The sequence below is a fragment of the Mobula hypostoma genome, chromosome 28, assembly GCF_963921235.1.
Source record: "Mobula hypostoma chromosome 28, sMobHyp1.1, whole genome shotgun sequence".
Lineage (NCBI taxonomy): Eukaryota > Metazoa > Chordata > Chondrichthyes > Myliobatiformes > Myliobatidae > Mobula > Mobula hypostoma.
The window spans coordinates 9,633,933-9,922,290 of record NC_086124.1 but is presented as its reverse complement, the minus strand read 5'-3'; the positions used below and the strand labels follow the sequence as shown (position 1 = coordinate 9,922,290).

Genomic DNA, 288,358 nt, shown 5'->3' with positions numbered 1-288,358 from the left:
CTCCCTTGAAACTAAAATGTCAGAATCCAACAGACAGATCATAGCAATGATAATAAAAATCTCTATTCTCTGATTTCTTGAAGAATCAAAGTATTATTCTTGGTGACCTGGTGAATCACAGCGTATTTCTGTTTTGTTCTGATAGTGTTCTTACTTGTTAATTTTGTATAATTTCTGTTTAATTTAAGATTTTCTTGTGGAAGTTGTATCTCTTATGTGTCTGTGTTGCAACTGCAAGTAAGCTTTTATTGCAGTTGTGTATACATATACTTGTGCATGTGACAATAAACTTGTCTTTGACCTTGGCTTTAAAAGATTACCTGTTCCTAGGAGGGTGCTGGGCATGGCTTGGCTGCTGTGTATCCTCCAGTAAAGTCACAGAGCCTCACAGCTTGGGAACTAAGTGCCAATGATTTTGTACCTGCCTACCCACAGTACTGTTCAAAAGTCTGAGGCACATTTACTATATATAGGCAGGGTGCCTAGGACTTTTGCACAGTACTGTAGTAATTTTATGGATTGCACTGTACTGCTGCCACAAAATAAAACTAATTTCATGACATATATGAGCGATGTTAAACCTGTTTCTGATATGGGTCTCTATTGTGGACGGAGAGTGGGAAGGAGGCAGGGAGAGGGGATTCATGTTTGGGGAAAGTGGGAGGGAGAGGGGCGGCAGCGGGAAGCACCAGAGAGACATTCTGCAATGATCAATAAACCAATTGTTTGCAATCAAATGACTTTTGCCCGGTGTCTCAGGGCTGGGTGTGTCTGCACCCACGCCACCCCATCGCCCTTGGCACTCCTCTGCTGCCCCTCCCACTTGATGCTTTAATCAGTGAGATCGGCAAGAAATGGAGTTGATCATGGGCTCTCACCCCATCTCCAGACATCTTGGCCTCCAAGCTATACACTCCACTTGGAAGCTCACCGAACTGTCTCGGGGACAGCAAAGCACCAGATCACACCCAATCAGCCTGACAACTTGCCATCAAAATGTAGGTAGCAGAACCATATTTGAAAGAAGAAGTAAAAGTAGTCGTTTCGTCAACTGTCTGAAGGACTTCACCTTTGATCACGACATTCACTGGTACCATCTGCTCCAGAATTACAAACTTCCTATTGCAATCACACCCTGTGCTTTACAAGTATCATGCTGGTGGGAGAGCACTTTGGGATAACCTGAGGTTCTGAAAGCTGTTCTAAGAAATTTAAGCCTTTTTAAACCAATCCCCCTCATAAACAGTTCTGTGAACTGCTCACTTCATATTAGAATCAGAATCAGATTTATTATCACTAATATATATAGACCATAACACCATGATAAATAGGAGCAGAATTAGGACATTTGACCCATTGAGTCTGCTCAACCATATCATAATGGGGTGACCCTACTAAGAGTCAAAGCCCAAGGCCCTGACTCCAGCCAACATACCTCTCCAAGTCATTGAGGCACGCAAGGCTCAAACTATGCCATAGTTGTGGTCCTCTTGGAGGGTCCTATGATTCGGCTAGGTTGCTGGGCAGTGTGGTTAGAAAGGCCATAATGGCCTACTCAGCACTTTATCTCAAAATTCAAAGTTCAGAGCAAATTTTATCATGAACATGCATACACAACCCTGAGGTTCATCTTCCTGTGGGCATACTCAACAAATCTATAGAATAGTAACTATAACAGAATCAATGAAAGGTCAACCAGAGTGCAGAAGACAACAAACTGTGCAAATGCATATATAAACAAATAGCCATAAATAACGAGAACATGAGATAATGAGATAAAGAGTCCTTAAAGTGAGATCATTGGTTGTGGGGACATCTCGATGAAGGGGCAAGTGAGTGTAGTCATCCTCTTTTGTTCAAGAGTCTGATGGTTGAGGGGTAGTAACTGTTCTTCAACCTGGTGGTGTGAGTTCTGAGGCTCTTTTACCTTTGATCTGATGGCAGCAGCAAGAAAAGAGCATGGCCTGGGTAGTGGGGGTCTCTGACGATGGATGCTGCTTTTCTACGACAGCGTTCCATGTAAATGTGCCCAATGTTGGGAGTGCTTTACTCGTGATCTGCTGGGCCAAATCCACTACCTGAAGTCGAATGTTCAATAATCAATTAATTAATTAATAGGTAGGTAAATAGATAAATAATTAGAATTATGAGAAACTTAGCTCTGTTCATCCGTAGTCAGGATTGCCGAATTGCAATCAAAATGTGTCTAATGATTTATTGTATTAATATAGGAATGACGAGTAAATTAAAATTATCTCTAGCAGTTCTTGACTATAGAAACTAACTGTGCGGTGGCTCTATTTAATTCTGAGTGCATATCAACACAGCAGTTGTTTACTTGCTTTGTTTGATATTAAACACCTGAATTCTGTAATAGTGTCGTAGTACACACACGACAGTACCACACACACACACACACACACACACACACACACGCACACACGCAGAAACTTGTTCTGCCTCCAAAGAAATTAAGATGAACTCTTGATCTTTTAATCTTGGCCTTTGCACTCGATTTCTCTGCCTGAACTATGCTTTCTCTAACAAGAGAAAGTCTGCAGATGCTGGAAATCGAAGTAATACACACAAAATGCTGAGGGACACACAGCAGCCCAGGCAGCATCTGTGGAAAAGAGTAAACAGTGGACGATTCGGGCCAAGATCCTTCTTCAGGACCGGAAGAAAGAGGTGGTAAGACAGAATAAGAAGGTGGAGGGAGGGGAGGGAGAAGTACAAGGTGGTAGGCGACAGGTGAAACCGAGAGAGGGGGGAGGGGTGAAGTAAAGAGCTGGGAAGTCGATTGGTGAAAGCGAAAAAGGCTGGAGAAGGAAGGATCGAATCGAAGACCATGGAAGAAAGGGAAGGGGGAGGAGCACCAGAGGGAGGTGATGGGCAGGTAAGGAGATAAGGTGAGAGAGGGAAATGGGGATGGGGATGGGGATGGTAAGGAGAGGAGGGGGGCAATTACCGGAAGTTTGAGAAATCGTTGTTCATGCCATCAGGTTGGAGGCCACCCAGATGCAATATAAGGTGTTGCTCCTCCAATGTGAGTGTGGCCTCATCACTGCACTACGCTGCCTCTGTAACACTGTACACTGCATTTTGTTTCTTTTCCCCCTTGACGTCAGTTGCTTGATGCAGCACGTGTGGACAACGGCAAACAAAAGCTCTTCACAGTAAATCAGTTAACAACTATCTCTCCTTAATGGCTACCCGTTACACCGCTGGCTTTTAGAGCAGCAGCTAAGGTCCTCCATCATCTGTTTCTGTAGCAATAGTTTCTGACCATTTCCTAAATACAGAAGCTAACTGTGCAGTGGATCTATCTCATTCTGAGTGCATGCCTAACACCATAGTTGCTTGCAACACAAATAAAAGTTGCTGGTGAACGCAGCAGGCCAGGCAGCATCTCTAGGAAGAGGTACAGTCGACGTTTCGGGCCGAGACCCTTCGTCTTACAGTATTTGCTTTCATTGCTATTCAACACACAAATTTCCGCTCACACACAAAACAGTAACACACACTGAAACTCCGAGTAAATAAAGATGAACATTGATATTGTAATCTACTTTGCCTTCACCCTTTGCACTTTACTGCAAATGGCTCAGATAGATCAATTTACCATCACAGAGTGCATGCGGTATACAACCTAAAATTCTTACTCTTCACAGGCATCCCTGAAACAAGAAACCTCAAAGAATGAACGATGGAAACTTCAGAACCCCAAAGCCCCCTCCCACACACAAGCAGCTGCAGTAGCTTCAACCCTCCATTTCCCCCTCCCCCCACTTAACGTCACAAGAAGCACCACCCGCACCCAAACACCATGCAAGTAATTGCAAAAGTCCCCCCAAACAGACCTTGATCTAGAGGTTATCAAAAACTACAGTCCATAACCCAGCCCTTTGGCTCTCTCTCATCAGAGAGGGGGAGGGTTCTCCTGCAACTTCGAGGGATCACCATTCCGATGTTACAATATATCACGTCACCCCTCCGAGTCTCCTGACTCGAGGACTGACCGGCTGTCACTCACCAACAAAAGAGAGAGAGAGGGATCGCCCGAGGGCTGGGGCCCTGTTTCAACATGCCGCCCGCTGCCTCGAGGTTTCAGTTTCCCACGATGCTTCAGCTGGCGAAACCGGCAGGTGACCAGGTCATCCACCAGCGCCCAGAGGCGCACGTCTTCCTGGCCGTTCCTGGAGATAGCGAGGCACTAGGCCGTCCAGCCAGTCGGAAGACCCACCGACTGCAGCTCGAGGTGTAGATCACAGACTGCGACGGAACCGCAGCCACCTTGACTTAAAAAGAAAGATGTAAGGCAAGAAGAGTAAGCTGCTTCATTGTCGAACTGGAAGAAGTTGCCTGGGTCTGCAAAAATTGCTGGCGGTAACTTTCCCAGCCCCTCCACTGAATTATTCTCAACCTGAACTATGCTTTCTCGTTAGTACTATACTCCACATTCTGTTGTTCTTCCCCTTTTGTAGTACCCTGATGTACTTTTGTATGGGTGAAAGCTTTTCACTGAGCTTGTGACAACAGTAAATCAGTTACCAATTATCACTCCATCCCCCGCTTACCATCAGCTTCCAGGCCTGCTCTGTAGCCATCCCCCTTTTACCATCTTAACCCTCTCCATCCCCTGAATACCATTCTATCCCATGAAGCTCCCTCCATTTATTTATTTATTCAGATACAGCGCAGAGTAGGCCGGTCCAGCCCTTTGAGCCGCACTGATTTAACCCTCGCCTAATTAATCACGGGACAATTTACAATGACCAATTAACCTACCAATCGGTACGTCTTTGGATTGTGGGAGAAACTGAAGCACCCGGAGGAAACCCACGCAGTCACAGGGAGAACGGACAAACTCGTTACAGGCAGTAGTGGGAATTGAACCCAGGTCACCTGTACTATAAAGCATTGTGCTAACCACTACACCACCGTGCCCCCCTGAAACCCCTCGGCCAGGAACTCAATTTACCCTCAATCACTCAATCCTCACCCATAGGACTTTCCCTCACAACCTGCACTGATTAGGCCACATAGATCAGGACTCTGGGCCTGTTTAAATGATCACGCTGTTGACATTTCATGACTTCAAAACGTTAAATTAATTCAGAGGAAGACATAGAAGTCATAAATGCAGGTTTAACTTTAAGTTTACTTCAAGCGAGGCATGTGATGATACAACACACATATTTTTACATATAACCCATAATTATTTATTTAAATGAACAAGAATGCTTAACCAAATAACATATATACAAGACTACTCTTGTATATATTGTATGTAATTGGGTTCTTTCGGGTTTCTTGCTTTGTGGCTGCCTGTGGGTAGACAAATCTCAAGGTTGTATAATTTATACATTGTTTGATAATAAACGTACTTTGAAATCTTTAATATCCTGAAATTTTTAACATACAGCACCAGACACCACACACAAAATGCTGGAGGAACTCAGCATGTCTGGCAGCATCTACGGAGGGAAATAGAGAGCTGATGTTTTAGGCCAAGACCCTTCATCAGAACTGGAAAGGAAGGGGGAAGATGCCAGGATTAGCGGGTGGGGGGGTGGGGAGGAGGTCAAGGCAGAAGGCTATGAGTGAGTCCAGGTGAGGAGGAAGGTGTGTGGGTGGAGGAGGGGGATGAAGAAGCTGAGAGGTGATTGGTGGAAGAGATAAAGGACTGAAGAAGAAGGAATCTGATAGGTGAGGGCAGTGCACCATGGAAGAAAGGAAAAGAGGAGGGGCATCAGAGGGATGGGAAGGTAAGGAAAAGAGATCCTGAATGGAATGAAAAAAGGGAGAAGGGGAGGGTAGAGAAATTGCCAAATGTTAGAGAAGTCGATGTTGACGCCAACAGGTTGGAGGCGATCCAGATGGAAATATGAGGTGTCGTTCCTCTAACCTGACCGTGGTCTGACGTAGCTGTGGAGGAGTAATGGGCAGACGCCCAGATCTCACATGGAGCCCAAACTATTGGGGACAAAATCATTTTGGGGGAATTGGTGGGCTAATGTACAAGCTTGGCACTGGCCACCTTGCTATTTTACTGTAGCATCTTACAGAAAGTCCTCCGTTGGTCGGGCCCGACCATGGATATTACGTCCTAGATGTCTAGATACACAAGCCAAGGCTGTACAATATGGAGAGCAAGCTATTTTCCATGTAGCAAGCTCTCCCTCTCCATGCATTTGATGAACCCAGAGGAACGGAGGAGACCGATGCAGTTTGGTGCCAGCAATGTCACATGAGTTGCCGGTCAGCTTTGGACTCACTGTAGGACTACCCACGGGACTCCAGCTCCAGATTTTTCCCTCGGGGTTCACTCCCGAAGCCTTCCTCATGAGTGGGTATAGCCACAAGGCAGTGGAGGTTTGAGATCAGAGTTTTTCTTCTCCTAGATGAGCTGCCAACCGCAACTGACGAGCCCCATCTGCCCGAAGCAACTGGTTTTAAGGTGCCAGTAACCTGCCTTTGCCCCTTCTCCTGAAAGTAGAAACGGTCCCACTGGGCTTAGCAGCTAAGCCACACATGAAGGCCAGGAGCTGGACTTGGCTGTCAGAGGCTATTTGAGACATTGGGAACATTTAATAGGCAGTGGAAACTTATCCCCAGTAGCACCCCAAAACTATAGCAACCTTAAGAAACAATCTTGAACAGGTTAAAACTGAGATTATTCAACAACCACAGCAGGCACAAGCCCTTGCCCCTTATGGAGTCTCACCTCAGCTGGCCATTGATAATACGTGATAATTATGTTCAAATCCTGATAGTCTTTGCACTGACAGAGACTCTTCCCTGAAGTGTATTATAAGCAAAACCCCGTTAAAACACGTTTTAATTGGAGTCAGGAGGATAAAAACGGATATTTTGGATGTGCAATGAATTTCCCAGTGCGTTAGTAAAAATAATAACCTTTAGATCTTGACATCTCACAGCGATTAATACTTTACAGCCCCGAGCAATCGTGAGGGATGTTACAGCATCCCCTCCTAAGTGTACATAAGGCTTTAAGTCAGTTTTATGGGAAGTATCTAGCTTGTTCTCCTCAGAGCTCATTAGTTATCTGTAACAACAGAAAAAGCCAGAGTTTTCACCAGAAAACAGCACCACAGGTTTAACAGCTTTGGGAGCTCAACAGCAGTTAGCACAAGGTGGTACAGTACCAGCGACCTGGGTTCATTTCTGTCGCTGCCTATAATGAACTTGGATGTTCTCCCCATGACCGCGTGGATTTCCTCCGGGTGCTCTGGTTTCCTCCCACAGTCTAAAGACGTACCATTGAGGACACCCATCACCCAGGACAAGCTTTCTTCTCATCACTACCATCAGGGAGGAGGTACAGGAGTCTGAAGACACACACTCAATGATTAAGGAACAGCTTCTTTCCCTCTGCCTTCAAAATTCAGAATGGAACATGAACCCAAGTACACTATCTCACTTTTTTTTTGCTCTCTTTTTGCACGACTTATTTAATTTTATATATAATATTTCTTCTTGTAATTCATATTTTTTCTTAGTTAAATATTACAAAGTACTGCTGCCGCAAAACGAGAAATGTCATGGCATTTGCCAGTGGTATTAAACCTGATTCTAGGTCTCCAGTTTCCTCCACAAAGCCATGTGGAGGTGGTGGGTTAATTAGCTGCTGTACGTGGCTGCCAATGTGTGGGTACCTGGGTAGAGTGTGGACGTAATGGGAAGGAATAAAATGAGGTTAGTGTAAGATGGGTGTCAATGGCTGGTTGATGGTTGGCGTGGACTCGATGGGCTGAGGAGCCCGCTTCCACTCACTCTCTGACTGTGACTCGGAGAAATGCAAGAATCGTACCGGTTGGCAGGATGATTGGTCATTGCAAATTGTACTGTGTGTAGGCTAGGATTAAATCGGGGGATTGAAGCGTGGCTCGAAGGGCCTATTCCACGTTATATCCCAATAAATAGATAAATCAATAAATATCAAAGCTGGTGGGGATCATTGATCGCTGCCGCTTACTCACGGGAGGGGGGAGCTGGGGGGGGGTACTTTGGGGTTCCCACGTTTAACTGTCATTCATTCTTCGGGGAACTTCTCTGTTTTCGTGGAATTTTGCAAAGTAAAAGCATTTCAGGATGTATATTGTACACATTTCTCTGACATTAAACTTGACCTTTGAACCTTTGGGGCCTTCTGTCAGGCCTCTGTGACCAACAGCAGCAAGGTGCAACAACACAGCCCCTGTATTGTAGAAAATGTCTCAGGGTGCTCTACTGTGGCTGAGTCACAAGTTTAATTAAATAAAATTACGAACTGTCACAAAATGGGTTCGAGGGAGAATATTTCATTCATTAACTCTTGCCGGACAGCCACCACTTGAAAGACCGGTATTTATAATCGCATCTTTAATTGCCCTTGAGGAGGTGCTGGTTAGCCAGCATCTTGATCTGCTGCAGTCCGAGTGGTGACGTTGCTCATCCTCTGCTGCTGTGGCGGGATCTTGACCCAGTAACATTGAAGGAGTGGTGATACTTTGCCACAGCAGGGCAGTGTGCGTCTTGAACTCAGCAAGTCAGGCAGCATCTGTAGAGGGGAAGAAACAGTCGATGTTTTGGACCAAGAACCTTCGTCAGGACTGCAGGTTTCCCTTTCACCCCCTTCTCTTCTCCTCACCTGCTCGTCACTTCCCTCTGGTTCCCCGTCTCCTTCCCTTTCTTCCATGGTCCACCGTCTTCTCCAGGACTGAGTACCAACCTTTTAACCTGCTTTGAGATCGATCTAACCCTTTCCTCCCACATAGCTCTGCATTCTACCATGTATTGATCTATGTGTTTCTTAAATTTCCCTAATGTACCTGCCCCTGTTCCATTCACCCACTGTTCTCTGCATTAAAAAAATGTATCTCTGACAACCCCCCCCACCATAATTTCCTCCAATCACCTAAAATTATACCCCCTCATGTTAGCCATTTCCACCCTGGGAAAAAGTATCCATCCAAACCATGCCTTCTATCATCTTGTACAGCTCTCTCGAGCGACATCTCATCCTCCTTCATTCCAAACGGAAAAGCCCTAGCTTAAACATATGCCGTCCAAGAGGACTATAAATTGTCGTAGGGTTTGGAGGCTTGCGTGCCTCAGAGATCCAGAGAGGTATGCTGGCTGGAGTCAGGGCTTTACGCTTTGGCTCTTGGTAGAGGTCACCCAGGCCGAACAGGTCAAAGGGTAGAGGCCAAACTAATAACAGTGCACCAGGTTCGAAGGTTCAGCTCAGGGCTAACAACCCTGACCAGTAAAACAAAATTGTTACGGAAACAGCAATGAAGAATCCTTCTACATCTGAGTGTTTCAAAGGTTTCAAAGGTATGTTTAATGTCAGAGAAATATATACAATATACATTCTGAAATGCTTTTTCTTCACAAACATCCACGAAAACAGAGGGGTGCCCCCAAAGAATGAATGACAGTTAAATGTTAGAACCTCAAAGCCCCCCCCAGCTCCCCCCTCCCACATGTAAGCGACAGTGAGCACAATCCCCCTTCCCCCCACCGGGAAAAAAAGCATCGGCACCCACCACTGAGCACTCAAGCAACAGCAAAATCACAGACTTGCAGTACCCCGAAGACTACTCGTTCACCCAGTATTCGACATACCACAGGCTCTCTCTCTCTCTCTCTCTCTCTCTCTCTCTCTCTTTCTCTCTCTCACTCTCTCTCTCTCTCTCTCTCTCTCCCCCCCTAATAAGGGAGAAAGAGATGTCTCCATTTCACAGCGAGAGGGGAGACATAACAAACAACTCGCTGGTTTACGATGTTGAAAGTCCGTGGTGTCTCTTCTTACGAGTGCGATGGTATTCCTGAGTCTTCACCCAGGATTTGTATGACTGAAAGTAGTGAAAACCGAGGGGAAGCTACTGACACGATGAAAGAAGCCCTGATCACCACCAGAGATGGAAGACCTTCATTCCCGCCCTAGATGCCAGTGGCATAACAGGCAGTAAGTTAAACATATACCTTCTAGGATTAGGCATTTCATAAAAACATAAGAAATTGTCTATTGTCTATTATCTCTCCCCGCTCACCTTAAGCCAATGACACATTGAGTATACAATGACAGATTTCCAAACTGCTGGTAGAAGTATATATTATCCCTGGAACTTTGTTTCCCCTCCATGGATGCCGCCTGACTTGCTGAGTCCCTGCAGCATTTTGTGTCTGTTGCTCAAAATTTCCAGCGTCTGCGGAATACCTTGCATCTCTGAACTGAAATGGCTTGATCAGAGATGTGATGACTTCCAGGGCATACAGTACATTTTAATACAGTCAGGGTATTGTAGGGTCCCATAGCCTTTCGTTTGGCCAGTGCTCTCACTCATTTCTCGCTCGTAATTTTGATTTGGCTGTGTAGCCCTGAGGAACCCAGGACTCAGGTATCAGCGTATCCCTCTGCAATTGGACCTTGAACTTCCTGACTAACAGACCCCAATCAGTTAAGTTAGACAACCTCTCCTCCTCCACTCTCACCCTGAATACTGGTGTACCTCAAGGCTGTGTGCTGAGCCCTCTTCTGTACTCCCTTTTCACCTATGACTGTGTTCCTGTACCTGGTTCTAACTCCATAATCAAGTTCGCAGACGACACCACGGTGGTTGGCCTGATCAGAGGGGATGACGAGACGGCCTACAGGGACAAGGTTCATCACCTAGCTGCATGGTGTGCCGACAACAATCTGGCCCTTAACACCCAGAAGATCAAGGAGATCATTGTGGTCTTCAGGCATGCCAGGAGTCACACTCACGTCCCCATCTACATCAATGGAACTGTAGTGGAGCGTGTATCAAGCTTCAAATTCCTTAGTGTCCACATTTCCGAGGATCTCACCTGGTCCCTGAACTCCTCCATCCTGATCAAAAAGGTGCAACAGCGCTTTTATTTCCTGCGGACCATGAAGAAATCTCACCTCTGTCCCAGGATACTGACGGACTTTTACCGCTGTACCCTTGAGAACATACTCACCAACTGCATCTCAGTGTGGTATGGCAATTGTCCCATATCAGACCACAAAGCACTCCAGCGTGTGGTGAAAACTGCCCAGCGGATTATCGGACCCAATTGCCCACCATTGAGAACATCTACCATAAACGCTGCCTGGGCAGGGCGAAAAGCATTATCAGGGATGCATCTCACCCTAACTATGGACTTTTTACTCTCCTCCCATCCGGTAGGTGCTACAGGAGCCTCCGCTCCCGCACCAGCAGGCACAGGAAGAGCTTCTTCCCTGAGGCTGTGATGCTGCTGAACCTCACATCACAGCGCTAAGCAGTATTGCACCCATATTGTACTGTCTCAGTACTTTTATATTTGTGTGCTGTAGCACTTTTTTTATTCGCAGTTATTTTGTAGATAACACTATTCTTTGCATTTCTGGTCAGATGCTAAATGCATTTCATTGGCTTGTATCTGTACTCGGCACAATGACAATAAAGTTGAACCTAATCTAATCTAATCAATCGGCCACATCCAACCTCATGAAAGAAAACTGAAAATTCTACAATCCTACAAATAGTAGTGGGTTCAGCCCAGTCCATCAGGGGTAAAGCCCTCCCCACTTTTGAGCACATCTACACACAGTGTTGTCACAGAAAAGCAGCATCCATCATCAGGGACCCCCACCACGCAGGACAAGCTCTCTTCTCGCTGCTGTCGTCAGGAAGAACGGAGCCTCAGAACTCTCACCACCAGGTTCAGGTTGTCACCCGTCAACCATCAGACTCCTGAACCAAAGGGGATAATTTCATTCAATTTCATTTGCCCCATCATTGAAATGTTCCCACAATCTATGAACTCATTTTCAAGGACTCTTCATCTCATGTCCTCAATATTTATTGCTTATTTATTTATTATTATCATTATTTCTTTTTGCATTTACACAGTTTGTTGTCTTTTGAACACTGGCTGAACGCCCAAATTGGTGCCGTCTCTCATTGATTCAATTATGGTTATTATTCTTTTATGGATTCATTGAGTAGGCCCCCAAGAAAATGAATCTCAGGGTTGTGTATGGTGACATATGCATACTTTGATAATAAATTTTGAACTTTAATGCATTTATGTAATGCCCCAGTTCATATCTTTTACTGTTGTGCTGTATGTATTTCATTTTGTGCAGCTCTGTCAGAGCCGTTCGTTTTGCTTTCAGCCTGTTTGGGTTATTGTTGAAGAGAAGGGATGATGTGGAATGTGTGCCATCCAATTAGTGGGAGGTTTCTCTTGGTGAGGGACAATACAGTTGGTCTTGGGTCTTTGTTCGAGAGGAGATGGAGAGAGAAGACGCCGGGGAGAACCAGTCACAGCATACGATCCGGTGGGAGACCCGTTAGCTCGAGATGGATTGCGAGCGACGTTCGTAAGGTGGTGTGTGCTTTCGCGTTGACCGACGGCCCAGCGTGTGAGTGATAGAGAAGTTCAAGGTGAGCTCCAACTTGTGCACATTTGACTGTTTAATTAGAATGGACCCTTTTCTTTTTGTTATTCTTCACTAACCCTTTCGTTAAGATTCATAAATATAATTCCTTTAATCGTATGCAGTGTATACTGAGATTTATTTGTAACAGCGTAGCAAAGGACACAGCATCCACACAAAGTGGGTTTTGGGGTGGGATCCAGTGCGCCTTAATCTCTAAAGTCTGGCAGGGCCAGAGATTGCCTTCCCTAGACTTACACAGCCAAGGAAACCGGGGTGTTTCACTTCTATAAGAACAGATTTTAAATCATTTCTCAAAGAAAACTACAAAAATAGTTGTAGATTATGTGAATACTTATCCACTTAATAGACTCTATTAATAGTTCACCTTGTGATCCTGCCCCTCTCTAAATAACACTTACATTAAGGTGTCACAACTGAAATCTACCAGTAATTTGAGCAATATTTGTGGTGTGAACAGAAGTGATAACTAACATCCTATTAATGTTATAAAGTTGCTTTAAGGCAAATCTGTTCTACAGTCCCCTGGCCCTGTGTAGTTCTCACCCTTTCAATGACAATGAAATGCTATTATCTCTAAATAAAATAAAATGCAGCAATTTTACAGTTTGTCTTCAATCTATTCCTACACCCCAGAGATGCCTGATTAAAAAGACGTGTCACAGCAACAACAACAAGTCCAGTTTTACTTGAGTGGAATGTAAAGAAAACAATTATCTCAGGACCATTGTCAGACTAAATTTAACACCAATTCATTGCATGGAAGTGACCCGGAGCCACCAACAGTCCTTTCAGTTGAGTCAGCACTTCACCTGCAAGTCTATTGGGGGTCGTTCGCGGTATCCAGTGCTCCCTGGGCATCCTGAGACCCAGGATGTATATCGGAGAACTACATCGTCGAGTACCTTCCTCCACAACAACAGTCGAGGTTTCACAATGGCCACCCGTCTCTATTCTGATACGTTAGTCCACCGCCTCCTCTACTGCCAAGGTGAGGCCACTCTCATGTTGGAGGAGCAACATCTCATATTCCCTGTGGACAGCCTCCAACATGTTGGCATGAACATTGATTTCTCTAACTTCCAGTAGTTTCTTCCCCCTCCCACTTCTCTCCCTCTCTATTCCACTTTCTGGCTCCACTCTTACCCCATCACCTGCCCATCACTTCCCCCTGGTGATTAACCCTTACATGGGATTACCCATTTCACCCATGGTTCACTCTCCTCTCCTATCAGATTCCTTCTTCTTCAGCCCTTTATCTTTTCCACCTATCACCTCTCAGCTTCTCACTTCATCCCCCTCCCCCCACCCACCCACCTTCCCCCTCACCTGGTTTCACCTATCACCTGCCAGTTTGTACTCCTTCCCCTCCTTCCCTGCCTTCTTATTCTGGCTAGTTCCCCCTCCTTTCCCATCCTGATTAAAGTTCTCAACCCAAAAAGTCAACTGCTTATTCCTCTCCATGACCTGCTGAGTTTCTCCTGTATTTTATGTTTGTTGACCTTAAAGCAGGAAGGAGAGGTGAAGGAAACTTTAGGGAAGGAACTTCAGAGCAAGACTTTGAGGGCACAGCCACCAAGTAAAATTTGGAACAAATCAGAGGCCAGAACTAGAGGTATACCTAGACCTAGGATTCCTCCAAGAGGACTACAACCCTATCACGATTTGGAGGCCTGTGTGCCTCAATGACCTGGAGAGCCTTGTTGGCTGGAGTCAGGGCTTTATGGTTTGGCTTTTGGTAGGGTCGCCCATGCCAAACAGGTCAAAGGGTAGAGGCCAGACTAAGAGTGGTCCACCGGTCCTCCAGGTTCGGGGGGGCGGGGTTCAACTCAGGGCTGACAACCCTAACTGGTCAACAAACTTGTTATGGAAACAGCAATAAACAGCAATGAAGAATCCTTCTACATCTGTGCGCAATGGTATTCCTGAGGCTCCACCCTGGACTGACAGTAGTGAAAATTGAGAGGAAGCTACGGACATGATGAAGGAAGCCCTGAACACCACCAGAGATGGAGGATCTTCATTGCCCTAAACACCAGTGGCGTAACAGGCAGGTAATTTAAAAATTAAAATAGACCGAGGACTGTAGATGGAAATCAAAACTTGCAATCTGAACGAGAAGCAAAAAACGCTCATCAGGTCAGGCAGCATCTATGGGAAATAAACAGAGTTAATATGTCAGACTAAGATCCTTTATCACATTCTGATCAATGTTTTTTTCACCTGAATTGTTAACTAGGATTGTGGAGCTGGAGGAGGTCAGAGAAACAGGAGAGGAACTCTTTTGTGTAGGGATTTGCAAGCAAGTTTAAGAACACTATTACTAAGACGTGAGGGAACACTTCTACAAAGGTTACAAAGAAGGCATGACAGCGGCTATATTTCATTATGAGCTTGAGAAGAATTGGTATGTTTCCAAAAATACTTGCAAATCTCTACAGATGCACCGTGGAGAGCATTCTGACTGGCTGTATCACTGTCTGGTATGTGTGGCGGGGTGGACTACTATACAGCATTGAAATAAGCAGCAGAGGATTCTAAACTCAGTCAGCTCTGTCATGGGCGGCATCCAGGACATCTTCAAGGAGCGGTGCCTCAGAAAGGTGGCGTCCATCATTAAAGACCCCCACCACTAAGGACATGCCCCCTTCCCATTGCTACCATCAGGGAGGAGGTACAGAAACCTGAAGGCACGCATTCAAAGATTCAGTAACTGCTTCCTGTCCTCTGCCATCCGATTTCTGAATGGACATTGAACTCATGAACACTACCTCGCTACTTTTTGCAGACATTTTTAACCTCTTCCTACTTCAGTCTGAGGTTCCCACCTGGTTTAAAAAGACCACTTTCATCCTAGAACCTAAGCAAAATAAGGTAATGTACCTAAATAACTATTGCCCAACAACTTTGACATCTACCAATATGAAGAGCTTTGAGGCATTTGTCATGCATCAACTTCAGCCTCCCAGCCAACCTCGATCCACTGCAATTTGCCTACAACTGAAACTTCACTTCCCAGGCCTTTTACTTGTCTCTGGAGTAGCTGGACAATAAGGACACCTATACTGGACTACTGTTTATTGAGTGTACCTCTGCCTTAAATACTATAATACCAATCAATTGAATCTCCAAACCCCTAGACCTGGAACTCAACAATAATAAAGGCATCAGTTGGTCTTGCGAGACCATGGATCTGCGCCTGGAAAGTCTTCACTCTCCAGGGCGCAGGCCTGGGCAAGGTTGTATGGAAGACCAGCAGTTGCCCATGTTGCAAGTCTCCCCTCTCCACGACACCAGTGTTGTCCAAGGGAAGGGCATTAGGACCCATACAGCTTGGTACCAGTGTCGTCGCAGAGCAATGTGTGGTTAAGTGCCTTGCTCAAGGACACAACACGTTCCCTCGGCTGGAGCTCGAACTCATGACCTTCAGGTCGCTAGTCCAATGCCTTAACCCACTTGGCCACGTGCCCACACAGAACTCAACAGCTCCCTTTTCAAATGGTCCTGTGACTTCCTGACCAACAGACTACATACAACCAGTGAGGATAGGCAGCGACACTCTGCCACAATCATCCTCAACACTGGTGCCTCACAAAGTTGTGTTCTCAGCCCACTTTCCTACCCTCTATACACCCACAGCTGCTCTACAAGTTTACAGATGTCATAGAAGGTCAAATCTCAAACAATGATTATTCAGCGTACAGGAAGGAGATAGAGAACCTAGTGACATGGTGTTTTGATAAGAAACCTTCCGCTCAGCATCAGCAAAGGAGTGTCATTGACTGGCTACATCACAGGTTGGTATGGAAACACCAATGATGCCCTTGAGTGGAAATCCTACAAAATGTAGTGGATACGGCTCAGTCCGTCGTGGGCAAAGCCTTCCCCACCATTGAATATATCTACATAAAACATTGTTGCAGGAAAGCAGCATCCATCATCAGGGATCCCCACCACCCAGGACATGCATCTTCTTGCTACTACCATAAGGAAGAAGGAACAGGCGCCTCAGGACTTGCATCACCGGGTTCAGGAACAATTACTACCCCTCAATCATCAGGCTCTTGAACCAAAGGGGATAACTTCACCCAACTTCACTTTCCCCATCATCAAAATGTTCCCACAGCCAATGGACTCACTTTCTTTCTTTTTAAATCTTTTTATTGAGTAAGTATACAAAAAAGGTAAGCCATATAAACATTAATACAATGTTAAAGTATAATAAAATTCCAAAAGATAACAATACCAAAAAGAAAATACTACAAACAATGTAATTTAAGCATAAGAAACCAAGATAACATAATAGTATACTAGATTTTATATATATCAATGGAAAAAAAGAAAAAAAAAAACCCCAAAAAAAGACCCACCGTGCAACTAACTAAAAGCAAAGCAAAGCAATGGGCTAACTTGAAACCAAACAGAGTTAAACTTAAAATCACGTCCTCAATCCCGACCTCCATTAAAACAGTGAAGAGAAAACAAGAAGGGTAAATATTACATTAAATGAAAATATCGAATAAAAGGTCCCCAAATCTGTTCAAATTTAAATGAAGAATCATAAAGGTTACTTCTAATTTTCTCCAGATTCAAACATAAAATCGTCTGAGAAAACCAAAAAAAGGTAGTTGGAGCATTAAGCTCTTTCCAATGTTGTAAAATACATCTTTTCGCCATTAAAGTAAGAAATGCAATCATTCTACGGGCTGAAGGGGAAAGATTACTAGAAATTTTAGGTAGTCCAAAGATAGCAGTAATAGGGTGAGGAGAGATATCTATATTTAATACCTTAGAAATAATATTGAAAATATCTCTCCAAAAAGTTTCCAAAGTAGGGCAAGACCAAAACATATGAGTTAAAGAGGCTATCTGCCCCGAACATCTATCACAGAAAGGATTAATATGCGAGTAAAAACGCGCTAACTTATCTTTGGACATATGTGCTCTATGAACCACTTTAAATTGAATTAGGGAATGTTTAGCACAAATAGAGGAAGTATTAACTAATTGTAAAATCTGCCCCCAATCATCCACAGAAATGGTAAGCCCCAATTCCTGTTCCCAATCTACCCTAATCTTATCAAATGGAGCTTTCCTAAGTTTCATAATAATATTATAAATCATAGCCGATGCACCTTTCTGACATGGATTAAGGTTAATTATCGAATCTAAAATATATATAGGAGGAAGCATTGGAAAGGAAGTAAGTATAGTACTTAGGAAATTTCTAACTTGTAAATATCTAAAAAAATGTATTCTTGATAAGTTATATTTGTTAGATAATTGTTCAAAAGACATAAGGGAACCATCTAAAAATAAATCCAAAAACCGTAAAATACCCTTAGTCTTCCAAGTTTGAAAAGCGCGATCCGTAAAAGAGGGAGGAAAAAATATGTTACCTAAAATAGGAATCGCTAACCCGAATTGATTAAGATCAAAAAATTTTCTGAATTGAAACCAAATGCGCAAAGCATATTTAACTATCGGGTTAGAGACCTGCTTAAGACGTTTCGAATCAAAAGGAAGAGAGGAACCTAAAATAGAACCAAGTGTATAACCCTGAACAGATTGTAATTCCAATGCTACCCATTTAGGAATAAATAGTATGTCCCGATCAAGTAACCAAAATTTCATATGTCGAATATTAATAGCCCAATAATAAAATCTAAAGTTAGGTAATGCTAAACCTCCATCTCTCTTAGCTTTCTGTAAATGTATTTTACCCAGTCTCGGATTCTTGTTCTGCCAAATAAATGAAGAAATTTTAGAGTCAACTTTATCAAAAAAAGATTTAGGAACGAAAATTGGTAATGCCTGAAACACATATAAAAATTTTGGCAAAAAAAACATCTTAACTGCATTAATACGACCAATCAAAGTTAAATATAAGGGAAACCATTTAGATGAAAGTTGAGTAATATGGTCTATTAATGGTAAAAAGTTAGTCTTAAATAAATCTTTATGTTTACAAGTAATTTTAATCCCAAGATATGAAAAGTAATTATTAATCAATTTAAATGGAAATTTATAATATAAGGGAAGATGTTTATTAATCGGAAAAAGTTCACTCTTACTAAGATTTAATTTATAACCTGAGAAAAGACCAAATTGTGCTAATAACTCTAAAACAGCAGGAATGGATCTCTCAGGATTAGAAATATATAAAAGTAAATCATCAGCATAGAGTGATAATTTATGGGACTTTAATCCCCGAGTTATCCCAGTAATATTTAAAGATTCTCGAATAGCAATTGCAAGAGGTTCTAATGCAATATCAAATAATAGGGGACTAAGAGGACAGCCTTGTCGAGTACCACGAAAGAGAGGAAAAAAAGGTGAGTTTAAGGAGTTAGTACGAACCGAGGCTACAGGGGAATAATATAACAGTTTAATCCAGGATATAAATTTCAAGCTAAAATTAAACATTTCAAGCACCTTAAATAAATAAGGCCATTCTACTCTATCAAAAGCTTTCTCGGCATCTAAAGAAATAACACACTCAGGAACATTTTGTGAGGGAGTATAAACGATATTTAACAATGTACGAATATTATAAAAAGAGTAACGACCTTTAATAAAACCCGTTTGGTCTTCCGAAATAATAGAAGGAAGTACTTTTTCTAGTCTATTTGCTAATAACTTAGAAAAAACTTTAGAATCAACATTTAATAAAGATATTGGTCTATAAGATGCACATTGAGCAGGGTCTTTATCCTTCTTTAGTATTAAAGAAATTGATGCTCTATTAAAAGATTCCGGAAGTTTACCAAGTTTCAAAGAAGCCTCAAAAACCTTATAGAGCCAAGGAATCAATAAAGAAGCAAAACATTTATAAAATTCAACGGTAAACCCATCAGGGCCAGGAGCTTTCCCCAGATTCATAGAAAAAATAACATTCTTAATCTCATCCATTGTAATGGAAGTATCTAATAAAGAAGACATATCCTGTGAAATCAGAGGGAAGTCTAACTTATCTAAAAAATCATTCATATATTTAGAATCTCGAGGAGACTCTGATTGGTATAAAGAAGAATAAAAATCACAAAAGGTTTGATTAATCCCCACATGATCCAATATCAATCGATCATTTTGGTTATAAATCTGATTGATTTGAGATTTAACATAATTAGATTTCAATTGATTAGCCAGCAGCTTGCCAATTTTATCACTGTGAACATAAAAATCACTTCTTGTTTTCTTTAATTGGTTTACAATCGAGGACGAGAGTAGTAAACTGTGTTCCATTTGAAGTTCAGTTCTTTGTTTGTATAGCTCCTCAGAAGGAGCCATAACATATTTCTTATCAATTTCTTTAATCTTGTCCACAATTACCATCTCCTCCTGCTTCTGTTTCTTCCTCAAAGCAACGGAATACGAAATAATCTGACCCCGAATATAGGCTTTAAAAGTGTCCCAAAGAGTGTTAACCGAAATATCTTCTGTATGGTTAATTGTAAAAAAAAGCTCAATCTGTTCATTCATAAAATTAACAAAGTCCGAGTCCTGAAGCAACAGCGAATTAAAACGCCATTGTCTATTGTTTGGTATATTGGCCATAATTTTAATAGAAAGCTTAAGTGGAGCATGATCCGAAATGGTTATAGAATCATAATCACATTTAATCACTGAAGAAATGAGACGAGAATCAATGAAAAAATAATCAATTCTTGAATAGGAATGATGAACATGTGAAAAGAAGGAAAAATCTTTTTCCTGAGGATGCAGAAAACGCCAAATGTCCGTCGACCCAGAATCAGAAAGGAAAAAATTAATCAAATTTGCAGATTTATTAGGTAAAGTCCGTAAAGGAGCCGAACGGTCCAAAGCTGGAGATAAACAGGTATTAAGATCTCCGCCCCAAATCAATGAAAACTCGTTCAAATTCGGAAACTGATCAAACAATGATTTATAAAATTCCGGACAATCCATATTAGGAGCATAAACATTAACCAAAACTACTTTTTTATTAAATAATAAACCACTAACCAATAAAAATCTACCATTCGGATCAGAGATAATATCCTGTTGTATAAAAGTAACTGAGGAGTCTATAAAGATAGAGACGCCTCGAATCTTAGCATTGGAGTTCGAATGAAATTGTTGTCCCTTCCAAAATTTGAAAAAACGTAGTCTGTCCCCCCTCCGTACATGGGTCTCTTGTAAAAATAAAATTTGTGCTTTAAGTCTCCGGAACACTTTAAAAACTTTTTTCCTTTTAATAGGATGATTAAGACCATTAGTATTCCAGGAGACAAAATTAATAATAGACTCCATAAATCCTAAAGTCAACCCATAACAAGGAGGATTGACAATAGGCGCGACCCACAGACCCGGAGAGGAAACAGAACATACAAAAGATACCGGGGAAAAGGACGTAACCAATACTTCAATAATGTATATAGCCCAAAGAGAAACAAACTAAAACGTGAAGCCCCTCCCACCGCCCCCCACCCCAGGACCCCAAGGCGAAATCTAAAGCAGACCCGCCAGAAAGAAGCAAGCGCTAAAACTACCCCCATGACTTCCGGTATACGCTCCCTAAAAAAAAGGTATAAATATGAAAAGGATCAGCTAATTGTAAAACAGTAAAAAATAAGTAAAAAAAAGTTAGCTCAATTAAAATACACACAGAACAGAACAAAAGCCGGAAAGTATATATTAAAAAAAACCACAATAAACCTCAAACTCATGAATAGACACAGCAACAAAAAAAATAGGATTATTAACATAAAATGATTATAAAAAGCAAAACAGAATAAAATTTAAAAAAAACTACAAAATTTAAGGCCGCACAGGAAATACGTAAGATGACAAAAGGGAAGTAACCACCCAGAATCCCCTGGAAAAAGAAAGAAATGACGCAGTTAAAAAGAAAGTTTAGCAGCCATATTAAGAAATCGAAAGTAAACTTTTCTGCCCAAATAGGGCACAGAAAAGTTAAAACCAACCAATTCACAGCCTCCGATCAACGGAGAAAATTAAAAAAAGGCAATTAAGATGTTGAAGATGAAAGTTGATCCAGATAACTCTGGGCATCCGATGGAGAATCAAAAAAACGAAGAGCTCCATCTAACATGCGAATCCTTAGACGTGCAGGGTACAGCAGCGCTGGTCTTAAATCCATCTTATAGAATTCCGACATCACGGATCTGTAACGGACCCGTTGGTCCCAGATTGGTTTACTGAAATCTTCCACGAATCGGAACTTAAGATCCGAAAAATCAATGAAACCTTTAGATCGAGCGAATCGAAACAGTCTCTCCTTATCTTGAAAGTAATGAAAACGTAAGATAACATGCCTAGGTCTATCTGACCTAGACGAGTATGATGGGATTCTGTGAACACGATCCAGTAGCGGTGGTTGGTCAGGAAATACAGTAGGGAATGCATCTTTTAAAAGTTGGGAGAAATATTTCATAGGGTTGTTAGCTTCCACGGCTTCCCTGACGCCAATCATTCGTAAATTCTGCCGTCGCATTCTAGATTCCAAGTCAGAGTTTTTAAAAGTCAAAAAGTCAAGTTTCTTCTTCATTACATTAATTGTTTCTTCGACTTTCCCCATCTTAAGCTCACTTTGTTGCGCGGATTTTTGAAGACCAGATATAGCCGACTGATGTTCCGCAATACATGTTTGCATCTTATCAATTAAATCGGCAATTTTCTGGAACTTAGTTGAGATTTCCATATGAATCAGGTCTTTAACAAAGCCCATAATTTCTGTACGAATCATCTCCCTAACAGAGGTTGAAATTTCCCTCTGAATTAACTCCGATATAGCTTCCAAAGTCACCGGTGATTCAGTCGGAGGGAGATCCGTAGCTTTCGGTTTAACCGGAGGTTTACCATCCTTGCCGTCTTTCCCGTTCTTAGACATAGCAGATCTAAGTTCCATCCAATTGTCAGAGAATTCAGTTTAATTCAAAGTATTGTAAAAATTGATGCCTTAATAGTTAATTAAAGTATAGCTGACCATAGAGAGAAAAAACTCAGAGGTAATGGAGCGAGTCAAGAACGCGACTTCACTCCATGAGCGCTACCGGAAGTCTCCTGGACTCACTTTCGAGGATTCTTCATCTCATGTTCTCAATATTTATTGCTTACTTGTTTATTATTATTTATTTATTTATTTTTGTATTTGCTCAGTGTGTTGCTTTTGCACTCCGGTTGAACATCCAAGTTGGTGCGGTCTTCATTGATTCTGTCATGGTTATTATTCTACGGATGTATTGACTATGCCTGCAAAAAATGAATCTCAGGGTTGGATATGGAGACATATATGCACTTTGATAATAAATTTACTTTGAACTTTGAACTTTGAATTGGGGCTTCTGATTGCATCAGTGGTGCTAGGGTTGAGAGAGTTGAGAAATTCAAGTTCCTAGAAGGGAACATCACCAATTGACTCTCTTGGTCCAAACTTGTAATTGCCATGGCCAAAAAGTACGTCAGCACCTCTACTTTTTCAGGAAGCTAAAGAAATTTGTTAAGTCCCCTTTGACCCTCACCAATTTTTATCGATGCATCAGCCTATCTAAATGCATCATGGTAAATGCTCCGGCTGATATCGCAAGAAACTGCAGTGGGCTGTGGACATAGCTTAGCCCACCGAGAAAGGCTGATTGTCCTCTATGGAGTCTGCCTGCACTTCTCACTGTCTCTATGAAGACAACCACCCACCCAACCAAGACATTTTCTCTTCACCCCTCTCCCACCAGGCAGAAGATCCAAAAGCCTGGAAGTACATACCACCAGGTTCAAGGACAGTTTCTATCCCACTGTTATAGGACTATTGAACAGTATGATAAAATGTACTCTTGACCTCACAAGCTCCCACACTATGGCCTTGAACATGATTATCTCCCTGCATTGCATTTTTTCTGTAACATTTTATTCTGCATTCTGTGATTATTTTCCCTCAGTGTACTGTTGGGATGAAATGATCCATATGGATGGTGTGCAAAACAAAATCTTGCATGTCATCCACCACAAGCAGGACTTCCTGGCGGCCAAACATTTTAATTCCTATTCCATTCCCATTCCTGTTCAATCCATGGCCTCTTCTTTTCCCAAGATGACTCACCCTCAGGGTGGAGGAGCAACACCTTATTTTCCATCTGGTTACCCTCCAACCTCATTGCAAGAATATCGATTTTGCCTTCCGGTAAAAAAAATTCCATCCCCCTCCCCTCTTCTATGTCCCACTCTGGCTTCTTGCCTTTTCTCACCTGCGATCACTTCACCCCAGGTCCCTCCTCCTTCCCTTTCTCCTATTGTCTACTCTCCTCTCCTATCCTCCTTCTCCAGTCCTTGACTTTTCCCACCCGCCTGGCTTCACCTATCGCCTTCCAGCTTTTTCCTCTGCTCACCTCTTAATTCAGGCATCTTCCCCCCACTCCCCTTACCCCTCTTTTTTTTGGCATGTGCATGCATGCGTGTGTGATGCTGACAGGACGATGTCTTTATCATGCCTTTACAAGGCGCGGAGTGAGAGAGAGAGACTGTGTGACACACCATTCCTCACACAGACATTTCACAGTATTTGTCCCTTTATTTTATGAGGTCGAGTTGCGATCTCGACACTCAACCTGGCACGGATGGAAAGCGTACTCGGGAGCGGCCCCAACTGGGTTCGAACCCGGGAACCTCCGTTCCAGAGTCCGGCGCTGATGTCATTGCGCCACCAGCCGGCCCTCCCCCCTTCCCTCTCAGTCCTGAAGAAGAGCCTCGGACTGAAACATCGACTGCTTACTCTTTCCCATAGATGCTGCCCAACCTCCTGAGGTCCTCCAACATTTTTTGTGTGATGCAAAAACAAATTCTTTCAATATACCTCAACACGTGTTGGATTAATACACCAATTCACTGTTTAGTTGGGAGTTAGTCTCAGAGTCACTTTGAACCAAGTGTGAAGGCATTTCCACTGCTTTGCATTCCTCGTGTCTGCTTGACTGCAAGAATCTCTCTCATCTGAGGTGGACCATTGCAACATTTTAGGTTACAAGCTCAACACCGAGGAGCAGCTCTTCAAAGCAAAACAGCCGCTGATTGCACAGTGGCGAGCTTCTTTGTCAAGCAGTCCTGTCAAATGCCGGTCGCTTGCCATGACATGAAGAAAACCTGAACTTAGAAAATAGCTGAGTTACCTCAGTACAAATGTGACACACAAGAGCTGCATTATAATGCACCGGCTCCAGTGTATTCTCAGAGAGATAAGCCACCGATCGCATTATATGGCAATTACGACTGCAGAACGGGAAGATCTTAGCATAATAAATCGGAGAAGATGTTGAATGAATTATTAATAATCGGAAAGTTATAAATCTTCCAGATAAGGAAAAATAATGTGCACGACCTATCTCAGGCATTTGAATCTGCTGTTAAAATAAATATATCCGGTGAAAATTGAAAGTGGTTAATGTAATTTAGTAACGAATGCGCTCACTCAGTGGGAAGATAATGATAGAAAATTACTATCTATTGGTGAGCAAATTGGACAGAAATGATTTGAAGTAAAGCAGAGAACCAACAAAAGGTCTGTTCAGACTTAATGGGGGCTCTATAATTATTCCAAAATTGGTAAATCAGAGGTGATATCTAATTTTCTGAACTATAGTTAGACTGGTCCTTTACGTTAAGTGGGCAACAACAACAGATACTTCAACTAGATGTAGGGTTTAACAATAGTATTGAAATTACTTTGATCTGAAGACTGCCTTCCCAGTGCATTACTTACATTCAATATTTGGTTGTCAGAACACAATGGCATCATTCTTCTGTTAATAGGTTAATAATCTAGAGACCTGCATCTATGGGCCAGAGTTCAAAATTCACCATGGAGGCTGGGGAATTTAATTTCACTTAATTAACTAGACCTGGAACATAAATTTGGTGGATTAGCAAATTTTAAAAATCCTGAATTCCAGGTTCAGGAAGGAATTCTCTAGTCATTCGCTGGAAGGAAGATAAGAGCAGGTAGTGCGTTGGGTGGACGTGTGAATTTCAACACAGTTTGGAAGAAGAAGGCAAGGCAATGTAAAACAATATTCACTGCGTATTTCAGTATTTCGATATATGTGTCAATAAAGCTAATCTTTAATCTGTAAAACACTGCCACCCAAAATACTTGCATAGATGATATCTACTGCAATGACTTTAGTCTCCTGGATAAATAGATAGATAGAAAGAAGACTTCATTGACTTAATTGATCCCAAAAGAAATTGCAGTGTCACAGTTGCATAGATTTACAAATAAACAAGAAGTAGGAAAGAATAAAAAATTAAGTTACCTCAAACAGTCTAACAGGAAGGGGGTCATCATTTCCCTGGCTACAGATTGACTCATTATAGAGCCTAATGGCCGAGGGTAAGAATGACCTCATATAGCACTCTTTGGAGCAGTGCAGTTGTCTTAATCTTTTACTAAAAGTGCTCCAAGGTGGCATGCAGAGGGCGAGAAACATTGTCCAGAATTGCCAGGATTTTCCAGAGGGCCCTTTGTTCTACCACAGCCTCCAGTGTGTCCAGTTTGACTCCTATAACAGAGCCAGCCTTTCTAAGCAGTTTATTGAGCCTGTTGGCATCACCCACGTTGATGCCATTGTCCCAGTACACCACCACATAGAAGATTGTGCTGGCGACAACAGAATGGTAGAACATGTAAAGGAGAGGCCTGCATTCTCCAAATGACCTCAGTCTCCTCAGGAAGTAGAGGTGACTCTGGCCCTTCTTGTACACAGCCTCTGTGTTGGTGCTCCACTCAAGCCTGTCATCCAGGTGCACCCCCAGGTACCTGTAGGTCCTCACCACGTCCACATCCTCACCATCAATAGTAACAGGGAGCAGTGCAGGCTTAGATTTCCTAAAATCCATCACCATCTCCTTCATCTTACTAATGTTGAGCTGCAGATGATTCAACTCACACCATTTGACAAAGTCCTCCACCAGGGCTCTATATTGATCCTCACATCCTCCCTTTATACACCCAACCATTGCTGAGTCATCAGAGAACTTCTGCAGGTGACATAACTCAGTGCTGTATCTAAAGTCCAAGGGATACAGGGTAGAAAGGAAGGAAGCCAATACAGTCCCTGCAGGGCTCCAGTGCTGACACACAGCTCTGAAGCCGCACAAACTGCAGTCTGCCTGTCAGGTAGTCCATTATCCAGGATACAATGGAAGTGGCAGCCTGCATTGAAATCAGCTTTTCTCCCAGCAATGAGAGCTGCGTGGTATTGAAGGCACTTGAGAAATCAAAAAACATGATCCTCACAGTGCTGCCTTGCTTATCCAGATGGGAGTAGGCTCTGTTCAGCAGGTAGATGACACCATCATCAACTCCAATGTTCTCCTGGTAGGAGATTGAGAGCTGGTCTGACCAGGGGTCAGGGGTGAGCCAGGACCAGCCTTTCTAGGTTCTTCATGATGACCCTAGACGTCTTCAGGAGAAGCTGGGCATTCTTGCTGGAACAGAAGAGATTGCCAGGTGTTATAAGGACTTACCCTCAGTAATAATGATCAGAGAGGTCAGAAATGATCTGTACTTACTGACAAGTGACCTTCATTGTCTCAGCTAAAAAGGATGTGGGTTCACAAACCAACTACCTGCGTGCACCCCGACCGGAATCCCTGACCCTCCATGAGCAGTCAATGACAGAAACGTAATACTTGGGAAAGGGGTTTACCATGGCCAGGTGTTCCTCATGTTCCTGACCTAATCTTCATGTGTCTGTGGGGTACTCCACATCTATGGTGGTTGGCCTCTGTCACACCTCGAATTGGCCACCAGGGGGAGGCAGAGATGACAAGGCCAACCCCCTTCCTGCTCACCTGCCTATTAGGCTAATTACTAGATCATTGTTATCAGCTGTGCTTTGTTTGTAGCCCTATATAAATTCATTGTCCCTTATTTCTTTGCTCAGTCTTGGAATCATCTTTTGTAAGTGAATTGTCAGTTTCTGAAATTCCAGTTACTATTTTTTTGGATTTTGACTGCCTGTGAATTTTTGGATCTTCTGCCTGTACTTTGCTCGCTAAGGAATCCAGTAAAGCCTTGTGGACATTTTCCTCTAATTTTGTGTAACTTTTCACTGCAGTTGTACTCCTTTGCATTCAAACTGCCTTCTTTTAAAGCACTTCTTATCAGTTTAAAGGTTGTGCTTCCATCCTGCCAGCTTACTTATTGACTTAAGATCACCTGACTGACCTGGGTCACCTTATTAGCTCTGGTCCAGGGCTACAACCAGTAAAGGCCTATGGCCTTTGACCTCTTCCTAATGCTTTTTTGTTCTTTTCAACTCTGACTGGTCCAAACCAGTTGAACAAGGTGACCAAGACACTGAGCCTAATGAGATATACAGATTGCTCCACTTGGAAGCCTGACACTTGTCTGAGATTGGTCTTGGGTTTAGTCTGTCATTAGCTGAAATTTCTTGTGTCCACATTCAATAGTACTGATTATGTTAGGGTAGAACAAGAGTCAGTTCATCAAACAATTCACAAAATGGTGGCTGCAAGGATAGTCTCACAAAATAGTTGTTCCTCACCAGCCCTTCTGGCACATCAGGTGGCCATCTTGCTGTAGCTTTAGCATTTATCTGTTTTGTTTTTCTAAGGATGAGTTGCTAACCTGGTGCCCAACCAGGATATGGGAGGAGAGTATGCAAGGAGCTGGCTGGATTTGAACCTGGGACCATTAACCTCAAAAGTCCAGTGTGAATGCCACTTCACCACTGGCTGGCATAATCTCACAAAATGGCCACATCCATCCCTGTTCACTGATTGTCATTCTTTCTGGCCAAAGGGATCTGATGGAGGTATTTAAAGTCACAAATGATCAGGAGGGATGAAGTAAATCAGAATCAGGTTTATTATCACTAGCATATGCTGTGAAATTTGTTAACTTAGCAGCAGCAGTTCAATGCAATACATAATATAGAGGGGGTGGGAAATAAATGGATTACAGTTTATGTATATTAAATAGATTAAAATTGTGAAAAACAAATAATATGCATTAAAAATGTGAGGTAGTGTTCACAGGTTCAATGTCCATTTAGGAATCAGATGGCAGAGGGGAAGAAGCTGTTCCTGAATCACCGAGTGTGCACCTTCAGTCTCCTAGCCCTCCTACCTCAGGGTAACAATGAGAAAAGGGCATGCCCTGGGTGTTGGGGATCCTTGATAATGGACGCTGCCTTTCTGAGAAAGCTCCTTGAAGATGTCCTGGGTACTTTGGAGGCTAGTACCCAAGATGGAGCTGAAGTAAAGAGGAAACTGTCACCATATGTGGAGGGATCAAGAAATGGAGGAGGTGGAGTGAAGATGAGTCACCAACAGATTAAAAGAGAAATGAGGGGAAGCATTTTAATGCAATGTGTTGACTGTGTGACATTCAGAGTGCATTGTGAATGATGGCCAAGTCACTCACAAGATTGAGGAAAACAGTAGATGGTCTTTGTGCATCTCACCAATCAGACATTCCCTTAGAGACCCTCTCAGTAGGCTCTCCCCAAACTCAATAAACGGCAAGTTTTCTATGCTCATAGGAACAAAGATAACAGGTTGTTATCTCTGCTGGTGAAAATTTGCTGGTGATCCAATACAAAATTTCAAAGATACAAGACCATAAGACCACAAGATGTAGGAGCAGAATCAGGCCATTGGGCCCATTGAGTGTGTTCAGTGACATCATCTAATTCAAAGCTTTGTTCCTAACAAATGGTTCCATTGAAGTCCATATTGACGGTGAGAGGACATCATTAACTGGCAAGGTACCTCTGTATGTTCAAACGCCTTTGCTAGGGCAAAGCGATTCAACAGACAATGCAAGCACCCACAATGAATATTGTGAGGGTTGACTCTCTCTCTATGCAATAATCCTAATTATTAAAGATTAGCTTTATTTGTCACAAAACATACAGTGAAATGTGTCATTTGAGACAATGACCAACACAGTCCAAGGGTATGCTGGGGGCAGCCTGCAAGGTGGCACAAGGTTTCCGGCGCCAATGTAGCATGTCACGACTCACTCACTGACTGCACCCCCCCCACCCCCCCAAACCTGGAATGCTGGAGGAAACTAGTGCACAGGTAAATATGCAACCTGCTTACGGACAGCAGTGGGAACTAAAACCCGATCAGTGATCACTGGTGCTCTAAAGCATTACACTAAACACTGCACCACCGTAGTGCCCCATATTGACGGAGCAAAGATTTCAATGACCATGTCAGACGTGCTAAGCAACAAAATAACTCAGCTAGTGTCGGGTTTAATGTAGACCAGTTAATATGCCACATTGTTTTACAAGAACATCTCATTGCCATAATCAATTTACAGGCTATATCTCTTGAGCTGACTGCCTCCTCATATGGGCCAGTAGCCTGTCCTCTGTAGATAGCATGACTGTTTATTTACAAAGCGGATTGCTGCTTGTACTTTACATTTTAACAAGGTTTTTTTTTGAAGGCAGGTTCTCAGTTGTATCGTTATTTCATTACTCCGTCTATCAATCCTTAACAGAAGGCACTGGAGAAACAGCGGCTACACTGTATTTTATTAGGAGCTTGAGATTTGCTATGTCACCAAAATCACTCGCAAATTTCTACAGATGTACTGTGGAGAGCATACTAACTGGCTGCATTACCATTTGGTATGCAGGGTGTGGGGGCTACTACACCGGATCGAAATAAGCTGCAGAAAGTTGTAAAATTAGTCAGCTCCATCATGGGCACTAGCCATCGTAGTATCCAGGACATCTTCAAGTAGCGATGCCTCAAAAAGGCAGTGTCCATCATTAAGGACCCCCACCACCCGGGACATGTCCTCTTCTCATTGCTACCATCAGGTAGGAGGTACAGAAGCCTGAAGGCACACACTCAGCAATTCAGGAACAGCTTCTTCCCCTCTGCCATCCAATTTCTGAATGGACATTGAACCAATGAACACTAACTCACTACTTTTTTTAACATTTCTATCTTTTGCACTACTACTTAATTTGTTAAATATTACAAATTAATATTACAAATATTTGTTATATGTTATATTAATTAACATATAAGATATACATTACACACACTTCGGGGTACTGATGTTTCTTTCATTCATTCTCTGGGGTTTCTTGTTTTGTGGATATCCATATCTGTGAAGAATAAGAATTTCAGGTGGTACACTATGTACATTCTCTGGTATTAAACTGAACCATTTGATTTAACTTACTGTAATTCACAGTATTATTTTCTATTATATATTGCATTGTGCCCCTGCCACCTCAGAAAGGCGGCATCCCCCACCACCCAGGACATGCCCTCTTCGCATTGCTACCATCAGGGAAGGAAGACTCACACACAATGGTTCAGGAACAGCTTCTTCCCCCCTGCCATCTGATTTCCGAATGGACATTGAACCCATGAACACTACCTGACTACTTTTATTTTTGCACTACTTACTTAATTTAGCAAATACAAATATATATACTTACTGTAACTCACATTTTTTTTTCTCTGTTATTAGGTATTGTGTCGTACTGCTGCCGGAAAGTTAACTAATTTCACAACCCACGCTGGTGATATTAAAGCGAATTCTGTAGTGACCTGCAAATAGATGTTGGATAAGTAACTGTTTTATTATTGTGCTATGTACTGAGCTGCAGTGAAAACTTTGTTCTGCATGTCATCCAGACCAGCGGTCCCCAACCACCGGGCCGCAGAGCACGCGCTGCCAGGTCACGAGGAAACGATATGATTTGGCAGTATGAGTCAGCTGCACCTTTCCTCATTCCCTGTTACGCCCACTGTTGAGCCACTACGCACGCGAGGTCATTACGCGCGCGTCGTCCATGTCAGCGCGGGAAGGAGATCAACTCCTCGAGCTTGCAAATGATGGTGGGCCGAAAAGTCTGTTTGACATAACACCTCTGCCGGCATTCTGGATCAAAGTCAAGGCTAAATATCCTGAGATAGCCACGGAAGCACTGAAAACGTTGCTTCCATTTCCAACATATCTCTGCAATGAATGCAACGAAAGCTAATCGCGGAATAGACTGGACATAAGGAACCCCCTTCGAGTATCGCTGTCTCCCATCACCCCTCGACAGGACCGTCTTGTTGCAGGAAAACAAGCCCAGGGCTCCCACTGATTCAGCGATATTGGTGCGTTGCAATGATTTTATATGTTCATACGGGAAAAATATGCGCTGTGTGATTAATATCCAAACGTTACTTAAAATGTTATGATGCTATTGACTTATATAACCATATAACAATTACAGCACAGAAACAGGCCATCTCTGCCCTTCTAGTCCGTGCCGAATGCTACTCTCACCTCGTCCCACCGACCTGCACTCAGCCCATAACCCTTCATTCCTTTCCTGTCCATATATCTGATTTTCATCAAACAAATGGCTTCTTTCCTTGCTGGTGACTTCTGAAGAAGGCTCAGATGTCACAATAATGATAATAATAACCTAGTTAGGTGCAGGGTATCTTGAGAAGGACAAATAGTGTCCCTTCTAAGTAGCATCAGATTAACACACACACAATGCTGACAGAGCTCAGCTTCCTGATGCCCTGTTGAAGGATCTCGGCCCCAAAGTGTCAACTCAACTGTTCTCCAACATAGATGCTGCCTCGTTTGCCAACTTGCTGCAGAAATTTGTGTGTGTTGTTTAAGAGTTCCAGAATCTGCAGGCTTTTTTTTTGTGTGTGTGTTCAGCTCCAGATTTTCACGAGAGAGAGAATTTGTAACCTTTCCACCCACCACATAAATCACTCGCTCAATTTTAGCCACGGTTTGTTTGCCAAGTCATAAAAACTTGAAAGAAGATTTAAAAGTAAGGTTTTGGAAGCAAAGGAGCCATAAATCTCAGAGCAAGGCTGTGATCAGATTGAGAAAGAAAATGCATGGACAAACGCTGTCAAACCACCTGCAGGCCACGTAACACGACTGCATTGTCCCAGTTGCCTGGGAACTCTTTTAATCACAATTTACATCAATAACTCCTGAAAGGAGAGTGTCAAAAAAACTATGACAGAGGAAATTGTGGACATGAAATGCTGTCCTGAACCAGATTTTGAATGACAAACAGGCTAACAATGATTTAAAGGCCAGATGAAAGATGCACGGAAATAATTCAGACCTCTGTCACATAATTAAACCAAGTGCTGTTGCTGGCATTCCGTGCAGGTGGAACATCTGTCCCCACCTTCCCACTAGCTAGAAAAGTACAGCACAGAGACAGGCCCTTTGGCCCATCTAGTCCTTGCCAAACCATCTAAACTGCCTTACTCCCATAACTCTCCATACCCCTCCAGTCAATTTACCTATCCAAACTTTTCAAATATTAAAATGTAGTTCACATGCACCACTTGTGCTGGCAGCTCGTTCTACAATCTCACGACACTCTGAGTGAAGAAGTTTCCCCTCCTGTTCCCCTAAACCTTTCACCTTTCACCCTTAATCCTTTACCCCTAGTTGTAGTCCCACCCAACCTCAGTGGAAAAAGCCAGCTTGCATTTACCCTATCTACACCCCTCATAATTTTGTATACCCATATCAAATATTGTAGAAATACAATTAAAGAGTGAATAGTTTATAATCCTTGAATGAAGTAAAGACAAAATATTCAGCAACGCACACAAAATGCTGGAGGAACTCAGCAGGTCAGGCAACATCAGACATCCCACCTCTCCCAGAAGTTCTGGGAGTCTCCCGCATATTGATAGTGGCTCCCTGATGCCCGCAAATTATATACAATATCACGGAAATCAATTTTTTTGAGAGTGAGTGAGAGAAAGCAAGCGAGAGAGAGAGAGAGTGCGAGAGCAAGCAAGCGAGAGAGAACGTGCGAGAGAGAACGTGCAAGAGAGAGAAAGCAAGCGAGAGCACGAGAGCGACCACGAGAGAGAACGAGAGCGCGCCGTGGCAGAGTGTTCCAGAAAAAAAAGAAAATATAAAACGTACGTCACCCCAGACTACACTAAAGTGTACCCCTGTCTAATAGGAGTCAAAAATAATGACAGTGTTGCTCGCTGCACTGTTTGCAACAGTGACTTTTCTATTGCCCATGGTGGGTTAAGACTGTAAAAGACATGTTGAGGTGAGTTTAACAGGTGTCATTCGTTCATTAGCGTAGCTAACGTTATTTAAACCAGCTGGCTAGCTGCTAAGGAGCTACTCTATCGTAGACATCCCACCTCTCCCGGAAGTTCCGGGAGTCTCCCGCAAATTGATGGCGCTACCTCCCTGAAATGAGTTTTTGCAGGGTAGGATGTCTGCAACATCTGTTGAAAAGTCGACATTTCAAACTGAGTCTCTTCGTCAGGGTGTTCAATATTCAGCATGTCTGTGGGAAGGAAACAAAGGTTCCGGTTGAAAACGGTTTGTCGAAAGATTGTTCTGATGAAGGACCCTTGACGCAAAGCATTAACTTTAGCTTCTCCTCCTGAAACACGGCCTAACCTGCTGAATATTTAGAACATTTTAGAATATAGAACATGGAGGGGTACAGGGGAGGAACAGAGATCCATCAGGAAAACAGCATCCATCAACACAGATCCCCCCCATCCAGGCCGTGCTCTCTTCTTACTGCTGCCATCAGGAAGGATGTACAGGAGTCTCACCACGAGGCTCAGGGACAGCTATTGCCCCTCAACCATGAGGCTCTCAAACTGGGCGGGATAACTTCTCTCACCCCATCAATAAACTGCTCCCACAACTTACGGACTCATCTTCATGTACTCTTCATCTCACATTCTCGATATTTATTGCTTATTGATTTATTATTATTATTCTTTCTTTTGTTAAGTGCACAAGCTACTGTCTGTTGGGGTTGAGTGGGATCCGGGATCAGCCATGATGAAATGGCGGAGCAGGCTGGATGTGCCTAATTCTGCTCCTACATCTTATAAGCTTGTGGATATTCTGTCGATCTAGAACAAATTATAAAGATTTTATGATAAAGAATATTTAATTTTCTGTCTTTATTTTAGATTTCCAGCAGCTGCGGGTTTTTTGTTTCATTTTCACGTAGCGAATTGCTTTGGATGCACAGCATCTGCAGAATCTCTTGTGATTGTAACATCGCAAGTGTGGTCGAACCAAGGGTTTTATAGAGCTGCAATATTACCTTGCGGTTCCTGAACTCAGTCTGATAATTTTCAAACATTCTACTTAATATTATCCAATTAGGAAATAACAGCCTGTGCTAAGTGTAGTGGCTAACCACAGAGATTTTAACCTAATGCAGCAGAGACTCATTTACATACCACCTTCAGCACAGTCACATCTTTCACATGTTCTGGCCTAGGATGGTGCTACTGAGGTGGGGCAGCAGCTTACTGGTAGTTCAGAAAGCAAGAAACATCTAAAAACATCATTATTAACACTTTTTATGAGGTAAATTGTGGTAAACTATCACTGCAAACGATGGATGAAGAGGTGGGTGGAGGCGAAGCTGACTCGAGGGATGAGCCGTGCTGGTGCATCGCAAAGTCAGGGCACAACGTGTTCGAGGCGGTTTCAGAGATGGAGCTGGAGTGAGCGATTCGAAGAGGAGTCGAGGCGGAGAAGTTTTGGTGCCCGTCCACCTAAACCGGGTGTGAGGTTGGACCGCTTTAAGCGCTGAGCCGATTTGGAGAGGTCGAGAACAGCTTCGGGCTGGGCGGCGAAGTCTAGGCCCTGCACCGGGGCCCAGCAGGGCACGACCCCATGTTTGGGCCATTTAAACGCTGGCCCGGATAGACTGGAAAGGCCAAGTACCGGGACCAGAGGCGAGGGTCAGGCTGATTTTGCCCGCTCTCCCACGACGTTCACTCCTCTCTCGGCGGCGCTGAGGCTGTGAGTCTCCTCCCGCTGCTACGAGCTTTGTGGTGGATTGCCCCACTATATGATGAACTTGAGACCGAGGCTTTGGGCCTACTCTGGCTGCTCTGGGGATTCGTGTCTATGGACTCAATTTGGTTCAGAATGCTGTTGCTTGCTTCTATTGTTTGCATGATTTGTTTCTTTTCTCTTTCACTGAGCATCGGATGTTGGTTTTACTTCTTTTTTAATAGGGGTCTTTCAAGTCTCTTGCTTTGTGACTGCCTGTAAGCAGACAAGTCTCAAGGCTGTATAATCTATGTATGCTTTGATAATAATTGTACTTTGAATTTGTATCTCTGAAGCCTTCTAAGAGACATTTAAAAACAGAAACTATTGGAGATGATTATTAACATAGTTAATATTTTGGGTCAATTATTCTTCATCAAGACTGGGACAACCTGGAATATAGAGGCAGGGGAGGAGGGCAAAATTAATAAAAGGGAAATTATGTGGCAAGTTGGGCACCAGGAAGGCTTGAGTAAACCAGGTCGTTGCGGTCCTGCCTGAGATGGGAAGGTGGAAAGGCTCCTGGAGGGTGTGGGGGTAAATAAGAATGAAATATGACATACAAGGAGAGTTCATGGCTGGTGAAAAGCCCAGTTCCCTTTTACACACATTCGACGCACATCAACGTTTGTGCCACTGACCTCCCTTCACATGACAGAGTTTGACTTCGGAAGATACACTGCCAATTCTTTACCCAATTTGTAATCAGTGCCATTACAAGCAAGTATTTCAGTGTTCAGAATCAGGTTTGATATCACCAGCATATGTCGTGAAATTTGTTAACTTAGCAGCAGTACAATGCGATATATGATAAGCTGTGAATTACAGCATGGATATGTACTCTGATAATAAATTTTACTTTCAACTTTGAACTACACACATTTATGACAGGTTCATTACTGCGTTCAATTGGGCTTCACTGGGCCTTTGTATCATACAGCAAGATACAGACTATGTTGATTATTGTCGATAGCTGTATTCTGAACGAGCACTGGCGGTGACAATTTCACTGAACACCTACGCTCTGTCCGCCAGAGAAAGCAGGATCTCCCAGTGGCCACACATTTTAATTCCACGTCCCATTCCCATTCTGACATGTCTATCCACGGCCTCCTCTACTGTCAAGATGAAGCCACACTCAGGTTGGAGGAACAACACCTTATATTCCGTCTGGGTAGCCTCCAACCTGATGGTATGAACCTTGACTTCTCTAACTTCTGTTAAATGCCCCACCTCCCCTTCTTCCCCATCCCTTATTTACTTATTTATTATTATTTTCCTTTTTTTCTCTCTCTGTCCCTCTCACAATAACTCCTTGCCTTCTCTCCATCTTCCTCTGGTGCTCCCCTCCCCCTTTCTTTCTCCCTTGGCCTCCCGTCCCATGATCCTCCCCTTCTCCAGCTTTGTTTCCCTTTTGCCAATCAACTTTCCAGCTCTTAGCTTCATCCCTCCCCTCCTACTTTCAAATCTCTTACTATCTCTTCTTGATGTAGATGTGGAAGGATGTGTTAGTATTGGAAAGGGTACAGAGGAGATTTACCAGGATGCTGCCTGATTTAGAGAGTATGCGTTATGATCAGAGATTAAGGGAGCTAGAGCTTTACTCATTGGAGAGAAGGAGGATGCGAGGAGACATGATAGAGGTATATAAGATAATAAGAGGAATAGATAGAGTGGATAGCCAGCGCCTCTTCCCCAGGGCACCACTGCTCAACACAAGAGGACATGGCTTTAAGGCAAGGGGTGGGAAGTTCAAGGGGGATATTAGAGGAAGGTTTTTCACTCAGAGAGTGGTTGGTGTGTGGAATGCACTGCCTGAGTCAGTGGTGGAGGCAGATACACTAGTGAAGTTTAAGAGACTACTAGACAGGTACATGGAGGAATTTAAGGTGGGGGGGTTATATGGGAGGCAGGGTTTAAAGGTCAGCACAACATTGTGGGCCAAAGGGCCTGTACTGTGCTGTACTATTCTATGTTTTATGTTCTTTCAGTTAGTCCTGACGAAGGGTGTCGACTCAAGACGTCAACTGTACTTCTTCCTATAGATGCTGCCTGGCCTGCTGCGTTCCACCAGCATTTTGTGTGTGTCACCAAATGAAAAGGCTGTCACTTAGTTCTGTGGATATGCATTCACTGAATAAATTGAAGCAGAAACCATTGTTTGACTAGTTAGCTGGAGCATAGAATAGGGGTTGGCAGAGTACAAAATATATTGTGCAGAAAATTAAAAAAAACTAATCAAAGAGCAAAGGGAAGAAAATCTTAACAGCAAGAGCATAAATCAGCAATTTAGCCAGAATTCTTCATTGCTATTATTTAATAAAGCAGGAAAATTCACTGAACGTCAAGGGAGATTTAAAGTATACAACCAGAATATAAAAGCAAGGATGTAATTTTGAGGTGTTATAAGGCACTGGTAAGGCCTCATGTGGAGTATTGAGAGCAGTTTTGGGCTCCTTATCTAAGTAAAAATGTGCTGTCATCAGAGAGGGTTCAGGGGGAGTTCACGTAAATGATTCCGGGATTGAAATGCTTGTCATATGAAGAGCGTTTGATAGCTCTGGGCCTGTATTCACTGGAATTCAGGAGAATGGTGGCGGGGGAGGTTCTGGGGGATCTCATTGAAACCTGTTGAATAGGCCTTGATAGAGTGGATGTGGAGAGGAAGAAGAGGCCAATGTTTGACTAGTTATCTGGAGCACGGAATAGAGGTTGACAGAGTATAAAATAAATAGTGCAGAATTTTTCTTTAAATCAAAGAGCAAAGAAGAGAAAATCTTTGCAGTTCTTGTCTCCATACTTGAGGAAGGATATACTGGTTTTCGAGGCAGTGCAGAGAAGGTTCACCAGGTTGATTCCAGGGATGAAGGGGTTAACCTATGAGGAGAGATTGAGTCGCCTGGGACTGTACTCTCTGGAATTCAGAAGAATGAGAGGGGATCTTATAGAAACATACAAAATTTTGAAAGGGATAGATAAGCTAGAAGTAGGAAAGTTGTTTCCATTGGTAGGTGAGACTAGAACTAAGGGACATTGCCTCAAGATTCAGGGGAGAAGATTTAGGACAGAGATGAGGAGAAACTGTTTTTCCCAGCGAGTGGCGAATCTGTGGAATTCTCTGCCCAGGGAAGCAGTTGAGGCTTCTTCACTAAATATATTTAAGATACAGTTAGATAGATTTTTATATAACCATATAACAATTACAGCACAGAAACAGGCCATCTGGGCCCTTCTTACTCTCACCTAGTCCCACCGACCTGCACTCAGCCCATAACCTTTCCTGTCCATATAGCTGTCCAACTGAACTTTAAACGACAACGTCGAACCTGCCTCAACCACTTCTGCTGGAAGCTCGTTCCACACAGCTACCACTCTCTGAGTAAAGAAGTTCCCCCTCATGTTACCCCTAAACTTTTGCCCTTTAACTCTCAACTCATGTCCTCTTGTTTGAATCTCCCCCACTCTCAATGGAAAAAGCCTATCCACGTCAACTCTATCTATCCCCCTCATAACTTTAAATACCTCTATCGAGTCCCCCCCTCAACCTTCTACGTTCCAAAGAATAAAGACCCAACTTGTTCAACCTTTCTCTGTAACTTAGGTGATGAAACCCTGGTAACATTCTAGTAAATCTAAAATGTAGGGCAATTAAGGGTTATGGGGAAAAGGCAGGTAGATGGAGCTGAGTTTATGGACAGATCAGCCATGATCTTTATTGAATAGCGGGGCAGGTTAGATGGGCTGGATGGCCTACTCCTGCTCCTATTTCTTATGTTCAAAAGACTAAATCAGCAATTTAGTCAGAATTCTTCATTGCTATTACTTAATGAAGCAGGTAGATTCACTAATTCAAAGGAGACATAAAATATTACCAGAACTAGAGTGTAAAAGTAAGATTGTAATGCTGAGTAACACAAGCAGAACATTGGAGGAAGTCAGCAGGCCAGGCAGCATCTATGGAAAAGAGTAAACAGTTGACGTTTCAGGCCAAGACCCAGCTTGAAAGAGCGTCTTCAGGGCTTCAGTCCTGAAGAAGGGTCTCGGCCCAAAACAGTTTATTTGTTTCCATAGATGCTGCCTGACTGCCTGAGTTCCTCCAGCATTTTGTAAGTGTTGCTTTGGACTTCCAGCATCTCCGGACTTTCTCGTGACTGTAATGTTGAGGCTTTATAAAGCACTGGTGAGGCCTCACTTGGAGCATTGTGAACATTTTTGGGCCCCTTATCTGAGAAAGAATGTGTTGACATCGGAGGGGGTTTCAAAGGGGGTTCACGGAAGTGATTCCGGGATCAAAAGGCTTTTCATGTGAGAAGCACTTGATGGCTCTGGGCCTGCACTCTCTGGAATTCAGAAGAATGAGGGGGGAGATCTCATTGAAACCTATCGCATGCTGAAAGACCTCAACAGAATGGATGTGGAGAAGATGTTTCCTATGTTGGGGAGAGTCTAAATCCACAGAGTAGAGTGACATCCATTTAGAACAGAGATGAGAAACTTATTTAGCTAGAGTGGGGTGAATCTGTGGAATTCGTTGCCACAGGCGGCCTGTGGAAGCCAAGTCATTGGGTCAATTTAAGGGAGAGTTTGATAGATTAATCAGGGCATGACTGGATTGACTGTTTCTGGCAAGGAAAGCATTGACTCTACCCAGCAAGATGGCGACGCGATTGGTTGCGGCGGCTTCTATGGGGTCAACAGAAGGTGCTATCTTTCTACTTAAACGCACTTCGAATGATCGCAAGATCCTACTGTATGTTAACAGACATCCCACCTCTCCCGGAAGTTCCGGGAGTCTCCCGCATATTGATAGCGGCTCCCTGATGCCCGCAAATTATATACAATATCCCGGAAATCAATTTTTTTGAGAGCAAGAAAGAGAGCGCACGAGAGTGAGAGAGAGAGAGAGAGAGAGTGCACCATGGGAGAGTGTTCCAAAAAAAGAAAATATAAAACGTACGTCACCCCAGACTACACTAAAGTGTACCCCTTGCCTAATAGGGGTGAAAATAATGACAGTGTTGCTCACTGCACTGTTTGCAACAGTGACTTTTCTATTGCCCTTGGTGGGTTAAGACTGTAAAAGACATGTTGTGGTAAGTTTAACAGGTGTCATTCGTTCATTGGCATAGCTAACGTTATTTAAACTAGCTGGCTAGCTGCTAAGGAGCTACTCTATTGCAGACATCCCACCTCTTCCGGAAGTTCCGGGAGTCTCCCACAAATTGATGGTGCTACCACCCTGAAATGAGTTTTGGCAGGGTGGGATGTCTGTGTTAAGAACTCAAAGGACTGCAGGTCTACACCATCAATGAGTTGCTCACTGGCAGAGATAATGAAGGAGCTGTGCAACGTGCTGCTGCCTGAGTCGATGGAGGCTCACAGTCAGATAGCAAGTGGCCGTCATGGTCGCTCCTCTTGAGATCGCAAGACCCCTTTGGACGTTGTTAATCTGGTACGCCACAAGTCTGATTCACTGATTTATTGGCTGAGAGCAGGGGCGGATCGCGGGGGGGAGCTGCCTGTCCTCGGTCGTGGCGAGGACTAGGCCTGAAGCCTCAGTGCCGCCCGTTTGCAGGCACCGGAGTGAGGAGATGAAGCCATTGCGCTTCACCGGGGGCCGGTGTGGCGCAGCGTCCAGAACAGAGTCGGCCCTGCCCCCTCACGGTTTTGTTCGGCAGAAGATGAGCTCTGTTGTGGGCAGCTGCAGATGTTTTTGCCGCCACTCAATGGAGTCGGGCCTCAAGCTGTGGGGTCATTTGATTTTCAGCCGCCGGGGGAGACCCGTCCAAGCCATCACGTTCTGCCAGGGGGGTGGGGGGGGGGCGGCGCAGCACAGTTCTGGTCGACTGAAGATTTCAATTGGACTGAGGACTCTGGACAGTATACAGGTATGTTTTCCTGGTTGAGTTTTTACTCATAGTCTATATGTGCCTGTATGTGGAGGACTGGGCCTCTAAGCCATGGATTCGCCTAGCAGGAGTTGGGTGTCGGGGCGAGGGCTAGGCCTCAAACCCATGGGGTCGCCTGGCGGGTGTCTGGGTGCGTGGGCAGATGATCTCGATGGGCTGGGAGGTCCGGGCTGTATACATGCACATTCCGCATCGTCGTATTTTACTGATATTCCAAACGGGTTTGTTGACTTGTACGTGCGAGGACTGTGCATCAAGACACGGTGTCACAGGCAGGGAGGGGCGTCAGGACTCCTTGATTCCATGAATGTTTTCTTGTGTGTGACTGCTGGTAATGTGTTTTGCGCCTTGGCCCTGGGGCTGCACTTAGGGTTGCCAACTGTCCATATTAGCCAGGACATCCCGTATATTGGGCTAAATTGGTTTGTCCCACACGGGGACCGCCCTTGTCCCATATTTCCCCCGCTAAGGTAGAGCGTTCCTATGAAACTGTTTGTAAGCCGAAATGGCATAAAGCGAAGAAGCAATTACCATTAATTTATATGGGAAAAATTTTTGAGCATTCCCAGATCCAAAAAATAACCTACCAAATCATACCAAATAACACATAAAACCTAAAATAACACTAACATATAGTAAAAGCAGGAATGTTATAGTCATAGTCATACTTTACTGATCCCAGGGGAAATTGGTTTTCTTTACAGTTGCACCATAAATAATTAAATAGTAATAAAACCATAAATAATTAAATAGTAATATGTAAATTATGCCAGGAAATAAGTCCAGGACCAGCCTATTGGCTCAGGGTGTCTGACCCTCCAAGGGAGGAGTTGTAAAGTTTGATGGCCACAGGCAGGAATGACTTCCTATGACACTCTGTGTTGCATCTCGGTGGAATGAGTCTCTGGCTGAATGCACTCCTGTGCCCAACCAGTACATTATGTAGTGGATGGGAGACATTATCCAAGATGGCATGCAACTTAGACAGCATCCTCTTTTCAGACACCACCGTCAGAGAGTCCAGTTCCATCCCCACAACATCACTGGCCTTACGAATGAGTTTGTTGATTCTGCTGGTGTCTGCTGCCCCAGCACACAACAGCAAACATGATAGCACTGGCCACCACAGACTCGTAGAACATCCTCAGCATCGTCCAGCAGATGTTAAAGGACCTCAGTCTCCTCAGGAAATAGAGACAGCTCTGACCCTTCTTGTAGACAGCCTCAGTGTTCTTTGACCAATCCAGTTTATTGTCAACTCGTATCCCCAGGTATTTGTAATCCTCCACCATGTCCACACTGACCCCCTGGATGGAAACAGGGGTCACCGGTACCTTAGCCCTCCTCAGGTCCACCACCAGCTCCTTAGTCTTTTTCACATTAACCTGCAGATAATTCTGCTCACACCATGTGACAAAGTTTCCTACCGTCCCCTGTACTCAGCCTCATCTCCCTTGCTATGATAAACATGATAAATACACAGCCTATATAAAGTAGAAATAATGTACGTACAGTGTAGTTTCACTTAACAGAACCGGGAAGACTAAGCCAAAACCGATTTGTAGAAAAAAATCGGCACGTACACGCATGCGCACACAGGTGCCTGCGCAAGGCTTCATGGTCATGGTAGTCTTTCTCGGGGTAAACACAAGTGTCCCGTATTTGACAGCTACTCTTGTCCCTTATTTGGGAGTGAGAAAGTTGGCAACCCTAACTGCACTGTCTGTTTGGGCTGTATTCATGAGCTTCCGTGATTGGTTGAATGACAATTAAACCTGAATTGAATACGGGGAGAAGGCAGGAGATTGGGGCTGAGAGGGAAATGGACCAGCCATGATGAAATAGTGGAGCAGACTTGATGGGCCAAATGGTCTTATGGAGATTAGGAGCTTGCAGTAAGACTGGGGTGTTTTGGGAAGTAACAGAGGGCCAGGGAATAGTAAAGCATTGCCACACTAAGAAAAATAATTTATCCCTTTGAGATGGTACCAGCTCAGGATAAGCAATCTAATTAATCCTATCAGTCCACTCTTCCTCCCCATTTCTGAATGTACATTTCCAACAATGGCTCAACATGAGCGCATAGCAGTCAGCGTGACGCTTTTACAGCGCCAGCTCTCAGATCGGGTTGCTATTCCAGCTCTGCCTGCAAGGACTTTGTACATTCTCCCTGTGTGGGTTTCCTCCAGGTGCTCTGGTTTCCTCCCACATTCCTAGACGTACGGCTAGGGTTAGAGAGTCGTGGGCATACCGTTTTGGCACCGGAAATGTGGCGACACGTACGGGATGTCTGGCGCGAGGCATGAGAGAATGCACACTGGTCCTCATCAAGGGATCAGAAGTGGAAAGTCTGAGCAAATTCAAGTTCCTGGGGAGGGGGGTCAACATCTCTGAGGTTCTATCCTGGGCCCAACACATCAACGCAGTTGCAAAGGAGGCACGTCAACGGCTATATCTCATTAGGAGTTTGAGTATGTCATGAAAGACACTTGAAAATTTTCACAGATGTACTGTGGGGAGCTTTCTAACTGGCTACATCACCGTCTGGTATGGGATGAGGGGCTACTGCACAGGATCGAAATAAGCTGCAGAGAATTGTAAACTTGCTCAGCTCCATCATGGGCACTAGCCTCCCCAGCCTCCAGGACGTCTTCAAAGTGTGATGCCTCAGAAAGGCGGCATCCATTATTAAGGACCCCATCACCCAGGACATGCCCTCTTCTCATTGCCACCAACTGGGAGGAGATACAGGAGCCTGGAGGCACACACTCAATGATTCAGGAACAGCTTCTTCCCCTCTGCCGTCCAATTTCAACCCATCTTCTTCAGGGATAATCCCAGACGAAGAGGGAGTTTGTTAACAAAACATCAGTTGTAGTTGATACCTGTACCCAGCTGGAAGACTGAGAAGAGTTTATTAGAATCAGATTTAATACCATCGGCATTGCCATGAAACTTGTTCATCTTTACAAACATTCTCTTCAGAAAGTTTCCACTTCTGCTGCCCCCTTCAGGAAACATAATCCAGGTGCCAACAGGAGAAAGAGGTGCATAATTTATTTATTCAAGAATATATATTATTTATCCAAGTGTATATGAAAGATTTAAGTGACATATGTTTAACCATCGATGACTAAGCAGATTTCTACCAACCCACTTGCTTTAGTACACTACTTTCTTAAAATAGTTTTATACTTTTTAATGCTTTAATGCTTAGGGTGGTATGGTAGCGTAGTGGTCAGCACAACGCTTTACAGTACCAACTACCCAGGTTCAATTCCTGCTACTGCCCGTAAGGAGTTTGTACGTTCTCCACGTGACCGCATGGGTTTCCTCCGGGTGCTCCGGTTTCCTCCCACAGTCCAAGGGCGTACAGCTGAGGATTGATTAGCTGTGGGCATACTATGTTAGAGTGGGAAGCGTGGTGACACTTGCTGGCTCTTCCCCATCACCGCCCCCCGTACGTACTCGGACGCATTTCACTGTGTGTTTCAATATGCAGGTGACAAATAAAGCTAATCTCTCTTTTGGCTCTGAATATCTTGGAAAGCTTTCGCAGATCTTTGTCCAAAGGTACTCGCAGTACAGCTTCTCCTTGGGTTACAAACGTCCAGCCTACGCACAGGTCCATACATGTGAGCGGGAGATTGGCAGACCATCGGGATAGTCTGCTGTGTTGCTGCAGGTGTCCTCCACCAGCACATGCTCTGATTGTGGCCACGTTTCCAACTGTTTGGATTAATCACCAACTTTATTCACAGTAAGCATTTACAATGCGTGTATCGGGAACTTGCTGCGCTGTTTTGGCCGAGGCACGACATGCAACAAAAACAAAACAACATTCAACAATTATAAGAATAAAGGATTGTATTCTTTACAAACAGTAGACAGGAACAGAAAGCTGCCATAACCTGCTGAGACAAGTGCATTCATTTTATCTTGTGCAAACATTTTATTGTTTTTTGAGTAAACCTTTTAAAACTGTTGAAGTGCTGCTGGAACCAAACTGTGGGAAATGTCCTGACCCAGAGAACTCAGTATCGGTTACAGTGCTTGAACACCATTCGAGAAAGCATCATGTATTGGAGGGGAGGAGAAGATGGCGGCGTGACACAGCACGCGTGGCCGCTCCGAATTGATATCGTATTTGTTAAATAGGGGCCGTGCACAATCCTGATTTGATGGAAACAGACGTGAGAAGCACGGAGGAACATCTGGAGAAACTTCTGAAATGCCCACTTCGCTGCCGCTGCTACTGTGCGATCGAGAATCTCCGGAGGGGAAGGCCCCAAATCCTCAGCTTTGCCTACTGCCTGTTGCCGGGGCCGGGGTCGAAGCGCTCAGCAGGGATGGTGCTCGGTGTCGGAGGGCTGGTCGGAGGCTCAAAGTTTTCGGACGAACTCAAAGTTGGACTGTGGTCGGGTGCTTCCAGGATGCTGCGTCGGCAAGTTTGTGGTGCTGGAAGCTCATGGCAGGGAGAGTTTCTCCCTTCAACCGTCTGCGTGAGATGATGAGACTTTAGAGAGACTTTGAGACATTTTTTTACCGTGCTCATGGTCTGTTCTTCATCAAATTATGGTATTGCTTTGCACTGTTGTAACTATATGTTATAATTATGTGGTTTTTGTCAGTTTTTTTTTAGTCTTGATTTGTCTTGTGTTTCTGTGATATCATTCTGGAGGAACAAATTGTATCATTTCTTAATGCATGCATTACTAAATGACAATAAAAGAGGACTGCGTGTTCTCGTAATCTAATCTAATGTGAATTCCAGAATGCACAATGCTTCCTCCAGGTGCTCCAGTTTCCTCCCACATTCCAAAGACGGACGAGTTAGGGTCAGTAAGTTGCGACCATCCTATGTTGGCACTGGAAGCGTGGCGACACTTGTGGGCCGCCCCCAGAACAATGCTTGGACTGTGTCGGTCGTTGACGCAGACAATGCATTTCACCGTAGGTTTCGACATACTTGTGACAAATAAAGCTAATCTTTACAATCTTGATTGGATTTTAATTGGGTTCAGATTAGTTGCAGGAAATGACAAGAAATGTGGAACTATTTAAGTGGAGGGAAACTGACGTCCTGATGAAGGGCCTCGGCCCAAGACGTCCACAGATGCTGCCTGACCTGCTGAGTTCCTCCGGCACTTTGTGCCTTTTGCGGAAGGAGACTAATTTCAGATTTCAGTGGGTTGGGCGGGGGGGGGAATCCATCCCAGATAGACTAGGATCAGTTCAGTTTGCATTTATTATCATTTAGAAATGCATGCATGCATTAAAAAATGATACAATGTTCCTCCAGAGTGATATCACAAGAAAACACAAGACAAACCAAGACTAAAACTGACAAAACCACATAATTATAACATATAGTTACAACAGTGCAAAGCAATACCGTAATTTGATAAAGAGCAGACCATGGGCACGGTAAAAAAAAAAGTCTCAAAGTCCTAATAGACTCATCATCCCACGCAGGCGGCAGAAGGGAGGAACTCTCCCTGCCATGAACCTCCAAGCACCACCAACTCGCCAATGCAGCACCATTGGAAGCTCCCGACCACAGCGGACTCTGAGTCCGTCCAAAAACTTCGAGCCTCCGACCAGCCCCTCTAACACAGCCTCTCCGAGCACCATCCTCTGCCGAGCGCTTCAACCCCACCCCGGCCGCCAAGCAACAAGCAAAGCCGAGGACTCAGGGCCTTTTCCTCCGGAGATTCTGGATCACACAGTAGCAGCAGCAGCGAAGCAGGCGTTTCAGAAGTTTCACCAGATGTTCCTCCGTGCTCTCACGTCCGTCTCCATCAAATCAGGATTGTGCACGGCACCCTACTTGACAAATAACAGACCTCACCACCGGAGTGGCCGCTGCGAGCTGCGTCACGCTGCCATCTTCCACCATCTCTTCAGATCAACCCATCTCATCTCATCTCATCTGATCAGAGATCAACCGTTAAAACGGTGACTAGTCTTCACATAAATCACATTGCCACAAGGCAGAAAGGAAGAAATTTGGAACTCCCAGAATGACTGGAAAGCACGTGACTGAACAAAGAGCAACTTTAGAGAAATAACTGGATTATTTATTGCCTTGGTGGGGTTAGTGGGGTACACAGTAGAGCAGCTGGTAGAGCTGCCCACGGTTAACTAAAATAAGCTTTATTCATAATAAATAAACTTAGGACCTTATTCCTGGAAACTTAAAAGATTGAGAGGGGATTTGATAGAGGTACACAAAATTGAGGGGTATAGATAGTGGAAATGTCAGCTGGCTTTTTTCACTGAGATTAGGTGGGACTCCAACTAGAGATCATTGGTTAAGGGTGAAAGGTGAACAGCTTAAGGGGAACATGAGGAGAAAGTTCTTCACTCTTAGAGGGTGGTGAGAGTGTGGAACGAGCTGCCAGCACTAGTGGTGCACGTGAGATCGATTTCAGCATTTAAGAGAAGTTTGGATCGGTACATGGATGGTAAGGGAATGGAGGGTTGTGGTGCCAGTGCACATCAATGGGAATAGGCAGTTTAGATGGCTCTACATGCACTAGATGGGCCGAAGGTCCTGTTTCTATGACTCTAAACTATGCAATTCCTTTTCATTCTTGCGTACATTTATGGACAATGTGTTCAGTTGTGTTCTGTTACAGTTCTTAAGATCAATAGCACTGTGCCACTTATATGGCCCCATCGTGGTACAGGGAGCTGTCTGTAACGTGTAGGTGTGTGGTCAGATCTCATTTGCATGTTTTCCCTGTGACAGGGTTTCCTCCAGGTGCTCTGGCTTCTTCCCACATCCCATGGACCTGCTGGTTGGTGTGTCAGTAGGTCATTAATAGGTATCTGTTAGTCTCGTGAGACCATGGATTTGCGCCTTGGAAGGTTTCCAGGGCGCAGGCCTGGGCAAGGTTGTATGGATGACCGGCAGTTCCCCATGCTGCAAGTCTCCCCTCTCCACGACACCAATGTTGTCCAAGGGAAGGGCATTAGGACCCATACAGCTTGGCACCGGTGTCATCGCCTAGCAATGTGTGGTTAAGTGACTTGCTCAAGGACACAACACGCTGCCTCAGCTGAGGCTCAAACTAGCGACCTTCAGATCACTAGACCAACACCTTAGCCACTTGGCCACGTGCCAACACTGGTAGGTCAATAGTCCATTGTAAATTTCCCTTGGGATGTCGCTGAGGGGTAGAAACTGGGAACATTTGTTGGGAATGTAGAGAGAAAAAAAATAAAGGCATTACTGGAGTATTAAAGTAAATGATTGGCTGATAGTCAGCATGAACTCAATGGGCAGAATGGCCTGTTTACCTGTTGTATGAATTTACAACTTCATAGCTCTACCTCAGTCAATGAGCTGAAGGTGAGGCAAGTATGACATTACCAAGGTATGAAAGAGCAGATATAGGATCGGAAGATGTAGAATCCTTGTGTACAGCGTCAAGAAACTGAAAGCATAAAAAAAAAATCTGATGGGAATTACATTGTCATTGTTCCTTTCCACACCTTGTAGCACATCAGGCGGGAAACTTGCCATTTCTTTAGCATTTTTGTCTGGTTCTTATGAGGCCAATTTGCCAGTTCAACGCTCAACCCAGCACAGGGGAAAGCATGCAAGGAGCCGGCCGGATTCGAACCTGGGACCACTCGGCTGGGCATCTAGTGTGAATGTCACTGCACCACTGGCTGGCTAGATCGGAGTTATATACAGACCTCCAAACAGTAGCCACAGTGTGGGGTACAAATTACAATGGGAGATTAAAAAAATGCATGTCAATAGGATAATTTTATGATTGTCATAGAAGTTCAAGGGAGATATCAGAGGAAGGTTTTTTACTCAGAGAGTGGTTGGTGCGTGGAATGCACTGCCTGAGTCAGTGGTGGAGGCAGATACACTAGTGAAGTTTAAGAGACTACTGGACAGGTATATGGAGGAATTTAAGTTGGGGGCTGATATGGGAGGCAGGGTTTGAGGGTCAGCACAACATTGTGGGCGGAAGGGCCTGTACTGTGCTGTACTATTCTATGTTCTATGATTTCAATATGCAGGTAGACTGGGAAAATCAGGTGCTGCTAGATACCAAGAGAAGGAATTTTGTGAAATGCTACGAGATGGCTTTTTCGAGCAGCTAGTAGTTGAGCTGACTAAGGGAAAGGAAATTCTGGTTTGGGTGCAGTGTAATGAACCATATTTGATTAGGGAGCTTAAGGTAGAGGAACCCTTAAAAGATCATAATCATTATAGTACAATTCATCCTTCAATTTAAGAGGGAGAAGCTAAAGTCAGATGTATCAGTTTTACAATAGAGTATAGAGAATTATTGAGGCATGAGAGAGGAGCTGGCCAAAGCTGATTGAAAGAGGACTCTGGCAGAGATGACAGCAGAACAGTAATGGCTCGAGTTTCTGAGAGCAATTCGGAAATGCAGATATATATCTACATCCCAAAGAAGAAGTATTCTAAAGGCAGGATGATATTCCGGAAACTGACAAGGGAAGTCAAAAGCAACATAAAACAGAGCAAAAAATAATGGGAAGTTAGAGGATCGGGGAGCTTTTAAAAACCAACAGTGGCAACTAAAAAGTCATCAGGAGAGAAAAGTTGAAATTTGAGGGTAAGCTAGCCAATATCAAAGAAGATACTTTATACTTTATTGTCACCAAACAATTGATACTAGAACGTACAATCATAACAGTGATAATTGATTCTGCACTTCCCGCTCACTGGATTACAAATCGATAGTAAATATTAAAAATTTAAATTATAAATCATAAATAGAAAATAGAAAAATGGAAAGTAAGGTAGGGCAAAAAAACCGAGAGGCAGGTCCGGATATTTGGAGAGTACGGCCCAGATCCGGGTCAGGATCCATTCAGCAGTCTAATCGTAGTTGGGAAGAAGCTGTTCCCAAATCTGGCCGTACAAGTCTTCAAGCTCCTAAACCTTCTCCCAGAGGAAAGAGGGATGAAAAGTGTGTTGGCTGGGTGGGTCATGTCCTTGATTATCCTGCCAGCACTGCTCCGGCAGCGTGCGGTGTAAAGTGAGTCCAAGGACAGAAGATTGGTTTGTGTGATGTGCTGCGCTGTGTTCACGATCTTCTGCAGCTTCTTCCGGTTACCGAAGTTTTTCAGATGTACAGTATAAAGAGTAAAAGAGAGGTGAGAGTAGATATTGGCCACTGGAAAAATAACGCTGGAGAAGTACTACAGGGGACAAGGAAATGGCGGAAAAGCAAAGTAAGCATTTTACATCCGTCACCACTGTGGAAGACACCAGCAGTGTGCTGGAAGTTTGAGAGTGTTAGGGGGCAGGAGTGAGTGTGGTTGCTATTACTAAGAAGGTGCTTGGGAAGCTGAAAGGTCTGAAGGTATATAGGTCACCTGAACCTCTTGGACTACACCCCAGGGTTCTGAAAGCCAAAGCGAAGAGATTGTGGAGACATTAGTAATGATCTTTTAAGAATCACTACATTCTGGCATGGTCCCAGAGGACTGGAAAATTGCAAATGTCACTCCACTCTTCAAGAAGGGAAGGAGGCAGCAGTAAGGAAAGGATAGGCCTGTTAGCCTGACCTCAGTGGTTGGGAAGATGTTGGAGTCGATTGTTAAGGATCATATCTCAGGGTATGTGATAAAATAGGGTCAAAGTCAGTGTGGTTTCCTTCAGGGAAAATCTTGCCTGAGAAATCTGTTGGAATACTTTGAGGAATTAACAAGCAGGATGGACAAAAGAGAATTGGTGGAGATGGTGTATTTAGATTTTCAGAAGGCCTTTGACAAGGTGCCACACGTGAGGCTGCTAAACAAGATGGTATTACAGTAAAGACACTAGCATGGATGGAGCTGGGGCTGGTTAGCTGAAGGCAAGGAGTGGGACTAAAGGGAGCCTTTTCTGACTGGCTGCCAGTGACTAGTGCTGGTCAGTGCTAGGACTACTTCATTTTACGTTATCTATCAATGATTTAGATGATGGAATTGATGGCATTATGGTTAAATGTGTGGAGGATACAAAGACAGGTGGAGGGGCAGGTAATGTTGAGGAAGCAGGGAGAGAGGCTACAGAAGCATTTGGACAGATTAGAAGAATGGGCAAAGAAGTGGCAGATGAAATACAGAGGCAGGAAGTGCATGGTCATGCACTTTGGTAGAAGGAGCAAAAACGTAGACTATTTTCTAAACAGATAGAAAATTCAAACGTCTGAGTGCAAAGGGACTTGGGAGACCTCATGCTGAATTTCCTAAGGGTAGCTTGCAGTTTCAGTCAGTGGTGAGGAGGGGAAATGTGTTGTTAGCATTCAATTCAAGAGGACTAGAGTATAAAAGCAATGATGTAATGCTGGAGTTTTGTAAGGCACTGGTGAGGTCTCATTTGGAGTATTGTGAGCAGTTTTGGGCCCCTTATCTCAGAGAGGATGTGCTGACATTGGAAAGGGTTCAGAGGAAGTTCGTGTAAATGATTCCAGGAATTAAAGGAATTTGTTTGAGGAGTGTTTGATGGATGTGAATCTGTACTTGCTGGAATTTAGAAGAATGCGGGGGGATCTCATTGAAACCTATCGAATGTTGAAAGGCCGAGACTGGGTGGATGTGGGCACGATGTTTCCTATAGGGGGTGAGAATAGGACCAAAGGGCACAGCCTCATAAGAGGGACATTCATTTCGAAGGGAGATGAGGAGGAATTTCTTTAGCCAGAGCGAGGTAAATCTGTAGAATTCATTACCACAGGTGGCTGTGGAAACTAGATCATTGGGTGCATTTAAGGTGGAGGTTGATAGGGTCTTAATTAGTAAGGGCATGAAAGGTTATTGAAAGGTTCCTGATTAGTTAGGGTATGAAAGATTATGGGGAGAAGGCAGGAGAACAGGGTTGAAAGGGAAAATGCATCAGCCATGATAAAATGGCGGAGCAGACTCGATGGTTTAATTCTGCTCCTAACTCGTATGGTCTTATGGTAGGTAGCTGACTGCAAACACTGTTGTACAGCGAACAATCAATTTACTCAGTAAGCAATATCCATTTAAAGGTCAAAGTTCAAAGTAAAATTTCTTATCAGAATGCATACATGTCACCACATACACCCCTGAGATCCTTTCTTGCGGGAATACTCTGGAAACCTATAGAACAGTAACCGTAAACAGGATCAATGAACAACAAACTGTGCAAATTCAAATATAAGTAAATAGCAATAAATATCAAGAGCACGAAATAACAGGATATAGAGACCTTAAAGTGAGACCATCGGTTATGGGAACACCAGAAATAGAATGAGTGTAGTTATCCTCTTGTGTTCAAGAGCCTGATGATTGAGAGGTAGTAACTGTTCTTGAACCTGGTGGTGTGACTCCTGAGGCTCCTGTACCTTCTACCTGATGGCAGCAGCGAGAAAAGAGCATGGCCTGGGTAGTGAGGATCTCTGATAGGTGCTGCTTTTCCATGGCAACATTTCATGTAGGTGTGATTGATTGGGAGCAGAGAAAATGGAAACTGCAGCCACTTCTCGGTCAGTGCAGGATTCTTTTCCATAAAACTGCAGTAAATGGAGAAAAAAATCATATATGAATTCTACACATGAAATCCATCTTAGTCACTTAAAACGTTGTGGTCGCTGAGTTTGATTGACAGGAGAAATGCCTATCATCTCTATCGTGGCTGCCTGTGTAGTTATCATCATGTGCAGCCTTAATGCATGTTAGATTGATAAATAAGTCGAGAAACCATCTGAAGAAATAGGAAAGGAAATAATGGGAATAAAGAGAGTGTCTGAGTTTAGTGATGAGTGTAAAAAGGAAGCAGAAATCTTTCAAAGCATATAAATCGTTGAATTGCCTGTGGACACTTTTATGTAGCTGTTTGCACAGATGATTGAGAGAGGTAGATGCATCGACAAGAATCTTCTGTCGCAGGCAGTAACTCTTCACTAAGTGCAGTGCTTTTACAATGATATATTAAACATTCGTCTACATAGCTCAGTTAAAGATGTCCTTGCATTCATATCAGAATTAGATTTAATATCGCCGGCATATGTCGTGAAGCTGGTTATGCAAAAGCAATACAATACACAATAATAAAAACTGTGAATTATAGACGTCTTCTTTCTTCTTAGGCTCCGAGTGGAGCACAGGCCATTGACATCCTCCCGTCTCTATTGTTGAAAGTCCTTGGCACGATTGGAGTTCTGAAGTTCTGGTACCGTTCATTACTGAGGGAAATCATCTTCTACTTGGGCCCTGGGCTCCCAGCGGAGCATAGGCCATTGAAGACTTCCCATCTCCATTGTTCAAAGTCAATATTATGGTTGGAGTCCATCAATGTTTCTGTAATCCATTGTATCCACTGTACCAGGGCCCTGTGGCCGGCCTTTACCTGGTTCCACCTCTCTCAATGTATGGTTGGACACACACACACACACACACACACACACACACACACGTTAAATTAATTAAGTACTGCAAAAAAAGTAGTGAGGTAGTGTTCATGGGTTCACTGTCCATTCAGAAATCAGATGGCAGAGGGGAAGAGGCTGTCCTTGAATCATTGATTATGTGCCTTCAGGCTTCTGTACCTCCTCCCTGATGGTAGCAATGAGAACAAGGCGTGACCTGGGTGATGCAGGTCCTTAATGATGGATGGTGCCTCTCTGAGGCATCACTCCTTGAAGATGTCCATTCCAATTGTATTGTACACAATTAAGTCAAAAATCAAGACAGGCATTTAGAATGAGTGAAATGCAGATTTTGATGGGGAAACAGAGGGGTGTGCCTGTTATTTACTGAGCAATTTGGTGTCGGGGTGGAGATACGTCTCCACCAAAGCAGGTGTAAGGTGGTCCTTCCCTCTGCTGGCCTGCTTAACCCACACCCCGCCCCAAATCAAGGTCATGTGAAGCTATGGGAGCAGGTGACCTGTCAATGAGCCCCTGGTGCTCATCACAAGTCCTGATTATGTGACCACAGACAATCTCTGAAGAGTATTGATAATGGCTGGGGTCACCCATCCAGGCACTGCCCAGAAGAAAGCAACGAGAAACCACTTCTGTAGAAAGCTTTTTTGCCAAGAACAGTCACGTTCATGAAAAGACCATGGTCGCCCACATTATGAGACGGCGCATAACGAACAAACGAATTGAAAAGCAAGGAACTGCAGATACCGTAGATCTGAAAAAGTAAGAAATAGTGGAAACCCTCAGCAGGTCAGGCAGTATCTGGTGGAGGAGAATATTTGTGGTATGCAAGCAATTCTCTTTTCAGTCCTACTCAGACTCCCTCCCGTTACTTTTCTATTGCATCAACAAGGGTATAGGTGAGATATCCTGCACTTCTCCAGAACAGGAGAAAGTCATCGCCCTTGTTGACAATTTCCATTCTGTTCCCACCTTCACAGGGTCCACCCCTGACTTTTCCTTTCCTTTCTTCGCTGACCCATGCAGGATAAACATTGGCAACCAGGATCCGTGACAAGCTCAAACTCTTCCACGTCGATCTCATCTGTACATCCTCAAGTTCTGTTTTGTGTAAGGATGCTATTCGATTCCCTCAATTTTGCTTTTGTTGTACCTGCTCAGGTGATGAGACATTCCATGCTGGTGCCTCAGTAACAAGTTCAAGACCATGTTAATTATCATCCAACCCCGTACATGTATACCGCCAAATGAAACAACATGCCTTCTGATCATGGGACACAACACTGTACTGTACATATAACTCACACACAACATAGAAAGTAATATTGGTTGGTATCTGTCTGTCTCGAAGGACAATGGGTGATGATGATCATCACAAGCCTGGGAAGATATGGACATCCTGAGATGCCCAGTCGTCAAGATCCCCCTCTCGACCTCACCGGCGTAGTCCAAAGGAAAGCTTATGAAGCAACACGTTTGGCACCAGCTTGGCTGCCGGAGCTGCCGGGAGGATGTTCAATGACGTCCAGCCGCCTTAGGGACTCCACTCTGGATTTGCTGTCTGGGTTTACTCCCGTAGCCTTCGTCTCTCCCGAGGCTGCCCACAAGGCAGTGGGGCTGTTTACCCATAGCTGGGGATCTGGTTCATGAGCACCAGGGCATGTCCACACACCAGTGGGCCTGCGTGCTACATCTGCAGGGGCCAGACCTCCTCCCCGTCCTCTGTAGATCAGCCTGAGTCCAAAAGGAGCTCAGTTTCCGTGTGTCGCCAGCGAGGAGGCACTACATGAGGCTTGCTGTTGGAGAGACGATGTACTGGCAGGGAGAGACTGACACACTCAGCTCTCCTTTTCACAAGACTGCTAGCCGGTGGTGGGAGCTGAAAGTGAGAGTGACAAGCACGACCCACTACACTACCACACTAGACGCATCACATCATCTCAGGATCTCCATACCTTCTGCCAACGCTTGTGATGATGATCATTTTGACACCACAGTTAATAAATAATAAAATACTAAATAAAATAAAATATATTCCAGAAGATTGACGTTTAGCAAAAGGTGCATTTGCAACGCAAGTTTAAAAAGTAAACAGTATACCACTACTGGCGCTTCATACGTGACGGGATGTGGGTGGTGGCAGGGAGTTAACAGTAGTCTCACAGCCTGGGGGAAGAAGCTGTTTCCCACCCTAGCAGTCCTTGTCCTACTGCTGTGGTAATTCCTGCCTGATGTTAGGGGGTCAAAGGTATTGTGGGACGGATGGGAGAGATCTTTTATAATGTTACGGGCCCTGCGTACACAGCACTCCTGATAAATATCTCTGATGGGTGGAAGAGAGACCTCGATGAACCTCTCAGCAATCTTTGCAATCCTTTGTAGGGTCTTGCAGTCAGCGGCCTTGCAGTTCCCACACCAGGTGGTGGTACAGCTGGTCAGGTCTCTCTCAAAGGTGCACCTGTAAAATTTGGTTAGAAATCCAGGGAGAGGAGCCAGGCTCCCCTCAGTCTCCTCATGAAGTGGAGACACTGCTGTGCTTTCTTGACCTAAGAGGTGGTGTTGAGGGACCAGGTATGGTCGTCCATTATGTGCACTCCAAGAAACTTGATGCTCCTAACTCTCTCCACGGAGGAGCCGTTTATGCGCAGTGAGGAGTAGTCAGCCTGCACCTTCCTGAAGTCCACAATCATCTCTTTAGCCTTGTCCACGTTGAGGTTCAAGTTGTTGTGCTCGCACCGTTCTACGAGCCGCTCTACCTCTTCTTGTCGTCGTTGATGAGTCCAGCTGCCGTTGTGTCACCAGCTAACTTGGCGATTCGGGTTGAGCTGAATCTAGCTGTATTCACGAGTCAGCAGGGTGAACAGCAGCGGGCTGAGCACACCGTTCTGGCAGGAGTGCTGGTGCTCAGTGTGATGAAGCAAGAGGTAATGTCTTGCTCCTTCCTGAACCCCAGCTTTCCCATTACCATTGGGGACAGATACCAGTTATGTTCCGTCTAAACCCTTCTTCTTCTACCCAGAACAAGGACAAAGTTCTCCAGGTCCTTAACTTCCACTCCACCAGGCTCCACATTTCAATGGATCATCCTATCATACACCACAAGACACATCTTCCCTGCCTTCCACATTCAGCATTTTGAAGGGACCATTCCCTTTCCAACTCCCAAATCTGCCTTCCCACCTCCGCCAACCTCTCCCCTTCTCACCACACCTCCCCATGCAAACAACGCTGCACTAGCTCAAGACGGCGCCAGTCAACAACACGACCAGCGGCAACGTCCTGCAGACAGTCCACGAAACTGCTTCTTTCAAATAGGATTCTACTCCTAAGCTGCGTACGATTGGAATCTGTGACTTACATTTTGATGCTTGTGTTTTCGGGCCAATTGAGCAATCTGGCACTTTGCTGTCTCTGAAGGAGTTTGATGAGGTTTGTAGTGGAGCTTGGAGGCCTGGGATCCTGGATACCATGATCAACACTTTGTGGGCCAAAGGACCTGTATTGTGCTGTAGGTTTTCTATGTTTCTATGTGACTCCATTGTCTCTCTCTGATTGAGGTGTCAAGGGCGTGAGCCCATGACCGACTCTATTACTTCTCTCTGACTGAGGTGTTGGGTGGGTGTTCGGCACCCCCCTGTCTGTGTTTGAACAGAGTTCCTCTCCCTCACGCTAGCGGCTTTTGGAGAAAATTGCAGGAGTCTTGGGATCGACATTACAAGGATTGATCGGCGAAGTTATGCACCCGTTTTGGGAGACTTTGGTGCTCACGTTGCATGTATTTCTGGATTCTAGTTACTCGTTTTATTTTGCTGTTTTGAGTGTTTGATCAATGCAGACCGGGGCACTTAAGCAAAGAATGATTCTGCTGTCTGCAATGGACCAGCAGCGGATGCTGAACTGAACTGAACTAAACTAAATACAACTGGACTCCTGGTTTAATGTTTGATATTCCACCTGGTGTTCTCTTGCTCTTTGCCATTTGCACAATTTGTTCTTCTATTTTGTACATTGGATGTTCACTGTCACCATCTTTGACTCAATTTAACTCTACTATGAAAAGGTACATGGCATTTTACATCCCGAAAGGCACTATATGAATGAAATATGCTGTCACCGCTTTAAAAAAAAACTTAATCACGTACGCTCTCAAACCGTCTCTTTATGAACAAGTTTTTCTTCAGCCAATAATGGGAAATTTAATTAGAAAGCGACTGTAAACACATCCAGAATGTCTTTCACAACTGATAATAGCTGTGTTCAAGGACAGTATAATTAATTTAGTTAATGTGTTGAAAGCATGTGTTTTATTTTCACTTCCCTATCAATATACATTCCAACGTCTCGTTTGAAAGTAATTTGATGGTGAAATAGATGAGATTTTCCTGTATTTTCTCCTGAGCTTCTGAATCAATAGGTTGGTGGTGATTGCTTGTTTTCTTTTTTATTAAGTGCAATCGTGAACAATGTCCAGATCAGAAATGCTGATCAAGTCGACTGGTTCCCAAAGAGAACTCTGATAGGCCAATCAGATGGTTCACTGCTGCTCAGCGATAACAGGCACAAGGGTCGCTAGCCCCTATACCCCAGAAACACACCTGAGCGATGCGGCGGAGGTACGTGCTATGTGATCTGAAAGCATCATGTTGACTCATAACAGATCGTGTTCACGGTGGAACAGCTTAGTCAAGGATGGGGTGATCAGCACAGATGGACAAATTATACCTCCACTACCTCGAAGTTTCACATCACGACTTTGTTTACTGTGACTTCAGTAACTATCCCCCCCTCAATTAAATGGAACACAGTGAGGTGCCTCAAAGTCATCTGATTCAAAATGCATGATATCTGAAAAGCATGCCATCTCCAGCAGATGTGGAGCTAACCTACCACAGCAAGTCCACTTCATTTGGAACCCAGTACTACTGAAATCAAAAGCAACACACACAAAGTGCCGGAGGAACTCAGCAGGCCAGGCGGTCTCTATGGAAAAGAGTCAACAAGTCTACATTTCAGGCCTAGACCCTTCATCAGGACTGGGGAAAAGAAATGAGAGGTCAGAGAAGAAGGTGGGCGGGGGGAGGAAGAAGTACCAGGTGGTAGATAGCGGGGGGGGGGTGGTATAAAGAGCTGGGAAGTTGATTGGTGAAAGAGATACGGGGCTGGAGGAGCAGGAATCTGTTAGGAGAGGGTAGAGGAGGGAGGAGCACCAGAGGGAAGGTGATGGACAGGTAAATCAAATCATTTGCTGTAACAATGAATATGTAAGTCTATTTTGTGGTTATTTTTCCAATGTTTCAAAGATTTAATATGACCAGCATATGTTGTGAAATTTATTAACTTTGCAGCAGCAGTACAATGCAATACATGATAATATTATATATAATTAAAAACTGTAAATTACATTAAATGTATATATAATAGTAAAATTAAAATAAGTCGTGCAAAACTAGAAATAAAAAAGTAGTGAGGTAGTGCTCATGGGTTCAATGTCCATTCAGAATTTGGATGACAGAGGGGGAGAAGATGGCGGCACGATGCAGCGCGCGCAGCTCTCTGGTGAAGTGATATTGTATTTGTAAGTAGGACGCCGTGCACAATTCTGATTTGATGGAGACAGACGTGAGAAGCAGAGGAACATCTGGAGAAATTTCTGAAAAGCCCAGTTCGCTGCCGCTGCTACTGTGCGGTCAAGAATCTCCGGAGGGAAGGCCCTAAAATCCCCGGCTTTGCCTGCTGCTGGTGACCGAGGCTGAGGTCGAAGCATTCAGCAGAGATGGAGCTTGGTACTCAGTGTCGGAGGGCTGATCAGAGAGCTCGAAGTTTTCGGACGACTCAGAGTCGGACTGTGGTCGGGCATGGCAGGGAGAGTTTTCTTCCTTCTCCCGTCTGCGTGAGATGTGGGATATTTGAGAGACTTTGAACTTTTTTACTGTGCCATAGCCTGTTCTTCATCAAGTTATGGTATTGTTGCACTGTTGTAACTATATGTTATAATTATGTGGTTTTTGTCAGTTTTTCAGTCTTGGTCTGTCCTGTGTTTCTCTGATATCACACCAGAGGAATATTGTATCATTTCTTAATGCATGCATTACTAAATAACAATAAAAGAGGACTGTGTGTCCTCATAATCTAATATTGTCTAAAAGAAGCTGTTCCTGAATCGCTGACTGTGTGCCTTCAGGCTTCTGTACCTCCTTCCCAATGGTAACAGAGTGAAGCGGACACACGCTGGGTGACGGGGGTCCTTAATGATGGACGATGCCTCCTTTTTGAGGTACCTTGAAGGTGCCTTGGATACTACAGAGGCTAGTGCCCATGATGGAGTTGACTAATTTTATAACACTGCAGATTACCTTGATCCTATTGTTGTAGTTAGGGAAAGAAATTGGAATTCATTTATTGGATGTGGTTTAGCACTGTCAGATGTACTGAAATACAGTGAAAAGTCCTGATGAAGGGTCTCAGCCTGGAAAGTCCACTGTTCACTCTTTTCCATAGATGCTGCCTGGCCTGCTGAGTTCCTCCAGCACTGGGTGTGTCTGTTGCATTGGAAAGATTGTCTTGCATATTGTTGATACAGATCACCTCATTACGCAGTGCACGGTACAACAGTGACAAAATGCAGAATAAAGTGTACCACCACAGAGGAAGTCCTCCAACAGGACCACAAACTTGTGGTGGCTTGGGGGCTTGTGTGTCTCAGTGACCCGGAGAGCGATGTTGGCCGGAGTCAGGGCTTTATGCTTTGGCTCCTGGTAGGGTCACCCACGCCAAACAGGTCAAAGGGTAGAGGCCAGACTAAGAGTGGTCCACCGGTCCTCCAGGTTCAGGGGTTCAGCTCAGAGCTAACGACCCTGACTGGTAAAACAAAATTGTTACGGAAACAGCAATGACGAATCCTTCTACATCTGAGTGTGACGGTATTCCTGAGTCTCCACCCGGGACTGGCATGTCTGACAGTAGTGAGAACCGAGAGGAAGCTACTGACACGATGAAGGAAGCCCTGAACGCCGCCAGAGATGGAGGACCTTCACTGCTGCCCTAAACACCAGCAGGGTAACGGGCAGTAGGTAGGTACAGAGACAGTGCAGTGCAGGTAAACAGTAAGATGCAAGAATGTAATGAGGTAGACTGTGGACTCAGGAGTTTATCACACTGGGGGATCATTCAATAGTCTTTCAACAGCAGGTTAGAGGCTGTCCTTGAACTTGGTGGAATTTGAATGAATCAAGGACGGTGGAAGCAGACGGACCAATTGACTTTTTTCTTGCCATGAGGGAGGAGATGGAGGCTGCCATTTTATGAAGCGATTCTGCTCTTCATTTTGTGTGTTAGTCACTTGGCTTTAAAGAAGACATAATGATGCCTCAGGTAATCTGCTGAACTAGGAATCATTTCCAAATAAGAAGTTGTTTGTGAGATGTTCTTTAGTTGGATTTAACATGCAGGTTTTTAACTGTAGGAGCCAGAAACGGGACTATGAGGAACATGTGGGCTACCGCAGAAACTCCTTTTTGACTGGTAATATCTTTCTGTTCTTTGACTGTTCATAAAAGGTCAGGAAAACTTAGCTGGTGCGCACACAAAGTATTTAGAGTATGAATTCACATTCTTGTTAGTTGAGACAATAAAGGTACTTGTTGGTAAATACAGGTTCTCTCTCTCTGCCTCGTTGATCAGTATTACAAGGGGTGATTCCTGTAACACCACTTACTGTAATTATTTGAAGTGGACTCCTGATTAGCACTAACCACGGGGTCCTAGTTTTCAGAATTCTCATGATGTCACTTTGCTGAGCCACTGATATTAATTGTCTCTACATCAGAGTTCTGTCTGTCTGTCTTTCCTCTGCATTTCAGTTCCAAGATTGCCAGTGTATAACTTGACACCACTGACGTAGACAACAGCATGCGCAGCACCCTCTTCAATTGTTGAAGTCAGCAATTTTCTTTTGCTGACATTGAAGGAAAGGTTGTTGCACTGACACTACGTTTCTAAGTCTCTATCTCCTTCCTGTACTCTGACTCAAAGTTATTTGTGCTACCCTCTGCAAACTACCCTCTGCAAACTTATCAGTGTAGTTTGTACATAATCTGGCCATGCAGCCATGAATGTACAGAGAGTCAGGGGCTGAGGACACAGCCTTGTAGAGCACCACTTTTTGACTACAATCATGGTGAAGATGCACCAACTTTAAGAAAGCCGTGTTTCAGAAAATGAGACCTGGTAGAACTTGATGTTTATATTTTAAAATATTACTTGATGGTGTCTGCAATTTCATGTTTTTTCATAATTTTCTAAACTTCAAGCAATTAAATTGTAAAACATTATTAATAGAAAGAACAAGGTTGCAAAACTTGAATTTTTATCATTGACCTAAATCATACAAGGACAAAGAGAGAGAGATACTATAAATGATTTGATGAGGTTGTTGAGAAGTAAAAGAGGACTTCAACACAAAATACTCCTTAGTTACAAGTCTACTCAAGTGCCTCACATCATATAACCATATAACAATTACAGTACGGAAACAGGCCATCTCAGCCCTTCTAGTCCGTGCTGAACTCTTACTCTCCTGCTTCTTCTAAACTCTTGGGTGTTGGGAAGTTGAGTTTAAGTTGCCACATGCCAGCTATGACAGTCCTAGCTGTTTATAGCAGTTACAATTACTCCCTGAGTTTCCTAAGATTAGATCTGTGGTTCCCAATCTACGGTCCACCGACTCCATTGTGGCATAAAAAAGATTGGAAAGCTCTGAACAAGTGGCCACAAGGGAACGGTAAGATTCCACCTTCCCCAGAAAGAAATAGAATAATTAACATCATAATAGCAAACAACATCATTACAAGGAGATTCGCTCCACAGGGGCATGATCCAGGGAGAGAAAGAGGCTACAAAATGGTTTTATATATCGGTTATATAAATAATTTATATATTTGCCTGTATATACTTGCCCTTTCTCACATCTGTATAATCACATCAAAACATCAAGATGGGTTGACATCATTTTAAGCCCCCTGTGTGTTGTGTTGTAGAAACATTCCCGTACCCATAAATCCAGAAAGACAATGGCTGCTTTATTTCCTTACTATAACATAGGAGGCCACTCAGCCCATCTGGTCCATTTTGGCTCCTAGGAGAGCAATTCCAACTGTCTTGTTTCCCCTCTCCTGAATTCCCACCAGTGCTGCAAATTGGTCTCTCTCGCATCGCTATTGACTCCCCCGTGATCCTCTTGCTCCTACACTCGAATAATTTGCAAATCTTTGGGGTGTGGCAGGAATTCAGAGAATCCAAGGGACACCCCTGAAGTCACAAAGAGAATACTGTACTTGGCTTGTGAGAGGTAGAACGAGTGGTCAGGTCAAGGGTGGCAGGGTAGCGTGGTTGTTAGTATAACGCTTTACAACACCAGCAACCAGAAGATTCAGGTTCAATTCCCGCCACTGTCTGTAAGGAGTTTATGCATTTTCCCTGTGATCATGTGCGATTCTCCAGCTTCCTCTCACATTTCAAAGACGTGGATTAGGGTTAGTAAGTTAGGGGCATGCTATGTTGACTCTGGAAGCATGGCCTGGTCCCAGCACATCCTCAGACTCCGTTGGCCATTGACATAAATGACACATCTCACTACCTGTTTCAATGTTCAGAATCAGGTTTAATATCACCTGCGTGTGTCATGAAATTTGTTGTCTTTGTGGCAACAGTACAGTGCAGTACATAATAATAGAAAACACTGGATTACAGTAAGTATGTATAAAGATGTTAAATTTAATAAGTAGTGCAAAAATAAAAATGTTAAAAAAGTAGTGAGGTAGTGTTCATGGGCTCAATGTCCATTCAGAAATTAGATGGCAGGGGGGAAGAAGCTGTTCCTGAATCACTGAGTGTGTGCCTTCAGGCTCCTGTACCTCCTTCTTGATGGTAGCAATGAGAAGAGGGCGTGTCTTGGGTGATGGGGGTCCTTAATGATGGACGCTGCCTTTTTGAGGCATCGTTCCTTGAAGAAGTCCTGGATACTATGGAGGCTAGTGCCCATGATGGTGCTGGCTAATCTAACAACTCCTGCAGCTTACTTTGAGCCTGTAAGGTAGCCCCCCAACCCACCCACCACCCCCACAAGATGGTGATACAGCCAGTTAGAATGCTCTCCAAGGTACATCTGTAGAAATTTGTGAGTGTTTTTGGTGACCTACCAAATCTCCCCAAGCATGTGACAAGTAAAGCTAACCTTTAAAGTCCAGGTCCCTGGAGCCATGATGCAACAAGACCTCTGTCTCTTGGAACAACCACAGCGGGAAACTGATCACAGGCGGCCCCAAGTCTAATCTCGTGACTCAGTTGGAAGCATCAGGCACTGAGTGAAAGCAAGCATTTATATTCAGCAAGAAGAAATGATCCAGCAAATGAGAAGAAAGAGAGCCAATAAACACATTGAAAATTGTCAATCTGCATATTTCCTAAATTTCTCTCCCTGGAGCATACTTGGTTCAGTAGTTCTCTTTGCTCCTATCCCATTAGGTAGTTCCATCATCTACGGCATGAAGAAACACTTTGACTATCTGCCGTAAACAGACATTCTTAATTTTTTTTCTGTTTCTAGATGACCTGCTTAACCAATATTTTCTGGGGTTTTTTTCAAATTTCTCATCCTTCTGATCTCTAAATGAAAATCGAAAGTAAAATGTAGAAAAGGAAAGATGAAATGATTAAGGGGAACTCCTCCAAGAGGACTACAACCTTGTTGTTGGGTTTGGAGGGTTGTGTTTCTCAATGAGCCAGAGAATTATGTTGGCAGGGGTCAAGGCTTCATGCTTTGGCTCTTGGTAGGGTCACCCCGTGCCAAACGTCAAAGGGCAGAGGCCAGACTAAGAGTGGTCCACCCGTCCTCTAGGATTGGCGGTTCAGCTCAGGCCTAACAACCCTGACTGGTAAAACAAGATTGTTACAGAAACAGCAATGAAGAATCCTTCTACATCTGAGTGTGACGGTATTCCTGAGTCTCCACCCGGGAATTGTATGACTGACGGTAGTGGAAACCGAGAGGAGGCTACTGACACGATGAAGGAAGTCCTGAACACTGCCAGATATGGAGAAGATGGCAGCGCGACCGCTCCAAAATGATATCGTATTTGTAAGTAGGCACCATGCACAATCCTGATTTGATGGAGACAGACATGAGAAACACGGAGGAACATCTGGAGAAACTTCTGAAATGCCCGCTTCACTGCCGCTGCTACTGTGCGATTGAGAATCTCCGGAGGGGAAGGCCCCAAATCATCGGCTTTGCCTATTGCCTATTGCCTATTGCCGGGGTCAGGGTCGAAGCGCTCGGCAGAGATGGTGCTCGGTGTCGGAGAGCTGGTCGGAGGCTCGAAGTTTTCGGAAGGATTCGAGAGTCGGCTATGGTCGGGTGCTTCCAAGATGCTGCATCGGCAAGTTTGCGGCGCTGGGAGCTCATGGCAGGGGGAGTTTTTCTGCCTTCTATCGTCTGCGTGAGATGATGGGACTTCCGAGAAACTTTGAGACTTTTTTTACCGTGCCCATGGTCTGTTCTTTATCAAATTACCGTATTGCTTTGCACTGTTGTAACTATGTGTTATAATTATGTGGGTTTTTTTGTCAGTTTTTTTAGTCTTGGTTTGTCTTGCGTTTCTGTGATATCACACTGGAGGAACATTGTATCATTTCTTAATGCATGCATTACTAAATGACAATAAAAGAGGACTGCATGTCCTCATAATCTAATCTAATCTAATTTAATATGGAGGACCTTCATTGCTGCCCTAAACACCAGCAGTGTAACAGGTAGTAAGTAAGCAAGTGAGGGGGATCTTATTCACTCGGAGGTGAGGTGGTGCGAGTGTGGAATGAACTGCCAGCAGAAGTGGTGGATGTGGGTTCCATTGCACCATGGATGGGAGGCAGATGAAGGGCTGTGGTCCAGGTACAGCTCGATGTGACTAGGCAAGATAACAGTTCAACATGGACAAGATGGGCCGAAAGGCCTGCTTCTGTGCTGGAGTGATCTCTGAATGTAGGAAGTTGAAAGCATTGAGACTGGCTGCATCACAGTCTGGTATGAATAAGTGACTGGACAATCTGAACTTGATGTCTTCTACCCTGCTCCACTGGCATAGGAGCTAGGAGTCACGTACCCCGTGACGGGTTAAAGAACCAGCAGAGATGGAAAACACTTTGGAGTCCAGTATTGCTATTAACTAATAATATTTATTAATAACTATGCAATACATTAATATAAATGTAGATAAATCAAACAGGTTAGCAATGATTATATATGTAAGTAAGTAAATCAGTAAGTGTGGAAATAGATATATGAAAAACCAAGCTTCTTTAGGTCTAGAAGTAAAAAGATACAGTCTTACGATGTTGAGTAAAGTTCAGTTCAGTTCGGTTCGTGGTATTTAGTTGAGTAGTGATGGACAGAGAGAGAGTGAGTTGAGTCTTCAGGTGAGCTGATACCGTCGATCTCCTCGTCGTCCTCCAAAATCCTTTACAAGTCACCGACTGTGACTTTAACCAGGGGGACCGGTTTTCCTGTAGTGGAGCTATCACCCCGGCAGGGGTGGACACATAGACAACTCCCCACCAGTCAACCCCTTCTTCACCGCTGGAATAGCAATTTGGATCGATCCGCCTGATCGATCCTCCAAAACCCACTTTCTCTGCGGGCACAACAATGCTCATTCAGTGTCCAGATAATGAGTCTGAGGTCTGTATCATCTGACCTCCCATTTATTTCACCAGGCTGAGCATCGCCAATCATTCAAAGAGTCCCTCCTTCCTTTGTCTGCAAAGAAATGCAAGCAGGCAACAAGTCCTTGAAAGTAACATCAATAATGTCCCGTCGGTCACCATAGCAACTTTCCAGTTGCTCAATTTTTATCTCCAAAGTTAACTCCCGTGTCAGTCCAACCATCAATCTTGGTCTCTCTCTCCTTTCCGAACAAACCATCAATGATAAATGTCTCTCTCTGTCTCTCTTCAAACAGTTAATAGGGGCACTCCTGGATCCCCTCTGTTACGTACCCCGTAACTGGGTTGCCAAACCAGCAGAAATGGATCACTCAGTTGGAGTCTGGAGTACTAGAACTAAGAAAGTTTTATTAAAGAAACAAGCAACACAGTAATCGAAAGGATAATAAATGCAACAATTCAACAATGATAACCACACATGTACACAGAATTAAGATAACAGCATCAATCAAGCTCTATCGTTGTCTAGGGGTAAATGACCAATTTCAAAATTACTCAAAGTTCAGTCCAGTTAGTAGTTCAGTTCGCAGTAATCATTGCCATGGCGGTGGACAACGTGGGGGAAGAGAGACATAGAACAGGAACAACTGATCATTCAGAACGGCTTCACTCACAGACCAGCGAGATGGCTCACAAACAGCTTTTGGGCAGGTCCTTGGTGATGTCACCTGAGGTCACCGACTGTGACCCCTCCTCCAGATGCGGTCGATCCTCTGCAGTGAACCCGGCACCCAGGCAAGGGCGGACACACACCGGGTTCCCGCTGATCGTACCTTTCCACCCTTGTCGTTGTCTGGTACTTCTCACCCACTCGTGAGAAGCGCACCGCTTCCAGGGTCTCGTTACCTCGGGTGGCGTGTGTGTCCTGTCTTAGCGAACCTGTCCCTTTTTATCCCCCTGCTGGGGTATCGCCTGTCCATCACTTCAAACAGTTCAAGGTTCAAAGGGGGGAGCCGCTCCAGACAGCTCCCTCTCCCACGTCCCTCCATTACACATCTCCAGACGCTGCTCCATTGTTCCTTATCTCTCCTTCCCTGAGGGCAGGTGGCAGACCAACTGCTGATGCCACTGATGCTAGCCCAGGCCAGCAAACATCTTAATTTTATGTGTATTCTCGTAACACCTCACACATGTATCTGTTTTCAACCTGCACTGTATTTTGAGTTGCACGTTTGTTACAGTAGTTAGTCACGTGGCTGGGCGTGTGGAAGAGTCGAAGAGTTTGTGTTATGTATTCATGCTTGTGTCTTTGGAACGTGAGTTAGAGATATCTGATGATATCTCAGAATCGGAATCAGGTTTAATATCACTGGCATATGTTGTGAAATTTGTTGACTTTGTGGCAGAAGTACAATGCAATATACATAATAATAGAAAAAATTGTGAATTTCAGTGAGTAAAGTAGATAAATATTGAATAGTTAAATTAAATAAGTAGTGCAAAAATAAAAATAAAAAATAAAAAGTAATGAGGTAGTGTTCATGGGTTCAATGTCCATTCAGAAATCGGATGACAGAGGGGAAGAAGCTGTTCCTGAATCATTGAGTGTGCGCCTTCAGGCTCCTGTACCTCCTCCCTGATGGTAACAATGAGAAGAGGGCATGTCCTGAGTGATGGGGGTCCTTAGTGACGGATGCCATGTTTTTGAGGCATGGCTCCTAGAAGATGTCCTGGACACTACGGAGGCTAGTGCCCATAATGGAGCTGACTGAGTTTACAACTCTCTGCAGCTTATTTCGATCCTGTGCGGGAACACCCACCCCCATTACAGAAGGTGATGCAGCCAGCTAAATGCTCTCCACAATAAATCTGTAGAAATTTGCAACTGTTTTTGGAGACATACCAAATCTTCTCAAACTCCTAATGAAATACAGCTTAAAACTGTTTAATTACATTTAAAATAGCTTAGTTAGACATAGAAAACATAGAAAATAGGTGCAGCAGTAGGCCATTCGGCCCGTCGAGCCTACATCGCCATTCAGTATGATCATGGCTGATCATCCAACTCAGAACCCTGTACCTGCCTTCTCCCCATACCCCCTGATCCCTTTAGCCACAAGGGCCATATCTAACTCCCTCTTAAATATAGCCAATGAACTGGCCTCAACTGTTTCCTGTGGCAGAGAATTCCACAGATTCACCACTCTCTGTGTGAAGAAGTTTTTCCTCACCTCAGTCCTAAAAGATGTCCCTTTTATCCTTAAACTGTGACCCCTTGTTCTGGACTTCCCCAACATCGGGAACAATCTTCCTGCATCTAGCCTGTCCAATCCCTTTAGGATCTTATACGTTTCAATCAGATCCCCCCTCAATCTTCTAAATTCCAGCGAGTGTAAGCCTAATCGATCCAGTCTTTCTTCATCTGAAAGTCCTGCCATCCCAGGAATCAATCTGGTGAACCTTCTTTGTACTCCCTCTATAGCAAGAATGTCTTTCCTCAGATTAGGGGACCAAAACTGCACACAATACTCCAGGTGTGGTCTCACCAAGGCCTTGTACAACTGCAGTAGAACCTCCCTGCTCCTGTACTCAAACCCGGCGCGGATGGAGAGCACACATGGGGACGGTCTGTCACTGGATCGAACTCAGGAACCTCCGTTCTCAAGCCCAGTGCTGATCTCACTGCACCACCAGCCGACCTTCCTTGTTACTGCATCGACATGTTGGGTCCATGTTAGACCCTCAGTGATCTTGACACCCAGGAACTTGAAATTGCTCGCTGTCTCCACTTCCGATCCCTCTATGAGGAATGGTATGTGTTTTCTCATCTTACCCTTCCTGAAGTCCACAATCAGAGTCTGATCAGAAATCAAGTGATCCTAGCAGCTCTGCAGATAATGAGACACATATTTAATCAGCCATGAGATTACTTCTTCCCTGAAAATAATTAGTTAAACACTTCATTATAATCATTGCAACAGCCAAAGGAATATTTGCCTTAAATTATTCCTTTTGTGTTACACAATTTCAACAGTATAGGGCAACACACACAAAATGACAAATACAATAGATCTCTATCACAAAAGCTGGGAGAATATCGCAAGATGCTTCTCAACATCTTTTCTCCCAGTTAAGCCACAGATGCTTGAGATTTTGATATTTTGTGTGTGTCTGTCCTGAAGAAGGGTCTTGACTTGAAAACGTCGACTGTTTATTCATTTCCATAGATGCTGCCTGACCTGCTGAGTTCCTGTAGCAGTTTATTTTGTGTGTGTGTGTGATTCTGGCTGGGGCAGACTGTGGTAGCCAGGTCACGTTTATCAAGGTCCCTGGACTTGGTTAAATCCCCTGAATGGGTCACGGTCCGATCTTCTGTTTTCCTTCCCCAAAATGGCCTGAACTTTATTTGGCCTTCACTCTTCCAAGGAATCACGTAAGAGTTACGTGTATCATGTTGTTCGAAGTCTTCAGTAGCACATTGGGCAATGTGGTCCCATTGATAGCCACAGACAGAATGAGAGAGAGGCCCTCCCCAGGAGATGTCTCCATCATTGCCCTTTCAGAGCAGCAAACACACTCACCTCCCCAACAGGAAGACTCAGACGACCTACCTTGCCTGAAAGGTTAATGCAGATGTATATTGCTTTCAGAGCTGGCTGGTCATTTTCCTATCTCCCATATTTCTGCAGAAATTTTCAAACACAGAACAGAACTAACGGAGAATGCACTTCCTGTCACTTGATAAGGTTCCAACTGCAGGGAGGTTTGGGTTAAAAACACCAATGCCCAAAAACGGAAAAGCTTACACAAAGTGTTGGACACAGCCCAGTCCATCATAGGAAAACCTCTCCCCTCCACTGAGCACACCTACAAGGTTCAAGGTTCAAAGTTCAAAGTACATTTATTATCAAAGTATGTATACATTATCCAGCCTTGAGATTCATCTCCTAAAGTCAACAAAGAAACCCTGAAGAACCCATAACAAAGAAGACTATTGAACACCCAATACGCAGAGAGAAAGAAAACTAAATTGTGCAAACAATAACTGTAAGAAAATAGCTGAAGTCCACAAAGAGAGTCCCAGACCCACAGTTCATCTCACCCTGACCTTTTCAATCTGGCCCGGCACCTAAATGGGCGTCCAAAAATCAGGTTCAATCGTCTCAAAGCATTCTGGGCCTGGACCTCGCCAACTTGATTCGGCCGGTAACCGACCACAAGAAGGCAGCATCCATCATCAAGAACGACCACCATCCAGGCCATGATCTCTTCTCACTGTTGCCATCAGGACCAGGAGGTGCAGAAGTCTTGGGTCCCACACCACCAGGTTCAGGAACAGTTATTACCCTTCAAACGTCAGGCTCCTGAACCAGTGTAGACATCTTCACTCACCTCAACGAACTATGGGCTCACTTTCAAGGACTCTACAACTCATGTTCTCAGTATTATGTATTATTATTATTATTTGTATATTTGCAAAGTTTGCCTTCTTTTGCACATTGGTTGCTTTGTCAGTCTTTACTTTTTTCATTGATTCTATTGTATTTCTTTGTTGTACTGTGAATGCCTGCAAGAACATGAATCTCAGGGTAGTATATGGTTCTTTGATAATAAATTTACCTTGAACTTTAACCAGAAATCTGAAATAAATGCTGGGAACATTCAGCAGGTGAGTCTGTGTCTGTGGAAGGAGGAAGGAGTTAATGATTCACCTTGGAGATCTTGTGTCAATTCACCCCGTTTCTCCTCCTATACCTGCTGGGTGTTTCCAGAATGACATATTTCTATCTCTCTGATCTATGCTTCGATCAACAAAGTACCACTCTCAGAGTAGGTGGAATGTGGATGCAGCAATTTCTATCTCAGGCAATGAAATAAATCCCAGCATCTGACTGAGATTGTCTTGACTCCAAATGTATTTAATCTTTAATATTAATAATAATAATAAGTGTTGGCGTGTGGCCAAGTGGTTAAGGCATCGGTCTAGTGATCTGAAGGTCACTAGTTCGAGCCTCAGCTGAGGCAGCGTGTTGTGTCCTTGAGCAAGGCACTTAACCACACATTGCTCTGCGACGTCACCGGTGCCAAGCTGTATGGGTCCTAAAGCCCTTCCCTTGGACAACATCGGTGCTGTGGAGAGGGGAGACTTGCAGCATAGGCAACTGCCGGACTTCCATACAACCTTACCCAGGCCTGCTCCCTGGAAACCTTCCAAGGCACAAATCCATGGTCTCACGAGACTAACGGATGCCTATAAAAAATAATAATAGCTTATGTATAGAGCACTTTTTATACAAATTATGTGGTTCAAAACGTTTTACAATGGGATAAAATGCAAACATAAAAAAAAGACAAAATAATGTTAGTTTATTTACAGCACAGAACAAGCCTCTGGGCCTTCAAGCCACACCACCCAGCAACCCCCAGTTTAACCCAAGTCTAATCACGGGACAATTTACTTTTCTTTTTAAATTTTTTTATTGAATAAGTATACAAAGGGTAAACCATAAAGGCACTAATACACTGTTAGAAATTACAGGAGATATTAATTACAGAAGAAAAAATTGATACAAACAGTGCAATTTAAACATAAAATAATATAGTAAAATAATAGTATACTGATTTTTATATATATATATATATCAATAGAGAAAAGGAAAAAAAACCCACCGTGCAACTAAACTAAAAGCAAAGCAAAGCAATGGGCTAACTTGGAAACAGGTAGAGTTAAAAAACCTAAAATCACGTCCTCAAACCCGACCTCCATTAAAAACAGTTAAAAAAAAAAGGCAAGAAGGGAATATAAATATGGAACAAAAGAGAAAAAAAATTACATTAAATGAAAATATTGAATAAAAGATCTCCAGGTCTGTTCAAATTTATGTGAGGAATCATAAAGATTACTTCTAATTTTCTCCAAATTTAAGCATAATATTGTCTGGGAAAACTAAAAAAAAGGTAGTTGGAGCATTAGGCTCTTTCCAATGTTGTAAGATACATCTTTTCGCCATTAAAGTAAGAAATGCAATCATTCTACAGGCTGAAGGGAAAAGATTACTGGAAATTTTAGGTAATCCAAAGATAGCAGTAATAGGATGAGGAGAGATATCTATATTCAATACCTTTGAGATAATATTAAAAATGTCTCTCCAAAAAGTTTCCAAAGTAGGACAAGACCAAAACATATGAGTTAAAGAGGCTATCTGCCCCAGACACCTATCACAAAAAGGATTAATATGAGAATAGAAACAAGCTAATTTATCTTTGGACATATGTGCTCTATGAACAACTTTAAATTGAATTAGGGAATGTTTAGCACAGATAGAGGAAGTATTGACTAATTGTAAAATCTGCCCCCAGTCATCCATGGAAATGATAGAACCCAATTCTTGTTCCCAATCTGACCTAATCTTATCAAATGGAGCTTTCCTAAGTTTCATAATAATATTATAAATAATAGCCGTTACACCTTTCTGACATGGATTAAGGTTAATTATAGTATCTAAAATATATGTAGGAGGTAGCGTCGGAAAGGAAGAGAGTATAGTACTTAGGAAGTTTCTAACTTGGAGATATCTAAAAAAATGTATTCTTGGTAAATTATATTTATTAGATAATTGTTCAAAAGACATAAGGGAACCATCTAAAAATAAATCCAAAAACCGTGAAATACCCTTAGTCTTCCAAATTTGAAACGCACAATCCGTGAAAGAGGGAGGAAAAAATATGTTACCTAAAATAGGGATCGCTAGCCCAAATTGGTTGAGATCAAAAAATTTTCTGAATTGAAACCAAAACCGCAAGGTATATTTAACTATCGGGTTAGAGTCCAGTTTGAGGCGTTTCAAATCAAAAGGAAGAGAGGAACCTAAAATAGAGCCAAGTGCATAGCCCTGAGCAGATTGTAATTCCAATACTACCCATTTAGGAATGGATAGTGTATCTCGGTCAAGTAACCAAAATTTCATATGTCGAATATTAATTGCCCAATAATAGAATCTAAAGTTAGGTAATGCTAGACCTCCATCTCTCTTGGCTTTCTGTAAATGTATTTTACCCAATCTCGGGTTTTTATTTTGCCAAATAAATGAAGAAATTTTAGAGTCAGCTTTATCAAAAAAAGATTTTGGAACAAAAATTGGTAGTGCCTGAAATATATATAAAAATTTTGGCAGAATAAACATCTTAACTGCATTAATACGACCAATCAAAGTTAAATATAATGGAAACCATTTAGATGAAAGTTGAGTAATATGATCAATTAAGGATAAAAAATTAGTCTTAAATAAATCTTTGTATTTACAAGTAATTTTAATCCCAAGAAATGAGAAATAATTATTAATCAATTTAAACGGAAAGTTATGATACAAGGGAAGTTGTTTATTAATCGGAAAAAGTTCACTCGTACTAAGGTTTAATTTATAACCTGAAAAAAGACTAAATTGTGCTAATAACTCTAAAACAACAGGGATGGATTTTTGGGGATTAGAAATATATAAAAGTAAGTCATCAGCATAGAGTGATATTTTATGGGACTTTAAGCCCCGAGTTATCCCAATAATATTTGGAGATTCTCGAATGGCAATTGCAAGAGGTTCTAATGCAATATCAAATAATAAAGGACTAAGAGGACAACGTTGTCGAGTACCTCGAAAAAGAGGGAAAAAAGGTGAGCTTAAAGAGTTAGTACGGACCGAGGCCATAGGAGAATGATATAACAGTTTAATCCAGGATATAAATTTCGAGCTAAAATTAAACATTTCAAGCACCTTAAATAAGTAGGGCCATCCTACTCTATCAAAAGCTTTTTCAGCATCTAAAGGGATAACACACTCAGGAACATTTTGTGAGGGGGTATAAACAATATTTAACAGTGTGCGAATGTTATAGAAAGAGTAACAACCTTTAATAAAACCCGTTTGGTCTTCCGAAATAATAAAAGGGAGTACTTTTTCTAATCTGTTTGCTAATAATTTAGAAAAATTTTTAGAATCAACATTTAATAAAGATATTGGTCTATAAGATGCACATTGAGCAGGATCTTTATCCTTCTTTAATATTAGAGAGATTGACACTCTATAAAAGGATTCGGGAAGTTTACCAAGTTTTAATGAAGCCTCCAAAACCCTACAGAACCAAGGGATTAATGAAGGTGCAAAAAACTAATAAAATTCCACGGTAAACCCATCAGGGCCAGGAGCTTTCCCCAGGTTCATAGAGGAAATAACATTCTTAATCTCATCAATAGTAATGGGAGTATCAAGCATAGAAGACATATCCTGTGAAATCTCAGGGAAATCTAGGTTATCTAAAAAGTCATTCATATATTTAGAGTCTCGTAAAGACTCAGATTGATATAAGGAAGAATAAAAATCAAAGAAGGTTTGATTGATCTCCGCATGATCAAATATCAGTCGATCATTTTGATTATAAATCTGATTAATTTGAGATTTTATATAATTAGACTTCAGTTGGTTAGCCAACAGTTTACCAACTTCATCACTGTGTACATTAAATTCACTTCTTGTTTTCTTTAATTGGTTTACAATCGAGGACGAAAGTAATAAGCTGTGCTCCATTTGAAGTTCAGTTCTTTGTTTCTACAGCTCCTCAGAGGGAGCTGTAACATATTTCTTATCAATTTCCTTAATCTTGTCCACAATTACCAACTCCTCCTGCTTCAACTTCTTCCTCAAAGCAGCAGAATACGAGATAATCTGACCACGAATATAAGCTTTAAAAGTATCCCAAAGAATGTTCACAGAAATATTCTCTGTGTAGTTGATTGTAAAAAAGAAATCAATCTGTTCATTCATAAAGTTAACAAAATCCGAGTCCTGAAGCAACAGCGAATTAAAACGCCATTGTCTATTATTTTGTGTATTGACCTGAATTTTAATAGAAAGCTTAAGTGGAGCATGATCCGAAATGGTTATAGAATCATAATCACATTTAATCACTGAAGAGATAAGCCGAGAGTCAATAAAAAAATAATCAATTCTTGAATAGGAATGGTGAACATGTGAAAAAAAAGAGAAGTCTTTTTCCTGAGGATGCAAAAAACACCAAATATCTGTTAACCCAGAATCAGAGAGGAATGAGTTAATCAAAGTTGCAGATTTATTGGGTAAGGTCCGTAGAGGAGCCGAACGGTCCAAAACTGGAGATAAGCAAGTATTAAGATCTCTGCCCCAGATCAATGAAAACTCATTCAAATTTGGGAACCGATTAAATAATGATTTATAAAATTCCGGACAGTCCATATTGGGAGCATAAACGTTAACCAAAACTACCTTTTTATTGAAATCTACCATTCGGATCAGAGATAATATCATGTTGTACAAAAGTAACTGAGGAGTCTATAAAAATAGAGACGCCTCGAATCTTAGCGTTAGAATTCGAATGAAACTGTTGTCCCTTCCAGAATTTAAAAAAACGTAGTCTGTCCCCCTTCCGCATGTGGGTCTCCTGTAAAAATAGAACATGTGCTTTAAGTCTCCGGAATACTTTAAAAACTTTTTTCCTTTTAATAGGATGATTAAGACCATTAGTATTCCAGGAGACAAAATTAATAATAGACTCCATAAACCCTAAAGTCAACCCGCAAAAAAGAGGATTGACGATAGGTTCGACCCACGAACCGGGAAAGGGAACAGAACAAACCAGAGATAATGGGTAGGAGAACGCAACGAATGCTTCAGTAATGTAAATAGCCCAAGAAGAAAAAAACTAAAACGTGAAGCCCCTCCCACCACCCCCCACCCCATGACCTCAAGGCTAAATCTAAAGCAGACCCGCCAGAAAGAAGCAAGCACTAGAACTACCCCCATGACTTCCGATAGACGCTCACTAAAAAAAGTGTAAATATAAAAAAGATCAGCTAGTTATAAAACAGTAAAAGAATAAAAAAAAGAACAGTTAAGACAAACACGATATAAAACAGAGAAAAAGCCAGAAATATAAAGAAAACCGTAACAGACCACAGACCCTATGATAACAAAAAAAAGAAACAAAATTATTAATATAAAACTAGTTAGGAAAACCTACAGAAAAAAGTACATTTAAAGACTACAAAATTTAAGGCCTCAAAGGAAATACACGAAATGATGCTGAGGGAATAACCACCCATAGTCCCCAGGGAAAAAGAAAAGAATGACGCAGTTAGAAAGAAAGTTTGGCAACCATATTAATTAATCAAAAATAAAGTTTTCTGCCCATATAAAGCAACCAAAAATTAACGGGACAATTTACAATGACCAATTAACCTACCAACCGGTACGTCTTTGGACTGTGCGAGGAAACTGCAGCACACACAGGAAACCCACGCATTCCCGGGGGAGAAATTACAGACTCCTTACAGACAACGCTGGGAAATGACAAGGTTAAATAAATAGGTTTTAAACTGGCATTTAAAAATGCCATCTGAGTCTGCATCCCTTATAGTATTAGTATTGAGTTCCACAGTTTAGGAGCACAGTTAAAAATAAAACATGACCTGCCAATTTTCTCTTGAGGGAGATTACTTGAAATTAACTTCAGCCTAGTCCTCGCCTTTAAACGTAAAATTTCTGTATCCATTTTAGGGTATTTCTTTTATTTTATTTGTTTATTTATTGAAATACTGTGTGGAATAGGCCCTTCCGGCCTTTCGAGCTGCGCCGCCCAGCAATCCCCCAATTTCATCCTAGCCTCATCACAGGACACCTCCAAAAGGGCCATATCTTGTCATAGGGTTTGGAGGCTTGTGTGCCTCAATGACCCAGAGAGCTACATTGGCTGGAGTCAGGGCTTTATGCTTTGGCTCTTGGTAGGGTCACCCATGCCAAACAGGTCAAGGGGCCCCAAGAGTGGTCCACCGGTTCTCTGGGTTCGGGGGTTCAGCTTAAGGCTAACAACCCTGACTGGTCAGCAAAACTGTTATGGAAACAGCAATGAAGAGTCCTTCTACATCTGAGTGCGACGGTATTCCTGAGTCTCCACCCGGGGCTTGCGTGACTGACAGTAGTGGAAACCGAGAGGAAGCTACTGACCTGATGAAGGAAGCCCTGAACACCACCAGAGATAGAGGATTGAACACCAGGTAGTAAGTAAGTAATCACCAGATAACTAACCTACCAACTGGTGCGCCTTTGGACTGTAGGAGGAAACCAGAGCACCTGGAGGAAACCCACATGTTCACGGGGCAAACATACAAACTCCTTACAGGCAGCGGCGGGAATTGAACCTGGGTCACCCGCACTGTAAAGCGTTGTGCTGTCGTGCGGCCCCACAAGCAAATGACCCTGATGCTCTTTGTTCTGAGCATCCTCTACTTCACAAAATTCACCTGAACACCTGGCAACTCTTTCACTTGCTGCACATTAGATTAGATTATAAGGACACGCAGTCCTCTTTTATTATCATTTAGGAATGCATGCATTAAGAAATGATACAATGTTCCTCCAATATGATATCACAGAAACACAAGACAGACCAAGACTGAAAAACTGACAAAAACCACATAACTATAACATATAGTTACAACAGTGCAAAGCAATACCATAATTTGATAAAGAACAGACCATGGGCACGGTAAAAAAAAAAGTCTCAAAGTCTTTCGAAAGTCCCATCATCTCACACAGATGGTAGAAGGAAGAAAAACTCTCCCTGCCATGAACATCCAGCGCCGCAAACTTGCCGATGCAGCACCCTGGAAGCACCGACCACAGCCGACTCTTGAGTCCATCTGAAAACTTAGAGCCTCCAAAACCGAGCACCGAGCACCATCTCCGCCGAGCACTTGGACCCTGGCTCCGGCTGCCAAGCAATAGGCAAAGCCGAGGATTTGGGGCCTTCCCCTCTGGAGATTCTCGATCGCACAGTAGCAGCAGCAGCAAAGCGGGCATTTCAGAAGTTTCTCCAGGTGTTCCTCTGTGCTTCTCACGTCTGTCTCCATCAAATCAGGATTGTGCACGGTACCTACTTAACAAATACCGCTATCATTCACATTGCATACTTCCTGCATCTGACCACAAATCTCTGCTTTGAGCCATGTGGGTCCTGAGCTTATTAGTCCCTCAACTCCTGAGCCTTGCTGTTTTAGCAAAACATTATCTCTTTGTTCAAGCTTTGAGGCTCATGACCATTTATTGCCATTCTTCAGTACGTGAGTGTAAAGGAGAGCAAAATGATTGGGAAGTTGATGAAGGCAAAGCAGTGGATTTTCTCTACATGGATCTCAGCAAAGTATCTGAGCGGTCCCACATGGGAGGTTGGACAAGAAGGTTCGGTCGCTCAGCATTCAAGATGAGGTAGTAAATTGGATTGGACATTGGCTTTGTGGGAGAAGCTACATAGCATTAGTTGATGGTTGCCTCTCTGACTGGAGGCCTGTGACTAGTGGAGTGCCATGGGGACTAGTGCTGGGTCTATCGTTGTTTCTCATCCATATCAATGCTCTGGATGATCATGTGGTTAACTGGATCAGATGACACCAAGATTGGGGGTGCAGTGGACAGTGAAGAAATCTATCAGAGCTTGCCGTGGGATCTGGATCAGCCAGAAAAAAATAGGCTTGGAAATGGCAGATGGAATTTAATGCAGAGAAGTGCGAGGTGTTACACTTTGGTAGGGCCAACCAAGTCCTACACAGTGAACAGTAGGACACTGAGGAGTACAGGAGGATGAAGGAATCTGGGATTGCATAGCTATATTTCATTGAAAGTGGCATCACAGGTAGACAGGGTTGTAAAGAAAGCTTTTGGCATATTAGCCTTCATAAATCAAAGTATTGAGTACAGGAGATGGGATGTTATGTTGAAGTTGTATAAGACATTGGCAAGGCCTAATTTGGAGTATTGTGTGCAATTTTGGTCACTTACCTACAGGAAAGATGTAAATAAGGCTGAAAGAGTGTAGTGAAAATTTGCAAGGATGTTGCCGGGGCTGGAGGATCTGAGTTACTGTATAAAGGAAGACTGAATAGGTTAGGACTTTATTGCCTGGAGCGTAGAAGATTGAGGGGAGATTTGATAGAGGAATTCAAAATTACAAGGTGTATAGATAGGGGAAATGCAGTCAGGCTTTTCCACTGAGGTTTGGTGAGACTACAACTAGAAGTCATGGATTAAGGGCAAAAGGTGAGAAGTTTAAGGAGACTTCTACACTCAAAGTGTCGTGATGGTGTGGAGCGAGCTGCCAGCGCGAGTCGTGCATGCGAGCTCGATTTCAACATTTAGGAGAAGTTTGGATAGGTACATGGAGGGTAGGAGTATGGAAGGCTATGGTCTAGGTGCAGCTCGATGCAGTGTAAAGGGTTCAGCATGGACTAGATGGGCCGAAAGCCCTGTTTCTATGCTGTACCTTTCCATGACTCTATGACTGTCACTCTGGATCTGTTGCAGCATCAAAAACACAATAAGCATAAAGAACATGATAAAAAGAACAAACAAAAATTTCAAAGTAAATTTATTATTAAAGTATATATATGTCACCATATACAACTTCTGAACTTTGAGAATGGCATTTAAGTGGCTGTTTGATAAACATTTGCACTTGTAGGGACTCACTATTTCTGGTGTTCCAACAACCAATGGTCTCACATTAAGGACTTTTTATCTTGTTATTTCATGCTCTTGATAGTTATCGCTATTCATTTATATTTGCATTTGCACAGTCTGTTGTTCATTGATCTCGTTTACAGTTACTGTCCTGACGAAGGGTCTCGACCTGAAATGTTGACAGTACCTCTTCCTAGAGATGCTGCCTGGCCTGCTGCGTTCACCAGCAACTTTGATGTGTGTTGCTTGAATTTCCAGCATCTGCAGAATTCCTGTTGTTTACAGTTACTGTTCTATAGGTTTGCTGAGTATGCCCGCAGAAAAAGGAATCTTATGGTCATATGTGGGGACATGAAATGTACTCAGGTAATAAATTTTACTTTGAACTTTATTCTGTACAGGCAGAAGAGATTTATTTTATTTCGTTTCACATTTGGCACAGATTTTGAGGTGGAGGGCCTGATCCTGTGCTATACTGCTCTATGTCCTAAATATTAACGATTTAAAGATTAGCTTTATTTGTCGTATATACATCGAAACATCAAAACATACAGTGAAATGCATCTTTATCTGAGACCTGCAAGTGCCGCAGTAGCGATGCGCTACACACAGAGCTAGAAATAACGACACGCAGTCTGTAAGTTGCACTCGAGACTAGTTTATTCAAACTTCGCGGCACTGGCTTTTACGCAGTTCCGTTCCTGCCCTCTCCGGGCGGAGATGACATCAGGGGTGCATTACAAGAGTCTCTCCCCGCACGCGGGCTTTCTCTCCTTGCTGGTGAAGAAGAAGGCCCAGCGCCCTTTTGGGGCTGGCCTCTCTGTTGACCTGCACGCTATTTTGTGAGCCGGATTGCCTGCGTAGAAAGTGGGTCGCCACACCGCCACACTTCCAGTACCAACATAGCATGCCCACAACTTACTAATCCTAACCCGTACATAAGACTATAAAATATAGCAGCAGAATTAGGCCATTCAGCCCATCAATTCTGCACTGCCATTTCGTCATGGCAGATCCATTTCCCTCTCAACCCCATTCTCTTGCCTTCTCCTCACAACCTTTCACACCCTGATTAATCAAGAACCTAATAAGACCATAAAACGTGGGAGCAGAAATAGGCCATTTGACCCATCAAGTCTGCTCCGCCATTTAATTAGACCATAAGACAAAGGAGCAGAAGTCGGCCATTCGGCCCATCGAGTCTGCTCCGCCATTTTATCATGAGTTGATCCATTCTCCCATTTAGTCCCACTCCCCCACCTTCTCACCATAACCTTTGATGCCCTGGCTACTCAGATACCTATCAATCTCTGCCTTAAATACACCCAATGACTTGGCCTCCACTGCTGCCCGTGGCAACAAATTCCATAGATTCACCACCCTCTGACTAAAAAAATTTCTTCGCATCTCTGTTCTGAATGAGTGCCCTTCAATCCTTAAGTCATGCCCTCTCGTACTAGACTCCCCCACCATGGGAAACAACCATTGCAGCTGATCTATTTTCTTCTCAACCATCTTTGGAATGTGGAGGAAACCAGAGCACCCGGAGGAAAGCCACATAGGCACGAGGAGAATATACAAACTCCTTACAGACCACTGCGGGAATTGAGCCCTGATCACCAGCATTGTAAAGCATTGCACTGATTGCTACCCTGTTCTATATTCTAAACCTACATGAGACATTTGGTAACATTTACTTTGAACTTTTTGAGCTTTTTAAACAATGGTTGACATACAACGTAGGAAAAAAAGAAAAACTGTGCAAAAAAAAATCATACTAATACTGAGAATATTAGCAATCCCCTTATTTAATCCCAGCCTAATCTCAGGACAATTTACAATGACCAATTAACCTACCAAGTGGTACGTCTTTGAACTGTGGGAGGAAACCGGAGCACCCGGAGGAAACCCACGCGGTCACAGGGAGAACGTACAAACTCCTTACAGGCAGCAGCGGGAAAAGACAAAGTTAAATAAATGGGTTTTAGCTGGTGTTTAAAAGGGTTAACTGATTCTGCATCCCCTATAGTGTTAGGTATTGAGTTCCACAGTTTAGGAAAGCTGTTTTAAAAAAAGCTCCTTTCAGGCAGTGGTGGGCCATGTTTGTACTTTGATAATAAACTTACTTTGAACTTTGGAAGTTTTTTTTTTACTTTGGTGAATCAGTAATCAGGACGGGTCTCACACACCAGCCAAACAATGGATCCACTCCTCAAACTTAAAAACACGAGGAAATCTGCAGATGCTGGAATTTCAAGCAACACACATAAAAGTTGCTGGTGAACGCAGCAGGCCAGGCAGCATCTCTAGGAAGAGGTACAGTCGACGTTTCGGGCCGAGACCCTTCGTCAGGACTAACTGAAAGAAGAGCCAGTAAGAGATTTGAAAGGGCGAGAGGGAGATCCAACATGATAGGAGAAGACAATGACTTCTCAAACTTCTGCTAATGCCCCACCTCCCCCTCGTACCCCATCCGTTATTTATTTATATACACACATTCTTTTTCTCTCTCTCCTTTTTCTCCCTCTGTCCCTCTCACTATACCCCTTGCCCATCCTCTGGGTTTCTCCCCCCTCCCCCTTTCCTTTCTCCCTGGGCCTCCTGTCCCATGATCCTCTCATATCCCCTTTGCCAATCACCTGTCCAGCTCTTGGCTCCATCCTTCCCCCTCCTGTCTTCTCCTATCATTTCAGATCTCCCCCTCCCCCTCCCACTTTCAAATCTCTTACTAACTCTTCCTTCAGTTAGTCCTGACGAAGGGTCTCGGCCCGAAACATCTACTGTACCTCTTCCCAGAGATGCTGCCTGGCCTGCTGCGTTCACCTGCAACTTTTATGTGTGTTGCTCAAACCTACAATGAGAGTTTGAGAAACTTCTGCCCAGATTAAGAAGAGTAAACCAGAAGGTCAGGGAAACCAAGAGGAGATTTAAAAATTGAGAAGAGCGCATTGCTTAGGTTAAGAAAAAAGGTTCAAGCGATTAAAAAAAATATGTTAAGACAAAGGAAATGTCTAAACGATTGTCTCTTTTTATTTAAAATTTACTTTGTTTCAATATACCAGATTGCTATAGCAGAAGACCATTTCTGATCTTCATAATTTGTTAGTATTAGTATTTATTTCAAAATTTGGTTCAATTTGTTGTTGCTCACTTCTGTTGTTTGTCTGATTTGTTTTTTTCTCTCCTTCTCTGTGCGCATTTGGGGTTGGACCTTTTTTTTAATTGGGTTCTTTCGGTTTCTCTGCTTTGCAACTGCCTATAAGCAAACAAATCTTATATAAGTTGTATAAGTTGTATAATTTATACATTCTTTGATAATAAATGTACTTTGAATACTTGAATATTTTGAAACTTCAGGGCAGTCCATTTGAAAGAGTCTGTCCTCTTTTTACCAGCTACATTAATTTAGGATATATTAATTTATTTTTCTTTATTTGCAATGAGACTTGGGAGTCCTCGTGCAGGATACCTTTAAGGTAATCCTCCAGGTTGAGTCGGTGGTGAAGAAGGCGAATGCAATATTGGCATTCATTTCTAGAGGAATAGAGTATAGGAGCAGGGATGTGATGTTGAGGCTCTATAAGGCGCTGGTGAGACCTCACTTGGAGTACTGTGGGCAGTTTTGGGCTCCTTATTTAAGAAAGGATGTGCTGACGTTGGAGAGGGTACAGAGAAGATTCACTAGAATGATTCCGGGAATGAAAGGGTTAACATGTGAGGAATGTTTGTCCGCTTTTGGACTGTATTCCTTGGAGTTTAGAAGAATGAGGGGGGACCTCATAGAAACATTTCGAATGTTGAAAGGCATGGGCAGAGTGGATGTGGCAAAGTTGTTTCCCATGGTGGGGAAGTCTGGTACGAGAGGGCATGACTTAAGGATTAAAGGGTGCCCATTCATAAAAGAGATATGAAGAAATTTTTTTAGCCAGAGGGTGGTGAATCTGTGGAATTTGTTGCCACGGGCAGCAGTGGAGGCCAAGTCATTGGGTGTATTTAAGGCAGAGATTGATAGGTATCTGAGTAGCCAGGGCATCAAAGGTTATGGTGAGAAGGCGGGGGGAGTGGGACTAAATGGGAGAATGGATCAGCTCATGATAAAATGGCGGAGCAGACTCAATGGGCTGAATGGCCGACTTCTCCTTTGTCTTGTGGTCTATTTATTGAGATACTTTGTGGAACAGGCCCCTCCAGCCCTTCAAGCCACCCCGCCCAATAGCCACTGATTTCACCTTAGTCCAATCACGGGACAATTTACAAACATACAATGACCAATTAACCTACCAACTGGCACTTCTTTGGGCTGTGGGAGGAAACTAAAGCACCCGGAGGAAACCCATGTGGTCACGGGGAGAACGTACCAATTCCTTACATAGAGTGATGGGAATTGAACCCGGGTCGCTGGTAGCATTGTGTTTCTGTGCCGCCCAAAAGTCTAAATGCATTTCAAGTCATTGTGTTGACAAAACCATCATTAATTATTGCTATTGCCCAGCAATTCTTGTACAAGGGATTAAGTGCGATTTAATAAAGACAGCTTGCAACGTGCTTGGGACAGGATCAATTCTGTGAAAACTGTGCAAAGTTTATCCCCTGTCTCCTTAGCAAATCGATTAACAACTGTGCTACCATCATTTATTAAACAAGTATTTAGGCAAGAAGTGCCACTTAACTTGAAGAATGCATTTATAAAAGATTACTGCTCAAGGGTGGAAATGAACAAAATCTTTGACAGGGATTGAAATGGATACATAGCCGAACTCAAGTACGTTCAAGCCTGGCACGATCCTGAACATTCGGAATGGAACTTGCCCTGGTGACAGGAGTGGTTCCGCTGGGCCGGCTGGTGGCGCAATTACATCAGCGCCGGACCGGGGAGCAGAGGTTCCCGGGTTCGAAACCAGTCGGGTCCGCTCCCGAGTACACTTTCCATCCGTGCCGGGTTGAGTGTCGAGATCGCAACTCGACCTCGTAAAATAAAGGGAAAAATACTGCGGAAATGTCTGTGAGAGGACTGGCGCGCCACACAGTCTCTCTCTCTCTCGCTCCGCACCTTGTAAAAAGCCATGAAGAAGACATCATCATGGACGCATGCACACACACGCAGACGCACGCCAAAACAAAAGGAGTGGTTCCGCTGTGGTGCCTTAAGTCTGAATCAGAAGATATTTAGATCAAGTCCTGCTTGAGTTTGAAAGCATGTACAATGAGACTAAAAGAATGTCAGGGAGGCCATTTTTCAGATGCTAAATTCAACGATTCAAAGTACATTTATTATCAATGTGCATATACAGTATACAACCCTGAGATTTGTCGTCCCACAGACAGTCACAAAACAAAGAGAACCATGGAATTCATTCAAATAAAAACATCAAACCCCCAACGTGCAAAAAAAAAACAAATCACGCAAGCAGCAAAAAAAATGAGTGAAAAACATGAAACCACAAGGTCAATGAAACAGTTCAGGAATGTTCAGTTCGATCTAGCGCTGTGTTGTTTGTACACTGCAGGGAGCGGAGCCAGGCCACTCCGATCAAAATCGCACAACAAATAGCAACAAAAAAAAGGAGCAGCCAGAAACCTGAAACACGTCATAACATGAACTGCAGCGTCCAGTCCACAAAATGTGTGGATTAAACCTTGCCCATGACCCAAGACTCTGGCACCGTACTCCGGCAGCGTCAAGCGAGGGGGAAGGACAGGCCGATCGAACACAGGCACTTCTCTCCAGCAGCAGTAAACGAGGGAGAGGCTAGTCACTCGCAGATGATTGATCCCTCTTGGAATGTCGAAGGTTTCAGGGCGCTACTTTGAAATGCAGCAGAGGAGTTGCCTTTAGAACCAGACCCAATTAATTACCCATCAACAAACTTATTAAGACATGGGAGCTGAATTAGACCTTTCGACCTTTCAACCCTGCTCTGCTATTCCCTCTCAATCCCATTCTCCTTCTTTCTCCCCATAACCTATGACACCTCTATTAATCAGGAACCTATCAACCTCTGCTGTACATATCCCAATAACTGACTTTTTTAATCATTAAGTGCAATCGTGAACAATAGCCAGATCAGGAATGCTGATCAAGTCAACTAGTTCCCAAAGAGAACTCTGATAGGCCAGTCAGATGGTTCACTGCTGCTCAGCGATGACAGGCACAAGGGTCGCTAGCCCCTGTACCCCAGAAACACACCTGAGCGATGCGGCGGAGGTACGTGCTATGCACGACCTGATCTGAAAGCATCATGTTGACTCATAACAGATCGTGTTCACGGTGGAACAGCTTAGTCAAGGATGGAGTGATCAGCACAGATGGACAAATTATACCTCCACTACCATCTGTGGTAATGAATTCCACATTCGCCGTCTTCTGGCTAAAGAAATTCCTCCTCATCTCTGTGCTAAAGGGACATCCTTCTACTCTGAGGCTGTGCCCTCTGGTCCTAGACTCCCCCATTATTGACAACATCCTCTCCATGACCAGGCCTTTCTATATTCAGTCGAAAATTTTCTTCTAAATTTCAGGAAGCACGGGCCTGGAGACATCAAAAGCTCCTCATATGTTAATCCTTGCACTCTTGTGATCATTCTTGTAAACCTTCTCTGGACAATGTCAGCACATCCTCTCTTACAATGGGATCCAGCACTGCCCACAATACTCCAAATGCGACCCAACCCACACCTTACAAAGCCTTATTACATCCTTGCTTTTTTTATTCTAGTCCTCTCGAAATGAATGCTAACATTGCAATTGCCTTCCTTAATACCAACTCAACCTGCAAGTTATCTTTAGGGAATCCGGGATTTATCAGGGGTATTTGTTATAGAATTGCTTGTGGAAGTCCGCTGTTTGCAAATTGGCACCAGTGTGTTTGTTCTCCATCAGTGATCACACTTGATAAAGTGCTTTGTTTTCAGGGAAGTGTTGTACAATTTTCAGAAAATGGCGCACAAAGGCAAGGTGCCCTTTGGAAACCTTGCAGCCCACAATAATTCTCACTTATCAATTCCCTGACAAACTCCACCCACACTCCTGCTTCACTGAATTCAATATGGAATTCATTTCTCAATTACAGGCTGTTTCTTTCCAACCACTTCTGCAGCCTCTTCCAACTCAATCGAAACTGGCTTCCAGCAAATAGGCAGAGTAAGTAAAAGTGATAAGATTAAACTAAAAGGCTTTTATCTGAAGGCACTCCGCATACAGCGGACTGTCAGGTCAGCAGTGAAAGTCATTGGCAGCAGTCTAACATCACCACAGAACTTGTACGTGTTCAGGAGAAAGAATTGAGCAGGAAAAATCATTACCTATCCAGCAAACTGCCTTTTCCAAATGCTCCCTTCTAGAAAGCACTCTAAGGCTATTAAAACAAACACTTCGTGCAACCTTAATGGTTTCATCCCCCAGACAGTCAATCTGATCAACCATTCTAGTTAGCCCCCCACCACCCCTTCTATCTATTACCCCAGGCGCCCCACTCGCCACTGACCGCCAACCGGAGAAACACCCATTTACACCAACACTCTGCCTTCAATGAAGTGCTTGCTTGATGATGCAGTTGGCCTCTCTTCTCATCAGGTGCCCAATCCATCTCCAACGTTTCCTCAGGGTCATTGTGGCCATGTCCTCTTGGTGACACTGATGGAGTAGGGCGTGGTTGGAGATCTTTCTTAGCCAGAAGATACTTAGGATCTTCCGGAGGCTCATGCAGTGGAACGACAACAGCTCAGTAAGGTTGTTCGCTGTCATGCGCCAGCATTCTGACCCGTACCAGAGTGTGGACAGGACACAGCTCTGGAACAGCTTCACCTTGATGTGGACGCTTTGCTTGGTCTTTGCTGATTAATCTGAAGATATTTTTGGCTTTGCTCAGTCTGCGCTGGATGTCCTCCATGGTCCCACCATTGTGCCAAATTATGCTGTTGCTCGTGTTTTCTTGAGATTGAATTGAACATGGAAATGCCTTGCAAAAACCTATGATGAAACAGTTCATGTATATTCAGTGCACATAGCAAAATACCACCCACTTCAAACCCTAGATTAACACAAGTCCAGCACATTAGAAGAAATGAATCTTATAAGATGACTGATAACTTAGTGGGCTCTTCAAAAAATATAGCTGAAAACCTTCAAGAGAAAGAAATAAAGTTCTGGAGGAACTCAAGACGTCAGGCATCATCTGTGCATGTCTTGATTCACGTTTTCTTTCTTTATTTATTGGAATACGGCACGGAATAGGCACTTCCGGACTTCGAGCCGTGCTCCCCAGCAATCCCTCACTTTAATCCCAGGACGATTTACAATGACCAATTAATCTACCAACCGGTACATGTTTGGATTCTGGGAGGAAACCGGAGCACCGGGAGGAATCCCACGCGGTCACAGGGAGAACGTACAAACTCCTTACAGGCAGCAGCGGGAATTGAACCCACGTCGCCTGTACTGTAAAGCGTTGTGCTAACCACTCTGCTACCTTGCCACCCAGTGTCAAAGTGAAGTTTATTGTCATATGCACGTATGTATTGGGGACTTCTGCTATTGCTTGCATGGTGAGGGTTTGGTGCTTCTTTCAGCACAAATAAGGGAGGGTTGTGGGGTTCTGATGTTTCTATCATTCGTTCTATGGGGTTTCTTGTTTTGTGGGTGTCTGTGAAGAGTAAGAATTTCAGGATGTACATTCTCTGATATTAAACCGAACCATTTGATATTGCATTGGCTGCAACATCTTGGGCAGATAAGTGCAGATATGCAGCATTCACAAGAAAAGCATAAACTTAACAATGCACAATTTTTACAAGAAAGAACACAATTAGAGCAAAAACAATCCACTGAGGGCAAAGTGGTCATAGTACTGTTAAGCTATAGTGATTAGGGTTTTACGGGTTGGTTCAAGAACCAAATGGCTGTAGCTACATCAACCATCTCTTTGCCTCCTCAGATACTTTTTGACCCACTGAGTTCCTCCGGCAGTATTTTTTCCCTCCTGCCATTTTTTCCCTCCTGCCTCCAGCATCGGCAGTATTTTAATTCCCTTAAAAACATTCGGGAATAATTTGCCAGGCTGAATAATACAAATACAAACTTATTCAGTCAATTCGTAGCCCAAGGGAGTAAGAGTCAGTGGAAGGGCAAGGTTAAATGAACAATTGGTCTACCAAGACAGATAAGTCTCTTACAAAAAGCTCTATTGCCAATTGTTGTTAAAAATTGCATCATTTAATTTATAAAGTATCTCTTCACAGAATGAACACTTGAAGCAGTGCTGAAATAAGAAAATTGAATTCTGCCTCCCCTCTCTGCCTTGATTTGATGATGTGCATCAAATTTGAATGTACAAGGCCGGCTGGTGGTGCAATGACATCAGCGCCGGACTGGGGAACGGAGGTTCCCGGGTTCGAGCCCAGCCGGGTCCGCTCCCAAGTACACTTTCCATCCGTGCCGGGTTGAGTGTCGAGATCGCAACTCAACCTCGTAAAATAAAAGGACAAATATTGTGAAATGTCTGTGTGAGGAATGGCGTGCCACACAGTCTCTCTCTCTCTCCGCGCCTTGTAAAGGCATGAAAAAGACATCATCCCGCCAACATTGCGCACGCAGACGCACACGCCAAAAAAAAACAAATTCGAATGTACAGGAATGTAAGAAGTTGCAGTGAGTAGTGGACTGTACCCAATACATGACGGGCACCTCCTCCCCCGTCAGTGGTGCTGTCCACAGGACGTCCCATCACAAACAAGAGAAAGTCTGCAGAAGCTGGAAATCCAAGCAACACACACTAAATTGCTGGAGGAACTCAGCAGGCCAGGCAGCATCTATGGGAAAAAAGTAAACAGCCGATGTTTCAGGTCGAGACCCTTCATCGGGTCTGGGGAAAATGATGAGAAGTCAGAATTTCCCATCAGCAAGCACATATTTCCCTACTCACCACCCCAACTTACTGCTTTCTGCAGGGATCGCTCCCTACGCAAATCCCTTGTCCATTCGTCCCTCCCCCACTGATCTCCCTCCTGGCACTTATCCATGCAAGCAGAACAAGTGCTACGCCTCCTCCCTCACTACCTTCCAGGTCCCTCCAGGTGAGGCGGCTCTGCACCTGTGAGGCAGCTGGGCTCATCGACTGTATCCAATGCTCCCGGTGTGGCCTCCTGTCTATTGGTGAGACCTGATGTAGATTGAGAGACAACTTCACCGAGCACCAGAAAAAGTGTGATCTCCTGGTGGCCACCCATTTTAATTCCACTTTCCGCTTCCCATTCCCATTTTAATTCCACTTTCCCATTCCCATTCCAACATGTCAGTCCATGGCCTCTTCTACTGTCGTGATGAGGCCACACTCATTGAGGAGGAGCAACACCTTATATTCTCCAACCTGATGGCATGAACGTCGATTTCTCAAACTTCTGATAATGACCCCCCCCAAACTGCTTCACCATTTTGCTTTCCTATTTCCATCTCTCATCTTACCTCCTTACCTCCCTCTCGTGCTCCTCCCCTTCCCTTTCTTCCATGGCCGGTACTCTCCTGTCAGGTACCCCCTTCTCCAGCCCATTGTCTCACCGATCAACCTCCCAGCTCTTTACCTCACCCCTCGCCCTCCCAGTCTCACTTATCACCTGCACCTTGTACCTCTTCCTTCACTTCCCCCACCTTCTTACTCTGACCTCATCCTTTTTCTCCACTCCTGATGAAGGGTCTTGGTCCGAAATATCGACTGTTTACTCTTTTCCATCCACAGGAGATGCTGCCTCAAGAAGGCATCGTCAATCATCACAGATCCACCACCATCCGTGCTTCTTACAGCTGATATCCTCTTCGATATTTTTGGCTAGCTTACCTTCATATTTCATCTCTTCTCTCCTTATGGTTTTTTTTTATTGATTTTGTTCTATTTTTATAGGTTATTTTATATTGATTTTTAAAAGCTTCCCATTCCGCTAACTTCCAACTAACTTTTGCGATATTATAATGCCCTCTTTTTTGCCTTTGTGCTCTCTTTGACTTGCCTTGTCACCCATGGTTGCTTCTTCCTCCCTTTAGAATACTTCTTCATCTCTAGAATGCATTTATGCTCATCTTCCAAATTGCCCCCAGAATCTTAAGCCATTGCTATTCTGCCGTCATCCCTGCTAGTGTCCCCTTCCAATCAATTTTGACCAGCTCCTGTCTCATGTCTCTGTAATTCCCTTTACTCCACTGTAATACTGATACATCTGACTTTATCTTCTCCCTCTCAAACTGCAGGGTGAATACTGTCGTATTATGATCACTTCCTCGCAAGAGTTCCTTTACCTTAAGTTCCCTAATCAAATCTGTTTTATTCCAGAGCAACCATTCCTCTAGTGGGCTCAACCACTATCTGCTCTTTTAAAGAAAACTGTCTCAAAGGAATTCTACAAATTCCTTCTCTTGGGATCCAGCACCAACCTGATTGTCCCAATCTACTTGTATATTGAAATCCCCCATGACTATCATTACATTGCCCTTATTACGTGCCTTTTCTATTTCCCGGTGAAATTTATATCTAATGTCCTGGCTACTTTTTGGGGGTCTGTAAATAACTCCCATCAGGGTCTCATTACCCTTGCAAGTTCTTAACTCTACCCACAAGAATTTTACATCTTCCCATCTAATGTCACCTCTTTCTAAGGATTTGATTTCAATTTTTACCACAGGGCCACCCCACCCCCTCTGCCTGTCTGTCTGTCCTGTCGATACAAGGTGTATCCTTGAAAGTTAAGCTCCCGAGTATGGTCTTCTTTCTGCCACATCTCAGTGATGCCCACAACATTGTCCCTGCCAATCTCTATCTACGCTACAAGATCATCTACCTTATTCTGTATACGGCATGCATTAAAGCATAACACCGTCAGTCCTGTATTCATCACTCTTTTCAATTTTGCCCCCTTGTTGCACTTCATCTCATCCACTGACTGCAACTTTGCCCTATCTTCTGTCTGTCCCTCCTCACGTTCTCCCTACACACTGCATCGACTTATATACCAACTGCCCCATACTCAGCCCTATCTCTCCGGTTCCCATTTCCCTGCCAACTTAGTTTAACCCCTCCCCGACAGCTCTAGCAAACCTGCCCGCAAGGATATTGGTCCACCTTGGGTTCGGGTTTAACCCGTCCTTTTTGTGCAAGTCATACTTTCCCCAGAGGGATCCCAATGATCTAGAAATCTGAACCTCTGCCCCCGGCACCACTTCCTCAACCACTCATTCATCTGTATCGTCATCCTATTCCTGCCCTGACTAGCTCGTGCTCCTGGGAGTAATCCAGAGATTACTTGGAGGTCCTGCTCTTACCCCACCTTCCCTCACTCCCTATACTTAAGGAAAAGACCTCTTCCCCCCTTTCTACTTCTGTCAACTTCTGGCTGCTCACTGTTCCTCTTGAGAACCTTCTGCAGTCACTCTGACTCATCTTGGATCCTAGCACCTGAGAGGCATCACACTAGCCTGGCAACACACAGCAAAATTGCTGGTGAACGCAGCAGGCCAGGCAGCATCTCTAGGAAGAGGTACAGTCGACATTTCAGGCCGAGAACCTTCGTCAGGATGCCCCACTCTGGTCTTCCACTGACACTATCCTGGCCTCTCTTTCAAGCTACAGAATCTCCTGTCCGTTTCCTTCTCCTATCACTACTGCTCCGCCTGATTTTACCCTTCCCTGCCTAGCCTCAGTGCTGGCCATGGTGTTACAGGCCTGGCTGCTGCTGCTGTGCCTTGGTAGGACATTCCCCCCCTCCCCAGCAATATCCAAGAGGATATACTTGTTGCGAAGGGATTTGGCCACTGACGCTTATTCCCCTTACTCACCCGTTCACTATCTGAAGCCTGTCGTCTAGGCGTAACCACCTTGGTGAAAGACTCATCTACAAAGTTATCAGCTTCCCAGATGGTCGTGAGTGCATCCAGCTCCAGCTCCAATTCCTCGACCTCGTCAGTCAGGAGCTGAAGTCGGTTTCACTTCCTCCGTTGCCTTGCAGCTATACTCGCTCACGGGGAGGCTTTGGGAGTAAACCCGAGGGAAAAATTCAGAGGTGGAATTCCTTTTGGGGAAGTCCTACATTGAATTCAATGTTGACTGGCAACTTCTGTGATGCTGCTGGTGCCAAACTGCCTCGGTCTCTGCCGTTCCATTGGGTTCATCGGATGTGTGGAGAGGGGGAGCTTGCTACCTGGGCAACAGCTTACTCTCCATATCGTACTGCCCTAGCTTGTGTATCTAGACCGCTAGGACACATCCATGGTTAACTCTGACCAACAGAAGCCTCCAGATATAACTAGATGTTACAGATTAAAGAGAAGATCAGCTTTATTTGACACACGCACGTCGGAAATGCATCATTTTGCATCAATGACCAGAACAGTCCAAGGATTGTGCTGGGGGAAGTCCACAAGTGTCACCACGCTTCCTATGCCAACACGCCAGCTCACAAACCCTATCCCTAACCCATACATCTTTGCAATGTGGAGGAAACCAGAGCCCTCGGAGGAAACCCGCGCGGTCACAGGGAAAACATACAAACTTTACAAACAGAGGGAGGAATTGAACCCCAATCAGTGATCACAGATGCTGTAAAGCAATTGTGTGCTGCTGGGCGGCCTACGGATTGCGCTTCTACTCTAGGTACCTCCGTCCCGCTTTATCAGTGCCAGGATTCCATTACTCAATTTTTTTGTGGTACAATTATCTTTCAGGTCTTCTGCGTGGATTGTCACCTTGTCGTGGTGGAGAAGCTTGTGTGGTCCTGAGATCCCGAGAGCAATGCTGTCTGGAGCTATGCTCCTGGTGGGGTCACCCATGGCGGTAAGGTCGAGGGTGAGGTCCCTGACAAAGAACAATCCAACCAAGACCTCAACGGTGGAACAGGCGGGCGAAGTTACTTTGAACTCAACGGCTGTGAAGGCGGATGAAGGCTGCAACAAATCCATCAGCTCCAATCATCGTGGTTTCCACGCCATTGGAATCAGTTGGTTGATTTGTGAAGTATCGTGTGCTTCTTGGAGTGCAACATCAAGTACACGTTAAACAAATACTTGCACAGGCTTCTTCGCTCTGTGGGCCGACGAGCCCATAAGTAGATCAAAACAGAACCAAGACCATCATCCTCGACCTCGAGGGATAGCTGCGACGACGACAATCTTTCAGGAGGGTTAGAACATTACCTTTATCCAAAATGAAAAAATAATGCACACTTCTTTTCAAGTTCATCTCTGTCTTGTGGAGAAAACTACCCACAAGGATCCACAAACATCAGCTGGCTGTAGAACGGCATGAGCAACTCTCCCTAGTCTCTACCCATGAAGGTCGAGAGGCCACAAATTCGAATGGGCACCATTCGCTAGCGAACAAGCGGCATGCAAGGGAATTCCTAGACGCGTGGTTTTCCACAAACAACTCCGTAAACAGATACATAGACCACGTGTAACACACGCACACACAAAATGCTGGAGGAGCTCAGCAGGTCAGGCAACATCTGTGGAAAAGAGTAATCAGTCAAAGTTTCGGGCCGAGACCCTTCTTCAGGACCGAGAAGGAAGGGAAGAGGTCAGGATAAGAAGGCGGGGGTAGGGGAGGAAGAAGTACAAAGTGGCAGGTGATGCGTGAAACCGGGAGAGTGGGAGGGGGTGAAGTAAAGAGCTGTGAAGTTGATTGGTGAAGGAGATCTGCAGTAGACGGTCTGGAGGTCGAAGAGTCGAAGAGCCTCTTGAAAAGAAGTGTGCATTTTTTTTTCAATTTGGATAAAGATAAAGTTCTAACCCTCCTGAAAGATAATTGTACCACAAAAAAATTGAGTAATGGAATCCTGGCACTGATAAAGCAGGACGGAGGTCACAGAGGGGGACTAGGGAGAGAGAGTATTACTAAACTCCCTTCAATCCTGCTTGTGAGACGATGCAGGCAAAATTCCAGACCACAGTGCACCAAGTTCGCCACACAGCCAGTCAGTGACGCGGTTTCCTCCCCACACCGCAACTCGGTTTCCATATTGATGACCACCTGGCCAATTGAAAAGTGTACGAAGGCCAAGCCTTCAGAGGACACACCACAATCAGCAGCGCCCTGGCGAAGCGTTTGCGAGTAGGATTGCCGGGATCGGAGAACGACTCAGCCCAACCAGCCCTAACATCCTCCTGAAAATATTTAAAGGGAAATACTTAAGGGGAGCGTGAGGGGGAAGATCTTCACTCAGAGGGTGGTGAGAGTGTGGGAACAGCTACCAGCACAAGTGGTACATGCACATTCGATTGCAATGCTTAAGGGAGGTCTGGATAGGTCCATGGATGGGAGGGGTACAGAGGGCAGATAGATGGGACTAGTTAGAAAAGTAGGTCAGAACAGATTAAATGGGCCGAAGGGCCTGTTTCTGAGTGGTAGTGCACTCACTCGAGTCGAGTATGATGGTCTCTGACGGGATTATCTATTGGTGGGTCTACTGAGGCTGATCTGGGATCCACGTAACCGGGATGTTAGGATGGATTTGCTTAATGGAGAGAGTCTGAGCCTGACTTTGTTTAACAGGGCGAGGCTGAAGCATAGGAAGCCACCGCAGGGTCCTCGACAGATCGGGATCAAGGTCCACGAAGCGCAAGACGACTGGGGACTGGGGGTGGTGGGGGGGGGGGCCTTCACCACTGCGGCCTTCCCGCACCTTCACCGTCGTCATGATGTCTCATCATCTTCTGCCAACTTCACCGTCGTGGTCTCGGTTAGATCTCTCTCCGTCTGGAACCTCACCCTCGACCTTACCGCCACGCACGGCCTTACCGGGAGCTGAGCACCAGAGGGCTAAACTCCAGACAGCATCGCTCTCTGGAACTCAGAAGCCTCTCTGCCACGACAACATGACGATCCTCAGAGATCCTCTGCCCTGTGGCACTTTGTGATTCTATGTAAAGCGTGCAGCCATTTAATTCTGCCCTCTTGTTAATTGTTCCACAAGGGACAGCCATTCCTTTGGCCTTCAAGTGCCTCTCCAAACCTCCCTGCCACTCCTTAAGACATCCCTGGTGACCGACCTTTCTGGCTCTGTTTCTGATCTGCTCCCCCACCCCCACCCCAACTTCTCTTGCTTGTGCTGTTTTACTTAGTGACTCATCCAAAACGTTCTGCCTTGTGAAAGGTACCCTATAAACGGAGCCAAATCTCAGCTGCTGGAGGAACTCTGCCATCTGGACTCTCAGAGTTCAGCTGCAAAGTTCCTCCAGAAGTAGTTTCTTTTTTTGCTCCTGATCCCAGCATCGGCAGTCTCACGTCACATCAATTGTTATTGATGGTGATGATGATGGTGATGATGGTGATGGTGATGGTGATGATGGTGATGGTGATGATGATGGTGATGGTGATGGTGATGGTGATGATGGTGATGGTGATGGTGGTGATGATGATGATGATGATGGTGATGGTGATGGTGATGGTGATGATGATGATGATGGTGATGGTGATGGTGATGATGGTGATGGTGATGATGGTGATGGTGATGGTGATGATGATGATGGTGATGGTGATGATGATGATGATGGTGACGTCGACTCAGACCTGAGAGGCCAGCATCGGGCATTTTCATGCCTTACAAGGTGCAGTTCGAAAGGCCGTGTGGGGCACCACTCCTCGTACAGACGTTTCGCAGTATTATCTTTACAAGGCTGAGTTGTGAGCTCGACATCAACCCGGTGCGGATGGAGAGCGCACACGGGGACGGTCTGTCACTGGATCAAACTCAGTTCCACTCTCTCAACCTCAGTAGTCCGGGTCCAGTGGTACGAACAAATGCTGCAAACTGGGGTCCTCCTTGGTTGCAGTGGATGACCATGATGTCTTCTGTGCCTTGTCGTGCCCTTCACTCTCCACAGAGCGTCGCAGAACCACCTTCCCGGCCATTGGATCTCACTGTGGATCTCATCCACCCAGACTACCAGAGCTGACTTCACATGCTGGGGCAGGCATGTCCCTATCTCACTGGGGTACGAGGCCACCGGCTACACTCACTGGTTTATCCCGCCTGTCAAAGCTGTGTGCTGTGGTGTGGCCGCTGTCACTTGCAAACAGCTACTTGAAGCCACAGGTGAGAGCTGAGTATCTGGTGAGGTCCAAAGGTGAGTGAGCTGTCCCAGAATGGACACGACAAGCCCCTTCACCCGAGATGTTACCCCTCCCTGACACCCCACTGAACACCCCATACACCCCACCTTCCATAGAGTAATACATAATTAATAGATGTTTATTCGATTTGTGGCTCGGCAGTATATATAAAAACTCACGAATCAATGGGTGTGTTATTGAAGAACACTCTTCCTAATAGGTTTAATGTTTTATCTGGTGACGATCAGTTCATTAACTATTGGACAACATAATAACCGGTGACATTTTAAAATTAAAAAGAGAGCAATTGAATTATCTACCCAGCTGTGATCGCGTTATCAATAACTCCAAAATAGCCGCAAGGATTTCAAGCTTGACAAACCACACAGTCCCTTTCACAACTGGTCTGATGAATGCCTTTGTCATTTTAATATTGAACATATAGACAGAGTAAACCCTCTTGCTTACTCCCTGGATCCAGGAAAGTCAGAACTAATTCTTTATTATTGAATGATTAAGGCAGCTTACACCGCAAGGGAAAGGTCGCTGTTTCAAACTGGTCTGAGTTCAATTTCATCTATCATCATCATTGATCCAAAATCTGGAAGCATTTAGTAATACAGCTGGCTTCTTTGCTATCGCAAACAATAGGAATACTGCAGATGCTGGAAATTTCAAGCAACACACATCAAAGTTGCCGGTGAACGCAGCAGACCAGGCAGCATCTCTAGGAAGAGGTACTGTCGACGTTTCGGGCCGAGACCCTTCGTCAGGACTAACTGAAAGAAGAGCTAGTAAGAGATTTGAAAGTGGGAGGGGGAGGGGGAGATCTGAAATGATAGGAGAAGACAGGAGGAGGAGGGATGGAGCCAAGAGCTGGACAGGTGATTGGCAAAGGGATATGAGAGGATCATGGGATGGGAGGCCTAGGGAGAAGGAAAAGTGGGGGGGGGGAACTCAGAGGATGGGTAAGGGGTATAGTGAGAGGGACAGAGGGAGAAAAAGGAGAGAGAGAGAAAGAAAGTGTGTATAAAAATAAATAACGAATAATTCCGCTAATGCCCCACCTCCCCCTCGTACCCCATTCCTTATTTATTTATATACACACATTCTTTTTCTCTCTCTCCTTTTTCTCCCTCTGTCCCTCTGACTATACCCCTTGCTCATCCTCTGGTTCCCCCCCCCCCATCTTTCTCTCCGGACCTCCTGTCCCATGATCCTCTCATATCTCCTGTCCAGCTCTTGGCTCCATCCCTCCCCCTCCTGTCTTCTCCTATCATTTTAGATCTCCCCCTCCCCCTCCCACTTTCAAACCTCTTACTAACTTTTCCTTCAGTTAGTCCTGACGAAGGGTCTCGGCCCAAAACGTCAACTGTACCTCTTCCTAGATAGGCTGCCTGGCCTGCTGCATTCACCGGCTTCTTTGCTATTCCTGGATTTAGAAGAAAGTCTGATATTTCTGCTTGTTTCATATTTATTTAGCTATTTATTGAGATACAGTGCAGAATAGGCCCTTCCAGCCCCATTTAACGCTCGCCTAACATAGAAACATAGAAACATAGAAAATAGGTGCAGGAGTAGGCCATTCGGCCCTTCGAGCCTGCACCGCCATTTATTATGATCATGGCTGATCATCCAACTCAGAACCCCGCCCCAGCCTTCCCTCCATACCCCCTGACCCCCGTAGCCACAAGGGCCATATCTAACTCCCTCTTAAATATAGCCAATGAACTGGCCTCAACTGTTTCCTGTGGCAGAGAATTCCACAGATTCACCACTCTCTGTGTGAAGAAGTTTTTCCTAATCTCAGTCCTAAAAGGCTTCCCCTCTATCCTCAAACTGTGGCCCCTCGTTCTGGACTTCCCCAACATCGGGAACAATCTTCCTGCATCTAGCCTGTCCAATCCCTTTAGGATCTTATACATTTCAATCAGATCCCCCCTCAATCTTCTAAATTCCAACGAGTACAAGCCCAGTTCATCCAGTCTTTCTTCATATGAAAGTCCTGCCATCCCAGGAATCAATCTGGTGAACCTTCTTTGTACTCCCTCTATGGCAAGGATGTCTTTCCTCAGATTAGGGGACCAAAACTGCACACAGTACTCCAGGTGTGGTCTCACCAAGGCCTTGTACAACTGCAGTAGTACCTCCCTGCTCCTGTACTCGAATCCTCTCGCTATAAATGCCAGCATACCATTCGCGACACGGGACAATTTACAACGACCAATTAACCTACCAACCGGAACGTCTTTGGACTGTGAGAGAAAACTAGAGCACCCGGAGGAGATCCAAGCGGTCATGGGGAGAATGTACAAACTCCTTACAGGCAATGGCGGGAATTGAACCTGGGTCGCTAGTACTGTAAAGCGTCGTGCTGGCCCGTTATATCGGATTGGACTTTATTCAAAGGGTGGTGCCTCAGGAAGTCGGTACATGGACAGGATGAACTCAGAGGAACCATCACGGGCACCGGCCTCCCCACCATCGACGTCATTTTCAGAACACGTCGACTCAGGAAGGTGGCATCTGTCATGGAGGACCCTCACCACCCAGAACATGCCCTCTTTTCCTAACTAGCATCAGGGAGGGGCTCCTACTGGTTATGCCACTGGTGTTTCGACCGCCATTGAAGGTCCTCCACCTCTGTGCATGGCCACTCTGACGTAGAAGGATTCTTCATTGCTGTTTCTGTAACAATTTTGTCTGACCAGTCAGGGTTGTTGGCCCTGAGCTGAACCCCCGAACCTGGTGGCCCACCCTTAGTCCGGCCTCTGCCCTTTGACCTATTGGGCATGGGTGACCCCACCAAGAGCCAAAACATAAAGCCCTGACTCCAGCCAACACAGCTCTCCGGGTCACTGAGGCACACAAGCCTCCAAACCTCACGACATGGTTGTGGTCCTCTCGGAGGCATCAGGAGGGAGGTACAGGAGCCTAAAGACATACACTCAATGTTTTAGGACAACTTCTTCCCTTTTGACAGCAGGTTTCTGAATGTTCCCTGAACCAGCCCAAGAACACTACCTCTTTTGCATTATTTATTTGTTTTCTTTTTTATTATGACTTATAGTTATTTTCTTCTGTCTTGCACCATACTGCTGCCACAAAGCAAAACACTTCAGAGCATCTGTCAGTGATAATAAACTTTATTTTGGTTCTAATTCTGTTCTGCTTCCACGAGCATCATTGGTAAAACAACTCAAATAGCCTGCTCACTACATAATTCAGTAGAGTTCAAAGACTCAGAGTGCACTTATCATCAAAGTAGGAGGGAGGAGAAGATGGCGGTGTGACGCAGCGCGCGCAGCCATTCCGAATGAATAGCGTATGAGTAACTAGGGGGCCGTGCACAATCCAGATTTGAGGGAGACAACCATGAGGAGCGCGGAGGAACACCTGGAGTAACTTCTGAAATGCCCGCTTCGCTGCCGCTGCTACTGCGCGATCGAGAAACTCCAGAGACGAAGGCCCCAAATCCTCGGCTTTGCCTATCGCCTGTTGCCGGGGCCGGGGTTGAAGCGCTCAGCAGAGATGGTGCTCGGTGCTCGGTGTCGGAGAGCTGGTCGGAGGCTCGGAGTTTTCGGACGGACTCAGGAGTCGGACTGTGGTCGGATGCTTCCGGGATGCTGCATTGGCAAGTTGGCGGTGCTGGAGGTTCACCGTCTGCGTGAGATGATGGGACTTTCGAGAGACTTTGAGACTTTTACTGTGCCCATGGTCTGTTCTTTATCAAATTACGGTATTGCTTTGCACTGTTGTAACTATATGTTATAATTATGTGGTTTTTGTCAGTTTTTAAGTCGGTTTGTCATGTGTTTTCGTGATATCATTCTGGAAAAACATTGTATCATTTCTTAATGCATGGATTACTAAATGACAATAAAAGAGGACTGTGTGTCCTCATAATCTAATCTAATCTAATCTAATCAAGAAGTGTACAACTCTGAGATTCATCTTCTCCAGATAGGCACGAAACAAAGAAATATGAAACCTGTTCAAAGGGTAACATCAAACTCCCCTCCCTCTACACGCAAACGACAACAAAAAAAAGAGCGAAAACACAGAATATCAAACGCAAAGTCGGAGGCGTATTTCGGTTCAGCTCAGTGTTCATTATCAGCATGCCGCCGCGATTCAAAGTTCACCCAAAAGTGGTAACGGGAAAGGAACAATCAGATCTAGAACACATCATAGACCTGAATTAGAGTCCAAATCTACAAACCGCAGAGATTAAACCTCGCTCCGGCGTCGTCCTCTGTCAGCATTGAGAGAGTGAGAGATCACTCGAACACAAGGGAGAGAGAGAGATCGCCATATGTGGACACTCCCCCCCTCCCCCCAGGCAGCAGCGAGTGAGAGTCCGGTAGACGGCACTCACACTCGCTCACCCCCACGCACATCCGATGATTTCAGTCTTCCTCAGCACCTTAATCGGGGGAGACAGCGTCGATCATGGGCTCCCTGGCCTCCTTACATTACATTACAGGGAACAAAAGAAAACTCAACTTTCTATTTATAAGAAGGCAGTAAATTTTCTTTTAATGTAAATCCCTATCTTTAATAGAGAGTACAGAGAAGATTTACTAGAATGTTACCTGGGTTTCATCACTTAAGTTACAGAGAAAGGTTGAACAAGTTGGGTCTATATTCTTTGGAACATAGAAGGTTGAGAGGGGACTTGATAGAGGTATTTAAAGTTATGAGGGGGATAGATAGAGTTGACATGGATAGGCTTTTTCCATTGAGGGTAGGGGAGATTCAAACAAGAGGACATGAGTTGAGAGTTAAAGGGCAAAAGTTTAGGGGTAACATGAGGGTGAACTTCTTTACTCAGAGAGTGGTAGCTGTGTGGAACGAGCTTCCAGCAGAAGTGGTTGAGGCAAGTTCAATGTTGTCGTTTAAAGTTAAATTGGATAGATATATGGACAGGAAAGGAATGGAGGGTTATGGGCTGAGTGCAGGTCGGTGGGACTAGGTGCGAGTAAGAGTTTGGCACGGACTAGAAGGGCCGAGATGGCCTGTTTCCATGCTGTGATTTGTTATATGGTTATAATACAAATCCCTATTACCTGAGGAAAGCAGGTGCAGAGTCAGAAAGGAGGAAGAGGACTGCCCATCACTCATCTTCTGCCTTCTTCCTTCACTACGCTCTCCATCAACCTGCGGTCAGCCAAAACTCTGCAGTTTGTGGCCCTAACTCACACAGTGTCCATTCATCCCCTCACCCCTGTGTATGGTCACCAGTCTTGCCTTCTGGTTAATCCAAGACAAAGATAAAAATAAGCTTTATTTGTCACATGGACATTGAAACATCAGTGGTGTGCAAAAGCCTTAGGCATGTATATATATATATGTATATACATATATATCTAGGGAGCCTGAGATTTTTGCACAGTACTGTATTTGTCAAGGTGGAGCAGAGAGCGAGTTTGTAAATCTGGCAGGAGCAACGGATGTTGGGAATGGTGAGGGCTGTGCGCCGTGGGAGGGGTGTTGGACAGGTAGAAGGGAAGGGGTGTCAGGGGCGGGGGTACAGACACACCCAGCCCTGAGACACCAGGCAAGGTCATTTGATTCCAAACAATTGGTTTATTGATCATTACAGAATGTCTCTCTGCTCCCTCCCCTCTCCCTTCCCCTTTTCCCAACCATGATTCCCCTCTCCCTGCCCCCTTCCCACTCTCAGTCCACAATAGAGACCCAAATCAGAATCAGGTTTATCATCACTCACGTATGTCAAGAAATTTGTTTTTTTTTGCAGCAGCAGTACAGTGTAATACATAAAATTGCTACAGTACTGTGCAAAAGTCTTAGGCTCTCCAGCTATATACTGTAAAAGAGTTTTGCACAGGCTGTACAGTGAAACATCAATGACCTTCATGGTCCAAGAACGTGCTGGGTGGAACTTATTATTCGTTATTTATGCAAAGGTCACATTTCACCTCCTTCCTTTCTCCTACGGTCCACTCTCCTCTCCTGTCAGATTCCTTCTTCTCCAGCCTTTGACCTTGCCCACCCTCCCGCCTTCACCTATCACCTCTCAGGAAGCCTCTGCGCCCCACACCCACCATTTTGTTCTGGCTTCTTCCCCTTTCCTTCTCAGTCCTGAAGGAGGGGCTGAGCTCGAAACGTCGACTGTTTATTCACCTCCATGGATGCTGCCTGACCTGCTGAGTTCCTTCGGCACCGTGTGTGTTTCACAGAGTACGAATTGAGTTGGCTACACCACTTCATAAAAATTCTGTTATTTTACAAACCTCACAAAGGTGAAATGGTTCAGATAGCTCAACTTAATGTCAGAGAATGTTTACAGGACACAACCTGAAACTCTTACTCTTCACAGAAATCCACGAAACAAGAAACCTCATAGAGTGAATGACAGGAACATCAGAACCCTGAAGCCCCCACTCCCCCTCTCATCGCACAAGCAGCAGCAGATGCATCGACCCTCCCCACCTCCCCCCCCCCATTTCTAAAGTTATGGCTTCTTGCCGTGGATTCCCTCAGCAGAGAAACTCTTGCATCAGCTCATCAAGAGATCCCAAAAAAAACCCTAACACTTAACCTCAAACTTTCCAGAGAACTAAAACTTTGTACCTGGAGTTGCCTGCACGCTAGCTTAATACCACAAGGTCCTTTCTCGTGTAGGAAAAAAAACTTCAAAAAGTGATTGGGCTCAGTAACTCAAAGAGAATGTACTGGGAACACTCGGTACATCCATGAAATAGCCTCAAGTTAGTACTTTATCGGATCAAAGACGTTGCCTGAAGAATGAATCTGACTGCTCTCCGCAGACTGAATGTTCCCAGCCATTCTTGTCTTCCTTAAAATTCTTCAAAAAAAATAAAAACATTTCAGCTGCTCATTCATCCCAGTCATAATTGAGAAATCTTTATGTCCAATTACCCGAGCACCACTCAAGGCCCTGTAATAACTGTGCTCAGCGCTGCAGGGGAACGACGATGTCCCTTTTAGAACGGAGATGAGGAGGGATTTCTTTAGCCAGAGGGTGGAGAATCAGTGGAATTCTTTGCCACAGGTAGCTGAGGAGGCCAAGTCCTTAGGTTGTTGAACATCTGGTAATTGCTCCCCCTTCACCATTCCCCCCATTCCCCTTTCCCTCTCTCACCTTCCCTGCCCATCGCCTCCCTCTGGTTCTCCTCCACCTTCCCTCTCTCCCATGGCCTTCTGTCCTCTCCTGTCAGATTCCCCCTTCTCCAGCCCTGTATCTCTTTCACCAAACAACTTCCCAGCTCTTTACTTCACCTTCTTCCCCTCTCCTGGTTTCACCTATCACCTGCCACCTTCCTCCCCTCCCCTTCACCCCCCCCCCCACCTTATTGCACTCACTCCTGATCTTTTGTTTTCCAATCCTGATGAAGGGTCTTAGTCAAAACATTAGAACATTAGAAACAGGAGCAGGAGTCCACCATCTGGCCCTGTGAGCCTGCCCGGCCATTCAATAAGATCATGGCTGATCTGACCATGGACTCATCTCCACCTACCTCCCTTTTCCCCAGAACTCCTTAATTCCCCTACTATGCAAAAATCTATCTAACCTTGCCTTAAATATACCTACCGAGGTAGCCTCCAGTGTATTGACCGTGTACTCTTTTCCACAGATGCTGCCTGGCCTGCTGAGTTGCTCCAGCATTTTGTGCGCGTTGCCGGGTTCTTGCTAAGTAAGGGTGACGAGTGTTAGAGGGAGGAGGCAGGAGACCCTGCGCCCTACGATTCCATGCTGGGGTGAATTGCCGTCTTGAACTGCCGATTTCTACGTTGGTGGAGGTGTTCTTATGGTGGTTGTTGTTGGCCGGGATTTAGACCGAACAGCGATGAGGAATCTGCAATAGAGAATAAAAGCCAAGGTGTGCCACACAGAGACGAGATGCCCAGCAAAGAGGTCCCACAGTCTGCGCCCACGTACATGATGCCAGTCCACAGGGTCCCATGACTCTGACAGCACCCCTCCCGCCCCCAAACTGCTTTTGAATTGACTTCCCATGGCACCTGCCTTCTGTTACACTTTATCCCAAGTATTTCTTTTCCAAAAAGAGGAGAAAGTAATCTTTCTACCTCAGTGGGAACATACAGAGGAACTTTGCTCACTGGCCGCATTCGCCTTTGCAGACTCAGTTACAGGGTTCAGCATTTTAAATTGCCGTAAGCTAATAGTTAACCCGTGTTTTATAATTGTCCAAAATATCACTGTCCTTCATGCCTTATTTATCAAAGTTGCTGGTGAACGCAGCAGGCCAGGCAGCATCTCTAGGAAGAGGTACAGTCGACGTTTCAGGCCAGGACCCTGTATGTGTTGCTTGAATTTCCAGCATCTGCAGAATTCCTCGTGTTTATGCCTTATATATGTCACGTTTTAGAGCCATTTTGTCTACATTCCGTGATCTGGTGGTCTCTACTGCCCTCTAGTGTTGGTGCAATGTGAAGCAGCAGCTCAGGGAACGTCTCTACTGTACGATGGTTGATATCAGTGGATAAAACACCAAAATTATTTCCCCCTCAAACAACAGGAATTCTGCAGATGCTGGAAATTCAAGCAACACACATCAAAGTTGCTGGTGAACGCAGCAGGCCAAGCAGCATCTATAGGAAGAGGCGCAGTCGACGTTTCAGGCCGAGACCCTTCGTCAGGACTAATTCCCCAGTATCTTTATCAAACAGACAATTTCAAAGTTGTAATGAAGAACACAGTTCTCTGGCCCTGCATATGATTCAACTGCATTGTAAGATTCTGCAAAATGCTTGTAGCGGCCAATTCTAACCAAGCCAATTTCTGCAGTTGGCAACCCCCACGGATTTGTCTTACTTGTACGACGCGCCCTCAGCGCCAATAATGATTGTTCCAAAAGTTAAAGGTATGTATTTGATCCGTTATTAGCAATGAGCAAACACGCAGTCTTGAAGCGGTGAAATTTAAGCATACTTACGTGTATGTGTATGTGTTTTGACTCCATTCGCTGAGGTAAAATGCTGAAGATGCTGAAAGCTTACGGAGTGCCAGACCATCTACTGAGAGCAATAGAGTCCAGCTATACCAAAACCATGGCGAAAGTTGTATCACCAGACGGAGAAACAGCAGTGTTCGAGCTCCTAGCTGGTGTGCTGCAAGGAGACACTCTGGCACCCTACATCTTTATAATCGTCCTTGATTACGCTCTGCGTCAAGTTACCAAAGATCATGACAAGCTTGGTTTTACCACAAAACCAGGGCGAACCAAAAGGGAACCAGTTACGCTCACAGATCTCGATTTTGCAGATGACATAGTCCTGCTCTCTGATCAGATGGAGGAAACACAGCAGCTACTGACACAAGTGGAAATTGAGTGCAATAAAGTTGGACTTCACCTAAACACTAAAAAGACAGAGTACATGGCGTTTAACTGTGATGAACGTACTCTCAAGACCGTAGAGAATGATACCATTAAAAAAGTCTTTGACTACAAGTACCTCGGGTCAAGAATGATGAGTTCGGAGAAGGACACAAAGATACGGAAGGCGCTGGCGTGGAGGCTATGAACGACATGAACAAAATCTGGAAGTCGAACCTGACCAGAGGGCTTAAAAAGAGGATTTTCATAGCAATCATAGAGTCCATTCTCATGTACGGATGTGAGATGTAGACACTCACCAAGACGATGTGAAAGTCTCTAGATGGTTGCTATACACGAATGCTCCGGATGGCTCTTGACATGAGTTGGCAACAGCACATGACGAATGTCGAGCTCTATAACAACCTGCCGATGCTCACCACTAAAATCGAGGCGAGAAGACTGCAACTAGTGGGGCACTGTCTACGCCACCCTGAGCTACCTGCTGGCCTAGTCACCATATGGGAGCCCAAGCATGGGAGGATGAACCCTGGGTGCCCTCCCAAGACTATGGTCAACACGCTCCTAGGAGACAGCGGTGCGGCTAATGTAGATGAACTGAACACACTGATGAGGGAGAGGGAGAAGTGGAGAGTCCGTCATCGTGCCCGACGCCGGCCCCCTAGGTCTGAGTCGACGTAGTAATAGTAGTACATGTAAGTTATGCGTAACTGAGCGGTCAAAGGTACTGCCTCCGCCAGTCCCCAGTTGCAAACAGCCCTGAACAAAGCACGAAGACGTGACTTATTCCCTTCACTTTCACTACGCCCTCCCTCCTCCAGTTACTGTAATAACCATAGTAAATGCACAACACAGAATACAGATAGAGAACAGGTTCATGGCTCCTACAATGCTAGAGAAACTCAACAAGTTGATTTGAGGAGACCATTGAGTTCCTTTGTAACTGTGACTCAGTAGATCATGTACCATGGAGCCAAAGTGTTGTGGGTTGAAATCCCACACCAGAAACTTTAGCAAATTGATCCGGTCTGACTCTCTGGTCAACTGTTTAAACTGAGGCTTTGTGTTTTCTGTCAAGTGGATGCCTAGTTTTCCGAGACACTATTTGCGAGGTACAGTGTTCCCAGCGGCACCTAGTTTCAGTCCTGCTGTCTACTGCTGCCATTGTGGAGCTTGCATGAACTCCCAGAAACCGCGTGGTTTTCCTCTGGCTATCCACACTTCCTCCCTCACTCCAAAGAGGTGCAGGTCAGCAGGTTAATGGTTGGCTATAAATTATCCCATTTATGCAGGTGAGAGGTAGAATCTGGGGAGAGTTAATGGGAATGGGGAGAGGATGAAACAAGATTAACGAAATTAGTGTCAGATGGTCAGTATAGACCTGATGAGAAGACCTGCTGCATTAAGCTAAGCCCATCGCTCTATTCTGTTGAAGGATAGAGAGATACCCTGAGCAAATTCTGTCGTCAATTCAAACAGGTGAATGACTCATTGCACTGGACAGTGAATTTTTTTGAAAGTATTGCTTCCTCAGAATTTTTGTTTGTTTATGATAGACTGCTTGAATCTGAACACAAATATAATTTCAGACTACTTGTATCACGTAGGAATTTGGAGAAATAAGAAACTAACTTTTATTGGATATAATGTTTAATTGCATAACAGTGCTGACACTTAGCAATAACTCAACTAAGCTAAAAATGTTTTGTTGATGATTTTCTTTTGTACTCAGTGTCTGAGGCTTCTCGCTTAAGTGTCCAACAATAATCAGCCAACATTGATGGATCCCAGTTGCCCTGATACCATAATGTTCTGCTGAAACCTTTCATCGTGCTAGTCACTGACTGTGACAAGATTTGCAGGGAAGAAGTTTAAATGGGAACATAGAAAATGAATCTTTAGTGACATGTTGCACTTCATGGTTTTATATGCTTGAAACACGTTGTCAACCAGCTGCACTTAACTTGGTGCTCTGTAGTTGCCAAGAAAATTTTCAGTGACATCCTGAATGCTTTCCATGTGATTTTTTCCAGTCCCACTAGTTGTTCTTCGAATTGGCTGACATTGATTATCTGTTTGATCTGTGGACCAGCAAAAATGCCTTCCTTAATCTTGGCATCGGTTATTCTAGGGAACATCTGTCTCAAGTATCCAAGTCCTTCACGGAAATTTATAGCCTTTCTAAAACCTACCCTGCCATGCAGCATGCCTGGACATGACAGAAAACCTTTCAGCTTATATTGTGAGCAACATTTTAATTCATTTGAATTATGAATTGAAATAGCAAATATAGATGATTTCAAAAAAATGGTGCGTGATAGGGAAATTTCATGGTGATTTTCAGGATCAGCAGCCCAACAATACACTCAAAAGTTTTCAGGAAACAAAATCTTTCTTGTCTGTTAGGGCGTATTCTGGACATGGGCTGCATTGCAAAATAGTAACTTCAGCAACCATTCTTCAGATCTGAATATGGACTGTAGATTAAATTTAAAATGCAGCTCTGGACAATAAGTTCCTAGGGCTGTGGACAGCAGGTAATTGAAAAAAAAAATCAGACAATAATGATTTAGCATTCATTTTGGGTGTCTCGAGTGTGGGTGGAATGAAGGTGGTATGAAAGTTATATGTAATTCAACTGAAGCATTGTAGATACATTGCAAACACGGGATTGTTCTTTGATCTTTGGCATATAAAATGTCATGTAATATTGGGCCAAGCACACGTCTTCCTTCAGAGAGTGTACTTCGTATCCACAGGCTATCTCCAGTGACTTTGTTCACAGTACAACATTGTCTGGTGTAACCTGCAATGTTACACCATACCTCCTGTTCCCTGGAAGGATATCCTGAGATTAAATGTAGCTCATGCTCTCAGAATTCACTATTTTTTTTCATTTATCATTGTTATAGCCTTTCATTGAGGAATTAAGAGCAATAAACTCAGTGGCCACCTGTTCCCAATAAAGTGGCCAGTGAGTGTATGTTCATGGTCTCCTGCTGCCGTAGCCCATCCACCTCAAGGTTTGATCTGTTGTGCATTCAGCACACCGCTGTTGTAACGTGTGGTTATTTGAGTTACTGTTGCCTTCCTGTCAGCTTGAACCAGTCTGGCCATTCTCCTCTGACCTCGCTCATTAATGGGGCATTTTTGCCCACAGAACTGCCACTCACTGGATGTTTTTCACACCACTCTTTATAAACTCTAGAGTCTGTTATGTATGAAAATCCCAGGAGATTAGCAGTTTCTGAGATACTCAAACCACCCCATCTGGCACCAACAATCATTCCATGGTCAAAGTCACTTAGATCACATTTTTTCCCCTTTCTGACATTTGGCATGAACAACAACTGAACCTCTTGACCATGTCTGCATGCTTTCATGCATTGAGTTGCTGTCACATGATTGGCTAATTAGACATTTGCATTAACAAGTAGGCGTACAAGTATAACAAAGTGGCCACTCAGTGTAAATGAAATGTGCCCCATTTTGTGAATGGGTAAAGCACTTGAGGGATTTTGAAATATCATAACTATCTTCACAAACTGGAAAAATTAACATAGACAATGGTCTTAATTGTCAGTTAGTATCATGGAGAATGGAAGCATCCTCATTGCCAATGTGTCAGTGAACTGATTTACCTGTAATTTATGCTTCAACAGTTTACATTCTCTGTACAGTAGTAGGCCATTCAGCCCCTCAAGCCTATCCTGCCTACTTGATAGGATCATGGCTGAACCTGAACAGAGACCGTATGGGATACTGGTGGGACCACGTCTGGGGTACTGTAGACAGTATTGGTCAAGTCAACTCAAATTGAGTTCCTTGTTCAAGTTAAAGTTTGTCATTCCACCATAAATGAATAGCCATGAATAAAGCCAAATGAGACAGCATTCCCCTGGGGCCAGTTTGTGATGTGCACCCATTGCTCATCCGACCATCCACCACCGGCTCCCATGTGACCCTGATCGGGGGGCTAAGCAGGTGCTACACCTTGCCCAAGGGTGACCTGCAGGCTAGCGGAGGGAAGGAGCACCTTACACCTCCTTTGGTAGAGCCATATCTCCACCCTACCACCCAAGTATATGGTACTTCGATCATAAAGTTACATTGAACTTCTTGAGATAAAAATTTTACAAGATAGCACAGGAAAAGACTGAAAAGAAAGACATTAGTGCAAAAACAAAATCCAACCAGGGACTGTACAAGGTAGAGCAAGAGGTGGTCCGACATTTTCCGTTGCTGAGGTAGGGTGAGGTTGCATTAATCAATACAAGAACTTTATGGTTGGAGGAAGGTAGCTGTGTTGCAGAGATGCATTCAATAGTGGGGTGGGCTGTGCCTGTGACGGACCGGGCTGTGCCCACCACTGTCTAAGCTGCAGGGGTTCTCAACCTTTTCTATGCCATGGACCAAAGCTAGTGATCTGAAGCTCGCTAGTTCGAGCCTCAGCTGAGGCAGCGTGTTGTGTCCTTGAGCAAGGCACTTAACCACACAGTGCTCTGCGACGACACCGGTGCCAAGCTGTATGGGTCCTAATGCCCTTCCCTTGGACAACATCGGTGGCGTGGAGAGGGGAGACTTGCAGCATGGGCAACTGCTGGTCTCCCATACAACCTTGTCCATGCCTGGTCTCATGCCCAAATCCATGGTCTCACTAGACTAACAGATGCCTATATAAGTGCCCACATGCAATTGCCCGCAAGAAATAACAGACTATACACTGCATACAATTATAAAGAAAGTATAGTTAGTAGGAAAAAAGAAAAGAAAAAAATTAAAAGGGCCCATTACAGTTCACACAGTCCAAATGTGCGCAGAAGTTGGAGCTCATCTCGAGGTTGTCTTTAACTCACACTGCAGACCCTTGGTCCCCACCTTCCGAATGTCGCTCAAAATCAATCTCAAACAAACGGGCTCCTCCATGGGAGAATTGGTCCTTCCTCCTTGAGGCCAATCATCTGCAGAAAGCACCTTGTGTAATTGGGAAGGCATCCTCCACCATCTTCCCTCCTATCTTCTCTCAGCTCCTGCCGAAAAGACTTCGACCCACACTAGTGTCGGTCGCCAGAAAACCTCTCCGGCAGCGTTCTCGAGGACCTTCCAAGTCCACCATCCTGACTGGCTGACACCACATTCCTATTCCTAAGTTGAACAACAAAGCCCCTCATCTCAGCTCAAACCCAAACAGGCTGAAAGAAGAACAGACTGCCCTTACAGAGCTACTAAAATGAAATATTCTACAGCACAGCAGTAAAAATCTTAACCGGGGCGTTACGTTAGTAATTACATCAATGTGCTGCTCTCGAGAAAGGTCAAATGAGATGCCTACACCCAGGAATTCGAAGCAGCTGGCTGTCCGTATTTACAGAGGGATATAAATGTCTTCAGAAACGGTTCAGAAGTTTAAATTTCAAAGTAAATTTTATTATCGAAGTACAGACATGTCACCATATATAACCCTGAGTTTCACTTTCCTGTGGGCATACTCAATAAATCTATAGAATAATAACCATAACAGAATCAATGAAACTTGGGCGTTCAACCAGAATGCAGAAGACAACAAACTGTGCAAATACAAAAAGAAAGAAATAATAAATAACAAATAAGCAATACAAAATCGAGAAGTCCATAGGTTGTGGGAACAATTGGGTGATGGGGCAAGTGAAGTTGAGTGAAGTTATTTCCTTTGTTTCATGAGCCTGATGGTTGAGGGTTAATAACTGGTGATGTGAGTCCTGAGGCTCCTGTAGCTTCTTCTCGACGGAAGCGGCGAGAAGAGAGCACGGCCTGGCTGGTGGGGGTCATGATGACGGTTGCTGCTTTCCTGCGACAGGGCTTCGTGTAGAGGTGTTCAATGGTGGGGAGGGTTTCACCCGTGAGGGGCTGGGCCGTATCCGCTACATCTTAAATGAACCTTCGGAACTTTGAATACTCAACAGGAATGCAGGTGAATTCCGTAACCCGATTTTTTTTAACCTGATCGTCGTGAGAAATTGGACATTATACATGTTTCCCCCTCACCCGCTCCAGAAATAGTAAGCAGCTCTTCAGTTACTGATCCATGGGGTATTTATGAGATGTTTCCGTGATAACGCTAGTGAACTGCATAATATCAGCGGCATCACTCACTACGCCTTCAGAGTTCTTGTCCTCACACTCCCGCCGCTATTATCACGAGCAGTCAGCCATTACAAACGGCAGGAACGCGTCCATTCTCCGCGCACACGGAGTGTGGGGTGAATCGTTTTCACGTCCACGGCAGCAGCACCAGATGCATCGGCCCAAACCATCAGGGGTGTCTCGCAACGCTTCTCTATATAAAAAAAACTACCAAGGCGGCGAAAAAAAACTCAGCTGATTCACGGGGGGGTGGGGGGGGGTTATTTTCCACGGCGAGATGCTGCCGAGAATGAGTCGGTGTGAGATAGTACGTGGCAAGCTGCTGTTTTGACTGCCTGCCACGTTGTGAAGAGTCAATTGGAAGCTTGGAGCGGGGCTCTGATTGCTTTCAGTTGCACCTCACAGCGTGACACTGGCCGCTCCAAACTGTGCACATTCATTTTTTTGTGACGAGCAGTCAGTACCACGTGTCAATATTGAAAAGTAACCTGTAGTTACAGAGAGGTGGATAAAAGCCGACAGAGAAAGAAACAGCGGGATTGATTAATGGGCTGAGGTGAAAGAAAATCCAGGGAACTCGCCATCCACTGCATTTGAGTTCCCCCAAGTGGATCCCCCCAGGAAATAAACTCACTGAAATACCACTTGCGGTGTTCGAGCGCCCCCAAGTGGCCCTGGTGGTAAATCGCAGGATGGGTTGATTTTTGATTCAAGACTAAATCCCGATGAAGGATCTCGACCCGAAACGTTGGATTGTTAGTACTTTCCAAACATGCTGCCTGAGTTCCTCCAGCATCTTGCGTGTGTTACTTCAGGACTTAATATTGGGTCGGGAGTCAGCCTGTTTTCGCCGACTCCGGCTTCAAACAGACGTGGGGGATTCCTGAAAATGTGAGAAGTTTTTCAGAAGTAGGCAGAAATCCGTACGGACCAGGGGACAGATGCTCCCTACGGAATTAATCTCCTTTTTTATAGAATCTAGTTTCAAAATAATTTACAGTCGATATTGTTCACAATGTAATAATTTACAATACACGGGTCTAATTCTCCTTCTGCCTCCTCTATATGACTGCTTTTCATATGGCGAGACAGAAATTAAGGTATAATTAAAATGAGGGGCGGGGTGATGGATTTTGCGACTGGAATGGGTTAAAACCAGGCAGCGTTTAACACCACACGTCAAAGTTGCTGCTGAACGCAGCAGGCCAGGCAGCACCTCGTCAGTTCAACGACCACAGACGAGAACCAGCCGTCCGCGGTGTTCGAGCTCCCCCGTGTGGCGACACCTATGAACTGCAAGAGGGGAGGGTGGGAGACGCCAGAGACCCGCAGATCGTGCGTACAGTGTTCGGGAGCAGAAACTCCGCGCGTCGAGCAGCATCTGTGTGGGGGAGGAATTGCCGACGTTTCAGGTCGAAACCCTACATCAAGATGAATAGGGCGCGCCGGGTTGCATTCTCCTGTCTCACAGAGTAACACATTCAGTACAAGCTCTCTGCACCATGCCAGATGGCAGTGAAACACAGGCCTTGTCAATATTAAGGACAAGACGCGGTGTAGACGACCCCGAGCGGCAGAGACGTCGGTTCTGATTGAGACTCGGCTGTGACGGAGGTTCTAATGAGTCCCGGCGTTCTGAGCAAGTTTTAACATTCCCGCTTCTGATCATTATCCAAGAAATGCTGCCGGCTGCTGCAAGATCCGTGCGGTGCTAACAGTGTTCATCGTCTCGTCCCGCGAACCGAGAATGAACTGTTATTGAGTTAGTGAGTTTACAGGCGTCCTGGGAAATATCTCCTGGCAGACTGAATATTTTCAATAATAACTACTGCAACTATGGTAGCAAAGCTTATAAAAATATTGTTGTATGAACCATCTCATCGAGTCAACGCTGTTATTGACTTTAAACATACAATTAAACACTAAACGCGTTGTCTACGAATACAAGAATAAAATGCGTTGCACGTTTTATTCTTGTAAATACTTTAATATGATTGAAGTTTATTTTGGTTTTTAAATTGCTTATAAGATTTTATTTGATATTTTTCAAACTATATCGCTTAAATCTGCCGATTAGGGCGGTCTTTCATTGATTCTGTCATAGTCATTATTCTATAGATTTGAAAGTATGCCTACAGGAAAATGAATGTCGGGATTATGTGTGATGACTTTGATAATAAAATTTACTTTGAACTTTGATTCAGTGGGATTTGGTTCAATGAGGACGCTGCAAATACAGACCCCGCTGCTGTCTAATTTGTCAGTGCGGCGGCAGCACCGAATACCTCAGCCCGAAGTACTGTATCGGGGCTGCCTGGAAACATGTCGTTACACGTAAAGAAGCAAATTGGCAAGAAGGTCTAGGAGCCACTCGGCTGATTGACTGGTTGGTGGTGTTTCACCTACTAGGGCGAGATGTTGTTGGGAACGAGTCAGTGAAAGGGCTGGGATTTAGTATGCGACAAGCTGCTGTTTTGACTGCCTGTCACGTTGTGAAGAGTAAATTGGAAGCTTGGAGCGGGGCTCTGATTGCTTTCAATTGCACCTCACAGCGCGGCAATGGGCCACTGCAAACTGCTCGTTTTCTGTGAAGAGCAGTCGGGACCACGTGTCAATATTGAAACGTAACCTGCAATTGTACAGAAGTGGATAAAAGTAGAGGAAGAAAGAGTAATGTTTTGTAACGCCAAAACATAAAACTAAATTGAAATAAAATGAGACGCGTATACTTTAAATGAGATGAGTATGTGTACTGTACAGCTGTACTGTATTTTAGCGAATAACATGCATAGGACGCGGCGGCGTAATGACGTAGCCATCTAAGTACTTCTCACCTTTAATTATTCAAACGAGCAAAAATGCTTGATCAAATACTATAATTACAATATTACTGAAACAGAACTTATATATTAAATACACAACAGAAAGGGGCAGCGGGACAGGTTGAGGAAAGAGCAGATCAGGAAAATACGGTCGAGCTCCCCCAAGTGGACAGGCCGGGTAAAGCACAAGGTGGGTCGATTATTGGTGTAAGTCCCACTTCAGGACTCCGTGCCGGGTCGAGAGTCAGACTATTATCCCCCGAGCCCAACATCAGACAGACTTACGGGGAAAATACTTGGGGATTTGCCCAAAGGAAAGTCACAGGCGCTTCAGAAATGCAAATGAGCAGAGGATAGATATCCCTCAAGGATTTCAGCACTCTTTACTGAAAATTCCGGTTTCAGAATCATTTGGCTCCCAGGGATGTACTGTAATCTAATTCCTCCTCAAAATGAATCGTTCTCGGTATTGTAATTTCAGTCGAACATCGAGACAGTGGGTGCGGTTGCAGGAGTCTCCTCTCTCTCTCTCTATCTATCTATCTATCTATTTATCTCTCTCTCTATCTATCTATCTATCTATCTATCTATCTATCTATCTATCTATTTATCTCTCTCTCTCTCTCTCTCTCTCCCTCTATCTCTCTGCGAGCGAGCGAGAGAGAGTTTGCTGCCGATTCTCGAGTCGGAGAAACTCGAAATATAGCAAACATAGCGACGCCGCAGCCTGTAACATCAAAACCGCGAGCTGTTGTTCTCCCCTCACGCTGTGAAAGTGATGACACTGTCCTTGGTTGGTGACAGAGATCGCCAGCGGCATGTCGCAGTGCTGGGTTACGGACTGTAGATTTTTGTCTTTGGGGGTGTTGTTTTTGCTAGGTGAGTGATGGGGGCTGATGCGTCTTACTGAAGCAAGGGGGAGGTTTGATGCTTTACTGCTGCCTGTGCGTGGGAGGGAGGGGGCTTTGGGGTATAACGTTGTTCCGTCAGTCACTCTTAGGGGGGTTTCTTCTGTTTCGAGGATGTCTGTGAAGAGTAAGAGTTTCAGGTTGTATACTGTATGCATTCTCTGATATTGAATCGAACCATTGAAATATGAATGAAAACAGTGAAAAAAAGAAATTAATTGTTATTTTGTGAATGCTTCGCTGCTCAAGTCAAGTTCAAGTTTATTGCCATTCAACGGTACACGTGTATATAGCTAAACGAAACAACTTGGCGTATCGTCTGCAGTTTTAATCATCAGGAAGGACGATTAAGCTTCAGAAAGCGCGGGAAAAAGGTTCACAGGGATAGTGTCTGTGTTTGAGTTATCAGGGGAGATTGGGTGGGTTGACAAATTGATGTGGAGAGAGAGAGGGCGAGACGAGCAGAGGGGTAGGGGAGAGAGAGAGAGGGCGAGACGAGCAGAGGGGTAGGGGAGAGAGAGAGAGGGCGAGACGAGCAGAGGGGTAGGGGAGAGAGAGAGAGCGGAGGTAGGGAGAGCAGTGGAGAGCGAAGGAGAGAGAGCGAAGGAATCGCCCTCTTTCCTGTCGGGGAGTACGAACTCGCAGGACTCCGTGTTGTCTCGCGTGGAGTCGGTGAAGAGTGCAGCCGCGGCCGGGTGGAGATGACCGAACCGATAGGGACGAGGTTGCGGGAGACCCTGAGCGGTGACTCCTTGATGTTGGACCTCTGGTCCTCCCAGCTCACCCAAAACACCAGGTTCGGTCGCTCGTCCAGGGTTTTCAGGCTGCGGAAGTGTACGGACGGGGATGGTCAGGTCCAGCCCCGGGTTACGGCGAGGGCTCTGTTCCTGGGACCCCGACAGTTCGCAGCACCAAAGTGCGGCGGCGAACGGAGAACCACCCGGGCAGTTGATCCCCATGACCCGAGCAGCCATGGAGTCCATCCGGTCGGGTTCCCAAGCTCTCGGCCGAAAGGGCGAGCTGTACGGGAGCTGAGCGTTCGTAACCCGGCGAGGGCTTGAAGATTGATGTCATTGCCCGCGCTGTTCCTGGAAAGTTCCCTCTCCGCGGCGAGGGTAGTAAACTGCGGTTAATGTCAGCGGCATCACTCATTGCGCCTTCGGGGATCGGCTCGTTGTCTCCACGTTCAGACCACCCCCATTATCACCAGCAGCCACCGATTCCAAACGGCAGAAACCGTGTCCAGCCTCAGGGCACACACGATGCCGGTGAATAAGAAACACTTCCATCCTTATTATCGGCGCTAGACCGCGACACTTTTTCGTGTAAAATAGTGAACAACGAGATAAGAAGCTCAAGTAAACAGAGAGGGAGAAACAAATCAGAGAATTGTCAGGACAAAGAGACAGCCTCCAGCGCTATAGTCGAGAGGTGATTTACTGAAGTGAGATGCTGTTGCGAATGAGGCAGTGAAAGGGCTGAGATTTAGAATGTGACGAGCTGCTGTTTTGACTCCGTAAACACGAGGAATTCTGCAGATGCTGGAAATCCAAGCAACACACATCAAAGTTGCTGGTGAACGCAGCAGGCCAGGCAGCATCTCTAGGAAGAGGTACAGTCGACATTTCGGGCTAAAAAAAGTAGCTGTAAGAGTCAGTAGGCTTATAGTAGACATCAGTAGATAAGCTGTCTCCAGAGACAGAGACAGAAAGATCTAGAAAGGGGAGGGAGGTGTCGGAAATGGACAAGGTAAACTTGAGGGCAGGGTGAAAGTTGAAGGCAAAGTTAATGAAGTCAACGAGCTCAGCATGCGTGCAGGAAGCAGCGCCAATGCAGTCGTCGATGTAGCGAAGGAAAAGTGGGGGACAGATTTTTTTTATTTCAAAATATACTTTATTCAAAAATAAATATATACAATAAACCATTCAATAACTTTTCATCCTTTACATACGTTTCCATTATACTCGGTACATATCCGTATTTATAGCCACCCACGTGGCACTCCAGTAGTTCAGCTTACCATATCATTGTTGAGGGGTATACTCCCCGCCCACTCCCACGGGTGGAGAAACCTATACTGTGATCCTTCCCCACCGGGCCCTTGCGGTGGCTGCACCGAGTTTCAGTGCGTCCCTCAGCACGTACTCCTGCAGCGAGAATGTGCCAGTCGGCAGCATTCTCCCACGGACATCTCCATGTGCTGGTAGATCATCAAGTTTCGGGCCGACCAAAGAGCGTCTTTCACCGAGTTGATGGTCTGCCAGCAGCACCGGGTGTTGGTCTCCGTGTGCGTCCCCGGGAACAGCCCGCAGATCAGAGAGTCCTCTGTTACTCAGCTGCTGGGGATAAAACGTGACACTAGCCCGTCCATCCTCCTCCACACCCTCTTTGCGAACTGGCAGTGTGCAAAGAGGTGGGTCACAGACTCCTCCTCACTGCAGTCCTCCCGTGGGCAGTGGGGTGCGGAGACGACGTTCCGGGCGTACAGGAGGGCTCTGACTGGGAGGGCCCCTCTCACCGCCAGCCAGGCGAGGTCTTGGTGCCTGTTGGTTAGATCTGGCGATGAGGCATTTTGCCAGATGAACTGGACAGTCTGCTCAGGGAACCACCCCACTGTGTCCATCACGTCCTTCTCCTGCAGTGCCTGCAGGACATTACGTGCCAACCACTGCCTGATGGCCCTATGGTCAAAGGCGTTCTCCTGGAAGAACTTTGCTACGTAGGACACGCATGCCGGCAACGACCAGCTGACTGGGGCGTTGCGCGGGAGTGGGGCCAGACCCATCCTTCGTAGCCAGGGCGACAAGTAGAACCTGGGCACATAGTGGTACTTGGTGCCCACATACCTGGGCTCTACACACAACCTGATGCAGCCACATACGAAGCTGGCCATCAGGGTGAGGGCGACATTGGGGACGTTCTTGCCCCCGTTGTCCAGGGACTTGTGCATGGCGGTCCGTCTCACCCGCTCCATCTTGGATCCCCAGACGAATCTGAAGACAGCCCGGGTGATTTCCGAGCTGTAGGAGCGGGGGACGGGCCAGACCTGCGCCAAGTACAGCAGCCCTGAGAGCACCTCACACCTGATGACCAGGTTCTTGCCCGTTATCGACAGGGAGCGCCCTCCCCACAGTCCCAGTTTCTGTTTCACCTTGGCAGTCCGCTCCTGCCAGTTCTTGTTGCACACCTCAGCCCCTCCGAACCAGATCCCCAACACCTTCACGTGGTCAGACCTGATGGTGAAGGGGACGCTGGATCGGTCGGGCCAGTTGCCGGAGAGCATGGCTTCGCTCTTCGTGCGGTTGACCCTGGCCCCCGACGCTGGCTCGAACTGTTCGCAGATGCCAATCAACCTGCGAACTGACCTCGGATCAGAGCAGAAGACGGTGACGTCGTCCACGTACAGGGAGGTTTTCACTTGGGTCCCTCCACTGCCTGGCAGCGTCACCCCTTTTATGCCCTCATCCCTCCTGATGGCTTCCTCAAAGGGTTCTATGCAGCAGACAAACAAGACAGGGGAGAGGGGACAGCCCTGCCTGACTCCAGACCTGATGAGGAAGCTGTCTGTTTCCCACCCGTTAACCTGGACTGCACTATGGATGTCTGTGTAGAGCAGTCTGATCCAATTCCGGATTCCCTCCCCAAATCCCATTTTGGAGAGCACGTCCACCATGTACGTGTGCGATATCCTGTCGAAGGCTTTCTCCTGGTCCAAGCTGACCAGGCAGGCGTCCACCCTCCTGTCCTGCACGTAGGCGATGGTGTCCCTCAGCAGCGCGAGGCTGTCTGAGATCTTCCTGCCCGGTACAGCACAGGTTTGGTCTGGGTGGATCACCTGTCCCAGAGCAGACTTAGTGGGGGACAGATTTTTTTTTTATTTCAAAATATACTTTATTCAAAAATAAATATATACAATAAACCATTCAATAACTTTTCATCCTTTACATACGTTTGCATTATACACAGTACATATCCGTATTTATACCACATCATTTCATTGTTGAGGGGTATACTCCCCGCCCTCCGACCCCTCCCACTCCCACGGGTGGAGAAACCTATACTGTGGTCCTTCCCCACCGGGCCCTTGCGGCCAGAAGAGGAACATAGATTGTTCCACAAAGCCAACAGAAAAACAGGCATAGCTCGGACCCATACGGGTGACCATAGCTACACCTTTGGTTTGAAGGAAGTGGGAGGAGCCAAAGGAGAAATTATTAAGAGTAAGGACTAATTCCGCTAGACCGAGCAGAGTGGTGGTAGAGGGAAACTGATTAGGTCTGGAATCCAAAAAGAAGCGGAGAGCTTTGAGACCTTCCTGATGGGGGATGGAAATATATAGGGACTGGACATCCAGTAGAGGGGAACTGATTAGGTCTGAAAACTGATTAGGGCTGTTTTGACTGCCTGTCACGTTGTGAAGAGTAAATTGGAAGCTTGGAGCGGGATTCTGATTGCTTTCAGTTGCACCTCACAGTGCGGCAATGGCCGCTGCAAACTGTGCACATTCATTTTCAGTGGAGAGCAGTCAGTACCACGTGTCAATATTGAAACGTGACCTGTAGTTACAGAGAGGTGGATAACGGCTGAAGGAGACAGAAACAGCGGGCTGCGGGGAAGGAAAATACAGGGAACCCGCCAGTCACTTCATTCGAGATCCCCCAAGTGGATCAACCCAAGATGGTTTGATTCCACTGGACAACAAAGACATCAGTCCTGATGAAGGGTCTTGGCCCGAAACGTCGACTGTACTCTTTTCCGTAGATGCTGCCTGGTCTGCTGAGTTCCTCCAGTATTTTGTGTGTGTGGCTCAGATTTCCAGCATCATCAGATTTTCCCTTGTTTGTTTCTGGGGTGGATTTTGGCCTGCTGTTCATGAAAATCGCCATGATAATTCCAATCACGCACCACTTTCTAAACGCCTGTATTTGTTATTTCATTTCATAATTCTAATCAGATGCCAGGATTAAGGAAGGCATTTTTGTTGGTCCACATATCAAACAGGTAATCAATGACAGACAATTCAAAGAACTTCTATTGGGACCGGAGAAAATCACATGGAATTTGTAGTTGAAATCATGGTTGTTGTTGCAATTTTTACTGGCAACTACAGAGCAGCTGGCTGACAAAATGCTTCAAGGAAACAAAACCATGAAGTGCAACATGTCACTAAAGATTCATTTTCTGCACTCATATTTAGACTTCTTCCCTGCAAATCATGGCGCTGTCAGTGACGAGCATGGTGAAAGGTTTCACCAGGACATTATAGTCAAGGGGAAACGGTATCAGGGCAAGTGGGATCCATCAATGTTGGCTGATTATTATTGGACACTTAAGCGAGAAGCCTCAGACACTGAGTACAAACGAAAGTCATCAACAAATCATTTTTGCTTAGTTGAAATATTGCAAAGCGTCAGCACCGCTTTGCAATTAAACACATTGTATTCAATATAAGTTAATTTCTTGTTTCTCTGAATTCCTACGTGATACGAGCAGTCTGAAATTATATTTGTGTTCAGCTTCAAGCTGTATATCATAAACAAAAAAATAAAAATCCTGAGGTAGCAACACTTTCGGAAAATTTATCCAGTGTTATTCGATCAAGACGCACTTCTGGGCTGCCTGTGTTCACCGACTCAGGATTTAGAACTTGTGTGTTTGTTTTTCTAAATCAAACCACATAAACTTTAACAGTCAAGATTAACATAACCCCTGAAGTAATTTACAGAGTATATGTGAGAATAACACCTGCTGACTTAAAACTTTAATCATCTTGTATTGAATGGACGCAATAACACATTGAGCACAGATTGTCAGTGTACCAGACCAGATGGCCGAGAAGAAAAGTTTTAGAAGTTCAGTATTGCGTCACAAGACTGCCGCAACCCTGGAGGGACACCGACGACACCCAGTTAGATCAGCCCAAATGTTCGGGTACAGTATTCTTTCTCGGTGCTGCCGCCCAGTGTTCGCTCGGCAGAAGACAAGGCGTATTGTGTACGACTGGAGATTTCTGCAACATTTTGTGTTACTGTGTTTTACTGATATCTTATATATGTTTGCTATCTTACATGTGTTATATGTGCTTTGTGGTGTGTGTGTGTGTGTGTGTGACTGTTTGTACTTTGTTTTGCATCTTGGCTGTATTCCTAAGTATTCATGTATGGTTAAGTGACAATTAAACTTGAACTCGAACCACGAACTAAGTATTAAAATTTGCGGGGGGGGGGGAATGACAGTCAATTACAACTGATTTACTGGCAGGTGATGTTTTACTAAAGCGAGATGCTGTTTGCGAATGAGTCAGTGAAAGGGCTGAGATTTAGAATGCGACAAGCTGCTGTTTTAACTGCCCGTCGCATGTGAGGAGTTGGAAGCTTGGAGCGGGGCTCTGACTGCTTTCAATTGCACCTCGCAGTGCGGCGCTGGCCGCTGCAAACTGTGCTCATTCATTTTCTGCGAAGAGCAGTCAGTACCACTTATCAGTACTGAAATGGAACCTGCAGTTATAGAGAGGTGGGTAAAAGCTGAGGGAGAAAGGAACAGTGCGACTGGACAATGGGAAAATACCGTCTACTTACTGCATTCGAGCTCCCCCGTGTGGTTCAGTTGGGTAAAGCACAACACTCAAAAATGAATCAGAATGAAAATCAGCTTTATTACCATCGGCATGTGTCCTGAAATTTGTTAACATAGAAGTTCAATACAATACATAATACAGAAGTAAAAATAAATAAATAAGTAAATCATGTATATTGAATTGATTAAAAAATCGTGCAAAAACAGAAATAATAAATATTTTAAAAAGTGAGATAGCCATCCTTGGAGTAACAAGCTTCCTATCTTCAGCCAATATGTATGAAAAATGGCTGCATTATTTGGAATGGTGATTGCTAAGAAGTTAATCCTGCAAATGTGGAAAATGGACTCTGTGCCTACGTACGATCTGTGGCTGAGAGAACTGGCAAATACTTTACATATTTTAAAAAGTGAGATAGCCATCCTTGGAGTAACAAGCTTCCTATCTTCAGCCAATATGTATGAAAAATGGCTGCATTATTTGGAATGGTGATTGCTAAGAAGTTAATCCTGCAAATGTGGAAAATGGACTCTGTGCCTACGTACGATCTGTGGCTGAGAGAACTGGCAAATACTTTACATTTGGAGAGACTGAGACTATGTAATGAGGACAGAGGGGACATCTTTGAAAGGATATGGGGCCCTGTATTGGGGTGAGGACTGAGGGTTTTTGGTGCAGTGAACCGCTGTTATGTATGTTGACTTTTGCCTTTATATTTTTCTCCCTTTTGCTGCTCAACATTTAATTTGATTTTGTTATGGTTGTGGTTTTTGTGGATGTGCTGTATTTTTTTTTTGTTTTTTTTGTTTGTTTGTTTGTAATAAATTTAAAAAAATAATTGGAAAAAGAAGGGGAAAAAGTGAGGTAGTGCTCACGGGTTCAGTGTCCATTTAGCAATCGGAAGGCAGAGGGGAAGAAATTGTTCCTGAATCGCTGAGTGTGTGCCTTCAGGCTTCTGTACCTCCTACCTGATGGTAACAGTGAGAAAAGGGCACGTCCTGGGTGCTGGAAGTCCTTAATACTGGACACTGCCTTTCTGAGGCACCGCTCCTTGAAGAAGTCCTGGGTAATTTGTAGGCTAGTACCCAAGATGGAGCCAACTGATTTTATGATGCTCTGCAGCTCCTTTCAGTTCTGTGCAGTAGCCCCTCTCCCCCATACCAGAGAGTGATGCAGCCTGTCAGGCTGCTCTCCATGGTGTATCTAATAAGTTGTTGAGTGTTTTTGTTGACATACCAAATCTCTTCAAACTCCTATTGAAGTATTTTCAATGTCTTGCCTTCTCTATAGTTGCATCGATATTTTGGGACCAGGCTAGATTCTCAGAGATCTTGACACCCAAGATCTTGAAACTACCCACTCTCTCCACAAAGATGCACTGGTTGGTGGGCTAACTGGTCATTGTAAATTGGCTAGGAATTCAGCTAGGGTTAAACAAGGGTTGTTGTACGGTGTGGCTTGAAGGGCCGGAAGGGCCTATTCCATATTGTATCTCAATAAATAAATAAACAAACAAACAAACTTTGTCGAACTGCTGCCGGTGGCCTATGTCCCAATAGGGTTGGTGGGCTTCAGAAGATGATATGTGGCAAGATCCCATAGTCACTGTCACTGGGAGTCATTCTGTGGGTGGGGGAGCTGGGGGGGCTTTGGGGTTCTAACATTTAAATGCCATTCATTCTTTGGGGCACTCCTCTGTTTTCATGGATGTCTGTGAAGAAAAAGAATTTCAGGATGTATATTGTTATAAATTTCTCTGACATTAAATATACCGATAGAAACCTATTGATTGTATTCACTGACAGAGATCAAGGCAGAACTCAGCACATGAGATTTGGTTTGTCCAATCAATTCACATGACGCTTAGTATTCAAGATAAATGAAACCATAAATAGAAGAGAATAGCTTAACCTTCCAGTGAAATACACACAGAATGCTGGGGGAGCTCAGCAGGCCAGGCGGCATCTATGGAAAAGAGTAAACAGTCAACATGTTGGGCCAAGACTGTTCATTCAGACTGGAAAGAAATATGAGGTCAGAGTAAGAAGGTGGGGAGAGGGGAGGAGAGGAACAAGTACAAGATGACAGGTGCAAGGTAAAACCGGGGGGGGGGGAGGAGGGTGAAGTAAAGAGCTGAGAAGTCGATTGGTGAAGGAGATGAAGGGCTGGAGAAGGAGGAGTCCAATAGGAGAGGACAGGAGGCCATGGAAGACAGGGAAGGGGGAGGAGCACCAGAGGAGGGTAATAGGCAGGTAAGGAGATGAGGTGAGAGAGGGAAATGGGAATGGGGAATGGTGAAGGAGAAGGGGAAATTACCAGAAGTTCATGCCATCTGTTTGGAGGCTACCCAGACGGAATATAAGGTGTTACTCCTCCAACCTGAGCGTGGCCTCATCACAGCAGTAAAGGAAATCCTCTACCTCCTCTCCCTCGCCCGGTCTCAACTATCACCCTTCACCTTGTAACTTTTTCCTCCCCTCCGACACCCCCCCCCATCTTTTTACTCTGACCTCATCTTTCTTTCCAATCCTGAGGAAGGATCTTGGCCTGAAACGTCGACTGTGAGGGCTGCTTTGTACTTGCAGATTTCCTCGTGTTTGTAAACTTCCAGAGAGCTGTTATTGAATGGATGGGCATGGCAGAGGGGAAGAAGCTGTTCCTGAATCGCTGAGTGTGGCCTTCAGGCTTCTGTACCTCCTAACCTGATGGTAGCAATGAGAACAAGGCGTGTCCTGGGTGGTGGGGGTCCTTGATGGTGGAAGCCGCCTTTTCTGAGGCACCGCTCCTTGAAGATCTTCGATGAAGATGTCATGGGCTAGTGTTGAGTAAGTTTACTACGCTGCAACTTATTTCGATCCTGCCCCTCCCGCATACCAGACGGTGATGCATCTAGTTAGATGGCTCTCCATGGTGCCTCTGTGGAAATTTGCGAATGTTTTAGGTGACACACCAAATCAGTCAATGTAAAGGAGCGGATGTCCTTGAAATTGTATAAGATCCTAAAGGGATTGGACAGGCTAGATGCGGGAAGATTGTTCCCGATGTTGGGGAGGTCCAGAACGAGGGGTCACAGTTTGAGGATAGAGGGGAAGCCTTTTAGGACCGAGATTAGGAAAAACTTCTTCACACAGAGAGTGGTGAATCTGTGGAATTCTCTGCCACAGCAAACTGTTGAGGCCAGTTCATTGGCTATGTTTAAGAGGAAGTTAGATATGGCCCTTGTGGCTACAGGGGTCAGGGGGTATGGAGGGAAGGTTGGGTTCTGAGTTGGATGATCAGCCATGATCATAATAAATGGCGGTGCAGGCTCGAAGGGCCGAATGGCCTACTCCTGCACCTATTTTCTATGTTTCTATGTTTCTATGTTTCTATGTTTCTATGTTAAATTTCCCAATTGTTAAGCTGTGTCATTAGATGTGACTTGCTTCTATATCACTGCCACAAATATTTTACATAATTTAAAACGAGAAGGTCACAATTACTCACACCTGTTTTACCGTCTGCCAGTGTTTTACTAAAGCGAAATGCTGGTGAGAATGGTTCAGTTGAGGGGCTAAGGTTTACAATGTGATATAGCTGTCACATTGTGAAGGGTGATTTGAAACCGCACCAAGGTTTGAATTTACTCTTGGCAATGTGACCGGCAGTCAATAAATGGCAGCTTATCACACTTCAATTGCACCTCACAGTGTGGCAAAGGCCGCTGCAACCTGTGCTGAAATATAACCTACAGTTATAGAGAAGAGGATAAAAGCTGAGGGAAAAAAAGAACAGCGGGATAGGACAATGAGCTGAGGTGAAGGAAAATACAGAGCTCCCCCATCTGGACCAGCCGGTTATGAGCAGTTCCAGGGCTAAATGCTGGGACGGGTGCCAACCCGTATTCATCGAGAACATCTTCAGACAGAATCATAGGGTCATAGAAAAGTACAGCACAGAAACAGGCCCTTCGGCCCATCTAGTTGGTGCCGAACTATTTAAACAGCCAACTCCAAATCGACCTGCACCGGGATCATATCTCTACACACCCCTACCAATCTACCCATCCAAACTTCTCTTAAATGTTGAAATCGATCTCGCGTACACCATTTGTGCTGGCAGCTCGCTCCACACTTTCACCACGCTCTGCGTGAAGAGATTTCCCCTTATACTTTTCACTATTCGCCCTCAACCCATGACCTCTAGTTGTAGTCTCGCTCAACCTCAGTGGAAAAAAAGCCTGCTTGCATTTACCCTGTCTATACCCCTCATAATTCTGTATACCTCTATCAAATCTCTCAATCTTTTACGTTCCAAAGAATAAAGTCCGAACCTATTCAACCTTTCATTATAATTCAAGTTCTCCAGACTCGGCAACATCCTTGTAAGTTTTCTCTGTACTCTGTCAGCCTTATTTACATCTTTCCTGTGGGTGGGTGGACAATAAACAGACTTAAGAAAAGCACTTGAAACATAGAAAACCTACAGCACAATACAGGCCCTTCGGCCCACAATGCTGTGCCGAACATGTACTTACTTTAGAAATTACCTAGCCCTCTATTTCTTTCCCCAGAGGAATGTGACAGATGCTTCTGACAGTTAGTAAGTTCTTGAACTGTCAGGGCGTCAAAAATTTACGGAGAGAAGGTGGGAAGGTGTGTTGAGAGGGAAAATAAAATGGCCTATTTCTTCTCCTGCGTTTTATAACAGCAACCATTCTCAAGCGGAGAAATTGCCCTCATTTTTTCAGGAAGTGTTTCCACACTGCGGACATTTATCAGCAGGAATTTAGATAAAAAGGGTTCTTCCTGGAGGTCCTGGAAAAAAATTTCCACCTGCTTGCCGCGAGAAATCGAGTATAATAAACTTTATTCCTTCTCCCACTGCAGAGATAGTAAACCGCTCTTTACTAATTGATACTGCAGTTCAGTATGAGAATCAGGTTTATTATGTCTGAATAACATCGTGGGTTTTTTGTTGTTGGTAGTATAGTGCAAGGCATAAAATACTATAATTTAAAGTCATTGAAACATAGAATTCTAATGTCGTGCCGACCATATAACCTACTCTAGAAGCCGCCTAGAATTTCCCTACCGCAAAGCCCTCTATTTTTCTAAGCTCCATGTAACTATCTAAGAGTCTCTTAAAAGACCCTGTCGTAGCCGTCTCCACCACCTTCGCCGGCAGTGCATTTCACGCACCCACCAATCTCCGTGTGAAAAACTTACCTCTGACATCCCCCTTGTACCTTCTACCGAGCACCTTAAAACTATGCCCCCTCGTGTTAGCCATTTCAGCCCAGGGAAAATGCCTCTGTCTGTCCACACGATCAATGCCTCTCATCATCTTATACACCTCTATCAGGTCACCTCTCGTCCTCCGTCGCTCCAAGCAGAAAAGGCCGAGTACACTCAACCTATTCTCACAAGGCATGCTCTCCAATCCAGGCAACACCCTTGCAGAGCTCCTCTGCAAAATAAGAACAAAGAAATAATGTTCACGGACCATTCAGGAATCTGATGACTGAGGGGAAGAAGCTGTTCCTGAAACGCTGTGGGTCTTTGGAATCCTGTACCTCTTCCCCGATGGTAGTAACCAGAAAAGGACATGTTCCGGATGGTGAGAGTCCGCGATGATGGATGTTACCTTCTTGGGGCAATGCCTTTTTGATGTTGGATAGGCTGATGTCCATGGCGGAATTGGCTGAGTTCGCAATCCTCTGCTGCCTGCCGCTCACGATCCTGCTCGTTGGAGTCTCCGTACTAGGCGTTGATGCAACCAGTCCAAATGCCCTCCAGTGTACAACTGCAGAAATATCTGCTTGCGAGTGCTACTAAAACCGCATGTCAGCGGCATTGCTACCCCTTCAAAGTTCAGCCCTTTATCTCCACGATGCGGGTCCTACCAGACCACCTCCATTATCGCCAGTACTCATCGATTCCAAACGCCAACAACTTACCGATTCTCAGCGCACAAAGATTGTAGGTGAATCTTTTTTTTTTGACGTCAATACTTTCACCGTGAACGGCAGCAGCACCAAATACTGTACGATCGGCGTTGCCTAGGAACCATTCTGTCCTCCGTATGCCAGCTCTCACTTGCGGATCCGGTCGAAGCAGAGGATCGGGCCGGAGCACAGTGCTAAAGTCCTGTTTTGCCCAGTCTCTGGCGCCAGTAAAGGTACGGTGGTTGGTTGTCGGAGCAGAGGGAGAGATCCCTAAGGAGCATCTACGAGCTCCAGTTGAACGGCTGGAACACTGACTTTAGATTCCACCTCAGCCTCCCCATTCGTCGGTAGAGTATTCTGAGAGCTCTGAGTTTTTTTTTGCTGTTTACTTTTTTTTGTATTGTCTGCGCTTCGGGGTTTTTATGTGTTATTGTTAGGTCTTCATTTAAGTTGCAAATATCCTTAGACACTTCCAAATAATTCTCCTTGGCCCTTGTTGTTAGCTTGTAGTCTGGGGTTTTATCAGTTGGGCACAAATTCTTTCGTGCCCTGGAGTGTACTTAAAAGGTCGTCCTGATCCTTGCCGAGTGAAGGTCTGGCCAATTTATCCAAAACCTTGTACGTTCTACTGTTTTGTTAGTAGAAGAAGAAGAGAGATTGCCTTTAAACTCACGAGAGAGCATAGGCCATCAACTTTTTGGTGTTGATGTTTCTGTAGCAGGCAATTTCTTCTTTACGAGGTCTAGTTGCTAGCTCGACGCTCAACCCAGCACGGATGGAAAGCGTGCACGGGAGCCGGCTGGATTCCGCCCCAAAGTCTAGCGCTGATGCCACTACGCCACCAGCCGGCGTTGTTCTGTTAATGAAATCCCTGATTTTGCTTAACCCTTCCCATCTCTCTGTGATCCGGCGCTTGTGTCGGAAGGTGCAGCGTGACACCCCATGCCTCGGCAAAGAACCCATGAGGGACGTGACTCAACAGATAACGTCGTGAGGGATGGTGTACCAGGACGGTCAGAACTCAGCATTTGTTTTACAGAATCAATTCACAGAAAATGCTTAGCACTCAAGATAAACACAACACTAAACACTGTACAGTGAAAATATTTCAAAATACCTGCTAAATTAAAATTCTAATTCCCATTTTCTAAATCGATTCAGAGAGCAATAAAGTCAATGCAAGTTGCTAGCGTACCGGACTAGATGGCAGTGAAAATAATTACCTTGTTTAGGTGAAACATTTGGAGTATTGTCTGCAGTTCCGGTCACCTGCCTACAAGAAATATATCAACAAGGTTGAAAGAGTAGGGAGAAAATGTACAAGGATCTTGCTGGGATTTGAAGACCTGAATACGTAAACGGGAAAGATTGAATACTGTCCGTTACACCGCTGGCCTTATAGGGCAGCAAGGAAGGTCCTCCATCCATCTGTGGCGGTGTTCAAGGCTTCCTTCATCATGTCAGTAGCTTCTTCGGGTTGAATAGGTTAGGACTTATTCCCTGAAGCGTAGGAGAATGAGGGGAGATTTGATAGAGGTATACAAAATTATTAGGGCTACGGATAGGGTAAGTTGTCATGTGATTAGGCTGTGGGTAAATCAGGGGTAGCTAGGCGGCGCGGAAGGACCTAGTCCGCGCTGTATCTCAAATAAACAAACAGGAAGGAAGGAAGAGGCTATATTATTTAAGAACACGCTGTAATTTCTTTTTTCGAAAGCGCTTTGATATTTTCTGGTACTCGGCGAGAATCATTTAAACGTACTGTATTTCACTGTTGCGTAATTACTCCATTAAAACCCACAAACTCGGAGTGAAAGTAGGCTGTCTTGAGGGACCGCCTAAGGCAGGGGTTCCCAACCGTTTTTTTTAATGCCATGGACTAATGCCATTAGGCAAAGGAGGGAGACCGTCAGAATGATCAATTAGACACGCCCAAGATGGAGGGCATTAGTGGGCTGGTGGTGTAGTGGCATCAGCGCCGGACTTCGAGGCGGATGGTGTGTGTTTCGAATCCACGCTGCCCTTTCTTGCTGGGTTAAATGATGTAACTCGCGGGGAAAAGACAACACAGTCATTGCTGCGAAAACGACAAAAATGCCGCCAAGATTTACATTTGTAAACTAGATCCATCCCCACGTCATAAGGTTGAGATATAACCATTTGCTTGCAAGATCATCGATCCGGTCTGCTCAGTAATTCCAGCGTTGTGTTTAATTTTAAAATTAAAAGATGTCTACAACCACAGGAAAACTCAAACACGTATTCACACGCACGCGATTAAGCACGTGCAAGAATGAACCTAAAAATCAAAAGTAAAAAGCTGACCATGTCCAGCCTACCTAAAGGCAGCATTTTAAATTGCAGCACTTTGTGTCATAGTGTGGATGTTGTTTCGTGAAAGAAGCCTGTAGTCATAATTCATCAGTCAGACCAGGAGAACATCAGACAAGAAAGCGAGCAGCGTCTACTGGTAACTGAAGCAAACAGCACCTTCATTCCCATATACAGTAGTTTCCTTGCAAATACTAAAGCATGCCGATCTGTTCCGAGGTCAGTCGAGTGCAATATTTCCTGTTTGCTGTTCACTGAGACGTACATTCTTTCTGCTAAACAGCTTGGGTCTACCCTTTTTTGTTTTGGCAACTTAATGATTGGAGCGATAAACCCAGCGTTTGTTTTTACCCCCATTGCAACACCTCAGTGTTGCTTCCAAAATGTACGTACTTTCCCCTCTCCCGCATATGATCCATTTGATTTACTAACTGCTCTAATTTAGGAATGAGACGATCAACCACTATCTAACCACTACAAGTTAAAAGGAATACAACTTACCTGCTGGAAATACTCAGCTGTCAGGCAGCATCTGAACCGAAACATTAACTGTTTCGTTCTCCACAGGTGCTACTTGACCCGCTGTGTTGCCACATACTTCAAGTCAATCAACATACACCTTCTGTGTGCAAAGATTATTTCAAGATTAATTTTACCAACTCATCAGATGCCAGCACTTGTCCCAGAATTATTAGTGTCCTTCATTTACCTCGAGCAGTGCTATCTCCACAACAAAAACCGGAAACAGACATGTGTAGTTCCAAGGTCCAATACGTAGCTGATTAGCTACGTCATACCATATTCCACTCGCCCCCCCACACACACACACACACTCCGATGCCTTTTGAATCGGAAAATGTAGTTTTTCATATATACACACACATATACATATTAGCTTTTCATACCCGGTAGCAGCACAAGATGTTCTCAATTGCCCTCCCTTCTCTTGTTTCTGTAGTTGTTTACAATTGGCTATTTGCCAGTTCTGAATAAATGTCACCCAACCTATCACACACAACGTTTTTTTTTATATTTCATCATCAGCAAGTGAGTAGGTGAAAGGAAGCAGTTTAACTTGGCCTGATAAAAAGGCCGTGGTAGTCAAGCCCATTATCTGTGTCCAAAGATGGGATTTGAAGTTAGAACCTTCCTACTCAGAAGGAAGGGTGGCCCCTGTTGAGCCAGTGTCAAATTAGCTCATTTTGTTTGCCTAGAAACTCGTCTAATGCACAAAATCAACGCATTGCATTAACCTCCAAAGTCAAGCCCATCTTCTCTGAATTTTATTCAATATAGTAAAACTATCTGAAATTATTTTGCCTTTAGTAATACAACGCCATATTATTTTCCCAGTTTGGCATGTATTTGGGAGAGGATGAACAATAAGGACACAAAGGAGTTAGGAAATAGAAATTAGAAGGTGGAGGTGGTGTGGAAGAAAACCTGAAAATGACCAGCATTAGACCCACCCTTCCTACTCGTGGAACACACCCCAGAATTAGACAAATACAACAGCAGACAGAAACCCTTCAGAAATGCAGATGAGGGCAAAATAAACTGCAACAGGGATAGGGAAACCATCAATTACCCAAACCTCCACGACTGCTACACCTGCGATAACATCTAGTATTTTCTTTTCATGGAAAATATTGACCAGCAGCTCTCAAATTTCAATCCAATCCAAAAACACCTGCTATGTGCAACACGCCCCTGCTGCAGACAGGTACACAAGTCCACACCTAGCAATTTGTCTGGGATCCCCCACATGCAAACATCATGGGTGAAATCAGGAAATGACTCCTTCAATAAAGGGGTGTGGGATAGCAATGAATGATGAATAAAATGAAATTGTATGGGTAACTAGACATAAATAACCCAAGTTTTCATTGACAAGGCTGCCTTGGAATTCTTGTTACAGATTCTGTTATCTCTGAAGCTGGGTGGCAGGATGGAGATGCATCTCTACCAAAGGCATAAAGAGCTCCTTTGCTCCGCTAGCTTGCAAGTCACTCGGGCAAGTTGCAGCATCTACCTAGCACCCCCCCACCACCACCACCACCAATCAGGGTCACATGAAGCCATGGGAGCAGATGGTGGATGGTCATATGAGCATCTGATGCACATCACAAGTCTCGGTTATGCAACCACTGACAGCAATCTCTGAAGAGTATTGATAATGGCTGGGGTCACCCGTCTTGTCAAGACACTGCCCAGAAGGCAGCAACGGCAAACCACTTCTGTAAAAAAAATTGCTGAGAACAATCATGGTCAAAGAACATGATTGCCCACGCCTTAAAACACAGCACATAATGATTATGTGCTAAATACGTGAGACGAACTAGATCAAAGGCAAAATTAACAATTGGCTGGATTTTTGCAGCAGCATTTTTTCCCTTTTTCCCAAAATATTCCCAACTTTTATAATTAAACTCTGCAGTCATAGATCACCATAGCACAGAAACAGACCCTTTGGCCCATCTAGTCCATGCTAAACCATTAATCTACCAAGCCCCATCAACCTGCACCTGAACCATAGCTCTCTATACACTTCCAATCAAGTACCTATCCACATCTCTTTAATGTTGAAATCAAACCTGCATCCATCATGTCTGCTGGCAGCTTGTTCCACATTCCCAATTAAACATTGTTCCCATTAAACATTTCACCCTTAACCCATTTTCTCATTTCAGTTTCACCCAACCTCAGTGGAAAAAGCTTGCATGCATTTATGCTATCCATAACCTCTCAACTTTGCATACCTCTATCAAATCTCCCTTGATTCTCCTACACTCTAGGGAATAACATCCGAACCTATTGGACCTTTCCTTATAACTCAGGGCCTCAAGTCCAGAAATATCCTTGTAATTTCTCTGCCCTCTCTTTTTTTCCTCATTTTACCAGCAGTAAAACTACAATCTTTCATGAAGCAATTGTTACTCCAATGGAAAACATGACGACACGAAGCTGGGTGGCAGTGTTAGCTGTGAGGAGGATGCTATGAGGATGCAGGATGACTTGGATAGGTTGGGTGAGTGGGCAAATTCATGGCAGATGCAATTTAATGTGGATAAATGTGAAGTTATCCACTTTGGTGGCAAAAATAGGAAAACAGATTATTATCTGAATGGTGGCCGATTAGGAAAAGGGGAGGTGCAACGAGACCTGGGTGTCATTATACACCAGTCATTGAAAGTGGGCATGCAGGTACAGCAGGCGGTGAAAAAGGCGAACGGTATGCTGGCATTTATAGCGAGAGGATTCGAGTACAGGAGCAGGGAGGTACTACTGCAGTTGTACAAGGCCTTGGTGAGACCACACCTGGAGTACTGTGTGCAGTTTTGGTCCCCTAATCTGAGGAAAGACATCCTTGTCATAGAGGGAGTACAAAGAAGGTTCACTAGATTGATTCCTGGGATGGCAGGACTTTCATATGAAGAAAGACTGGATGAACTGGGCTTGTACTCGTTGGAATTTAGAAGATTGAGGGGGGATCTGATTGAAATGTACAAGATCCTAAAGGGATTGGACAGGCTAGATGCAGGAAGGTTGTTCCCGATGTTGGGGAAGTCCAGAACGAGGGGCCACAGTTTGAGGATAGAGGGGAAGCCTTTTAGGACCGAGATTAGGAAAAACTTCTTCACACAGAGAGTGGTGAATCTGTGGAATTCTCTGCCACAGGAAACAGTTGAGGCCAGTTCATTGGCTATATTTAAGAGGGAGTTAGATATGGCCCTTGTGGCTACGGGGGTCAGGGGGTATGGAGGGAAGGCTGGGGCGGGCTTCTGAGTTGGATGATCAGCCATGATCATAATAAATGGCGGTGCAGGCTCGAAGGGCCGAATGGCCTACTCCTGCACCTATTTTCTATGTTTCTATGTAAAAGCTGTATTCCACTCCGATGGGGAAAAAACCGTCTTTAGCCATTTATTTAGAGATACAGCATGGTTATAGGCTCTACGAGGCAACACAACCCATTGACCAATTAACCTAGTAACCATACAACTTTGGGAAATGGAGGAATCGAAGCGCCCAGAGTAAATCCACATGGTTTCAGGCAGAATGAACAAACTCCTTAGAGACGGTGGAATTCAACCCAGGTTTGCTGGCACCATAACAGCATTACACTAAATGCTATTGTGCTGCCCTAGCTACCATGCCACCCCAGTCATGAGAATTTTATCTTAACTGATACAAAATTCGAAGTATAAGATACAGGTTAAGTATTAACTCATTATTTCAGGTACTGGCTACGCAGTTGGTTTCCATTGTGTATGAGAAAATGGAAGGTATGAACATCCTTGCTTTTGTCCCTCCCGCCCCCATTAAAGAGCTCCACTGGATGGAACTAACACACTTCCAGAAAGGATTTGCCAAATTACAAAAACATGAAAGCTGCATCTATACATAAATTAACCTGTTCGCCATCAAGTTCCACTTCATTTTAATTCCCTTTGCTACTCATAGCAGCAGAACTCAAAGCCAAGTGTAATGGATAAAAATACTCACCCTTATCATTACCCGGTGTGTATGTTACTGATCACAACGTACAAAATGAAAAACACAGCAGCACCATAGCAGCATATTGAAGTTTTATTAAACATGTACAATGAATAACAACATACACGAAGCAACTTTAGGCGATGACATACTGGAGCACATTCTTTAAATTTTCCACTTAATTTTCTGCAGAAAGCAAAGCAGATCTTTCAGCCTCAAAAGTGATGGTACTCTTGCCCACACAACAAATGTACAGCTTAGATGGAAACAGTGTCAGCAACACAAAAATATGTATAAAAACTGATTTTTGTTCACAGATTGTATTCACAGAGCTACCCACCAAGTTCCTGGAGTTTAAGATCCACTCATGTAAGCTTCCAAAAACATTTGTAATAGTCCACTTCTAAGGTGTCAGAGCTGGGGGATGCAGACTGCCATCCTGTGGTGAAAATGGTGTACTTCTCGACTCATGATTCCATTCAGCAAGTTGGAAGCAGCGCAGCAGAGCCTAGTTTAGATGCAACAGATCAAACACGATAAGATGAGAATAATGTTATAGACAATTTTCAGTGCTGTATAAACAGTGAGCTGAGGGTAGATGGAGGAAATGCACTGGAACTGAGTATACTCAATGCATCTGCAAAATTCATATGCTTTTCGGTAAGGCTTTGTGAAGCAATGACTTAAGGCAGCCAAGCTTCATTTCCCCACTTAATCATCAGCCTTTGCCAAAAATATGCATTGTTTTCGATCTCAATTTTCCCCTCAAAAATAGGCCACTGCACATCTGTGGCACCCAGCAACTTATAAAAAGGAACACCAGAGTTAAGTTTTCAAGAAAAATGCCATGCATTTCAGAAATAACTGTTTTGCATGTTGAAATGTAAGAACATTAAAACGTGACTTAGACTGTTATGTACACCACTCAAACCACAGGTGAAACTCCAACACTTGACTGTGTACTGTTATGCTACACTTCACGCTTTCTATGTTTTGTTAGGAAATGCAGGTCAGAATCAGAAATAAAAGAGCATGTTTGGATTTTTAAAACTATCAAAAGGATGTCAAAATAATCTATAACCGGTCAAAAGCAATGCAAGCCTTTGAGCAAGAAAACCAAGCACAAGCATTTTTTTAATGAAATGTAGGCAGATTTAATTGTAACCTTCAAGAGCATAGAATGAATACTTCAGAAATGTTTAAAGCACTTGGTCAAAGACTAAATGAAGGCTCTTTTCAAAACAACAGTATGACGACTGCTATGTTCATGTTGAAAGAATCAATTAGTCAACAGGATACGAAAATACAGACAAAAGGCGTCAAGGTTTATTTCAAAATCTTGTTGAGACAATTGATTTCAGCTGAGAGGATCTAAGAGAACAAAACTCTCACCCTTGGTGTTGGCTGCTTGTCCTATGACGTTACTTGTGTACTTGTATGAATTACATGTTACCTGTATACCTACCATCTCTAGGTAAGTGTAATGGTTATGCAACTGAATTAAAGACAAGTCATCGGGGCACCTTAACAATTTGAATGTTTTGTGTAAAAAAAAGGATAATTAAATTGTTTTCAGTAATAAAAATGATAAGATCCCACTCAGTGACCAAAAAACTATCAGTTTGTTAAAATCAGATAGATTATTCAAATAATCTTTGAGGACAGGGAACTGCTATCCTTACATGTGATGATGGCAAAGCAGCAAATCAAAACTGATTCCTACACAGGACAAGAAGCAATGGCAAAATTTGATAAACTATTTAAAATCATAAATACTTTGCACAAAATGAAGTTTCAAGAGTACAAGAGCAGCAATACGTTTGGCTAAAACAACTGTATAACACAAATAAAATTTAAATAAATGGCTAGGAGTGCTGGATAGAAAAGTTATTGCAGCTTTAAGGAATTGAATACATTTTTAAAGGAGTGAAAAACTACAGGGAAGAACTAGGAATGGATGTCACCATATATGTAGTTGCCTGAATGTGTCTGTAAAGACGAGTTCAAATAATCATCCTGTGCTGTACAGTTATATCTTGCTTTTCAGACCAGAGTATAATCAAAGCTGTAAATAGCAATTCCAAACTGAAAGTGAAAGGCCCAGAAGAAAATAACTTTATAAACGAACAGCTCAAAGTACCAAGAAGATGAGTAAGAATCTGCAGCCAAGCAATAAGCACAATTTACTTACAGGTATCTACTGCAGTGGCAAACAATCCTCATGTATGTATCTAGTCACTTTCCAATAGTTAGGCACTGTGAAAGGGAAATAATACATTTTTAATCATTAAGCATTGAGAAATCCTATCTGCAAAGTTTAAAAAAATTGCAAATTTAATTTTAACTTTGGTTATTTACAGTATGTTGCATCTAGTTACAGCACAGATTGTGACATGCAGTAATCTCAGGCATATATATAATATATACATGCTAACACATTATGTCCTAGCAAAAGCAGGAGTGTTTCCACATCTAAATCCTGATGTGTCAAGTCTGAAACTGCTAGGCTAAGTAGCTGCTATCATAGAGTAACATCTGAAAGAAAAACACTGCAGATGCTGGAAAAAGAAACAGAACATGCTGGGCAGCATCTGGGGAGGGAGAAGAGAGTATGAAAGTGAGAGCGCAAGAGAAAAAGTTTACATTTCATCTTGTCAGAAGTTGTGATTTAAACTCACTGAACTGTCCATTCAGTGTACAAACGTCAGCACAACTGTACAGAGGTACATTTTAGAGCCACTGTCTCAGAGCACTAGCAAATTAGATTCAATCCTGCCCCATACTGCTGTCTGAGTGGCACTTGCACATTTTTCCTGCGACGGTACCAGTTGCCTTTAAGTGTTTTGGTTTGCTCCTAGAATCCTATTGTTCTGCAGGCTGGTGGTGGGTTAATTAGCCACTGTAACTTGTTCCAAGTGTAGGTGAATGTTAAAATCGGGGAGTGGGGGGAGTCAATGGCAATGTGGGGGGAGGGCAACAAAATGAGTTTAATGGAATGGATACCTGTTGGTTGGCACTGAGTAGATGGACAGAAGAGCCAGTTTCTGTACTACATCACATTGACTAACATTTTGCCACAGAGTAAGTCATCAGCTTCAGTAAAGAGAAATGGATAATTGAGGGACACAAACTTTGCTTTAAGAGCTTAGTCATAGTCATACTTTATTGATACCGGGTGAAATTGGTTTTCGTTACAGTTGCACCATAAATAATAAATAGTAATAGAACCATGTAGTTAAATAGTAATATGTAAATTATGCCAATAAATTATGAAAATAAGTCCACGACCAGCCTATCGGCTCAGGGTGTCTCAAGGGAGGAGTTGTAAAGTTTGATGGCCACAGGCAGGAATGACTTCCTATGACACTCTGTGCTGCATCTCGGAGGGATGAGTCTCTGGCTGAATGTACTCCTGTGCCCACCCAGTACATTATGTAGTGGATGGGAGACACTGAGTTCAAAATGCCTTGAAATAGCTAAAATTTACTCAGCTGCTTGTGACTGACACATTCAACCGGTAAACAACAAGTCTAAAACTACTTATTAAGCTATCAACAGCTTTTGTCCCACTGCATGGCAATTGCAGGAAATGCAGAATCTGCTTAAAGCTGCCACAAGCTTATCACTTGCTGTGGTATTAACAATGACCAAGCATAAAGCAATGCAGATCAAACTCCTCTCTCTCATTTGCCTGTCACAACCACCAACAAACTCCCCAAACCTGGATTCACCCATTGCCTGACAGCTCTTGCTCAACCCCTTCCTTTCATAATTTTATATTGGCTTTCCCTCAGTACCAATGGAGGGTCTGGACCTGAAATGGAGGCTTTCACATTCCCCTTCGTAGATGCTGCCTGACACACTGATTTCCCCCAGCACTGTATGATGCTGTTAAATTACAGCACGTTATTTCACAAATTCATTGCAATATTGGCTACAGTGTTTTGCTATTATATTCAATCTGGATTTAATTCCTCAAGACTTCGTCTTTGCATGTGATAATGGCAAAGCAGCAAATAAAAATTGATTCCAAAACAGAACAAGCAGCAATTCAATTCTGTGTGACTTGAATCATATTCTGCACACCTTTTTAAATAAAGCACAGTAAACACGAAGATCTCACAAACCTTCATATTTTAATTGAAACTTAACCTCTGACATTTCATTTTGAATTATGGATCTGTACCCCTCAAATACAACTAATTATGATATTGGCAAACTAAAGTTGATTATCAGCTTGTCCTGAATGCTACATCTGTTACAGTCTAAACAAACACCTGCACAACAGCATTCAAGGTCAAAGTGTACCTGGCAAATGATGTTAATCCATTTCCATCGACTTTTGGCATACTTTGTCTGTTCAGTGTCCCTTCACTAAAAACTACAAAACAGCATAAAGTACATATTGACAACACAAAACAATCGGTGTTAAATGCTTTTTTTGTTCCACATCAAAATAAAAAATCAATTTTTTTTCATCTTCACTTTAGGATACGATTCTGTATTAGGAAGAACTAAATCATTTGACAAATCTTGGCCATGCTGCCAAACATAATATCAAAACAGAGCACGACCAAAGTGTAGCCTGTCCTTCATGGTAACATGTGCGTGATGAAGCAAATTTAAAACTTATCAGCATGCAGTTATTTCTCACTGATTTTTGTTTTTAGCCATTAGGAACACGGGTAAGCACAAAATATTTTGTTAAATTTCAACACAAGCATTTGCAGCATTTAAAAAAGCATCTCATGAGGTTACAGGAAGCACACTTCAAGGCAAAGTAAAGGAAATGGAATTTCAGGAAGAAACCAAATCTGTACATCATATGTATGGTCCGCTGCATGTGCGTGGTCTATTTGTAATGTACCAATGCCATAAATACAGGGGCATTTACTACAGCCTGATTATAGCTTCAACATGCAGCGATTACAACATCACATGAAGAAGCCTCACCTGAATGGCCCTCTACCTTCCATATTTGTGCATGTCAAATAAACCAAAGATACCAGTTATAACTTACAATTAGGCTGTACCATCACGAAACAATTCACCAACAGGCCAGTCACATTTTAATTTGTTCAGTTTTGTTTTCGGCAAGCCAGAAGTTCAGAAAATGTGCCTTCCTCGCAAATTTGCTGTCACTGACCAAATTTTGAATTATTAATTTATTTAGCTCATATAATCTAAGAGCCAAATATAGGCACATCATTATTTACTTTGCCTTCAGTTAAAAGTAAGGTTTGTCATTCCTACTCATTTTCAGAGTGGAAAGGATAAAACTGAAACCTCAATGCATAGGTAGAAAATTCACTCCCACAATCAATCACGAAAGATTCATTTGCGCTAGTTTATCTCCCATTTCAGGGAAGCAGCTGGGAACAGATATTGCAACACTGCAATTGTACCACACAATTACCTAATCAACTCATGACTATAAAAGAGGATTTGGCACATTATGTTAACCAATCTTAAAAATGCAAAATACAGAATTTATAGTGTTCAAAATGAATAGCACACTCATTTATGCAATTTGTTTATTTAAAGAATTTAATTATCAAGCCAAAAGATTATGAAATATTCAACAGTGTCTGATAATGTGATCTAGCTTATGGAAGTTTGCCACCAACATTGACAACACTAGACAACAAAGATTTTGCTTCCTGAATACTTCTGGATGTATCTTATGGATTTTGCACTGTTGATCATGAAAATCACCATGAAACTTCCCTATCACGCATCAATTTTTTTGAAATCACCTAGATTTGTTTTTCAATTCATAATTCAAGACAGGATAACTGATATCAAGATTAAGGAATGCATTTTTGTTGGTCCACAAATCAAACAGGCCATCAATGACAGGCAATTCGAAGAACTTCTATTGGGACCGGAGAAAATCACATGGAAGACATTCAAGGGTGTTGTTGATACTTTTCTTGGCATGTACAAAGCACCAAACTAGGTGCAGCTGATTGACAACATGCTTCAAGCATACAAAACCATGAAGTGCAACATGTCATTAAAGATTTATTTTCTGCATTCCCATTTAGACTTCTTCCCTGCAAATTATGGCGGTGTCAGTGACGAGCATGGTGAAAGGTTTCACCAGGTCATTGTAGTCAAGGGGCAACTGGAATCAATCAATGTTAATTATTGTTGGGCACTTAAGTGAGAAGCCATCAAGTACAAACAAAAATCATTAACATTTTAATTTAGTTTAACTATTGCAAAGCATCGGCACCATTACGCAATTAAATAATTATATTTTTTGAAAAATTAAATTTGTTTCTCCAAATTCCTATGTGATACAAGTAGTCTGAAATTATTTTTGTGCTCAGATCAAGCAGTCTATCATAAACAAAAAACAATTCTGAGGAAGCAACACTTTTGAAAAAATTTGTTGTCCAGTGCAATCAAAAATTTCAACATGGAACCCCTCTGGTCCCACAATGTTATTAATATCATGTCTATTTTACTTAATCACATTAACCAATAAAAGCCAATACAACAAAGCTATTTTTAAATATTGGAGCTAATCTGCAAAGACTGGAACACCAGAACCTTTGATTAAAATCCAGCACTCAAATTTCACATTATTGTTTGTAAACTTTAGAAATTGAACTAATTTTAATAACGTTATGGAATAAAAATAACTACCGCAGTTGATTTCTATGGAAACCATCACACCATATCAATTTCCTAAACATTAGTTTCCATACTTTATGATGAAGAATGCCTGGAATTCCAAGGCTCCCATCTAATTTCAGAATTCCAAGATGGGCTCGTCATTTTTTACTATTTTAGACAAATTGATAGCCATCACCCTGAAATTTATTTTAGTATTTTAATCATTCTAGTGATCAAGAACTAATTGTATATATCAGGAATTTGGAATTAGGCAGGATTAAATGCAGGACATAAAACTTCATTATTGCTTAAAACATTGAGTTTAAAAAGAATTCCAACTTTTTAAATACCATCTCACAGCGTTGAAACCTATTTTCAATTATTTGACTTATTTTGGATTACTTAATGAAGTAAACTTTAAGGCTGTGTTACAAAGAAAGCAATGACCAAATTTTACAGTTGTAATGCCAGTGTTTACAACTGTCTATTTTAGATGAAATGCCAAAATATACTATGTAGATTGTGAAAAACTTGGCACAGAAATTGTCTTACCACGTTTAACTCCAACAGCAGCTTCCTGTACAGCCCCCCACCTAGGATGTTGGTGTCATGACAACAGGTCAGGGCCAGCCTCAACCACGCTTCCCTGATAGTCAGGTGACAAAAGGATATTTGTTAAAACTTAAGAGATGAGAATGGAAATACAATTTTTTGTGGCTAATTACCAGAGTATTTAGTAACAGCAATACAAAGAAATTTCTCATTGCCTACACCCTAATTACCTTGCAACCACAACGCTCCAACTTAAAATATTTTTTTTCTGTTTTAAGCTAAAAGGAAAAATAAGTGGTTAGAGTTGATCCATAGCCAATGACAAAGTGCTAGCGTCACACTGGACATATCACAGCATGACTGTTGACTTTATCGATTATTAACTGAGGTAGATTGGCATTAGATTTTTTTGGATAATTTTCACATATTAAAAAAAATCAAGAAGAAAACTGCCAGTCATGCCATTTTGATCCAATCGATGAATGCTGTACAGAAATTATACTGTAGTAGCCAACCTCAAAATAGGGATGTCACAAACATAAGCTACCAGAAATTCTTCACTTATTGCACAATTTGACATAAAATGAATGGTATTTATTCTGTACACCAGGTTATACAATAAGGAATTGTTCTCAATATCGGCAACCAGTGCTTAACCCAGATAATGTAAATTTTAAATGAATTACATTAAAATAACCAATCTATTGTTACCATCACAAATGACATGTTTGTTCTACCATATCCGTTTGTGAATGCAACCTGGACTATTGTAGCATCACGTGCCTGGTAAGAGATTCTTTTCATTTGAATTAGCCAGTTAACGAAAAAAAGAATGCCATCCCTATTTGGCCATTTTAATATTGCCAGTATATTTTCAGTAATAGTGTTTGAGACTGACAGATTCAGAAATGGCACTAACTAGATCAAAAAGATCTCCAAGCATATGTAGTTAAGATTTAAATTCTCTTTGCATGCTGTTATCCTCAAAAGCACACACTTCAAGTTGATCAAAACCGTGTAGCATTTGATAAACTTAGCTCATGATGTACCGAATCTGAGAACAAAGAGGATTGAAGGTATCGAATTTTAAAAACCATGACACATTTAATTTAACCAATCTTTTTTTTAAACCAAGCATTAACATGTCTAATGAAACCAATGGGGTTTCTTCCAATTGCATTTATTCTTAAAAAAATATTTCAAGGATAGCCTTCATTCCCATTACCAACAAGCTGAAGGTGCAAAACTGCTGCAAGTGAGTGATCAAAAAAAAAGTAACCAATTGTTCTAAATCTGCTGCTGTAGAAAACACAGCATTAGTTCAATTATCATTTGGAAGTAATGTTTGTCCAGTTTTTCCTTATACACACCAATATTTTGGGAATAATCAGGTTTTTATTCTGAACATCCAATTCCCCATGGCACATAGGAGGGAGATCCACACCAGCATTTGCAATGCAGCTGAACCAATAAAAGCTAACAGAACTGTGTTGATTGCAACAAAATTATTTAAGCTTTAATGAATCAGATTGATATTAGATTATCTGCAGACTGATGCTGATAAACACACTTAAATATACAAGACAGGAACAGGAGTAGGCCACTTGGCAATTTGATGAGAAAAATTTTATAATTTTCAAATCAGTCATTAAGATACATGCAAAACTCTTCCTTCACATTTCTTTACACAAGAACACGGTCTACAACTTCCGGTTTCTACTTCCAATTGATGCAATACAACTGGCATCTTGATACAAGCAGACCCCAACATTCCCTTGACTTCAACAGGCTGAACACAACCATAAAAGGGGAAAACCTCCCACCCGATCAAACACCAAGTCATCCAAAGCAGCCTGAATTACCAAGACACTAATATCAGAGAAAAATGGTTTTGAAAGGAAAAAGGAAATTCTACACAGAACATAGAAATCTGCAGCACATTACAGGCCCTTCAGCCCACAATGTTGTGCTGACCATGTAACCCTCTCTAGAAACTGCCTAGAATTTCCCTACTGCACAGCCCTCTATTCTTCTAAGCTCCATGTACCTTATCTAAGAGGCTCTTAAGAGACCCTACTGTATCTGCTTCCACTGCCGCTGGCAGTGCATTCCACACAGTTTTCACAGTGTGTGAAAAACTTACCCCTGACATCCCCTCGGTACCTATTTCCAAGCACCTTAAAACTATGGCCCTTCATGTTAACCATTTCAGAACATCTTCAAACCATTAATACATTGAGCAGACATTGTAAAAATGATGCAATTAAACATTAAGGGAATTTTGAATAGCAAAGCTTTCAGCACTAGAGGTCTGAAAAAATATTCCCCTGAGCATTCTCAGACCTCTAGTGTCCAAAGCTTTGTTTATTCAAATTTCCTCTCTAAATGTATAATTGCATCTTTTTTTTTTAACTCCAATTGTTAGAAATCCCAAATTTGGTTTAAAAAATTATTTTGATTTTCTTACAATACAGTCTCTTCTAAGAAATTGTTATTTCAAAGATTTCTTCCCCACAATATTATCAGAAAACTGCCCTTCAAAACTACCCTTCATTCCTCCAAGATGCAGCACAGAGCATCGTCGGAAGTCATTCCTGCCTGTGGCCATCAAACTTTACAACTCCTCCCTTGGAGGGTCAAGACACCCTGTGCCGATAGGCTGGTCCTGGACTTACTTCATAATTTACTGGCATAATTTACATACTACTATTTAACTATTTATGGTTCTATTACTATATTATTTATGGTGCAACTGTAACGAAAACCAATTTCCCCCTGGGATCAATAAAGTATGACTATGACTTTGACTGTTTAAATGCAGTAGCGAACTGCCAGATGCTGGTTTCATTGAGGAAACTTTTTTTTAAGGACTATTATTAATTCAAGCGAACATCTGAATCAGCAACTGAAATAAGCCGTTTAGCCACTTGAACTTGTTTGGCTATTTAACCATAATGGTACATCTTAACTCTACATATCCATCACCAAGTAAAATGGCTCACCCCTTTGTTTATTGAAACACAAACTCCACCTCAAAAAAAAACTTCCTTACTTGTCATATAGAGAAAATAAAAATTCCACACAGGTCTTCATCCCATATGTACAAACAAGTGTTTCAGATGCTCTGACTTCTGAAGTGTTCAGGATACAAACAGTCCACAAAACAGAACCCTGCAGCACCCTGGGGAATTCCCGTATATTCTAAATGGGTAACCCTGATTTTTAAAAACTTACTCCCTCATTCTCAATGTTTCTACTAAGAGGAAATGTCCTCTGCACATCCAGCTTCATGATCTTGCATTTCAATCAAATGCTCTCTCATCCTGAAATAGTGCAGAAGGAATCCTAATTTGGCCAATCTTTTCTCACAAGATAACTTGACCATTCTGCATATTAGCCTTGTAACTCTTCTCTAAACTGCATCCAATACATTGGCATTCTTTCTCAAATAAGCACACAAGTACTTCTGATATGATCTCACCAATCTCTAACATAGAAATATAATCCTCCTGACTTCAGTATTCTAGTTCTTCCCCAGTAACATTAAATTTTAATAACTAAGTATTTTGATAAACATGCATAAAGACACCCAGACCCTGCTGAATTTCAGAGTTCCACAATCTTCATTCATTTACAAAAGCTTTACTTGCGCTAAAATAGGCAATCTCCCAATTGTCCATCTTTTCCCAGTTCACCCACATCCTTTGTACCCTCCGTGTCTTCTACATAGCTTACTTCCTTATATTTTGTGCTTGGTACATTTTATTAAGTAACTTGTAACTAGCTGCCAAAGATGAAAGAGTTCTGAAATACTGTTCGATGTAACACATTAGCATGAAATACTAAAAACCAAACCATCTTTTACTTATTTAAGGGAGTTAACTAACACCACAAATACTCCTCCCACATCCCAATGAAGGGTTGGCGAGTGTGAAAGAGAGAGAGTGAGAGTGAGTGAGAGAGAGAGAAAGTGCGAGTGTGTGAGACTGTGCGAGAGTGTGAGAGTGTGAGAGTGTGCGAGACAGTGAGAGCGCGTGAGAGAGCACGCGGGAGTGCGAGTGAGTGAGACTGTGAGAGTGTGAGTGAGTGTTTAGAAAAGAGAATTGATGAGAATGTGGGGAAATTAAAAACTGTAAGATCAATGTAATTCAGTAGCTGCTGGCTAGAATGAACTCAATATGCCAAAGAATCAGTTTTAATGTTGTAGCTTGCTTGACTTTGACAAGCTTACACTTGTAATAGTTCAAATAGTTATGACAGAATACTAAATGTCAATATGTCAGCATTGTAGAATAGATTAGGAAAGTATTTAATAATTCAACAAAACTGCTACACACATTTAGTAAAGCTCATTTTAACAATTAAGCTCTTTACTGATTAATTCCACTGCTACATCCTGTAACGATATTCTGACAACTCCTACTATTACATAGCTTCCAAACCGCTTTGTTTGGAATGAATTCACAGAGCAAGAATGCACATTAAAATGCTTCAGTTAGAGACCAAGGACAAATCGTATTCAGAGATCCTCCCATCTCTGCTCTTGGTGAGATCTAATGCTACAATACAGCTCTTCCAGATGCTTGAGCTTCACTGTGTTTCACTTAATTGCCTTAATTTTACACTAGCCCCTCACAGCAGTTAGAAGGAACAAAAGCACATATCAAGCTCAAGAAAACAATTTCCACCCCACTGATAAGTCTACTGAATGGTCTCACAGTACAAGATGGCACCCTGATCTCAATCTACCTCGTTATGGCCCAGCACTGTGCTTTCTCTAACTACTAACACTCAAATTTGCATTCTGTTAGTCTTCCCTTCTGCTATCTCAATACACTGATGTGGAGAAATGACCTCAGTACGTGTGACAATAATAAACCAATTTATCATCAATACTAGGGACTGAATGCAACAGATTATTGGAAAAGAACAAATCATGTTTCCCATTATTTTACAAGGAGTATCTTAGGAATAATAGGCTGGCAAGCTCTCCAATCCAAATCATTGAAATTATATTCAAATATAAATTCCCTTCACCCCGAAAGTGATCAGTTAATCTAATACTTCAGCAAGTATACAAGATTTTGAATTTTTGCTCTTTCATCTTCTACCTTTCTTTACTGAGAATAACCAACATCTGCAGAATTAACTCTGGAACAAGAGCACAATAGTCACAGTTCAGGACTGAAAGCACTTTGACTATGCCTACCTCCTCAGCTATGCTTACAGATGTCAAAAAAGTTATGGTAAAGGGGAAAATTTTATCTTTGGCTGTCTTTGTAGGAGAAAACTGGTCCTTCACAAAGCTGAGCAACAAGTAATGTCTTTCAATCTTTTTATTCCTCTTGGAGGAAGGAACAGCACACATTTCTAAATGTTACACAAACAAACATTAGGAAACAGATTCAATTGCTGCAAGTACACAAATACTTCAAATTCCTTAGCAATGTTGCCACCTGATATAGACACAAGACATCTTGGATTTGTCATTCATTACCTGAAGTTCACTTAACTTCATGGGGCAATGCTATTCACATAAAAAAAATCCAGTCTGGAATTAGGAGAAAAAAGTGATTGTCACTCAACTGTGGAATTTTCCACATAGGAATTATAACTCAATGAATCTGCGGATGTCACTGGGTTCAGGTCACACCAATAAATGACGCTGCATTGATGGCACCATCTGTGAACTCAGTTTGTGCTGCATGAGAGCAAACAGGAGAACTGAAGCATCTGTTCTCCAAATCAATGTGTGACGGTATTGTTCTTTTTATTGAAGTCTGAAGAATAACGAGTCAATTGACAAAGCATACTTACATCACATTCACCACATAAAAACTGATTCCGAGGGAGTGGAAAGTAAATCAATGCTGAAGACAACTTTAGTAGCTTGCTTTCTCAAATTGCACTCACTCTTCAGTATTGTGGGTACGGGAAGTTAATTAAATTCCAGAAATGGTGCAAATGTCAATTTTAAAGAAAAGGCCCAAAAGCATCAGAAGTGAGTTTTCTTCAACTCCCAGCTCAATAATCTTCTGCAAGTTTGGTGGATTGGGCCATCAGTTAATTGGGGCAACCTCTTATTTGGGACAATTCTTAAAGAACAAAAACAAATTGAGAAAATGCTGGGATTCCTTTCATTTATTCAGAGCACTCTGTTGCTTTAATTGGGATAAGAGACTGTCCTCAAATATATGCCAACTAGCATCAGTCGCAGTCGTTAGACACTACACTATGCTTACAGCAGTTTTTAAAATAGTGCCACTTGTGTGTTTGTGTTCAAAAAGCAGTGATAGTTTACTGGTAATAAACAGCATATGATGACCCGGAATTGTTTTGCTCACTGCAGTTTCAAGCATTCATGCTTGGAGATGCCAGAATCAGCCAAAAGTGAAAATGAAATGATTTCACTACTTCAGTAAGTTAGGAACTATGAAGAATTTGAAGGTATTGACAATCATCTTGAATGTTACAATGAAAATGAAGATTACAAGGATGCAATCATTGAAAGCATTGTCTGTGTATTTCATTTAAATACATAATTTGTTCCTCAGTTAAACAGGAGTTTGTCTTTCTTTATATCTTAACTATTTCCATGAAACTTTGGCTAAATAGGGCAGCCACGTAACTGGGCCAGTGGTCACAATGTGCCCGAATTAACAGGCATTGACTGTACTTACTGGGCTGCTTTTTTTTGTAGTTCATTTATCCAGCTTTGCGTTAAACCACAAAGAAACATTTAAAACAGATTCATAAAAATTAAGGAATATCAATCTTAAAAACATAATGGAGTCACTGTAAGCTTCATCAAACTTCAGAACAAAGTTTCATCAAAGTCATCCTCCTTAAATCTCAACTTTCTCTTATGTTACAGAACAACCTTAACCACATTTTCCCTGAAACATTATTCCAAATCAAAGTTCCATCTAACTTCTAATTTCCATTCTAATATCCTGGCATTGATCAAAAGTAAACAATCTAGTTGTTCATGTTTTAGTGATCATTTTAATAAGTTGTATTTTGTGTCTCTTGAGACTTACCTAACATCTTGAAACCCAATTTGTAGAAGCAGAATATGACATTCAAATGGTCAATTATGCCTCAAAATTTCTTGAAAATATGAATGTGTGACTATTAACTATAGTTAAGTCTAAATTAACAACTCAAAATGCAAAAAAGAAATCTGATTTTAACACCCAAATTTAGTTTCAGATAGCTATTTTTCCAATTCAAGCAAGCATGCGATCATTGAGAGGCTGGTTCTAAAAAGCTATTTTAAAAATAGTCCAAAAACCCAACTTTCAAGATACAATCTAAACTATAAAACAAAAAAAAATCTAAGTCAATAATACCCAGATAACTCTGAAGCTGGTGTTAAATAAATTGGTAATTTCCAGATAGAACTCCAAAATAGCTGAACAATTCCACAAAAAGGCGATGGAAACACCATCATCTAAAATTATATTTAATAAGCCTCAATCTAAATCATTCTTCAACATTTACTTTTACTAAAAGCAGATATAATCACACTGATTCAATGTCTTTGTAACCACTTTAGTATTTTTCTTTTGAAATGTGTTGATCACTACCCCAAGGTCCCAATGTGATCACACTGGAGATTAGCATGGACCAGCCCTGAGATGTGCTGCATTAGAGAAGTAGGCTGAACAGGCCTTTGGCCTTCTTGTGTCATCCTATTTCCCTTGATTCCTCCATGCCCATAATCCCATTTGGCCTTCAATACAAGTAACAACACTGGTCTGAGTGCAGAATTCCAGAGATTTTCAAACCGGAGATTAAAATTATCCCTCTTCAGTCGCGAATGAACAACCCTTGCAAACTCACTATCATCATTCTCATGTTATTCTCCATCAAACTTCCTTTGAATCATATGCTTCAATGAGATGCCATCATTCTCTAAACTCCCAAAAATAAAGGTCTAGTCATTTCAATCCTTCCTTTTTAAGATAGCCCTTTACTCTATCCATCTTCTCTGCCCTGCATCCAAGCTCTCTTAAATGAGGCAATAACTGAATATTGAACTTCAGGTATGATCGTGCCAAAGCCATGACAAGACTTGGATTTTGCATGGCATGCCAGCAATCCATTAGACTTCCCAATTACCTCTACATTACTTGCCAGCTTTTAATTCTGCAAACTTACAGCCAACAAATACATTTACCTTTTTCTCCAGAATTTGGGTGTGAAGCTTTGAGCTTATTTACAGAATATTCAAACTACTCAAGATCCTAAAACATTTCTTTATACACCTCCCATCATATTAGTTTCAAAGAATAGCCACCAGGACTCATTTTAAATACTTGGCACTCAAATTGAGACACCTAAATTTAACTATAAATAATGTGCATTTACTTAAAACAGGAGTTCCCAAGCTTTTTTACGCCATTAATTGAGGGCTATGTACTAAGTGGAGACCTTCAAAATAAGAAGCTTCAAAAAGTCCATTATTATTAAAGGGCAAAGGTTATTAACAAAACGCTGCAGTCACAAACACCCTTGATACCACTTTTTTCAAATAATCCAACACTTCCAAGTTCTGATCCATGCCATGCAGGATCATACGGAATAAGCTGCATCTAAGGAAACTTTCTGTGCAACTCTAATTTCTAGAAAACATTTTCACATTAGCTTCAATTTGACAGAGGCACAACTACCAAAATAAATCTTCTAAGAGCTCTTCTATGTTATATTTCTAAATGCCTCCTCCTTTGCACATTTGATCATAAAATACTGCAGTTGCCAAAACTTGTTCTTGGAAACCTAGCATTCACTGGCAAAGTAGGCCTACAATCACTGGGTACACTGAAACAACACAAATTCTCTTCGTTATCTTATATAATTAAGGTAAACTCCATTTCTGACTTAAATCTAGCACCGACACATCAGTCCAACTTAGGCTGTAGAGCTTAAATTGAATATCAAATGAATTACTAATCCCATTAATTTTATATGAAAGCTTTCTCAAGATTTACTAAAATTGCAAAATACAAGTTCTGGTGGAAAAGTTACACACAAACTATGGTAGATCACATAAACGAGTTGAAATCCTCCAAGAGGACTGCAACCTTGACATAGGATTTGGAGGCCTGCATGCCCCAATGACCCAGAGAGCTATGTTGGCTGGAGTCAAGATTTATGCTTTGGCTCTCGGTAGGGTCACCCATACCCAGGTCAAAGGATCACTTTGAATCAATATCTCCCAACAGTTCCCTACTGCTCCCTGCCCCTCAACTTTTCTGAAGGGATCCAACCAAGGTTATTCCTGTGTGAGGGTAACTGGCAAGCCATTTAATGGACAGGAACATAACAAAATGCTCATCCTGAGTTATGCATGTAAGAACGGTAAATGTCAGGAACAGCTAAGTCAGGTTCCCTGACCCAGCTGAGGTAAAGGCAAATTGTTAATCCTCTATAGCTCTCCTAGCTGAAGTCAGCCAAAAGTGAAGAATGAAGTAGCAAAAGCTTTGGCTTAGGGATTCAATGTTGCAAACAAGGCAGCGATTATTTCAACTCCCATCCTTATTCAACTCTTCTGGGCATAGTAACTCAAAGGCATTCTGCACTGGTACCAGCTCTTAAAGAAAAAGATGGATTTGCCTGCCTGTAAAATACCAAGATGGCAAGACAAACATGATAGACTAACATCTATCAAGTGTTAAGACCATTTTAAATTCTGTAAATTAAAAGTAGAAAAAATCTCACTAATCAAACTATAAAGCATACAATCCTTCACAAAAGTAACACATTAAAATAATGAAAACCATTAAACATTTAAAACTGTACAACTACCGAAGACTTCATCCTTTACAAAAATCTATACTTCCAATCCTTTTCACTTGTGGAAAAAGCAAGCCTTTATAAAAAGGCAAATTGTTAAATTTGATCACTCACATAAGCAGTTTTTGTTGGGGGTAAGCTGTTGGTTTGAAGGAAATCACATCTCTAATCATTCAAATTTTCAGGACACAATTGAATTTGAATCATGAATTTTTGGATAATATAGTTTTAAGTTTTATTGAAATTTGACATGAACAATAAATTGTAAATACAATCACATCAATGAACAAAACGCCACGGGTTGAACGATTAAGCCAAACCAAATTTTGTAGGGCAGATTCTTAAAGGTGTGAAGCTAACATTTTTTTTTAAAAAAACACAATTTACCTACTCTACAAATGCAAAAACACAGTTATATGTTACTTTCAGTACAAGAAAACTTAAAAATGGTTAAACTGCAAGCTCATCTTAAAACTACTAAGACAAAACACTAGCATTTACTGTATATACAGCATACTCCAACGGCAGTCTAATCCCAAAACTACAAACTAGTGAAACTGTCCAATATCAGTCAATTCTGCAAAACCATGATTGAAAATTGTGCCCAACATCTGAAAGCAAAGTCCAAAGATTCCTTTCAAACTGCTAAAAAGTAGCTTAAAAACAAAATAAAAAGCATCTTTCCCCCAAAGAATTGGTAAGGGAAAATAAGCCAGAAATGTCCAAGTGCATTTATGGAAAAAAAAATCTGGTATATACAATAGTGATTCTTGATGTCAGCAAAATGCAAGTGGCAGCCAATCTGTACTGAAGGATGTAGAGTTAAGCCAATCTGTACTGAAGGATGTAGAGTTAAGCCAATCAGATTTGAAGGTTGCAGAGTTTAGCCAATCGTGTCGCAACAATTTCACTGAAACCCCCATTTGTTTACTTCCATTGCTGCCCATAAGTATCCTGATAAAACTCCTGGTTGTCATTATTGTAACCATAGTTACCAGAATAATCACCACCTTGCTGAAGAGGCTGCTGAGCGATGGGTTGGGAGCCCCAATTCTGTTGGTTGTTGGTCTGGCGTCGTTTGGAATCTGGCTGGTTGTACCCATCGGCTTTTCGCTTTCCTCCTACGTTACCACCACGGTTACCTCTGCCACCGCGGGCACCACGTCCTCTTTGTGGTGGTTGTGGGCCCCCTCTGCCACTCCTAGCACCTCTTGGAGGTCCCATTGGTGCTCCACGTTGAGGATATCCTGCCCTTCCTCTGGGTGGGGGTACACCACGACCTCTGGGAGGGGGGATTGCACTTCTACCACCCCTTCCACCTCTTCCTCTCTGGACTGGGTATCCATCATCATAACCATAGTATGGATCTTCGTATCCACCACGATAATCATGATAATCATAGCCATAGTAATCATCATAGTAATCTTCATAGCCATAATAATCTGGGGGATAGCCATAACTACCTCCTCTACTTCCACGGACTCTGCCCCTTATTGGAGGTGGCATACGGGGTGGGGGGTAGTAATAATAGTCTTCATACCTAGAAAAGAAAGTTTTGTTAGACAGATAAAACAAAATATAAGAACACCACAACAGTTGCACTTTCTCCTCTACAAGAAGTTACTTACACTTGAGTCCTTGTAGCCTGTCGTTGAGCTTGACGTTCCTTCTTTTTCTTGTCTGGTGGCTTTGCAAGAACTATTTCAATGTCTTCGCCTTCTATTTCTCTTCCATTCATTTGATTCATTGCCTATAGAAGAAAAAAGAATTGTAAGTTATATAATTTATCTAATCAGATCAAATCATTTCCCTTCCTTCATCAGTGATCAGAGAGGCATCTGAGGAATCAATCGAAAAGTTATGGATACAGGTGTCCCCCGCTTTTCGAACGTTCGCTTTACGAAACCTCACTGTTACGAAAGACCTACATTAGTTCCCTGTTTTCACTGTTACGACAAAGGCAGCCCGCGAAAAAAAATCAGCACGTACCCCGAGCAGCCACTCTCCCCTGGATTCGGAACGGCATTCTCGCCAGCATTGCTTAAACACAGGCCTGTGAACAGCCGTTAGCAAGATGAGTTCTAAGGTATTGGAAAAGCCTAAAAGAGCTCCTAAGGGTGTTAAACTTAGCATAAAACTAGACATAATTAAGCGTTTCGATCGTGGTGAACTAAGTAAGGGTGAAGTGAGTTTGGCTTGTGGAAGCTGACGAAGATGATGTTGAAAAGGTTTTGGCATCCCATGACCAGGAACTCATAGATGGAAGAGCAGATGCAATTGGAAGAGGAAAGGATAACAATCGAAACCTCAGTGTCCCACTACCCCAAACCCCGGGCCACGGACAGATACCCTCACTTGCTCTATGTAATCGGCAATTGCCTCTGATCTGGGCCGACATTTGCGTGCCGGGTGCCACCTAATTAATTAGCTTGTTCATTTCAGCTTTTTTTCTTAAAGACGTGCTGGGTGCCTCCCGGCCACCGCTGCACTCCTGCATGCTTCGCAGATCGGTGTCGGTCGGCGCCCCGGAGGGTGGGGGCCGCTGCACCGCCCCAACCTCCGACTCAGCCTAACACACCATCATCAGTGTGCTCGGCACTGGCCCAATTCCGGTAAGTGAAACTACACTGTACATACATTATTTCTACTTTATATCGGCTGTCTATTTTTATGTGTTATCTGGTATGATTTGGCAGCTTCATAGCCTAAAGGTTACTGGAGAGTGCTTGCGTGAGATTTTCTGCCGACCGCGCTGGCGCCGTGTTTCTGTCAAGAGCGCTTGCGTGAGATTTTCGCTATGGAGAACAGTGTAGGCAATCGTTGTAGAGAAGTATTTCTAATTTATAAAGGCCGTGTATTTATCATATCATTCCTGCTTTTACTATACATTACTGTTATTTTAGGTTTTATGTGTTATTTGGCATGATTTGGTAGGTTGTTTTTGGGTCTGCGAACGCTCACAAAATTTACCCATATAAATAAATGGTAATAACTTCTTCGCTTTACGACATTCCGGCTTATGAACCCTTTCATAGGAACGCTCTACCTTCGGATGGCGGGGGAAACCTGTACTTGAATTTATTGAAGTATGAACTACCCAGAAACAAGCTCTAACAGTAAATGGTTGATGTAGTAACTAACTTAACATATACTCTCCCTGACAGACTTAACTACTTGCATTTTAAATTGAGAGGATTGAACATCAGTTACTTCATTCTTAAATTACTATAATAAATATTTATGTCAACAAAAGAACTAAGTACATCATGCAGGTGGAAAACTGGGAAAAGTGGCAAAAACAAACAAGTTGACAAGTTATATGACAAGTCTGAACATTTTGACAGATACATGAATAAAGTTAAAGCGAGGCTGATTAAGGACAAAGATCACCTTAAGGCAGAGAATTTAACTGAGAAAGATCTTTGCATTAGTATTCAAAAAGGATCATTTTAAGATGGCAATGAAAGAGGATAAAGCAAAGGCATTATCTGGGACAAAAATAGAAAGGAACAAGTCCTAAAGGTATGTATCACTCAAAATTGTAGATTAGAGGCTGCTATATAAAAAAAAAGGTTCTGACCAATTTGCCCAGTTTATGGGTTATTACAAAAAAACTGGGGGGGAATGCACACAGTCACGGGCACAAAAGGTGCAAGACAGATCTCCTCTAAATGGACAACCAACATGGATTAAAAGGAATTTCATCGTCAAGTAATCTGATGAATCACTGAAGAAAGGATTAGTGAAGGCTGTACGATTCATTATTTGGAGAAATCATGTTACTGTACAAGGTAACATTTGCAGAAATTACAGACTCATACCAAAAGGCATAAAAGGTCATGATCAACTAGTTTTATTGAGATGAAGTCTGTGAATCATCCATACATTGAAGGTTCAAAAATAAATCAGATTTTCTACAAATCTGCTACTTCATGCCTTCCTGGCATTAATAAAAATATATATCCAATACAAACCTTTACTGCTGCATCGCGGTCCTCAAAATGAACAAATGCATAGTCTTTCAATTTTTTCACACGTTCCAGTTTTCCAAATTGACTAAAAGTCTTTTCTAGGATTTCTTCTGTAACAGAGCTGGCCAGGTTTCTTACAAATAAAACTTTGACCTATATATACACACACAATAGCAAAAAGGGATGGAGATGAACAAATTCAGTTAATGACAAATATGCTTTCAAACCTAGATGCTAAAACATAACAATAAAGTGCCAATTGTCCAGGTTTCAACAAATCACTGGTGAACATTCTAACAATCGTGACATGAATAATATTATAGATTTAGGAGGGATATGAAGCTAATAGAAGCCACAGAAGTACACCATGAAACCAATATGGATTGAAGATTTTGATTGCTATGCTAAATTAGACTTCAAAAGCTCAGATGATATCAGATTTTATCAGCAAAACAACCAAAATTAGTCAAAAGAGCCAAGTTATTGCTATTATCATTTTACATTACAAGTTACCAGAAGTTATTTCAGCTCAAGATTTAGTTTATAGAAACCCAAATCTGAGGGAGTCTGGCATCTTGTAGTGAATTTTATTCTCTTTCTATATAATAATGTTATTGTTTGCAAAATTGCTTTCATTCCAACAGTGCTGTTGTCTCACAGCTCCAAACCAGGTTCAACCCTGATTTCTGTTGCCAACTGTACAGAATTTGCACATTCTCCCTTTTGTGACCTGATCAGCAAGTAATTAACAACTGTAAAATACTGTGATGCAGTTGGGTAGTCAAAGATTTGAAATGGGAGGCTTGATGGGATCATGATTAGCCTGTGCAAAGGAACAGGTTACACGATATAAAGTAGGGGGATACAAATATTTGGCTGGGAGCTAGTATAGAAGAATGGACTGAATTGCCTGCTGTTGTGTCATCATGAGCATTACCTTTGCCATCACCTCCGGATCTGGTTCCTCTACTGGGTCAGCCCATTCGACAGTGACAATATTTCCCCAGACCTTGACTTTTCCACTCATTAATCTTCGTCTTGCCTGTGCAGCAGACTTGTGATCCTCAAATTCCAGAAAACAGAAGCCCCTGTTTTTCTTCTTATCATCAGGTTGATGATAGAGAATAACATCAGTGAGACCCTCTGCAGAAGAGAAGAAAAAATGATTTTACAACAATAATCTCTGTGAACTAACAAAAGGGACGTTAGACTGGATTCTCTCTTGTTTGAGATACAATGTAATAGGTATTGGCTTCTTTAAATCTTGATCGGGTGCAAAAGGTGACCCATTTCCTCAAGTGGGTGCAATACAGAACCCAGCAGAAAATCAAAATTAAAGCTGAGCATTCAGGAACTACCTTTCAATAACCAGCTGTGAAAACAAGAAATGTTATTTTGCTGAAAAGTTACTGAAATGTTTTGGTGGAAGGTGGGGCAGCTTTCAGATCAGTTATGCTTTTGTTGGGCATGGCTTTTGAGGAACAGGGCAGGATGAAGACAAGATTATCAATACAGACATTCTGGGTGAAACAGATTGTACTGTGTAAAGAAACACAACTATTAGATAATAAGTCTGACCTCATTTTTCAACCTTTCCCTCAACCTCAGTGAAACAAAAGCGCAGGTCATTGACTTCAGGAAGGGAGTGCAGTGCACATGTTCGCGTCTACATCAACAGTGTTATGAAGTTGCAAGCTTCAATTTGCTAGGAGTGACCACCAATAGCCTGTCCTGATCCAACTACATAGACGCTATGGCCAAGAAATCTCATCAATACCTCTACTCCCTCAAAGCATCCTATCTGGATCACAATGACTTGGTATTGCACAATGTCACAAGAAAATGCAGACTTGTGAATACAGCCCAGCTTATCATGGAAACCAGCTTTCCCTCCACGGACACCTGCTGCTTCAGTAATGCAATTCACATAATCCAAGACCCTCCTCACCCAGTCATTCTCCTTTCTTTCCTCTTCCATTGGGCAGAAGATACAAAAACCTGAAAACCAAGCCCAAGGCAGCTGCTGTTCCACTGTTGCAAGACTTTCAAATGCTTTCCCAGCTCGCTAAGGACTTGACCTGACAATCTATCTCATTACAATCTTGCACCTTGTTTACCTGTACAGCACTCTGTAACTGCTACACTTTACTCTGTGTCTTGTTATTGTTTTACCCTGTACTATCTCAGTGCCATGTAATAATCTTTGTGTATAAACAGCACACAACTATTTTAGTGTATCTCACCACATGTGAATTTAAAATCAAATGTAGCTCCACAATGTCCAAGCATCTCCTGCATGTGATAATGGAACTAACACCATCTATCAAATTGTGATGAAATGATAGGCATAGAAACAAATGCAAATAGAGAGCAGTACATTCACTGCACAGCTAACAATTTTGTTCTGCACTTTAAAACATTCTGGAGCCTGTGTTTTTGCACTGAAGATTTCCACAGAACAGCATCATGTTTACAAGCTATATACCCATTACATCCTTTCTCCATTTCAGATTTTATTTCAATATCTCTTCTTCTATGTATGAACCTTGACTTGATATAATGAATGAAAAATTTATTCCAAACAGCCCTCAGACTTAGACCATACATCCCATTTTCAAATCTTTGAGAAAATTAGAGGAACCATTGTTAGCTATAAAGATAAGAAATTCATAATATTTTCTATCATGATCTCAAGATACCTAATGCACTCTACAGCCAATTAGTGTTATACAGAAACATGTGTCAGTGGACATGCAGGATCCCAACAGCAAAATAACGATCCAATAATCATCCCTCATAATGGTGGCTCATCCCTTGGGAATCAAAATTCCCACTATTCTGTAATAATACTATTATCCTTTGATGCCTACCTGAGTGTTGATTTTTCTACACAGCTGAGAACACCTATAGGAATGGAAGTGCATATTGGCAAAATGCCAGAGTGAATGACCAAATTACTTAGAAATAATAAACAGAGGTGGAGTTTCATTACAGTAGAAAGAACAAGTTTTCCCCAATTCAAAATAAAGAAAATATTATCTTTAAACTCAAGCTCTGTTTAAAAACAGCAGATCTTTTTGGCTTTCCGGAATCCTCTGAGCTGACCTGTGACTTTGCTGAATTCTTCCATTATGTTTTCCTTGGTCTTGTTCTTTGGAATAGAACCAACAAACAGCCTATTATTGGCCACAGAAATGCAAACTCCAATGTGTTTACCAGGGCGGATTTCATAATTATCGCACTACAAAAGAAGAGGCAGAGATTCAACTTGTCAAAATTTGTGCAGTGGTCCAGGAATATTACTGTGACTTTTCAAATGAAACCCACTTTAATATACCAATGTGGTACAAAAACATTCAAAACAATCTGCCATGTAGCCCAAATATTCAATTTGTTTCATACAGGAAGTTTGGAATGAGAATTTAAAAATAAATTCTTACCAACTTGACAGCCTCTTGGGCTGCATCTTTGTTGCAAAATGTCACAAATGCATAGCCACGGTTCTGGCCTGACAAAGGGTCCATCATAAGTCGTAGGTCCCAAATGGAACCAGCTTTTTCAAACAATGGAACAAGTTCATCTTCATACAAATCCCTGGGAATCTTTCCGACAAACACCTGTGTATTCAAGCAATTAAGTTGTAACACCGTCAGAAAACTGCTGATCTACAAACTCCACATGCTTTAGTCCAAGTAACAGGCGTAATGTGAATTACAGTCGAAGTATGTGTATGACATGACCCTTACATCTAGATTGCAAGGCACATCGCAAATGTGGATATATTATTGGGTAGTTTGAAATCCAGGAAATTTTGAATGATTCCAGAGTTACCCCATTTATTTTGTACAGAAGATAAAAGCAATAATTTGGTAGGTTTCAATTTCACACTACAATTCCTTAAATTCTTATTTCTCTTTGACAAACGAAGCCAACTGTAGAGTGAAAAGCCTCATGAATATATTCTAAATTGTGATACCTTCTATACATCATTGAACCGGTTTAATAGTATGCACCACACATCACATGACATCAAATTACTAACCTCTGTTCCAATTCCAGGTTGTGGCCCTGAATGCACCCCATCAGGCGGAGGGCCACCATACTTCCTTTGCCCTGTGGTTACATCCAAAGTGTATCCTGTCCGTTCTAGCAGTGCCTAAAGAATGCATTAACAATTTCATGCAAAAATTTTTACCAACATATAGTTTATCTTATTTGATGAATATTTTCAGAAGCACCCCCTCCACCACCTGAAATATATAACAGGGCGAAATAAACAGAACCGGAGTCAAGTTACAGAAGGCAGAGCAATTTAATTAAACGTTATTGCATATATGCATGTGACAGTACTTGATTATTTCCAAAACTTTAATGCTGCCATGTCTCCGTCCAAATACTGAATCTTTATAGCCCCAAATAAGGCACTGATACACATTTGCTACGTTGAAACTTCATGGCAACATCTTTCATTAACCTTTCACCTTTGTTATCAAACTGAAAAATGAACACTTAAGTTTCCAGACCTTTCAGTCACCTTGCCGCCTACGCTTAATTTTTTTTCTAAACTTACCCAACCTTACACTTCAAAAATTTTACCAACCATATTCTCCTACATTATACTCATTTTCCACTGTGCATCAACCCACAATTGTTCCTGATGTCAATCACTTATCCACTTCAAGCAACCTGATCAACCACTTTACAAAAGTACACTTTGTTATGTAATACAGAAATCTAAAATCATAATTAATACAGTAATATGCTATAATCTGTATCATATAGGGTTATAGATAGGGCAAAGGCAAACAAGCTTCTTCCACTGAGGTTGGGTGAAACTACAACTAGAGGTCATGGGTTAAGGATGAAAGATGAAAAGTTTGAAGGGTACGAGGGGAAACTTCTTTACTCAGAAGGCGGTGAGCATGTGGAATGAGTTGCTAGCGCAAGTGGTGCCTATAAACTCCAATTTCAACGTTTAAGTTTGGATAGATGCATGGATAGGAGGGGTATGGAAGGCTATGGTAAATGGGAGTAGGCAGTTGAAGTGGTTTGGCATTAACTAGGTGGGCTGAAGGGCCTTTCTCTGTGACTCTATATTTAACCCAAATACAAGTATTTGCAGACTTTGTTGGGATTAACTCCCAATATCGTTTGCTTCTTTACCCATCAAATGTTTCACATTCAAACTACTCTAACAGATTATGCATTTCCATTGAATTTAACTAACCTATCTTACCTTAATTTTTGACTCATCAGGACCCTTCGTAGCATCTTGTACCTTGCTACCTTGCTTCTCCCGTTGTCTGTAGGTCTTCATTACTCCACACAGAAAGGCACTTTTATTCTGGAAATTAAAGAGTTCATTACAGTAATTCTAAACTGCAAAGCTGTTTAAGTGCTGCAGTATCAAGTATAAAGAACTGCATGTATTATGATGAGAAATATCAAACTTTTATTTGCAAATCCAGTTTCAATCCTTTAAACTATAGTCATTAATACTTTTGATATCGGACTTAAATTTACATTAATTTTCAGTGAAGAGCTGTAACCTAAATCCATGTTTTTAAAATCAAATGTCAGAGAGTACATTCTGGTCAATAACCTCTGCAATCAGCAGCGCAGACATGCATTTTGTAATACCTGCACGTGTGATAGGTCACTTTCTTTAAACTGCTGCAATACAGACAGTGCTCCTTCCTCATTGAACTCTCTGAGGGCATCAATTGCTCTTTCATCAAGATCAGCATAAGATACTAATCCTGCAAAAGAAAATCAATACAGAAGTATTAGGTAATACAAGATAGCTAAATAGTACAAGTTATTCATACACAGACAAGTACCAATAGCATGACCGCCTTCCAAATGTTGTATTTCTTTCTAATTAACGTTAGGAACCAAGAAAAAGAGACATGGCACCATGCAATGTCATTACTTTGGTTTCAGCCTTGTCTTTTTTTTTAAAAGGAAGTCCGGTGCAATGTGTCGCTCTATCGCCCACATTACTAGCTTTCAGAAATTTAGTATTAGTTTTCATAACCTGCTCAGTTCAAAGCGTTCAAACTATTAAGAACTTCTCCTTAATATTATTTGCATACTATACCGAGACATGCAAATGACTTGGAAATATTGCAGCACGTGTATAACAATATTAATATCCCTCGTGTTTTGGAATTTGAACCATTCCATTTAACCCCACACTTTGCACCATCCAATTTACAACTCAGATCCCAATACTGCCAATTTTTGCTAACTTAGACTGCTAGCGACCAACACCAATTGACATGGGCAACTTTTCTTATTAGAAGCAGCAAATTCAAGTGTTAAGGGACAACAATCACTCAAAACATGCAGTTTTTAAATTATTTCCATAACTAAATGCTTTGTGGTCATATGCACCATTGCGAACCATTCAAATAATTTAGCTACATTGCTACAGGGAAATCATGAAACAATTAGAATGCACCTCCAGATACTTGTTGAAATGCCACAATATTTCAAGTTAACCATCCGTAATTACTGGAAGCTGTTCAAATCCACTGCTCATCTTCAGCATATGCTAAAAACATATTGCATAACTATTTCATGGTGATTGATACAGGTTAAAAAGACATTAGCAGTTTAGGTTGGGCTCAAAATTATTAAACATCATTAAACGTATTGATTTTAGTTTCCACTCAAGTTCGACATACACATTTATTGAAATACTTCAAAATAACTAGACATAAAATGTCTATATGGTAGAAATATTGCAAAGAATGTCAATAAATATAACTGATTTTTCAACTTTTACAGTTAAAATATAGGAAGCTTATTCTACTTCAATTCAGTAGCAATGACCATTATCAGCAGTTGCTTCTGCTCACCAGTGATTTAATTTTGAGCCCTACATAAATGAATGATACACAAAATATTTCACTACCAATACCACTACAAATGCTGGCAGAAATTATTATACACAGCAATCTCTTTTGAATTCAACAAATACATCAAGTATCAAATTCACCTCTCAAATTTGTTGTCAGGAACAAAGTTAAATAATTTTCAGTTACATATCATGTTCAGGTTAAAGCAATAGTTTGGACTACTAAAATCACAGGTCTTGGCATATTATACCTGTTTGAAAGATATCATCTAGCCTTTCTGCTACTTTCTGTGGCAAGCCAGCATCTATTAGCACCTGGTAGTGTTCTGAATGGGTGACAGCAGATGAGGTATCCATGGGTTCTTCCTCCTCCTTCACCTGCGCTGCATTTCCATTCACCTCAGTAGCCATTTCTAATTATAGCTGGAATAAAAAAAGATATTTAAGACAATTTTTCCCTCTGCATATAAAATGGTCACAAGGCTTTATTTCAAATGCTATGTATACAAGGGGAATTGGGCTGTCCAGTAGCTTAAAATCTCTGTCCCTACACTTCTGGGAACAGAATTTAGGTACAGCCTAGACATGAGACAAAAGATCCTTTTGTCCAAAAAGCATTTCAAGATCCCAAAGATAGGCCTGGGCATTTCTCAGATGACTGTAGACCAAAATGCAAAAAGTGCTCACTATTCACCACTCAGAAACAGAGATGGCTAGTGTAGGAAATGGAAATGTCACGCTGGCTCAGTAGGGGTGCTCTAAGCTTGGAATTGAGGAACCTTAATAAATCTGCAAAGATTAAACTTGAAACTACATACCCAAGTGGAATAACAAGTTGAAATGATGGTGCTTGATGCTGGTACTTGGTACAGAGGAAAACCGTCTAGTACTGAATTATCTCAGCAAACATTTATCCAGACCGGTTATTTATTTAACCCTCTCATACTCTGAACAAATTTGATAAGCCATCCCAACATTGACATAATCATGCAAAAATTCATTACCAAAAAAAAACCAAACCATCAGACCTAAAGGAAAAATAGCAGTTCCTTAACAGCAGAGCATCTTTTTAATCAACGTATATACAACTCCAAATTTTACAAATCATTTTACTTAATGAATGAAAAAATTTCCAATTCTTAATATAAATCGCAGTTCAAATTATTCAAGTAAAATTCATAAAATAAACCACCAGAAATGAAACAAAATGCAGTTTCTGGATGGTAGAACATCTTTAATCAATGTACAACTCTAAATCGAATTGAGCACCTTTTCATGAACGAAAAGAAGCAACCAAGTAAATCTGTAGTTTATAATTTCATAAAAGCTGCATTCATGCAATTTATGTTTTGCATGGTGCACAAATCAAAACTTTGCCAAAATTAATTGATGATGGTAAAAGACAAAGTCAAATGCAAAGACGAAATCAACTTATAGCCAAAGAAGCAAGTCTGGCTAACCTTACTGACTTCGATACAATCAATTTAGTCACACAGGTGCATCCATTTCCCAAATTCCTCTTTAAAAGCTTCTGCTAATGCAAAAGTTAAGGAAATGGGGTACACACATTCACTAATGCTAACGTGCTTGGATTGTCTGACTTTTAAAAATGTCAACTTCTTCAAACAAGATGCATCTCATGTTGTGACAGAAGCAGCAATCCCTAAACACAGATTGAGTATGTCAGAATTGCAAATATTAACAAATATGTCCAAAAAAAGGAAAGAAATAAGCTCAGGAGCTACAAACTAATCAACATAGGTCACCTGAAATTTTCAGACAACCAAAACAAAATATCTTTAAATTAGAAAAAATGGCAGCCAATATATCTGTCAACAGCAAATACGTTAAATTTGTGCCTGACTAACCTTGATGAAGATTAATGTTAGACATCCAAAAAGTACATTTAACTTATTAATTACAAATCTGTCAAATTGATCCAAGAGCAATGGGAGAAAAGGTGTGAAAAGACCAAAAGTAAAAGAGCAGTAGTGACAATATATTCAAACTGGAAGGAAATTTAAATGTCAGCATTAAAATATTCACTTGAAATATATTACCAGCAATCAGAAAACATTCTGAAGCATTTTAATGATAAATCTAAAACGAATCTTAATTCAGGAAAAGGAAGGGTAAATTTAATGCACATGTTGCACTGGGAGACAAACAGCTGACATTTCCAACAAGGGAAAAAGGAACGAAGAAACTTGAAAATTCACATACAAATCCCTGAAATCAGCAGACACTTAGAACTAACACAACAATTTATTGATAGGGATACAAATTGCTGCTTCATCTCCATGCATTTCTCTACAATTTAGTGGAAGTGAGAATGTCAAAGCAAGCTACTTTATGAAAATGCTAACAGGGGACCTGGAAGCTTGGAGAGATTAGAAGTGACCTTTAATTACAATGAAGAAAAATGTTTAACCAATCTGTATCTCTGATGCTAGTTGAGAAATCCAAGAGAATCTGAAATTAAAAATGCTTAAATACCACAGATTAGGTAAATAAGTAGAATCAACAGTCCTGGGAATGTGAGACCTTGTGGAATATCCCCATGCACAATAAACTGCAAATGTCCATCCACCTGCACTTTTTTAAAAATTGCATGGATTGGCTGTATTTGAGATGGCAATATTTCAATTTTGCAAATGGCGCCAAATTAATGATCAGCTATATTTCCATTTACTCAAACAGTGCCATCAAATGCTTAATATTTCAGAAACTTCAAATAATACATGCAAAAGTAATTACACAACTTGGAATTTACACTGTCAGTGTGCTCTGAATACACTGACATGAGAGAAAGTACATAATCTCAGAAATTAATCTAGTCTCCTAATAAAAAGCAATTAATTCCAATTTACTATCATTTATTAAAATACTGTAAGTTTAAAAAAATACACTCCAACATTGAGTGGAGGATATTTCAATACTGAGGTTTCACACTAAAATGCAAGCAATATTTGGCATCAGTTTTTTTTTAGGAATGCATCTCGGCCAATTGAAAACGGCGACTTTAACACAAAAAGTTGCCATCTAAACTAGTCAAAAGAACAAGACTAACTTTGCAAGCATTATAATATGATTGCTTTCAAATCTTATTTTACATACCAGAGATAGGTTAGAAACCCTACTTAAGACTGACTTCAGAATCAAAACTCGTGCAACTACCGTCCAATAAAATCTCAAATTCATAATCAGAACTAAAATCCAGAAAACGCAGGAAATAGCACAAGATAATATACCTATACAGTTCTTGAGTAGGAATTATGGATTTTATAGCATTTCTGGCGTTTGTATGCTTAAAATCATCACTCATAATCATCGAGATAACCCATATACTATTTCATACACGTGGACCAAGATGTCTGATATGCCCATGCGTCACCGTGCACAACAATGAAGACAAGGCACACGCTGTATCAATGCAAAAAAAAAGCACCACACTCTGGTTTGCAAGATTCAATTATTTCACGTCAATGCATTTTCATTCTTCCATTTCAAAGATATCCATGAAAAAAAATCGAGTAATATCCCTACATTACCAAATAATTAAGAGGTACCAAAAACCATGCTGTTCATCCAAGAAAGCACGCGCGCTGGTTTGCAACATCCAGGTTTTACGATCGGCAATTTAAAAAGATTTAAAACTACAATGGTTTAGGTGGTTAAGCGAGGTTGGCGGTTGTAAAAATAATCCCACTCCCTTGGGGGCTGAGGAAATGCAAGCCGTGGAGAGAAAAGGAACAAGGCCAGTGATACCAATGCACGGTAAATGTATTTTTTTTACGTTTATTGTAAAACCTGATTTATACGGCGAACAAAAAAGGAGTAAACAGTCAAAAGAGACCCAGGCGGCAGCCAGATGGCCTCAGTCTCTCTACACAGTTTACTTTTATTTTATGATTCTCCCTGCAACACCGTCAAAAAAACCTCGCTAAACAATTGTGCAATCGCATGTGTAATTAATGAAGATTTTCAAACAGAATTAATACAATCAGAGCCGGTTATTCCAGCCTTCAGCGACACGGAGGAAAAAAAGGACAAAGTGAGGAGGCGCCGCGGCCTAACAGCGCGCCAGTCGTACTCTACCGCAGTGTTTCTACAGGAGGGTTTAATTACAGACTACTGATCACCCCCACACCCTCTCTCACTACCGCCTCGACACTAAAAGTGCCCTGTTTTGCTCTTACCCGTTTCTGCAAGCTAGCTGAGGGCACACGGCGGGCTCTGCCCCCGGTCTCCGGTTAATTGAATCTAGAGCTGTCGATAAAATGGCCGCCACCGCCGCCTCATGGATTCCGCTCCCGGCCCCTGCGCGGGGTTTCCCCACCACCACCTGCACGGGGCCGGCCGGCTGCCCGGGCAACGCCGCCGCCAGCCAATGGGAGGCGGCGACGGAAGCGCGCGCTAGAGGTAGTCCGCTATGGCGGTGACGACGGCGAGGAGGCGGAGGTTGATGTGATGGTGGGGAGGGAAGAAAAACATGGATCGAATGCAAATGTATTGTCGATGAAACCCGTGCGGGAAGGATGGCAGTAATAAATAGGATAAATAATCCCAATGCAGACGTGGCTTTGCCTGCGGAACACTTAACCGGCAGGGCGAGGAGAATCTTTTCATTCATGTGGTACCTTTCCGCTGTTCATTTGACGGTTGGCAGGTTCCCCCTTTATTAGCTACAATAATCGTTGCTTCAAAATAATTTTTCCATTCAGAGTGGAGTAATTTTCTACTTCAGTCGTATTGTTGCAGAATATTCATATATTCATATTCATCAGTACAAGTCAGTCATTCCATCAGCTTGGTTTTCCTTTGCACACCTTTGCAAAGCTATCATTTTTTCAAAACAGACCCAACAGACTGCTGATGCAGGAATCCGGAGCAAAAAAAAATGCTGGAAAAATATAAATAGAAGAGAGTCTGCAGATGCTGGGAATCTTGAGAAACACACAGAAAATGCTGGAGGGGCTCAGCAGGCCAGGCAGCATTTCTGGAGGTTCGAGGCTCATTTTCCTCCATAGATGCTACCTGACCTGCTGAGTTTCTCCAGTATTTCGTGTCTGCTGCTGGAAGAACTGAGCCGGTCAGGCGACATATGTGGGTGGAAAAGAGCAGTTCTCATTTTAGGTCAGCTCTCCATGTCTCCCTACAGATGTTGCCTAACCCATTGGTTTTATCTTGGCAGTCTGTGTTTCAGGGCTGAGTATAGAGGAGAGACAAGAGGTGGAATCAAGTGAAGATTTTTGCACATGGCTTAGTGTAATGGCAGATACCTTTTCTTAGCAGGGTTCCAAACCTGCACTCTATGGACTCTTCGGTTAATGCTGAGGCTCCGTGGCATAAAAAAGGTTTGGAACCCCCTGCTATAGAGCCTTTGTGGTGTATGTACCAGCAAGCTTCGTGCAGACTGCAGACCTTTCATCACTGACTTTCTGGTCTGGTCAGTGTCTGCATGTGTTCTTCCAAAGCTATGAATCCTGTTTTCCAGCTGTTTAGGATAGATCTAGACAGTGAACAGTAGGGAACCGAGAACAAAGGGATCTGGAAATACAGGTCCATAATTCATTGAAAGTGCTGTCACAGGTAGATAGGGTAATGAAGAAAGCCTTAAGCACATTGGCCTTCAGAAATCGAAGTATTGAGTACAGAAGTGAGATGTTATGTCGAAGTTGTATAAGACATTGGTGAGGCCTAATTTGACTTATTGTGTACAGTTTTGGTCACCTACCTACATGTAAATAAGGTTGAAAGAATACAGAGAAAATTTACAAAGCTGTTGCTGGGTCTGGAGGACCTGAGTTAAAAAGAAAGATTGAATGGGGTTTAGGATTTTATTGCTTGGAACGTAGAAGATTGAGAGGAGATTTGATAGAGGTATAAAAATTATGAGGGGTATAGATAGGGCTAAATGCAAGCAGGCTTTTTCCTCTAAGCTTGGGTGAGAATACAATCAGAGGTTATGGGTTATCGGTGAAAGGACCGAAGTTTAAGGGGAACATGAAGGGGAGACTTCTTCACTCAGAACATGGTGAGAGTGTGGAACGAGCTACTAGCACAAGTGGTGGATGCAAGCTCGATTTCAACATTTAAGGGAAATTTGGATAGGTCCATGGATGGCGGGTGTTGGTCCCGGTGCAGGTCAGTGTGAGCAGGCAGCTTAAATTGTTCAACATGCGCTCAATGGGCTAAAGGTCCTGTTTCTGTGCTGTACTTTTCTCTGACTATCTTAATGACAGTACATCTCACTCTAGATCTTCAGAAGTACACCTTACAAAAGGTGTAACTGCTTCAAGGATAGTCTGTCGTGGCAAAGACGTTGACTGTACATGAAGGATCCTTCCCACCATCAGCTGAACGTGGTCTTGGTTCTTTGCAAGTTCTAATAATGAGGTATTGGTCCAAATGACTGACAGAACCTGCCATCTCCTTCGCCCATAGAGCTTTGGAGGACATTCCATACATGACAGCGTGCTGTGAAGGAACACGGGATTTATTTATTTAATTTCTTTATTGAGATACGGTGCGGAACAGGTCCTTCCTGCCCTTTGAGCCACACCTCCCAGCAATCCCCTGATTTAATCGTATCCCAATCACAGGACAGTTTACAATGACCAATTACCCTACCAACTGGTACATCTGTGGGAGGAAATCCACGTGATCACGGGGAGAACGTACAAACTCCTTATAGACAGTGGTGGGGATTGAACCCAGGTCACTGGTACTGTACAGCACTGTGCCAACCAGTATGCTACCATGTCACCTGTGATACGGCACAGTTGATCTAAAAGGGACATTCATGGTTGGACCCCTATTCACAATACAATGCAGAAATAAAGTTTACAGTAGATTAAATGTGTATCCAGAGATACGGACGGTTCAATGAAACCACACATAGAGGTAGCCATTCAGATGAAGGGCACATTGGGTACCGTTACATAAATCTCAAGAGGTACATTTAATGTCAGAGAAATGTATACAGTATACATCCTGAAATTATTCTTCTTCGCAAACATCCATGAAAACAGAGGAGTTCCCCAAAGGATGAATGACAGTTAAACGTTAGAACCCCAAAGCCCCCCCCAACACAGAAGCAGCAGCAAAGCAACGAACCCCCTCCCACCACTGAAGCAAAAATAGTTCCAGTATCATAATTGTTTCCATTATGGTTATTGGATTTATTGAGTACATCCAAAAGAAAATGAATCTCAGGGTTGTTTATGGTTACATATATGTACTTTGACAATAAATTTACCTTGAACTTTGAGATAGTCTGTTTCAGGCAACATCCAGATAAATCTCTTCTGCACTCTTATCAATTTCTCCCACATTCTTCCCAAAGTGAGGCAACCAGAACTGTATCATACATTCTTATGTGTGGTCTACCCAAGTGGAACATGTAATCCCAATTCTTATACTCAATGTCTTGGTCAATGAAGGCGAGCATACAAAATGCCTTTTTCACTACTCTCTCTACCACTCTCATGGGACTTCCTCTGTTCATCAATGTTTCTCAGGTTTATGCCATTTCATAGTCATAGCCATACTTTATTGATCCCGGGGGAAATCAGTATCAGTTGGTAGGGTACTTGGTTATTGGTAGGGAAATTTGCTCTGTACGTTCTACCAGAATTTGCAAGTAATTAAGTTCCACCTCTCCCGCTTAACACAACTTTCCAGCTGATCTGTGTTCCACTGTATCCTATGTATAACCTTTGCTACGTAGATCTCCATTAACGTTTTTGTTGTACTCAGACTTACCACCATACCACCTACAATTTCATCAATTTGTTTGTATGTTTATATAACGAAGGTCCCAGCACCAATCTTTGTGATATACCACTGGTTACAAATTTCCAGTCAGTTCGGCCTCCTATTGCCCAGACCATTTTAAATCATATTTGCCAATATGCCTGGGTTCACTTGTGCCTACCATATACAACCTTACAAATGTCTATGTAAATCATGTCTACTGCTTTTCTCTCATTTGTTCTCATGGTTTTCTCCTTAACAACTCCAGTCAGACTCTTGAGATGCTATCTCCCCTGCACAAGCAAATGTTTTTCTGCCAAAACAAAGGGGCCAAAGCTGTTGGAATTGGAATCAGGTTTAATATCACCAGCATATGTTGGGAAATTTGTTAACTTTGTGGCAGCAGTACAAGGCAATACATAACAATAAGAGAAAAACACTAAATTACTGTATGTATATAATGTATAAAAAATACATATATTCAAAAGATTCAAAACACATTTATTATCAAATGTGCTTTGAACATATATAAAATAATTAAATAAATAGTGCAACAATAGAAATTGAAAACTAGTTCATGGGTTCAATGTCCATTCAGAAATTGATGGGAGAGGGGAAAAGGCTGTTCCTGAATCGTTGAGTGTGTGCCTTCAGGCTCCTGTACCTCCTCCCTGATGGTAGCAATGAGAACAGGGTATGTCCTGGGTGGTGGATGTCCTTTATGATGGACACCACCTTTTTGAGGCATTGCTCCTTGAGGATGCCCTAGATACTACAGAGGCTAGTGCTGATGCAGCTGACTAAGCTTATAAACAACCTGCAGCTTATTGCAATCCTGTGCTGTAGCACCCACCCCCTACTAGACGGTTTTGCAGCCATTTAGAATGCTCTGTAGAATTTTTTTACGAGTGTTTTTGGTGACATACCAGATCTTCACAAACTCCGAATGAAATATAGCCTTTTTCGTAACTGTTTCGATATGTTGAGTCCAAGTTACTTGGAATTGCTCACTGTTTTCACTTCTGTTCCTATTGTTAATGAATTCAGCCCTAAAGTTCATGGAAGGTTGACCCATGATACGTATTTCACTGTGCTAGTTTATACCAGAATCATGTATGACCTGGGGGAATGCATTCATGAAACCCCACCTATATAATTCTGGCTTTCTTCAGTAGACAACAATACATTATAATCTTGCCCGATAAGTATCCCATAACTACTTCAGGACCAGTCAATATTGTTTATCAAATGGAACCCAGAACAGCCTGCAAGAATTAATCCTGCCTGCAGCGAGGTGTTCTCAGATCAGGTTTCTAGGTAGATGTGCGAACCAGAAGAATTTTTCCCTTCAGTCTGAACATTAGCTAAGTCTGTTGCCTGATGGAGTGGTATAAGCTTGGTTGTTTCAGTCACTGATTTATTAACAATAATTCTGTTTCTTCACATTCAAAATGTTTTTTTCTCCATTTTACATTGTAACATGCTTAAATACAGAAAGGGTGGATCTAATCATGATCAAGGAGGTTCATTAACCTATCATGATTTTTGAAGTTACTAAAATACACATGTAAGATGAAGGCCTGCCCTAATGGCTTTGCTAACTTGTCCTTTGAGATGTTTCTACATACTCAAAGACCTTATCCGAAAAGTGTTTGATTATGACATAAACATCTTGTTCCACCTTTGGTTTTTGGGTGGAAAGTAATATGTTCACAGGGTGAAAACATAAACCCCTATCCAAGGACATGAACGAGCCTGGGTTTGCAATTAACACAAATTAGTTGTGTTGCAGACAACAAGGAGAATTGTCTGAAGCTAGAACAGGATATTGACCAGAAAGTTGAGCAAAACAATGACAGTTCGAACTTAATCCTACCAAATTCAAAGTGATATGTTTTACATGATAGGATCGCCAGGACTGTTGATGACCAAAGGGAAGTCTTAGGGTGATACAGCACTAAGTTGGTACTGTGCCCCACCATGTTCATGTTAGAATCCACCCTATACATTCCTTATCATTTATATCCCTCAGATAGGTCAAGATTTGTATATCCTTAATACGTCCGTAAGCAGAACCATACTCTTCCTTAAACTTCAGTTCAACAAGTTCCCCATGTAAACTTTTTGAAAGAAGTGCCAGACATCCTAACAAGCTCCATGGAGAAAACTGGTATATGGCCATCTTTCAACAGCAGCTAACGAGCCGAATCCAAAGATAACTTTGGAGGACTCCAAAGGAAACATAGGTTTACTGTCTGTTTACAACTTTTCTGATGTCCATCCTTAATGACTACTGAAGGCATAGACTTTGAAGGATTTTCTAGAATTAGTGCATTTCTCACTACCTTCTTTTTATTCTGCAAGTTTTGAAAATGAATATTCTCTTGATTATTCTTTGCTCTTTGTAGTCCATTTCTGTTAAATCATATCAGTAGGCCTTCCTACATTTTAGAGTGCTTGCTCCTGGCCCCCATCCGTATGCTAAAGAAAATTCCTCCAAGCAGACCACAACCTTCTTGTAGGGATTGGATGTTGGCATGCCTCAATGACCTGGAGAACTATGTTGGCTCCTCTACTGGTGCAATGAGACCACACTCAGGTTGGAGGAGCAATACCTTATATTCCATCTGGGTAGCCTCCAGCCCGATCAGATGAACATTGATCTCTCGAACTTCTGGTAATTGACCCCCCTTCTTTCTTTTTCCATTCCCCCTTTCCCTTTCTTCCATGGCCTTCTGTCCTCTCCTATCAGATTCCCCCTTCTCCAACCCTTTTACTCTTTCACCAATCAACTTCCCAGCTCTTTACTTCACCCCCCTTCCCAGTTTCACCTATCACCTACTACCTTGTACTTCTTCTTCCCATGACCCCACCTTCTTACCCTGACTTCTCATATCTTTTGTTTTGTCCTGATGAAAAGTATTGGCCCCAAACATCGACTGTTTATTCTTTTCTAAAGATGCTGTCTGGCCTGCGGAGTTCTTCCAACATTTTGTGTGAATTACTTAGATTTTTAGCAGTTGCAGATTTTCTCATATTTTTGGCTGTAGTCGGGGCTTTTATGCTGTCTCTTGGTAGGATCACCCATGCCAAACAGGTCAAAGGGTAGAGGACAGAGTAAAAGATATCAGGGCTCGGGGCTTCAGCTCAGGACTAACATTCTTGACTGGTAAAACAAAACTGTTACAGAAAGAACAATGAAGAATCCTTCTACATCTGAGTGCGACAGTATTTCGGGGCCTCCACCTGGAACTTGTTTGATTGACAGTAGTGAAAACCGAGCTACTGACATGACGAAGGAAGCCTTGAACACCGCCAAAGATGGAGAACCTTCATTGCTGCCCTAAATGCCAACGGCGTAACAGGCAGTAGATAGCGAGATAAAAAAAAAGTAGAACTGTATTGAGAACATCATGATACTGTGTGGCACAACCAATTGATGGCCTAAATAGTCAACTCACATGCTTGTTTGTTCAGCTCAAATTCTATTCAGTCCTGAGAGGTGAAGTAATTCAAAGAAACTGTGACACATCCTGATTGAATAACATTTTATTTTATTTTTATCCAATCAATTAGATTTTTTTTCCAATCTAGTGATTTATGTAATTGTTGATTTTGGGTAGGAATGAGGATATCATGTATATTATTCTTTGTGGTTGAGTACAAGACTCTCAAGTTCATCCGCTGAATTGTCAAAAGACTACAAACTGATTCAACTATGTGTCAGGGAAAATGAACTGTGGAAAAAAATATAGGGTTAAAAATACATGAAGGCTGGAAACTTTTAACTTATATTATCGCCAATGGTTTAAAATAAATCAAGTTGAACTAACTGGCAAGTGGGAGCCAGGCAAACAATATCATTTTTTTTCTGATGACTAGGAAAATGTTTCCAGATGAAGGACAATAGTTTAAAGCAGAACCATCAGTCACTACTCAATGCACCAGACTGTTTCCCTTTTTGAGGTGGAGTTCTAGCCTTTCTGATTCCAGTTGCCAACTTGTGTCTAGACCTGAGCACAATAGGAACTGATGAGAGACTATCAAATTCACTATACTAAGAAATTTTGCAGCTGTTCAACAGTGGTGTAATCACATCTTTCTGGACAATAACTGAAATATGATTTTACGAAGAAAGTCAGACATCTTGAGCCCCAGCATTTAACCCTTAAAATATAAACAGTAGCTACACACCTAATAAAATACTTCACTTCAGTTATAAATTGCATAATTAAGGAGTTTAAACGCAAACAACAGGAATCCTGCAGATGCTGGAAATTCAAGCAACACACATCAAAGTTGCTGGTGAACGCAGCAGGCCAAGCAGCATCTATAGGAAGAGGCGCAGTCGATGTTTCAGGCCGAGACCCTTCGTCAGGACTAACTGAAGGAAGAGTGAGTAAGGGATTTGAAAGCTGGAGGGGGAGGGGGAGATGCAAAATGATAGGAGAAGACAGGAGGGGGAGGGATAGAGCCGAGAGCTGGACAGGTGATAGGCAAAAGGGGATACGAGAGGATCATGGGACAGGAGGCCTAGGGAGAAAGACCGGGGGGGGGGGGGGTGACCCAGAGGATGGGCAAGAGGTATATTCAGAGGGACAGAGGGAGAAAAAGGAGAGTGAGAAAGAATGTGTGCATAAAAATGAGTAACAGCTGGGGTACGAGGGGGAGGTGGGGCCTAGCGGAAGTTAGAGAAGTCAATGTTCATGCCATCAGGTTGGAGGCTACCCAGACGGAATATAAGGTGTTGTTCCTCCAACCTGAGTGTGGCTTCATCTTTACAGTAGAGGAGGCCGTGGATAGACATGTCAGAATGGGAATGGGATGTGGAATTAAAATGTGTGGCCACTGGGAGATCCTGCTTTCTCTGGCGGACAGAGCGTAGATGTTCAGCAAAGCGGTCTCCCAGTCTGCGTCGGGTCTCACCAATATATAAAAGGCCACATCGGGAGCACCGGATGCAGTATATCACCCCAGTCGACTCACAGGTGAAGTGATGCCTCACCTGGAAGGACTGTTTGGGGCCCTGAATGGTGGTAAGGGAGGAAGTGTAAGGGCATGTGTAGCACTTGTTCCGCTTACACGGATAAGTGCCAGGAGGGAAATCAGTGGGGAGGGATGGGGGGGACGAATGGACAAGGGAGTTGTGTAGGGAGCGATCCCTGCGGAATGCAGAGAAAGGCGGGGAGGGAAAGATGTGCTTAGTGGTGGGATCCCGTTGGAGGTGGCGGAAGTTACGGAGAATAATATGTTGGACCCGGAGGCTGGTGGGGTGGTAGGTGAGGACCAGGGGAACCCTATTCCTAGTGAGGTGGTGGGAGGATGGAGTGAGAGCAGATGTACGTGAAATGGAGGAGATGCGTTTAAGAGCAGAGTTGATAGTGGAGGAAGGGAAGCCCCTTTCTTTAAAAAATGAAGACATCTCCCTTGTCCTATTAAGGAGTTGTTGATCTTGTTATTAAGCAGAATGATTGGTTGTTTGCATGGGAGAAATGATTATTTTACATTAAAGTCCATTTTAAATCGTCAGGATCTTCATGAATTCATCTACAACTCGCACAATTACTTTTGCAAAATTAGGTTGATAATTACAAATCTGTTTTTTTAATTTAAAGTTTTGCATTGCACACTAATGTTCTCAAGCAAAAAATGCTGTTATATGCTGTGGTGTATTAAATTTTGTAAAAATACTAGATGAAAGTCTGAACAATACCAAGTGACACTTTAGCTCTTTGTGTTTGTTACTGGCAACTAGGTTTGTCAAATAGCCTCTGGATTCTTTCTTAACCTCAAAACACCAGTGGCATGAGGACAAACTACCAAAGTGTTTATCTCAGCACTTGTAGATTGAACCTCTATTTACAGAGGCAGTTTTCGCTCAGTTCTTTGGACTTCACCTAGACCTAGGATTGCGATTGACAGGTGCCTAGGACAAACTTGATTTCACAAGTTAGAATTCAGTGGTTCCCTCACGAGTCCTCCAACAACAGTGGCGACTACGACACCTTTGTAACTTACTTTTGTGCTTTCTGTTTTATGACAATAAATTAGACTTGTTACTTTGTTGAGTTTGTATGCTATTACCTCATTTCCTGGACACTCAAATTGGTTTGGGTCTGATCAGTCCCGCCAATTACATCATCATGCGAAAGAAATTCAAATTTCAAAATAAATTTATTATCAAAGTGCATAGCATATGTCAACATATGCTACTGAGATTCATTTTCTTGTGGGCATTTACAGAACAAATCAATCGAATAGAATCAATGAAAAACTACAAATACGACAAACAACCAATGTGCAAAATAATAAAATAAAAACAAATAAATACTATTGAGAACATGAGTCCTTAGGTTGTGGAATAAATTCAGCATTGAGGTGAGTGAAGTTATCTATGCTAGTTCAGAAACTGATGGTTGAAGTGTAATAACGATTCTTTATCCTAGTACCTTGAGACCCAAGCTCCAGTACCTACTTCCTGATAGCAACAGTGGAAAGAGCTTGGATGGTGGGGGTCCTTGATGGATGTTTCTTTCTTGTGGCAGTGCTCTTTGTAGATATGCTAAAAAGCTCAACCTACTTTCAACCCATTTCAGAAGTTCTCCAATTTAGTCAATTTTCATTTCATACAATTTTTGGATGCTAATTTCTTTCTACAACTCCACTCTCCATTTTACACAAAATCTCCGTCACACCACAAGGCTGTGTGCTTAGCCCCCTGCTCTACTCACTTTACACCTCTGACTGGGTGGCTAAACCCAGCTCCAATGCCATATTGTTTGCTGTTGACCCCACTGTTGTGGGACAAGCTAAAGGTGGTGATGAATCAGCATAAAGGAGGGAGATTGAAAAGTTGGCTTAGTAGTGTCAAAATAACCTTTCAATCAATGTCAGCAAGACCAATGTCGACTGGATTATGGACTTCAGTAGAGGGAAACCAGATGTCCACGGGTGTTACTATTTCAGAGGACCTGTCTTGGACCCAGCACGTAAGTGAAATTGCAAAGAAAGCACAGTAGTTCCTCTACTTCCTTAGGAATTTGCAGAGATTTGGTATGACATCTAAAACTATCGAATTCTATAGATGTGCATAGAGTATAATGACTGGTTGCATGAAAACCTGGTACGGAAACACAAATGCCTTTGAACAGAAAGTCCAACATGAAGTCTTTGCTGTTTTTAACTAGGCTAAATTGCTAGCTTGGTACTGAACCCAGCACAGATGGAAAGCATGCAAGGAGCCAGTGAGATTCGAATCCAAGAACACTAGCCTCGAAGTCCGGCTGTGGGTGCCACTACACTATCAGGTGGTTTGGCCAAATTATATGGAGTCATTCAAATTCTATCAATAGATGCCTTTCTACTTTCTAGTTAAATTTCATCCCCTACCTTGAGGATCAATGCATAATCCTCAAAATGTTTTCTACCCCTTTAATTTCACCAATCCCAATTTAACAATTTTCAGTTCCCAGTACAGTGAGGATTGGTACTGGGAGCATCAACATTCCAGAGAGTGCACCCAGTAATTTGGGAAAAATGAGCAGGCAATTAAGCAGTGACAAATCCAAGAAGTTAAAGCATTAAAACTGGAACATCATTAACTTATTACAAAAACTTCATTGCTACAATTTGGCAGTGGCATGGTCAAGTTAAAAATTGTTTACACTCCATAGCAAATTACCTACAAGAATTACTTGTATTGAAAACCATATGGCAAAGTTTAGACATGGTAGAAAATTATATATTGGAATGTGCTACAAAATTTAAGTGTGATATCCTTAGGGATATACATTGGAGGTGGAAGGGCCAAACGGCAACATATTGAAACTGGTCTGTTCATTAAATGCACACAGAGCTTGAGGAAAATTCTGATCAAGAATTGGCCACCACTGGTAGTCAATACATTTAAAATTTTTATTTTCCATTGCAGATCCTCCTACATTTGGAAAAATGGACCCAAGATTAGCCAGTTCTACCATATGTTTTTATGGAGCTGCAACCCAATTTGAGATGCTTCAGATTATGCATATAATAGTAAAGTTTGGAACATCCAAAGATGCACAAACAGCAAGAAAAAGCAACGTTCACTCTGAATTTGATGCCAAGTTCAAATACTGCTTTATAATTCCTCTTGCATTAAGGATTTCAGAATCAGAATTATCACCAGCACGTGACATGAAATGTTAACTTAACAGCAACAATTCAAGGCAACACATAATCTAGAATGAAAAAAACAATTACAGTATGTATATTGAGATTAAAAACATGCAAAACAGAAACACTGTATATAAAAAGTGAGGTAGTGTCCAAGGGTTCAATGTCCATTTAGGAACCAGATGGCAGAGGGGAAGAAGCTGTTCCTGAATCGCTGAGTGTGTGCCTTCAGGCTTCTGTACCTCCTACCTGATGGTAAAAGGGCATGCCTTGGGTGCTGGAGGTCCTTAATAATGGACGCAGCTTTTCTGAGACACTGCTCCCTGAAGATGTCCTGGGTATTTTGTAGGCTGGTACCCAAGATGGAGCTGACTAGAATTACAACCCTATGCAGCTTCTTTTAGTCCTGTGCAGTAGCCCCCCCCCCATACCAGACAGTGATGCAGCCTGTCAGAATGCTCTGCATTGTAGAACTATAGAAGTTTCATATTTCTTGTAGAAATTATATTTCTTAGGATATAGGTTCCTTTACAGTCTCCCTCTCTCCTTTCCATTAGATTAATTTCATTTATTAAGATGAACGAGTTAACAGTCACAAAATAAGTTTTGGTAAGATACTAAATGAAACCAGAATAATTATCTTTTTTAAAATACATTTATTGTCAATGCCATAGCAAATATATTAAACAAGGACACCATGTTGTCTCAGGACTTCAGTGTACTTGGCGATTTTACTTTCAACGTTCTTCTCAGCCAATCTCTTCAGTTTCTGCCAACAGAATTTACAAAGCAGTCATCAGCAAAAAAAGTTGGTGCCCAAAAAGAATTAAAATTATTAAATTATTATTCATTAGAACAAGACCTTGAAAGCTCCTCCTTCAGCTATGCACAAATTTTCCCATGAATGCACTAAATGTAAAAGCCAACCCAATACTCAACATCCTTACACTAGCACCCACCATCAACTCAGATTTCCATGTACAGGCAGGAGAGATAAAACACAAGAAGATCTGCAGATGCTGGAAATCCAAAGCAACATGCACAATGTCAGAGGAACTCCAGCATCGTATTGAGAAAGATAAAGGTCTGTTGGTTGGAGGGGGAGGTTGACAAACTACTTCAAACGATAATCGTATAGAGGAACAGAAAAATATCACTCACCAAAGTTTTCTTCTTTTTCTCGTAGTAAAGCTTGGCCTTTTCTTTTCGCTTCTCTTCAAGAGTAGCTGTGACTGCCTGGTATTTCCAACCAACTTCATGAGCGAGGCGACCAAGAACAGCAAACTGCAAGGAGATAATGAGTCCATTTTTCACACGACTGCAAAATACATCTTAAGACTACTTGGCCTGATTAAAATAATTGCTGCAGGTGAACTATCCAATGCCCACTCAAATCTCAAAAAAATGGCCAGCACTTTTACTCCAATCATTATGTAACGTTGATGGTGATTGTCAGAACTTCACTCCATGATTAGGATAGTAGCAATGGATCCAATTTTAGTTTTTGACAACGAAACAAAAAATTAAAGGGACACATTGCACAGTCAACTGTTTAAGGCTGTTCATCACTATTTAGTATCTTGGTATCAGCATAGATTATCAACCATGGTAGTGTCATACAGTATGTAAAGCAAGAATGAAGACAAAGCTCTTGAAAGATAAATGCAGATCCCTAGCTATACACGTAGAGTCCAGTGTAATAGAGGAAAAAAATATCACAAATTGTGAACCTCTGAATTGTGGGACATCTTCCTACCAGATTATCAGACTTCCTAGCACCAAACTAGAAAAAACCTGCTAAATGCCCAATAAAATTCCAATTATGGCTCTACAATGGGATACTGACAGACAGTGCCTGGGAGAAAAACCTGGCAAACGGTTTAATCTGGGGAACTGAGAGTTCATAGCACCTTGCTAAGAGTAATTAAAAGTGGAGAGTGTCTGAAAATAAGTTCACAGGGATCTTAAACTGTGAACAAGCCTGACAAGCTGACAAAATGCATGTCATGATAGAGTAGCACAGAACCATGACATTTGCAGGAATTACCGAAAACTACCCCCCCGCAACTCAGAGGATCTCTTCTGGTAGAGAACGGACATAGCCAGAAACATTTAGAAATCACACAAAACAATATTTAGTATTACCTTGCGAGTTGGTTTCAGACGTACAATCTTCAGGGCTGCTGGTACAACCATGCGCTTCCTCTAAAAACAAATTCTGCCCATTAAATAGAGCAAGAGGAAAGGACAAAATTGATCATCCCACCCCACCCAGTCTCAGTATAGTTTGTTCTCATTTTAAACATCAAACAATGTAGGTATAATAATTCATCAGCGACAGAGGCCAGGCAAAAAGTATTCAACATCATCATATTCAGTCACCTTGTCATATGGAGGTGGAATCCCATCAAAGACCTTCAGTCTGTCCAAGGCAGCTTGACCTCGCTTGGTCTTGTGTGGCAACATGCCTTAAATCACCAGAAATTAACATGTCAGTTTGTACTCAATGTAGAATCAGAAAGCAACAGCCCATTATTCCACCAAGACCTCCCAGAAAAAAGTTCTCCATGTTCCAGTGTGGACAGAAATACTGATATACAATAGTGTTCTAATATCAAAACTAAACATTCCTCGAATCTGATAAAGAGTACAGCCATTTTCTAAAGAAATGAAAGGGCACTGTTTATTAAATAAAGCTCTATTCTGCCATGCTGCATGTGCCTTACACCCACTGCTTGATATCACACCACACAAGAATATATTACAACAGAATTGAAACTCTGGATCAAGATAGACCAAGAACCAATTACACAAGTCACTCTTCCAACAGTACCAGACTAGAAAGTACCAGTAAATCCCTAAAGATAAGGATGTCAAACCTCCAGCTAAATTTGTCCATTCTGAACATGACTATTTGGACCATCTTCCTCCAGAGCAGGGGTTCCCAACCTTTTTATGCCATGGACCCTTACCGTTAACCGAGAGGTCTATGGACCCCAAGTTGGGAATCCCGACTCTAAAGCTTTCCTATTCATATACCTATCCAAACCATCTTTTAGGTGTTATTGATCCGTGACTCTGCCTACCAGCTAATCCCATAAACGACCACCTTCACATCAAGGCTCCCCTTCTCCATTCGGACCTTCATCCATAATACACTGCTTCCAAACAATGTCCCATATACCATGAATCAGTAGCAAAGCATTCACTAGCACTAAAATACAATTAGGATGTCTACACATGCAGATTTACCATAGATTATGGTAATGACAATCTAAAAAAAGCAGCCAGATTCTACAATCTACAGCTTGCATGTGTAAGGGTTTCTTCTTTTATGTTACTGCTAAGGTGAATAAAATGGCTTCTCTGTACTGTTAACTGCTGAGGCAGTGGTTCTCTATAGCAGCATATTCGGGTTATAATTTGTGATAACGGGACTTGTATTCATTTGCTAACCAATTGGGATAGATGTTATTCTTTGTGTGAAAGCTGTTAGTTTGCGCGGTCCTGGGGGAGAAGATGCGAGGAGGATGAAGAGAGAAGACGTGGCTTGAGGAGACGGTTGCCGGACCCGCTGGGCCTGGGCTCGGGGCGGGAGCCCAGGGGTCGACGACCAGCGGAGGAGGATCAGCCAAAGGGAATCCATGAGCTCCAAATTTTGTGGACTGGACATGTTTGAGAGATTATTAGCGCCTTTTCTTTTGTTTCTCCACTAACCCCATACTTAAATATAAAATCTCAACTGCACATTGTGAACTGAATGTTATTTTAGGGTTCAGGGGACACAACACGCAGCATCCACCCAAACAAGAGTGCTAAAGTTTGGCCGGGTAGGGGGCGCCACCCCCGAGATCATGTCACTAGACAAAGCAAGTGTTACACATGGATATCATTAATTGGCCATTTTAAGCAAACCCTGTGTGTGGAGTTGCTTTCATACCAGTTTTGTGGATCTGAGTTGACTAAGGTAATGGGTAGGCGAAGTGCATTCCAGTAGTTTCTGCCTGGCTCCCAATGCTCATTAAGAATAACATTAAAAACTAAGCCTGCAGTTTCAGACGAGTAGCTCTTATCTCTGCTTGCACCATTTGCCATTATCACATTTTAGTGCTCAGTCAGAACTTGGAGCTCTAATTACATCAAACTGATATATCAAGCCAAAGTTCTAAAATAACATAAGTGCCCCATTCCAATTCTATGCTATCATTGTTGGGTTTAAATGAGACTGCACCCTGGAAGACTACAAAAAATTACAGTGGTACCAATACAGACAGGAATGTACAATGATTGCTGACGTTTGCAGTCTTACCTCTTACTGTCCTCCAGAAGATCCGACTTGGTGCTCTGAAGTGATATGGGCCACGAGAAGGATTAGTATTCATCCTCTTGCGCAAAAAAGCAAGATATTTAACTACACAAAAAGAGAATTAGCTGCATAACTGCAGAAATCCAACACTTATTTACACAAAAATCTTTATTACCTCCAATATTATTTAAATGGATAAAGAATTAAACACTATTTAGTGCTTCACTACAAATTTGAATTTGTTTATAATCCTACATAATTTGGATATGACTACAAATTTAACTATTTGAGTTGACTGCGTCTCAGATGGTAGTGCATGTGAGATATTCTCATTGTCATGAAACTCGAACAATAATTCATCACTGACAAACAGTCTTTATACTTTATTCTAACAGTTTTGTAAGCTTCGGGATGAGGAGGCAGATAAACTTACGCTTGTTTCGGTAAAAGTTGCCAGAAATGTTGATCCCTTCACATCTCACCACGACCACTTTATGGCCTTGAGAGAAAAAGATGGGATGTTTCAATATGTACATTTAATGTCAAAGAAATCTATACAGTATACACCCTGAAACTCCTTTTCTTTGCAAACATCCACAAAAAGAGGAGAGCCCCAGAGAATGAAAAAGTCAATGGTTAGAACCCAAAGACCCCTCCCATGCAAATATGAAAGCACGGATCTTTGGAGAGGGCTCAAAGGAGGTTCATGAAAATGATTCCAGGATTGATGAGGAGCATTTGATGGCTTTGAAAAACCACCAAACGTTGAGAGGCCTCGATAGAGTAGATGTGGAGATGAAATTTCCTACGGTGGAGGAACGCAAGACCAGAGGAAACAGCCTCAGAGTACAGGGGCACCTTTTTAGTATGAAGATGAGGAATTTCTTAGCCAGGGAGTGGAATTCTTTGCCGCTGACAGCTATGGAGGCCAAGTTATTGGATATAATAAATGCAGAGTGATAGATCCTTGATTAGCCAAGGCATGAAGAGCTACAGGGAGAGGTATGAGATTGGGACTAAGGAAAGTATCAGGCATGATGAAATGGTGGAGCAGATATGATGGGACAAATGGCCCAATTCTGCTCCTACATCTAATGGCCTTATTTTCTAATGTTAAAACTTATTACCCCCATAACAATTACAATGGAAATACATCTCAGAAGGTATTCTCATTGAAACATTCAGAATGAAATAATTCCCCATAGACATAAGTAGATGAAATGCCGCACAAAGTAACCACATAGCTTTAAGCGATCAAGTACCTAGTAAGAGCTGTTTGGCCACAATGGCAGCCAAGCGACCAAGGAGATGGCCTCGGCCATCGAGGAGGAGGACCTGCATGGAAACAAAGAAACAAGTGTAAGGAAAACACCCCTAGCAACACCAAACTAAGAATTACTGTGAAGTGCATTTTAAATTGAATGGCTGAAAAGTAGCAGTACAGGACAATGGGTCAAAAGGGCACCCTCTTTGCATTGTTACCAGTAGGAAGGAGGTACAGGAATCTGAAGACACACTCAACGATTCAGTAACAGCTTCTGCCCCTCTGCCAGCCATTTTCTGAATGGACAATGAACCCGTGAACACTACCTCACTACTTTTTTTTAACATATTTACCCTACATATCTAATTGAACTAAATATATATACACACACATATAAATGTACTCAAAGCACATTTGATAGTAAATGTGCTTTCAATCTTTGAATACGTATTTTAAATATACGCATGTGTACTGCAATTCAGTTTTTGGCTAATATTAAATATTGCATTGTACTGCTGCCACAAAGATGATTAATTTCACTACATATGCCGGTGATATTAAGCCCGATCCTGAAAAGTAGCACTGATTCACCCATCCCATTCCTCTGACCACCTGGCCCCAACAGGGAAGGAGCTACCGCGTGTTGCCAGGCGGGCTGAGTCCTAGGGAGGAGAATCCAGACCTCCCCCCGTTAAGCAGCAGTGTTTCCGCCGCCCGCAACCCGAGGGCCCCGAGGCCGGGAATACTATCTGGCTGCAAACCGCACGGTTATACTACACGCCAAGTGGGGGTGGGGGTTGGAAGAGAGGGTGGGAAGGGAAACTCACCCGGCGCCGGGCCTAGTCATCATCTCGCCGGATGATGGGAGAAAAGCGAGGGGCCGAATAGCCAACGCTGCCCACAAATTAAATCCCGAGCAAAAGCGGGACCTCAAGAGCGGCCGCCCATGGCGGTGCGATCAGACGCTGCCGGAGGCCCACCTGTGGGCTTCGGGCCTGAACGCGGCCGAGCCCGGAGCCTGGGGGGCACAGCCTAGTCTGGCCTGGCCACCCGGCAGCAAGCATCGTCTGAGGCCGCTGCTACGAAGCGGGGCGGGATGAAGGTGGAGACGGAGGGAGCGGAAAAGTGGAAAGGAACGAGTAACCCGCCGCGCAGGACCAGCACCTTATTGAAGCCGTCCGCCATGGCCGCCGAAAGGAAGAGGCACGGGGTCTCCCCGCCTAAAGACAGGGGCCAGGCGGCTCCGCCTCCCGATGATGTCACTCCGCTGCGGACGGAGGCTCCGCCTCCCGCTTACGTTCCTGCACAGCACACGGGGCTCGCCTCTCGCTCCGCCTCCCCATGACGTCACCCAGCCGCACCCCCGGTCTCCCCTTTCCGTGACGTCACCACCCCAGTTGATTGGCACTTTGCTCAGAGGAAGAGCAGCCTAGACCAATGCAACATTACAACATAGCGGTCGTCAGCTGATTAGCACAACTACATGCACCAGAAGCAGGACCTCGTGGCGCAACGGTAGCGCGTCTGACTCCAGATCAGAAGGCTGCGTGTTCAAATCACGTCGGGGTCAAATCTTTTTAGAGCAAACTCCAATTATTTCCCTGTCACCGGCAGAGATCATTTTGCGTTGCGGTCCACAACAACTCGAGGTTCCACCCGTGGAAATACCGCGACCTGATTTTATTTTAATCGGCATCTGCGCTAACTCTCCGTGGTTGATTTCTGGCAAAGATGTTAGATAACTACACTCACTCGCCCCCAGCATTGAAATGTCCCACAACCAATGATCTCACTTTAAGGATCTAGTTATCTCATGTTCTTGTTATTTATTGCTATTTATTTATACTGCATTTGCACAGTGTGTTCTGCATTCTGATCTTTCACTGAACCTGTTATAATACCTGTTCAATAGATTTGCTGAGTATGCCTGCAAGAAAATGAACTTCAGCGTTGCATAACCGCAGCCCTGACGATCCCTGCTGCCCTCACTGACCCTGTGACCTCGGTCTCGGACGCCGAGGTCAGGCTGTCTTTCAGGAGGGTGAATCCTTGCAAGGCTGCAGGCCCCGAAGGAGCACCTGTTAAGGCTCAGAAAACTTGTGCCGACCAGCGGGAGTATTCAAGCACATTTTCAACCTCTCAGTGTGAGCTGCCTTAATGACTATTGTCCGGTAGCACTCACATCTGCACTGATGAAATACCTGGTCATGGCTAGAATTAACCCAAGCAAGGACCTGGACTCACTTCCATTTGCCTACCACCACAATAGATCTACGGCAGACGCAATCTCAATGGCGCTTCACACGGCCTTAAATCACCCGGACAATGTAAACACCCCTGTTAGAATGCCATTCATTGACTATAGCTCAGCCTTTAACACCATCATTCCCACAATCCTGACTGATAAACTACAGAACCCGGGTCTCTGTACCTCCCGCTGCAACTGGATCCTCTGCTTCCTAACCAAAGACTATAATCTGTGCGGACCGGTAATAATATCTCCTCACTGACAATCAACACTGGTGCACCTCAGGGCTGTGTGCTTAGCCCAGTGCTCTACTCTCTCTATACCCATGACTGTGTGGCTAGGCATAGCTCAATTACATCTATAAATCTGCTGAGGATACAACCATTGTTGGCAGAATCTCAGATGGTGATGAGAGGGCGTACACAAGTGAGATATTGCAGCTAGTTGAGTGGTGTCACAGCAACAACCGTGCATTCAATGTCAGTAAAATGAAAGAGCTGATTGTGGACTCCAGGAAGGGTAAAACAAGGGAACACAAACCAATCCTCACGGGGGGGGGGGGGGGGAATCAGAAGTGGCCAGAGTGAGCAATTTCAAGTTCCTGCATGTCAAGATCTCTGAGGATCTAACCTGGTCCAAACACATCGACGCAGTTATAAAGAAGACAAGGCAGCGACTATATTTCGTTAGGAATTTGAGGAGATTTGGTTTGTCACCTAAAGCACTCGAAGAAAATTTCTACAGATGCACCGTGGAGAGCATTCCGACAGGCTGCATCACCGTCTGGTATGGTGGGTGGTGTTGAGGGGCTACTGCAGAGAGGATTGAAAGAAGCTACAGGAAGTTGTAAAATTAGTCAGCTCTATCTTGGGTACTAGCCTCTGTAGTATCTAATGCATCTTTGAGGAGCGCTGCCTCAGAAAGGCGGTGTCCGTTATTAAGGACCCCCATCACCCAGGTCATGCCCTCGTTTCATCAGGAAGGAGGTACAGAAGCCTGAAGGCGCACACTCAACAATTCAGGAACAGCTTCCTCCCCTCTGCCAAACGATTCCTAAATGGACATTGAACCCAAGCGCACTACCTCACTTTTTAAAATATTATTTCTGTTTTTGCACTATTTTTAATTTAATTATTTAATGTATATGTCTATACTTACTGTAATTGATTTACTTCTTTATTTTTTTTCCCTTTCTCTATTATGTATTGTGTTGTACTGCTGCCGCTAAGCTAACAAATTTCCAGACGTATGCCGGTGATATTAAACCTGGTTCAGATTCCGATTCTGGTGACATACATGTACTTTTATAATAAACTTCACTCTTACTTTGCAAAGGGTCTTCAAGAACAAGTGGGCAAATTAGTGAGTGGATGAGAGAGCGTGACAGATGCAATGCATTTTTGAAAAGGTAGTAAGATCATCCACTTTACCGCATAAAATAGATATGTTTATTTTAACTGGAGGGAGAGTGGGTAATGTTCCGAATTAGCAAAAGCCCTGGTTGCCCTTGGTAATATGTTACTGAAGGTTAAAATGCAGGTGCAGCATAGAAATTGGGAAGGCAAATGTTATGTCAGCCTTTATTATGCCAGGGGTTTGAGCCCTTTCACTCCTGTAAATTCTTTCAAAATAAAACATTGGAGTAAATGAATTGAACTGACTTTATTACTTACATCCTTCACATACATGAGGAGTAAAAATCTTTATGTTACTTCTCTATCTAAACGTGCTATGTGCAATCATAGTAATTTATAATAATTTATAATAAATACAGCAATCAATATAATATAGAGTACACTCAAATCAGCGTGAGTTCATCAGTCTGATGGCCTGGTGGAAGAAGCTGTCCCGGAGCCTGTTGGTCCTGGCTTTTATGCTGCGGTACCGTTTCCCGGATGGCAGCAGCTGGAACAGTTTGTGGTTGGGCTGACTCAGGTCCCCAAAGATCCTTCAGGCCCTTTTTTCACACCTGTCCTTGTAAATGCTCTGAATCATGGGAAGTTCACAGCTACAGATGCGCCAGGCTGTCCGCACCACCAGTAATTCTTCGTATAATTCACTATATCTTTCCACATTACCTTTCTCGAGGAACCAAGTTTTCTCACTCTTTATTGTATTTGCATTTAAATTATCAAGGTTGAAATAAATTCAGGCTGATGCAACCCAAGAAAGAACTTGTTGAATACACACTTGTTATGTTTTGTTACTTCAAAACGTTAAACTAATGCCAAGGAAGGCACGGGAGTCCAAAATGTGAGACTAACCTTGTGTTTACTTTAAGCGAGGTATATCAGATAGTAGCAATTCACTTGTAACCTGCAGCGAATTAGAATGTTTACTTAACAGCATATTTATAAGATTACTCAAATATTGGTTGGCATCCGTCTGTCTCGAAGGACAATGGGTGACGACCATCGTCACAAGCCTGGGCGGGAGGTATGGAGATCCTGAGATGGCCAGTTGTCACGATCCCCCTCTTGGCCTCACCAGTGTAGTCCAAAGGAAAGCTTATGAAGCAATTCGTTTGGCACCAGCTTGGCTGCAGGAGCTGCCGGGAGGATGTTCAATGACGTCCAGTTGCCTCAGGGGCTCCACTCCGGACTTGCTGTCTGGGTTTACTCCCGTAGCCTTCGTCTCTCCCGAGGCTGCCCACAAGGCAGTGGGGCTGTTTACCCATAGCTGGGGATCTGGTTCACGAGCACCAGGGCATGTGGGCCTGCATGCTACATCTGCAGGGGCCAGACCTCCTCCCCGTCCTTTGTAGTTGAGCCTGAGTCCGAAAGGAGCTCGGTTTCCGTGTGTCACCAGCGAGGAGGCACTACATGAGGCTTGCTGTTGGACAGGCTATGTACCGGCAGGGAGAGACTTACACATTCAGCTCTCCTTTTCACAAGACCACTAGCCGGTGGTGGAAGCTGAAAATGAGAGCGACAAGCACTACCCACTACACCACCACACTAGACGCATCACAACAACCATTTCAGTTATTACCAAAATACTAAATACACAACACTCCTCCCTGCTTAGCTATCAATTTCAACTCAATAGAGAATGCATCAGAACCACATAAACAGTATACTGAAAAATACAACTATTATACACAAACATCTCCACCATGGTAAATTTTAAATTGTCCCACCCAGGCTTAACGATTTCATCGTTGTGGAGGATTCCTTAGTCTTGGGGTTAATTTCTTTACTGAACATCGACTTCTCTAACTTCCGCTAATGCCCCACCTCCCCCTCGTACCCCATCCATTATTTATTTGTATACACACATTCTTTTTCTCTCTCTCCTTTTTCTCCCTCTGTTCCTCTCGCTATACCTCTTGCCCATCCTCTGGGCTTTTCCCCCCCTCCCCCTTTTCCTTCTCCCTGGGCCTCCCGTCCCATGATCCTCTCATATCCCTTTTGCCAATCAACATGTCCAGCTCTTGGCTCCATCCCTCCTCCTCCTGTCTTCTCCTATCATTTTGGATCTCCCCCTCCTCCTCCCACTTTCAAATCTCTTACTAGCTCTTCCTTCAGTTAGTCCTGACGAATGGTCTCGGCCCAGAACGCTGACTGTACCTCTTCCTAGAGACGCTGCCTGGCCTGCTGCATTCACCTGCAACTTTGATGAACAGGTGTATCTTTTTTCGTCAATTTAAAAATTTTTTTTCCTTTTCCAAGTGTAAAAGGGACAACATACCAGTATTTTCATGATTAGTTGTCCTGTTGAACTTGACCTTGTATTTGTGTCCCTGAAGAAACAGAGCCCATCTCTACATTCATGCTGCTGCTGTTAGTGGAACACTCTTCTGTGGATTGAAAATGGTCTCCAGTGGTTGATGATTAGTAACAAGGGTAAACTCTCTGCCATACAAGTACTGGTTAAAATGTTTTACACTTCAAACCAGACTCAAGGCCTCTTGGTCAATCTGTGCATAACTTTTCTCTGCAGGGGTAAGGGACCATGATGCAAAGGCTATAGGGTGTTCACTTCCATCACTCATAGGTTGTGACATGACTGCGCTTATACCGTAACCGAGGTGTCACAGACGGGCTTCACTTGACGACGTGGATCACAATATGCGAGTACAGTGTCTGACATCACCATTTCCTTTACCTTTTGGAAAGCAACTTCACTCTGCTTTGACCACTGGCATCTCTTGCTGATCTGCAGTCATGAGTTCCATGGGTGGAGCACAGTAGCCAGGTTTGGCAGGGACCTGTTATAGTAATTGACACATCCTAAAATGGACCACAACGGTGACACATTCTTTGGCCTTGGGGCATCCACCACTGCTTGGAGTTTCTCAGCATACTTGTGTAATCCTTGCGCATCAATGGTGTGACCACGGTAAGTGATGCTTTGTTTAAACAATTCACACTTGTTGCATTGTGCTCTGAGCCCATATCTTCTAATCTTTTTAGCAGTGTCTTGAGATTTTGGAGATGTTCTTTGTCATCCTCACTGGTAATAATGACGACATCCAGGTAACACTGAGTGCCTGGGCAGCTTTACAGCACTTAATCCATAACTTTCTGCAAGAGTGCTGGTGTAGATGGTACTGGAAAAATAAGCATATTGTCGCGATAATCCCCTTTGTGAGTGTTTATGGTGAGAAACACTTTGGACTCTTCTTCCATCTCCATCTGCAAGTAGACCTCAGCTAAGTCCACTTTGCTAAAGTGTTTTCCTACAGAAAGGTTTGCAAAGACATCCTCTATCCTGGGCAGAAGGTATTGATCTACTTTCATTCTTGGGTTGATTGTGATCTTTAAATCACCACAGATCCCGACAGACAAGAGAAAATCTGCAGGTGCTGGAAATCAAAGTAATACACACAAATTGCCAGAGGAACGTAGCAGCCAGGCCCCATCTATGGGAAAGAGTAAACAGTCAACATTTTGGGCCGAGGCTCTTCATTAGTTCTGAATTACCCTGGCAGCCGTGGCCGCAAACCCACACACGGGCGGTTCAGGCTATAGGGTCGTTATTTTCTGACATGGAGCAGCAGTGGCCGTCGGCTCACTAGCCCTTTTCAGAACTGCTCACCTCCACGAGATGAGGAAGGGACTAGGAAAGTGCCCCAAACATTGCCTGCTCCATTCTTTCCCTGGCCGGTTTACCGCAGCTGGCAGGACCCATCACAGCGGTCGAAATACATCAAAGAGAAAATGAAGGACTATTGCTCTCACCCTCGGTGTGTGGAGAGCGCGCACGCTGTTGGACAGACTCGATGATGACAGACCGCAGAGGAGAACTGCTCTAACAGGGAGCGAGCTCGCCCGATGTAATATCGATATCACAGCCCGGACTCAGTGAGACCTGGCTTGCAGGAGAGGGCGAATTTTGAGAAAGGGGCGTGGGACACACGTTGTTTTGGAGTGGAAGAGGGAATCAAGACTGACTTGAGGTTGGGGTTGGATTTGCCGTGAAGAGGGAAATCGCTGGCAAGCCTGCTGGACCTCCAAAGGGTGTGAATGACCGGCTCATGACCATGAAATTCCCCATCCCCTGTCATGTAGTAGGAAGCATGTCACCATCGTCAGCGCTTACCCCCGCCCCAATCATGACCAACCCAGATGATGTCAAGGACAAGTTCTATGAATAACTGCACTCAGGTATTGCCCTTGTTCCCAAAATGGATAAAGCAGGATCTCCCAGTGGCCACACATTTTAATTCCATGTCCCATTCCCATTCTGATATGTCTATCCACGGCCTCCTCTACCATAAAGATGAAGCCACACTCAGGTTGGAGGAACAACACCTTTTATTCCGTCTGGGTAGCCTCCAACCTGATGGCATGAATATTGACTTCTCGAACTTCCGCTAATGCCCCACCTCCTCCTCGTACCCCATCTGTTATTTATTTTTATACACACATTCTTTTTCTCTCTCTCTTCTTTCTCCCTCTGTCCCTCTCACTATACCCCTTGCCCATCCTCTGGGCTTTTCCCCCCCTCCCCCTTTTCCTTCTCCCTAGGCCTCCCGTCCCATGATCCTCTCATATCCCTTTTGCCAATCAACATGTCCAGCTCTTGGCTCCATCCCTCCCCCTCCTGTCTTCTCCTGTCGTTTCGGATCTCCCCCTCCCCCTCCCACTTTCACATCTGTTACTAGCTCTTCATTCAGTTAGTCCTGCGCGCGCTGTGTCGCGCCGCCTTCTTCTCCTCCCGCCTCTTAAAAATATCATCTCCACAAAGCTTTCCTCACTGACCCTAAGTCCATCTCAAAAAAGGATGCCTTCAATAACATACAAAGATCTGTGCAACACAAACTACTCCAGATGCTGGATTCCTGTCTGAGCAATAAGGCTGACGAGCTCCAGGCCTATGCAGGTAGGTATGATTTAAAGTACTTCTACACTGTACTAAAGGAAGTCTATGGCCCCATATCATCAGGATCTTCCCCTCTCCTTAGTGCTGATGGGAGCACACCGACCATGGATAAAGAGAAAATTCTTCATAGGTGGGCTGAGCACTTTAACTGCGTTCTGGACCGTCCTTTGACGAAGCCGTCGATCACCTGTACGAAGTAGCTGTCAATGAAGCAATGGATGTTCTGCCGAACCAGAAAGAGATACATCAGCTCCCTAGCGGCAAAGCACCTGGGTCAGACGCAATACCAGCTGAGGCCCACAAGGAGGGTGGTACAGTGCCAACACAAAAGCTCCATCAGCTCTTCCAACTCTTGTGGCAACAAGAGACCATTCCACAGGAATTTAAAGACGTCATTCGCTTGTGTAAATGAAAGGGAAACTGACAGTCCTGCGACAATTATGAGGGAATATTCTTACAGTCTATCGCAGTCAAGGTCTTTGCTGGGCTTCCTCTCAACTCTCTCACATCACACTTTGACTGGAGACTCCTAACAGGGAGCCAGTGTGAATTCTGGAAAGACTGCAGAACTATCATATGAAGAAAGACTGGATGAACTGGGCTTGTACTCGTTGGAATTTAGAAGATTGAGGGGGGATCTGATTGAAACGTATAAGATCCTAAAGGGATTGGACAGGCTAGATGCGGGAAGATTGTTCCCGATGTTGGGGAGGTCTAGAACGAGGGGTCACAGTTTGAGGATAGAGGGGAAGCCTTTTAGGACCGAGGTTAGGAAAAACTTCTTCACACAGAGAGTGGTGAATCTGTGGAATTCTCTGCCACAGCAAACTGTTGAGGCCAGTTCATTAGCTATGTTTAAAAGGAAGTTAGATATGGCCCTTGTGGCTACAGGGGTCAGGGGGTATGGAGGGAAGGCTGGGTTCTGAGTTGGATGATCAGCCATGATCATAATAAATGGCGGTGCAGGCTCGAAGGGCCGAATGGCCTACTCCTGCACCTATTTTCTATGTTTCTATGTTTCTATCAACCTGGTGTTAGTGCAAGGCAGCTGCAAGAGCAGATCTTTTGGTTCCTTGGCTCGTTTTGAACAGAGCATTTGATTTACACTGATGCATCACTGGGAATAGGCAACAACTCTTTTCAAAGTCCATTGTCCCACACCACACATGAGATAAGAAAACTTCTGCCACAAGTCCTTTGCCATTTGAATTAGGTGCAGAAGTAGGCTACTTCAATTCTTGAGTTTGCTCTGTCATTCAAGATTATGGCTGATCTAATTCAGGAGTGGCAAACCTATGGCACGTGCAAAAATTTTGTTGACTTGTGGCATGCATTGTTGCCCCTTGAGTCTTTAAACCCCACCCAATAAAAAGATACCCATTGACTATATTTACTGTCAAATAAAGCAGCTAATGATTGTTTTGAAAACCCAAAGCAGAGAGATGTTTTCATGGGAAATGATTCCAGGTTTGAACAGCTTGTCATATGAAGAGTGTTTGATGGCTCTGGGCCTGTATTCACTAGAATTCAGATGGATGGTTTCAGAATTGAAACCTATTGAATATTGAAAGGCCTTGATAGAATGAATGTGGAGAGGATGCTTCCTATGTCAAGGACCAGAGGACACAGACTCCGAATAGAGTGGTCTCCCTTTTAGAACGGAGATGAGGATGAATTTCTTTAGCCAGAGAGCAGTGAATCTGTGGAATTTGCTGCCACAGGTGGCTGTGGAAGCCAAGTCTTTACATATATTTAAGGCAGAGGTTGATAGATTCTTGATTGGTCAGGGCATGAAAGGATACAGGGAAAAAGCTGGAGACTGGGGCTGAGAGGAAGAATAGATCAGCCATGATGAAATGGTAGAGCAGAATTGATGGGTCAAATGGCCAAATTCTGCTCCTATATCTTATGGTCTTATGGGAAACATCTCACAGTGGCTTGATACCAGTGGGGGTTCACAGCCTTTTTGAATTCCATGGACCCATATCATTAACTGAGGGGTCCATGAACCCCAGGTTGGGAATCCCTGATGGTTGCAAGAACATGGGATGCTGAATGATATGTTTTGAAATTCTGACAGACCTGGTGCACACATCAGTATCTGGATAATAAAAGGTTACAATAACACGACTATTTAGAAATATTATTTTTCAATTCTTTTAAAAAGCTTAATAATAAATTTTGAACAGATTTTCTAAAGTGCTTCATTTATTACAGTCTCATTAGTAATTTACTAATTAATGATATTCTCCACTCAAAATTATCATGGTTTTAAAATAGTAATAGGCATCCGTTAGTCTCGTGAGACCATGGATTTGGGCCTTGGAAGGTTTCCAGGGCACTGGCCTGGGCAAGGTTGTATGGAAGACCGGCAGTTTTTAAAAGGCTATCATCAATTTGGGCACGTGTTCTTCATCTCCTGTTCTCAATATTTATTGTTTATTTCATATTATTTTTCTTTCTGTATTTGCAGTTTTGGATCAAAAGCTGAACACAGTGCTGGGAAGTATATGGTCATGCACCTTGGGAGAAGAAATAAAAGTGTAGACTACTTTCAAAATGGAGAGAAAATTCAAAAATCTGATGTGCAAAGGGACTTGGGAATACTCGTGCAGGATTCCATGAAGGTTACTTTGCAGATTGGGTCAGTTGTGGGGAAGGCAAATACGACATTAGCATTCATTTCAAGAGGACTGGAATATAACAGGATGTAATGTTGAGGTTTCATAAGGCACTGGTGAGGCCTCACTTGGAGCATTCTGAGCAGTTTTGAACTATGTAAGAAAGGATGTGCTGACATTGGAGAGAGTTCAAAGGTGGTTTACAAAAATGATTCGGGGATTGAAAGGCTCATCGTTTGAGGTGTGTTTGCTGGATCTGGACCTGTACTCACATAAATTGAGAAGAATTAAGGATATCTCATTGAAACCTACCAAATATTGAAAGGCCTGGATAAAGTGGATGTGGAAAGGATGTTTCAAATGGAGGGGGAGTCCAAGACCAGAGGACTTGGCCTCAGAATAGAGGGACATCCATTTGAAAAGATGAATAGGAATTTCTTTAGTCACAGAGTGGCGAATCTGTGGAAATTATTGCCATAGGTGGCCGTGGGGACCAAGTCATTGAGTATATTGAAGCCAGCGGCTGATATTCTTGATTAGTCGGGGCGTGGAGGGTCATGGGGAGAAGGCAGAAGATTGGGGCTGGGAGGGAAATGGATTTGCTGTGATGAAATGGTGGAGAAGACTCAAATGGCCTAATTCCACTCCTATAATTTATGGTCTTATCACTGGGTCAAAACTTGCTCTTTCCTTAAATCATTGCACAAGGATCTTCAACTCAAGGCTCTAATGCTGTCCTTACCAGCCAAGCCCACAGTCCAAGTCTGAGGAGTATATCCTGCAAAACTATCAATACTAAAGTTTTAATTAAGACTCATTTAATTAAACCTGAACAGTCAGTACATTTCAATATTGCTGTCCCTCTCAAAGGTGAGAGTTTGCTGCCAATTCTCAAGTCAGAGAAACTCTCAATAAAAGTGACACTGCAATCTGTAACATTGAAACAGAGCTGTTGGTCTCTTCTCACTGTGGAAGGGGCGACACGTCTCTCTCAAGACATGTCAAAAGTGCTGGGTTATGGACTGCAGTTTTTGATGGACGTAGATCATAGTCTCCTCGGGGGCTTTGCTATTGTCTGCATGATGGGTGGTGCTTCCTGCTGGACCAAATTGGGGGTGAGTTAATGCTTTGCTGTTTGTATGTGGGAGGGGGGGCTTTCAGGTTCTAATGGTTTTCGCTCATTCATTCTGTACCTTATAGCCTACAGTATAATAAGGGACTACTTTATGTTTTAGTATCACGTCGTTGAATGCGCTACTAGGCACGTATTAATCTGTACGTGTGTGCAGAGTTTGGATTCTGCCAGTAAAGAACCATGAAACTTAGCTCCCGTGTCCAGCGTTTTTATTAATAGCATTATTGTGTAACCAGGCCACATACACAACACATTCTTTAGTATTTTCTTGTTTTGTGGATGTCTGCAAAGAGCAGGAATTTCAGGTTGTACACTACATACATGCTCTGATATTAAATGGAACCACTGAACCATGTGAAAAACCATACATCAGCTTACCTTTTGGTACAGCTATATACTTCTGTAACAGCACCATACACAGATGGAGTTGATTATCTTTTACCAGCAAAGGCCATACCCATAGTCACATGGACTAAGCAACCATTAATTCCAGAAATACTAATAAATGATCTTACCAGAGGGGACGGGAGAGGGTAGACCATGGTGTCTTCCCCACAGGTCAGCAACAATTTCTACTAGTGAAACCTGGTATATGAGAAAAGATCCCCTTGAATAAAAAGATATGGAAAACCACAGATGGGTCTTTTTCCAACCAGTACCTGCTTGAGGCCAAAATAAATTTGCACACAGAACGGGGGAAATGCATTTGTTACTGTATGTAAATCGTGTTCAAGAAATCAAAAATACATTCCCTTCCCACTGCTGCCTGAAAGCAGCTTGTACATTTTCTCCGCGACAGCATGGGTTTCCAGCTGGTAGGTTAATTGGTCAATGTAAATTGTCCTGTGACTCAGATAAATCGGTGGGGGAGATCGCTGGGCTACGTGGCTCAAAAGGGCCAGGGGGCATATTCTGCATCTCAAAAAAAAATTTATGAATTTGCAGTGATCAAGGCTTTTGATTTTATATACAGGGAAAAAAATCAGCAAGCTCATGTTCCATACAAGCCCAAAGTACAATTTATTCAGATGGCATCTTTATTGATATGTAGTTGGTGCAGCCAAACATGATTACATAAAGATTAATTGACCCCCCCATGATCGATGTATGGATAACCAAACAATATTAGAACATCTAGTCATCTACGTCATTATTAAGCCTCAGTTTCTTGATCTTGCTCTTGTGACGTTTAACCTCATCCTGCAAGCGTTGGATCTCACGTTCGTGGTGTTGAATCTCCTCCAGATGATGCTTCCTCAGATTTTCAATCTGATCTCTTTCCTTTTCCCTGAAAAATAACATTGAGTCAGCCTTCATCACATGGGGACATGTCTTCAACACCAAAACACACCGGAATAGAGACCCACATAAAACCAGTCTGCTCAACTGGTCTTACATACATATTGTCTATTGTTTCAGATTTTATAGCAAATCCATAGGAAAGTTAATCTACACAGGTCTGACACAGAGAATGGTGGGGCACTGAGGAGTGCTGCAAAACAGAAGTATCTGGGAACTCAGGTCTATAATTCACTGAAAGTGGTGTCACAGGTAGACAGGGTCATAAATAAACCTCTTGGTACATTTGCCTTCATAAATCCAGTCAAGCTTATTGTCATTTAAGTATATACATTTATATAACATAGTCATACTTTATTGATCCTGGGGGAAATTGGTTTTCATTACAGTTGCACATAAATAATAAATAGTAATAGAACCATAAATAGTTAAATAGTAGTATGTAATTTATGCCAGTAAATTATGAAATAAGTCCAGGACCAGCCTATCGGCACAGGGTATCTGACCCTCCAAGGGAGGAGTTGTAAAATTTGATGGCCACAGGCAGGAATGACTTCCTATGACGCTCTGTGCTGCATCTCGGTGGAATGAGATATAGTATATAATAGGTATATAATAGACATATATAATCATATAAATGTATTTGAATACAGATACATTGAAATTGTACAAGACATTGGTGAGGCCTAATTTGGAGTATTTGCGCAGTTTTGGTTACCTACTTACAGGAAAGATATCATTAAGGCTGAATGAGTACAGAGAAAATTTACAATGGTGTTGCTATGTCAGGAGGACCTGAATTATATGGAAAGATTGAATCAGTTAAGACTATATTCCTTAGAAGGCGTTTCATTTTAGCAGTTTTCTGCAAACGCAGTGTGCCCTGTTCAACTTTGGAATGCTGTTAGCCAATTAGGATGGTGGGATCTGGAGAAAGTTCTAGAGAGCAGCGCAGAGAAAGTCTTGCGATGGACGGTAGTGCGGTTTGGGGTCTTTTGGCGGGAGCCGTGGAGCGGGACAAAAGGGAAGATGCTGCTGAATAGTCCCCATTGTAAGAAGTGCTTTGTGCAGATGAATGGCTCCAAAGAGTAAGGGCAATACAAAAGACAGATGGATTTCAAGGGGAGTTTGAAATTGTGGTGGGGGCTTTCACAGAGACTGAGTGCAGCACACAAGAAATATACCCCAAATACAGAGTCTTGGAAGGGACTAGCTCCAATGGCTATGTGCACATTGGACTGGTTTAACTGTAATGGGCCCAACTATTATCTTTTTCCCCAATACTTGTTTGATATTAGCCAAAATTAGTAAATACACTTTCTTTATAATTTAATGCGGTATCCAAGCTGTTATTTCTTGCCAACTGATACTTGTATGGGTAGTATTTACACAGCATGTTCAAATTGAGGTTTCTTTAATTGGATCATGATGTTCCTGTTTGGTTGAACCCCAACTCTTACCCACCCTAGATATCTATAGTTATAAAAGGTGGTCTTCTCATTGCTGAGTCACATGGCTGTAAGCAGAGGACCCAGCCAGCCAAGTTTGCATACAAGCCCAGTGAGGGGGTTACAGGGGTATACAAAATTATGAGGGGTAATTTTGCCACTGAAGTTGAATAGGACAACTAGAGGTCATGGGTTAAGGGTGAATGGTGAAAAGTTTAAGGGAAACATGACAGGAAATTTCTTCACTAAAAGGGTGGTGGGAGTGTGGAATGAGCTGCCAGCTTGCACGTGAAATTAAGAGAAGTTTGGATAAGTGCATGGATGACAGAGGTGAGGAAGACTATGGCCCTGGTGCAGTTCGATGAGAAAAGGCAGGGACAAAATAGGCCGAAGAGCCTGTTTTGTGCTGTACTCTTCTATGTTTATCATACCTAAACTGACAGTGCAGCAGCAATATTACTCAAATTGCATTATTAAAAATGTAGGTGGTGACCAAGCCAAAAGAGAAATATTTCAATGAGGTAAAAATTTGAAGCATTGTTTAACACTGAGGCCAAAATTACCCACAGGGATGCAGATAAAATTATTGAGGAACATACCTATTGCATAAATTGAGGCCAAAATTACCCACAGGGAAGTAGATAAAATTAATGAGTAACATACTTATTGTATAAATTGAGAATAAGTACATTTATGATATTAGAGAATGCAAATACATCTTGGTTTCAGTACAAGGGTGGGATAGCATGGTAGATGTTCGGAACAGAAAGGAAAGGGCACCAGGAATTCAAGAACAAGATCATAAGACACAGGAGCAGAATTAGACCATTTGGCCCATTGAGTCTACTCTACCATTCAATCATGACTGATTTAATTTCCCTCTTAACTATTCTCCTACCTTCTACCTACAAGCTTTGTCACCCTTACCTGTCAACCTCCACTTTAAATCTACCCAATGACTTGGCCATCATAGCTGAATTCCAGAGATTCACCACACGGCTAAAGAAATTCTTCCTCATATCTGTTCTAAAGGGATGTCTCCTGGGCCTAGACTCTCAATATTGCAAACATGACCTCATCCACTCTATCTAGGCCTTTCAATGTTAGATAGATTTCAATGAGAACCCCCCTCATTCTCCTAAACGCTCCTCATACATTAACCCCATCATTGCTGGGATCAATCTTGCAACCTTTCTTTGGACCCTCTCCAAACCCAGCACATCAGTTCTGGGATAAGGGGCCAAAAACGGCCTATAATAGTCGAAATGTGGTCTGACCAATGTCTTAAAGCCTTGGCATTACATTCTTGTTTTTATTTTCTAGTCCTCTGGAAATGAATGCTGGCATTGCATTTGCCTTCCTTACTACTGATGCAACCCGAGTTAACCTTTAGGGAATCTGCACTTTGACCACACACTTCCTGACACTGTATTCCATCTGCCGCTTCTCTACTCATTCTTCGAACCTGTCGAAGTCCTTCTGCAGCCTCTCTGCTTCCTCAGCACTACCTGCCCCTCCACCTATCTTTGCATCATCCACAAACACGCCATAAATTCTGCCACCCAGATCAGGAATGCCCATCAAAGTTGCTGGTGAACACAGCAGGCCAGGCAGCATCTCTAGGAAGAGGTGCAGTCGACGTTTCAGGCAGAGACCCTTCATCAGGACTAACCGAAGTCCTGACCAAGGGTCTCAGCCTGAAACGTCGACTGTACCTCTTCCTAGAGATGCTGCCTGGCCTGCTGCGTTCACCAGCAACCTTGATGTGTGTTGCTTGAATTTCCAGCATCTGCAGAATTCCTGTTGTTCAGGAATGCCCTGTTGGCAGTCCCAATAAGGGTTAAATCCTGATTTAAAAAAAAAATTTAAATGCAAGGAAAGCCAAGCTTGATTAAGTGCAGAGGAAGAATGACCAAGGACAACACTAGTAATTACCCAAACCATTCAATGATCAGTGAAAGTACAGTTTTCCCTTTCTCATAGTACAAAATCTGTAATGAGTTTGTATGTCTTCCCCCATAACTGTGTGGGTTTCTTCCGGGTGCTCCGGTTTCCTCCCACAGTCCAAAGATGTAACTGTTGATAGGTTAATTGGTCACTGTAAATTGTCCTGTGATTAGGATTAAACTAGGCAGCGCGGCTCGAAGGGCCAAAAGGGCCTATTCTGCACTGTATCCCAATAAACAGCATTTATAAAGCAAGTTAGAATGGCCAGGCTTACAACAATTTCACTGCACGAAAACACACCAAACCACCTTTCAGAGAAAAACACATTTCAAAGTTCATTTTACCCATAGACACCTGTATAATGAATGCGAAAACAAAACCTCTTTGGACCATCAATATAAAAACCCATACTCAACGACTTAGACACACCTTCTTCCCTTCCACCAGATGTCCATGAACACTGCTTCATTACAGTTTCTTTTGGTACTATTTTATAATTTATAGCAATTTTATATCTTTGCACTGTGCACTTTAAAGCCTCAGCATTACGTTCCTGCTTTGATATTCTAGTCCTCTGGAAATGGATGCTGACATTACATTTGCTTCCTTATCACCAACTCAACCTGCAAGTTAACCTTTAGGGAATCCTGCACATTTCAAGTCTAAGAACCTGAGTCAGAATCAGGTTCAATATCACTGCCATATGTCGTAAAGTTTGTGTATTTGTGGCAGTAGGACAATGCAATAAACACATAACTAAAAAAAAACTGAGTTACAGCAAGTACATATATTGAATAGTTACATTTACTGCAAAAATAAAAAAGTAGTGAGGCAGTGTTCATGGGTTTAATGTCCATTCAGAAATTGGATGGTAGAGGAGAAGCTGTTCCTGAATCATTGAGTGTGAGTCTTTAGGCTCCTGTACCTCCTCCCTGATTGTAACCATGAGAAGGCATATTCAAGGTGATGGGAGTCCTTAATGATGGATGACAACAAAATTGACTGTACAGAATTAGTCAAAGATTATCACAAGCAATGTTTACACCACTTACGGACAACTAAATTACCTGCCGTAGAGTTTATAAATTTCAGGTAATTGCTTCTTTCAACTCAAGGGCTCCTAATTTGTTACTCGAATTAAAAACTTAACCATTAAATACTCAATTATACCATAACAACCAGTCAGAAGGGCCCAAATATAGACAAGAACCCGTGAACAAGATTGCAAAAGACTTACTTGAAATACTTCTCTTCTAAAGCAGCTTGTCTGGTACCAAAAGCACCTCCCGCTTCTCTAATGGTTCCTCCACCACCACCACCCTTGCCGGCTCCTTTTCCCAGTTCTCCCAGCTAAATAAAAATAACACAATTACACATTAACGAAGCGTCCCCTCGCCCCTCTGAGTGCACTTTGATTTTTCAAGTCACCCCTGCATCAAACAACATTCCCCCCGCTCCCGCGGCACCTCCCTCCGCCCCACCCTTTCAGGCCGACCGTCCCCACCGCCGTTGTCCTCTCGCCTACTACCCTCCCCTTCAGGCCGACCCTCCTGACCCTTCCCCACCACCCCTGCCGTCCTCTCACCCACTACCCTGGCCTTCACGCCGCTTCACCCTCTCCCACGCCAGGTGATTGCGTTACGACAAGGGAGGTGAGCCAGGGCTCCTGCCCCGACCTTGGGGCCCCCCGCGGTTACCTGGCTGCTGTCGCCGTAGTTCCGCAGCTGCCGACCCAGCGCCATCCGCCCCGATAGCAGCAAACGCGCCATAACTGATGCCCTTGCGGCGTCCGAGTGTCGGATCAGGTGATCACCGGCGCACCAATCAGGGCAGGAACGCGCGCAGTGCTTGCCGGACGATTCTGTCTGGCCAGGCCAGGTCCCGCCCCTCCTCATTTGCCTAGCCTGATTAAGCCACGCCCCTCCACCCGCCCGGCCTCGTTAAGCCCCGCCCCTCCTCATTTGCCTAGCCTGATCAAGCCACGCCCCTTCGCCAGATAATTCGAATTTTATCATAGTTTCATTCCACCTTTTCCGGCGTCTTGATCACCTGTAATATCCCCATGGAACTTCAGCAGGAGATTCCCAATCTTGGAATCGGATATGGTTTATTATTGTCACAATTACATACTACAGGGAAAAACTTGCCTTGCACCCTGTCCATAACAGATTCATTCATTATTTATTGAGATACAGCGCGTAACGGGCCTTTCGGCCCTTTGAGGTGTGGTTGCCCGCAACCCCGATTTAACCCTAGCCTAATCACGGGACTATTTATAGTCATATCATACTTTATTAATCCTGGCGGGAAATTGGTTTTCGTTACATTTGCTCCATAAACAATAAATAGTAATAGAACCATAAATAGTTAAATAGTAATATGTAAATTATGCCAGTAAATTATGAATAAGTCCAGGACCAGCCTATTGGCTCAGAGTGTCTGACCCTCCAAGAGAGGAGTTGTAAAGTTTGATGGCAGGAATGACTTCCTATGATGCTCAGTGCTGCATCTCGGTGGAATGAGTCTCTGGCTGAATGTACTCCTGTGCCCAACCAGTACATTATGTAGTGGATGGGAGACATTGACCAAGATGGCATGCAACTTAGACAGCATCCTCTTTTCAGACACCACCGTGAGAGAGTCCAGTTCCATCCCCACAACATCACTGGCCTTACGAATGAGTTTGTTTTATATTGACCAATCAAACTACTTACCACAGTGCAATGAGGTAAGACAATAACATAATGCAGAAAATGTTGAAGGAACTCAGCAGAATGCAGAATAAAGTGCAGCAGGTACAGAGAAAGTGCAGTGCAATTGGATAAGAAGGTAGCAAGATCATAGTAAGGTAGATTATGAGGTCAGGAGCCCATCTCACTGTACTGGGGAACCATTCTGTAGTCTTATAACAGAGGGGTAGTAGCTGGCCATGAGCCTGGTGGTACACACTTGTGGGTTTTGTATTTTCTGCCCAAAGGAAGAGGGGAGAAGAGAGAATTTCTTGCATAGAGTCCACGGAGGGGAGGTTGGTTCCCACGTTATGCTGGGCTGTGTCCACAGCTCTCTGTGGTTGCTTGTAGTCTTGTGCAGAGCAGATGCCACAACATGCCGTGTTGCATCCACAATAATCTGTCTGGCTCTCTTTCCCAGTTAAAGCTGTTCACACTTCAACAGACCATATTAATCGAGGTTTCAATCCCTGTACTCCCACAGGTGACGTTCAGTGCAATGGGTTCTTCCAGAAGAGGGGTGACTGCTCCAGATTCCAGCATCTGCAGTTCCTTGTATCCACATTAATCAAACTCTTGATCATCATAGACACAAGAGATTCTGCGGATGCTGGGCATCCAGAGTAATACACACGAGCTGCTGGAGGAACTCAGCAGGTCAGGCAGCATCTATGAAGAGGAATAAAGAGGTGAGGTTTCAGGACGAGACCCTTCAATTCAAGTTTAATTGTCATTCAACCATGCATGAATACCTGTGAATACAGCCAAATGAGACAGTGTTACTCTGGGGCCAAGGTGCAAAATACAGTACCAACAGTCACACATGGCACAAAGCACGTATAGCTCATGCAAGATAGCAGGCACATAAAGGTATCAGTTAGATGCAGCCATGTAAAAAACATAGTCCAGACCCGAGCCACGAATGCCACAGAAATCTGCAGTTGACCACAATACAGCATGTCTTCTGCCGAGTCAACACTGGGGGGCAGCACCGACTCCAGCCTGGATGCCACGCCACTCCCCGCCCTGGTGGAGTGCACTGGCTCTGACACTGCTCTCCTGGCGGCTGTAAACAGGTGACACCGTGGCTTGGGGCCCAGTCCTCACACACGACCGAGGCCACACAACTCCCCTGCCTTCCACCGCTGCTATCTGCCAATAAATCAGTGAATCAAACTTCCACATTAACAATGTCAAAAAGAGCCTTGCAATCACAATTAAAGTGACCAAGACGGTCACTCTCTATTAGAGTGTATGCCTCTTCCAATGCAGTCAGCAGCACGAGACGCATCTCCTTCAGTTTCTCCACCAATGAGCAGCTCGCTGATGGGGTAGTACTTTAAGTTCTTAATATCTAGCAGGATCTTGCAATCATAAAAAAAAATTTTAAAAGGACAATAGCACTGTTAGAGTGTTGGGGGGGGGGCAAATAACCTCAGCCACCAACCTACAGATCTGAATATGGACTGTAGATTAAATTTAAAATGCAACTCTGAACAACAGGTTCCTAAAAGCTGTGAATCACAGTTAATGGGAAGGCCAGACAATGCTGATTAAAATGCGTTTTGGTGTTCGTAGTGTGTGGGCGCGAAGCGGGGGGTGTGAAGGTTGTGTGTAGTTCAAAGGAAAGCATTGTGGATGGATTGTAAATATGGAATTGTCCTTTGATCTTTAGCACATAAAACGTTGTGTAGTGTTGGGTGAGGCAGACCTTCTTCCTCCGAAAGGGTCTCCACCTGATGCCTGCTGTATCTCATTTTGTTGAATACAGAGACTGCTTCATATCTACCAGTACTTCTCTCCGGTGACTTTGTTCACACGAAAACAGCACCTTTTATTGATCCCCGTAAAAGCCACTGCAATTGAGCGTGTCGCCATCTCAGCCTGAAACATCAACTCTTTATTTCTCTCCATAGATATTTTGGATCATAAGCTTCGACCTATCAAACATTTTTATGCAAGATTCCCATGTAGGGCCCTTGCATGTGCATGAAGTCACAGAGCCATACAGCACAGAAAGAGGCCTTTCCATCTATCTGGTCCATGCTGACCGAGCTTTTGCCTGCATTTAGCCCATTTACCTTTTATCTTACAGATATTCATCGAGTTTGACACCTTTCAAACCCATGATATCAACACTCAGAAAGGGAAGGGGAGAATTTTGCAAGGACAGAGCCAGTGATGGACAATCGGGGTTCCGTTCCCACCACTGTCAGTAAAGAGTTTGTACGTTCTCCCTGTGACCGCGTGGGCTTCCCCTTGGTACTCTGGTGTCCTCTCGTATTCCAAAGGCGCACTGTTAGGGCTAGTGAGTTGTCAGCATGCTGTGTTGGCATCAGAAGTGTGACACTGCTTGTGGGCTGCCCAGTACAAACCTCGCTGATTTAATTTGATGCAAACAATGCACCTCACTTCAATGTTTCGATTTATATGTGAAAAATAATAATAATCTTTCTCTTTTCACCTATCACCTGCCGACTGGTATTAGACTCGCCCTCCCTCTCCCCGACACGTCGCCTTATTCTGGCTTCTGCCTTCATCCTTTCCATGTTCTGATGAAGAGTTTGAGCCCAAAACATCAAGTGTTTATTGCCCTCCACAGATGATGCCTGACTTGCTGAGTTCCTCCAGCATTTTGTGTGTGTTGCTCAAGATGTTCGTCACTTTCAGAATCCGGGTCTATGAAAGCTGTTGTTGCGGTGTCATCCACCCACAGCGCCATCAAGTGGCTGTAACAAGTATTGCCAGCATATGAAACATGAAGTTCTGGGTCAGGAGACACTCATAAAAGTTGCTGGTGAACACAGCAGGCCAGGCAGCATCTCTAGGAATAGGTACAGTCGACGTTTCGGGCCGAGACCCTTCGTCAGGACTAACTGAAAGAAGAGTGTTACGAGAATACACATAAAATTAAGATGTTTGCTGGCCTGGGCTAGCATCAGTGGCATCAGCAGTTGGTCTGCCACCTGCCCTCAGGGGAAGGAGAGATAAGGAACAATGGAGCAGCGTCTGGAGATGTGTAATGAAGGGATGTGGGAGGAAGAGCTGTCTGGAGCGGCTCCCCCCTTTGAACCCTGAACTGTTTGAAGTGATGGACAGGCGATACCCCAGCAGGGGGATAAAAAGGGATAGGTTCGCTAAGACAGACACACACGCCACCCGAGGTAACGAGACCCTGGAAGCGGTACGCTTCTCACGAGTGGGTGAGAAGTACCAGACAACGACCAGGGTGGAAAGGTACGATCAGCGGGAACCCGGTGTGTGTCCGCCCTTGCCTGGGTGCCGGGTTCACTGCAGAGGATCGACCGCATCTGGAGGAGGGGTCACAGTCGGTGACCTCAGGTGACATCACCAAGGACCCATCCAAAAAGCTGTTTGTGAGCCATCTCGCTGGTCTGTGAGCCATCTTGCTGGTCTGTGAGTGAAGCCGTTCTGAATGATGACTGCGAACTGAACTACAAACTGGACTGAACTTTGAGTCATTTTGAAATTGGTCATTTACCCCTAGACAACGATAGAGCTTGATTGATGCTGTTATCTTAATTCTGTGCACATGTGTGGTTATCATTGTTGAATTGTTGCATTTATTATCCTTTCGATTACTGTGTTGCTTGTTTCTTTAATAAAACTTTCTTAGTTCTAGTACTCCAGACTCCAACTGAGTGATCCATTTCTGCTGGTTTGGCAACCCAGTTACGGGGTACGTAACATAAGTGGGGTTCTCGTCCGCGATTTTGAACGCTAAATTTGGGACGGAGTAAATTGATTGGGTTAAAATTCCCGAAAGAAAGAAAAGACAAACAGCAGAAATGGAGGTTGAGGAATTTATAAAGGCGCCGACCTTGGAGGCATTAGAGGATGCCAGGAAATCGGAATTGATAGCTGTGGCAAAACGGGTGAATCTTGCTAAGGTGAAGTCGACAATGAGGAAAGAGGAGATACACAGAGCTATTGTAGAGCACTATGTATCTAAAGGTGTGTTTCCCCAAGGTGAGCTGGGGGTGGTGTCTATTGAAAAACCTGCTGGAGACGCGGTACAGGTACAGCTTGAAAAACTGAGACTCGAGCACGAGTTCCGGGTACGGCAGTTGGAACACGAAGAGAAGCAGTTAGAAAGGCAGGAGAGAGAGTTAGAAAGGCGGGAGAAAGAGAGAGAGTTAGAAAGGCAGGAGAAAGAGAGAGAGTTAGAAAGGCGGGAGAAAGAGAGAGAGTTAGAAAGGCAGGAGAAAGAGAGAGAGTTAGAAAGGCGGGAGAGAGAGAAAGAGTTAGAAAGGCGGGAGAGAGAGAAAGAGGTAGAAAGGCAAGAGAGAGAAAGACAGTTGGAGAGAGAAGAGAGAGAGAGGGACAGGCAGTTGGAGAGAGAGGAGAAACAGAGGGAAAGGGAATTTGAGCTGGAGAAGTTAAAGATAAGGGCCGAGCAGGGGCTCGTGCCGAACCAAGGTGGAGGGTTCCGGGCGACCCAGGAGGTTAGGCTGGTTCCCCCATTTGACGATACCGATGTGGATCGGTACTTTCTCCACTTCGAAAAAGTAGCTATAAGTCAGGACTGGCCGAGGGATAAGTGGGTTGTCTTACTTCAGAGTGTACTGAAAGGGAAAGCCCAACAAGCTTACTCCGCTTTATCCGCGGAAGATGCCCAGAAGTATGAGGTGGTGAAGGAGGCCATCCTCAGGATTTATGAGTTGGTCCCGGAGGCATACCGGCAGAGGTTCCGGAATGCGAGGAAGCGGTGGGACCGCACGTATTTGGAGTTTGCTCGCGAGATGCAAACATATTGTGAGCGTTGGTGCGCCTCGAAAGGGGTAGAGGGGGATTATGACAGACTGCTGCAGCTGATTCTGATTGAGCAGTTTAAAGGTTGTGTCCCTGAGGGTATGAGACCCTACCTCGATGAGAAAGAGGCAGCCACGTTAGCCGCAACTGCTAAGTTAGCGGATGAGTATGCGTTGACGCATAAAATGAAGGTTGCCCCGAGTAAAGGCTACCAGAAGGGTAGTCAGGACGGCGGGGAGAGTCCGCCGGAAAAGTCAGAAAGTAAGCTGGGGACTAGTGAAAAGGATAAGGTAGACCGGGAGCAGTCTGGTAGGAAGTCTCCTGGGGTCGTCTGTTATAATTGTGGGAAAGTCGGACACTTTGCGTCCAGGTGCTTTGCCCCAAGGAAGGAGACGGGGAAAGGAAAAGCGGAAATTTTGAATGGCTGTATTGAGCTGTTAAGCGAACCGCTAGGGAAGGACAGGTCTGAAAAAGTCCAGGAAGGGCGCGAGAGGTTTATCTCGGCCGGACTGGTGTCAGTGAAGGAGAGGTTAAAGCCAGTTCCAGTGCGGATCTGGAGAGACACGGGAGCGTGTCAGTCACTAATACTGAAGAGTGTATTAGAGTTTAGCTCAGAGACCCAGACTGGGGAGGTAGAGGTCAAAGGTGTTGGGGAAGGGACAGAGTCAGTCCCTTTGCACCAGATACATTTACAGAGCAACCTGGTCTCTGGACTAGTCACGATCGGGGTGAGGTCCGAATTACCGATGAAAGACGTGGAAGTCTTGCTCGGTAATGACATCGCCGGAGGAATCGTGTTCCCAGTCGTGAGATTGACGGGTCAGCCTGCCAGCATGGAGGCCCCGCCCGCGATGGTGAATTTGGCTGAAACATTTCTGCCAACCTTGTATGAGACAGGGTGTAGTGAGATAAGAGGTAGTGAGGGAGCTGGGACGGACGTAGCAGTAGCCAGGAAAGAATTTGTGCAGACGCAGGAGCGAGACGAGGGGCTGATGGTTTTGGCCGAGACCGCTCTCTCTGACACAGCCTTGACAAGCTATTGTGCGGATAAGGAGGTGCTAAGGAAGAAAGGGAAATCAAGTACAGCATCCGCAGATGAGGAGTGGGGGGTGGTGCAAAAGAGTTATGGGGATGAGGTTTTTAACATGGCCCACGAGGTACCCCCCGGTGGACATTTTGCGGTGCTGGAGGAAACAGTTGGTGGAATCATGAAAGAGAGTTACCGGCTGCCCAGGGGGAAAAATGTTATTGATCATGACCGACGCGAACTGAGACGGTCACCGGCTTTTGATATGCTAACAAACCTAGTCGGTGTTAGCGTGGAAATCAATGAAGCTCGGGGCCCCTTGCTAAGAGGAAAAAACCATTTTGAAAAGATTAGGATGGGATCGGTCAGATGGGAGAAGGCTATTGTTTTGGCCAGGTCTACTGATAAGGTCTCTCCCTTAATCCCCGAAGGAGTAATTAAACGACTCGCACCCATGTGTTTGATTGTCCCGAGGAAATGCAAAGAACTGGGACGTTGGGTGATTGTGGTTACAATAGGGCGGCCAAGTAAACAACACCCATATTTTTTGAGTAATTCAGTGACTGACGGCTGATGAACACAGAGGTGTGTATTGGCAATTTAACACGGCTGTCTGAAGCCAGCTTGATAGTGAACCTTGGAAAAAATGAATTCGGCCACACGAATGTCACTTACCTGGGAATTGTGGTGACACAGGGGCAGCTGGCAGTGATGCAAGCTACAGTGCAGGCTATCGCTGACCTCCCAACCCCGACAGACAAGAGGGCTCTCAGAAGGCTTTTGGAGATGGTGGGGTACTGCAGGAAGTTTTGCAATAACTCTGCGGTCAATACCCGTCCCCCTCCTACTAAGCCCTTGCGAGAGAAAATTGAGTCGGAATGGGACGACCCTTGTTATTGTGGTCCGGGACAAAACCAAATGAGAGGTTACATTGGTCGCAATTCATCAGTGTTTTTGGCCACTATGAAGTTTGCTGAGTTGGAGCCTGGTCTAAGGGATTATTAATAACACGTGTAAAAGGAACAGAAAATGTGATGACTGTCTGTCAAGGTGTTGACAGCTTCAAATTCTCTGTATTAGCTAAATAACTGTTAAAGATGTATATTGTGTATGTATCAGATAATGTAGTCATGTTTGTAATTTTTACCTCCCGGTAAAAATCCTTAAAGGGGGGAAGTGTTACGAGAATACACATAAAATTAAGATGTTTGCTGGCCTGGGCTAGCATCAGTGGCATCAGCAGTTGGTCTGCCACCTGCCCTCAGGGGAAGGAGAGATAAGGAACAATGGAGCAGCGTCTGGAGATGTGTAATGAAGGGATGTGGGAGGAAGAGCTGTCTGGAGCGGCTCCCCCCTTTGAACCCTGAACTGTTTGAAGTGATGGACAGGCGATACCCCAGCAGGGGGATAAAAAGGGATAGGTTCGCTAAGACAGACACACACGCCACCCGAGGTAACGAGACCCTGGAAGCGGTACGCTTCTCACGAGTGGGTGAGAAGTACCAGACAACGACCAGGGTGGAAAGGTACGATCAGCGGGAACCCGGTGTGTGTCCGCCCTTGCCTGGGTGCCGGGTTCACTGCAGAGGATCGACCGCATCTGGAGGAGGGGTCACAGTCGGTGACCTCAGGTGACATCACCAAGGACCCGCCCAAAAGCTGTTTGTGAGCCATCCCGCTAGTCTGTGAGTGAAGCAGTGTTCTGAATGATCAGTTGTTCCTATTCTGTCTCTCTCTTCCCCGACCTTGTCCATCGCCATGGCAACGATTACTGCGAACTGAACTACAAACTGGACTGAACTTTGAGTCATTTTGAAATTGGTCATTTACCCCTAGACAACGATAGAGCTTGATTGATGCTGTTATCTTAATTCTGTGCACATGTGTGGTTATCATTGTTGAATTGTTGCATTTATTATCCTTTCGATTACTGTGTTGCTTGTTTCTTTAATAAAACTTTCTTAGTTCTAGTACTCCAGACTCCAACTGAGTGATCCATTTCTGCTGGTTTGGCAACCCAGTTACGGGGTACGTAACAAGAGCTAGTAAGAGATTTGAAAGTGGGAGGGGGAGGAGGAGGTCTGAAATGATAGGAGAAGACAGGAGGGGGAGGGATGGAGCCAAGAGCTGGACAGGTGATTGGCAAAGGGGATATGAGAGGATCATGGGACAGGAGGCCCAGGGAGAAAGAAATGGGGAGGGGGGAAGCCCAGAGGATGGGCAAGGGGTATGAGAGGGACAGAGGGAGAAAAAGGAGAGAAAGAAAAAGAATGTGTGTATATAAATAAATAACGGATGGGGTACGAGGGGGAGATGGGGCATTAGCAGAAGTTTGAGAAGTCAGTGTTCATGCCATCAGGTTGGAGGCTACCCAGACAGAATAAAAGGTGTTGTTCTTCCAACCTGAGTGTGGCTTCATCTTTACAGCAGAGGAGGCCGTGGATAGACATATCAGAATGGAAATGGGACGTGGAGTTAAAATGAGTGGCCACTGTAAGATCCTGCTTTCTCTGGCGGACAGAGCGTAGTTGTTCAGCGAAACGATCTCCCAGTCTGCGTCGGGTCTCGCCAATATATAGAAGGCCACATTGGGAGCACCGGACGCAGTATATCAGCCCTGCTGACTCACAGGTGATGTGTCGCCTCACCTGGAAGGACTGTCTGGGGCCCTGAATGGTGGTAAGGGAGGAAGTGTAAGGGCATGTGTAGCACTTGTTCCACTTACACGGATAAGTGCCAGGAGGGAGATCAGTGGGGAGGGATGGGGGGGACGAATGAACAAGGGAGTTGCTTAGGGAGCGATCCCTGCGGAAAGCAGAGAGAGGGCGTGGAGGGAAAGATGTGCTTAGTGGTGGGATCCCGTTGGTGGTGGGTCAGGAGTGCCAGGTCAGCTGACCCACTAGGTTTACAGCTAATGGATCTTACTTGAAGTTAACTTGAAGTGCAGTTTAACTGCCGATATTAAAAATACTAACGCACGCATAGATATTGTAAGCATTCAAAAGAAGAGACTTCCAGTTTTATCATGTCCTTTTGAAATGTTACCACCATAAGCAGGAACAGGGAAATATGTATCTAAAATTTTTCGGTTTATGGAAAGCAAGTTCATTGAGTAGACCACAAAGCCCTCGGTTAATGGTGGGGGTCCATGGCATCAAAAGGGTTGGGAATTCCTGGAGCAGACTCACAGAAAGAGGCTAGGTCAACTCATCAGCTACTGCAGTGGTCAGCATCATGCTATTAGTGCGCCAGCTGTAGGATAGAGAATTGAATTCCCAGCGCTGTCTGTAAAGAGTTTGTACGTTCCTCCCCAATACCGTGTGGGGTTCCTCTGATTTCCTCCCACATTCCCAAGAAGTATGGGTTAGGGTTGGTAAGCTCTGGGTTGCTATGTTGTGGTGGCACCTGCTGGTTACCCCAGAACGATGATCACTGATACGATTTGATGCAGGCAAAACATTTCACCGTATGTTCCAAAGTCCAAAGTAAGTTTATTATCAAAGTAACAGATACAACCCCTAGGCTCATTTTCTTGCGGGCATACTCAATAAATCCATCATAGAATAACAACCATAACAAAATCAATGGAAGACCACACTAACTTGGGTGTTCAATCAGAGTGCAGAAGGCAACAAACTGTGCAAGTACAAAAAGGAAGAAATATTAATAATAAATAAATAAATAAGCAACCAGTATCAAAAACACGAGATGAAGGACAGCTTTTCTGCCTCTGGCTGCTCACCCTCCCTCTTGAGAATCTTCTGCAGCAGCTCTGAGACATCCTGGATGAGTGACAAATAAAGCTGTTCCCCTCCTTTCTGTTCACCTCTCTACCCCTCAATTTGCAGTTCCCTATAGCCTCTTCAGTCTTGAGGTGAATTGTCTGATTTTAGTATTGTTTGGGGAATGTCCCCTTCTCCTTCACCATTCTCCCATTCCTGTTTTCCTCTCTCACCTTAGCTGCCCACCAGCTCCCTCTGTCGTTCCTCTTCCTTCCCTTTCTTCCATGGTCTTAGGCCTTAAGACATAGTAGAATTAGGCCATTCAGCCCTTTGAGTCTGCTCTGCCATTCCATCACGGCTGCTCCCGGATCCCACTCAACCCCATACACCTGCCTTCTCACCATAACCTTTGATGCCCTGACCAATCAGGAATCTTATCAATTTTCGCTTTAAATGTACGCAGTTTTGGCCTCCTCAACCGTCTGTGGCACAGCATTCCACTGATTCACTCTGTGGCTCAGAAGATCCCTCCTTACCTCTGTTCTAAAGAGTTGCCCCTCAATTATCCTCCAGTTCTGGACAGTCCCACCATAGGAAACATCACCTCCACATCCACCTTATCTAGTGTAAGTCTCGCTTCGGCTAGAGGCTTAGTATAGGGGGTGATTGTCCCTGGCCCGGCCAAACTTAAGAAATCTTGTTTGGGTGGATGCTGCACGATGTGTCCCGTTACAAATCAGTACCACAAAATAACAAACAGTACTCAATATGTGATTAAACGATTGAGCTTTATATGGTTAGTAAAGAAAACAAAAACAGAAAAAGGCCCATTCTCATGAAACAGTCTAATGTGCAATGTTGGAGCTCACTGATAAGGCCGTTCGTCCGTCAATCTCCTCCGATCACCGCTGACCTTCGGACCCTCACTCCAAGTCTATTCCGTCTGGCGGTCTACCAACTCCCTCCATTCACGTCTTCTCTCGTCATCTCTCCCCAGCAAAAGACCGCGAAGATCTCTCTTCCAGCTCACAAGAAAGAACAGCATTTCTCTCATTGGGTAGCCTCCACCTTCCAAAACCCCATTATCTCCAGTCATAACCCAAACATTGCTGCTACAGAGAAACCATTACATTCGCAGTGAAACCTTACAGTGTGTTACAGGAGTCCTTTCCACATTTCATAGGTTTTAATGAGGTTCTCCCAAATTCCACTGAGTGCAGGCCCAAAGCTGCACTATCCTCTCCCATCAGATTCCCCCTTCTCCAGCCCTTTATCTCTTTCACCTCTCAATTTTCCTGCTTTTTCCTTCACCCCTCCCCCTCTCCTGGTTTCACCCATCACCTGTCACCCTGGACTTCCTCCTCTCCTGCCCCCACCTTCTTACTCTGACCTCTCTAGCTTTCCAGTTCCGCCGAGACTGGCCCGAAACGTCAACTGTTTGCTCTTCACCATGGACGCTGCCTGGCCTGTTGAGTTCCCCAGCGTTTTGTGTGTGTTGCACGGAATTAAGTCGTTCGGCAAAAGTAGATTAAATTGAAGGCAAGCGCTGTCTTTTTCCCAGGGAGGGCGTGCTGGCATAGATTGAAAATCAAAGACGAGAGATTTAAAAGATACGGGGGACAGATTCTTGACCACATCTCTGTTACAGCTTTTCCTGCATTCTATTTCTGTCAGATCATCCGGTGTACTGCGTCTACTACTTCACTTAAACTCACCAAACATTAAGCTGGGCTGGTAAGAATTTGACAACATTGACATTTCCCTCACTCCCACACTTGCTGCTCGACCTGCTGTATTCCTCCGCAGATTGTATGCTTCCGGATTCCTGTGGCTGCCGTCTCCTGTGTCCCATTGCGTGGTGGTGTATTAAACTTTGTAAAAATATTAGATGAAAGGCTGAAGAATTCCAAGTGACATTAACTCTTTGTGAGCTTGCAACATGTCAGGTGTCTGTACAAGTTAAACACTGTAGGTTTGCTAAGACCATAAGACAAAGGAGCAGAAGTCGGCCATTTGGCTCATCGAGTCTGCTCCGCCACTTCATCATGAGCTGATCCATTCTCCCATTTAGTCCCACTCCCCACCTTCTCACGATAACCTTTGATGCCCTGGCTACTCAGATACCGATCAATCTCTGCCTTAAATACACCCAATGACTTGGCCTCCACTGCTGCCCGTGGCAACAAATTCCATAGATTCACCACCCTCTGACTAAAAAAATTTCTTCGCATTTCTGTTCTGAAAGGACACCCTTCAATCCTGAAGTCATGCCCTCTCGTACTAGACTCCCCCATCATGGGAAACAGCTTTGCCACATCCACTCTGTCCATGCCTTTTAACATTCGAAATGTTTCTATGAGGTCTCCCCTCATTCTTCTAAACTCCAAGGAATACAGTTCAAGAGCAGACAAACGTTCCTCATATGTTAACCCTCTCATTCCCAGAATCATTCTAGTGAATCTTCTCTGTACCCTCTCCAACGTCAGTACATCCTTTCTTAGATAAGGAGACCAAAACTGCCCACAGTACTCCAAGTGAGGTCTCACCAGCATCTTATAGAGCCTCAACATCACATCCCTGACATCAGAGATTTGTTAAATAGAGTCATAGAAAATCACAGCACAGGAACAGGCCCTTCGTCCATCTAGTCCATGCTACACCATTTAAACTGCCTCCTCCCATCAACCTGCACCCATACCTTCCATACCAACCCAAACTTCTCTTAAACATTAAAATCGAGCTCTTGTGGTGCTGGCAGCTTGTTCCACACTCTCATGAACCACTGAGTGAAGAAGTTTTTCCTCATGTTCCTGTTAACTTTTCACCTTTCACCCTTAACCCATGGCCTCTGGTTGTAATCCCACCCAAACAGTGGAAAAAGCCGGCTTGCATTTACTCTATCAATACCCCTCATAATCTTGTACACCTCTATCAAATCTCCTCTCAATCTTCCACATTCCAAGGAATAAAGTCTTAACCTACTCAATATCCCCTTATAACCTTGGGTCCTTTGGACCTGGCGACATCCTTGTAAATTTCCTTTGTACTCTGTCAACCATATTTACATCTTTTCTGTGGGTCGATGATCAAAACTGCACGCAATACTCCAACCTGGGCCTCACCAATGTCCTATACAACTTCAACATGACACCCCATGTTTGCTGATAACAGCTGGATTATTTTTTGGCCTCAGGAACTAGTGGCAAGAGACCAAAAGAGTTTATCTGTCTCTGCATGTCTCTCAATGCTTGTGGATTGGACCCCTATTTATTGGGACTTCACCTAGACCGAGGAATCGCGATGCCTAGGATGGACCCAGGGTGATTTCACGAGTTGGAATTCGGAGCTCCCCCCAACAACAGCGACAATCAATTCCCCGATGATGGGAATGACCAAGCGGAGGCTAAGGATCGTGAGCCCTGTAATCTTTAACTTACTACGCAGTATTTAGATTAGATTAGATTAGTTTATGAGGACACTCAGTCCTCGTTTATTGTCATTTAGAAATGCATGCATTAAAAATGATACAATGTTCTTCCAGAATGATATCACAGGAAAACACAGGACAAACCAAGACTAAAACTGACAAAACCACATAATTATAACATATAGTTACAACAGCGCAAAGCAATACCATAATTTGATAAAGAGCAGACCATGGGCATGGTAAAGAGAGTCTCAAAGTCCCAATAGACTCATCAACTCACGCAGGCGGCAGAAGGGAGGAACTCTCCCTGCCATGAACTTCCAAGCACTGCAAACTCGCCGATGCAGCAACATTGGAAGCACCTGACCGCAGCAGATTCTGAGTCCGTCCGAAAACTTCGAGCCTCCAACCACCATCCTTTGACCCCGCCCTGGCCGCCGAGCAACAAGCAAAGCCAAGGACTCGGGGCCTTTACCTCTGGAGATTCTGGACACACAGTAGCAGCAGCAGCAGCGAAGCAGGCATTTCAGAACTTTCACCAGATGTTCCTCAGTGCTCTCACGTCCGTCTCCATCAAATCAGGATTGTGCACGGCACCCTACTTGACAAATTACAGACATCACACTCGAATTGTTTGGGTCTACTGGGTCTGATTAATCCAGCCCATTACACTCCAGAACTTGGCAGTACCTGCCAAGTTGTGCATTTTGGAATGAGGTGCCGGGAATAGTGGTTAACAATATCTATGTAAGTATCTGGACAGTAGAGATGCAGATGGTGTATGGGGTGTCCAGGGAGGGGTAGTACCTCTGGTGAAAGGGCTTGTCCTGTCCAGTCTGGGCAGCTTGCCCAGCTTTGGTCCCTATCAGACGCTCGGCTCTCACGTGTGGCTCCAAGTAGCCATTTGCATGCGACAGTGTGGGTGAGGCAGTCAATCTCTGAAGATTATTGATGAAGGCTGGAGTCACCAGTCTCTTCAGACTCTGCCCAGAAGGCGGCAATGGCAAGCCACTTTTATAGAAAAATTTGCCAAGAACAATCATGGTCAGGGACCGTGATCGCCTATGTCATAGGACACGGTGCATAGTGATGATGTCATATGACATGGCACATAATGATGATGATGATGATGATTAAACGTAGCAAATAAGGCCGGGCTGGCCGGAGAGAAGGTGCAAACTCCAAAAAGACAGCTCTAGAGGGCACAAAGTTGCTGATGGAGACTTTTCTTCAAAATGATTCCGATTCACATGCACATACATCAAAACATACAGCAAAATGCTCCTCTTGTATCAACAACCAGCACATCCTAGGATGTTTTCTTGCAGGCATTAACAAACATAGTGGGCACTTATTTGCTACCTTTATTCATCGTCGTCATCATCATTATGTGCCATGTCATATGACATCATCACTATGCACCGTGCCCTATGACATGGGCGATCCTTGACCACGACTGTTCTTGGCATATTTTTCTACAGAATGTGTGGTGATATTTGCAGGCTGTCTAAGGATGTGCTGGGGACAGTCCGCAAATATCACCACACATTCTGGCACCAACAAAGCGTGCCCACTATGTTTGTGAATGCCCGCAAGAAAACGAATCTCAGGGTGACAGTACTGTGAACTTAGGTGTCTAACAGACTAGGTTTCCAGTTTTAGATTAACCTAAAACTGACCATGGTTTGCCTTTCAGCCATTTACTTTCAATATCTCCCAGAGGAGGAGCCAAATGCCGGGTCAGATGGATTGAAAAGGCAGGGTGTGGGAACTAGACCAGTTCTGCTCGCTGCTCTGGGCTTTGTGCCTGTGGGCTCCAGGACGTTTACTCCGCCATGTGCTGAACTGAGACTGTGGGGTTTGCTCTGGGCTTTGCGTCTATGGTCTCCCTTTAGTTCTGAATGCTTTTTGCTTATTTTTATTGCTTGCATGATTTTATTCTCTGCACACTTGGGTGTTTGTCGGTGTTTTTTTAATGGCTTCTTCTATTATAGCTGCCTGTAAGGAGACGAATCTCAAGGTTGTAAAACGTATACATACTTTGATAATAAATGAACTTTGAACTTTTAGGGTTACTGTCTAAGGAGAGCGAAATGACAATTATGATTGAGGAACCATGATAATGGCATTTAGTTGAGTGAGAAATTTCAATTAAAGTACTGAAAAAAAACCACTGGATTCTATGCTGTGACTATACTGTCCACGAACTGGAAAGTAGACACTCTGGGGCACAATCTTCAGGTGGGGACTCCGATGAAGAGAATCTTCTTTATTCTCTTATGTTGTGAAAATTTAGAAGCTTCAGCCGCAAGGGACATAGTACTGGAGCAAGATATATCAACTAGTTGAGTGGTGTCGCAACAATAACCATGCACTCAATGTCAGTAAGATCAAAGAACTAATTGTGGACTTCAGGAAGGGTAAGATGAGGGAACACACACCAGTCCTCATAGCGGGATCAGAAGTGGAGAGAGTGAGCAATTCCAACTTCCTGGGTGCTAATATATCTGAGGATCTAACCTGGTCCCAACATATTGATGCAGCTACAAAGAAGGCACAACAGCGGCTACATTTCTTTAGGAGTTTGAGGAGATTTGGTATGTCACCAAAGACAATTGCAAATTTCTACAGATGTACCGTAGGGAGCATTCTAACTGGCTGCATCACCGTCTGGTATGTGGGGGTTGGTGGAATGGGGGCTACTGTACAGGCTCAAAATAAGCTGCAGAAAGTTGTAAATTTAATCAGCTCATGGGCACTAGCCTCCGTAGTATCCAGGACATCTTCAAGGAGCGATGCTTCAAAAAAGGCGGCATCCATCACTAAGGACCCCCATCACCCAGGCATAACCTCTTCTCATTGATACCAGTAGGGACGAGGTACAGGAGTCTGAAGGCACACACACTCAACGATTCAGGAACAGCTTCTTCCCCTATCATCAGGTTTCTGAATGAACATTCAACCCATGAACACCACCTCACTACTTTTTTATTTTTGCTTTACTTATTTAACTATTATATACTCACTGTAATTCACAGTTTTTTTCTATTATTACGTACTGCATTGTACCGAAGCCGCAAAGTCAACAAAGCGCACGTCATATGCCGGTGATTTTAGTATTTCTTACTTCCATCTGAGCGATAAATTGTGGACCGCAAGCCAAAGGGCAGAGATATCGGCAGGGAAACGTTAGAGCTTATTGCTGAATGTTGAGTAGCCTTGAAGTATAGTCATCGTAGCAACCGAGAGCACGGCCCTTCGGCCCATTGTGTGCAGTCTGGCCCTCAGCTCATATTTCAATTGCTTGAGTTCCTCGGAGCCCTGGCGTCAGCTTCTCTCGTTCGTTGCCGATCGATTGCTCAGTAAGAAGGGGCGAAATGAGTGGGAATTCTTGCAACCTCCTCGCTCCGGTTTCAGCAGAGACCCGGCCGAGGGAGGCAACCTGCAAGTGACTGTCAATCAAACGCCGTCATGCGCCGGGTCAAGGGTCGGCTACGTAGATCACGTGGCCCTCCAGGAGCGGGCTGGGCGGTGGAGGAGGAGGAGGCAAGATGGCGACGTGTAGTGGAACACCGGCGGGTAAAGCAGCGCCCGCGACGGAATCCAGCGGGGAGGAGGCTTTCAAGGTGTTTCTCACTGAGGTAAAGACGGCGGGCCTGCGGTCTTGGAGGGGGTGTAATTCGATTGGCAACCTTCGCCAGCGACAGGGCGGGTATTTAGGTGGGAAAGTGCAGCCGTGGCCTGTAAGGTTCAGGCCATGCCTTCGCCTGGGGCCTGTGATTGGTCGGTAGAAGCTGCCCCCCCAGTCACCCTAACCTCTGATTGGTCGGTGGGTGCCCCCTAGCCGCCTTGACCTCTGATTGGTCGGTGGGTGCCCCCTTAGCCGCCCTGACCTCTGATTGGTCGGTGGGTGCCCCCCCTCGGCAGTCTGAGCCCTGACTGGTGGGTGGGTGCCCTCTCACCCGTCCTGACCACAGATTGGTCATTGTGCGCCCCCAGCACCCGCCCTGACACCTGATTGGGCAGTGGTAACCCCATCCCCACCAGCCCTGACCCCTGAGTAGAGCCTCAGAATAGAGATATGTCCTTTTAGAACAGAGATGAGGAGGAATCTCGTTAGCCAGAGAGTGGTCCGTCTGTGGAATTTGTTGCCACAGGTGACTGTGGAGGTCAAATCATTGGGTATATTTAAGTGAGAGCTTGATAGATTCTTGATTAGTTAGGGCATGAAGGGTTATGAGGAGACGGCAGGAGATTGATGGAATGGTAGTGCTGGCTCGATGGGCCAAAAAGTCTAATTCTGCTCCTATATCTTAAGGCCTTGTGGTCTTATGATTGGTCGGGGTGCCTCCCCCCCCCCCCGCCAAACCCTGGATTTTTCAGTGTCCTGTTCCAGGATTTCAACAGTTCCTGTCTCTTGTCTGCTGCTCCTGTTTTCCTCCAACACATTGTTTCTCCAGATCCCAGTATATGCAGTCTCGGAGTCATACGGTACAGAAACAATACCTCTTGGCCCAACTCATCCACACTGAATCTATTCTGCAAGGAAATGGTCCCATCTGCTTATGTTTGGCCCATGGCCCTTTGACCTTCTATACATGTACTTAACCTGGAAGATTTTTAAATTTTACTGATGGGACCACCTCAACCATAATTTCAAATGTACACCATCCTTTGCATAAGGAAACTGCCCTCTGATGTCCCTTTTCAATCTCTCCTGATCCTATACCTGTGTCCAACCAACACACATCAAAGTTGCTGGTGAACGCAGCAGGCCAAGCAGCATCTGAAGGAAGAGGTGCAGTCACGTTTCAGGCCGAGACCCTTCGTCAGGGCTAACTGAAGGAAGAGTGAGTAAGGGATTTGAAAGTTGGAGGGGGAGGGGGAGGGGGAGATCCAAAATGATAGGAGAAGACAGGAGGGGGAGGGATAGAGCCAAGAGCTGGACAGGTGATAGGCAAAAGGGGATACGAGAGGATCATGGGACAGGAGGTCCGGGAAGAAAGACAAGGGGGGGGACCCAGAGGATGGGCAAGAGGTATATTCAGAGGGACAGAGGGAGAAAAAGGAGAGTGAGAGAAAGAATGTGTGCATAAGAATAAGTAACAGATGGGGTACGGGGGGAGGTGGGGCCTAGCGGAAGTTAGAGAAGTCGATGTTTGTGCCATCAGGTTGGAGGCTACCCAGACGGAATATAAGGTGTTGTTCCTCCAACCTGAGTGTGGCTTCATCTTTACAGTAGAGGAGGCCGTGGATAGACATGTCAGAATGGGAATGGGATGTGGAATTAAATTTGGATGCCCAGTCCTTATATACTTCCATCCCCCATCAGGAAGGTCTCAAAGCTCTACGTTTCTTTTTGGATTCCAGACCTAATCAGTTCCCCTCTACCACCACTCTGCTCCGTCTAGCGGAATTAGTCCTTACTCTTAATAATTTCTCCTTTGGCTCCTCCCACTTCCTCCAAACTAAAGGTGTAGCTATGGGCACCCGTATGGGTCCTAGCTATGCCTGCCTTTTTGTTGGGTTTGTGGAACAATCTATGTTCCGTGCCTATTCTGGTATCTGTCCCCCACTTTTCCTTCGCTACATCGACGCTGCTTCCTGCACGCATGCAGAACTCGTTGACTTTATTAACTTTGCCTCCAACTTTCACCCTGCCCTCAAGTTTACCTGGTCCATTTCCGACACCTCCCTCCCCTTTCTAGATCTTTCTGTCTCTGTCTCTGGAGACAGCTTATCCACTGATGTCTACTATAAGCCTACTGACTCTCACAGCTATCTGGACTATTCCTCTTCTCACCCTGTCTCTTGCAAAAACGCCGTCCCCTTCTTGCAATTCCTCCGTCTCCGCCGCATCTGCTCTCAGGATGAGGCTTTTCATTCTAGGACGAGGGAGATGTCTTCCTTTTTTAAAGAAAGGGGCTTCCCTTCCTCCACTATCAACTCTGCTCTTAAACGCATCTCCCCCATTTCACGTACATCTGCTCTCACTCCATCCTCCCGCCATCCCACTAGGAATAGGGTTCCCCTGGTGCTCACCTATCACCCCACCAGCCTCCGGGTCCAACCTATTATTCTCCGTAACTTCCGCCATCTCCAACGGGATCCCACCACTAAGCACATCTTTCCCTCCCCCCCCCCTGCATTCCGCAGAGATCGCTCCCTACGCAACTCCCTTGTCCATTCGTCCCCCCCATCCCTCCCCACTGATCTCCCTCCTGGCACTTATCCGTGTAAGCGGAACAAGTGCTACACATGCCCTTACACTTCCTCCCTTACCACCATTCAGGGCCCCAAACAGTCCTTCCAGGTGAGGCAACACTTTACCTGTGAGTCGACTGGGGCGATATACTGTGTCCGGTGCTCCCGATGTGGCCTTTTATATATTGGCGAGACCCGACGCAGACTGGGAGACCGCTTTGCTGAACATCTACGCTCTGTCCGCCAGAGAAAGCAGGATCTCCCAGTGGCCACACATTTTAATTCCACATCCCATTCCCATTCTGACATGTCTATCCACGGCCTCCTCTACTGTAAAGATGAAGCCACACTCAGGTTGGAGGAACAACACCTTATATTCTGTCTGGGTAGCCTCCAACCTGATGGCATGAACATCGACTTCTCTAACTTCCGCTAGGCCCCACCTCCCCCTCGTACCCCATCTGTTACTTATTTTTATGCACACATTCTTTCTCTCACTCTCCTTTTTCTCCCTCTGTCCCTCTGAATATACCTCTTGCCCATCCTCTGGGTCTCCCCCACCCTTGTCTTTCTTCCCGGACCTCCTGTCCCATGATCCTCTCGTATCCCCTTTTGCCTATCACCTGTCCAGCTCTTGGCTCTATCCCTCCCCCTCCTGTCTTCTCCTATCATTTTGGATCTCCCCCTCCCCCTCCAACTTTCAAATCCCTTACTCACTCTTCCTTCAGTTAGTCCTGACGAAGGGTCTCGGCCTGAAATGTCGACTGCACCTCTTCCTACAGATGCTGTTTGGCCTGCTGCGTTCACCAGAAACTTTGATGTGTGTTGCTTGAATTTCCAGCATCTGCAGAATTCCTGTTGTTATACCTATGTCCTCTTGTTTTTAGCAACCCTTCCTTGGGGAGGGGGGGGCGGTTTGGGGGAACTAGATTCTTTCACCCTCTATGCCTTTCATGATTTTATATACGTCAATCTCCATTGGCCAGGGATTGGTTAGTGGGAGCAGCCCCTATCCAGCCCTTATAAGGGGAGCAACACTTTATAATCGGTCTGGGTAGCCTTCAACCTGATGAACATCGATTTCTTGAACTTCTGGTAATTGCGCCCCCCCCTGGCCCTTTCACCGTTACTCATTCCTATTTCCCTCTCTCCCCTTATCTCTTTACCTGCTCATCACCTCCCCCTGGTGCCTCTCCCTCTTCCCTTCCTTCCATGGTCTTCTAACCTTTCCTATTAGATTCCCCCATCTCCAGCTGTTTATCTCTTTCACCAATCGACTTCCCAGCTCTTTACTTCACCCCTCCCCCTCTCCCGGTTTCACCTATCACCTGCCACCTGGTTCTTCCTCACCCCTCCCTGCAGCTTCTTACTCTGACCTCCCTTCCTCCTTAGTCCTGAAGAAGGGTCTCGGTTTGAAACGTCAACTGCTTATTCTTTCCCGTTATATTCTGCCTGACCTGCTGAGTTCCTTCAGCATTTTGTCCTGTGTTGCTCTGGATTTCCAGCATCTGCAGATTTCCTCATGTTTTAAGCTTTTAATTACTAGTTTAATTAGTTTGGCACAACATTGTGGGCTTGTTCCTGTACTGTGCAGCTCTTCATTCTAGGCTACAGTGTTAAGGATTTATTACTGATGTGTGGGTGGTTTTTGGTTGAGATATGGGGCAGGCATCAGATATTGTTCTTGTTTGCAATGAGATGTCTATAAGGCAAAACAGAGGTATAACATGAACTGTGTAGCAAAGGATTTATTAAGTACTTTGTGATGACTGCAGTTTTCGATAACATTGAATAGTTATTTTGAAATATTTATGTTATCTATTGTGTTTGTGTCGGTACTTGAATAAAACATATCTATCTGAGCTGATTAAGAAAATGGGTCTTTGACAGTAACTGTTCAGTTATCATTTGGATTTGAATCCATAACCTCTGCCTTTTAAAAGTATGGCAAAGCATCTCCTCTACAAAGTGAAAACAAGTAATCCATCATGATCTCAACTTGTTGAAGACTCTCGAGTTATCTGAGAGCTCCACATGTCAATAAATATCTGCTGTGGCTTCAGCAGGCTGTGCAGTTGGTGTTGGTTGCAACACACCTCAAATTTTTACAGCTGTCCGTGAACCCACCCACAATAATAAAAACTTGAAATTATTTATTCCTTGTCACATTCCTAGTATTCACAAAATCCTTCACATCATTGAATGAGAATTCAGTGGTTCCATTTGACATCAGAGAATTTATACAGTGTACGACCTGTAATTCTTACTCTTCACAGACATCCACGAATTCTGATTCTGGTAATCTGAAACTTGCTGGATAATGGTAGTTTCTGTAGTAGGACTTGAATCCAGAATATTGACCTCTCTTCTGTCCAGGTTCTTGTAAGCTGTTGCATTATAATCTTTAGATTATAGATCAATCAGAATCAGGTTTAATATCATGGGCATATGTTGTGGAATTTGTTGTCTTTGTGGCAGCAGTACAATGCGATACATAATAATAGAGAAAAAAACTTAAATTACAGTGTGTGTGTAAGTATAGGTTGACTCATGGCAACCTTATGGATAGTGTATATGTCCATAGAGTTTTCGTGGTAAGATACGGAAGTAGATTGCCAGGCCTTTGTTCTGCACGGATACGGGCTGCCCTGGTTGGGACCCAGCCAGATTCGAACTCAGGACCATCCGCCTCGAATTCCAGTGCTGATGCCACTACAGGACTGGCTGGCCCAATATATAAAATAGTTACAGTTTTCCCCCGCCATCCGAAGGTAGAGCGTTCCTATGAAACGGTTCATAAGCCGGAATGTTGTAAAGCGAAGAAGCAATTACCATTTATTTATATGGGAAAAATTTGTGAGCGTCGCAGACCCAAAAATAACCCCACCAAATCATGCCAAATAACACATAAAACCTAAAATAACAGTAACATACAGTAAAAGCAGGAATGATATGATAAATAGACAGCCTGTATAAAGTAGAAATACTTTTCCACAATCATTGCCTGCACTGTTCTCCGCAGTGAAAATCTCACGCAAGCGCTGTTGGCAAAAACACTCTCTCCAGCAACCTTTAAGCTATGAAGCTGCCAAATTTACCAAATAATGCATAAAAATACACAGCCTATATAAAGTAGAAATAATGTATGTACAGTGTAGTATCACTTACGGGAATTGGGAACACATGGCGCACACTGATGATGGTGTGTTAGGCTGAGTTGTTGGAGGTTGGGGTGGTGCAGTGGCCCCCACCCTCCAGGCCGCCGACCGATCCCCATCCGCGAAGCATGCAGGGATACAGCAGTAGCTGGGAGGCACACAGCACATCTTTAAGAAAAAAGCCAAAATAAACATGCTAATTAATTAGGTGCCGCCCGGCACGTAATTGTCAGCCCAGATCAGAGACGATGCAATTGGCAATCGCCTCTGATCTGAGCCGACATTTACGTGCCGGACGGCACCTAATTAATTAGCATGTTTATTTTGGCTTTTTTCTTAAAGATGTGCTGTGTGCCTCCCGGCTATCGCTGCATTCTCCGCGAATTGGAATCTGTCTGCGGCCCGGGGGTTGGGGTAGTGGGACACTGGGGTGTCGCCTGTTTCCATCAGGGCAGGCAGCTCGTCTTCTTCAATGTCTGCCTGCCTCGATGTTGAAGGTCGAGGTTCGTCGTCTGCTGTGGCTGATGTGGAAGGCTTGAAAAACGACAGTATGCTTGACTGCTGAGCCTTGTGCATTTTTCTATCATGCAGTTCTTTGTAAGCACTCAAACCATCTTGCAAATATGTCCTAAACCGACGTACCCTTTCAAAATTAAAGTCGTACTTTATCAATGCAGTGAAAATCTCATGCAGTTGCTTCAGGTTCAGTTCCTGGACAACATCACTTGCGGTCCATTCGCTACTGCATTTGGTTTTGATTATTATCCTTTCCTCTTCCAATTGCGTCAGCTCTTCATCTATCAGTTCTTGGTCATGAGATGCCAAAACCTCTTCAAAATCATCTTCGTCAACTTCCACAAGCCAAACTCACTTTGCCCTTACTTCGTTCACCACAATCGAAATGCTTAATTATGTCTAGTTTTACGCTAAGTGTAACACCCTTACGAGCTAATTAATTAGCATGTTTATTTTGGCTTTTTTCTTAAAGATGTGCTGTGTGCCTCCCGGCTACGGCTGAATTCTTCGATACCTTAGAACTCACCTTGCTAACGGCTGCTCACAGGCACGTGTTTAAGCAATGCCGGCGAGAATGCCGTTCCCGGGGAGAGCAGCTGCTTGGGGCGCGCGCTGCTTTTCCCCATGCGCTGCCTTTTCTCGTAACAGTGAAAACACCTTCTGTTAGCGAAAACGGGTAACTAAAGTAGGTCTTTCGTAACAGTGAGGTTTCGTAAAGCGAACGTTGGAAAAGTGGGGGATACCTGTAAATTAAATAAATAGTGCAAAAAAAATAGAAATAAAAGAAGTAGTGAGGTCGTGTTCAATGTCCATTCAGAAATTGGATGGCAGAGGGGAAGAAGCTGTTCCTGAATTGCTGAGGTGTGTCTTCAGGCTCCTGTACCTCCTTCCTGATGGTAGCAATGGGAAGAGGGCATGATTTGGGTGGTGGGGGTCCTTAATGATGGACGCCGCCTTTTCAAGGCACCGCTCCTGGATACTATGGAGGCTGGTGCCCATGATGGAGCTGACTAAATTGACAAGTCTCTACAGCTTAGTTTGATTCCCACACCCCCCACATGCCAGATGTTGATGCAACCGGTTAGAATGCTCTCCATGGTACATTTGTAGAAATTTGCCAGCGTCTTTGGTGGCATATCAGATTTGTAACAGAACTGGCAGATGAGAGGATCAGATTGCATCTATTTTCATTCCATTAAGACAGTTGCAATTTAAAACTAGCAAAATTTCACTTATATGTGTGAAATTGCCCAGCTCACTTAGAATACACTCACAAAAGTCTGACAGCTTTCAAGTGTAATTGTCATTTAACCATACACAGCCAAACAAAACAGCAGTCCTTTGGAGCCAGTGTGCAAAACACAGTACCAGCAGCCACACACAGCACATGAATACAAGAAAAACATCATTCACCAAAAAAATATAGCCAACATCTTCATTCAGAGGTGCTGAGTGTGTGGAACGAGCTGCCAGCGCAAGTGATGCATGTAAGCAGATTTCAGTATTTAAGAGAAGTTTGGATAGGTACATGGATGGGAGGGGTATGGAGGGCGATGGTCCCAGTGCAGGTCGATGGGAGTAGGCAGTTTAAATGGTTCAGCATGGGCTCAGTGGGCTGAAGGGCCTGTTTCCGTGCTGTACTTTTCTGTAACTCTTCAGGCCCTGAATGTCATGGCTTGCAGATTTCTGGTGCATGTGGTGTCCTTGAGCCACGTTCTGTTACCGCATTCAGGGTCATTGTACAAGCATGCCCATCCTGTGGTCAAATAAGGTCCAGCGAATAGGCAACATTGTTTTTTTATATACAGTATATACCCATAGGAAATTCAGAAGATGGGTTTTGCAGTTCTGTTAATTGTGAGGTACAACATGAAACAGTGAAGAAGGCACAATTAATTTTTAATTTACATTCTTGGATTTGTTGACCCCCCCACCCATCAGTCTCTGTGGTACATTATGTATTTTATTGTTGGAGTCATAAAGTCAACATGTCTTAATTGCCTACGTTTGGTCCACAACTGCAAACTCGCTCCTATTTAAATGCCTCTTAAATGTTGTATCCACCTTGACCACTTGCCCTGGCAGATCATTCTAGGTGCTCACTGGCTTCTGTGTGAAGAAATCACCTCTCAGGTCTCTTTCAAAATCTCTCCCCTCTTGTAACTACATCCTCCAGTTTTGAACTCCCCAAACCTTGGGACAAACTATGACTGTCAACTTATCCATAGTCCTCATGATTTTATAAACTTTGGTGAGGGTCACCCCTCATTTTCCTGCGCTCCAAGGATTAAAGAACCAGTGTGGCCAACTTCTCCCTATAACTCAGGTCCTCTCGTCCAGGTGGCGTCCATGTAAATCTCTTCTGCACCCTCTCCAGCTTGACAATGCCTTTCCTATGAGAGCGCGACCAAAACTGTACAAAGTGCTCCAATTCTGGCGTCCCCAACGACTTATGTAATTGAAACATAATGTCCCTACTTCAAAATTCACTGCCCTGACTGATAAAGAAAGGCTGACATGCGCAAGGTCGTCTTCACCACCCTCTCTACTCGTGCACCTGCTGTCAGTATTCTGTGCACCTGCACTCTTGGGTCCCTCTATTCCCAGCATTTGTCAGTGGCCTGCCATTTACTTTATCGGTCCTAGCCTGGTTAGAACATCTAAATGTATAAAAACAAGAATGGTCAGGATGAGAAACAGTTTCTTCCCTCAGGCCATTCGGCTTTTGAACTCCCTGCTGCATTGTATTCAAAGTGTTACCGGTTCTGTACCTTACAATATTTAATTTATGCAATTTATGTATACTTTACCTGTAGATTTTAGACTTACTTTCCTTATTTATTGTGTGTTATGTGTACTATTGTGCTTTACAGCCCGGTCCAGAGAAATGTTGTCTCATTTGACAGTATACACATATATAGTTAAATGACAATAAACTTGATTTGTCTTGTCTTGAACTATATCACCTCACACTTGTGTAAGTTGAAATCCATTTGCTCTGTCTCAGCCCATCTCCCTAACTGCTCAAGATCTCTTTTCAATGCTTTGCATCCTGCTTCACTGTCCCTAAATTAGTATCATCAGCAAACATGCTAATCGTATCATAAACATTCATATTCTAATTATTTACATAAATAGTGAATAACAGGTCCCAACTAATCATTTACATAAATAGTGAATAACAGGTTCCAACATCATTTACATAAATAGTGAATAACAGGTCCCAACTAATCATTTACATAAATAGTGAATAACAGGTCCCAACTAATCATTTACATAAATAGTGAATAACAGGTTCCAATACTGACACTTGAGACATCCCACAACTCACAGGCCTTCAGTTGGAGAAGTGAATTTCACACAGTACTGACTGCTTTTTGTTGGCGAATTCTGGATCCCTCTGAATCCCGTGCGGCCTAATCTTTGAGGTCAGTCTGTCATGTTGCACCTTGTGAATGACCTTACTGACGGTGTGGTAGCGTAGTGGTTAGCAAGATGCTTTACAGTACTGGCAACCCGAGTTCAATTCTTGCCGCTGCCTATAAAGAGTTTGTATCTTCACCCTGTGACCACGTGGGATTCTTCCGTGTGTTTCGGTTTCCTCCCACAGTCCAAAGTCGTACTGGTTGGGAGGTCAATTGGTCATTGTAAATTGTCTCTCGATTAGGCTCAGGTTAAATCAGGGAATTGGTGAGCGAAAGAGCTTGAAGGGCGTATTCCACACTGTATCTTAATAAATAAACAAAGTCCAAATAGACAATACCCACTCACCTACTTTCATTTATACCTTATTTACCTCCTCAAATAACTTTCAAAGATATGACCTTCCATGCACAAAACCATGCTTACGATTCTTGATCAGGCATTGACTCTCCAAGTGATGGCAGATCTTGTCCTTCCGAATTCCCTACAGCGTTTTGAGGTGAGAATGTCTGCATGTTACAAGCAGAGCATATAATGCAAACATGGATGTGAAGGTTGTTTTGCTACATATACCACCAGACTAGAATTGCCCAGGCATTATCCCTGAAGAAGATAGCAGAGTGTATCATTGAAACGTCAGTTATAATCGAGACCTGTACCTGGCTTGAAGCTCGAGAAGAGTCTATCTGTTGTTTTGCTTGTTTGTTTCTAGGATTTTTTTTTTTGTTATGTGATGCCTAAAAAAACTCAAGAAATTATCAGAAGCAAGTTTAAGATTATTGGCATATCTTAGATAGGCATCCGTTAGTCTCGTGAGACCATGGATTTGTGCCTTGGAAGGTTTCCAGGGCGCAGGCCTGGGCAAGGTTGTATGGAAGACTGGCAGTTGCCCATGCTGCAAGTCTCCCCTCTCCACGACACTAATGTTGTCCAAGGGAAGTGCACGAGGGCCGATACTGCTTGGCACCGGTGTCGTCGCAGAGCAATGTGTGGTTAAGTTCCTTGCTCAAGGACACAACACGCTGCCTCCGCTGAGGCTTGAACTAGCAACCTTCAGACCACTAGCCCGACACCTTAACCAGTTGGCCACGTGCCACACATTGGCATATACATATCATGAAATTTGTCTTTTTTGCAGCAATAGAATGCAATACATAATAGTAGAAAAAGCTGTGAATTACATTAAAAAATTGTGTGTGTATAATTGTGTGTGAGGAAGTAGCTGTGGAGATTGCGGAGGCATTAGCAATGATCTTTCAAAAATCGATAAGATTCTGGCATGGTTCCGGAGGACTAGAAGATTGCAAATGTCACTCCGCTATTTAAGAAGGGGGCAAGGAAGCAAAAGGGAAATTATAGACCTGTTAGCTTGGTATTGGTGGTTGGGAAGTTGTTGGAGTCGATTGTCAAGGATGAGGTTACAGAGTACCTGGAGGCATATGACAAGATAGGCAGAACTCAGCATGGATTCCTTAAAGGAAAATCCTGCCTGACAAAACTATTACAATTTTTTGAGGAAATTACAAGTAGGCTAGAGAAGGGAGATGCAGTGGATGTTGTATATTTGGATTTTCAGAAGGCCTTTGACAAGGTGCCACACATGAGGCTACTTAACAAGATAAGAGCCCATGGAATTACAGGAAAGTTACATACGTGGATAGAGTGTTGGCTGATTGGCAGGAAACAGACAGTGGGAATAAAGGGACCCTATTCTGGTTGGCTGCCGGTTACCAGTGGTGTTCCACAGGGGTCGGTGGTGGGGCTGCTTCTTTTTACATTGTACATCAATGATTTGGATCATGGAATAGATGGCTTCGTGGCTGAGTTTGCTGACGATACGAAGATAGGTGGAGGGGCCGGTAGTGCTGAGGAAACAGGGAGTCTGCAGAGAGACTTGGATAGATTGGAAGAATGGGCAAAGAAGTGGCAAATGAGATACAATGTTGGAAAGTGTATGGTTATGCACTTTGGTAGAAGAAATAAACGGGTAGACTATTATTTAAATGGGGAAAGAGTTCAAAGTTCTGAGATGCAATGGGATTTGGGAGTCCTCGTACAGGATACCCTTAAGGTTAACCTCCAGGTTGAGTCGGTGGCGAAGAGGGCGAATGCAATATTGGCATTCATTTCTAGAGGAATAGAGTATAGGAGCAGGGATGTGATGTTGAGGCTCTATAAGGCGCTGATGAGACCTCACTTGGAGTACTGTGGGCAGTTTTGGTCTCCTTATTTAAGAAAGGATGTGCTGACGTTGGAGAGGGTACAGAGAAGATTCACTAGAATGATTCCGGGAATGAGAAGGTTAAAGTATGAGCAATGTTTGTCCGCTCTTGGACTGTATTCCTTGGAGTTTAGAAGAATGACGGGATACCTCATAGAAACATTTTGAATGTTGAAAGGCATGGACAGAGTGGATCTCGCAAAGTTGTTTCCCATGATGGGGGAGTCTAGTACAAGACGGCAAGACTTAAGGATTGAAGTTTTCAATCTTTTCAACCCTTTCAGAACAGAAGTGTGAAGAAATTTTTTTCGTCAGAGGGTGGTGAATCTATGGAATTTGTTGCCACGGGCAGCAGTGGAGGCCAAGTCATTGGGTGTATTTAAGGGAGAGATTGATAGATATCTGAGTAGCCAGGGCATCAAAGGTTATGGTGAGAAGGAGGGGGAGTGGGACTAAATGGGAGAATGGGTCAGCTCATGATAAAATGGTGGAGCAGACTCGATGGGCCGAATGACTGACTTCTGCTCCTTTGTCTTATGGTCTTTTTTGTGTGTGTGTGTATATATCTATATACATGCACACATGTATATGCATTTTATATATGTATGTGTGTGTATCTGAGGTGGTTGAAAAGCACAAGTCAGGAAGTCAGGAGATGGATACAAGAACATTTCCAAGTCACTGAATATCCCTTGGAGTACAGTTAAGTCAAAACTGCCTAGAATAGGCCGTCTTCAAAAACTGAGTGGCCGTGTAAGAAAGGGACTTGTGAGGGAAGCCACCAAGAGACCTATGACAACTCTGGAGGAGTTACAAGCTTCAGTGGCTGAGATGGGAGAGACTGTGCATACAACAACTGTTGCCTGGGTGCTTCACCAGTCACAGCTTTATGGAAGAGAGGCAAAGAGAAAACCACTGTTTGAAAAAAAACTCTCATGAAATCTTGGCTAAAGTTTGCCAGAAGGCATCTAGAGACGCTGAATGAGCTGGAAGAAGGTTCTATGGTCAGATAAAGCTAAAGTTGAGCTTTTTGGCCATCAGACTAAAAGCTATACACATCATCAGAAACACAGCATCCCTACCATGAAGCATGGTGGCAGCTGCATTATGCTGTGGGGATGCTTCACTGTAGTAGGCCCTGGAAGGCTTGTGAAGGTAGAGGGTAAAATGAAAGGGAAGAAGGAGCGGACCCAGGGGCAAATAATAAGCAGGTGAGAAGAAGTAAAAGTCAGAGTGGGGAAGTGGGGGGTGGGGGCAGGTTTGTTTTCCGGAAGGAGTAATCAATCAGGTTGGAGGGTATCCACTTAGAATGTAGGTGTTGCTTGTCCACCCCGAGGGTGGCATCATTTTGGCAGATGGAGCAAGACGTCAGAATGGGAATTAAAATGTTTGGCAACCAGGAAGTCCCACTTGTGGCAGATGATGCAAAGGTGCTCGACGTAGCAGTCACCCAATTTACCACGGGTCTCTCCAGTGTAGAGGAGGCCGCATCGGGAGCATCAGACACAATAGATGACCCCAGCGGAATCACAAATGAAGTGTCGTCTCAGCTGGAGGGACTATTTGGGGACCTGAATGGAGGAGAGGGAGGAGGTATATGGACAGGTGTCAGAGGGAAAAATAAATGAACTTTGTTTATTTACATTTTTTTCACATATATTCTGTAAGAGCAAATTTTAGTCCACATCTGAAATTTTTGGGTCATGATTTAAGAATTTTGTAAGGGCAGATTTTCCTCAGCTGAATGGCTGAACATGGGTGTAATGAGTAGAATAAGAATTAGGGAAAAATAAATTGCTTTTGGGAAAAAAAACCTGCACTTTGTATTCCAAATCTCAGAAGCGTGGTCCAAACAATGAATGAAATTGATTACCAGGTTTGAATATTGTTCTGCTGTAATGAAATATTGTTGTTTTCATGCTGAGATATTTTCTTCATTAATTCCATTTTCGTTTCTTTCCTGGTATGAGGAACCTTTTCACAAATTCCACTCTCTCTTGTGTTTGTGTTTATCTGGTAAAATTGAATGCTTCAACACGACATCATGCTTTTATTCAAATTACATATTGTTGACATCATTTTGGTTGATTTAGTATGTAAAGAAATTCCTCCTCATCTCCGTTCTAAAAGGTTGAGCCTCAGGGGGGGCGTTCTTTTAGTATGAAGCTGAGGAGGAATTTCTTTAGCCAGAGAGTGGTGAATCTGTGGAATTTGTGGCCTTTTGCACCTGTGAAGGCTAGGTCATTGGGTATATTTAAGGTAGCGGTAGCTAGCTAGATTCTTGGTTAGTCAGGGCATGAAGGGATATGGGGAGAAGGCAGGAGATTGGGGCTGAGAGGGAAAATGGCAGAGCAGACTCGATGGGCCAAATGGCCTAATTTTGCACCTATACCTTATGGTATAAATTTCTTCTTTCAAGATGGCCTAGGTTGCTTTTTTTCTCAATTAGCAATTTCTTTAATGTTGTATCCATAAATTATTTATAAATAATTTACAGAAGCATCAGTAGTAAATGAAGGCTTTATATTCTTACAGGTGAAGCAAATTGAAAAGCGGGACTCTGTTCTAACATCAAAACAACAAATTGAAAGACTTACGAGACCTGGATCCACCTACATCAACCTAAATCCGTTTGAAGTAAGTCGATTTTAAAATTTTGTAGATATTGTTCTGACGTTTGACATATACCTGAGCCATAGTGTCCTATTTCACTACATCAATAAAGGCCAGTTTTTCCTTGCTTCAAGCTGTCTGCAATCAAATGCATAGACATAGACCTGTGTTCCCTTAGTCCCAAGGGAATGTGTAAAAATAATAAGGTGGTTGTCATGGGGGATTTCAACTTCTCTAATATAAACTGGGACCATCTTAGTGCAAGGGGTTTAGATGGGGGAGAATTTGTTAATTGTGTCCAGGAAGGTTTCTTAAATCACATGTGAGGAGGGGCCGTATTGGACCTGGTGTTGGGTTATGAGCCCAGCTTGGTGACTGACCTTTCATTGGGCGAGCAGTTGGGGAACAGTGACCACAACTCCTGAACTTTCAAGATAGCAATAGCTAAGGATGGGTATGGTCCTTGCGGGAGTGTTTTAAATTGGTGTAGGGCAAATTGTAGGGGCATTAGGCAGGAACTAAGAATCATTAATTGTGAGCACCTTTTCTCTGACAAGTCCACATGAGACATGTGGAGTATGTTTAAGGATGAATTGCACAGAGTACAGGAAAGGTATGCTCCTGCTAGTAGGAAAGAAGGGGATAGAAAGAAAGATAAGAGAACCTTGGACATCCAGAGAGATTAATTTAGTCAAGGAAAAGGAAAAATATGTAAAGATTCGGAAGTTAGGATCAAACGGAACACATGAGGAGTATGAAGAAGCCAGTAAAGAACTAAAGAATGGAAAGCCAGGAGGGGTCATGAAAAGCCCTTGGCGAGTAGTGTTGAGGTGAATCCCAAGGCATTCTATATACACATCAAGAGCAAAGGGATCAGTGGGGAGAGGGTGGGACCTCTCAAGGAAAAAGGGGGGAACATCTGTTTGGATGTGGAGAATGTGAGTGAGCTACTTCATGAGTATTTTGCTTCAGTATTTACCAAGGAAAGCAATATGGAGGACCGGGAGATCGTTGCTGTGTGTATAAGTATATTAAGGTGTTTATAGAGGTTAAAGAGGAGGAAGTGTTGGGCCTTTTAAAGAATATTAAGGTGGATATCTCCCCAGGGCCTGATGGGATTCAACCCAGGTTATTGAAGGAGGCAAGAGACGAGATTGCTGGGGCCTTGACCGGTATCTTTGCATCTTCTTTAGCCACAGGTGAGGTCCTGGAGGACTGGCAAGTGGCTAATGTTGTACCTCTATTTAAGAAGGGAACAAGGGAAAATCATGGAAACTATAGACCAATGAGTTTCACATCAGTTGTAGGGAAATTGCTGGAGAAAATTCTTAGGGGTAGGGTATCTGAACATTTGGAAACCCATGGCCCAGTTAGGGAGAGCCAGCATGACTTTGTGCAGTGCAGGTCGTGTCTTACTAACCTGACTGAATTTTTTGACAAGGTGACGAGAGAAATAGATGAGGGTTGGACAGTGGATGTAGTCTGCATGGATTTTAGTAAGGTGTTTTGACAAAGTCCCTCATGGAAGGCTTGTCTGGAAGATTAAGATGCATGGGGTCAACAGTTCTTTGGCTGTTTGGAGTCACAACTGGCTTGTGCATGTAAGACAGAGGGTAGTAGTTGAAGGGACTTATTCGAGCTGGAGGTCTGTAATTAGTGGAGTTCCGCAGGGATCTATGCTGGGACCTCTGCTCTTCGCGATGTATATATTTGACCTGGATGAACATTTAAGTTTGCAGATCGGTGGAGTTGTTTATCATGTAGGAGACCGGCAAAGGATAGAACGCAATATAGATCAGTTGTAGATATGGGCAGAGAAATGGCAGATGAAGTTTAACCCAGATAACTATGAGGTGATGTACCTTGGTAGGGCAAATGCAAGGAGACAGTACTCTGTTAAGGGCAAGATCCTTAACAGTGTTGCTGTTGGTATCCAAGTTCATAGCGGCTTGAAAGTGGCTACATAGGTCATAAGGTGATTAAGAAGGCTTAGGGAATGCTTGCTTTTATCAGTCGAGGCATCGAGTTCAGAAGTCAGGAGGTTATGTTGCAACTTTATAAAACTCCCTGGTTCGTCCATATCTGGAGTTTTGCACACAGTTCTGGTCACCCACTATTGAGGTTTCGGAGAGGATGCAGAAGAGGTTTATCAGGATGCTGCCTGGTATAAAGGGCATGTGCTATCACGTGAGGATGATGAACGGGTTGTTTTCTCTGCAGCGGTGGAGGCTGAGGAGAGATCTGATAGAGATTTGGAAGATTATGAGAAGGATAGATAGAATAGACAGTGAGTAATGTCTAATACCAGAGGACATGCATTGAAGGTGAGGGGGGTAGGATCAAGGGGGATGTGAGAGGTAAGTTTTTTACTCAGCGTGGTGGATGCCTGGTATGGTGGCAGAGGCAAATACATTTGAGGCTTTTAAGTGGTGTTTAGATAGGCACATGAATCTGAGGAAAATGGAGGGATATGGACATTATATAGGTAGGAAGGGTTAGAGTTGGGGTATTTTTGATAATTTTTTTTTAATTTTTAGCTGGTTTGGAACAACATTGTGGGCCAAATGGATGTTTCCTTTGGCGGGGGTATCCAGAACTAGAGGGCACAGCCTCAAAATTGAGGGGGCAACCCTTTAGAACAGAGTTAAGGAGGAATTTTTTTTTAGCCAGAGCATAGTGAATATGTGGAATGCTGTGCCACAGACAGCTGTGGAGGCCAAGATCATGGGTATATTTAAAGTGGAAATTGATAGTTCCTGATTGGTCAGGGCATCAAAGGATATGGTGAGAAGGCAGGTGTGTGGGGTTGAGTGGGATCCAGGATCAGCCGTGATGGAATGGCAGAGCAGACTTGATGGGCTGAATGGCCTAATTCTGCTGCTATGTCTTATGGTTTCCATCACCCTGCTCTAATAGCTAGAAGCGTAAGGCAGCAAAGCCATGAGAATACCTCCAACTTGAAATTCCCTTTCAAGTCACACACTATCATGACTTGGAAGTTTATCACCATTCCTTCACTGCCATTGGGTCAGAATCCTGGAAACTCCTTCCCCAACATCATTGCACGTAAACCCACACCTCAAAGACTGCAGCAGCTCACCGCCAGCTTCTTGTGGGATGGACAATTAAATGCTGGCTCAGCCTGCAAAGCCCCATCTCTTCGTTGAGAAAAAATAGTTGATGTCCTTATCATACTTGACCCTTCTATGAGCCAAGGCAATGGAGAGCACTTCAGTTTGTGACTTATTTTCTTCTTGTGCAACATAGATTTAAGAATGAAAACCTGGTACTGCTTATTCACACAGCTGAAATGTGATAATCATATCTGCAGTTTTTGTCTAGGTCAATATCTAATTTTAATTTACCAAGAATTCGCTGCAGTAAATTAGTCAATTTCTACTCAATTGTACTCAATTTGGATTCTTAAATACTTTCTAAAATTGAATGTTTTTGGGAATGTGTCTACTGTTGTCTTGTGTAAAACATGAAATATTCTCGGCAATATTATCTGTATCATAACAAACATCAAGCCTTGCCCGAGAAATAACTTAGATCCGCACCAATTAACTTCCACGTAAGTACAATCACAAAGAAAGAATGGCAACAGATGCCATTTCATTGGCTCTTCACTCAATTCTGGAACTTCTGGACAGCAAAGGATGCTCTTGATCGATTACAGCTCTGCCTTCAGTACCATCATCCCCTCAGAATTAATCACTAAGTTTCAAGACCTTGGCCTCAATACCTCCTTGTGTAATTGGATCCTCCATTTCCTCACTTGCGGTTTGGATAGGCAACAACATCTCCTCCACAGTCTCCATCAGCGCAATGTTGTGTGCTTGGTCCCCTGCTCTATTCACTTTACACTTTCAATCTTCCTTGATGCTTTAACTGGTGAGAAACGGAGTTGATCATGCACTTGTGCCCCCATCTCCAGGCTTCATAACCTTGAAGCCACACACTTCTCCCGAAACCTCAGTGAACACTCTTGGAGACGGCAAAGCCACAGTTTGCTCGATCGGCTCAGAAACAACCAACCAAAAGGTAGATCACGGGCTCAGACAGAACCACATTTGAAAGAAAAAGAAGATTGAAAGAAATAGTCTTTTGTGAACCACCTGGAGGATGTCACACTTGGCCGTGTTGTTCACTGGCACCGTCAGCAAGACCAAGGAGCTGATTATTGACTTCAGGAGGAGGACACCAGAGGTCTCTGAGCCATTCCTCCTCGGAGGATCAGAAGTGGAGAGGGTCAGTGATATTATTTCGGAGGACATGTCCTGGGCCCAGCATGCAAGTGCAATTATGAAAAAAGGACAGCAATGCCTTTACTTCCTTATTCGTCATGACATCTGAAACTTTGACAAGCTTCTATACATCTGTAGTAGAGAGTATATTGACTGGCTGCATCATGGTCTGGTATGGAAACACCAATGCCCTTGAACGAAAGTTCCTATCAAAAGTAGTGGATACGGCTCAGTCCATCATGGATAAAGCCCGCCCCACTGTTGAGCACATCTACACGGAGTGTTGTTGCAGGAAGGCAGCATCCATCATCATGGACCCCCACCACCCAAGACATGTTCCCTTCTCGCTGCTGCCATCAGGAAGAGGTACAGGAGCTCAGTTCTCGTCCCACCAGATTTAGGAACAGTTATTTTGCCTCAACCATCATGCTCTTGAACCAAAGGGAATAACTCCACTCAACTTCACTGCCTCATCACTGAAATGCTCCCACAACCTCTGGACTCACTTTCAAGGACTCTTCATCTCATGTTCTCTATTTATTGGTTATTTATTTACTAATATTATTTCTTTCTTTTTGTATTTACAGTTTGTTGTCTTTTGCACAGTGGTAAAACATCCAAGTTGGTGTGGTCTTTCACTGATTCTGTTATGGATTTATTGAGTATGTCCACAGGAAAATGAATCTCAAGGTTGTATATCGTGACATATATGTACTTTGATAATATATTTACTTTGAACTTTGAAATATTGATAGTTTGGGACTGCTACAAAGATTACCATTCCACTCAGTAACCCAGTTGATCTCCACCAGTTTCATAAAGACACTTAAAATGCTAATGCAGTGCAGAATGTAATTAACGCTATCGTTTGTCACGCAGGTTTTGCAGGTAGACCCTGAAGCAACAGACGAAGAGCTGAAAAAGAGGTTCAGACAGGTAGAAACATTTGTTTGCCTTTCTAAAATCTAAGATAGCAACTGATCTTAGACACAGTCAACTCCATTTAAGCGTGAGAACAAAAACTGAAAATTCCAAAAATGTTATTTATATCCATAATGTTTTATCAAATAAATTTAGTTTTGCTTGAAAATTCTTGTTAAGTGAATACTTTTTCTGATGAAATCCTATGCGTTTTACCTTGGTTAGGGACTAGATTAGGTATAATGTGTTGCATAATATTTGTTTCGACCAGCATACCAAACTAGTTAATAGCAGTTTTAAGCTTCTCCCTTCACCACCTCCGACTTCTGTGGCCCAGTTAGTAAAGGAAGGCCCTTAGTAAAGCAGGTCCCAGCCCAGCATGGGATCAACTGGGGCTTCAGCACTCCCTTCAGAAGGTGCATGTGTGGGACCACCAAAGGAAATAAAAGTTGGGCTCAACATTGATATCCCTCTGTGGGTAGAACAACATGCCAACATCAAAGGCTCGCAGATGAAGACTAGTTATATGGGTAAGGTACACGGACTGCCGGTGACTCTGGAACCAGCATGAGTCAACACCTTCAGCAGAAAATTAGTTTTTAAGAACTTAGCAAACTGAAAACATACAGAAAGTATGTGACTGTGAGACACCATCATTATTGTTTCATTTGTGGGAAGGCCAGTTATTCACTTAACAGGAATTGACATTACTAATGCCTATTGTAAGAAACAGTACTACTTTGAAAATTTCTACGATTTTATTAAATTTAAAAACTAATCATGTTGAAGCAGTTGGCAATGCTTTTTTGGTTTAATTCACTGGGGCCATATCATGCACAAGACATAGCATTTCCTTTACCAGCCTATGAAAATCTACACCTTCTTTTTCCCAAATTTTCTCCCCTCCTCAAGGTGCTGACTCATGTTGGGGTATGGTTCTCTAAACTATGTGTCCGGTTTCTCACCCAAGTGGCCATTCTTCAGCTGTGGGCCTAGACAGTGAGTATCGTCAGGCTACCATCACCCAGCGTCCACAATGTATATGTGTTAATCACAGAACAGTGATCAGTAGCAAGAACTCTGCCTGATTTTTCTTTCTCTTAAACCTTCAGAGTCTCAACACACTTGTGATCTCCTGTAGTGCCATATTAAAATTGTAGCTAATTCGGTACGAGCAATGCGTCTAATGTGGGACTTTCTGGTCTTGCTGTTCAGTTTTGTAACAAGCAGGATCAATTCTGGGATGAATAATTTACCTGGTATCATTTCTGACACCTTACTGTAGGTTAACATTAGTGCAACACTTTATGCTCTGTCAATGTACATTGTACTGTGCACAATGTAGATACCTTTGCAGTCCTTGCATATTTAGGATCAGGGGTAAAATATTTTGGCCCTTAAGCAATTTCTGCTATTGACTTATATCATGGTTTACTTGCTACCTAAATCCATATATTTATTATTCTTCTAATCTCTTAAGAATTCATTACTTTGAATGCTATTAAATAGATTTAAAATTATTAATTGGTTATGTGTCAATTTGTAACAAATTTCTATTTTCTGTATAGAAATGTTTCCTGACTTCATTCTTCAAAGTCCTGGTCTAAATGTTTTTCTTGTGACCATCTGTATGTGTTTTTAAAAAAAAAATCATTCCATTTACTTTTTAATAGTTCCCTCTATTACTTGAAATAAAATCTTCAAATCTCTTTCCTTTCTTTCTTTCTTACTGCCTGTTAAGCTGCTGGCACTTAGGGCAGCTATGAAGGTCCTCCATCTCCACCTGTTCTTGGTCATACACACGTGTAGAAGGATTCTTCATTGCTGTTTCCATAACAATTTTTTTTGACAAGTTAGCTTTGTTGGCCCTGAGTTGAACTCCTGAACCTTGAGGTCTGGGGACCACTCTTGGTCTGATTACTGCCCTTTGACCTGTTTGGCATGGGTGACCCTACCGAGAAGCAAAGCATAAATCCCTGACTCCAGCCAACATAGCTCTCCGGGTCATTGAGGCACACAAGCCTCCAAACCCCATGACAAAGTTAGGGTCCTTTTTGAAGCTAATCACTTTGTTATCTTGTAACTTCAGGAGCACTTAATGAAAGTTTGCGTAATTCTATAATTTAATTCTTGGAAGTAATTCTAGTAAATCTATGCTGCTCTCCCTACAAGGTCAATGTATCTTTAGAGCAGAGGTTTCCAACCTTTTTCATGCCATGGGCCCTACCATTAACATAGGGTTCTGTGGACAAGTCATAGAACTGAAACAGGCCCTTTGGCCCAACTTGTCTGTGTTGACCAAAGTGCCTTCATGAGCTAGTCCCATTTTCCTGCATTTGCCTTGTGTTCTCTAAACCTCTGGTAGGTCCTTCCATATCCCCACTACCCTCTGTATGGAAAAACATGCCTCTCAAGTCCCCTTTAAATCTTTCCCCTCTCATCTTAAACCCATGCTCTCTAGTTTTAAGTTCTTCTGCCGTGGGGTGGTGGGGAGAGGGTAAGAACTACAGAGCATCCTCTCTACTGCTAATGTTTTTATAAACCTCTATAAGAGCTCAGCCTCTTTCGCTCCAGGGAAATCACGTCCTTGTCTATCCAGCCTCTCTACCTATTTAACTCGAACTTTCCAAACCCATTAGTGTCTTTATGAACCTTCACTGCATCTTTTCCAACTTAAAAGGTGCTATGAAAAAGCTAGGCAGCTTGAGCATGCTGTACAGTTATGCCATCTATAATTCTCCTTACTTAAAGTCTGTTTACTTATTTATATACAGTGCAGAACAGGCCTTCAAGGCACCTGTCCTCCAATTTAATCCTAATCACTGGACACTTCACAATTTAATTAATTAACCTATCAACCAGTAGGTCTTTGGATTGTGGGAGGAAATCAGAGCACCCAGAGGAAACCCATGCGGTCACAGGGAGAACGTACCAACTCCTTGCAGGCAGTGGTGGGAATTGAACCCAGATCTCCTGTATTGTAAACCGTTGTGCTAACCACTGTGCTATCATGCTGCCCCAAGTACAATGACAAGTATAGAAGTAATGGAGCAAAGATTCATTGCAGTGTCTCTGGACTCTGCTCAGAGCTCACACTCTCCATTCCAGCGACATTCTTGTGAATCTTAATCAGATCCTTCCTATAGTACGGCAACTGTAACTGTACTGTATTCCAGGTGTGATCTCACCATGGTTTTGTACAGCCATAAATTGACCTCCCCACTCGTTGCCTGATCTGATAAGGGGATGACTGTCATCTGGTTTCTTCACCACTTTGTGTAGCTGCTTTGCCTTTCCTAAGCTGTGGCACCCAGACGGCTTGTATTTTTGGAGTAGTCTCCATTAGAACACTCTAGAAGTGACCTAATGAGGATCTAAAATGGTGATATTTAATACTGCTTTTACAGTATATGAGTATTGTTTTTGCCCTCATCAATTAGGAGCAATCATTTTTGAATGCCACTTGTCTAAATCGGCGAAGTGGAGTTGAGTTTACCAAAGGAAGTGTAAGGTGCTCCTTCCCTCCGCTAGCTTGCAGGTCACACTTGGGCAAGGTGTAGCTTAGCCCTCTGTGTCACTTGAAGTCATTGGAGCAGGTGGTGGATGCTTGTATGAGCAGCCGGTGGTGCATGTCATAAGTTATGTGACCACTGACTCCAGGCAGACAATCTCTGAAGAGTATTGATAGTGGCTGGGATCACCGGTCTTGTAAAGACACTGCCCAGAAGGCAACGGCAAACTACTTCTGTAGAAAAATTTGCCAAGAGCAATCATGATAAAGGACCTTGATTGCCCATGTCATAATGATGATGATGACTTGTCTTCATGACATGCAGGATCCTTATTTCCTGCTAATTCTGCCATGTTTCTGAGCAGACCTGTACTAGGGTTTGTTTGGCAGGCTTAATTCAATGTGGGAAGTGGTTTGAAATCCTCAGATTTATAATGGTTGAAGTGTGGGAGGGAAAACAATGTTGTGTTCATTTTGAGGATGCAGTAAGGGGCAGTTTTAACATTTTAAGCTTTGTCACTGAAAACTCTGGATAAAGAAAATTTGCATTAAGAATTTGAAAATAGAAAGATTTGAAGGGTAAAGGGCAGAAAGGAGAAAATGTTGAGTATTTTTAAGTGTAATGCTGTTCACGAATTGAAATGTGTATGCTGTCCCCATGTGGAGGTTGCTGTGCTGGTGAATACTTTTAATTTAAAGTTGCAATACCTTTAATTATCACATATCCTGAATGATGTTCTTCCTTATTCCAGCTCTCAATCTTAGTCCACCCAGACAAAAATCAGGATGATGCTGAACGAGCACAGAAGGCTTTTGAAGGTAAGGAATCCCAGTCTTGACAGGAAGAAGACTATCAGCAATAGTACAGATAACCGTGGGTTTTTCTTGCATATGTTTGCAGACCTACACACTCATGTGACATTAAAATGAACTCTGTCTCTCTGTCTCTCTCTTCCCCCCGGGTGAGCTTGATTAAACGTCGCTTCAGATCGTTACGTAGAAACAGTGATCTGTTGGTCTGCCTCTCGATGTGGAAGAGGTGATACCATTCTGTCCTTTAATGAAAGAGAAGGAGCCTGTGGCACGTCGAAGTACTAAGTTATGGACTGTAGCTTCTGTTGGACTGCAGATCATGGGCTTGCTATTGCTAGGTGGGTGGTGGGCACTGATGCTCCCTGCTAGAACAAGTGGGGCGAGGGGGAGGGGAGAGAGTTGATGCTTTGGTGCTGCTTGAGAGTGTAGGAGGGGCTTTGTGGTTCTAATGTTTTTCTGTCATTCATTCTTTGATGTTTTCTTCTGTTTCGTGGATGTCTGTGAGGAATAAGACTTTAAGTTGTATACTGTATACATTCTCTGATATTAAATGGAGCCATTGCATCATTAGTTTGCCATTCATTTGGATAAAAATATTTTGGTGAATTTCAGGGCTCTAGTGCTTTACATTCAGACCATCCAACAACCTTTCGTGCAGGCACGCATACATGCGTGGATGTTAGGTGAGAGTCTTAATCGACTCGTACATGATGCCTGCAGTTGAATGGCCAGAAATATTCTGGGTTGATTTATTTTTACTGATGTTGATTTGAGAGAGACGTAATTGCTCAAGGCTTAGAAGATTACTCTTCTATTGTAGTTGAGATACAATTGGCCTTATTGCTTCTGGGCTTGAAGTTGGAAAAATAAGCTGGGTGCTTGAAGATTGTGAGGTGATTTTTTTTTTGCCTGAAAGAATGTGAATGGGTACATGTTTGCAGATGGAAAACAATTACTCATAGAAGTGTTTTGGTGTCTACTCAGCAGGCACGACAACGCAATCACTTTGCAGCACCATCAATCACCAATGGGGTTCAACTGCTGCTCTCTGTAAGCGTTCGTATGTTCTCCCATGACGTCTGGGTTTCTTCCCATATTCCAAAGATGTACTGTTAGGGTTAGTGAGTATGGGCGTGCTGTGTTGCCGCCAGAAGTGTGGTGATCCTGTGAGTTGTCCTCAGCACAATCCTCGGACTGCGATGGTCTTTGATGCAAAATGGCGCATTTCTTGTATGTTTTCATGGACACATACCAAGTAAAGCTAATCTTTAACAGGAGAAATTCTGCAGATGCTGGAAATCCAAAGCAACGTGCAGAATGCTGGAGGAACTCAGCAGGTCAGGCAGCTTCTGTGGAAATAAATAAACAATTGACATTTCGGGCCAAGCCCCTTCTTCAGGACTGAGAAGGAAGGGGAAAGATGTCAGAATAAAAAGGTAGAGGGAGGGGAAGGAGGATGGCTTAGAAGGTGATAGGTGAAGCCAGGTAAGTTGGAAAGGTCAAGGGCTGGAGAAGAAGGAATCTGATAGGAGATGAGAGTGGACTGTTGGAAAAAGGGTCCCCTCTTTTTCTTGTTGGAAAAAGAGGGGACCTGGGGAAAGTAATAAGTGGGTGAGGAGAGGAAAGAAGCCCGAGTGGGGAATAGAAGAAGAGGGGAGGGGGATGGGGAGGGAAATTTTTTTTTACCAGAAGGAGAAATTGATATTCATGCCACCAGGTTGAAGGCTACTCAAATGGAATATGAGGTGTTGCTCCTCCATCCTGAGGGTGACCTCATCTTGGCACACGAGGAGGCCATGGAACGCCATGTTGGAATACTAATCTTTTATCTGGAGCACAACACAGAGTATTGTTCTAATTGGAGGTCAGCTAATTTGATAATGGTTTTATATCAGACCTGGGAACACCTCTGCACAGCTCTTCTTCATGTTGGTTTTGCCTTTTTTCTCAAGCAAAGCCAGGGATTTTTTTTTTGCTTGGGACTCAAATTGCAAGTCATAAACTTGATTTATAAATGTTCTGAATTTAAATCCTGACATTTTGTTTTGCTATTCTGTAGCTGTTGACAAAGCGCATAAGATGTTAATGGAGCCAGAACAGAAGAAACGTGCTATTGATGTGATACAAGCAGCAAGGGAAACAATAGAACACAATGTAAGCTCTGATGTATTCTCTTGATTTAAACTTCAATGACAAATGTGATGGGTACATTTCTCAATGTCACAGAATCCTCTGATTGGAAAGCATATCTGACAATTAAAGGATTTAATCTTTATCTGCCGTTATACCATTGTACCCACCCCAGCCCCTAATTTAATTATTTTCCCTCACCACCCCATATTTCATGTCATTTTTTTTTCCTTTACTGTAGGAGCCACATATTTATTTTCTGTCTGTATTGCATTTTGTGTTGCGCATTTATTATGGGTAATCTGTCACATGGGTTGGGGTGTGATAGAAGCAAATATAGTTATGTATTCATGCTGTGTTCTAGTTAGTTTTAGTTTAGTTGAGAGGGAGTGAGCCAGGGGACTAATATTTTTTTGTTGACCGTTAATTTGAAGGCTAAGATCACTATATTGCAAATTCAAGATCTTTTGTCTTTGGTTTCGTAATAAAGGATTGAATGTACTTTTCGACTTGGAACGCAGTTATTTGGAACCACGTCACACAGTGTCAACAGCTATTGGGGTGGCACGGTGGTGTAGTGGTTAGCATGATTTACAGTATAGCCGACCCTGGTTCAATTCCCACCGGTGTTTGTAAGGAGTTTGTACATTCTCCCCGTGATCGCATGGGTTTCCTCCAGATGCTCCGGTTTCCTCCCATAGTCCAAAGACGTACCGTTTGGTAGGATAATTGGTGATTGTAAATTGTCCCATGATTAGGCTAGAGTTAAAATCAGGGGTTGCTGGGAGCGCAGCTTGAAGGGCTGGAAGGGCCTATTCTGGGCTAGTTCTCAGTAAATAAGTAAATTATGGTATTGTCATACTGACATAAAGAAATTAACTTTAACTAACTTGAAAGTAATTTAAATTTCTTTCCTGTACAGTCACATGACTAACAATGATAATTCGATGTATTAGTATTGATTAAATTAGTCACTTGCTTTTATTGGTACAGTACCCCGGCTCCTGCTGATTAATTCTCATCTTGCCTGAGCACATTTAGTTGTGATCAATGAGCATTCAATATGCTTACGGTTGGAACAGTGAAGACTACTTTGTCAATTGTTGCAGGCTGAAGAGCTTGGTCAGCTGAAACAAAGCATGTACCCCTTGATTAAACTGGCAAAAGTATACTGGAAATGAATGAAATAATTACCATTTTGGAATTTGATTATTTCGAACCAAGCTTTGATTTCTATGATTTTGGTGGGCTGGGGAGTTCTGGACTATATACATGTATATTCTGCGTCATATTTTACTGATGCTTTATATGTGCTTGTTGTTTTGTGTGTGCGGGGTCGGTGCGTTCCACTGGGGGACGGTGTGGTGTTGCGACCAGGCTGTAGTTGGTGCTGCCTGCACATCCCCCCCCCCACCCCACCGGGGTATGTTGTGGTTGACTGTGGATTTGATTGCTCAAATTTTGGGACTCTTATTGTGTGATTGTGATAACAATTGCGCTTGCTATCTTGTGTGTGCTTTGTGCTGTGTGTGACTGTTGGTATTGTGTTCTACACCTTGACCCCAGGGTAATGCTGTTTCATTTGGCTGTATTCATGTTTGGTTGAATGGCAATTCAACTTGAATTGAATTGAATTTGTGCAGTATTAAGTATGGTAAATTGTTCTTGCAATTTGACAGTGCCACAATAAACCGCTACTCTGTATTACTGTATTCTCTGATCTATTCTTACAGTCCTTTTAAATAGTTCTTTATCTGATGGTTAATTTTTCCACATTGTCAGTAAGTATGAACTAATTACAGAGCATTTAGGAAAAAGTGACATGAAAGGGTGGTTATTAGAACAAATTAACTTTTTGATTATGACATAGATTCAGAAACAATCTCTAAAAAGGAAAGTGTAAAATATGAAAGCAACAGAAAGTCAACCTATTGCTTCATACCAGCATGTTTCACCATTCAGTGATCATCTTTGTCTTAATTACCAGCCATCAGATAATTCTTACAATAAATGCTAATTAAAATGGAATATAATGGTGCTTTATCAAATATTTGAGGGCAATGTGAAAAAGTTAGTGTATTTCATGCTGTTATTTAATTTTAAAATATATATTAATCATAGAAATGCAATTTACTTAATTGCCATGCAATTTAAATCAATTTGTCTGCTTTCCTCTTTACTGTTTCAAGGTGCACATTGAACCTGCGCTCTTTCCTGTTATAAGCAGGGGTGAGAGTATTTCCCAGGTTCAGTATAGAATTGTACTATGATGGTTACAGTGAAACCCCCTTCACTGTGTAAATGCTGAGCTTTGAAATGTGTAGTCTAGCACTTTTGGACAAGCACCCAAGCCCCACGGTATAGGGCAGTAATCTGGATGTTACAGGTGTCAGAATCAGAATCTGGTTTAATATCACCGGCATATACCGTGAAATTTGTTGACCATGTGGCAGCAGTACATTGCAATACATAACAGAAAAAAACCTGTGAATTACAGTAAGTATATGTATTAGATAGTTAAATAAGTACTGCAAAAACATAGTGTTCATGGGTTCAATGTCCATTCAGAAATCGGATAGCAGATGGGAAGAAGCTGTTCCTGAATCGTTGAGTGTGTGCCTTCAGGCTCCTGTACCTCCTACCAGATGGTAACAATGAGATCAAGGGAGGACTTGGGTGATGGGGGTCCTTAATGATGGATGATGCCTTTTTGAGACATCGCCCCTTGCAGATGTCGTGGATTCTATGGAGGTTAATGCCAATGATGGAGTTGACTAAGTTTACAACTCTCTGCGCTTGTTTCGATCCTGTGCAGTAGCCCCCCCCCCATACCAGATAGTGACATAGTGAGTTAGAATGCTCTCTATTGTGTGTGTGTGTGTGTGTGTGTGTATCTACATGGCTAAGTAATTTTATGTATGCACTGTACTGCTGCTCAAAAAACCCAGATTTCATGACGCACGTGTGAGTGATGGTAAACCTGATCCTGATATAGGTCTGTGCAATGGACTGAGAGTGGGAAGTGGGGGGCAGGGAGAGGGGAATCATAATTTGTAAAAGGGGAAGAGAGAGGGGAGGTAATGATCAATAAACCAGTTGTTTGGAGTCAAATGGCCTTGCCTGGTGTCTCAGGGCCAGGTGTGTCTGCACCTGTGCCATCCCCCTACCCTTAGCACTCCTCTGCCACCTGTCCCACGCCCCTCCCTAGGGCGGTCTACCCTCGCCATACCCAACATCCTTTGATGTACACACACTTTGCTCCACGTTGACAAACAGGGTACTGTGCAAAAGTCTCAGGCATCCTAGCTATCCTGTATAAATGTGCCTAAGATGTTTGTACAGTTCCGTAGGTATGCAAACAACTTAAATACAGCCACTAGGGGATTACAATTTGGCAGGCACAATTATTTGAATTTTCCCTGTAAATGTTCTTCACCTGGAATATCCTCTTTGGAATGTTGAAGGCTAACTGATGGATATGGGTGACTTTGTTTTTCTTGGCCCACTTTACCAAGTTAATTTATTGTTTCTCCAAATTTCTACATGATCGAAGTGGACTGAAATTATGTTTGTGTTCAGCTTCACGTGGTCTATCGTAAACAAAAAAAAAAATTCTGAGGAAGCAACTCTTTCAAAAAAATTTGTTATCCAGTATTTCACAAAAACAAATTCAACAAAGCAGTTGTGGATTTTAATTGCATTTTGTTTGTGGGAGGCACCTGTTAACTTCCAGGGCAACATAATTTAAAAAAAATCTTTTATTACTGCTTCTGGAAGTAGCAGAGCCATACCTTCAATTGAAGCTGACTTGTATTTGCTACTTTGACAACTAGAATTGTATAATCTTCTATTAAGTGTTGGTATCAAAAAATCGAGTGACGATAATATTAGGAGCTCTCAAGTAATGACTTCAGAGAGGCACACACAAAGTGCTGAAGCAACACAGCAGATCAGGCAGCATCTACCTGTAGGAATAAAGAGTCGACGTTTCAGGACAAAACCCTTCATCTGGAGTGGAAAGGAAGGGGGGAAGAGGCAGAATAAGAAAGTCGGGGAGTGGAAGGAGTACAAGCTAGGTGAAGCCTGGTGAGGGGGGCTTTGCATAGGTGCTGTGGGATCCTCTGCTATCAGATTTCTGAATGGACATTGAAGCCAGGAACTCTACCTCACATTTTTTTATTTCTATTTTTACACTACTTAGCTAACTTAATTTATAATTAAGTTGTTCTATTATCATGTATCGCATTGTACTGCTACCACAAAGTTAACAAATTTCACGACATATGCTGGTGATATTAAACCTGATCCTGATTCTTACCTGCTGAGCTCCTCCAGGATTTTGTGTGTGTTACTCTGGATTTCCAGAATCTCTTGTGGAGTGCATCGAGGGAAGGTATTAGAACTTACGAAGTCGTCTTTTTTCTCCCTCTCCCAATAAATTAAGCTTAATGTTGTCATTGGGATAAACTGTTCTCCACAGCTACAAGTTTTTTCCATATAGGATCAGATTCATGGTATTATTTTGATATGTTATTCTTAACAAATTACATCAGAGGACTGGAACAGTATTGATCTGACTTTTGTATTGTAAAATTTTGTCTTTTAAATTCTGTACTATATTCCGGCTGCCTCTTGAGTCTCCCCTGCCTTAATTTGGCTCGTTGTTAAGGGAGCAGAATTATTAAAGATGCTGTGATTTATGTAAAAAAAAAATCTGCGAGTAAAATCTATTAAAGTTCAGTTGAGCTCCTTTTGTGGTTTGGTGGAAGTGGTTTTGTAGAGAGAGGGATGAAATAATATCCAAATTATCTGATTTAGAATTCAGTGCTTTTTGCCAGAGCAGTACGAGGTGGAATTTCTTAGTGTTATCAGAAGCAGGTTTAATATCACCAGCATATGTCATGAAATTTGTTGTTATGCAGCAGTAGTCCAATCAATACATAATAAGAATAGTAAATTGTGATAAATATATATTAAAAGAAGTTAAATAAGTCGTGCAAAAAGACAAAAAAAAAGCAAAGGTAGTGTTTATTCAAATTTTAAAAAATCAGACCAGAAGTAGTTTGTAGGGATTATTATGATGAATGTGCTGACTATAAAAGCCATGAATCATTAACTTATTAACTATTATAACTAACATTAACTATTGCATGTAACTATTTCTACTTGGAGCTCTGCTATAATGTGTTTTCTCCCCCCCCACCCCCCAAAGTTATTTGAATGTGAAACTCATGCCAGATATTCGCTTTTCTGCTGTTTAATCTCATTAAAACTTTTTTTAACTGGAGCTGACTTTTGTGACACAGCAGTTCAGTAGTGTCTATTTCACGGATATAACTGATCAGTGTCGCTCCATTTTTAGTAAATCTTGTGACTCAATCCTTTTCAAGCTTTATCAGGGTCAAACTTGCACACCATTTTTTAATCAATAGGAGATTAAAACAACAGATGAGAGAGTATATCATATTAGGATAAGGAGGAATTACCTGTTTTTTTTTAATATAAATGACCACATGTGGTTATTGGGAGTGTATAGTCTTGTCTGCACTGAACGGGGGCTTTGGCCTTTAAATGCTGGGCTCCTGAATGGTCTGCGGTGATGATGATCCCAGATGAGAAATTTCTTTCAGCCAGAGAGTGGTATATCCGTGGAATTAGTTGCCACAGGGAGGTCACGTCATTGAATATATTTAAAGCAGAGGCTGATAGATTCTTGATTAGTCAGGGCATGAAGCGATTTGGGGAGAAGGCAGGAGATAGGGGCTGAGAGGGAAAATGGATCAGCCATGATAAAATGACAGAGCAGACTTGATGGGCCAAATGGCCTAATTCTGCTCCTATATCCTAAGGCCTTATGGACTGGCTTTGTGGCTGTGGACTCACCTAAGTGAACTTCAGTTCTGAATGTTATTTGCTTTTATTGTTTGTACAATTTGATTTTTTTTCTGTGCATTGGGTGTTTGGTCTTTTTTTATTGGGATCTGTTGGGTTTCTTTGTTTTGTATCTGCCTGTAAGGAGACAAATCTCAAGGATGTATATAGTATACATACTTTGATAATAAATATACTATGAGCTTTGATTCCTCCAGATGTAGAGCAATGTTCCATTAGCTTTATTCTGCAATGTCCGAAGAATACCAGGTTTAAGAGCAAAATAATTCAGGGGATTAGATCACAAACTACCTGAGCGTGAGCAGCTATACAATTAGTTCACTTTTCTTGCATGTCTAAAAACCCTACTGATCATGGTCTTGAATATACTCCTGCTTGCAGCTATCAGAGATGGAGAATTAGAAAATATAGTCCTACAAGTCACAAATGTCCCTTTAGCTTGTTCCTAAGATGGCTGACGTGTCCTGAGATTTCCCAGCTACCAGCTTCTCCTGCCAGATGATCGAACTGTCTTTGAATCCAAATTGCCAATCCTTCTCAGAACTATTTACAAGGAGATAGTGGTCATAAGAGTGAGGGGGATAAAACGTTTTGTTTATTGGTGAGGTCAGAGATCAAGGGAAAATAACCGTACACCTCCACCATGACTTTTATCATTTCTGTACTTAGCGACATTAAATTTGTAGCCAGCAATTCCCTGCTTTGCCACTAGATGGCTCTCTTGCACTCACAAAATGAAAGCAATACCATTAACAAATCCCTCGTTTCATTCCTTTTCTCTGGTTATCTAAAGCAATTGTACAGCCTTCTAATTTGTTGCTGTTGATCCAAATATAGTATTATTTTTGCTCATGAATTAGGATAAGTGTTAAAATTTTTGGGAAAAGAAAATTGGAACTTGAGTAGTCCCAGAGGTCCTTCATAATTTCCTTTTACTCTAAACAGGTGTCCTGGAGAAGGGTCTCTGTCCAGGATATTGTCTATTTATTCATTTCCATAGATGCTGCATGACCTGCTGAGTTCCTCCAGTATTTGTGTGTATTGCTTTGGATTTCCAGCGTCTGCGGGCTTTCTCGTGTTTAGGTGTCTGTCTATAGTTTTTTGTCACAGAATCTTCACTCAGTCAGAGCCATGGGGTACAATTCACAATTCTCAGTACGTCATGGTTGCACTTTAACAAGTCATGGTTCCTGTTATTGAATAAGATGATTAGATCTTCGTTTACTACCTCTGATGGCTCATCTTGGATCTGAAATTCATATCCTCCACTTCTGGCTGTTTTCATTGTCAGAGCCAGCTGGAAGTTGGACCTTTAGCTCGGTGGTCTGGATGCAAGTTGGGCATTTTGCTCAGTGGCTCAGTCTCCTGCCAAAGCATCTTGTCACCTCAATATATGCTTCTAACTTCATCAAGCTTTTTAAAGTTTTGCACCCGTTTTTACTAGGTCTGTTCTTCCCATTTGAAAATTGTTCCATAATTATTTACAATTTAATTAAAAACACCATAATTAATGTGAGCACAGATTTAACTCAGCAGTGAAATGATGTAACTGAATCAGGAGGAAGGAAAGGAGCTTTTGTTGCTTCTGCTGTTCTGCTGAACACTGTAGGCATGGCAATGATTGAATAGGTTAGTACTTTATTCCTTGGAACGTAGAAGGCTGAGGGGAGATTTGGTAGAGGTATACAGAATGAGGGGTAAAGATAAGGTAAATGCAAGCAGGCTTTTTCCACTGAGGTTGGGTAGGATTACAATTAGAGGTCATGGGTTAAGTGAAAGTTGAAAAGTTTAAGCGGCATACGGCAGTGAGATTGTGGAATGAGCTGCCACTGTAAGTGGTGCATACAAGCTCGATTTCAATATTTAAGAGAAGTTTGGATAGTTACATGGATGGTAGGGCAATGGTTTGGGTGCAGGTCGATGGGAGTAGATGATTCGGCACAGAGTAGATGGGCCAGAGGGCCTCTGTACTTTTCTAAGACCCTATGACTTGTAGGCCACCCTGGCACGTCCTTGTGGTTGTGTTGGTTGTTAATGCAAATGATGCATTTCACTGTATCTTTGGATGTACATGTGATAAATAAGTGAATCTGAAAGGGAGTGGAAAATACATGTGAACCCCACTGTATTTTACTTATTAACAAACATAATGGCTCTCAACTATATATCTATCTGAGTGTGTGCCTTCAGGCTTCTGTACCTGTGATGGCAGTCCTTAATGATGGACGCTGCCCTTTTGAGGTACTGCTCCTTGAAGATGTGTTAGGTGCTATGGAGGCTAGTACCCATGATTGAAATGACTAATTTTACAACTCTCTGCAGCTTATTTCAATCCTGTGCAGTAGTCCCCTCCATACCAGGCAGTGATGCAGCCAGTCAGAATGCTCTCCACGGTACATCTGTAGAAATTTTCTGGTGTTTTAGGTGACCAGTCAAATCTGAAACTCCTAATGAAATCTAACTGCTGTCTTGCCTGCTTTATAGCTGCATCGATATGTTGGGACCAGGTTAGGTCCTCGGAGATATTGACACTTAGGGACTTGAGATTCCACCCCGTCTCCACTTCTGATCCCTCTGGTGGATCCTGTTGCTATCTTGGTCCAGTGTTGTCAACTTGCAACAGACCTTATTAGGTTGCTCCTCATCTTTCATCTTGATGTTGTCCATCAGACTGCTGTGATACACAAGATGTTCTTGGGGAATGTAAAATATGTGCTAATCTAATCTAATAAATTTCAACAGCTGTGTAATCCAGAAACAGTTTTTTTCCCCCCCAGAAGAAGCCTAACTTGGAGTATTGTGTGCAGTTTTGGTCATTTCCCTACAGGAAAGTTGTAAATAAGGTTGAAAGAGTACAGAGAAAATTTACAAGGATGTTGCCGGGTCTGGAGGACCTGAGTTATAAGGAAAGACTGAATAGGTTTGGACTTTATTCCTTAGAACGTAGAAGATTGGGAGGACATTTTGATAGAGGTACACAAAATTATGAGGGATATAGAAAGAGTAAATGCAAGCTGGCTTTTTCCACTGAGGTTTGGTGGGACTACAACCAGAGGTTATGGGTTAAAAGGTGAAAGGTGAGGTCTAAGGGGAACATGAGGGGAAACTTTTTCACTCAGAGGGTCTTGAGAATGTGGAATGAGCTGCCAGTGCAGGTGGTGCATGTGAGCTCGACTTCAACATGTAATTAAAGTTTGTTTAGGGATACATGGGTGGTAGGGGTATTGAGAGCTGTGGTCTGGGTGCAGGTTGATGGGAGTAGGCATTTAAAGTGGTCTGGCATGGACTAGATGGGCTGAAGTGCCTCTTTCTGTGCTGTAACTTTCTATGACTATAATTCTAAATGATTCCTCAAAAATGTAATTTTTTTCTTTTATTTTAGATGAAAGAGAAACGGAAGGCATTGAAGAAAGACGGCAAGCAACCTATTCTGGAAGAGGATGATCCTGAAATAGTAAAAGATATCAATTCTGGTGGATGATAGCATTTTCAGGATTGAGTCCTGTATATTACGTGTTTTGCATTTAAACTGGGGATTTGGGTGATGATGGAGTGAATACTTTTAGTCCTGGTTATGTTTAAAGAGTAAAATTAGATACTTAAAAAGATTGAACACTTGGCAGCTGTATTGCAGAGGCTGTGCTGTAATAGCCTTCTTGAGTCCTAGCCAAAGTGAGCAGGGCATTGTAACAGCTGCTTATTTCTAACCATTATCTTTGGGCAGGACAGTTTTCTATATCCCCATATGTGGGGAAAAACTTGTCAGAATAGTCTGTCAGTTTTTTTTGTTGTTGTGAAAATAAATTTTAGAGCTCTGTTGCATTAAATGAAATATGACGATCAAAACAGTAAAATGTTATGAAAAATTCTGGAAATCCTTTCTTTGAAATGTAATGTTGATGCATTTTTTACTAAAATTGTTTTATCTTTCTGTTTTAAATATGAGGGAGTTAATTCAAGAATAGAAATGTACATTCTTTATCCAAAAAATTAGCTGTAAATCCTCTCATAATACCAATTGGAGGATGTAAAAGGGCAGGTTTTTAAGGAATACCTGGGTAGTAAGAAATTAGCCCATTTTTGTTTGAACACATATGTAATTGGAAACACATGCTTGCATTTATGTTGATAGGGATCAAAGAGAGTAAAATCTGTTTCCAAAACTTGACAAGTCGAGGATAAAGTTTTATCAATGTAATCTTCGCAAGAGGTTTAGAACAGAAAGCGCATAGTGAAGTCTAGCCCAAAGTTGCAGAGAATTGCTTTGGTTGAGGATTGAAATGGAAAATAGGGTCACATTTGAGAATAGATGAAGATAGTTGCAAGGAATAATGAAGCAGGGTGGTTGAATTAGCACTATTTTCTGTGTGAGGAGGATTAACATTTTAGAGACTGATTGTGTTAAATGCTCTGTTTGGGATTTCTGTGATGTGAGGAAAGGTGGAACTGGGCAATATTTTTAAATTGAAAGTGTCTACTGAACAGTCACTAAATGTATGGGTTTATACAGTGTGAATATTCCCTGCCTATTCCCACAGCTATCTTGACTATACCTCTTCCCATCCTGTCTCCTGTAAAAATGCTATTCCTTATTCTCAGTTCCTTTGTCTCTGCCACATCCGTTCCTAGCACTAGGATTTCCTTTCCCTGACATCACCATTGGTGCTGCCCTTACCTGCAACTCCTCCATTTTGCGGATATCTGCGCTCATCCCATCTTCCTGTCACCTTGTCCACACCTACCACCCCATGAACCTCTGCATCCACCAACTTACACCATCTTTAATGGGATTCTACCTCCAAACACGTCTTTATCTCCCCTCCTACTCTCCACAGGGGTGGCTTCCTTCATGATACCCTTGTCCGTTTGTCCCTACCCACCAATATGCTTCCCTGCACTTATCCCTGCAAGTGGCCAAAGTGCTACACCTGCCCATTCACCTCCTCCCTGGCCTCCATTTAGGGCCCCAAACAGTCCTTCCAGGTGAGGCAACACTTTGCTTCTGAATCTCTTGGGGTCTCCTATTGGCATCCGGTGCTCGCAATTCAGCCGCCTCTATGTTGGTGAGACCCAGTGTAAATTGGGGGACTGACTGCTTTGTCAAGCACCTCCGCTCCATCTGCCAAAAGTGGAATTTCCTAATGGCCAATGATCTTAATTCCTATCTCCGTTCCCGTTCTGACATGTCGGTCCATGCCCTCCTTTTTGGCAGCACTGAGGCCACACTCAGGTTGGAGGAGCAACACCTCACGTTCTGAATATCAAATTTATTCTTATGGTAATTTTTTTCCCTCTCCCTCCCCTCTTCTATTCCCCATTCTGGCCTCTTGCCACTTCTCACCTGCCTATCACCTTCTCTTGGGGCCTCTCCTTCTTTCCTTTCTCTCGTGGTCCACTCTCTTCTCCTATATGATTCCACCCACCTGGGTTCACCTATTACCTTCCAACTATCCTCCTTCCTCTCCCTCCGCCTGTTTTTTATTCTGGCATCTTCCTCACGCCTTTCCAACCCTGAAGAAGGATTGCAGCCTGAAACATTCACTGTTTACTCTTTTCCATAGATGTTGCCTGGCTTGCTGAATTCCTCCAGCACTCGTGTGTGTGTGTTGCTTTGATTTTCAGCATTTGCAGGTTTTCAAATGTTTGTGACACTATAGAAAACATCACTCAGACTTTTCAATATTCATTAGGTTTCAATGAGATTTTCCCTCATTCTTCTAAACTCCAATGAGTACAGACTCATAGCCATCAAACACTCCTCGTTAACCCTTTCATATCTGGAATCATTCTCATGAACCTACTCTGGGCCCCCTCCAATGCCAAACCTTTTCTTGGATAAGGGGCCCAAAACTGTTCACAATTCTCCAAGTGTGGTTTGATCAATACCTTATAAAGCCTTAGCATTAGGTCTTTGCTCTTACATACTGGTCCTCTCAAAATGAATGCTAGCTTTGCATTTGCCTTCCTTACCACTGACTCAACCTACAAGTTTGGGAATCCTGCACAAGGACTTCCAAGTCCTTTTCCCCTCTGATTTTTGAATGTTTCTCCCTGTTTAGTAAATAGTCTATGCCTTTAATCCTTTTACCATAGTGCATGACCGTACATTGTATTCCATCTGCCACTTCTTTACCCATTCGCCTAATCTGTCCTTCTGCAGACATCCTGCTTCCTCAACGCTACCTGCCTCTCCACCTATCTTCGTATTGTCTGCAAACTTGGCAACAAAGCTGTTAATTCCATCATCCAAAACATTGACATATAACGTAAAAAGAATTGGTCGCAACATAGACCCCTGTGGAACACCACTAGTCACCGGCAGCCAACCTGAAAAGGCCCCCTTTATTCTCACTCTATGCCTCTTGCCAGTCAGCCAATCTTTTATTCAAGCTAAACGGTTGGTTCGGGGCTAGAGTGGGTTGTATGGGAATGAACAGAACAGGGAGGACCAGAGGGGGAGAGGGGAGAGTGTAGGGTAAGGATTACTTGAAATTGGAAAATTCAGTGTTTGTACCTTCGAATGTGAGGTGTTGTTTCTCTAATTGGTATTGGGCCTTATCCTTTGCATTGGAAAAGACCGAGAGCTGACGGGGTCAGCTGGGTTGGTACAGGAGTTGAACCTAACCAGAGGCTCAGGATGACTGATGTGGGCAGAGCGAAGGCCTTCCAGCAGACAGTTCGTTGCTTCAGATTGCAGCATCTGCGGTTTCTTGTGTCTCTTGTTTTCTTTAGGTGTTCCCCATGGCAATTGGTGAAGTTTTCATGATTATGCTTTATGGTTGCCCTTGATTCTTCACCCTCTCATTTCCTGTTCTCTCAATTGAGGAAGTAAAAGTTGAAACACCAGTTGTTTATGTAAATTCATTTCCTGGAAATAAAGGAAATGAAACATGGTGACTTCCTTCCACTCTTGGATCGGAAACCTCCCCTATCTCTTAGACTGTGCAGCTTTACTGTGGGAAGCAGATGTATAAATACTTGGTGGCGCTGTATGGTACTTTAATGCAGTGTGCCTTCAACAATATCAGTGTGAAACTGGATAGAATTTCAGTTATTAATAGAAGTGGCACAGTAGCATAGTGGTTTACAGGTGACCCGGGTTCAATTCTTGCTGTTGCCTGTAAGGAGTTTATATGTTCTCCCTGTGACCGTGTGGGTTTCCTCCCGGTGCTCCGGTGCTCTGGTTTCCTGCCACGTTCCAAAGACATACCGGTTGATAGGTTAATTGGTCATTGTAAATTGTCCTGTGATTAGGCTAGGCTTAAACTGGGGCTTGCTGGGGCAGTATAGCTCGAAGGGTTGGAAGAGCCTGTTCCACAGTATCTCAAATAAATTTTAAAAAGGTGTCGCAATTCATTACACAACGACAGTGGCCTGCTATTTCGCAATGATAATTCCAAAAGGAAATAGAGAACCATAAAATGTTTATGTTGTGTTGCAGCTTTTAGGGTAATTACAGGGGACTTCTGGCTTTAAGTGGCAGTACCTTTTTTTATTTCTGCATTTGACTTAGTACAGTGCTTATCGCTTCCTGCTGGAACGTTTATTTAAATATTCACTTGTTTCCAACCTGCCTTGTGTTTTCTAAACAGCAAAATGCTGCAGGTGCTGTAAATACAAATAAAAAAAAACATACCATTTTAGAAATACTTGGGTCAGGCCACATCTGTGGGTAGAGAAATGGGTGAGATTTCAAGTGAGGGTTTGCAACATAGTGGACTTCAAATTGCAGATAGCTGGAAAGAGCAGAAGGAAGGGACTGTGATAGTGTGGAAAGTGGGAGAGACTGAGACATGATATAGCCTTTCAGATTCAATACTGAATTTAGCAATTTCAGATAGTCAGCCATTCCATTTTGGTAGCTGAAAGACAGTAAAGGCAAGTGAATAAGAAAAGGTATGTCCGAGATGGGAGGAAATGAACAAGAGAGAGAAGAACTGAATGCCGGATATACCAAACTGGAATGGCTGACTATTTGAAATCGTTGAATTCAGTGTTGAGTCTGGAAGGCGATATCGCGTTTCACCAAAGATGAGGGTTAGAGTGGAAGTAAATTGGACACTATTTTGCAGAACACCTCCATTCACTCTGTAAGAGTGACACCAAGCTCATTGCTGCATATCCTTTCTGTTTGGATTAGCTAACTTTCATAGATTGGAATTAAAATCTGGATTTTTATAGTTGGGCTATGAATATACTGGAGTTGGGAACATACCAAACAGATTCAGAGTGTTTACTGTTTGGCTGATTGTCAAATCTGATGTGGTAACCAGTCATAGTCCCCAGTCTTGCTGGCGTTCCATAACCTTGGAAGCAGCTGGCTGATCCTGTACCAGGTCAGTATGGCATGATGGACACAGATTTTGAGGCAACTGGATGTTTACAAATCACAAATTATTTTGGATTACTTTAAAGTTTTAAAGTTTTCCTTTGTTTAATTCAGTTATTTGCATCACGTAGACTGCTGAAAGTGGCAGTTTACAGGTAACTGGACAAGGTGATGGTGAATGCTTTCATCAGCTGAAGCAATGGGGAGAAGGGTTGGCATGCCTTATTACAGTTGTACAAAATACTGGCCAGGCTGCACTTGGAGTACTGTGTAGCAGTTCTGGTTGCCGCACCATGTCGGAAGGATGTAATTAAGCTTGAGAGAGGGTGCAGCAAATATTCAGAAGGATGTTGCCCAGGTTGAGTTATAAGGAGAAGTTGTATAGACTGTATCTGTTTTCTCTCTGGAGTGAGCAGTGCCTCAAAGTGACATGAGGAGGTCCATAAAACTCTGAGAGGTGTAGATAGGGTACATAGCTTGCATCTGTTTCCCATGGTAGGTAGGTCAAAATCTAGAGAGCATTGATTTAAGGTGAAGGGAGAGGGGGGGTGGTTAATGGGGATCTGAATGGTAAATGCACTTAGTGGAACCATTATTAGGTACACCTGTACATCTCGTTAATGCAAATATCTAATCAGCCAATCATGTGGCTCACTCCACAAAAGCATGCAGACATGGCCAAGAGATTCAGTTGTTCAGACCAAATGTCAGAATGGGGAAGAAATATGACCTAAGTGACTTTGATTGTGGAATGATTGTTGGTTCCAGATGGGGTGGTTTGAGTATCTTAAACTGCTGATCTGGGAATTTCATGCAGAGCAGTCTCTTGGAGCTTACAAAGAATGCTGCGAAAAGCAAAAAAAACATCCAGTGAGCCGCGGTTCGGTGGGTGAAAACACCTTGTTAATGGGAGGAGAAGTCAAAGGAGAATGGTTAGACTAGGTCAAGCTGGCAGGAACGTGACTGTAACTCCAATAACACGTGTTACAACAGTAGTGTGCAGAAGAGCATCTCTGAATGCACAGCACATGGAATCTTGAAGACCATGAACGTACACTCAGTGGCCACTTTATTAGGTACAGGAGGTGTTTCATGAAGTATTTGATTTCTGGAATGGCCCTAATAAAGAAGGAGGTTGAGGCAGGAACAGTAACAGCATTTGAGAACATAAATATAGAGGGACCAAAGAGATATGGACCAGGTGCAGCAAGAAGGGGGTTGTTTAATTTGACATCGTTCTTAGCACAGACAATATGGACTGTTCCTGTGGAGTACAATTTTGTGTTCTATAGGCAGACACAAGGAAGGGGTTACTGCTTGTTAGTCCGTGAGCTTTATGCCAGGTTTTGAGCTCTTGCTCTTCTCAAATTTTCTGTCTTAGATGATCTGTGGCTATGTTTGTGAACTGGAGACGCTGATGCATTTCATCATCGAGCTTTAATATTAATCAGTATTTTAATGTAATTTTAAAAGGAAGTATTTTTTTTATTGTGTTGCTGGTTCACAAGTGTCACAGTTGGTTATTTTTGCAAAATACTGTACTGTGCAAAAGTGTCTAAGGTGCCGAAGACTTTTGCACAGTACTGTATTTGTCAACATGGAGTGGAAAGCGAGTTTACAAATCTGGCGGGAGCTAAGGATTTTGGGAATGGTGAGGGCGGGGCGCTGCGGAAGGGGTGTGGGACAGTGGTGGAGAAGGAGTGCCAGGGTAGATAGTGGCAAGGGTGCAGACACACCCAGCCCCTGAGACACCAGGCAGGGTCATTTGATTCCAAACAATTGGTTTATTGATCATTACAGGATGTCTCTCTGGTGCCTCCTACTCCCTCGCCTCTCCCTTCCCCTTTTCCCAACCATGATTCCCCTGTCCTTGCCCCCTTCCTACTCTCAGTCCACAATAGAAACCCATATCAGAATCGGGTTTATCATCACTCACATATATCATGAAGTGAATTTTTTTTGTGACAGCAGTACAGTACAACACGTAAAATTACTACAGTACTGTGCAAAACTCGTAGGCACCCCAGCTATATATATGTGCCCAAGACTTTTACACAGTACTGTTTGACGATAGCCTGATGTATTTAATGTCGCCTGTTCTATCTGAAGCTGCTGGATTTCAATTGCTTTTTCTTTACATTCTACCAGTTTAAGCAGTCAGTGCACAAGCAAACAATGAAGCTGTTTGCTGAGCTGGAGATTAAAAGGAAGGAGCGTGAAGCCAAAGACATGCATGAGAGGTATGGAATTGTTTTGAAACTCATTGTCCTAGATATTCTGAAAATGCGTTTCCTAACTTGGAAATTGCGCGTGCTGAGAAATGTGCAGTTTACACTCAATTCAAAATTAGTTAATTCAAGCTATCCATAGTTTTGCAACATCGCTACCATCTTGCGCTCATGGACTTATAGAAGCATTGAGTTCTGCAAGAATCCCACTTTTAAAAAAAATCAGTCTGTTTCAGTTGTCTCCAACTGGTAACCTCTTCCAGCTCTGGGACCTTCTAAGTTCTCTCCTTTTTCCCTACTCTGGCCTTTTGCCTCTTCTCACCTGCCTAACACCTCCCACTGGGTCCCCTCCTCCTTGCCTTTCTCCTATGGTCCACTCTTTTCTCCTATATCAGATTCCTTCCTTTCCAGCCCCTTACCTTTCTTTCTCACCTGGCTTCACCTATCACCTAGCTATCGTACTACCCCCCTTCCCCCACCTTTTCATTTTGGTGTCTTCCCCCTTCCTTGCCTGCCCTAATGAAGGGTCTCTGCCTGAACCATCGACTGTTTATTCATTTCTGTAGATGCTGCCTGACCTGCTGAGTTCCTCCAGCATTTTGTATATGTTGCTTTACTTCATTTTGCCCTTTTGAACGCCCATGTATTTCATCAGTTCATCATTCCCGGCACCTCCAAGGCTCCCAAGTCTAAACATGTCTCCCCACCTTTTTTTTTAAGGCACAGCTTGGAGCTTAGCCAAAGAGCTAGATGTTAAGTCATAGCCCATGTTGTTGGTTAACAGCTCTTCATTCTTCTGAAGTGCTCTGCAGTGTCTTGCTGCAGCAATGATGTTAGGATCAGAATCAGGTTTAATATCACTGGCATATGTTGTGAAATTTGTAGTGTTCATGGGTTCAACGTCCATTCAGAAATCTAATGGCAGAGGGGAAGAAGCCGTTCCTGAATCGCTGAATGTGTGCCTTCAGGCTTCTGTACCTCCTTCCTGATGGTAGCAATGAGGAGAGGGCATGACCTGGGTGGTGGGGGTCCTTAATGATGGACGCCAGCCACCTTTTTGAGGCATCGCTCCTTGAAGATGTCTTGGGTACTACGGAGGCTAGTACCCATGATGGAGCTGACTTAAGTTTAGATACAAGTTGGTGAAATCTTACATTTTTTTCTGATAATTTCTTAATTCAGATTTATTTTACATTTTTTAATCTCCAAATTGCCAGTCATATACCCTTGGAAAATATAATTAAATGAAAGAAGTCTTTCTAAGGGGCAATTGTTTCTCCCCTACTTGCATTCCCACTACCATATCAAATCCTTATTTTTCATTTCCTGGAGCTAATGGTTAGCACAGGAATGAAACTGCATAAGTTTTTGGCTGCCCCCCATCACACTTGTTTGTGACGGTGGTGTATTGGCATCTGCACCAGACTTTGGAGTGTAGGTCAGGTTCTAATCCAGCTGGCTCCTTCCACAAGTTCTACTTATGGTGGGTTGAGCATCGAGCTAGCAACTCGGCCTCTTAAAACAGACAAACTCTAAAGAAATGACAAGGTTGCCACCTGATGCGCCAGATTGGCAGAGTGAGGAACTTTACCTGTATTTTTCTCATTTCATTTATGAGACACAATTGTGTGTGTTTGTAATCAGTTTGACTGTTCTGTTGGTGTGAAGAGGAGTTGTGGAGATTGCTTGTGTGTGAGACAGATGGGGAGTGGAGATTGATGACAAATCTATTTGATTCTGTCGACATCAAAAATTGAACAATATTATGAATGAATTTTCTAATGCACAGTTTCTGAATTCAGGAAACGACAAAGAGAAGAAGAAATTGAGCAGGAAGAGAAAGCCAAACGCGACAAAGAGTGGCAAAAGAATTTTGAGGTTTGTGAGACTCTGATTCACTAATTCCCTGTGTTTATCTCCTGAAAGGTTTATGCATTAATAAGCAGTAGTTATGATCTATACTCTTACAGAAATCGGCTTTTTCTTTTGAAAAGGCAATTTATTTTATTAACTAACTCAACATTGAGCTGAATTATGTAAAATTATGGTTAATTTAGTCATATCCCTTGAAACGGTCTTAAAATTGATCTATTTCAGATAGAAAATTAGATGCTATATTACAAAGAACTAGAGGATAATTAAAATGCCCAGTGGGTTGCAAGTTCCAAATTTGTGTGCAAATTTTCTTCCACATGAATTTTAAAAAGTTTAATTTACATTATGAGCAAATTTAGCATTCTTACATTCTATCAGACTGAATTTTGCTGCAAAACTTCAGATCCCCTCCATTATGTATGTGGAAATCTCTGACTATGACTTATGGGAATTGTAAAGCTTGAGTGAAACAAAATACAGAAGTTGCTCAGCTTCTCAATAAACTTTCTTTCAAAAAAAGTAATCTAACTAAATGACTTAGTATTCCTCAATCTTCCTCACCACAATACTCTTCCATTTCTCAAACAAGCTTTTTTTTATATATATAATTTTTATTGAGTTTTCAAAATGAATACATGAGAAAATAATATCTCCCCTCCCCCTCCCCTTAACCCTCCCTCCCCCGATATATACTCCTACCTAAAGAGAAAAGAAAAAAAAAGAACCGCTTGAATATTGGAAGGTTTGCACATGCTCTATGGAATTAAAAATAAATTTAATATATATTTGTTACTTTCCCCAAGGAACCAAGATCTTTATCATCGGAGCTGTAAATAAGGGCTCCAAATATTCAAAAATGTTTCATATTAATCTCTTAAAATCTAAAACATTACTTAGCTTCTCAACTCTCATAGTTTCCCGGGGAATCTCTTTGAACTTCACCATGTTGCTATGTGTTTCCCTCCCAATCATCCAGGCAAAAAGAAAAAAAAGATAGATAAGATACAAAAAAAGAAAAGACAAAATACCCCCCCACTAATGTTGTGAATGAAAAGATACACAACACTACCCCCCTCCATTGTGCGGGTCGTGGCTATTGCCACGCTTGCACACATGAATAACGTAGCGATTGGTCAGTGTTTCTTCCAGCTCCCCCGTAACAAAAAATTGTATATATATAAAAAAAATTAATGTCATTATTCCCAGCTAATATTCCTCAAATTTTAACCTTTCTTCCCCTCCCTCATATAATTAATAATATATTTATATATTCATCCGCCTAAAAATCCAACAGGCTTAATCCTTGATCCAGTCTTCATCTTCAATCCATCTCGCTCCCCTGGGTTTGTTCTTGTATCTGGTGAATATTCAAAGAATCTCGCACAAACTCCTCCGCATTCTGGTAATCGTCAAAAAATCTTTTTTCTCCACCAGGCAAAAAAATCTTCAAGGTTGCAGGATAACGCAATATAAATTGATAACCGTGATACCATAGGGCTTTTTTCACTGGATTAAATTTCTTCCTTCTCTTCAAAAGTTCATAACTTATGTCAGGGTAGAAAAAAATTTTCTTCCCTTCTGTCATCAGTGGCCCTTTTCTCTTCTTGGCAGCTTGGACAGCCGCCTGTAGAATCCTTTCTTTGTCTTGAAATCTTAAGAATTTTATTAAAATTGATCATGGATATTGGTCATCTTGTGGTTTTGGTCTCAGAGCTCTATGTACCCGCTCAATTTCAATTGATCGGTCTTCCTCTTCCATTTGCAAGGTTTTCGGGATCCATCTTTGAAAAAATTCTATTGGATTATCTCCCTCTATACCTTCTTTAAGACCAACAATTTTAATATTATTACGTCTACTAAAATTTTCCAACACGTCTACTTTCTCCAAGAGTCGATTTCTTTCAGTGTTCCAGACAAGCACATCATTTTCTGTTTTTTCCACTCTATCGTTAATATGTTCCATTATTCTTTCCATCTTCTGAAGTTTCTTATCCATTTTATCCTGTCTTTTCATAGCTTTATCATAGTAGCACATTTTCATGTCTCTAAGCTCTGTTCTTAATTTTCTTAGTTCAGCCGTTAATTACAATAAAGCCTCTCCTATATCTCCGTCGTCTCCTTTACTTCCAGTCTCTTCCAGTTCTTCCTCCTCTTCTTCATCTGTATTCTCTGTGGTATCCAATTCTGACTCTGAGTCACTTTCAGTTGCAGTGGCCGTTGGTTCTTGTAGTTTAAGTTGTGTTGATTTGCGCATGCGCAATTCCGGCATCTTCTTCCGAGAGACCGCTACCACCGCCATTGTTCCCTGTTCTTCTACGCCAGAAATAAAATACGTCTCCTCTGAAGGAGATCCAACCTGAATCCGAGGCTCCATCGCTGCAGTAGGCCCTTTTTCCTTCCCATCTCGCGGCGACTTCACAACAACAGACTTCTTCTGTTGCGGTTTACGAGGCATATCATAGAGTAGTCTTAGGAAGTTTATAAGTAGTTTTCGGAAAGTATTTATTAACTTTACTTTGTTTAAACGGTACTTTGCTGATTTTTTACGGGAGAGCTGGATTTACACGTCTCAATCCCACGTCATCACGTGATGCCCCCCCCCACCCCCAAACAAGCTTCTTGGCATTGAGATGACTGAGTGGATGATTGGAAACCTGCTCATCATGCGTTGTCTCAATGCTAGAACATTGGTTATTAAGCTGCAGTCTGCAGATGATACTGGCATTTGTACATGCTTGGTTCTGTATAAATATGCTGATGAGACCCTGGAAAACATATGCCACTTCCCATAACTTAAGGGAACTCCATCTAAATATACTGACAAATCCATTCTAACTTTTGTATTGCCCTGGTTAAGACTTTTGCTGCTATGTTGTAAGTATTTCATTTTAGCAGTTCTCTCAGAGTAGTCTGTTCTGCTTTTAGCATGTCTGGGTTTGAGCTAAAGATACGGAACTATATTGTTCAACTTAGGAATGTTGTGTCAGCCAATCAGGTTGGTGGATTTGGAAGAAGGTGCTGGAGAACACTGTCAGAGAGGTTTTTGTGACTGACACTGGTGTGGGTCGAGATCTTTTTGGCGGGAGCTGGGAGAAGACCGGAATGAAAATGGCTGAGCATGTTATCCCTGTAGCACAAGCTGCTTGGTTCAGATGAAAGGCTTCAAGGAGGAAGGACCAGTAGTCTGTTTGGAGCACCCGGAGGAAACCCATATGGTCACGCGGAGAACATACAAACCCCCTTACAGACAGTGCTGGGAATTGAACCCAGATTGCCAATAATGTAATGCACTGTGCTAATCACTACGCTACCATGCTTTTAGAAGATGATAAATTCCCACCAAACCAAGGGAATCCTTGGGCTCTGAATGTATAAGTTGGAGGAGTATTTGTGTCTGTAATGAGAACTTAAATTTGTTGGAGAGCACACAGAGGACTGCACCTCCATCCATGTGACCACAGTGTCCCCTTGAGCACTTCCTGCCCAACCTTTGGCATGTCCGCCCTTGGTGCCACTAGCCGCATCAGAAAACCACAAAACTGGAATGGAAGCAAGTCATCTGTCACTCTGAGGAGCTGATTAAGGAGATCTCTTCACATTGATTGAATGGCATCACAATGCTGTCCCAACCCACCAAAATTTGGGACTAGTCTATTCCAGTTTTCAAGTTCATAATGTTAATTAAATCTGTCGCCAAGCAACCAGTGGGCGCCAAAGATGACTCTTCTTTACCTCGGCTTCAACTTCAATTTCTTAGGCTTTTTTGTAATTTTGTAATTGTTGATTTGTTTCCTTCATCTCTACCTTAACCTGATTTTTTTTTCTTTCCCTCTCTTTAATTTGCTTGCTGTAACTGCATTCAATATCCCAACCTGTACATCCTGAATGAGGTCCTGTTACTCATTAATCTGTGGAATTGGTTGCCACAGACTGTGGAGACCATGCCATTGAGTATCTTTAAAGTGAAGGTTGATAGGTTCTTGATTAGTCAGGGTGTCAAAGGGTGTTGAGAAGGATAATAAATTAGCCATGATGGAATGGCAGAGCAGACTCAATGGGCTGAATGGCCTAATTCTCCTATGTTTTATGGTCTCATTAATGCTTCTGCATTCTGATCAGTTAAGGGGATTGACAACTTGAGCAAAAGCCCATTGTGTCCTTTGGAAAAATGTACTCAGCAGTGTCTGGCCAGATTGGCTGTCTAATTTACGATGAAATTGCTTGTTGTTCACAATAGTATTAAAAACATAAATCACTGAAAACCCTGAAATTTTCACACCAACCATGTAATTGAGTTTTATAAAATATACACTTCCCAAAGTACACCCACATTGCTGCCTGTGTTTGCTTCTTGCTGATAACTTTGTACTTTTATTACACCCATACGTACACTCAGTAGCCTCTTTATTAGGTACCTTTTGTTCTTGATTTTCTGCTGTTGTAGCCCATCCACTTCAAGGATCAGAGATGTTCTTCTGCATACCGTTGTTGTAATGCTGTTATTTGATTTATAGTTGCCTTCCTGTCAGCTTGAACCAGTCCGGCCATTCTCCTCTGACCTCTCATTAACAAGGCATTTTCACCTACTGGCTTCCACTCACCGAGTGTTTTTTTTGTTTATTGCACCATTCTCTGTAAACCCTAGAGACTGTTGTATTTAAAAACTCCAAGAGATCAGCAGTTTTTTGAGATTCTCAGACCACTTTGTCTGTTCCAGCAATCATTCCATGGTCAAAGTCACTTGGATCACATATCTTCTCCATTCTGATGGTTTGAACAGTAACAGAACCTCTTGACCATGTCTGCATGCTCTTGTACATTGAGTTGCTGCTACGTAATTGGCTGTTTTATATATCTGCATTAGTGGCCTAATAATGTGGCCGTTGAGTGTATATGTATGAAAAGGTTGTATGATATAGCAGTGTGAGCGTGAGAGGAGAAGAAGTGTGTGGTATCAAGGCACTGGTTGGCATCCATGAACTGATTCCTCCTGAGCCGTGCTTGAATTGGTATCTCCTAAAAGTGAATGATGTTTAACTGTGCAAAGTGAGCCTGCAAGGACCTGGACCCATTGCAATTTGCCTATCGCCACACTAGGTCAATGGCAGACGCAATCTCAATGGCTCTGCACACAGCTTTAGACCAAACACCTACGTCAGGATGCTGTTCATTGACTATAGCTCAGCATTTAATACCATCATTCCCACAATCCTGATTGAGAGGTTGCAGAACCTGGGCCTCTGTACCTCCCTCTGCAATTGGATCCTTTACTATGCGGATTGGTGATAACATATCCTCCTCACTGACGATCAACACTGGCGCACCTCAGGGGTGTGTGCTTAGCACACGGCTCTGTTCTGTGTATACATGTGACTGTGTGGCTAGGCATAGCTCAAATACCATCTATAAATTTGCTGACGATACAACCATTGTGGGTAGAATCTCAGGTGATGACGAGAGCGCGTACGGGAGTGAGATATGCCAACTAGTGGAATGGTGCCACAGCAACAACCTGGTGCTCATCGTCAGTAAGACGAAAGAGCTGATTGTGGACTTCAGGAAGGGCAAGATGAAGGAGCACATACCAATCCTCATGGAGGAATCAGAAGTGGAGAGAGTGAGCAGCTTCAAGTTCCTTGGTGTCAGGATCTCTGAGGATCTAACCTGGTCCCAACATATCGATGTAGTTATAAAGAAGGCAAGACAGTAGCTATACTTTATTAGGAGTTTGAAGAGATTTGGCATGTCAACAAATACACTCAAAAACTTCTATAGTTGTACCGTGGAGAGCATTCTGACAGGCTGCATCGCTGGTATGGAGGAGCTACTGCACAGGACCGAAAGAAGCTGCAGAAGGTTGTAAATGTAGTCAGCTCCATCTTGGGTACTAGCCTACAAAGTACCCAGGACAACTTTAGGGAGAGATGTCTCAGAAAGGCAGTGTCCAGTATTAAGGACCTCCAACACCCAGGGCATGCCTTTTTCTCACTGTTACCATCAGATAGGAGGTACAGAAGCCTGAAGGCACACACTCAATGATTCAGGAACAGCTTCTTCCCCTCTGCCATCCGATTCCTAAATGGACTTTGAAGCTTTGGACACTACCTTACTTTTTTAATATACAGTATGTAATTGATTTGCTTGTTTATTTATTATGTTTTATTTTATTTATCAGGATTATTATTTTTCTCGCTCTGGTAGATTATGTATTGCATTGAACTGCTGTTGCTAAGTTAACAAATTTCACGTCACATGCCGGTGTTAATAAACCTGATTTTGATTCTGTTGCTTTTCCAAGTCTGGTGTCTTTCCAAACTTGCACAGATCCAGATCATTAGCTGTTCCTTTTAAATAATTATTCACAGATTAGGCTGATTCACAGTTCCTCTATTGTTGTTGTATGTGTCTTTCTTAGAACAGCATTTCCTATTAGAATTGTGAGATTAGTATCTTTGTGGTCTTGAGTAAAGTTGCAGATCAGTGAAGCTTGGAAGATTTCCTGCTTAGAAAGGAAAACCAAGCTGCTAGAAGAACTGAGTGTCAAGCAGTATCTCTGGGGGGTTGCGGTGGTGGAAGAATGAATTGCTGACGTTTCTGGTCAAGGTGCTGCATTAGGACATTTTGCTTCAGATTCCGGTATCTGCCATCTCTTGTGTATCTTCAGTAGAAATTGATTTGAAAACAGAAAACATTCAGATGCTAACGGTGATGTTAAATTGATGCTTCCATTATATCAGATTTGTGTTTCATCCAGGTCTTGGGCAAAAAGCAGCAGACTGATGCTGGCTTCATTGAGTTGTATTAAATCAGCAAATATCCAGATTAGCATCATTTCTCCTGATGGTTCAGCAGGTCAAGACTTGCTTTAAAATGTAGAACACAGAACAGTATAGCACAGGAACAGACCCTTTGGTTTACAATGTTGTGCCGAACCAGCTAAAAAGAAAATCCAAAGCCCCCCAAAAACTAGTCCCCCCATGTACACAATGTCCATATCCCTCCATCTTCCTCGCGTTTCTTAAAGGCCTCAAATGTATTTGCCTCTACCATGATACCAGGCAGCGCATACCATGCATCCACCACTCTTTGAGTAAAAAAAAACCCTTCACATCCCCTGTGAACCTACTCCCTTACACCTTCAATGCATGCCCTCTGGTATTTGGCATTTCTACCCTGAGAAACATACTCTCTGAAAGCTCTATCTATGCCTCTCATAATCTTATAAACCTCTATCAGATCTCCCCTGAGCCCCTGCCACTCCAAAGAAAACAACCCAAGTTCATCCAGCTTCTCGTGACAGCATATGCTCTCTAAACCAGACAGCATCCTGGTAAACCTCTTCTGCACCCTCTCCAAAGCCTCAAAATCCTTCCTTTGTTCAACATTACCCATCCAGCACAAGCTGGAGCAACTTGTTTAATAATCTTCCCACTTCCGCATTACATCTGGAGCCTCCGAGGCAGTTTTCTTGACTCCTTCTTCTCTTCTTTTCCCCATCACTTGGGATATATGAGCATCCTGACCACCAGTCCTCTTGGTCCATCTTGTGTGTTAACAGACTATTCGACATTAGAGTTGTGTGTGAGCCTTGACTGCTTCCTGTGTAGAGTATAATGGGATTTTGAAGCCAATGTCTTTGGTCTCCATCATGAACATCGTTAGTACTTTCTTGCTGTCGTTGCCCCTCTGTCACCAATTTCTGGTTCCATTTCCCCATTTGACGTCTTAGTTTGAGACTTTGCTTATCCTGTTTCACCGTGAGTAGTAGGGTGTGCTCCTATATGATGGAAGGGAAAACAAGACATGTTTCATCCACCTCGATCAAATTGGCAGCGTTTATTTCAAATAGCATTGTAATGCCAGTGGCTGCTGATCTGCGTTAACCTGTCCCAGATCAGTCCTTCTGCTCTTAGTTATCTGTAGTCGAAATTGGACCCCCAGTGTTTTAAGTGTGCACTTTCTAGCCTTGTGTTTCTATCCCAACATGTCATTCAAGTCAAGTCAAGTCAACGTTTTTGAGACAACGTTTTTCAGGACCATGGTGCTACATGAAACACTACAAAAACGACACTGAACTACGTAAAACAATACAAAAACTACACTAGACTACAGACCTACCCAGGATTGCATAAAGTACACAGAACAGTGCAGGCATTATAATAAATAATAAACAAGACAATAGGCACAGCAGAGGGCAGTGGGTTGGTAGTCCGATGGCTTGGGGGGAAAAACTGTTACATAAATAAACAGCTGAGTCCGAGATTCCGTCTGTTTCTGTGCTCCCGCCGAGTATTTCGTTGGAGTCGGATGCAGTCCAATTTAATGTCCATTGGAGAGCAGAATGGACGGGGGAACCGGCCGACTAGGGCTTGCTTTTTTCCTGGCATGGACTCCTGCCCGCTCGCCTCGCTTCCGCTTCCTCGCACACCGCCTACGACGTCCCCACCTCCGGCCACCGGCATCAGGCGACTCCGAGAACTGCAGGCCCAATTCCCTCAGCAAGCCGAGGTCTTGCAATTTAACCAGCAGATTTTCATGAAGGTTTGTTTTTGGGCGATCTCTGTATTGTAGCAGTATCTGGCGATGGTAGGTAGTCGCTCTGTTATCCATTGCCCTAAACCCTAATTGTGCCTTAAAATTAAATTAAAAAACTAAATTAAAGTAGCACCAGATTCGAAAGGCCGCTGCTGCCGTGCCGCGCTGCCTGCTGGATATACTATCGCATTCTATACTATTGTACCTAGTTCTTCCTTATCCTTCAACAACTGTGTTTTCAACATGCTGGACCTTCCAACCCAGAGTCTATATCTGTCCGGTTCTTTCCTTAAAATGAGCTTAAATTTAATGTCAGAGAAATGTATACAATATACATCCTGAAATGCTTTTTCTTCGCAACCATCCACGAAAACAGAGAAGTGCCCCAAAGAATGAACAACAATTAAACATGAGAACCCCAAAGTCCGCTCCCCCCCACCGGAAAAAAAAGCGCATCGGTACCAAAAGCGCATTGAGCCCGAGCGTGTGCTAAGCAATAGCAAAGACGCAGACCAAAATTACCCCAAAAGCTTTGCTTTTCATCCAACATTCGATAAACCAAAGGTTCTCTCTCTCTCTGCCTGGCAAGGGAGAGGGAGGTGTCCCCCATTTTCACAGCGAGCGGGAGAGATAGCAACAACTCGCTGGTTTACGACGTTAAAAGTCTGTTTCATCGCTTTTTTCGAGCTCTGTATCCGAAGAGTGCAAAGTCCTTGGGTCTTCAGGTCCACAGTGAAAGATTTTCCGGCCTCCCCGACACACACGAGTCTCCTGCCGTGACACCGATCCTCGATCTGCCCGTCCCCAGAGCCCCAAGATTTAAGGCTTCCAAACACGAGCGAGACTCTTAGGCCAAACCATGTGGCATGTCGAATAACGGCCAGTCGCGGAACCCCGAGAATGGGTCCCATTCCCGCAAAGAACCGAAGCTTGTGTGTAACTCCAGGTCAGCGTCTTCAGAAGAACCCTGAAAGGGAAAAACGAAGATATTGAAGGTAGAAATAGAGCTGTCAACATTTTTAGTCGTTGCCTCCTTCCAAATGTCTCCTAGTTTTGTCCTGGTCTGATTTGTCGCTCAAAAGTCGTTCAGCTGCCACAGCAACAGTTGTTTATTTATTGAGATACAGCACAGGTAGGCCTTTCCGGCCTTTTGAGCCACGTCAACCAGCAATCCCCTAATTTAGTCCTAACCTAATCACAGGACAATTTACAATGACCATTTACCCTTTCAACTGGTACGTTTTTGGACTGTGGGAGGAAACCGTAGGACCTGGAAGAAACCCATGCAGTCACGGGGGAGAACATACAAATTCCTTACAAGCAGTGGTGGGAATTGAACCCAGGTCGCTGGTACTGAAAAAGTGTTGGGTCTGATTAGTCACATGAGTCATTCAGCTGCCAGAGCAACATGTAGTACCGATAACAGAAATTCTGGAAAGCATTAGTTCAGATTCTTGGTTTAGTGTGTTGTCCTCTTGAACTGTGCATTGGACAAATGTGATGAATGTTTTTGTTATTCTAAAACTTGACTATGTATCATGATATTGGAGTTGGCACCAGTTTGAGAGTAATTGAGTCTCCATCAAGAATTATATTGGCTTTTATGACTTTTCTTTAAAAGCAGTTTTGTTCCAACAGGCTAAATGACCCTGAAAAAATTATTGAATTTATTTCTTTTTTTTAAATGCAGCTCTAGTCACTCAGCTATCTGCTGCCTAATCATCAGCCTGGCCCGTGGTTTGTGGGTACTCCAGTACTGGGAGGCCTCAACCAAGACCCACTGATGGGCTCTTTGGAAGGACCTTTGGGACGCAGAAACAGCCACTTGCCTTGTGGCATTTAGGGCAGCAATGAAAGTCCTCCATCTCGGGTGGTGTTCAGGGCTTCCTTCATTATGTCAGTCACTTCCTCTGGGTTTTCACTGCTGTCAGTCATACAAGTCACAGGTGGAAACTCAGGAATACCATCGCACAATGATGAAGGAGGATTCTTCATTGCTGTTTTCATAAAAAAAAAATTTGTTTTACCAGTCAGGGTCGTTAGCTCTGAGCTGAACCCCCAAACCTGGAGGACTGGTGGACCACTCTTAGTTTGGTCTCAACTCTTTGACCTGTTTGTCATGGGTGACCCTACCAAGGGCCAAAGCATAAAGTCCTGATTCCAGCCAGCATCACTCTCTGAGTCATTGAGGCACACAAGCCCCCAAAAATCAGGGTCACTTGAAGCCACAGGAGCAGGTGGTGGACGGTCGTATGAGCAGCTGATACATATCGCAAGTCCTGGTTATGCGACCACTGACTCCAGCTAGACAATCTCTGAAGAGTATTGATAATGGCTGGGGTCACCCGTCTTGTAAAGACACTGCCCAGAAGAAAGCAAAGGCAAATCACTTCACTTCTGTAGAAAAATTTGCCAAGAACAATCTTAGTTGTGGAAAGACCATGATTGCCCACATCATATGACACAGCACGTAATGATGACATCATACGACACAGCATGTAATGATGGCGGCCCTTGGAAAAAGACATTCACTTTATTGATGGGCCTCACGATTTTATAGATCTCTATAAGGTCACTCTCTAGCTTCCTACACTTTAGGGAAAAATGTCCCAGCCCATCCAGACTCTCTTTATACCTCAAGCCTTCCATTCCTAGTAATATCCTTGTGAATTGTTTTGCGCACCCTTTCTGGCTTAATGGCAGGGTGACTTGAACTGCACAAAATACTCTGCAAGTGTGGTCTTGCAATATGGTAACACGACCTTCCATCATTGCAGTCTTGAAGTCCTTACACTTGATTGGGGCTCTATGGTGAGGTGATCTGACACTTCAGTATCGTCATTGTAAAAACTGAAGAATTTGTATTCTTGTTTTTAAATTTTGCCTTGGATCTTCCAGCAACCAACTCTGTTCTCTATCTGGGGAAATTTTAATTTCAAAGCCATTAAATAAGATGGGTGATTTAATCTGAGCCAGGATAAAAATATTCTATTTCAAAAACATCATAGTGGTACTAATAGTTGCAGTCAGAGCTCTGTTCAAACTCTTGTTCCAGAAGTATCACACATCAAAGTTGCTGGTGAACGCAGCAGGCCAGGCAGCATCTCTAGGAAGAGGTACAGGACTAACTGAAAGGAGAGCTAGTAAGAGATTTGAAAGTGGGAGGGGGAGGGGGAGATCCAAAATGATAGGAGAAGACAGGAGGGGGAGGGATGGAGCCAAGAGCTGGACAGGTGATTGGCAAAGGGGATATGAGAGGATCATGGTACAGGAGGTCCGGGGAGAAAGACAAGGGGGGGGGAACCCAGAGGATGGGCAAGGGGTATAGTGAGAGGGACAGAGGGAGAAAAAGGAGAGTGAGAGAAAGAACGTGTGTATATAAATAAATAATGGACGGGGTACGAGGGGGAGGTGGGGCATTAGCGGAAGTTAGAGAAGTCAGTGTTCATGCCATCAGGTTGGAGGCTACCCAGACGGAATATAAGGTGTTGTTCCTCCAACCTGAGTGTGGCTTCAACTTTACAGTAGAGGAGGCTGTGGATAGACATGTCAGAATGGGAATGGGATGTGGAATTAAAATGTGTGGCCACTGGGAGATCCTGCTTTCTCTGGCACGGAATCTATGTTCCGTGCCTATTCTGGTATCCGTCCCCCACTTTTCCTTTGCTACATCGACGACTGCATTGGCGCTGCTTCCTGCACGCATGCTGAGCTCGTTGACATTATTAACTTTGCCTCTAACTTTCACCCTGCCCTCAAGTTTACCTGGTCCATTTCCGACACCTCCCTCCCCTTTCTAGATCTTTTTGTCTCTGTCTCTGGAGACAGCTTATCCACTGATGTCTACTATAAGCCTACTGACTCTCACAGCTATCTGGACTATTCCACTTCTCACCCTGTCTCTTGCAAAAATGTCATCCCCTTCTCGCAATTCCTCCGTCTTCGCCGCATCTGCTCAAGGGATGAGGCTTTTCATTTCAGGACAAGGGAGATGTCTTCCTTTTTTAAAGAAAGGGGCTTCCCTTCCTCCACCATCAACTCTGCTCTCAAACGCATCTCCCCTGTTTCACGCACGTCTGCTCTCACTCCATCCTCCCGCCACCCCACTAGGAATAGGGTTCCCCTGGTCCTCACCTACCACCCCACCAGCCTCCGGGTCCAACATATTATTCTCCGTAACTTCCGCCACCTCCAACGGGATCCCACCACTAAGCACATCTTTCCCTCCCCCCTCCCCCCCCCGCTTTCTGCAGGGATCGCTCCTTACGCGACTCCTTTATCCATTCGTCCCCCCCATCCCTCCCCACTGATCTCCCTCCTGGCATTTATCCTTGTAAGCGGAACAAGTGCTACACATGCCCTTACACATCCTCCCTTACCACCATTCAGGGCCCCAGACAGTCCTTCCAGGTGAGGCGACACTTCACCTGTAAGTCGGCTGGAGTGATATACTGTGTCCGGTGCTCCCGATGTGGCCTTCTATATATTGGCGAGACCTGACGCAGACTGTATATATATTGGCGAGACCCAACGCAGACTGGGAGACCGCTTTGCTGAACATCTACGCTCTGTCCGCCAGAGAAAGCAGCATCTCCCAGTGGCCACACATTTTAATTCCACATCCCATTCCCATTCTGACATGTCTATCCACGGCCTCCTCTACTGTAAAGATGAAGCCACACTCAGGTTGGAGGAACAACACCTTATATTCCGTCTGGGTAGCCTCCAACCTGATGGCATGAACATTGACTTCTCTAACTTCCGCTAATGCCCCACTTCTCCCTCGTACCCCATCCGTTATTTATTTATATACACACATTCTTTCTCTCACTCTCCTTTTTCTCCCTCTGTCCCTCTGAATATACCCCTTGCCCATCCTCTGGGTTCCCCCCCCTTGTCTTTCTCCCCGGACCTCCTGTCCCATGATCCTCTCATATCCCCTTTGCCAATCACCTGTCCAGCTCTTGGCTCCATCCCTCCCCCTCCTGTCTTCTCCTATTATTTTGGATCTCCCCCTCCCCCTCCCACTTTAAAATCCCTTACTCACTCTTCCTTCAGTTAGTCCTGACGAAGGGTCTCGACCTGAAATGTCGACTGCACCTCTTCCTAGAGATGCTACCTGGCCTGCTGCGTTCACCAGCAACTTTGATGTGTGTTGCCTGAATTTCCAGCATCTGCAGAATTCCTGTTGTTTGCATTCCAGAAGTATTCTTGTTTTTTCCCCAGAATAAACCCTGTTTGCTTTTGTCCTTTCCCAATTCCTCCAGTGCCAAATATCACATGAACCTCATACAAAGGAAAAGTCCACTGGACTCTTTCAAAAACAGAACATTGACTGAAATAGTGATGAATCTTTGTCACTTCCATCCTCAACACCCAACAGCGTGAGCTCTCTGAAACAGAAGTTTGGGCCTTCTGCAGTCAAAGGGTTTGCATTCAGTGTGATTAAATTTCAAACTGATAAGGGTAAGAGGTGTTGAGAAAGATCAATATCATTCATTTTGTTTTTGCAGAAATGCTAATATTTTTGCACTTGTCACTACAGGAAAGTCGAGATGGCCGTGTCGATAGCTGGAGGAACTTTCAAGCTAACAAAAAGAGCAAGAAAGAAAAGAAACAGAGGAGCTTTCTCAAACCCCCCAAAGTTAAAATGGAGCAGAGATAAGAGTACTGTCTTTTTACATAAAATAGGAAGGCACAAACAAACAAATATAGCAATGTTTACTCCAGAACATGTTCTTTGCTTAGGAATGTTGTTTGCAAAATAGTGGCAGAAATGATCATTTTCCTATTCATTCTACTGACTCATAAGTGTTGTAGCTATAAGTACTTTTGACTTTCATCCCTGATAATCTGCACAGCAGGGCTTCACTGCTCCTCGATTCTAAAACAACATGATGTAAATGTACAGTATAAAAGAGGTTAATAACGGCCTTGTATCTTTTTTCAAAACCTTTAATTTTTAAGCCCTGTAATTTAACGTTTTGTACCCTTTTTGTACTGTGATGAACAATTTGTCTATCTTTAGTCATCGAAGGTCATTAAAAGTGTTTGGAAATAATGAAGGATGCCCTTTTGTTTTTGAAATTGTACAAGAGTTTTTCAATATAGTTTGCCTGTTATGTGCAATGTTCTCCCCTGCGATGGCGTGGCTTTCCCCTGGCTACTCCAGTTTCCTCACACATCCCAAAGACGTACAGTGTACTAGGTTAATTGGTCACACAGGTGTAATTGGGTGGCAAGGTGTCATTGGGCTGGAAGGGCCTGTTGCCATGTCATATCACTAAATTACAAAAAAAAATTAGAAATCACAACTGAATAACATTTTGGTGCTTTAACTTTCATGTTCTTGCGGAAACTCAAAGTATAGGCTATGAAAATATGGTAGCTACTGGCAGATGGAGCCAATGTTTAGTAGAACAGTACAGCACAGGAACAGGCCATTTGGCCCACAATGTTGTGCTGTACCAGCTAAAAGCAAATCAGAAATGCCCAAACACGAATCCCTTCTACCTACACCACGTCCATATCCCTCCATCTTCCATTCAACCATGTGCCTATCCAAACATCTCTTAAAAGCCTCTACCACCATACCAGGCAGCGCATTCTAGGCATGCATGACCTCTAGAGTAAAAAAAAACTTGCCCCTCACATCCCCCTTGATCCTACTCCCTCTCACCTTTAATGCTTGCTCTCTGGTATTAGACAATTCAGCCCTGGGAAACAGATACTCTCTGTCCACTCTGTGTCTCTCATAATCTTGTAAACCTCTATCAGATCTCCCCTCAATCAACAACCCAAGTTTATCCGGCCTCCCAGGATAGCACATGCCCTCTAAACCAGGCAGCATCCTGGTAGACCTCTTCTGCACCGTCTCCAAAGCCACAACATCCTTCCTATAGTGGGACGACCAGAAATGTACATGTAACCCTCCGGTTCGGCCGGCAGAGTTAGTCTAGGGAAGTCGGTCTCTGGCCCCGCCAAATGTGTGAAACCTGAGATGCAACACCTCTTGTTTGTGTGGGTACTGTGTGATGTGTAACTCTGTTACAAATCAGCACCACAAAATAACAGACAGGAGACCATATGCAATTAAAACAATTTAGCTTTATAATTCTTAATTTGACTAGAGGGTTAGTAAAGTAAAACAAAAAGGAAAGGGCCCATTTTAATGAAACAGTCTAATGTGCACAAGTTGGAGCTCACGGTTTCCCTTCCGGTGGTCCTCCATCGATGTCCCCCGGGCTTCGTCGACTCCCAGCCCCACTCCAAGTCCGCTCCTTTCAGGCGTCTTCTCTCTTCATTTTCTGCCAAACAAAAGACCCAGACTATGTCATTTTCAGGCACATAACAAGAAAAAAACACTCCCTTCACTGGACGGCGCACATTCCAAAGCCCCCGTTATCTCTAGTCATAACCCAAACACTGCTTCTACAGAAAAACCATTACATTAGCAGTGAAACCTTTCCCAGGGCGTTACATACACAATACTCCAGATGTGGCCTAACCAGAGTTTTATAAATTCGCAGCATAACCTCCTCCAACTTTTGAACTCAGTGCCACAACTACCCTAATAAAGGAAACCATTGCATAAGCCTTCTTAAATTTGTACTGGTCTTGCTTGATACCTGAAGGTGTTGATTAATGTTGGGGCAATAATTGCATAAAAGTCACTACATTTACAGTCCCTCACCAACTGGCAGCTCCCTATACAAGCAATCTAGATGGTAATCATTGATTGAAGATGGGCTGACGTAACTGAATCGTCATTGCAACGCAAAGGCTAACTTCACCTTTGAAATGCCAGACCCATATCCTGTTTCTTTTGTAATTGTCCTTTAAACCTAATGTTGAATTCAGAATAAAAACACCCATAATCTTACACGTCATTGTTATCATTACATGCTATGACCATGATCGTTCTTGGCAAATTTTTCTTCAGAAGTGGTTAGCCTTTGCCGCCTTCTGGGCAGTGTGTGGCTCCTGCCGTTATTGGTGCTCTTCAGAGATTGTCTGCCTGGCGTCAGGGGTCGCATAACCAGGACTTGTGATATGTAGCAACTGCTCATACGACCATCCCAAGGCTTCACATGACCCTAATCAGGAGGTGCTACGCCTTGCCAAGGGTGATCTGCAGGGTAGCGGATGGAAGAAGATCCTTACACCTTCTCTGGTAGAGACTCATCTCCACCCCACAACCCACTATAAGCTTACAGGAGTGATTTAATCACATCAACCCAAATTCATTCATTTATCTTATTTATCTAAAAATACAACCACTCCACCCAGAAACCTGCCGATTTAACCGTGGCCTAAATCACAGGCCTATTTACAATGACCAATTAGCCTACTAATTGGTACGTCTTTGGACTGTGGGAGGAAACCGAACACCCAGAGGGGATCCAGGCGCTCACACAAAGTTCAAAATACATTTATTATCAACGTATACATTGTACAACCTTATTTACAAAGAACCCATATATAAAAAAAGACAACCATTAGCGGGGAGAACGTACAAGCTCTTTACAGATGACGTTGGAATTAAGCTCACAACTTCAATGCCCCGAGCTGTAATAGCGACCGCGCTAACCGCTGTGGCATCCATGGTATTTGTGTTTACTTTGTGGGGATGCCTTGGGATGTTTTAGCTGGCTGGTGGTGTAGTGGCACCAGTACCAGACTTTGAGGCACACGGTCCCGGGTTTGAATCCGGCTGGCTCCTTGCATACTTTCCATTTGTGCTGGGCTGAGCAAGGTTTCCTTTGTTACGTCAGTCACTTCCTCTCGGTTTTCACTACTGTCAGTCAAGCAAGTCCCAGCTGGAGACTCGGGCAAACCATCACACTCAGATTGTTACTGTTTCCATAACAATTTTGCTTTACCAATCTTGGCCTGGTAAAACAACAGACAAAAGTGCTAAAGAAACTGCGAGGTTGCCGCCTGAGGCGCGGAGAAGAATAACAGCAACGACTCGGAATGTTTAACTAGCTTGAAGGTGCCGAATAACCCCGCGTATTTTTTTTACATCTCTGAAGAGCTATGAAGATGAATTTCTTGCATAAAGTTTTCATTTGTTTTTAAGTTTTTGCAAAACCTTATCTGCCCAAAATCTGAGGTGATGTTTTCTCACTGTTCTCTTATCTAAGAGCAGTCTAAGGTTGCGACAGGTTTTTCACCACTTTGTTTTTACTTGTTTCTCCTTTGACTGGAAACCACGTTGTAGCATTTATTACTGGCAGTTAATACCATCAGTTCTCAACAATTAGAGTGACTGGATCCAAAATAGCAATTTTCCTATTGTTTTTCAAGTTCTTCTGTTCCACAGGATGGGTGCAGTCATGTTCAGAATTAAATTGCTTTTCCGTTTCTTAAGAATATACCAGACCATCCATTTTCTAAACCTTTTTCCGCACTGTAAATTAGTGATTAAAACCAGTTCACCTACTGCCCATTACACCGCCGCTGGTGTTTAGGGCAATGAAGGTCCTCCATCTCTGGTGGTATTCAGGGCTTACTTCATCGTGTCAGTAGCTTCTTGTCAGTCATGCAAATCCCAGGTGGAGACTCAGGAATACCGTCACACTCAGATGTAGAAGGAATCTTTGTTGCTGTTTCTGTAGCAATTTTGTTTTACCAGTCAAGGTTGTTAGCCCTGAGCTGAAGCCCTGAACCTAAAAGACCTGTGGACCACTCTTAGTCCGGTCTCTACCCTTTGACCTGTTTGGCATGGGTGGCCCTACCAAGAGCCAAAGCATGACGCCCGGACTCCAGCCAATATAGCTCTCCGGGTCACTGAGGCATGCAAGCCTCCAAACCATGACAAGGTTGGGGTCCTCTTTGGGGCAAACCAGGTCAATCATGATCTTAATAAATGGTGCAGCAGGCTTGGCTGGCCAGATCGGCTAACTCCTGCTCTTATTTCTGATCGTTGAATCTAATGCCTCTAGTTACGAAACCCACAACTTAGGAAGGCAAGATTGTAAGTTGGTGCTTGGTTTTAAGATTCTTTAGAAGGTAAGAGAGATAAAATTCTGTGTTGATATAATGGGAGCTTGAAGTGTGAGTTACGATGTACTTGGTATTTCAAATGTGACTCATCAAGATATGTCGCAATTAACTAACTGAAATTTACAGTGGTTATGGAGAGAGGAGAGGGTAAATGCAAGCAGGCTTTTTCCACTGAGGTTGGGTGGGACTATAACCAGAGGTCATGGGTTAAGGGTGAAAGGTGAGAAGTTTAAGGGGAACATAAGGGGAAACTTCTTCACCCAGAGGGTCGTGAGAGTGTGGAACAAGCTTCCAGCGCAAGTGGTGCATTTGTGCTCGAGTTCAATGTTTCAGTGAAGTTTAAGTAGGTACATGGATGGTAGGGATATGGAGGGCTATGGTCCCGATGCAGGTCAATTGGAGATAGCAGTTTAAATAGTTTGGCATGGACTAGATGGGCTGTTTTTGTGCTGTACTTTTCTATGACTATGTGCTTAAATCACTATTGCAAGATGGGTTGCTGGAGTCAGGGCTTTGTGATTTGGCTCTCGGTAGGAGTCACCCATGCCAAACAGGACCAAGGGTAAAGGACAGACTAAGAGTGGTCCCCCAGACCTCCAGGTTCGGGGGTTCAACTCAGGGTGACAACCCATCTGGCAAAACAAAATTTTTACAGAAGCAGCATTGAAGAATCCTAAGGTATTCCTGAGTCTCTACCTGGGACTAGTATGACTGACAGTACTGAAAACCGAGAAGAAGCTACTGACATGATGAAGGAAGCCCTGAACACCGCCAGAGATGGAGGATCTTCATTGCTGCCCTAAACACCATTGGCATAACGGGCAGTAAGTAGTAGATTACTATGTACTTGTGACAAAGCTCACCTTTACACAAGCACTGGGAACAGATTTGTAAGATTTAGAACCCTGGATCATTTGAAAAGCGGGAAGGAGTAAAATAAAAGTGAAGTATATTCAAAAATTAAGGTTTTATTTCAGATCTGAGCCAGGAACTGTAAAAGGATGATCAAAAATTTTTATTGTGGTGTGTGGCTTTGTACAGGGTGGAAAGGTGAATCACCTGATTAAAGTACAGGTAGCTCTGCTAGAACATGTATTTGCATAATGCATATTGGATACAATGCAATCAATTTAGGCATGTAGTTTAGGAGTTGGGATGTTATATTGCAGTTATATAAATCATTGGTGCACTGTAATAGAGTATTGTTTATAGCTTCCTGTTAAAGGAAAGGCTGTCAAGCTGGAGGGGGTGCAGAAGAGATTTACAAAGATACAAGATTCTGCAGATGCTGGAAATCCAGAGTACCACACACACGCTCCACTCGCTTTACGCTTATGACTGTGTGGCTAAGCCCAGCTCCACTGCCATATTCAAGTCTGCTGACGACATCACTGTTACGCAGAATCAAAGGTGGTGATGAAACAGCGTGTAGGAGGGAGATTGAAAACCTGGCTCACCTCTTACTGAAAGTCCGCAAGACCAAGGAGCTGATTATTGACTTAAGGAGAAGGAAACTAGAGGTCCATGAGCCAGTCCTCATTGAAGTGGAGAGTGTTAGCAACTTTAAAGTTCCTGGGAGTTACGATTTCCAAGGACCTGTCCTGGGCCCAGCATGTGAGTGCAATTACGAAGAAAGCATCGCATCACCTCTACTTCTTTAAGAGTTTGAGGAGATTCGGCATGACATCTACAACTTTGGCAAACTTCTATAGACAAGTAATGGAGAGTATATTGAATGTTATGGAAACACCGATGCCCTCGAGCAGGAATTCCTACAAAAGGTAATGAATTCGGCCCAGTCCATCATGGGTAAAGCCCTCCCAGCATATGAAACGCTGTTGCAGGAAAATAGCATCCATCATCTGGGATCCTCGCCACCCTGGACATGTTCTCTTCTCGCTGCTGCCATCAGGAAGGAGGTACAGGAGCCTCGGACTCACACCAGAAGGTTTAGAAACAGTTGCTATCCCTCAACCATCAGGCTCTTGAACCAAAGAGGATAACTTCACTTGCCCTATCTTTGAAATATTCCCATAATCAATGAACTCACTTTCAAGGACTATTCATCTCATGTTCTCGATATTTATTGCTTATTTATTTATTTTATTATTTCTTTTTGTGTGTGAACAGTTTTTTGTCTTCTGCGCTCTGGTTGAACGCCCTAGATGGTGGTTTTCATTGATTGTATAAGACCTTTAGACATAGGAGCTGAACTGGGCCATTCAGCCCATCATGGCTGATCGTGGATCCCAGTCAACCCCAGACACCTGCCTTCTCGCCACATCCTTTGACGCCCTATCCGATCAGGAAACCTTCAACTTCCGCCTTAAATATACTCATGGACTTGGCCTGCACCTCAGTTTGTGGCAGAGCGTTCCACATATTTACTATTGTCAGGCTAAAAAAAAAATCCTCTTTACCTCTTTGAAATGGTTGCCCCTCAATTTTGAGGCTGGATACCCCCACCACAGGAAACATCCTCTCCACATCCACCCTACCTAATCCTTTCAACTTCGGTAAGTTTCAATCAGATCCCCCCCCTCCCCCGCATTCTAAATTCCAGTGAGTACAGGCCTAAAGCTGCCAAACGCTCTTCGTATGTTAGCCCCTTTCATTCATGGAATTATCCTCATGAACCTCCTCTGGCCTCTCTCCAATAACAACACATCCTTTCTGAGATATGGGGCCCAAACCTGGTGACGATACTCCAAGTGGGGTCTGATTAGTGTCATATAAAGGCTCAGAATTATTTCCAGTTATGGTTATTATTCTAGAGGATTATTGAGCAGGCCCACAAGAAAAGGAATTTTTGGGTTGTATATGGTGACATATATGGACTTAGATAATAGATTTACTCTGAACTTTGAACTTTGAACTCAGCAGGTCAGGTAGCATCTATGGAGAGAAGTAAAGAGCCAATGTTTCATTGAAGTGTCTTGTCCTGAAGCATTGGTTCTCATTCCTCTGCATAGATGCTGCCTGTTCAGCTGAGTTCCTCCAGCATTTTGTGAGATTTACACAGGATGCTGGTTGGATTTGAGGACCTGAGTCATAGGAACTGGCTGGATCTTTGTTCCTCAGGAGACTGGGGTGGCCTCCTTGAAGGTTATAAAATCATGAGGGGTATGGATATGGTGGACAGTCATCATCTTTTCCCCAGGGTAAGGGAGTTGGAAACAGGAGGGCGCAGATACCACATAAGATTTGTGAGAGACTTGAGAAATAACTTATTTACACAGAGGATGGTCAGTATATGGAATGAGGTCCCATTCATTTGGAGGGGAGGAGAGGGACTTGGGAGATTATGTGACGAATTTGGGCATTCAAGTCTAGTGAGACAGGATACTGTGGTTGGTGTGGACCAGTTGGGTCATCGGGCCTGTTTCTGTGCTGAATAAGACCGTGACTATGACGAATTGGCGAACATCATTTGCATTACACAAGCCGAATTGATAACGGTGCTTTGCTAAGAAACTAGAAAACCACTTTAGTATTACCTAGAAAACTAACAAGTAAGAAAAAAACTGACTTGGGGGATAAAAAAAAACCCCTGCTTTCATCAAACCTCCCTGCAGTAATCAGACATGGTTGTCTCTTAAGAATACATTAATTGATAAGCCAAGCAATCAGTTCTATTGAAACTTGAGCATGGATACTCTGTTCAATATAACAGACAGCCTCTTGTATTTTTAGCTTGCAGCAACAAATAAATATATAGCTATCAAAAGCACCTTTATTTTTGAAAATCTTGCTGGTAAAGTAAAGTTTTTGTAAGTCTAAAACTTTACAGCCTCTCACCTGCTTTTTCCCATTGATGTAATTGATTTCATTTTGTGATTTCATTTCTTTGTCTCGAGATTCAGTGTGGAACACGTCCTTCCGGCCCAGCAGCCCAGCAACCCGCCTATTTAATACTAGCCTCATTTACAATGACCAATTAGCCTGCTACCTGTCCTTAGACTGTGGGAGGAAACTGAAGCACCGGGGGGGGGGGAAAACCCACGCACTCACGGGGTTGAGCGTACAAACTTCTTACAGGCAGTGCTGGAAATGACCTCTGAACCGTGGAACACCCCAAGCTGTGATAGTGTTGTGCTGACTGCTGCTCTTTCTGTACCATGAGGATTCCAAGGAACACAACCCCCAGTTGAACTGAGGCTGAGCCTGTGGCCTGCTTCGGCTGCTCCAGGCTCCGTGTCTGAGGGCTCCGCGATCTTTACTCGGCTCTGTTCTGAACTGAG

The 288,358-nt window shown here is 43.3% G+C and overlaps 4 protein-coding genes and 3 non-coding genes across 8 annotated transcripts; 2 read left to right on the top strand and 5 right to left on the bottom strand.

The window, feature by feature from the left end:
• Nucleotides 1-152,671: 152,671 nt before the first annotated feature.
• Nucleotides 152,672-167,645, bottom strand: LOC134339046 (heterogeneous nuclear ribonucleoprotein R). 2 transcript variants are annotated; one of them, XM_063035316.1, is made up of 11 exons: nucleotides 167,508-167,645; nucleotides 163,560-163,731; nucleotides 162,087-162,205; nucleotides 161,683-161,790; nucleotides 160,489-160,602; nucleotides 159,887-160,063; nucleotides 159,552-159,687; nucleotides 157,384-157,589; nucleotides 156,450-156,599; nucleotides 154,104-154,225; nucleotides 152,672-154,015 (listed from the first exon to the last, which is right to left on the bottom strand). In XM_063035316.1, the coding sequence occupies exons 2-11, from the start codon at nucleotides 163,717-163,719 to the stop codon at nucleotides 153,403-153,405; spliced, it is 1,905 nt and encodes a 634-aa protein (XP_062891386.1). In that variant the 5' UTR covers nucleotides 163,720-163,731; nucleotides 167,508-167,645; the 3' UTR covers nucleotides 152,672-153,402. The 2 variants fall into 2 exon arrangements, with proteins under 2 accessions (XP_062891386.1, XP_062891387.1); XM_063035317.1 differs by lacking the exon at nucleotides 163,560-163,731 and having other exon boundaries at nucleotides 167,508-167,637.
• Nucleotides 167,646-179,856: 12,211 nt separating this feature from the next.
• Nucleotides 179,857-186,036, bottom strand: rpl13a (ribosomal protein L13a). Its single transcript, XM_063034839.1, has 8 exons — nucleotides 185,955-186,036; nucleotides 184,789-184,861; nucleotides 183,960-184,025; nucleotides 183,530-183,631; nucleotides 181,603-181,688; nucleotides 181,366-181,425; nucleotides 180,382-180,504; nucleotides 179,857-179,989 (listed from the first exon to the last, which is right to left on the bottom strand). Exons 1-8 carry the CDS (start codon nucleotides 185,973-185,975, stop codon nucleotides 179,903-179,905), a joined length of 618 nt encoding a protein of 205 aa, XP_062890909.1. The 5' UTR covers nucleotides 185,976-186,036; the 3' UTR covers nucleotides 179,857-179,902.
• On the bottom strand, nucleotides 181,491-181,563 carry LOC134339189 (small nucleolar RNA SNORD34). Its single transcript, XR_010016364.1, has one exon. It is a non-coding gene; the product is annotated as a small nucleolar RNA SNORD34 (small nucleolar RNA).
• Nucleotides 183,823-183,896, bottom strand: LOC134339188 (small nucleolar RNA Z195/SNORD33/SNORD32 family). Its single transcript, XR_010016363.1, has one exon. It is a non-coding gene; the product is annotated as a small nucleolar RNA Z195/SNORD33/SNORD32 family (small nucleolar RNA).
• A 252-nt stretch (nucleotides 186,037-186,288) lies between the features above and the next one.
• trnaw-cca (transfer RNA tryptophan (anticodon CCA)) lies at nucleotides 186,289-186,360 on the top strand. Its single transcript has one exon. It is a non-coding gene; the product is annotated as a tRNA-Trp (tRNA).
• Nucleotides 186,361-197,313: 10,953 nt separating this feature from the next.
• atp5if1b (ATP synthase inhibitory factor subunit 1b) lies at nucleotides 197,314-203,668 on the bottom strand. The gene is made up of 3 exons (XM_063035531.1): nucleotides 203,513-203,668; nucleotides 203,053-203,165; nucleotides 197,314-198,409 (listed from the first exon to the last, which is right to left on the bottom strand). The coding sequence occupies exons 1-3, from the start codon at nucleotides 203,582-203,584 to the stop codon at nucleotides 198,256-198,258; spliced, it is 339 nt and encodes a 112-aa protein (XP_062891601.1). The 5' UTR covers nucleotides 203,585-203,668; the 3' UTR covers nucleotides 197,314-198,255.
• Nucleotides 203,669-220,984: 17,316 nt separating this feature from the next.
• Nucleotides 220,985-280,172, top strand: dnajc8 (DnaJ (Hsp40) homolog, subfamily C, member 8). Its single transcript, XM_063034771.1, has 9 exons — nucleotides 220,985-221,134; nucleotides 235,551-235,652; nucleotides 240,755-240,811; nucleotides 245,060-245,126; nucleotides 247,180-247,274; nucleotides 256,525-256,596; nucleotides 263,620-263,711; nucleotides 265,502-265,577; nucleotides 279,655-280,172. Exons 1-9 carry the CDS (start codon nucleotides 221,045-221,047, stop codon nucleotides 279,772-279,774), a joined length of 771 nt encoding a protein of 256 aa, XP_062890841.1. The 5' UTR covers nucleotides 220,985-221,044; the 3' UTR covers nucleotides 279,775-280,172.
• The last annotated feature ends 8,186 nt before the right edge of the window (nucleotides 280,173-288,358 follow it).

What these genes read in the sequence shown, in the direction of transcription:
- dnajc8 (XM_063034771.1), top strand. Translation starts at nt 221,045, where the DNA reads ATGGCGACGTGTAGTGGAACACCGGCGGGTAAAGCAGCGCCCGCGACG. An exon ending in TGAAAAAGAGGTTCAGACAG is followed by an intron (nt 240,812 to 245,059) that starts GTAGAAACATTT and finishes TCCTTATTCCAG; the next exon opens with CTCTCAATCTTAGTCCACCC. An exon ending in GCCAAAGACATGCATGAGAG is followed by an intron (nt 263,712 to 265,501) that starts GTATGGAATTGT and finishes TTCTGAATTCAG; the next exon opens with GAAACGACAAAGAGAAGAAG.
- LOC134339046 (XM_063035316.1), bottom strand. Translation starts at nt 163,719, where the DNA reads ATGGCTACTGAGGTGAATGGAAATGCAGCGCAGGTGAAGGAGGAGGAA. An exon ending in CTGATGAGTCAAAAATTAAG is followed by an intron (nt 160,603 to 161,682) that starts GTAAGATAGGTT and finishes TGCATTCTTTAG; the next exon opens with GCACTGCTAGAACGGACAGG. An exon ending in AGAATTCAGCAAAGTCACAG is followed by an intron (nt 157,590 to 159,551) that starts GTCAGCTCAGAG and finishes TCTCTTCTGCAG; the next exon opens with AGGGTCTCACTGATGTTATT.
- atp5if1b (XM_063035531.1), bottom strand. Translation starts at nt 203,584, where the DNA reads ATGGCGCGTTTGCTGCTATCGGGGCGGATGGCGCTGGGTCGGCAGCTG. An exon ending in ACTACGGCGACAGCAGCCAG is followed by an intron (nt 203,166 to 203,512) that starts GTAACCGCGGGG and finishes ATTTTTATTTAG; the next exon opens with CTGGGAGAACTGGGAAAAGG. An exon ending in TTAGAAGAGAAGTATTTCAA is followed by an intron (nt 198,410 to 203,052) that starts GTAAGTCTTTTG and finishes GTTATTTTTCAG; the next exon opens with GGAAAAGGAAAGAGATCAGA.
- rpl13a (XM_063034839.1), bottom strand. Translation starts at nt 185,975, where the DNA reads ATGGCGGACGGCTTCAATAAG. An exon ending in GTCTGAAACCAACTCGCAAG is followed by an intron (nt 180,505 to 181,365) that starts GTAATACTAAAT and finishes ATCTCCTTGCAG; the next exon opens with TTTGCTGTTCTTGGTCGCCT. An exon ending in AGAAAAAGAAGAAAACTTTG is followed by an intron (nt 179,990 to 180,381) that starts GTGAGTGATATT and finishes TTCTGTTGGCAG; the next exon opens with AAACTGAAGAGATTGGCTGA.